The sequence below is a fragment of the Pseudopodoces humilis genome, chromosome 3 (genome assembly GCF_049639895.1).
Source record: "Pseudopodoces humilis isolate 2021_Gansu_Grassland_sample_001 chromosome 3, ASM4963989v1, whole genome shotgun sequence".
NCBI lineage: Eukaryota > Metazoa > Chordata > Aves > Passeriformes > Paridae > Pseudopodoces > Pseudopodoces humilis.
The window spans coordinates 43,552,588-43,840,945 of NC_142202.1; the positions used below are offsets into that span (position 1 = coordinate 43,552,588).

Consider the following 288,358-nt stretch of genomic DNA (forward strand, 5'->3'; position numbering starts at 1 on the left):
ATCATATCTCTCCGAGGTGCGACTTTTGTCTGCGTCATCTTTCATGAAGGCATCTTATTCTAATAGAAAAGAGCAAAAAAGCTGATCTGGCTGCTGCTGAAAGATGACAATTCAGAAACAATTATGTATCTATCCACCCTTCTTTGTAAAAATCATGAATAGCACACACGGGGAACATACCCACTCAGATGGCTGGAAAAACAAATTGTCTGATTTTGCAGATCTTTTATTTAAATCTTGCAAGTATTAAGAAAAGCAATTTTAATAAAAAATGCAATGCACAGAAGAATTGCTGCTTTTCATCTGAGAAGTGAAGAATTTTCTTTATTTTTACTAATTTTGAATTTGATGCAGATATGATTCCAATGCTAATTATGCCCCCCACTGTCTCTCTGCTCCAGTGAAATGTGACTCCCTGATGTTTCTCATTGTCTTTTGTTTACAATTATGAGAAGTTGATGGAAATCATCTGGTTTTTGCTTCTGTACTGCTGTGGGATTTGTACAGCAGCAACCTGTCAAATTAATGACCTCTAGCACGAGAAGCTGTGGCCAATTCAGGCTGCAGCCACAGCTGAAATCTTAGCATTGCACTGTTTCTCTCTCATCCCCCATGTATCTGTGAGGAAACAGCTCCTGCATCGTGGAAGCGTGATCTCAGAATCCAGGGTAAACTGTAGGATCCTCACAAGTAAATATCCATACCAAATTTTGCTAAATGCTGTCTTGCTCAACTCTTCTTTTTCTTGTGCCTGTTTTCTCCTGAAAAAAAAAAAAGAAGATAATAATGCAGATGTGTTCTGGGCATGATCTCATTAATGTTTCCAGTGCTTTGGGACAAACTGGAGACCAGTTTGGTGGCCTGCTCATGACAATTCCCAGTCTGGACTGCCTGTGAATGTGTTTGCATTTTCTGGAACTGTATGGCTCTATGAGACATCTGTGCATCAATCTTGTACCTTAGGGACATGCAAAGTTTATGTTTCAGGAAGATAAATAATTAAATTCACTGCTGATTATATATAATATATCTGAGCATCTTGTGCATAGAAATGCAATTACAATCTTTGTAGTGGCAATGAAAGCATTACCAGGAAAAGCATTCTGGATTTCAGAAACCATGAGACAAATGCAGCTCACAATCTAAAGGGCTGGTTCAATTAATTCTAGTACTTTGAAGTGAAATATCAGATTTCCTCCTGCAGAGAGGAACAAGAGAAGGCTCTTTTCCCTAGTTCCTTGGGATTTTTGTCCTATTTTTCCTTAAATCTCATCCTTCTTTCTTACAGTTCTCAGTTCTTCCACTGTTCCCAGTGTTGCCCCCTCCCAGCTCGTGCTCTTGGCTGGGTGACGGCCAGCACACGGTGGTGGCACTGGTGCTGCTGATGCCATCCACGGTTGCAGGGCCAGCAGGTGTTCACTGGGCCAGGTGATGGCTGCTCCTCTGGAGGGAATGGGAGCCCCAGTTACAGCTGCATGGTGCCAGTGGGCCTTTATTCACTTTGCTTTTGCATTCTCCCACTGATTTTCACAAAACAGTAGGGAATTTGTCCCATTTTAGTGTCTCAAAGCTACCTCTAAAGTTTCATCTAAGGTAGCTGAAAAAAAGGCTAACATATTGGAGAGTAAATAATATTTATATAGAGATGTGTATCCTGACATTCAGCCTGTTAGTTTTACATTTTGTAGTAAACACCAATTTATATGAAGTAAAGCAAGGGCAAAAATTGGAGGGCTGGACACCAGAATTGCTTAGTGGCAATTTGTCTCTGTTCAGCATCTTTGGCCACCCTGATGGGTCACGGTCACTTTACAGAAAACATGAATATTAATAAAATTTAATAATAGGAGTAATGATGTCACCATCTGCGTTTCATAGGTTCAGTTGGGAGCACAGATAGTCAGCTTGGGTAACAAAGTGAAAACTGGATAAAGCTTACAATTTACTGGAAAATCATGGCAGTCACCGTTCAAAAGGAGACAGATCTTCACATGACCCTCTGTTTTGGCATGTTCTTCCTTTAGAAGAAACCAGGGACTGAGCCAACATGATGAATGAATCACTTCAAAATGCCAGAGGGCAAATCTGAAAAGATTCCAATTTCATATTGCAACTTGCAATCATCCACACTTTTCCAGCGCTAACCCCCCTGAGACTGAAGGCACAGACCTTAAACTCACTGCAGTTTCAAACTGTGGTATGAATTTAACTTCAATGTTGAATTTAACTTCAATATTTGAGACTTAAGCTACTATAAATAAGAGAAAGTCAGACACACACCATCTTAAGCATACTAATGTTTAAACATTTATGTCATTTTTTTTCCAAGAACCAATTCACATGACAGGAATTTCTTCATAACCTGAAGTTTATGTCTGTGCATTTCTGACAAATCTACACTTCTGTGCTGTTCTACTGTCATTTCAAAAAGTTAATGGTAATGAATTACCAGTTTTCTGCAACCTCTATCCAGGTAGCATTTTCCTTCCAGGCACCAAGGATGCCAATATTCCTTATTCCCCGGCTGGTTCTTGTTCTCACTTTAAAGCTGCCAGAAATGGTTCTCTGTGTGTGTGTCTTTGCACATCATGCACCCTGGTCAGCAATTCGACCTTCAGAAGCCCTGTCCCACCTGTGTCTACAGCTGCTTCACCTGGAACCATGCTCAATGGAACTTACTGTTTTATATCCCACAAACATGGATTTGAAGCATCTTCTGTCTCAAAGAGAGCATAACAAAACTGCAGTACCCAAGCATCACAAGATATATTGTCTGCAGGGAGGGAGATGAAATAAAAAGGCAACTGGAAAAATCAGTTCTGTTGAACCAGGCTCCCTGCTGCTGGTAACAATACAAAATATATAATATTTGAGGGGAAAGTGAGTTCCAGTGCCTAAGTGTTATCAATCCCTGCTGTTGTATCCACCTGCTGCTGCCCTCCTTCAGGCCTTTTCACCTGCTGGTGCCTTGATGCTTCATCCTGCAGTCCCCAGCACCTGCTGGCAGCCTGATGTGAACCTCTCCTGCCCTGTTTGCCTTTCCTCCTAAAAAACATGACCTGTTTCTTTTGGGAAATCACCACCTAGGAGCTGCTCACATCAGGGAGGTGGCTCCAATTTCAGTTCTGAAATCCTAATGTCTTTAAGTCAAGCCTCTTCAGTTTTTGGGGGCTTTCATGTTGTCCAACACAAGCATCCAGGCACGCAGGCAAAGCTCCCCAGTGCAGTCTGGGCCACAAAGGGTCACAAAGTAAATTCAATTGCAAGGGGAGACAAATCTCAATCCAATCTCTTCTCAAATGTGTGAAGTGGTGAGGGGGCATATGAATCTGGGCCATGCTCCCAGGTGGGCACCCGAGCACCAAAAGTGCTCTGGGTGTCTGCACAGGGTGTGCAGCCTGCTCCAAACCAGCACAAAGTAAGAAAGACAGTGCAGAATGAATGTTCTTTTAATTCACTCAGAATTAATTTTTAAGTGAAATTACTGAGCATCCAGGGATCCCCATTCCAGGAAGTGACAATGTCTTATCTTGTGAATTTAGAGCAGGACTTCTCCGTGTCTCTGTTAGCAAACATACAGTGCTCAGGTGGGGTATTTGTAATCCATGTAAAGCAAAGTGTTTCACAAAGGACATGGAGCATGATCGCTCTCACTTGACATGGGGGTAAAAGAGGCCCAGAGATTTTAAACCAATCACCCAAGGTCAAACAGGAGCCCGGTGGCACATCTGGTACAGCAGATCTCCAGTCATTTAATAATCCTGTATTCACTGGATAGAATTGTCTCCCTAAAGCCAATATAATGATATTCACTAATGAGGTTGTTAGGTTTAATTAAAGCTGGTAGAGCACATTACGTAGAAGGAATGAAATTATTGTTTCATTATTGTATATTATAATAATTACAGAATAACTAGGCTTATACACTTACCACAGAAAAAGACTAACCTAATTCTGTATCGTATAAATTTTTTGACACATGACATAGGAATTGCAATGGACAAAAACCCTCATGTTCTCAGTTTCATCCTTAAGTACTTGCATTCTTCTGGCTTATTAATCACCCTATTTTTTAATAAATAAAAATGAATTTAAAATTTAAAAATAAATTTAAAATAAACTTAGTTCAAAATTAAATACTACTCACTTAAAAGGCTGATTCCCTGAATTTCCAGCTTGTTACTGAGGGTCTGTTATGCTCTATCTATTGCCACATGATAAAATATTTGGGGGTGGAAAGACTTCAAAATATGAGGTATAGGATTCTTTCATTTTTTAATAAGATATTCTGTTTTGTTTCCCATTAAAACTGAGGCCTAGCTGGAAAATGTAAACAAAATTTTAAGGAAAAGCTGAAGATAAAATGGCTAAAATTTAAATAGAAGTTTCCTAAATTACTCCATTTGGATCTGTTTAGACCTCCATTATAACTTCACAATTGCATTACCACAGAGTGATGTGTGTTCTTTAACCAGATGGATTTTCCCTAGGACCAGAGTTGGATACTCTGTGTGTACTTTCAAAGAAGATAAATATAATTTACAGAGGAGGATCTGCAGTCCTTGGCTCTCATAAGCACCATTTTCCACAGACATTCTCCCTGAGACTTTTTTGTGCTCCTTTATGTAACTTTGTCAGAAAGAAATCTGTAACTTACTGTCTTAACAATTTGCTTGCCTTTTATCCCTGAAACTCTATCCATCAGACAGCAACAGCAGTACTCTTGCTCACATATTTTCTCCCTCTCCAGGACAGTGTGATGGCCATGAGCTGGGAGATCAGAAACCATCACAATGGTCATGCTTAGGTGCGGTCACGGTGTCGAGACACAGGAATGCTGCTTGAACCATCTTCAAATCCAGCGAAAATGGCATGAAAGGGAACAGGCAAACTAGTTTAGAGCCTGCAGCCTGGGGATCATACAAATAGCACCTGTTTTTTCTTTTCCTATTGCTTCCATACGCAAGAAAACCAGGAGCAGGCACAACAGACACGGGAATCATGCAGAATAGTATTGCTCAAGTCTCGTTTTCCTTATGGCAACTGGCAGCACAGGCAGCCAGAAACTGCTGAGGTGACATTCCCCCTATGCAGCGTCAGTGCTCACATACTTCAACCCTCCGAAATAAGGCAATGTCCTTAAAACATAAACATATTTCCCATATTCACTACCCTTATTGTTCACCTCTCTTCCTCCCTTCTGTATCGACAAAACTTACCATTTCTGTACAACTGCTCAGACTCTTCTTGGTTCACAGCTGAGTCACAGATATTTGTGGTTTATCTCAGGACTTCTTTTTAGCAGATCCCTTAATTCTCCAAGCACATTTGACAGTTTCAGTCTGACGCTGACTATGGTCAAAAACGTGCAGACAGAAGCACTCACAGGCATGTGAATAAAGAAATCCATATTCCTGGGTTCACAGAGTAACTGCCTGCTCGTGATAGATAAGGAAGTGTGCATGTGTGTCTACTGCTAGATTTGCTAGTGCAGGCAGGAATTTGGGTGTGCAATTTCCCACCAGCTCTCTTGAAAGACCAGATCGGAACCCAAAGAACCACAGCAGAAAACTTCCAACTTTCCTGCTTAGGAATATGCTGTAGTCTCCAATTTCTTCAGAGAGGTTTGAGTTCAATGTAAATCAACACATGGAGCAGAAATGCCCCATAAATAACAAACATCTTAGAGCACTTCACAGAAACTGTGGAAAGTCTGAAAATGTCCCTGAAAGCCACCAGAAAGCAAATAAGGAACTCTGTGTCCAACAAAATGGTTATGTGAGGGTGTAACATTCAGGTGTGCTTCTGGAAGTTTTAGCCTAGGCTCCAAAGGACGATGATTCAGGTGTCACACTGATGTTTCCATCATCTGAGTCCCAAAGCTGGAGTCTCAAAGCCTGCCCAGTGTCTCAGTCCTGTTTTTTTTCCATGCTAATATCCCCTCCCAATTTTTTTGGCACAGAGAGAGCTGGTAAACACATGCTTGGGGGGGTCAAAGTTCTCCTGGAATGGTGAAAAATACCTTGTATATGGTTGGTTTCTTTGGGCACATGGGATCAGGGTTTTGGACAAATGCATCCTTCCTTCCTGAGCAATGCATGGCCACAGCCATAACTCCCTGAGTTATACAGTGCTGAAGATCCAGTGGTAGCGCTGCCACTTTCCCCCATGCACCTGATCAGGGAATCCACAGGGGCAGAGGAGAGTCAACACCTGGTCCCATGGGTGAATGAAACCCAGAGCAGACCAGTAAAACTTAAAGGAGAGAGAGATCCTGAAAAGATCAGTCCTTTGGGAGTGGTGAGGTCAGACAAGAATTACCTGGGGAAAGTGAGACACACGGTGCTGGGTGCTTTGGAAGCAGATATTTGTTGCAGGAAATAGTGCTTCACAGGGAGAAAAAAGCTACAGCTTTCTGCACAAAAGGACTGATCTAGCTCAAGGGCTGTGTTCACAAATAAGCTTCATGCCAGATCCACCCCCTTTCCTCAGTGTTTTTTTTCCTGCCATCTCTTTAAGGTAGGTCTGATCAGCGTGCTGGCATTCACAAATCCCATTCACAGCTCTTCCATGAGTTCAGCTCTTTCCCTGAATTCAGACCTCTCATGGAGCTTCTTTTCCAGGGCAAGAGGCCGTGCCTTGGGCACAGGGCAGGAGCCAGGCCCCAGCACTGTGCTACAGACAGGGTGAGAGGTAACCCCAGAGAGAGCTGCAGGAGTGGATGAAGCTCAGCGCCCGACTCTTGCCAGGTCTCTACATCCCAGCACTGAGTTCCAGAAGGGCACCTGAGGTTACAGCATGGAGCCCAACCACCTGCTCAAACCAAACCCTTCTTTCTGCAGAGATCAGTATCACACAGCCCATATGAGTGATCCTTGCATTTAATCCTATTACCTAAACACAGGGAATTGAGCAGTGTGTCACACTGAGCCAGGAAATGGAGGAGATTTAACAGTTTGTGTTTGTGCAGGAAATGTTTCTGTGCTGATGGCAAATCCACATCAACCCACAACCCAAGCCAAGCTTCCAAGAATGATGGAGATAACATCTTGTTAGCAGCAAACACAAAGACTTAATTAAATTATAATATAGCAGCTTTTCAAAATGTCTGGGAAACCTTACTGGAAATTAAATACAATACAAAAGATAGAAAAAGTAAATCTGTAGGTATAAATCAGGGGAAATTCTAGGTATCCACACCTTTTTTATTCTAACTCTGTTCATGCTTCCCCTTACTTGCTCTTCTCACCTTCATCTTTTCTTGAAACTGATTGCACCATTACAAAGATGAAAGGGAGAGAGAAGGGAAAATGGTGAGGAAGCGATAGATTCCTCATAACCCGGGTTTAGCTTCATAGTAAAGTTCATAATGAAAATGTTAATCTGGAGGAAAGCCTGGAAGGAAATGAGGTAAATCAGGAAAAGAACCAGTAAAGCAGTTTAATTAAAGGTGTAAGAAAAATATCTTGAGCATCATTACAGCTCTAAATAAACATCCATAGTGGTTCTTATTCTGTTTAAGGGGCTATTTCTGGTCCCATCCTAAGGCTGAGAAGAAAACTCCTCTGTCAGATTTATACCTTAAATATTCAGTATCTTGTTCTTCAGTGTTTCATATTTATAAAAGAAACAAAATATTTCAGTGGAGATACACTGTGTGGTAAGGATCCAAGAGGGAATTTAAATTCATGACAGCTGTGATACAAGAAAGATATTATGCTTTTATAGCTGGATTTATTTTTCTCTTGACAGAAAAAAAAAAAAAACAGAATAAATTGCAGACAAAAATGTTTTTCTAGAGTTGGCCCACCAGTAGTTATTTCTTCCAAGCTAACCCCTCACTTACAGACACTATTCAAAAGAGGCACAGAAAAAACCTTTTCTTACATTACACAATGTAATAATTTCTTGTAAATGGGTTACTTGCACAGAAGACAAAATTCTTATGTTCACAGCGTAAATTATGAATAGGATATTCTGCCCTTCTGTTCTGTACTGAGGAGCTCAGTGGTGGCAATAACGAAGCAGAACACAAAAATATTATGACTTTTGGCAGGAACTCGTTTTTGCAACATGAACCATGTGTGCTGTTTACAGACCCACCTTGGGTAGGCATTGGGCTTGTGCAATGTCAGCAGATTAATGGTATCAGTAGCAATTGGCAAAACAATGAAGGAGTCTGCTCTTCAGCATACCTGGAGGGCAACTTCTCCAAAGCAGAGTGAAGACACTTTACCAGGGTACCAGCTGCCCTGGAAAAGCCTGCTAGGCTGTGCAGACTCAGTATCTTAGAACTAGGGTCTTCAGACAAACAGGGAAATTCAGCACAGTCTCTTGCAGAACATCTACATTTATCTAAATAAATTTCTTAGAAGGGTCTCTCACAGAATTGCCACCTCTAGGTGTAATTCAGCAAGGTTTAGAATCAGATCCAAGTTTCTCTCCATCCTTATTATTTCACATTTTCACACAAGACTTCTTGATTATTGGTTTGGAACATTAAAATGCAAATGATAGAGGAAGCAATACATATTTAAATGTACAGTGTCAGCTTGGTATAAAAGCTCTTCTGGAACAGAATGAAACTGTTTTCTTCAGTTACTTCTAAAAGTGGCAAAATAAAAATGAAAGGAGGGAAAAAAAGAAACTTCAGGCCTATTTGCATTCATGCTTTATTGGTCATGCTGAAAGAAAAAGCTTAGTAAGCTTGGAGGGGGAGGCAGAGGGAGAAAAACAGTCATTAGTGTAAATGCAACCAGCAGCTCTCTGAGACCGGCAGCACAAGGAGGAGGAGGAGGAGAGCACGCCAGGAGCATTAGATTTGGAGCAAGTCTGGCCTCCCTACAGAAAAACAAAGAGGAGCTTTGACTCACCTTGCCTCTGTCACTTCTGGAATCAATATCCTCTTCATGTAAACACAAGGGAGAAAGAGTGAAGGAAGGGCAAAACCAGGGCAGAATACAGAAAGCCTCTCTGCCTCCTATCCCATCTTTGTGGGATGCCCTGTTATTTTCCGAATTTAACTTCTGGCTAAAGAGTGACAGGAGGTCACTGATTCTCATGGTGATTTTACAAAGCTTGTATGGTTACCAGGGCAATGAAGAATGTTTCTCATTTTACTTTTTTTAATAACACTTCCCCACTGCCATATTCAGTGTTTCCTGAGGAGGCAATCCAAGACTTAAAAAGTGTGGAAGATATTTTTCACAGTCAGCTCACAGCTGTGTGCCTTTTCATTCCCCATCTTCACTCCAGACTCAGCACTAGGACTTCAGTGTTAAATGCCGAATTTTTGGGGGTAAAGGACTCGGGTGGCTGAGCTACCACTACAAGCAATTTCTGCCCCTCTTTACTCCTGCTACCATAAGAAATCCATGCACTTACCATCAGGGATATAATCCTGCTTCCCATGGAGGGACCGCAGAATTGGGTTCTGCTTTAGCAAGAGCAGGTGTGAATACATGTTGCAGACAGTCCCAAAAGGTAGCTCTCTATTGAGTCTGTAAACTCTGTGAAGCTGAAGAGCATCTGGACACAGGCCTGGACTGGCTCACTGCTATGGAGCAGCATGTCTTGATGAACTGACAAACTCAGCAGAAAACCTAATTCAGGCCCCTCTCCTGCATGCACCCACACACTCAGGTACAAACAGTCCCTCTCAGGTAGAGCTTAAATCAATTCCCAGAATTTAGTCTTAACATGTCAAGTGTTTTTGCTGGAGGACTCGTGCCTGTATTAGCTTTTGGCAGCATAGTGAGGAGAGATGGGAGAGCAACACCCTTGGTTGAGGGAGCTAATGAGTTGGCAACACTCCTGCCATGTGTACCAGCCTCTAGTGAGAGCAGAATTAGGAGCTTTGAAGCTTGTAGCTTTTGCAAGTATTTACAATTCAATTATCACAGGATTGGAATCCAGAAGATTTCTGTAAAACAGAATTGAAAGATAAATAGGAAAACCTCCTCTCCGGGAACTTGCTCGTTCACAATTTCTTAGCTGCACTTGTTCCTAAGTTATGGATAATCAAGTTTCAGAGTGAATTAGCTTGTCAGAACCCACTGCCAGCATTTCCCTTTATTAGCACTTAGGCCACCTTGTGCTCACTCCAAGGATGTGGTCACTTCAGCTGGCCTGCGGCCAGCAGCTGCGGGTGAGTGCCTTGCTCTTTTCTCTGCTGTTCTTTCCCTTCAGTACACGGAAAGCTGAGACCCTTTATGTCTCTTACCCTTCAAAAAGTCATCTTCCATTCTGTGGATTTATTCTTTTAAATGGGAATACATTCCAAACCGTACCATCCACTCCTCTGCATCATCCCTGCTCTGGCATTATGCAAGTGAAAGGCCAGCTGTTCCCTGCTGTCTGAACTCCAGTCCTTTCTGCCCCCAGCTTGAGACAGGCAAAACTTGCTGCTCTGTGCCAGTACATGAATCACACTGGAAATTATGATGAGTGCCAATTAAAATAGCCCATGAAAATGCAATAAAAATCTCCTCTTCATCAGCTGAATGCCAGCAACAGGGTAACAGTCACCAAAGGGAATCCAATACTACATCCCAAAGGATCCAGCCAGTTACCTAATGTCTTTCTGGGGGGGACACTGTCCCAAAAGCAAGTCAGTCACTCATCTGCATTCCCCTCAGTGAGGGTCAAACTGGGTAATCAACATAACTGTTTCCTTTGAAACTAATAGCCCCCTTAGAAAATTTGCTTTGGTTTGGCCTGTTCTGGAGATCTTTAAAGTTAATTTCTGGTAATAAACTTCTTTCTGAGAGGTAATTACAAACAGTACTGCCTAAACTGAAGTTTATCACCACCAGAAGAGGTTTCTCCTGCTTTCTTCATCCTACATTCAACCAGGGTGCATGGTGGTGCTGCCCTTCATTTGTACTTACACCCCTTTTCTTTATAAGCTGAGCTTCTTTTATATATAAATATAAATATAAATATAAATATAAATATAAATATAAATATAAATATAAATATAAATATAAATACACATATATACATATATACATTCACATACACACACACACACACACACACACATATATATATACACACATATACATATATACATATATATATATGTCCATTATAATTTTGACACGTGTTCATTTTTTTCCTGGAAGTTCCATAGATTGCTGAGATGTAATGCATCTTCTCTATTGGGTGTTTCTGGAGCATTTTTCTTTTCCAGAACTCAAATCCTAGTCCTTGGATTCACAGCTTTTGACCTCTGCAACCATTTTATTTGACTTCTCCATTATATTCTCCACATCCTTTTGAAGATCTGCTTCACATTGTGTTTCCTACCTGCAGTTGTTCTTAACAGTAAATAACTACCTTCCAGTCTAAAGAGTGATGGAAATTGAAAAAAGCCTACCTTGTGTTTGGCTAAGAAGTCTCCAGATGTGCAGTTAGCAGCTGCATGAGTAAAATAGAGCAAACCACTGTTAACTTGAAACACCCTGAAATCCCAGGAAGGAAGAAGACAACAAGGTTTGTTGACAACTGAAATGTAAAATTGGGGTGTAGGTTCCTACACAGAGCAGCGAGAGAGTCAGTACCATTACTGTTACATGTCTTTGTTCCAGAAAAGTACCTGTTTTCACAGATATCTCACTGCAGTTACTCAAAGAGAAGTTCTGATAAATCTCATCATCAGGGTACAGATTTGGTAGGAATATTATTTAGCTAATAATTAAGGATAACCAGAATGCAAACAAGGTGTTTCTCTCTGGCTTTCCAGGATATGGGATGCATAGGATATCTGAAGCTGCTGAACAAAGCATTAATTATGCAATAAGCACAATAACCTGCTAGACATCTAGTCACATGATACCTTGATTTTTAAAGAAAAATATTCTAGATGTTTATATGGACAATAAAACCACTCAAAGTTACTAAAACTTGGATTTTCTTTTTTAAGCAGGGGTACACAGGTTTATGTTTCTGTGGGGAAGTTCTGTTACAAGGAGCTACAGTTCAAAGACAGAGCACAACACCTGCCCCCATTGTGCCTGAATCCCAGAGGATAAAGGTGATGGTATCCTTTGTGACTGGGAACCTCCAGGCTTGGATGGTGTGGGACTGCTTGCCTGTATTAATCATCAGTGCTGTACTTCTCTGTCTCCAGCCTCATGTGGATACTTTCAGGTGGCTTATGCTTCCCCTGGGAAATACACTCAAGCCTATTTTGCTTTTTCTTTCAGGATCCAGCTCTGTTTCCCAGACATGTAGGGAATTTGCCTGGTGTGTCACAGGGAGACACATCAGCCTACACATCAGGTGAACAAATGTATTGGCTCAGCTCCCTCTGTTTCTGCTTTAGTCAGAGGAGACACCCAGGCTCAAGGACCCCAGGAAGGTGTTCCCGTGAGCCAGGGGGAGTCTGGCCCCTCAGCCAGCACACAAAGGGCTTCACCTCACCCGAATTTACCTGGCCAGAAGTGAAGTCTCTCAGCTAAACTGGTGTCGGTACCGCCCCTGTAGCCAGAGGCAACGGAGGGAGGCAGCTCTTGTTGATTCATCCCTTTATATTCCAGGTACATGGGTAGGTGGGATGAATCATTGTCTGGCACCACCTCCATTGACTGCAGAAAGAATAAGGCAACCACCTTAGGTCAGATGCTTAATTTCTAAATGAGTAAAATGAGGTTAAAGTAATCCCTCCCTGAGTTGCACTGTAATGGCTGATGACTGCACATTATTTGAAGAGAGAAGCTGTTCCTCACCTTAGTAAAATAAAATCACTTTTTAACTTGTTTTCAAGCTGTGCTATTTGTTCTGATGAGTGGATCGCTGCTCTCTAATACAGCAGGTAAAATGAGCGGAGGCATCTAAATCATTGATACAATATTGCCAAGTGCTTGTATCTTATGCTGGTATCTCACAGTACGTTCTATTTCTTGAAGCCTTAGGCATTGAAAGCAAATGAGAATACCACCTTCTTCTTTTAAAATATAAACCAGAATTTTATGCTTCTAGTCATGCAGAAAACAAGAGTGAAAAAGCATGATCTGAGTATGCTATAGAAAGAAAAATGTTGAAAACAAATAAAAAGTACCCAGAATATACTCTCCCTCATTTTAACCTGTTTTTCAAGCCTGATCCAAGATTTTCTTCTTTTTGCTCTCAGTAGTTTTGCTCTACAAATAAAACAGAATGAACCTTAAACTTTCTTGGAAACTTGGAATAAAAAACCCGACAGTCTCCAGCTGGAGTACCCACTACAGCACAGTCAGTGAAAAACACCAGAGACATTAGCTTTGTCACCTGTTCCTTCACCAGCTGGACCCTCCAAGGGTTTCCTTCTATTTTCTTTCACACACAGGGACCACGTGCAAAGCTCAGGGACCATCTCTGGCTTTTGCTTGTTAATTGGGCTGTTGTGTGAAAGCAGAAGAGAGCTCAAAAAGGTTGGGCTGCAACAGATGCAACCAAGGTTTCGTGGGTCCCGTCGCACGGAAGACCCACACAGTAGAGGGCCAGACAAAATGTTTCTGCTTTGACTTGTTATCTCAGTATCTGCCCATTCCTTCAGACCACAGAGCTCCTATGGTCAGCTACAGGTCAAAGCCTTTGTCCCTCCCAGAAGAAGAAAATGTATTGTATTTCAGCATGTAACAGGGTTCTTTCCATATCTTGAGGAAGATAGTAGAAGCAAAGCTTTAATAATGAGAATTAATGAAAGAATATACCCTAAGATATTGAAGGGTGATTTGAGAAAGCACAACCAGCCCCACAAGGAGCAGCTTCTTCACTGGGGGATTTGGCAGAGTTAAAACACACAGAAGTACAGTTCTCGATTTGGAAGCAATGCTGCATAAGCATGGGGATGATGGAGTAGGAGTCAAAAAGGTTTCTGTTGCTATTTTTCTGACTTCTAAGTAGAGTTGCTGGTGCATGTATCTTAAAATGAAATTAAGAAAGGACTCAATGCAAAAAAAGGAGTGTTCATATCACCCAACAGTTGGAGATTCAGGACTCAAGCCTTGGCAGTCACCTTCTGTCTTATTTGGGCAAATCACTGCTCTCTCAACCTTCATTAAGTAGCTACATTTTAAGCGGACCTATTCCACTTCATCTTTCACTGATTGTGGAGATTTTAAATTTTCCTTGAAACACTCTTTGAAATTCTGCAAGGCAAAGAACTATAAGCAGCACAAAGAATGACTAATGTTTGTGTGAGTCATCGATCGTGTTACCAAAGATAGTTTTAGAGAAATGAATATGCACAAAATAAGGCTGATCCTGCAAATTTCAAAGCTCTCCTGCCATGTATAGGGTGGATGTGAGTACATCAAACAAAGTGTTGGGGTTTTCCCAAGTGCCCCATGATAACAGGCTCCAGCCTGCTGCCCCGAGAGGGAAAACACTGACTGCCAAGCCAAAGCTGAGTGCTTTGGATGTCCCACCATGACCTGTGGAAAAACAAGGAAGCCTGGAAGAGCAAAAGTGCATCTCCTCCATAAGCAGATGAAATTTTGGGAATACTGACCTAAAATGCCCTGCCTGGCCACCTTGCCCACAGAAGAACTGATGGAGAGCAGACCCTGACGAGCCAGCCATCTGGTACACACAGCGTGCTGCAGTGGGAAGAAAGGGGTGCTGTGTTCCAGCAGCACTGTGGCCAAACAACCAGCAGCAGTAGCAGTCAGGGAAATGGCCTTATTCTTTTGGCAAAAGCCTCTCCATGTACACATACGTCTGTTCTCTCACCCACCCCCTGTCTGAATGAGAAATCAGGGCCTTCTTGACATGAGGCAGCACATGCCAGATGCCGAGCAGTCAACAAGACAGATGCTGCCAGGGGGACAAAAGAGGTAATCATATAAATACTTAAAAGCTCCTTTTAATCAAAATGTTCATTGTCCTTTGTAAAAGGAATGTACTTTTTAATAGCTATTTGATTCCTTTCAAAGGCAAGGAAGGGGTGGAGGAAATATTTCTTTACAAGGATGAGGCATGTCCTTTTTCCCCATAAATGTAAGAACTTATTTGAAACTTTCTTCCTTTTCTTTTCACAGTGTTTTTTCCCCATGGGAAATTATAAGGGAACTTGGGACTACTGCTTTGCTCATACATATTTCAATTTTGTGTACAGTATGAACAGTGTGTATTCAGAGGAAGAGTGTTCTCTGAACAGGATGGGAGAGCCTTGGTAGGAACGGATTCCTCACAATGCCCCCAGCCTTCTGCAACACCCAGAAATCTGCCAGTTGCATTAGGCTTGAGGAAATCTGCCTAACAGGCTCCACTGTCTACTTCTGCTGTTTGTCTATTTATTTCTAATACATCTATTGACTCCCAGTCCTGCTTGTAAATAAAAGATAAACCTTTCCTCAATATTGCGTAAGCATTGAAAGGGAAATGCCTGCCTCACCCAGAAGTGCTCAGACCATCAGCTGGCAGCATGGCCACTGCTGTCCTAGATCTCACAGGTCAGTGTTCACTGGAGTGGAGTTCTTTGCTCTCCCATAGCCAGCTGCTATTGCAGTTGCTGCCTGAGTTGCCAGAGAGCAGTGTTCAAATTCAGCAGATGAGCAGTGGATACAACACCTAGGCTTGCTGCTCTCTCACCAGAGCACCTCCTTGCTCTGTGGAAGGTAGGCCAGCAGCTGTCTAAAAGTTCACTCCAATTTTAAAGCCCAGCTGCCCTCACAGTCTTTGGGAATGGCATCATTGCCTTTGCCTTTTTCATCTGTGTGGAGAAAAGGCAAAGAGGTATAGCAGCAGCAGGACATGGAGTCCCCAGTCGCTCAGAGGCTGCTTTCTCCCAGCCTCTCTGCTTCCCTCCCCTCTCCCTGTGAGGATGCTGGCATGGATCATGAGCCGGCTGAGGTCCCAGGGGATGGCACCATCTGCAGTGAGGCTGACGAATTAGATTCTGCTCACCGGTGGCAGGCAGCACAGACAACACCCTGCCTACTCAGCTGAGGCAGAGGTAATGATGGGGGAAGAAACCTTGTTTTGTCATTGTGTCTCTTCCTGAACACATTCCAGACAAATGTTTCCCTACCTTTTCTCATTTGTGAAGGCAGTCTCCGCAACAACTCCCACAGCAAATTCGCTGCTAGCTTCCATCTTTAGGATCCTGCAAGTCCTAACCATTCTCTGTCATACTTTGGGTACATAAATAGCATAAAACCAGAGCCATGTCTTTTTTTCTTGTAGTCTGTCCCACCTATGTGTTAAGTACCTCTTTCATGTGGCACCAAGAATTCAGAAGTAGTCTGGTTGATAATCACAGTCATGTCCAAGACAGGTGCTCTTACTCAGGTTTTACTTGGCTTTTCACTTACAAAGTGATGCCAGACTTTTATCTGATGATGGATATTGTCAAACCTGTGGAAAGCTCTGCAACGCGACCCCAGATGATTACTCAAGGGCGTGTTCCAGATGCGTCGCATCTCCATGACTGATGGCTGCCAGATGGCTGCTTGGGAGAGGGCAAAAACAGTGCCATTTTAGCAAGTTTTTGTCTAGCAGAACCCCTTGATCCTCAGGAGAAGGCAGACACATGGTATACAAGAGGTCAGATTAAACACAGAACCTCAGGAGCACCTCATTTTGACTCACACCATCGTCGCTTTCTATGCTCTGTCCCAGATCACAAGGGCTGGTTTCCTGCTTACCCAAAAGCAGAAAAGCAGGGAGAAGAGGGAAGTCAGGTTGTTCCCACCCTGACAGGAGCTGAGTCCTTGCAGCACACGAATCCCAACAAAACCCTTTACAGAAATCACAGTGAGAATCGTTGCCGGGGGAGATGCAGCCCTCAGGGGCTACATGACTCCTCACTGGTCAAGGGGTGTTCAGGTGATGGGACAAGGGTGCTGTCAGCTTGTCAGGGTCCTGCCATGCATGGCGGGCATGGCCCAGCTACAGGTTCAGGCTGCCCTGAAGGACCTCAGTCACTGCAGCCCAGGTTTTCTCACAGCATCCCTCTGTCTACAGGGAATGTCACCACTTTCACGGAGCAGGAAAGTATTAGGAAAATGCCAGCTGATATGAGTAATTTCAATGAAACAGCCTGGTTTGATAGGATAGCAAAGAGCTGAAAAGTGCTTGTAAATGGCAGAGAACCCTACTGTATGGAGGTAAGCACAGAGCTGTTTCCACCAAACCTTCCAGAAGGGTGGTCCTTCTACCCACCCTAACCTACCTCTTTGTGCCAGGGGAGGAGAGGGCTCTCACCTCCTTTTTGCCTGCAGACTAAGGCTGCTGGTTGAGATTCCAGCATTGTTTCCTGCAGGGTCAGAATTAATTCCCTCTAACATGAACTCTCGGGACTAGAGCACCTTGAATTATTTACTGTTACTAATTGATACAATGAATGCAACTTTTTGTTCCTATTCAAGACGTTTCCACAAAGAGGAAGTGACTTTTCAAGCATGTGCTTTCTTACAAGAGGCTGCATTAGTTCAGGGGTTTGTTTTAGAGTTAATGGCTCTGAACATTAATGAAGTCTTTTGCTGTCCAAGCTGTGACCAAAGCTGCCATCCAAATTCTTCTTTGGTTGGGACAAGGAATTGCAACTAGGACTTGCATTCTCTCCCACTTGAAATTGTTGAGTACATCTACCATGACTTTTAGAGGTTTTTTAAAAATAGACCAGAGAGCGTTACACGGGCACAGCTTTTTTTGACTGCTGGTATTTATGATGCTTGGTTTCTACAGTAATTCTGCAAGTCAGAACCCATTCATGCCTGTAAAAGGTAATAAAAGGGACTAGAGGCACCAGCCATGTGAGTCAGCAGCTTTTATTTTTACAGGCATTTTTGACTGCTCGTTGGTTGTATTAACCAAAGGGTCTCTCTTGCCAAACAAAATGTGGCGGGTTGTACGGTAGAGGAAATACTGCTAAAGAGTCTGTGTGCAAAACCAGTCCAAGCAGAGGGCCAAGTTAGGTGTGTACTCAAAATCTTTTGTGGTAGCTTGAGATAGCATTGCAAAATGAGTGTCCCCCCAGCTTTTTTGTCCACTACCTGAGGAATTAATGGGTCAGCAGAGGGGATCCAAAATTGCTGCTTTGCCTTGTAGAGCTCTTGATGGTTGGCCACACTCCCCCATAGCTGCACACAAATGTAGAGGAGGCAGCTGGATACTGCTTCAGCAGTTGTCCTGGTGGAACTGACTGGATTCAATGCAGACAATCCACACTTTTCACTTCTCCAAACAGCACAAGCATTCGGAGAAGTTACTATTCACTGACTCATGTCAGTGACTCTTGTAGTGTCCCAACCTGAAACTGCAAAATCTCCAGCGAAGTCTCATTGAGTTCTGTGGGAGCTGGATCAACTCAGACTTTTCCCTGCTATCAACAGCCTTTCACAGTTCTGAAATGTATCTCTGAAGGCTGGATTTCAGGTGCCAATGCTCAAGCCAGTGTAAAAACAAAGAGACTGCAGACTGAATGTGTCTGCAGTAGCACGTAAGATATTCAGCTCTTCCTTGCAGTAGGAGACAGCTGATTCATGCTTCATTAACCTGAACAAAATTTGTAATCTCCCCTCTATCCCAAAACAATAATTAACAGCTGAGTGCTGTAATGACTTCATGTTTTACTAAGACTTCATTTTTTACTAAATATAAACCAGCACATTTACTGGCACATTGAGGAGTATTACCATTAATAATTAAAAACTGAACTACAACTGTCCAAATAAATGAAAAGAGTATGTTTTATATTGCATGTTTTCCCCTCTTATACTGCATTTAGTCACTTCCTAATTTGCAGCATCTACTGGTTAACTGCAAATTAATGCTATTCTGATGCACATATGTTTCAGCAATGAATTTTTAATATCTGTAGCTATTCTCTCTCTATGAAAAGTACCTGTTAGTGCAACTGGGAGAGAAAGCAATTGGCCAGAAGAAAAGAATGAAAGGTAAAGAAAACAGAAGAACACACAAAACACCCCAGAAATATTCTACTTCACATTTTGTCTTTTAATCATCAGGACTCACCAGAAGACATTTTGCTTTGCAGGATTTCTGAGATCCTTCACCTTGTGAAGCTTCCTTAGGACAAGACCTGATTTTGTCCAATTATTTGGAGAGCAACACACAGATTAACATGTAGACTCGAGAGAAAAAAAATGAGATAGAAAAGAAGATTGATAATCATAATTAAAAGTGTATGAGACACTGATATTTGATGCCTTTTAACTGAGGTAGTTTGTATTGTTTCAGTGCCAGTGGAACTTAACAGCAAGTCATTAGCCATCAAATCACTAATACTGATTTTAAATCAAATAATGTCTCTGAGATTTATCTGTAAGAGCTTGGGGTGTCTGAAAAATAATGTGGCACTTAATCATTAGATCAATTGAAGGCTGCAGGTTAAATATGCTACGTAAAAGAGAGCCAGTGTTTTCTGCAAGACAGAAAACTCTGCTTCTGATTTCATTTAGCAAGAGAACACCTGCTAAGTCAAATATTTGGAGTCAGATCTATGAGATCAGTATTGGACCCAGCCTTTCAGTTTTTTATCCTTTTTTCACCAGGAGATTAAAGGCAAGACCTCATTACATGTGATCCAATACTGTGGCATATTATTTTAAATGTAAATATTACAAAGTGTGAGAAAGAGAGAAAAACAAGTGGATTAAATAAAGGCATGTGTCTTTCTTTTTTTACCTTCTAGTATAATTTACATACACTCACCTTCCTGTTGACATTGTAAAAATAGTCAAAACCAAAGAAAATAAAATCACTTCCTAGCTAGCACTTTAAAAGAAAGCTAGAGCCTGGAGGAAATTTCACAGATGAGCTGTAGGCTGTTGGGGAAAAGGAGGCTTTATAACACCAGTGCTGCTGACACAACCTTCAGTGCAGAGATGCTGGCAGTTCTTACCATGTGTGCAAGGTCTTTTGGTTTAAGAAGTGATAACAAAAATTGAAGGCAGTTTGCTTTCAAAGGCATCACTTCAGGTCTTACTATGGGTGGGCTGCAGTTAGGGGGAAATATAATTGCAATTCATGATCTCTCTCCAACCAAACCCTCTTTAGCACTTTTTTTCCAGACAGAATTTCTTTTGAAGTGAGTGAGAAGTTCTGAAGAGAGTATTATAATATATAGTTATACAGCAAAGCTCAAATTGCTCAATATAATGTGGAGGACCATAAAAGCTGCAGATACCTTCATTAAGGAGGAGAGAGAAGTCACAGATAAAACTGCTTCTCTGCTTCCAGCACAATACAGGTTCTCCTGTTTGCTACCTCTCTATGGAGGACTATGCAAGCACTATGGCAATGCAGCCTGCTGTGCTCCTGCTCACTTGGCCTATAACAGTCCCTCTGCATCCATATGCAATCCTGTTGTATGGCAGGTTTTTCTAGGAGACACTGGGGTTCTCTTTCTTTGGTCAGTGGGGTAAAAACCCCACTTAAGTATTTTATCCCAAAGGTCAAGCTCAGGGAGAAACAGAAGCGTCAATGAGGACATGGATTTTCACATTTTCCTACCATGGCTGCATGTGCTTTCCTACAGGGCAGTTCAGGTTAGCACAAATAAGGCACCTTTTGGTGCATAGAAATTGATATAGCAATGATTGGCACTTCTCATGCTCTTTTCTTGGGGGTAGCTCTAAGCTGTTTAATGTCACCTCACTCAAAATCCACAGCAGTTCTTTCACTAAGAAAGCATCTGGCTAACCTTTTACAGGCCTCCAGGCAGGGAGAGGAGCAGAAAATCAAGATGGGTGGCCGGGTCAAAGCAATCTTACATGATTTTACATTGAGATCTTTGGAGAATGCAATTGGGTCTCCGTGGCAAAGAGTTGCACTGCTATAACGTGTGCCAGTGCACCAGTAATGATGCTTCCCACACCACTGCCCTGCAGCTCCTCTGACAAACTGCAACACCAGCCACACAGGGATTCCTGTTGCCCCTGGGCTTATTGGTTTAGTACTTTGGCATGAATCATCATGATTATTTCCCACTGGCACCTGCTTGTTTGCGGCATGTCCTCATGGGAAGCATTATGAAGGAAATGCACCCAACCCACAGTAGTGTGCAGCACATGGTATTAAACACCTTCCCTTTAATGCCACCTGAGGGACTGTCATCAGAAAACCCTGCAATACATCAGCCAGGGACATTATTCCAGGCCTTATTCTTGATGGAAGTCTTTGAGTTTGAATAGAGAGCTGAGATTTCTGAAATTATAACTACCCACTGCCAAACACACACTACTTTTCATGATGTGAGCTGTGGGCCACATTTCTAGATTACATGTTTGTAATCTAGAAAGCAGAAAACAAACATCCTCCTTACCTGCCATTTAGCCTCCAGTTTCTAAAACACTAGCTTTTGCTCTCTACGCTGTTAGCTGTTTCCCCACTACTTATCTGTTGCAGGATTTTTGCTGTGGGGAAACATTCATCTTTTGCACCAGCATTTCACAGAAATGTGGAGCCCTGAGGGTATGTCTGGGACACGGGTGACGTCTGCCGTGTCACTTGGCTTCCTATCTCTGGGAAGTCACCAAGCAGTGAAAGCCTGAAATGGAAATGCCCTTTCCCATGCCTGGGGGTTATGACCCTGTCTGCTGCCCAGGCCACTGACCTTCCTCTCCACACCATGAATCCCCAGCTCTGCTGGGCTCCTGCCTCAAGGACTTGACTGCAGATGGTCCATAGGAGCCATCCTGATTCTTTCCCTTCTTGACTCCATCCCTTCAGGGAGGAAACGCAGACCTCGAGCTGCAAGAAGAGTCAAGGACATGGTTTATCCTTACCTTAATTGGAAAATGGCTGGAGTGACACAGCCAGCCATCTGGCTTCTCCATCAGGTTGTTAACACTGTTTCACAGAAGAGTCTTTAAAGTCAGGAAGCAACCTTGGATCACTGGCGAGGAAAGGAAGGGGCTACTGGCCAAGCATTTCTGATTTCAGTTTCTTGTGACCACAGGAATACCACATATCTTTGCTGAGGGTTATAAATCAGCCCAACAGAGAGAAAACTTTTACTCAGAGACCAAAGTTACTTTAAAGATCTGGATTTTGGAAAGAAATGAAGCAAAAGTGAAAGATTCATTCCTCTTCAGCATTTCTGTCCATCTACAAGAAGCCCAGGAGTTAGTAAATCTGTCAGAGTTGTTTTAATAACTCTCAGCTAAAGCCTAATTCATTAAATCTGTCAATACAGAAAAGCTTTATTGCTGTGGAAAAGTAGATCCACTCAGTGCAAGCATGTATTTTGCTAAATGTGGGAGAATTATGGACATGGATAATCTCCTACTTTTGCTGCTGGTTTATATTGTTTATTAACTCTCTTGTATTCCAGAAGTCTCTCTTCCCATTTGCCAGGATTTTGTAGTGTATATATAATTACAGGGAGACATCTATACACACAGAGTTGCACATAAATGTGTACATACACATACAGTTTTCTACATTGCTGAAAACGCTGCACAGGCATCTCTATGAAAAAAAAAAAATATTATTTGCTGAAATCTTTCTCAGTTGTTAAGCTTTCTGGCGGAATTGTGGCAGATCTGAGCAAGTTGTTATATCTCTCTTCTTAGTTCTGTGGCTGGAAAATGGGGAAAACAGACCTGCATATACAGCTCATTAAGGTACCTCAGGTGCTGGAAGGAGCACAGAAACTGCCAGGACAAAAACAGAGGACATGACCTGGGACATGTTCAAGGTTACACAGAAGTTCCTGGAGACTGATGCCAGCGTTTCATCAGGCTCTGCATGAGACACCAGACCATGCATTTTCTGGCAAGATTAGAAAGGGATCCAGAACAGGTAAAGTGTTCATTGCACAGTTGCACAGTGTGCATCCCTCCAAAGGAAGAGGCAAAGGTTCTGATAAAACAATTTTGTGAGGGTGTAGTGAAAATCAGTGTTTGCACTGGGTACGTGCACACGCACCCACGCACTCACAGGGTTACTGGTGGAAAAATTCCATGGGCAACTTTGTCACAGTTGTTTCCCTGCAGCTGGCTTTGCAGCCTTGAAAACCTAAACATTCCAATATTGGACTTTTGGTATGCTGTTTTATGACTTCATTTGTCATATAGTTTTTTCTTAAGTACCGCCTTTATTTTTGCTTTAAACTGAAGGATGTGTGGAGAAAGGGTGATAACTTGCCTATAATAGGGGGCAGAAAGAACAATTTCTCTGCCTATTTTTGCACAAAACAGAGGCAAAATATTCAGTGTAAGAGAGTTTTGATGATACCATATCTTTCAAGTCTTTCTCATATTTTCCAGTAATGGTGCTATTATGTATCTTTGATTCTTTTTATGATTACAGCCTGTGACATCCTAGTGCAGTGCATGAATTTATCCGTTTGCAATGATATGGAAGCTTTCATTTCCACTTCACTGCTTCCCTTATCTACCAGCTGCCCATCATTCTCTATCTCTTTGGCGCCTTCTCCTTTTCCTCACCCCTTACCCTCCTTCCCCCAAAAAGAAGAAATCAATTTTCAGCTGAAAAATAATCTTGGTGTGATAACTTTCTGACCCTGGGTGGAAATACTTGTTATAAATGAGACCTGCTTGCCCCACATCTGTGAAAGGGGAGATCAGCTAGACAGCACCTAAAATGGAGAGCACTTCTGTCCAACAGATGTGCAGCAGGACTGCTCCATGCGGGACTGGGAAGGCTGGAAAAAATCTGTCCCTTTGCTCACGTGGGTGCTTTAATCACAGTGGTTTTCTTTATAGCCTGGTAAGGGCGCAGGTGGCCTGGAAAAACTATTATTTTGGTGATAAACAGGAATAACAATGACTCATAGATCAGAGAGCTCTGATGTGTCCTACCTAAACCCAGACCCCTATACCCCCAAAGAGGGGAGGGGAGGGGAGGGGAGGGGAGGGGAGGGGAGGGGAGGGGAGGGGAGGGGAGGGGAAGGGAGGGGAGGGGGGGGGGAGGGAGGGGAGGGGAAGGGAGGGGAAGGGAAGGGAAGGGAAGGTGCGGGAAGGGAAGGGAAGGGAAGGGAAGGGAAGGGAAGGGAAGGGAAGGGAAGGGAAGGGAAGGGAAGGGAAGGGAAGGGAAGGGAAGGGAAGGGAAGGGAAGGGAAGGGAAGGGAAGGGAAGGGAAGGGAAGGGAAGGGAAGGGAAGGGAAGGGAAGGGAAGGGAAGGGAAGGGAAGGGAAGGGAAGGGAAGGGAAGGGAAGGGAAGGGAAGGGAAGGGAAGGGAAGGGAAGGGAAGGGAAGGGAAGGGAAGGGAAGGGAAGGGAAGGGAAGGGAAGGGAAGGGAAGGGAAGGGAAGGTGCCATCAATGTGGCCCATGGACATGGTAATGACCTGCTTCAGGATGATCACACATTCTAGCTGCAGGCAGCTAGTGGGAGGGATTTGGATCTCTTTTTTGAGGAAATCCTCTCACCTATTTGACCATAGGCAGAGTCTAGGAACAGGTCTTTCGCATTGGCAAATGAATTAAAGCACTGTGAGCGTTTACTCTTCCAAGCTCCATTCTTCTTTCCCACCTGCCTGAACTTCTTTTTAGAGAAATGTTTTATTTTCATTATGGGATTTTCTTGCTTGCTTGGGGGGGGGTTCGTTTGTTTGGTTTGGTTTTTGTTTGGCTTTTTTCATTTGTTTTTAAAATAACACACATAAAAAAGACTGAGGCAAGAGTTAGACACTTCTGATTTTATGCAATTAAAGCTACTGAGAAATTTAATTCCCTGTAGGGATGTCTGCAGGCCTGCACCTCAGTCCAACAATCTGCCTTCCCTGAGATGCAGAAAATTGCCAGTGGTGGCTGGGCTTGTGCCTCTGGGGCTGATGCCACTGCTCCCCATTATCACCTTGGCCAAGTCCCTGGAACACTGCCAGTGCCTCTCCTTACTGCTGTTTTACTGGACACCACCTGCTCCCAGGAAAGGGGAGGCTGGTACAAGCCACAGAGGACAGAGTGACCACCACATTTCTCACCCAGGGAGGTGTCAAAGTAAAAGCAACCATGATACCCTGCCAGTGGAGCTCTTCTGTTCCTCCTCTCTCAAATAGCTGTAAGATTCATTCAGCAGCCTCTCCTGCTGCAAAAGGCTGCTTCATTGATTCCAGTGAGCACTTCAATCCTCTCCACAGATAATTTAACCACAGGTGTGCTTTATCTCTGCATTCTTTCCTGGAGTTACACATGGCCTTCCCATAAGCAAATTTGGTTCATTGGGTTTTATCCCTTGATATATCCCCTTTATGCAAAATGTAGCTTAGAAAATATGTATTTATCATGTTTTCAGTAAAAGCAAAGAGAAAAAGCCACAATTTCTTCAGAGGAAAAAAAACCAAAAAACTGCTAAGTCTTCAAAATTTCCTGGATGAAAATTAAATAATCAGCTTAATTTCTATTTCCTATTCCCTTCCCCAGAATAATATTAGTTTCTGCTTTCACAAAGCACATAGATCATCCTCAGCAGGAAGCCAGGTAGAGTACATTAAAGAAGAAATGATATAGTGGAATGGGTTTATGAAGAGAAGAGCAGTGCCTGGTGGTCTAACCATGAAACATTGTCTGACTGAGGTAGGTTTAATCTTCTGCTACACAGACACCTTCTAAGCAACTTATCTTCTTATGGGATATTTTTAATAGCTTTTTGGAAGCAATGAATAAGGTCTTTCTCAGTGTCATGCAGTGATCCAGTATACTGCAAATCATTCTAGCTACTAAAGGTGCATAGACCTCAGGAAATTCACATTTAAAATAAATACTTGCTCACTGAATCTTGCTTAGAGCTAGCCATAAAGCAAGGCACTACCCCAAACCAGAACTTCATTACTGCAAGTCCAATTTATGTAGATACAAAAAAAGAAAAAAAAAAAAAAAGAGAGATAAGATTTGGATTCCTGTCCAGATCAAAAGCAGACTAAATTTAAGATCAAATAATTTGATTTGATTTTAAAAACATGCAGTAACCATATGTTATAGCTCAAATACAGTTTCAAATAGATGGTGATCAACAAGAGATGCTTATGTCTAATTCAGGCATAAATTGAGACTGGCCATGTTTTTGATGCAAGGTATATCCATGTTCTAGTAAGAACTGGGGGTGTTGGGGAAGAAGAAAACAACAACTCCTACAGCACAAGCAAACCAAAAAGGTTGTCAATTAGGAAATGTGACCTTGGGCTGTGTCTCTGCTTTTCCATCATTTACCTCCTCCAACACAGATCTGAGGACTTTACTCCAAGAAGAAACCCGGGATACCAGCCCCTTTCACGTCATGTCTCAGAAGATGATGGAGGCACTGGGTGGGTGCAAGCACTTCTACCTTCAGATTATTCGATTCACAGAGACCCTGTGCTGGTGCTGACGATACACGAGCCAGCCGTGCATCACACAGGTGGAGAGCTACAAGCACCAAGGTGGACCACAGACACACTTGGGCCCACAGCTCCCACCTGGCTGGTAAGTTGGTGTCCCCCAAGGAGCAGATCTATTTGATCACATGCACCGAGCACCCATGATCACTTCATGCATTGCTGTTATCACCCGGTCAGGCCTGGAAGTGCATTTCTCTAATAAGAATGGAAAGGGGCATTTAAAAAGCAGCCTTTTCTCATCTTGCTGCTGTTTTGGGCCATGGTACAAAATCAACTGAAAAATTGCTGCAGCTGGATACATCTGAGTCTGTTTCCCTTAACTTGCTTCATGGCCCAGGGAGAGAAGGATCCATGTTAGGTTAGCTAATTTTCCACTTCCTCTGCGTGTTGACACCTTTGAAACAAACCACAGGTGACAGGCTACAGCTTTTATCACCACCTTCAAAATGGGAAAATATTGTTGCCTGTCTCCATCTCCCAAAGGTGTTGCAAGATTTTATTCATCTGTTCCTCTGCTCGCTCCTCTTGTAAATGGCTTTGGGATTCCTGAAGAGTAGGAAATTAGCAGATATTTCAAAGGTCATTTTAACTCACCCACCCTTTGTTACAAAGTGACTCTGTGTGATCAAGTTTTAGAGGAAATATTGTGCTCAAACCAGTGCTAAACTCAGCAGGAGTGAAAATCTTGCATTGCTTAAAAAGTAATGTTTCTCTTTTGGCATACTCTAATATACTCATTCCTCATAAGTGTTCATGTTATCACTTCTGCTTGCTTTGAGATCTCAGCTGTAGGTGAAATCATTGCTAGAAAAAAACAAACCAAAAGAGCTTTCTGGACTGATCTATCATTTTCATTTTTAGTGCTGCAGTCTGTGTGTGTTGAGGTGTAGAGGTTTTCCCTGAAAGCTGATTTGGTCTGAGGAGTGTCCTTTTTCCTGCTCTGTCCTCTTCTTTACAACTTGTTGTGCTCTCCCACTGCCAGCCCAGGGGCTGCCCGAGTGCCACAACACCTCAGCAATGCCTTTGTTCTGACAGCCTCCGAGGGCCCGGTGCTGTCAGCAGGTTGGCAGTGGTAGGACACCTCCAGCAGCGCCCCAGAGAAAGTGTTACTGTCAGGGAGCATTTGCACATGTTTGTTTTTTGGCTGTGGTTGGTGGTAAGGGCACAGGCACATGGCAGCTGGTGAAGCTGGGCAGAGCACCTGCTCCACTCACTCCAGCTCACCTACCTTTCCCTACCTTCCAGTCCAGGTGTTTTCCAATATCGGAAATGGGGCTTGAGTGGGCAGAAGATGTGGGATGCCAGTGATTGCCTGCATTCCTAGAGACCCTGAAATGCCAGCTGTGATGATGCCAAATCCAAACCTGAACCTGAGTTCCCCAAGGGGGGCCGAGAATGAGAACATGTGCTTTATGCAAGCTGTCCAGGTCCCTTGCTCCCCAAGGGCAGGTGACTGATGCTTTACCCCAGCACAAACCCTCCACAGAGTTTCCTTGGGCCTTGGTGAATGGTGGAGGTCCTTCCTCCTTCCCAGCATTTAAAAAGAAGGAAAATAACATCATCATGTTTTTAACTGAGGCAATTCTTTGTTGGTATCAAGTTTTACTGCCATCCCTGTTGTTGGCTTCTTACGATAGAGGCACTGAGCTTGATCCCTCACTGCATGCACACGCTCAACACTGGCTTTGCTGGAGCTCTGGCTGGTGCCCTGGGCATGGGTGCTACCAGAAACACACCAAGGATGCAGTCACAAACCTTTACTTTTTTGTACTCCAAGATAAGAAAAGTTTATAAGAACTATTTGAAAATGAAATAGGAATGTTATTCTCCTTCAGAGGGCTTTGTTAGTCTTTTCTTCCAGAAGGTTCCAGATAATGTAGTTAAACAAACATCAGGGAAACAAGAAAGCACATATAGGGTCACAAAACTTGGCCATGATAGGGCTCATATAGATTATTTTTCTCTTGGCTTCCCCTGCATGGGTGTGACAGTGCTCATCTGAGAGCATTCACTTCTCTGTGAGACCAGATAAGTACTGCTTGGGCACAACTTGCCTTTTGTAGGAGTGGACTCTGGTTCTTGGCAAAGCTCCTGGAGTTTGGCTTGTTTTTGCACAGCAAGTTCAGGGAGTACTGCTAGTGCACTGAGTTCTTTCCAGGGAAAAAAGTCCTTTCAGCTGAAATTACCATTAGGAAACTCCTGCTGCCAGGCTATATAGGTTTATATGTACACGTATTTTAGGTACCACCGAAAACAAATATACTGCCACGAGGAAAATGTCCAAGGAAATTACAATGCTCACTAACAATGATGCAATTTATTAATGGGAAGTGACACGGGAAGGAAACGTTTGATGCGGGACCATCTGCTTGGAGCTGTGGCAGTTCTGCAGCGTGGGGCGAGCCGGAGCACGGGAGTCGTGAGTAAGCAAGGGCTCCCCGCTGCACTTTGACGCAGGTGGCTCTGTAGCTGTGAAAGGAGATTTTTGAAGGACATGGGAGTTTACTAATTAAAAAGATAAATCTCCTGAATTGCACTCCTATAATTACATTGTCATTACAGCAAACACAGCTAAATTAACTTACAGGAGCATGGCTTTTGCCTTGCCCCTTTATGTTTATGTGCAAATCCCTTCATGTAGCAGCCCCTTGACTGCTTCGCTGGCTTGTTTAGTACCATATGTTTCATCCTGTACACTCCAGTGGGCAAATACTGTCATCTTAATAATCCAAATAACTATATCACAAAATCCAGAACATTGATTTTGGTCATATGGTGCTGAGCCTCCACAATGACAGGAGATTCTGACTCACTGCCTGAGTTCAGATCACCTGTCAGAACTCATCTTTTCCCCTTAAATCATTGCATTTGGTATTCTTCTGCCACAGCGATACACTCGGACCTTTACATCCTGCAGAGATCAGCCGTGATTGCCCACTACTCACCACTGTGCCTTGGGATGGCAGTGCAAAGAGACTGTGATTTAAGTGAGGCTGATTTGCACCATGGGAGGCAGCACAAGTTGGTGTTGAAGCTGGGGAGGGAGGGAAACATTCATACCAGGAGTGGAGAAAAGGAACAGTAATACCAAAGTCTCAGGCTTTGAAATGGGAAACACAACCTTGGTTAACAGTCTGTTTTTCCCTCCTGTGCCATTTGGGTGATGTTTTTGGATGATGTTTTTGGGTGACTGCTGTCACACCATGAGCTGGCAGGAGAGCATAAGGGATGTGCTGCAAGGAGCACCACGTGGGACAGAGAATGGCAACACCTTGTAAATGTGTTTAATATCGAATGCTAGGAAATAAATGCATCTGACTTCCACCGAAAGATAACCATGAGACAAATAATAGTGCATTTCTAGTCCTCTTTCCTCTAAAGATAACCTTGAAAAGCTTGATAAACTTAAACAGTTGTTTAGCACCACAAAAAAGGTGCTAAACTAATGTTGGCCCAGGCTGGTCCTGTACAGCAAGGTTCCATTGGAGGATGCCAAACCCACGTATCCTCTGTGAGAGCTGGGTTAGCTGTGGGCTTCCAGCTCACTTAGCAGCTCACACATGCTGAGTGGGGCAGCACTGCCTGCCCCAGTTCTCCAGGGAGCCCACAGTAGATGGACTCAAACAATGAAGCCTCTACTGACGCTCAGCACGGTCCAGCTGCATCCCCCTGAGCCAAGAGCAGAGAGCTCCCAGCAGTTGTGGAGTGAGGGCAGGAACAAGCTTCCCAGAGGCTCCTCCGCTGTCCAAGGAGTTTCAATGGATGTGCTGGCCAGAGCTCAGCTGGGAGACAGGCGAGAGCCGAGCAGAGCTGAGCACTACATCCCTGGCAGCCCGAGGGCAGTGGCCACAGCTGCCTGCCACCGCTGCTGGCAGCAAATATGAGGCTTGGGACTGAATCCTGCCTCCCCATCTCCCTTGAGCAGCCTTCTGATGGAGTGGAGAGGGGAGCCACTATTTAAAAGCCTTATTAAACTGTCCAGGGTCACAGAATGTAAGAACATGAGGGGTTAGGAGTCACATAAATTTCTAATCCCAAGGTTTTTAAAAACCTGGCACTAGGGAGGAGTCCTTCATTTTATGTTGCTTCGTGGAACAAAATGTCAGTGCAACAACAGCTCCAAGTTCTTTGTATGTCTTTGCAAATCTTCCTTCTCTGAAATGAAGCAAAACGACAGGACAGTAACACTTATTTGGCTGGCTCAACATCCACCTACATGCAAATATCCAGATTTATTGGATATATCAGAAAGATCCATAGGTCAGCCAAGTCATGTTTATACAGGGGAGACACTCTCACTGTCGGCACTCTTTTATAGGCATAGGAGCTTGGTTCTAGAAGGCAGGATTTTATGCCTTGCGTAACATGCTCTTAATAATCAACAAGGTCAAATGTTCCACTAGGACAGGGCTATGGATTAATCATGGCCTTTGGTAGCCAGGTTTCAAGAGGAGTGACACTGCCCTCCGTCCCTTCTGCTGCCCTGCAGGAAGTGTGGGTAGATTGAGAGCAGGGAACAGCAGGAAGGAGGACAAGGAAGGCACCAAGGGGTCATAGCTCATAAAGGATCCGAACCTGCCACACCTTTTCCAGGCTTTTTTGGCCTGCTCTGAAATGGGCAATTTTGATAGTGTCATTCAATTGCTCAGACTTCAGAGGATCTGAAGCTGACAGCCAGCCTGGGAACTTCCTTCAGGTGATTTTATTCTTGACTTCAAGATGAGAAACAAAAGCTGAGTGTTCAGCTCTGTCACTGGTGGCTGCAATGGCATTTTGTCTTGGGTGACTTTTGTCTGGCCCACTGTCTTCGAGAGCTTCCCTTTGTGTTCAGTGTTGGCAGCTGCAAATAATTTCTTCTTCCATCCAGTTTCTTCCTGTGGGACTCAGAAAACAGGATCATCATAAAGAAGACCAGGGAGGTCACCACCTTTCCTTTTAACTTGTGGAAAAGTCTATACATTGCACACTTCATTGCCCTTCAGTGTCCATGATGAAAGCAAATATATAAAGCTTTATATAAAGGTGCACAAGTACCATAAACTGGATACTCAAAAGCACAAATTTCAGTTCCCCTGTTTCCAGGAACCACACACAGAAATCAGACAAACGATAGTTGTGTCAGCCTCTGGCTTCATATTTCTCCTCCATAAATGCATCCAAACAGGTTAATAACACAGCCCAGCACAAGCTTTTCAACACTACCTGTAAATAACCTGGAATTACCAAGTTGTCCTGCTGTACTCTTTCCTCACTTGGCAAAGCAGAGGCTTTTGCAGTTCCTCACGCTTCCACCAAGATGTATTTGTATGCAGTTATTCTATCTCTGTATTGCCCGTCAGCTCTCCCCATGAATCCCATGTTGTTAGCACCATATGGATATAAAATAAAAAATGATCTGGCATACAGATGGAAATAAAAGAGGCAATCACAGGTGAAAAGTCTGCTGCATGGATAAAATAAAAATAGGATGCTGGGCTGAAAGCAGTCACTGATGGCATTGCTCTTGTCCATCCTTTCTTCCTGCTGTAATGCACAGGCATCACTTCTCATTCCCCCTGGGCTGGTGGGGGAATAAGGTGCTATTGCAATGCTATTGCTATTGCTATGCAATGAAGAATTGCCTCAGGGCACAGTCTACTCCCTAGTTGTCTCTAATCCTCGGAGGACCCATTCTGCAGCTGTCCTTGGCCAGGTGGTGAGAGCTCTCTCTTGGGCTCAGCCCTGCTATTAAGATCAGCAAAGCTGCCTGCTGTAGGCAGTGTCAACACATTATTCAAGACTTCTCCACCCCTCCCCACTGCTCCCCTGGCCCACCTGTGCGGCAGGCTCGGGAGCCAGGGATCAGAAAGGCAGGCACGTTCAGCACAGCCACCTGTCAGGACCTTTTGGTACATGGCAGCATGGTAAAGGCTCATGCCCCATCCCATCATCATGTGATGGAGCTGCAGAAGTAATCCTGGTGCCTGGCAGTTCGTATGGTGGCTGAAACCAGACTCACCCCCGCTGCAGACTAAGGCAAGGGAACTATTTCCTAAGGGAGGTCTCCATGTACTGAGGTATGTGTATGCTTCTATAAATACTCAACAACTCAGACTACTGTCAGCCACAAAGACAGAAAGGAAAAAACAAAAGGAAACAAAAAAAAAGGGCATGGAGAAGAAAAGCCAAGCCTTTCCATGCCCATCACCATCCAGTGAAACAAGTCATGCAATCAAATATTCAGGCCTGGGTATTCTTAAAACAGTTTTTTACTTACAACACTGCTCCATTTTAATTCTGTATTTTCATACAGTAACCCTGGCAATGGAAGGAGGGACAAGTCCATGTTCCTGTCGTGCTACCTTTGTGCTGTTTCAGAGACCTCCTGGAGAAAACACTTTGCTGTCAACCTTTGCTTTTTAGCATATTTTACTTCTGGTTTCTCTTTTTTTTTTTTCCTGAAATGTATTTATGGGTTACTCCTGAAGAGTGCATGTGCATTGCTGTCATGCAACAGATGTCCTTGTGGTCTGATCTGACCAGCACCAAGCACTGTGCTGCTGTATCTACACAATTACCACTGCTATAAGCTGCTTAAACCAGTTCTGGCTCAGAAACTGCCCCCTAAACTGTGCTACCTGCCCCAGCCAGGTATTGCAGGAGTGCACTGGGAGTGTCCCCACACCGGACTCCTGATAGGAAAGGTGAGAGCAGGGTTCTCTCTAGCAGATGTGGCCATGGTGGCCGGGCGTGGTCAACTTTCCCCTCCCTGAGGGAAGGAAGAGCTCATGATACAATGGTCAGACAAGTGGAAGAGGCACACCATAACGCAGATTTCCATCCCTCAGTCCTCCAGCACATCCATGAGCTGCCCCTTGTGTGGAGACCAAACACCACTGCCAGAGCTCTTCAGCACATTGTGGGGGTCTTTGAAAAGCCCCAGGAAAGGGTTTCAAGTATGCACACAGTTCTGCCAGGAGTATTGTCTGTAGTTACTGTTTGCAAAAGCACACAGAGAGTTTGGCTTTCCTCAGACCTATTCAGCTCCAGTTTTCAGCCTGTATGGTCACAGCTCATGAGCATCTTGATAAGCTCTGGTGCTCCTCCTCATAAAGGTTTTTTTAAAGAGAAACTGCAAAAGTCTGGAATATGTTGGAGACCTGTACGCTTGGAAAGTAAAAGGCTAGTGACAGAATTGGTGAAGTTTCACTGTCTTGAGTTTTTAAAGGCAAAACCACAGTCATGCCTTCTTTTCACTCAGTGAGCAGCAGCAGGCTGGAAAACTTTTTTTTAATGTTTTTGCAGCCAATGTGCAGAGCTCAATAATTAAGAATAACACCATATTCAAGACACATCCAGCAAACCTTGATTACTATAGATGCTCCTCCTCAATTTAAATTCAGTTGAATCTATATTTAACGGGTTTTGTGCTATTGCTATTGTCATACAAAAGTTCAGCTGCAGGGACCATGGAGAGCTGGCTGACTGAAAAACAAGAAGGAGTTGAGCTTCTCTTTCATGTCCTCTCCTGCTAACTCTTGCTTCCTCTGCTGCCAGAAGCCCACACACTTCTCTGAGAGGTACATTAGTACCGTAGCAATTTAATCTTGCAGAGTATATGAGGCCTTAAATATATATATTTTAGATGTATTTTAAGCTGAGCTGGTAGAATTATTTACTGTTGAGACCACTTATGCTTCATGGTATAAGCCCTTTTTGTCTGCTGTTTAAAACTTTGATAAATGGTTTAGGTCATGATAATTTCCATGCTCCAGTGTCCTTGCCACAGTGAAGGAGAGATTCAGAAAAAAAGTCTCCTTGTTTTTTAATAAACCCTCCAAAACCAAAAAGAGCATAGATAAGCAAATACCTTCCTCTAAAAAATTACCTATTTGGGGTTTGGTTTAAAGAACCCACAGCATCTTAGTTCTAAGTCAAAGCCTGAAACCTGCAGCAGGAGTTGTCTTTTGCGAGGGACAATTTTCATTTCACCCCTCCCATCCAAAGCTGCCTCAATCTGACCATAATGTCAGTTTGATGAAGCTCATTAAAGACTGCTGGGTCTTGGTTAGCTGTGGGAGAGTCTGGCCCCAAGAGAGCCTGGTGTTCCCACAGTGGTTGTTCCGTGCTTGCAGCAGAGCCCTGCCCTCCCCCAGAACATCTGGCTGCCTTACGCCGGTGTCGTGCCCCATGCCGAGTCCCCTGTCCCCCTCCGTGTGGCCTCAGAGGGGCTGATGGGGCAGAGCTCCAGCACAGCAGCTTTTGGTGCAGAACATCTGCACCTCTGAGACTCTGGGAGAGCCTGCAACACCCTGGGGTGCCCCGCAGAGCTCAATACATCCTTGGTGCTGCGAGGGAAAGCAGATGGCTGGGCTGTGGCAGAAGACCCTTTCAAACCTTCCTGGTGGCAGTAGGAAAACCTGGGGTGGGCAATGAAAGCTGTGCTGTATCTCTCAGCCTCAGGCACAGGGGAATGGCCCCAGGCTGCACAGCTGAAGCTTCAGTGATGCCACTGCTGAAAGCAGGCAATGTGAGGGTGCTGCCCAGGCAAAATGGACAAGGAGAGTTACTTTGGAGAAGAAGGAAAGGCAGGAGAATGAAAAAGGTTGAACAATTCACCACACCTCTTCTCCACCATATACCTACATACATCCTTCAGTGCATAAAAGGGGATTCAGAGCACAAATTCCAGGTACTCAGAGACTAGAAGATGCCTGTATGAACCCAGTTTTTTGGTTTTGTGGGCTCGTTAATAGTCTTTAGATCCATTGATTCGTCCCCTGTAGCACACAGTATATGGACATCTTGTGGATGTCTCATGGCTGGATAGAGGGGGAGTCTCCTTTGGTGAGGAAGTTGTGCAGCGAATGAGTGAGGAAAGGCACTGCAAGAGGAGGAGGAGCAATTTCATGGTGGTTAACTGTGGCTCTATATTAGGAACAGTAAGGCAGTACAACACAGACCCTCTTGTGGGTTGTACAAGAGAACAAGTTTTATTATTCCCAATCTTCATTCATAGACAGGTCCGAGAAGGTCCAAGAAGTAAAACTCCCATTGGTCATTAAACCAACATATCACCATCGTTGGTGAAGTGGAACAACACCCCTTGACTGTTTCTTACAAGTAAACAACAAGGATCCCAACAACACCTGCAAAGGTTGTTGTCCTCCAAGGACTGTTTGGATTTCTCCTTTTGCTTTCTCAGGCCAGAGTGAGAACCTTGTGTGACTTAGTTTCACACAGGCTCTGTGCTCCCTGCCTGCTTTCAGCATCCATAGTTAACTGCTCTGAATGTTGCCTAGGAGCACAGGACATTAACACCACCTTTGCCACAAGGTTCCCACGCAAGCAAAGGTCATTGTATTTTCTTGTTTTCAATGTGCCTAACTTGAAACTTGGGCCGGGTTTGCAGCAGAGATGAGCCTTCAGAGCCACAAAGATTTCCTTTTGTTTCCTGTTCCTCAGTCTCACAGAGCTGTTCTGGAAAGAATTTAATTGATGTCTGAAGTCCTCCCATGTCATACTGATGAGTCCCATAGAAAAGCCTTGAGGAAGCAAATAGCTCCCATTTGACAACAGTGCTTACACAGCAAACTGCAAATAAGGCACTGGGCCATGTAGTGCACAAAATAGCAGTCTTCCTTCTGAGACCACTCCTGTCTTCTCTGTGCACTCAAGCAAGTAGGGGTGTGTAAAAGCAATTTAAAATTTCTCTTCCTCACAATGCCTGCAGGAAATTTGACAACGATAAGGAGACTGGTTCTCTAGGATCCTGGCTTACTTGCCAAGCTTTCCTCTTCTTCTCCCTCTCATATTCAGATCTATCATTTGCCTTGTCTACCATTTTGGGGCAGGGATGGGGCAGGGGATGGCTCTGAGCCCAGTGGGGGCCCCAGCTAAAAACAAGTTTCAAAGACTGCTTCTGGTCTGATGGTCTGTCCTGTGGCCAGAAATTAGAGTTTAGTGGTCCTTGTGGGTTCCTTCCAACTCAGAATAGTCCATGACTCTATGATTCTATGATTCTATGCATATCTCAAATGACCAGGATAATATAAGCGTGTACACAAAGCTCATGCCAGTCCTCTCCCTCACATGTAGTTTCCTCTTTGCCTCCTGTTTTCTCCCTTTGTTTCAGTGAACCTGTAGTCCTGCAATGTTATAACTTGGATCATCTTAGCACTCTGGCTTACAGCCAGAGAGGGAAAGAGTTGTGATGGGAGAGATGGCAGGGCACGAGGCTGCAGCAGGATGGGGTGGGCATGGGAGCAGGAGCAGCTCCCTGCGCTGTTTACAGGCAGCATGCAGGAAACCCCTGGAGTGAGATTTGAGTCTGATGTCTTGAGAAAGATTAAATCTGAGAGCCTCAGATTTTGGCCTAGTAAAACTTAACATCAACTTTTATCTTCAAAGCGCTTCATAAACATCAATCATTACACCATCATAGTACTACCCTGAGCAGGGTGAGGAAGTTAAAGGCTCAATAAGGACAAAGATGAAGGAGCTGGGTGCTTGTAATTGATTGCTAGAGTTTCTAAATAATTTAGTTCCCCTGAAGTGCTTCACCAAGAGTCAGATTTTGAGAAGGGCACTGAATGCAGCTGCAGACCTGCAGCAGAGCTTCAGCAGTGCCTCCTTCCTTCTGCTGGGAGATACTTCCGTGACTATTTGTCTCCAGATCAGATTTGCACAAGGATGCAGCACTGCCACCTCTCACAGAGATAGCTTGTCCCTTCTCAAGGGACAACTTCTAAGACTTTATTTTTTCCTACAGTCTTCCCTGGTTCTCAAACTGAGAGCCCTCCTGGTTCCCCCCACACTGAGAGGCACCGACCCCCCCTGCCAAGCATTGCCCTGTGCTGAGCTTTATTATGCGGGAGCAGTGCTGACACCAAAAAGGCCTGACAGCATGAAAAAAGTGCCCTCTGGCCTCTGGCTCACCCTCACCCTGTCATGGAGGCATTTCCTCTCCACCACTCTCAAGCTGTTGCACCAGCAAAGCAGAACCTCACTGTTCCCCCTGGTTTCCTGCAGCCTGTCTGTCTTCTTGCAGAACTCAGGCTGTGAAGGGCAGCTCCCTGCCTTTGTTCAGCCCACAGGACACCAAAAACAGGAGCATTCTCATGCCAAAAAGATCCAAGCCAGGGCAAAAAGTGCTTTGCAACCTGCAGGTGTGGAGAGGGTGAGTCCAGGATTTTGGCATTGGGAAGGATAAATAATATGTAAATAATTCTCCATTTTGTGGAGTACATCCTGAGTGTGCAGCGCAGCTCAGGGCTCCTCATGTAACACCTGAGGCCATTATTTCCTTCCATTCTCATCCCAAGAGCCTCTCCAAAGTCCCAGAGAAACAGCCAGGGGGGCTTTTCATGAGCCTGAGCATGCTTTAAAGTGGAAACTACATTCTGTCTGCACTTCCCAGCGGTTCAGTGTGTGGGAGCTACCACACTGAAGAGGAGAGTAAGTTGGGACACACAAAGAGCTGCTGGTCCTTCCCACAGAAAACAGAAAGGAAAGACACCACCAAGAGCTACACCTTAGCGGGACACAGCAGGTGGGATGGGAATATTCAGTATTTGGGAATACTGAAACACAAGCAAGGGCACTAAGCAGAAGGGGAGAGAGCCTGGCAAGTGTCACATCTTCGGTAGCGATGCATGGATCCAGCAATGAGAGAGGCTCCCGTATTTTTCAGGTTGCATACAGTGACCTGTTGCAAATTTGGAAGGAATGAAACTGTCAGGCAGAGAGATCTGCCTTCCCTCCATAGAGAGACCAGGAACACAGCAGTGGGAGGCAGGGTTATCCCTCCTCTTGCAGGGATCTCAATGCTCTCAAGCAACCACCTACAGACAGCTGTGCTTGCTCTGCTAAGGCACCAGCTTCATTGGTGGCATGGCTATTTATCTTTAAAAAATACACAGTTGCCCTCCCCACGCAGCCTGATGTCAAGGAACGCAACAGCTCTGACCTGACCCAGAGATTATCAACAAAAAGCCCTTCCCTTGCAGCTCCTCACTCTCTGCTTGCCTTGGTGTTTTGTCCTGGCAAGCCAAAGCACAGTCAGCTGTAGGACTCCACAGGGAAACAATTTTGCTGGCATTCATCCCAGTGCTGCACCCAGGCATCACCAAGAACTCTGACAATGCCTTACATAAATGGTGCTATTTTCACACAGCTCATGACTTGAGGATTTCCAGAAATAGTCAAATACTGCAATTTGCAGGTTATCTTGAAAATCCACCGGGCACCTACCTGCTCTAAACCTTTAGGTTTCTAAATGTTTTTGGAAATATTGGCCCAGAGATGGTTAAACAACATCCTCAACACCCCCCGCCCCTTTCCCCTGCTACCCTAACTAGCTTCCACACATTTCTCACACTGACCCCTGGCAGCTCCCAAATGGACTGAAATGCATTGCCCAGACTGAGATTTTTAAGGAAACAAAACAGCAGCTGAGAACATCAGTCACAACAAAGCCTGTTTTGGCAACATAGAGAAACTCTGGGTTAGGTCATGTGCAAATGCCACATGTGTGATTGCTCTTTTAGTCACAGACTGAAATGTATGTGTCTCGTACAAAAACAACATCACTTCCCCCCTTTGCCCAACTCAGTATTCTAGGAGTTTCTAAGTTAAAACAGCAGAAAGGAAGCTGATGTGAGGGGGTTTCTATCATGTAATTAAGTGGTGGTCCTCACACATCTCATGTGAGAGGGTGGTGAGAAGGATTACACGGCAAAAAAATGACTCAAGAGGAGACCACATCCCCAAACACAGCCAGGCAAATGTGTGTGTGCATATTTGCCTGTGCATGAAACACTGGCAGGATCCAGCTGTGCTTGCTGGTCCTCCAAGAGGTACTATCAGAGCAAGGTTTTAACCAGGAAAACTACATGCCTTTAAGCCAACAGAGAGGTAGGCAGACATGGAAGTTAGGCAGGGCAAGTGAGATCCTTTAGCACCAGAGTGAAGGGGGAAAAGGGTGTTTTGCTTTCCTCTTCGTCTTTGCAGGAAGATTGGCCTTGCACAGTGCAATGTAATGAGGTTCTGCACCTCTTCTCCTTTTCAGTTTTGCTAGGGAAATGGCAGGATCCAGACAGCACTATGCTTACAGCTACAGCCATTACAGAGACCCTCAAGGGGTCAAGTGATAGATATCAAGCGATATCTATTAAACCATTGTAGCAAATATGAACCAAATACACACAGAAAATCTGTGTCACAAGGCTATTGCTAGCAAGTGCTACTTCAGTCTCATTAAAGGTACACATCAGTGTTCCTGCATTGTCTTGCTACTACTCAGGAAGGGACCCTGTCTTTCATCCCAGATGCACAGCATGGTACAGGATCATGGGAAGTGTTGAAAGGCAGGGAGGGAGCAGAGAAACAAGGTATGTTTCCAATCCCCACGGGAGCCACTGCATGGAAAATGCATCTCTTCCAGTTCTGGCATGTAAAGGACAAAGGAATTGAACTATTACTTAGAAAAGTGTAAGAGAAAAAAATTGCAAGTAAAATCACTGCTGTCAGGACACCTCCTTATCCTCCAAAAATCCTGAGATTTTTGTTTCATTTTCCTTATTTATTTTTCACTATCTAGGTTTTGTTTTTATTTTACACCTGCTGTGTGGCTCCAACAGTGCCTTCCTGCTGCAGGGATCAGACTTCCAGCACCCACAACCACCCTCCATGGCCCCACACTTGCACAGGGCTCCTGGGACACACGGCTGGCCACTGAGCATCCCGTGGGACCACCAAATTTACTGCTGGGGGTGTGGGAACTGAGTCAAATTGTGGCCCAGGACAACCCCAAGTGTTTAATGAGCAAAATAGTGGCTCAGCAAGTATCTGATGTGCATAATTCAATAAACAGGCTGTAAACCCACTGTTTGGATAATGATGCTCTTCCTTGTGTCTCAGACAAAACACCACTGAAGTCTCAAAGAATCAAATTACTGTCTAGTTTTTCTAGTGCACAGCTAGAAAACGACCCAAGGTTGCTGGAGGGCTGGAAGGACACAGTACTGCAGCCTATAGCTCCTTTAATTAGGAGTTATTTAGGATTTCTGCCACGTGACTACTGACAGGAAAGCAGGCCCCTTGGGCTGAAAGGTTTCCATGCATCCAGCTTCTAAGCTACAGCTCCCCTGAGGTTACATATTCAGTAGTACAGCAAAGGAAGGAGTGGCAGGGTCACCAAAGGGGGACAAAAGGGTTAGAGCAGGGGAAAGCATCAGAGCCCCACCAGCTCTGCCTGGTTCCGTGTTTCCCCCAATGCCTTGGTGGTAGCACAGCCACTTCTCTTTGGGCCAGGAGTAACATTCAGGTTTCAGCACTTGAATTTGGAATTAACCTCTGTCCTTTTAGGGGTTTAAGGTTCAGCCTGCATGGGTGCCCTTAACAGCTGTGGAAGAACAATAGACAATGACTTGTCAAAGCAAATATATGTCACCTATTTTGACAACCTATTTTATGAAGAGGACTCTTGGGGGGACTGGTGAGAGAAGAAGATTCAGAAAATAGGTCCAAGAAGCTAAAGGACCTCTGTAGATAAAAGAAGATCAAACATGAGCTGTATCTTTCAGACCTTCAGCTTGTCACTGGCCACCAGCAATATCATGGGAATCTGAGTATACAGTAACAGCTCTATATTGGACTGTCTTCACCTCCTCTAAATTAGGGAAAAGCAATTCAATGACTGAACAACTCAAATAAATATCAAGGAAAAGAGAATATGTTTCCATTTGTTCTGCTTGCTAGAAACCTCAGGGATGCCTGTTGCATTAGTGACGGACCAAAATGTTCTCTATTTGCCTTGGGAAAATGGCATTGCACATCAGACAAACTTTTAAGACCAAGATGTGGGAGCTTAGCATTGCCACTGCAGTGATACTGGCATGCACAGGAGAAGAAAGTCATCAGTAATTCTGCTTAAGGGGAGAAAGGCAAAATCCAGGTCACTTAGCTTTTGAGGTAGCTCAGGAAACCTGGCAGCTGCATAAGGAAAGCAAAGAAATCAAGAGAAACACCAGACTGTGAGGGATCAGCCATGAGAAATACAAGCCAGGTTCTCAATATTTCTCTAAATAATAACTTTGGAACAGAGTTCATCTCTGTGGTACTGATCTAATGTAATACTCCTTCTGTTCCTGAGCCTAGAGCCAGAGATGGCTCTGCATGGGACTGGAAATGGCTGCTGTGAGCCCACAGCTGTGACAAGGCAGAGCGTAGAGCAGCTCCTGGTCTGCACACCACCAAGGTGCTCCTGAAGAGCTGGCTCCAGCATCAGAGATGAGAAAATCAAGGCTTTGAGCTCACAGATAATTCTTGTCACCTGTAACAAGAATTCTTGCCACCTTGTCACCTGGAAGGTGGCAAGACAGAAAAAGATTCTCCTTAACATTCCTCTCTGACTTTGAACTCCTAATATTCTTTTTATAGCACAGTTCAGTTATACCAAGTTTTTCTCTCACTGGACCATCACTGAGTGTAGACATCTACACACAAAAGGCTTTTCCTGGTGATGACATGGCCTTCCCTCCCCTTTGCTTTGTTCTCACTGGGAGTTTCCCTCTCCTGCACCCTCCTTAGGGTAAGTGGTGCAGGACACTTGGGCTTTTCCTCCATTGGGAGGAGTGAGTACTGTGTCCCGACATCCTTGGTGAAACCGCACAGTGGCACTTCCTCTGTCCTGGGCACTTCTGCTTGGAAGTGCAACACAGTTATAGGGTGATTTTGCAGAGAACAGCTTTTTGACTAAGACAGATAGGTTGAAACAAGGGAAAACAAGGAACAGCTGATGGTGGTGAAAAAACAGTGAAATGAGACAAGCAAGAAAAGTTTATGCCACAGACAGAAGCTGCCTGACTTGTGCACCCTTGATCCTGTGCTGTTGAGACAAAAGCAATACCCTGGCAGAAGTTACAGCTACCTGAAGGCTGCTATAACTTAATGTGGTCTGCCACCATTCCCATAAAGTAGCAACAGCAGATATTACTCCAAAAAAACCGAAGTGTGTGAATGATGTCCTGACTGTCAGGCAGAAAGAGCAGGGAGAGACCTGTCCTTGCTCTGTGGCATTACAGAAGCCACTGTGACATTTCTCCATCACTGCAATGCTAATCATAGAATAGTTTGGTTTGAAAGGGACATGCAGAGGTCATCTAGTCCAATCCCACTGCAATGACCACCTTCAACTAGATCAGAGCCTCATCCAGTCTCACCTTGAATGCTTCCAGGGATTCCAACTTCTCTGAGCAACCTGTTCCAGTGTTTTACCACCCTCATTGTAAAAACCTTCCATTTTAAATTGAATTTCAATCAATCTTCCTTCAGTTTAAAACCATTACTCCTTTCCTATCAAAGACCCTGCCAAAAAGTTTGTCTCCATCTTTCTTTGTGAAAGGCTGCAGTAAGTTCTCCCCAGAGCCTTCTCTAATGATGAGCTGTTGTCTGCATCTCAGACTTAAAAATACTGCATATCTTCTGCTCCTGTGCTATTATATCACTTTTATGGATCTCACACTTGTGGGATGCTGGGCTGCAGCATCCAGCCAGAGACAGGTACTGCACACCACTTACCTCTGCATGTCATAACAGGTGGTGCAAGGAGATACGACTCAGACCGAAATTGAGGTGTTTACCTTAGGGGAAAGAGCAAGGAAAAAAAACCCACCCAGATTTAGAAAGCTTTTAACACCATAAATGAAAGGTGAGCTCACCACAACAGAGCTTGGGGTAAGTGTTGGCAGTGGGAATGTCCCTGGAGGGGAGGACGGCAGGGCAGGGGCAGCATTCCAGAGGACAGGTGCAGTGTTTCCCCACTCGCCCCACGCAGGAAGGTGCAGGCAGGCTGCAGCTGTGAGCAGACAGCCTCTGACTCCCAGCAGCACTTCCTTGTCCCCAGGAGGAGTAGGAAAACTGAGTAAACAGCTCCTTGGGTGGAGCAGTCTGTTAAAGATTATTTCAAAGAAAGTAACTGGGGGAAGCTTCACCCTTTTTTTGCTGCTTCCAAGACATCCACAATCACAGAGCTGCAGCCTGACTTGCCATGGTGGTGTTAACTCTGCCTGTACTTCAGAGTTCACTGCCTGTACTACATCCTCCAGCTCTGGAGGATGATACTTCCCTCAAATGTTTCAAGGATCCCCTGGAGAGCTCCAGTCCTGCTCACCCACTCCTTGCCCTTGGTGCAGGGGTTAAAGCAGAGAGCCTGCCTTGTCCCCAGACTCTGCTGGATTAGCACTCTGTTTCATCCCTTTCCCGAGGACAGTCTTTGCTGCATTTAGAAGTGTTGTTTCCTTATGAGCACAAACAGCTGCTGTGCTTTCCAGGGGAGAGCAACAAGCTGTGCCTGAAAGCTCTCAGGGGACAAGAGTCTTGTTTCACAGAGAAGAGGCAGACAAGAAGGCAAAGCTGTGAGTGACAGCCCAGCCATCAGCCCTGAGGAGGGAGGTCCCTCTGGTCTCACTTCAAAGAAACAGCTGAGAAAAGACCAAGTGGAGAGCAGAAGCACTGACCCAGAAGGTGCCTGGCACCTCTGCAGGGGCTGAATTGGTGGGAAGGAAAGAAGAGAATAGTCTGAGAAGAGCTTGGGAAAAGCAGACATTTTCTCACACTGTGTTTAAATGGTGTTTACTACCTCTGCAGCACTGCATTTGAAATATTCAGGTCTCTACTAATATTAATCTTTTTCCTCTGTTAATGAGCTTCATGTTCTTGGCTATTGCAGCCTTCTCCTACAGCTGAACAAGCACCTTTACCAGTGGGCTGTGTGCACTCCTGAGGACAGTGGTGAGTGAAGCTCTGTTGGCTTCCTGGGGTGGGTTGGGCCAGAGGAAATGGCAACACCTGTGTGGTGTCACCACGACAGAGCACCGGGGCAAATTTCAGGTTTGCCATCCCTCACCCTCCAACACTGATACTTCTCCTTCTTTTCAGGAGAGGCTCAAAGCTTGTTCAGGGGAGGCCTGGGACACAATGCTACTGTAAGTGTCACTGCTTTCTTCTCCCAGAAGCCAGCAGTTTTGTGGCTTGAGGGTCAAGGCTTGCCAGCAGCTGGAGCAGACAGGGGATAATATTCCCCTCTTTGTGCATGCTCTTGTATGTATATTTATGTGTCTCTTCATCCCATAGTGGATATCACTGAGATGCATTTAGCAACCAAGAGAGGGTGAGGATTTATGCAGATGCTGAGAGAGAAGAAAGCACTGTTAGACTGAAGACGGAGAGGCAATAGCAATTTTGAAGAAAAACAATAACAATTTTAACAGTAGCTGACATTCTCTTTGGAAAGACAGCAGGAATATTTGTTATCTTTTCTGCCAGAGTGGCCCAGTTCTGATTTATTGATATTATCTTGAAGATGACAGAAAACTGTATTAATCTACTTGAAATGAAAACCTAGGCTTTGAGAACAGTTGTTGACACTTTCTGAGGGGCGAAGTGATTGAAATCAATCATATTTTATAACTCACAGCAGTTTCTGTAAGCAATTCGAAGATCCAGCTGCCCCACTAGTACCAGGTTTCCATTGATGGCTGCAATCCAGCTGTCAGAAACAGCTCCTCAGCCCAAGTTATCCTTGCAGTAATAGTGGCAAATGGATAGAACCATATGACCTCTCCACACAAATGCCTGCCCAGATGTGCAATATTGTGAAGATGCAGACCTAACTGAAGACTAAACAGAATTTTTCATCCCAAGGCCAAGGCATACAAGAAGGTACTCCTGGCACATGAAGGGTGAGCTAGAGGAAGGAGAAAAGACTGAATTATGCAGGCTGCAAATGGAATGGGAAGTGACAGTCCAAACAACATAGCCATGGGGTAATTTTTTTTGGGAGGAGCCTCTGGAGTTCAGCCACTTCTCAAAGAGGCCCAGCTTCAAAGAGCAGGTTGCTTAGAGCCTTGACAAGCTGACCTCTGAACATCTCAGTTCAACGTGGTAGCTGGCACAACAGAAGGAAGGAATGCCATCCAGAAGGACCTGGACAAGCTTGAGAAGTGGATCCACATGAACTCATGAGATTCCACCAGTCCAAGTGTAAGGTACTGTACTGTGGGAGACACAGCCCCAGATGCAAGTACAGAGAGGGAGAAGAACCCATTGAGATCCCTGTGGAGAAAGAATTAGGGTCTCTTGTGGATGAAAAGCTGGACATGAGCACTCACAGTCCATCCTGGACCGAAACAAAAGCAGCGTGGACAACAGGTTGAGGGAGGGAATTCTGATCCTCTTCTCTGCTCTAGTGAGACCCAACTTGGAGTGCTGCAGCCAGCTGTGGGGTCTGTGGCACAAGAACATGGACCTGTTGGAGGGGGTTCAGAGGGAGGCCATGAAGATGGTCACAAAGTTCTCTTCCAACCCAAACCGTTCTGTGAATTCCACCAGAGAAGGAGGTCCAGCCACCTCAAGGGGCAACATGTCGCAGTGACAAAATACTGTCCTGTAGGTTTTTATTCACAGAATTTACAGAATCACTAGGTTGGAAAAGATCCAAGATCATTGTGTCCAATCCAGCCCTAACACCTCAACCAAATCTTGTGATGGTTGCATCTTGTCCTTTCTGTACCTCATAGAAGAGTCTGGCTCTTCCTTCCATTAACCTCCCATTAGCTCGTGGGATCCTGTAGTTATTTCTCCATCTTAACTGCTCTTATCCAGGCTGCACAAGCCCATTGCCCATCTCTTTTAGCCTCTCCTCATTTGTTAGTTCTCCAGACCCTTAATTGTCTTCCTAGTCATCTTCTGGTCTTGTCCCACTCTGTCCAAAACTGGACACTGCTGTGGCCTTTAAAGTGCCAAACAAAGGAAAAATATTCTCCTGAGCTGCTGCAATGCTCTTGCCCAGAGTGTGGTTGCTTTCCATGTCCACTGGGAGGTTCTTCTGGCTGCTGCCTGTGCTCACAGGGTCCCCAGTCCTTTTCCACAGAGCAGCTCCTGAGCACCTGGGCCCAAGCCTGTTGTATGAGCTTGTTCTCACAGAGACAACATCTCTGTGTTGGTCTTCATAAGGTTTTTGTCAGCCCATTTTCTTTGATAGTTGAAGTCCCTCTGAATGACAATCCTAAAGTCCAAGCAGGTGATCTCTCCCTACCAGCATAATTTGCTGTCATTCACGTTTCTTCCAATTTCTATTTTCCTCCATGGGTAGTCTTTTACTTGGTTAGTATTGCTTGTGAAGCTGGACAAAATGACTGACAGAATGTTCAAATGTATCCAAGCATCACACATATTTCCTACAAAGTAGCATCTCCATTTGTATGTCTGGCAGCACTGCCTATGCAATTCCCTTCTGATTTATTAACACTATCAGCAGGAGACATCAAAAATTCCTAAGAAATACAAAACCCAAGACAGTTGTCTCAGCAGGTACAACCTCACATGCAATGCACATACTCTCCTCTAATGCTCAAGCCAAAAACTGTTCATTATTAGTTCTTATCAATTTATTTGCATAAAGATGCACAGATGTCCCACTCAAGAGACTCAAAGAGCAACTCTTTTTGTTTATCATGGGTCCAAAGGCAGCAGAAAACCACCTTCAGCATTGCCTCAGCTCCGAAACTCAGGGGCTCTCTAAAGCGTTCAGCTCCACATGCCATAGGGTCCCCACATTTCCACTGGGGTCATTAATCAGTGCTTCACTATCATGGTGATGTGGGGCAGAATGAGGAGAGACAGTGAAAGATAAAAAGTGCCAGTGCTAGATGGGATACAAGCTCCTGCTCACCACTGCAGGGACTAGGGCTCCTTTCCTGCTTGCCTGGTAAAAAATCTGACTAGTTTTACCCATTTGCACAATATGTGTCTTGCTGGGTGCACTGATGGGGCTGACGGAAACCTGAGCTGTCTGCTGTCAGATGTACAGCCACAGCCTGAGCTGATGGATCTGATACTATACCTCTGAATCCTTCTGTCAGCAAAAAGTGACAAGGACAGCATCATGGTAAATCCAGAAGGTTAACAGAGAGATAAAACCATTTGTGTATGGCAGCTCTTTACCATATACACTTTGTCATGTTTTTGCTTAAGAAGTGCAAAGCACACAAGTACTAAGCACAAACATTTTGTTATTTCCATAATCTTCCTCTTATAAAAAATGCACCTGATTTATATTGGGCTGAAATCAGAGACTTCAAGGAATTAATTTTAAGTCCACACAGTGCTCTGAATCAGTATTGATTGAGCAAAGGCTCTCAGGCCTTCACCCAGGGTATGCAAGGAGGCATGCAGGAGTATGGGAATGAAAGCCTCCCCATGCCTGGGGTGGTGCACATTCTGCAGCCAGTGGGGTCAAACACAACCATCTCAATGGTGTCCACTTGGTTGGCTTTGAGGCAGCACACCGCAATATCAAAGTACTTGAGTCAGGAGAAGGCACGTGCAGGGATGTGAGGAAAGTAACAAAAGTGTCAGCATGCTGCTGCAGCTGCCACAGTGCAAACCTCAGCCAGCTCAATTGCACATGCCAGCCTGCCCACATATTCTGCCTGAGATCCTCTGGGTGAGAGCCATGTAACAAAATAATTAGTCAATTAAAATATACACTTAGTTATTGTCTTTGGGTCACCAGTCATCACGTGGAGATATATTTACCCAATACCACTAGAAAGAGAGCACCAGAAAGCCTTGACCCCACCCTGTTGACTGCTGACCTCAGCAGAGATCAGGTTTAGGGACTGCTGCATGCCTGTGTGACCAGCTGTTCTGCCTTTTGGGAACGGTTGAACCAATCAAAACCTTTGCTTGAGAAGATATTTGGTTTAGACACAGGTCTGTTTTTCTTGTGCAAACTGGATACCATTTTCCTTCTGGAAAAGTTGGGTCCAGCCCTTTATTTCTCATTATGTCAGCTAACTGGATGCCAGAACTCCTTAGTTTTCCATTAGCAGGAGTCTGGCAAAGTGGAATCACCCACTTGTCAAGTGCTCCCTTTCCCACCTGCACAGCAGTGTCAGCTCCAGCTGATGACCCTAGGAACTTCCTAGAAGATAAAAAAACCTGGTTACTTTTGTCTCCTGGTGCCTCACAACTGAGGCTGCAGTAACTGAACATTTTAATACTTCCCATTATCTTTGCCTTGAAGAATGTTGTAATATTCCATAATCCGTTTTAATTTGGATAGGAACAACAAGCTCCTGGAATGCAATGCTTCTCATGCTCTAATGCGCTCACTCAGCTGCAATATCCAGAGAACTGAGTAATAGCAGCAAGGTACAACCCTAATACAAGCTATGTAGTGGAAGGGTGATCTAAACTGTGTTTCTGAACACGTTCTTCATTAAATTCAGGTAGGACCAAAAAGAAATTCTTGCAAAATACCCAACCCAGAACATGGCCTTATGAGTTTTGAGTTCCTTCTATCAATACCCTGAGTGAGCAGGAATTTCTTGGTCTATCCAGAGCAGTAATGGTTAAAATCTGAGCTCTGTGTTTTCTGATTAATTTATTACACACAAGGTATTATTATTTAATTTAAGCATTTTTAATATGTGACTCAATCTTTTTTCCATTACTTCATTTCTGTCTCATCAAATGGACTTGATCATGTTATTTATGGCTCAAATCCAGACAGTTTTCAGTGTGTTTTTCGCGGACTTGGTACACATGTACATAGTAATTAAGCAATTGCTATGGATGGAGCATGCCTTCAAGCATCATGTTTGGACATTTCTGTCCACTTTGAAAGCCTCATGATGCATCAACATGCTTTGTCATATCACAGTCAGAAATTGAAGATGCCTGTACAAATTTGGAAAAGACATGGCCATATCATCTCAGCCTGTAAGTACAGCAGAGGCTTAAACTGACCACAACTCACTGGACCCAAGGCAGGAGAAAATCTTTGGCCCTGTTTGGCACCAGAGGTCAAATTTGGCAGCTGCTGGGATCTATTTGAGTCTTGCTATTTATGAATCAGCTCTCTCTCCCTAAGGAGAGCCAGACCTGGTCAGCCTGCGAAGGAAGAGCAACACAAGTGACTCATAAGAGATGATTCACTCCTGCTGAGAATACAGATGTCCTGATGGAGATGCTGCAAGTGCTGTACTGTGGCAAGCCCTCAGCTCACCAGAGGTTGTTGTCTGGATGCTCCTAATGAGAAATGCCAGACCTTACAATGCATCCTATATCTACAGTGTTTTCTGCCTCTGTAAGCCAGGGTAGGATTGAAGCACAGCCGATCTTGTACCTGTTTATGTTGTGTTCACCACTTCCCTCCTGAAAATAAAGCAAGGATCCCTTAGCCCCGCACACTTTTTCTCACATGCCCGATTTTGTGTGTCCATCACACAAGGTGGCAAAGCAGCATGGCCACCAGTGCCTTGAAAACAGTCTCTTGCTTTTTGTTTTGGGGTGTTTCAGGTTCTAAGATGGTGTTTTTAAGTTAGTCTGAATCTTAATTCTTTATAACCCCTACCTGAACCCCTGTTTCAAACACCACCCCAAATCCTACACTCTGCCCTTCCCTTTTTTACAAAGGGACAATTGAGAAGTTCCTGTACAAGCTAAAACAAGCTCTTGGTTCCTGGTGAGGCATTCCTGGTACAGCAAAAGAACTAGTGCTTGGATCCTGCCCAATCTGAGAAGAAGCACAAGGTGAGAAGATGAATAACTCCCCATAAATAAAGAAAAGAATGTTCTGAATGAGTGAAAGAAAAAAAATAAGGCCTGTGAATTTATTAAGGTGGATGATAAATTGTACCTGTAAGGTACTCACATTGATTATTGCTCACTGGTATCCCTTCAGGTATTGAAAAGGAAGTTACTTGAGAGATGATTATTTCTGCAGTTATCCTGCTAGATTCATCCACTTTACCATACTGCATCCTGTCTAGTCATCTTGAAGACAATTGTTTGTGTTGTACCACAAAGTCATTAAAAAGGAAACAAAAAGAGCCTGTCCCTAGCTATGTTATTTCTGCACTTTTATCTGGCCAGCCTCTGTACTGCAGGAGGCGAAGGTCTTGGGACAAAACCATGTGTGACTAGACTGCAATGCACCCCCATCTTCAACAGGGCAGAACCAAGACTTTCAGGCAGAAGAGTGTTCAAACAGTTTTTTCCAATAGACAGCAGTGAGCCTTCTCTCCCTCATGTGCCTCTGTGGGGCTGGGCTCCTGTGACCAGAGGCAGAGTGGTGCTCTACAGACCAGCCCATGGACAGCAGTGCCCCTGTACAGCAAGGGCTGCTGCCTCTGGAAGTCAGCCCAGATGGCCAAACCACAGCCCAGCTGCCTGGAAGGTTGGAGAGGGTGGGGCAGGGTTTAGCTCTCTCTCCATCCTTCACCATCCCTAGCACCTGCAGGTGCTGAAACCTGCACCTAGCAATGGCAGTGTTCCCTTATTATTTTGGAATGCTGCCAACTTTGGAGAAGGTTAATGAAGGAAAATAATATCTGTAGCAGTTTATAAGTGAGCTAATTCTAGAACAGACTGTTGTGGGTGAAGACAAGGTATATCTGTAGATCATCATCTCTCCAGATGCCAAATTCTAACCATCTGCTACGGGCAATTACAAAAAAAATAAATCCTTGCATAATCTCTTGTATAGGAAAACTGCAGCAGCTCAACTATATAGCTAGGTATCAGCAATCCCCAAACTGTACTATTTATAGAAAACTTAGGAAAATGGAGAAGAAAGCACCTCACAGAACCCTTGCTTTATTCGAGTTCCTGTGTTTCCAATACCAGAAGAAGAATGATAGAAAAACCCGTCAGTAAAAAGTTACTTGGATGTTTCTTTTTAAAGAAATGCAAGTCAAGCTAGTAAAGGTCTTTGCTGGCATAAAGACATTATTCCAGGACATTGCCATGTAGATGTGAACCTTTCATACTACTGAAAACCCACTGGCTTTTCTCAATAGCCTGTTTTTGAGTTACCTGCATGCCTGTGCATTAACTGCTGGGCAGCCATCCACACAAACCCTATACAGGCTGCACTCCTATGTAGGTGCTGGCAGAAACCTCAAGTGTTCCACAGGGCTTTCACTGTTGCAGAGATGTCTGAGGCCAGAGACCACAGTGCTGAACTAGAAAACTGGAGAGGAGCTCTTAAGACTGGCAGTGAAGAAGGCCAAAAAAAGAAAAGAGAAGCAAAAGAAAGAAAACAAAAAGGAAAATATTGTTGTGAACTCTACATCACTGAGCACTTAACAGTATTTTTAGTTAAGGGCTCCTATGACATTTGGGACAGATATACCTTTTTTCATATGCCCCACAACACATACAAACACACACTTGAAGACACTGGGCAGTATTTTCCTGTTGTCAGATCGCACTGAAGATTACAACAAGCATCTTCACTAATATATTATTACTGCCATTATTCAAGCAATTCCCTCTTTAGAAGTTATGAAATATGGATAATAAATAGAATCTGAATAAGCACATAATTTCTTTGTTATGTTAATGGCCTGGCTGAAGTCCACCAGAACAGTCTTATGTGTGTGACTGATTGCTTTGTTTCAAACCTCTGGATACTTTGTACAAACAGGCTCAAAAAAGGGCACTTTGCACAGACCTGTTCATTTGGTGCTACCTCAGCCAGGAGAAGAGCCCAGTCTGAAAACTGTTTTTTAACCACGACATTCTTACATTAAAGAAATAATACACTAATGAAAAATAACTTCATAATTGGCACTTGGAAAAAAAAAATGGGAGAAGTGTCTTTGGGCTTCTCCTATAAAATAGTGTATTTCTTATGTTTATCAAAGCCCAATCCACACACAAGAGATGATTCATATGAGCCACTTGCTCTAATAAGTCCTAGTTTATGGGATATGAAAACTGGACCAGACAATGAAAACACAGTTAAAGCACAAGCTAAAGCAATGGCTGCAATTCCTAGCGGTGACTAGGAACTGGGCCACTAAATTCTTTCAAGATATGCCCACCACCTTGGTTTAGAAAATGTGCTGTAAATAATGTTTCCTCCAAGATTCACAGCAATTTTTTTTGCCTGATTTGAATAATACAATAGTAAGAATATTCTCAGTTTCTCTGCCTCCCATTTTGGTGTCTTTCCATTTTAGCCTCTCCCCTGATCAGCATCCAGGTCTACAACCATGTTTTCTCAGACCTCAAGTTTTTAAGAACCTGGCAAAAGGCCATCATGAAGATATTTTTTCCCCAAGAAGGAGCTGGACAGGCCATACAGCTGAGTCTTGTGTGATGTTCAAACACCTGGAATTAGAGATGTAAGTGGCCAAAAAAATATAGCTGCTCTTCAGTCTTTAAAAATTCCCAGGAGGAAGTGAGATCATTTCCTGAAGTGTGTAAATGGCAAGGTCTTTTAATCCACAAAGTAATCCTGTGAGCCCTGGCAATTTGCTTTGGAATTTGCTTTGCTTTCATGAGCTGATTGCATCCAGCAGGATTAGTAAGAGAAGCTACCCCAGATAATCTCTCCTGCCACATGTGATGTTCACCTCTCTACATGCACTTACAATGAAATACTATAAACACCTTATCAGAGCCTCCAGTTCCCACTGCTATGGGAATTCAGGCTGGTAAACTCACCAGCAATCTTCACTTTTGTTTTGTTTTACTGACATGGACCCAGAGCTTGTGGGAGCCTCCAAAGTGCCAGCCCTGACACAGCAGCACTGTGCAGTCATACAGGACATGTGGAGCTTGAGCAGACAGAGTAGGAATTCCCTCTCTCTGTGTAATGATCATATTTCATATCTGAACTGGACAAGAGCATCTGGGTTGTGTCCAAGCACATTTAGGTTGGGTCCTGTCTGTAAGTCAGCTTTTAGCCTCTCTTTCAAGACTGACAACAGAAGTGCCCACTAGCATGAGCTGTGGTACTGGTACCTGGTAGAGGCATTTCTAGTGCCTAGACAGAGCATGAAAACATATTGCCTCACCATACACAGGCTACCAAAACTCCTGCTGCTTTCTTTGCTCCCTCAGGGAGCTCAGGGAGGAGTGCAGGGAGTGGGGCAGGGAGCAGGAAGGCAGGACTGTAGCTCTAAGAATGTAAGGTACAACCAAACTCCTTGAAATCCTCCTCTTTCCCTGTCCTTTACTTTATTCTCAAGCCAGGAGTAGTAACTGTCTTTCTGAGCACAATATTAAGTCATCAAAGGTGTTGTGCCTGCCAAATTTTTCACTGAAGAGAGAGAGTTCCTTTGGGTGATGTTCCTCTGAAGCTATTGTCTCCTCAAAGCACAATGCTGACACCACACCAAGTAACCAAATAAGAGAACTAGTTCCCAAGGATTTGCAGGTTGTGAAACCTGACTCTGCTTTTGCATCCCTGTGCAAATCAACAATAATGCCTGTGTGACCTTAGATCCCAGCTCCCAAGTGGAGACACTCCACCTCAGCTCCTAAGAAGAATAGGCACAAACCCTTGAGCCACAGAAGTGCAACCTACTTGACAAATCTCCTCATACAAAAGTTTCAGAAGACATAAACACAGACCTGTAGTTTCCCTTTGGGGCTGGACAGATCCCATGTGTCCAAGGGACACACCTGGAAGTAACAAGAGAGAAGGGTGAGCTCATGTTAGACTTTTCACTCAAAGCAAATTCTGCCTGCTATGCCAAAATTTCTGTTTCACCTGCCACATCCTGCCTGCCCTTTTCTTCTTTCAAGATCCCAGGCTGGAGCTGGCAGAGACAAGTGAAACTCTGTCTGAGCCATCCTGTGGGTGAGAAGCTTTTTTCAAGGAAGTTATTCTACTCAGGCAATCTGGCAGTCCATAAATCACAAGGCTAATGTTCATTTTAAATTAATGCAGAATCAGCCAGGCAGAAAGCTCCAGTGGCTATAGCATTTCACGCAATATAAATAGCAGTAGTTGCTTTGAACAACATGAAATAACCAAGAAACAATAGAACATCTCTTATATTGTGGCTGCAAAGACTCCTTCCATGCACCTAAGAAAGTAGTGGTATCATTTATTTCATGATCAATGTTTAGGCTTCAAAGGCAAAAATCAGCTTCTTTTCCTTGGCTGATCTCAGGTGAAACTGAGTTTGTTGCTCATCTCCTGCACTACAGAGGGAACAAAGCTTTATGCATTGTTCATCTTTTATCATCATGGAAAAAAAATAAAGAGATTTCCAAATAACTTTTCCCAGGCTCCAATTCATATCAAAGTGCCATTGAACCCATTAACATTGAGGTTCTATGATGGACCAATGGAACCATCCAAATGTGACTCAGGGCTTCTCCAGGGTCAAGAGAGAGACTCAAGGATAAGGCTTGGAGCAGAATATTTGATGGGGAAGGCAATGGCTCTGGCCTGCAGGATTGTCTCCCCACCTCCTGCTTAGTTTAATCCAATTTCCCCTCCCAGGTCTGGCTGTCCAGGGCTCTGGCACAGGCAGAGAAAACACTGAGACAACATTCATTTAAAGTCCACCACTACCTCAGCTGTCTGCAGCTTCAAGCAGCAGAAAGCAGCTGTTGAGGAAAGACATATACCTCTGGGAACAAGCTGCTTGTCTGGTATTAATGAGTCATGTCACTGCTTTTTCATTCTTAAAACAAATTCGGTATGCCTTTATGCACAGTGATGGTGCTTGTGTCACATCTGGCTGAGGCAATCTGCATTTTGGGTGCTCCTGGGAGATGCCACAGCCTGCTCCACCTGGGATGGGAAGCCACATGGGACCCCAACAGGGAAGTTGCTGTGTAAAAACACAACAGGCCAGAGCTCCAGAAGGAAAAACTGAGCAGACTCTGTCACTCCCATGCTCTCCACTGCCTCCCAGCTGTGTAGCTGTACTTGCATTCCCCTAGCCTTTCCTTCTATTTAAAAAAGTTCTAAACATTCACAGTCAACTAACTGCCTTTGAAGCTCCCCTGACCTTCCCATGTGTGCACAACTGCTGCTGCTGCCTTAAACGATGAAGTCAACATCAGCTCAGAATAAACCAGATGAACACCCTACAAACAGGCAAAATGGAGGCAGACTGTTTGCACTGCAGAGCATCCAGAGAACAGGTAACCATGACTCTGTGCTGAGGAACCTGCTTTCATTGCCTGTCAGTGGCTCCATGGGTTTCTACATCAGCTGCCAGCTTGACCCCCTGTCTAAAGAACAGATTTATGTCTAAAGAACAGTTATTTATGAAGGACCTCAAATGCACAGCAAGCAGGGAGATACCCAACTCCACTACAGACAGAGGGGGTTAGATAAGGAGGAGCACAGAGTTCAAATGCTCTCGCTGTATCAGGTGCAACAAGGCTTCATGCAAGTCCTCAGGATCAGCAGGGGCTCCTTGGATCTGTTAGCTGACAAACGGGACAGAGTCACTTGTCTGGGGCCACTTGGACTGTGTGGCTGCAAGTGCAGTATGGGACCTTGCACCCTCCCACAAGATAGCAAGAGGGGTGGAGATGGCACCTCAGTAAATCTGATCCTTTACAGATTCACAGAAAAGAGTTGTTTTTTCCCTCCTTACTTGCACTCTCCTTTATCTTTGAGTGTCATATTTCCCTCAGCAGTGGTGCAGCTTACTCCAAGACCGTCAGTGAGCGCTCTTCTTAAGGCCTCAGGAGATGAAGTCACTCTCTGAAATCCTACACTCTCTAAATCTAAAAGGACATTTAATATATTGCCAGCGATTATTATAAAATACACATGACAGTTCCCAAATCTAGCTTTGGAAAACTCTTGTATTCCTTCCCTAAAAGATTGGAACCCGATACAGACTAGAAGTCAGGTACAGTGTGGCTCAGGGAGGTCTCAAACAGGTCTCCTCTACCATGAGACTTCCAGTGCATATTATTTAACAACAATTTTGTATTATTTAATAACAAAATGGGTGGGGGCAGGGGAGGATGATGCAGGTTTCTGCACTAGGAACCCAAAATATCTCATCCAGGCTTCAGCTGGCTTGGTTTACACCTGCAGCCGTGCCTGAAACAGCTTTCTGAAATGGGAAATGGATGTTTTCTCAGTCATAATCAAAGAAACTCATGATTTCACAGAGACAGTGTGACTGTGGCTGTCATCTGTGTGCAACGAGGCAAGCAAGAGAAACACCATGTCTTTTGCAACTTATGCTTTCAGTGTGTCAACACATTCACCCATCTGTACCTTACATCACCCTGTGTGTATTGGCTCAAATGCAATTATTTAGAAAATCTGTGGAAAAATTGTGTGACCAAAAAAGCTGAAATGTGGTATAATCCTAATAACTCCTCGGTAACAGCACAGAGCTCTTATCACAATCTCTTCATGCATTTGATTTTGCCACTAAGTCCCTCATGCTCTCTCAGGCTAGTTATACTTACAGATCGGAGGTCAGGCTGCATCCAGAATGGAAGATTCTTCTCTGATAGCGTGTCCAATATGAGGGAGAGTCCCTGCCTTCAGCAAGTCTTTAAATGAGATTATTGATTTCATTTTGCAAGCGAATCAAAGTAGATCACCTGAGCAAGAGTGCTGGGATTTGATTTGAGGGGTAAGGACAAAAGGTGAAAGTTTTAGCGTGAAGTGCTGAGCAGAATGCACTAAGAAAGACTCCTCCGGTTTTGAGACTCTCAGCTCTGCTCTGGACATTTTTGGAGAAACTCAAGAGCAACAGAAGCCCTAGTTCTTTCAGCAGCTCATTGAGTTGCAGTTGCTTAAAATGATGTAAGTTTTCCCTTAAGAAGTTCACCAAATAGTAGGTTACCTTCCCTACATTGGTTATCGGATCTAGGCACTGAGATGTGTAAGTTCAAAAGGGCCTTCATCTCTTAAGTGGTGGAGAACTTGAGAGGAGGGTGAAATGATATGAAATACAGGATGGTGCCAAAAGGAGATTCTCCTGTGAGAGTTGACATATGAATTAATGCATCCCCTCATAAACCCAGCTCTGCTACCGGAGAAACACACATAAAAGAAGAAATACTTCATAGGCTAAAAAGCATAGTCAATGAAGCAATACTTCATAGTCTTGCAAAAAGCAACTCATTTTGGAGAAATGAAAATGGTCTCTTCACAGGGGATTTCGTACACATTATTCCCATAATTGCTGTTAGACCATGAATCATTTGTGCCTGGTGTCAGTATATTCACCTGTGGGGTCATGGGTTCTATCAGCAAAAGCAAAGATGCTCTGCCCTCTGTTTTCTGGAGGGAGTGACACAACTCAGGCTCCACAGAGCTGGGCAAGATTTCCTGCCACAGCACCAGTTTACATCAAAGGCATGATGGTGTTTCCTGCCAGACTGAAGGCAGAGCTTTTTTGACGCCTGTTTCTATTTAGGGAAAGCATGTAGTTCTCTCCAGGCTCTGGTGGAAGGAGACTCAACTGCAGCAGCCTGGCCTGCCACAAGCACAGCCCCATTTCAGTAAGTTGAAGTAACTGCATTCCCAGCCAAAATCTTCCATAGGTATAAATGGGAAGGAAGGTGAGCTTTTACCTCTCAACGTGGTGGTGGGTGAGTCACTCCAGCCTGCTGGGATTCCAATCCATGGCACATATCCCAGGCTGAAGCAAGGAAGCCCAGGGCATGCAGAGGGGAAGGCAAGCAGACCTGTTGCTCTTTCAGCTACTCTGGCTCTTGTGATCCTGGCCCTGTTCCCCAACATAATTTCCATTACCTTGAAGAACCATCCAAACAACTTCAGTAACATGATCAACCGAGTATGGAAAAGATGCAATGATTCAGGTGATTCAGGATTTGTGCTATGGAGGCACAAATGTAATGGTGCTCCCCTCAACAATTCCCCTTCTCTCAAGTTCCTGCACAGCCAGAGGGACTCTGAGCACCAGCCTGCCTTGCAGTAGCAAAGACAGCACAAAGCCCCTTAACATATTTTCTACAAGTGCTTTATTTGGCTGCTGATGGCTCCCTATGCAGAGGGCAAGCCCAGAAATGCTCCATTGTTTCACATTGCTGTGCATTAGAAATAACCAGAGGATTTAATTTCAACTCAACACAGGGTTGTTGAGTTTTGTATATTTTTTGCTCTTTGGAAAGTTTTATCTGTGGAGTGTAAAACAAAGGCATAGGTTAAAAAAAAAAATCCCTGCTATTGCCTATTATTTTGTTTGGTGGTGCTTTCTGCTTTGCACTGTGCTTTTGCACTGTCATTTACAAACCGGTCGCAACAATGAATTAATTTACTGTTTACTTGAGTGATGTAGCATATTGAGTTTCATTACAAGTATCCAGAAAACATGTTTCCTCAGATAATCCTTTATGGCCTTAATGCTCGAGGATCAATTTGTCTCACAAGATGAAACAGAGGTCAGAAATTCAATGCAGTGTGACAACACTCCGTTATTCCACTTAATATTATGGCAACATCCTCTGGTACCACAAGTGTTAAGACCTGCATAAACATTTCAATTTGAAATCTTATTTTGAGAGACCTGCAGCTCAGTCATAAGAGATTTGCTGTAGGCAGAACTTGTCATACAAATATTCAGCCTAGAACTAATTTTCTTTAACATGTTCCAACATCTTCCAAAACAAACAAAGACTTCAGCACTTTTAAAAATACAGTTCTCTGTATCTTGATCAAAACACAGGACTTGATTCAACAATGAGTAGCTGTAGTTTGAAGCTAGTTTGAAGCTAATATGAAGTACAGTAAGGTTAAGTGAAGTGAGTTACTCTAGAGGAAAACTAGAATAACACACTAGTAAATCAGGCTCAAAGTCACTTTGTTTATTAGATACTCTCTGAGGGTCTCCACTTGATCTTACTTTAGTATCAGCTTGAACCCAGCCAAACTCTGCCTCTCAGAACAGCACAGCCAAAAAGGATAGAAAACCTGGTTTGTAAAAGTCTGTTTCCAGATGATCATATATCATTTACTGAGGCATCCAACAATGCTTCGAACCTGTTTCAGCTAAGATAAATTGGGTGAGTGCATCTCACATCTCCTGTTTTCATTTATTCAAAGTGAAAAATCACCTTCAAGGGATAATACCTTATGTCAAACACAAACCAGGGCTGACTTCAAATAATCCAAACACCGATCTAGCTTGTAGCTAAAGCAGGTCAGGGTGTTTTGCATTTTGTTCAAGATCTTCATAACATTCATTTTAACATCAAAGGCAACAAAAGAAATGAACGATGAAAAACTACAGAAAACATATTATAGTGCTGAATTCCACACCTGTGCTCCTTTTCTGGTGCTCCTCTTGCACTGAAGGGAGAGAGAAAGGAACTGTCAGTGGGTGACTCACTTCAGAGGGGCTCTGGGATATCACCCAGCTGAAGCCCCTTCTGCACACCCTTGTTTTCCTTCTCCAGCTATTAAGAAAATGTACACGGTGAGTTCAGACATAGGAGGCTTCACTCAAACAGATCTTTGAGAATCTCTAGCAGAAACACAAGTGAGAGGACTGCTACCAAGCACCCTTCTTGGATTTGCAACAAATAGCAACAGCATGTTTGGAAACAACCTTAAACTAAAGAAGTTTATTTTCCTTTCAGTAACCACACTCCTCTGGGGAGTTTCAACAAATGTGCATCTCACAGAAGGTGTACATATGTGGTTTTTACTTCAACTTCTGCCCAACACCAACATTCTTGACTGTGTCTGTCAGGAGTATGTGTGCCTCTGCAGAGGTGACCTTGTGGCCACCTCCATAGATGACATCAACAGCAAAGCATCATCTCCTTTCCCCAAACCACAGCCAGAGAAAATCTCAGATGTAACAAAAGGGAAGAAAAAAAAAAAAAAAGTTGCATGTCCAGGGAGCATTGGGGTTGGTAGGAAAGAGAAGGAACAGGGCAGAAACTACAGTTTTGCTGCATGTCCCTGGAAAATTGGAGTAAATAACTGGTAAAGCTTCAGCTGGAATATTGTGTTCAGTTTTGGACTCCCAGTATGAGATGGATAATAATAAACTGGAGAGAGAGCAGCAGAGAACTGCTAAAATGCTCAGGAGCCTTAAGGCAAAAAGTAGCAGTTGAGAGAACTGAATTGTTTAATCTAGTTAAATCTGATAAAGAAGAGATTAAGATTTAATAATGGTCTACAACTATTTTTGGGGTACTTACAGAAATTAAACAAGCCAGATTTTTGGTATTGCCAGCTGATAGCGAGGGGGAGCATCCATAGATTGTGGATGGGATTCATGCCAGAAAAAACTTCCAGCTTTAGTGGAGGATAATACAGGGTACTCAGGGAGGTTGTGGAACCTCTGTCCTTGGAGGTTTGTAAGACTTAGCTAGACATAGCCATAACTAACCTGGTAAAATGGCAGTGCTGCTTCAGGAGGTTGGACATGATGACCCCTAGACATTCCATCCAGCCAAAATATCTGTCACAAATTATAAATCCTGTTAACTGACAGTGCAACAGCTTCAAAAGGAAATGTGGTTCCTCACAGGGGAGGAAAAAATGTCTCTGCCTGTATGAAAAATGGACTCTCAGCCTTCTGAATCTACACAGGCCAAATGATGTAAATGCACTTAGAGATGAAAGAGAGCGTTTACTTTTCTGGAAATGTTGTCTTAGCATGTTTAAGGTCATCAGATTATTTTAAGAGAACAAAAAGCAGCCTCATTAAAAACCAGAATTCTCTGTACTTCCTGCTCAGATTTGGAAGATAAAGCTCCAGTCGTAAAAGGTTCATAGAGAAGGGCATTTTTTAGACAGCACAATACCTAATACATATTGGGAGTTAAATATACTTTCAAAGGGATAGCTATTCAGCTGTACAGGCTACTGTTTTGGACATTAGAAAAGATACTTCATGCACTTTAAATATAGATATAGCTCCTATGGTAACTTCCAAAATAACCTAGGAGCCCTGAATTTATTTGTCTGCCACTAGAAAAAGTTCTGCAATAAAGTTCGAATCATCTCGTGGCTTCTGCAAAAGCTTGTTTAAAACTACAACCGTGTATTAAAAAAGGAACAAAAAAAATCATATTTAGCCGGTGAAGATCATGTGACCAAGAAATAAACCTTTCCTCAAAGTATGTGAAGTTTCTTGTGCCACTTTTCCTTCTAGATGACTTTAATGAGACAAAGCTGTTGACATTTTTTCAAACCCACTTGATTTCCTGCATTTCCAGCTGTGACCCACAGTCTGTGCTCAGCACTGCTAACACCAGATTGTCCAGAGTTACCATTATATGAGCAGAAGCAAATGCTTCAAAACACTTAGGTAAGTGGGAAGGACATAATCACTTGTATTTCAGAATAGGATTTCAAGGATCATCTGGTTCAACCTTTCTTGGCAAAAGCATGGTCTGGATGTGGCAGCCAGTGTTTGACCACTGGATGTTTGCTGTGTGCTGTGGACAGTTTGAAAGCTATAGGATGCAAACAAGCAGCTGCAGCACGTGGGGCAGATGAAGCCAGTGCAGGAAGGGGAGCAAAAGAGAGCAGGGAGCCTGCAGGCCAGCTGGGCACTCATAACAGGTATGCGAGACTTGTCTAACAAAAGGCCTCACAAAATAATCTGCAAGATGCTAAGGAAAATGACACTTTCCCCCGGTGCCAGATGGGACCATGCAATTTAGGAAGCTGCTCAAAGCTGCACAACAGGAGCAAGACATAAAAAACAACCTCTCTCCATCAGAAGACCAGAGTATCTCTGTCAGCAATTACCTTGCTCTCATCTGTATTCTGATCAAATCAAGTATTAGACCCTAGACAGCCTTTTGATATTCCTGGCATATTCCCCTCAAGAAGAACGTGCAGGTGGATCTACAACTCTGATGCCTCTGAGCATCTGCATTTAGCATCAGCACAGCTTAGAATGCTCACTCGCATTCACAGCACCAACTAATGGATTCATGCCATCAACAGTAACTGAATATTTCCACATCACTCTAAGAAGTGCAGCTTGGGTATTTCTGAGAACTTTCCTAGAAATGAAAAATAGCGATTTTTATGGAGGGAATTTGTAGTGTTTCTAGTAAAAACATGGACAAATCATTATTACCATATTGTATCCATTCACTGCAATGGGGTTTGCCGTACACCTGGTGTGACAGAGAAATGGTGGTGCATTCAGGAATTACAGAGTGACCTGTTACATATGCAAACCTAGTCATTTTTCTCTTCTTCACTCTAAGAGGATTATGAAAGCATCTCTGTGACATTATAAAACATTTTGAAAGGATGCTCCTCTGTGTTAGTCTGCAGATTGATTTCACTCTCTCTCCTTAGGTTTCTTTCAGACTCTCTCCTAGTTCATGTTTGATTTATTAAAAAAAAGAACAAACTAAACCAACTAAAAATAACCAGCAGCTGAACAACGCATGTAGGATGTTCTGCAATAACAAACTAGGACAGACTGGAAAGGAAAGTACTGACACACAGTCATAGTCAAGAATTCACACTTTAAAAATCCAAGAGGATTTTATGCCTGAGCCTTAATAAGGCTATTTACAGATGATGAAACTCTCCTGTCAGCATCCCTTTAAAGTTTCTCTGTATAAACATCAACAATCCTGCTGGACAATTGGCGAGACATTAGGAGGCTTATGGCATGCTGTGCTGTAAAGCTATCTAGTTTTAAGCAGCAAATGACTCATTTAATAGATATGGTTCTGTTGAAAGAACATTCTTCAGAGCTTAGTAAGAAGTTTAAACCACATTAACATTAGAAATCAATAAGCCAAACCACTGCGGACTACCGAGGTCACGGTTAATAAAGAACGACTTCAATTTTATTTTCATATCCTGTTTTTGGTCTAATCACTTGACCTCATTTTAAAATATGGTCTGGACGTAATTTGCCATTCACACAAAGAGACTGATTCTTTTCCCGATTTTACTCTCTTCAGTAATTCCTATTATATTAAGTCTGATTTACACCAGAGGAGTTGAATAAATTTTCTGATAATTTTAAAGGAAATCAGCAACCCAGTTTACAGAGCACAGCTCGATTTAATGGTGCCATTTGGACTTTTTCTGGCTACATGATATACAGCTTCTGTTGGCTATGTGGCATAAAAATACACAGGAATGAGCCCATTGTTTGCTTTCTCCTTTGAGTGGCAGATCACTGTCCGAGCTGTGTAGACTGCAACTGATGGAATGGCATTTCCCCCTTTGGAAACAAGGTTGCCTCTGGTCTGCATACAGGCTGAAAGCACGCTGAACATATCTGCACATTAATTAGAGCTTATGCTGAACATCCCCTACTCATACAAAAGTATTTCAGCATTTCAAACAGGCTTTGAATTGCTCAAGTATTGAGCCACCCTGAAGTTCCTTGCTAAGCTGTCTCACAGGAAAAGACACAGAAAGGAACATCAAAGGATGTTTGTACCTTTACAGAACCCCACGTGTTTCCTAAAAAATGAAGACATTGCAAGTCTGAAGGAGCTTTTTGTTTTGTGCTGGTTTTTACTGAACCCCCTGCTGAGAAACTCAGTTCTTAGCAAACAAAAGGAACACCAAGAATCCAGAAGCTGTGGGCCAGAAGACAGGCAGTCAAAACAGCTTGAAGTTGCACTAGTGCTAGAATATACTTCCTGGAGCTCTGGTCTTACACACAGGAGAAACATTGCTCATTGGAAAGAAACACTGTGTCTTGGATTTGGGCAAGGAATATCCATCATCTTGAGTATAATGTCTATGCAGAGGCAGAAGCACAGTACTGACAAGAATGCAGAAACCTCAGGTTTCCATCCAAAAAAAGCCTTCAGAAAATATTATCTATCAAAGTTATGCCTGAGCTGAAAGCAAGTTACAATTTAGTGGTAACAAGAATCTCAGATGACCAGACTACTATTTGCTACTGGACAGCCCTGGGGTCGTTTATTTATTCTATTATTAACAGCTCTTGTCACTCAAATAATCATACATTTTCATACGTTTCAAAATAGGAACCTAAGACAAAAAGGAATGAGTTTCTAACACTTTAAAATTGTGTTCAGTATGACCAAGCCCCATAGCTTAAATTCAGTCATAACTATCTGAGTTTTGCAGACCTTCTCCAAGGTTTCTGGTCAGGGCTAACACATGGGTTTTCTCAATGTAAGCTCACAATTGTTTTCTGGGTTCCAAACAGTGGATTTACAAAGCATAAAACAGGTTGTGAAAACTCCCTATTATTTTAAAGCTCTAGTCTTTGGACATAGAGTCATCAGTCAATATATTACCCATGGTTACTACTGCTGCACTTCACATATCCCACTTTTTGACATGGCATGGTTTTGTCTCCTTACTTTCCCATAATCACTCCTCAGAACTATTTTAAACACCTCCAGCTGATGCCTAGACACATGGGCACCTGAACTGGTATCAACAGCATATTCAGTAAATTTAAATTTTTCAAGATTTCATAATGACTTTGGTCAGAAAATGCTCATCTGCTGGTTTTTGGCAGCAGCTCAAGCTGTGTCTGTTACTCCACTGTGAATAAATGGCTTCATGGAATGAGACATCTGAGACTGCCATGGGAAACCTGGTCTGACTCTGTGAGGGGGGATATGTGGGAGCCAAGCAGGGCACCTGTCAGCTTCCTGGAGCCACCCTTTTGAAGGGGCTTCAGTCCCAGCAGTGAAAGTTTCTGGCCCTGGGAGTGTGACTGCCAGGGAATCTCATGAATGGGCACACTGGGATGTTTCCTTAACCATGACCACTACTGGAGTAATTCTGTGATGTTGTATAACAAAGAAGCCTTTAAATAGCCATGGTTAGAGGAGGACAATAAAATATGAAACTAAGGACATAACACAATTTCCCTTGAGAAATCAATAAAATAAATGGGGTTGCAACATTAATAGATTTGAAGCCTTCCAGTGATTTCTAAACTAGCAGGCTATGAACAATTTGGTCTCTTCATTCCATTCCCTGGTCCTGCTATGACCTTTTAAGACAGTGCAACAGCCAGAGATTTCCCCCCCCCACCCCACCTTTTATTTTTAATTGTTTCCCTAATGAAGGTTTGGAAAATCTGCTAGATACAGTTATTATGGAAATATGTGGACTGGTTGTTTTACCCATCAGTCAAAAATTGCACCAGCCCTGCTTTCTGCTCTGTAGCCACTGTGGAGCTAACACAGCAAAAGGCTTCGGCCCTGCCACTCTATGGCTGGCCAGACCAGGCACCTATTTCAGAACTTCTCCTTCTGCCACTGGATTCTCCATGACAGAGTTAAAGGCAACATGCTGAAAGACAGAAATTAAGGAAATTCAAGGAATCAAAGGAAAATTAGCTGTGTTCACGGAGAGGAGAGCTGAGATCAAGATTTGTATTTGCTTTTGAGTTGAAAGACATCGTAGTCTTTGCTGTGGAAGAAATAAGAGGGGATGAAGAATAACTTGCTTTGACAATAGTTAATGGCTCTGATGGCTTCAAATTGTACAACACAAATTTCTGACTTTCTGACTTTCTATATTAGAACCAGTCAGCACTGAGCTCAAGAAGTGCTGCAATGACATAATGCACATAGCGAGTCTGCTTTTTTCCATACTGAAAATTGCTTTCCTGAACAACTGCTCTACAATTATCTAGTTTGCATTACAAATATTCTAAACATTTCCCCACATTACTGGATTCTAGACACAGAAAAAGATGAACTATTTTGAGAATTTGTATTGAATAACACACAGAGGACTTAAACAGCTTCTGTATAAAGCTATCACATGCCTAAACCAAATAGAATATCCTCTCAGGAACAAAAAAAACAAACCACAAACTTGAAATTATCCCTTGTGTTTATAACAGTGGCCTCAGAAAAAAACTGTACATAATAAAATACAGTCCACATTGTGATAAATGTATCAGTAAGGATCCCACCAATAAAGATATGTCACTTCTAGGGCAGAAGCAGAACATTCTGTAATTTTTCCAGGGTTGGTGTTTTTCCCTCTTGCAGAAGTAAACATCTGCACTGGCTCGTATTTGACTTCGGCACCTCAGAACTGCATAGCATGGCTTGCTGTGCTGGGAGGACTTTGTTGACATTTTAAACACTTCCATATTACTGTTTTAATTCAGATCACAAACACATCTTTGAAGTCAATTTCCCAATCACCTCTACTTACTCAGCTTCAGATCATATGGAATGGTCTTAAGAGCACAGAGCCTTCAGACAGAGCCAACTTAACATGATTTCAGCCACTAAAAGGCATCCAGTCATGGAACTGAACAAGGAAGAGCCTGAAAGATCTCCAAAAACCTGGGTTTGCAACACCCTGAATTTTCCAAGTACTCCACACTTGTTGCTCATGTACATGTAGTCTTTGCCTTCATGTGTCTAAACCAGGCATTTTTTGTGAGCACAACACTTCCAAGAGGATTATTCTTAAAATACTCAGTTGATTCAAATGCCCAATTAAACGTCCTTTACCTGTGCCAAAACAGGTCTCTGACAAATATTGTATTCCCATGTCATTAAAACACTAACAGCCAGACTAAAAACTTTTCCCTGTGGTGAAGGTTCATTAAGGAAGAACCACGTGCTCCCAACACGACTGCTTTTGTCAGCAAAAGAAACAGGAGATCTATAGACAAAGATTTCTGTTGGTTTTGGAAATCAAACATTTTCAGTTGGATGGGAAAAATGGAAAAAACTGCTGAAAGTCCTTTTTGTGCACACAGTTATAACTGCTGGTTTTCAATAACTGAGATAAAGAACTAAAATGAATATTGGACTATAAACTCCTATACAAACCTAACCGTGTCCCTTCAGAGCCAGCTTACCCTCAAGTTCATTTTGGTTAGCACAGCTTTCCAAAGGGAACAGACCAATCCTCACAGACATGTGTTCACAGACAAATTGCCCAAGTTGTTCAGCACTGTTATTTGGCAAGGTCTCCAGCCAGATGGGTTTGCTAATGACTTCTCTAAGGTGCTTAAATCAGAAGCTACTGTAACACATGACTGCCATGTTTAATTACCCTGTTAATACAGCTTAGTGGATATTGTTTGGTGTGTAAAAGTCAGAGTTTTTGATGAAAAATACAATACAAAATGGTCTTGTAAATTGCAATGTACGGATACTAAAGGCTTGATTATTTGCCCACATACAACCTTTCCTAAGAGGAGTCTCTCAGAACAATAGTGAAAGCAGTGACAGACATTTGTTCCGTTTATAAAACATTTCTCAGCCAAAGTGCACAAACAATGGACATGGAATTCTAGTTGCATGAGTTGAATATATTTTATTTTTTAATTATTCAACAATTTTCCATATGTTTGCCTTAATGCATTCAGCAGCCAATAGGAAGCTGAAGGAGATAAAACTATGATCTTGAACTTTTTTTTTTTACCCCCCTCAGGGTAACTCAAATGTGCTCATTAGCTTCATTTAATTTTGCAAAGGTGTCCATTTTAGGTGTAGACTTTAAGCTCTGTACTGTACACAAAGCATCTCACATATGCTGACACTGCAGTCAAATCCTCAATCGCTGGCACAAGAAGATGGCAAGTTATTTCCTGCTACAACTAATGCATAAGCTAGTATGAAGTAACTAAACCTCTTTTGAACATTTTCTCCAGGATCATAGGCCACTGATCAATGCCTACGACCAGCCCAAGCAGCTTTTGTTCAGACTGGGGAAAACACCTCCTGGGTTCCAGGACAGGACGTACCAAAGAAATTAATGTGATAATGGTGGCAAACCCTCCTCAGTAACAAGGGATCCTGACAGCTCTGAGGGGTTGAAATGTCTCTGGATGGATGGAGAGCCCAGGGACTGAGCTGAACAGAAACCTGAGTCATTACTGCGAACAATGATTACAGATAATACAAGATAAAATATTTCAGGTTTAGATTTTTAACATTTATTAAAAAAGCAGGATGTATGTTCATTTCAAATTAAACAGTTAAAAATGTTAAAGCATACAAACAAATCAATTGTGTACTAGCAGCATCCAATTGTTAGAATTTTCTAGAACTCCTCAGTACAGTCTTGGCAAGCTCAAAATATTACAACTTGCAACCAACTGACCTCACCATAGTGCAGATAAAACAAACTTTATAAAAACAACAATTTAAGGTTAAATAAGCTTAAATAAAGGTGTTAAATACAAGACACTTGATCAAAGCTTCTGTACAAAGATAGACAAATTTGGCATTGTACAACTGATTGGCTGGCTCACACCATACATGATTTTAATAGTTAAGCAGTGTAACTGTTTAGCTGAACATCAACTATACAAAAGTAACTGAAGTTGGGAGTGGGCTAACCCCAGTGAGCCATTTACAAGGCATGTGTATTTTTAGAAAATCAGAACACTGTTTATATTCAGGCACCATTTGTTCCTGCAAATAAATAATCTCTAATGTATCTGCATCCAAACTAGTGTTAAACACGTCAGTGCTAACATTTTATAAACACAGCTCTGTGACTATTCACTATACCTCCATTCTTATTGCTATGACAATGTGGACTGTGGAAATAAAACTACTGTACATACAAAAAAATAGAGCACCTTTTAAACATTAAAGTATATGTCTGGTTATTCTTTTTATCTTACAATACTGAAGCCCAAGCTAATTTAAATTGCTTTAACATCTTCACCAGCGCACCTGAAATGCAGGAACTAAAACCCCAAATATTCCTCTTCAGGCAAGCCCCAGCCAGAGCAAGTTCTAAAAATGTCTAAAATGACACTAAGGATTTTTTACATTCATCTGCACACAAACAATTATCTGCTATTCTCTGCTTTCTTCATATGAATTTAAAGACGGGTTGCCACAGTTCTCTCTCCTTTTCAGATGAATAAAGCTGGACAGAAAATGCAGCAGAAACACCTAAAATGGATTGTGAACACAGTGAAATTATTACCCTGCTAATTCAAAAGATACATCGTTCAAATCAGTACTTTGCAGGGCCCCAGCCATTAAGATTTTTTGTCTATCGTATTAAAAAACCATTCTGTGAATTTCCTCAGTTGAGCGGCTGCTGTTTGAGATTCTTCCTGAAGCCTCATGTTATCTTGTCTCAGGTGCTGTACCTCTGCTTGGAGAACTGCCTTGTCCTGTTTTTCCTGGTTAACAAAGATACAAGTTGAGCAAAGTGAGCAGTTGTGATGACAACATTTACTTTTGTTGTTAATATTTCTATGCATGTCATAACAGCTATATTTTGTTGAGCTCCCAAATTCATTCTGACAACTATTAACTGTAAGTTAATTCCCCAAATACGCTCCAACTACCTCATTCATTCCAAGAAAATACTGCAAGCTAAAAAAAGCCCTAGATGTTACTTTAATATAAAAATTAAAGTTTTACGCGATTTAACAAACCAAAAAACAAAGAAATATCAAGCATTGAAAGCATAAGAAGCTTTTAGCTATAATAAGTGATAAATATAATAAATTATGTGAGAGCCCAAGTTGTAAGTAATTGTTTTCAAGCATATATTTAAAGAATAAAAATATCTAATTTCAAAATTTCTCCTGACATGATTTTTTCTTTACCAAAAGCAGCCTCATTTCAATTCTCCTGGCATTATCTCCAGCTCAGAATTTTGACAGCAAATGAGGCACTAATCAAGTCCTTGCTACATGACCAAGGTAGCACAAGGAAACAGGGATGACAAAACCGGAGTGCCAACTACTTAGCAATGGTGCCCTGTCAAAATCCCTATCCTTTGTTAAATCCAAAGTCCCATAAATGAAGATTAAGTGTTTCCTTGATTCTGGGTGTGACTATTTTTATGACAGCTGTTCTGGAGTAAAGACCTGTAAAGTACTTAGCCTTGGGCCAATTTCCTCACAGACCCATTTCCACAGAACCCTCTGCACCTCAGTGCTCTGAGCAACCACTGAGCTCTGCTGTCTCGTTTAACTGATGTTCTTCTTTCAAGCCTTTGATGATTCTGTGTACAAATAAAACCACTAGAACTGGGCAGCAGATACGGGGCTAATGGTCTCTTACCTTTCTCAGGTCAGTTTGTAGTTGCCGCAGGATGACTTCCAGTTGGTTTACTTTTCCAGTCAGAGTACTCGGAGCATGTTCCCTGCAAAGTAAACCACTCCCTTCACTCTGAGTTAGTGAAAAATATTTTCTTCCCAGCTTTAGCAGAGTTACACTTTTAGTAATAGCAAAGGAAACCAATCAGTTTAGGCACAGTTAGGAAAACAGAGACAAAACCACCATCAGTAAAAGACTATCACTAGAACATAAATCTTGTCCTGCAATATCTGAAATATGACACTACTTGTCATGCAAATCAGGCAGGAGTAATAATGATTTTAAGAAGGAATGTTTTAGGAATGACTTGCACATACCCTCACAGAGCAAGTCACACTCACTGCTCCACGGTGTGCAGGCACATTGCTTAACAAGCTGCTTTCTGATAAGGACTGCACTAATCTCATGCAAGATGCAGCTGCAATTACTGCAAACCAAAAGAGCCGTAAAGACTTCTTTTGTCTGCTGTGCAGCAGTGTCATTTTCAGTAAAGGATAAACGTATGGCTTAATGGAGACAAATATTTTGTTTAAAGGTCAAAACACATAAAATATTGCCACAGGTTAATCAAATGCATGACTGAAGGAAAATACTGAGAATAGCTTCTGTTTTCTGAATGACAATGAGCACTGTGGGAGACGATTCCATGTACATTATAGATGCAATTAGCCATCATGTCAGTAATTGTGTCCAAAAGAGAGCAGGTGAAGAGAGGCTTTACATACAAAGCTGAATCAGCTGCTTCATGCAATTGCACAAATCTGGCATGGCTAAAAGGTTTGCCATGGCTAAAAGGGGAACATCTTTAACAGTCTTTTGCAATCCTTATTGATCATTAGCCTGGGGAAAGATATGAACTTAAAAGTCATTACAATAAATGCGCTTTACTATGTAAGCTAGCTAATTTGTGTAAAATTGGTTCAAATTAAAATGCAACAGTCTAACAAGCAAGAAGACTTTCCATTTCCCATTCTCCCATTCCTACAATTGAAGAGCAAAACTAATCAAAGATGTGTTTTTCTTCTAAAGTGTGGTGGTGGACAGATTATACTGCTAAAACTGTATAAGAATAATCTTTAAATTAACAATATTCCTTAGAGCAGGATAGGTGGAGGGGTGGGGGAGGAATCATTTCTCCGAGAGCACTGAGAAGAATTTGAAGAACTGGGTAGTTTGGCATAAATTCTGCAGTCCTCTGTTACAGGTTCTCTTAATTTACCTCTGTATAAAATAAAAAAAATTATGGGTTTGCAAATAGTTGCAAAGATAGGATAGACCCTATTCCAAGGTTTGAGACATTTGCTGCTGATCAGGTTATTGCATCCTACAGAGCTGAGCTCCCATTATTAGCTTTATTAAAATGAAAACAGAAACAAATGTAACAAAAATTATTATTGTAAAGGAGGAATACAGTGAGAAATTTGACTATCTGAAACTCTGCATCTAACCTTGATCTGTGTTACAGACCTATCGCAGTGAGAGAGAAGATGATATGAAGAAACAACATTTTTTCAAAACTAAAGGAATTATAAGTCAAGGGAACAAGTCTGCCACCATACAGCCATGAAACATGCATACAGGCAATTTGACATGCAACATTAAGAGAAATATTTTTAAATATTTTAATATTTAAATATAATATTAATATTTTAAATATTTTTGCAAGAAATATGCTTTAATTCTGACATACCCAGCATCCTCAAGAAAATCTTTTCCATCTGGGGGACTCTCATCCAAAGGTAACCCTTGTGGTCCTTCCAAACCCTGAGCTTGCTGCATATCATTCAAGGTGCAAAAAGACGCTACTCTCTGATCTGTAAAAAAGTAACATAAGGATACCTCTAAACCTGGACAAAATGAAAGGCTATATTACAGCCATTACCCTGGTTCAGTTAGTGAAATGGATGTAGGCTTCTACATCTCAGCGTTGAAGATAAACAGCAGATGTATGTACCAACTAGTTGGCTTCCCCACACCTGCATCCAAAGGCAACCCCAAAGCAATTTTTTATGTCTATCAGCAGTATGACATTTTGTCTGGACCACTTAATGCTGATACGAACAGTAAATTGGTCTTGATGAAATATGCAGAAAACCATTACAGAATTCAGGGCCACAACCAATGACAATAATCCAGGAAAAAGGTCTGCATTTTTTTCCATGGACTTAAAGCCCTCACATTCCTCAGAAATCTTCACTGTTCATTTTGCACTGCTTTACAGCCTCAAACATTTGCAGAAGCTGATGGTAATCTGCATACTTGAAAACCAATAAATTCACACTATTTTTATCAATTGAGTTTTTATTATAGGTATTACTAAGGCACTCTATTATCTGCATTCAATTTCACTAGAACATAATCTAACAAGCACAGATGCAATTACCTATGGATATACAGTGTGGTTGCCAAAATACATCAGTCACCACATAATAGAAGTATGCCATGCAGATCATCATTGCACAGAACAGGAGTAAATGATGCATTCATTAGGATTTAATTTGTCTTCTTTACAAAAAAAACAACAACAACAAAAAACCAACCAAAATCCATATTCTGTGGAGATTGATCTAGCTTATTTCTGCCAAACAAAATCCATGTCTGTAGGCTTGTATGAATTCTGGCGACAACATGCCTGCCTTGCCCTTTCTCCCCTTGCTCTACCACCCCGCCAGGCCCAAAGCTTGCATTATCATGCAAACGTGCAAACATAGGAAGTATGAAAAAAAGTTTACAGAAGGCAAAAGTCATCAATCCCAGACCATCACCTAGAAACGGCGTCTGATGACAGAACGGCCCAAATTCTTCATCTGAGTCAAAACCTGGAATAAGATTTAGAATGTTCCTATAAACAAGACAGTCCATCCCCACTGGGGCAGCTGTGGCCCTTGCGGCAGCGCACGCAGTGGGTGGGATGTTCCCCGTGCAATTCCTGCTGGCGCTCACTCCCAGCCTGGCCAGGCCATTTCTACACAACACCGACATCGCAGTGAGCGCGAGGCATCACGCCCTGGGTCTATAACAGCAACACCCAGCACAGTGACACAGCATGGCAACTTGGCAGCATACAGAAGAGGACAATCCTTCAAACCCTCAAGGACACAAACAGTGAATACAGGCCAGATCTCTTCAAACAGGAAGGACAAGTTCTACCAAACAAAAACAGGAAATCACTATAAAGCTCTTTGTTGGTTTAAAAAAATCCCTTCAGCATAGCACAGATCGCCAATTCATTCCATAATACAATGAACAAAAGTTGCATGTCTGATTTTGTCCAATTTCAAAGACTGCAGCACATTTCCTCTGCTTTCAGCCTTAATTTCTGACTACTGATGGATCTCAGCAATACGAACATGACTATTCCACATGTGCTGACAATAAGGTAAGATTAAAATTTTAAACACACAATCAATGACATCATTTGCAGATTTGAAACCCACTAAGATAATTAGATTTACTTTGTACAGATAAACTAAAATTAGTTTCCCAGATCAAACACAGTATTGTCCAGAAACAAGACAGTGTAAACAAGCAGTCTGAAGTACACAGATAATTATTGATTTCACCTTCATACTATTAACATTTTCATTATAACAACTAGTTTTTACAAAGAAAAATTAATTGTATTTCTGGGTACGATTCTGTAGAGCTAGATTCTGGTTTCTCCAAATTACAGGGACCCCTCCTATTCAATTGAAGCAAAATGTACATACTAAACAGAAAAAACTACATGTAAATCTCAGAGTTCTTGTTTTTAACTGAGATGTCCCTGCCAAACTCCAAAGAGAGTCCAACCACAGAAAACTATTTGCAAAAAATATATTGGTTTTTATATTGAAAGTTTAAACAACTGACTTGGCAAGACCAAAGACGAGACAAAAAATAATGTTTAAATTTACAGTACAAGAGTCACACAGCTGTAACCACTAAGAGTTTGAATGTGGATTTTCATTGTACCAGACCACTAACAGAGGCCAGAAAAAACTCCAGGCAATTTTGGTGTACTGGAAGCAGAAAAGGCTAAAATGAGTAAAGTGCATGAAGCCACTCTTTCATTGTTAAGGTAAAGTCTACCCACAAATATACACTGACATATGCATTGAAGCAAGAAGAGTTACAAATGCATGCCCTAGAAATCACCAAATGTTAACTAAATATTGTCATTTTTTTCTTTTTCTAGCAGTTTAGCACACTACTTTGGTTAAAATAATTATCTGTCATGCTAAATGATTCACTTCTTTCTCATTATATTATGTGTAGCTTTACATTTAGCTATGAAGATTTTAAATCAAAGTATTAAAATAACATTAATTATAGTAGCACAGATGTTTCTGCAAAGATAAATTTGCATTAAGAAACACTGCATTTTGATTGGCACCAGTAGACATTCATAAAAATCACCTGGAAAAAAATCAGGAGTTGCAACCACCAATTTTAATGAACAGGGACATCAGAAGGACTATCTTAGGCTTTTAATGCTCACAGCATGACTTATCAAACACTAAACAGCTTTTTTAAAGCATAACAAATCCATTTGAAATAGAACAAATAGTACGAAGTTCTATTAAAGACAATACTTGATATTTGTATTTGTGTCAGTTGTCTTTTATAATTACAGTGGTAGGTATGGACATTCAAAAATGCTTCTCTGTTTTGTCCCCAAAACATGGAAAATATCTAAAATGTTCTAAAAATATCATCAGCAACATAATACACACATTGAAGGCCAGTCCTTCTTTCCTAACTTGAAGATCTATTGGAAGGATAATACAAAAAGAGAACTAAAAATATTAGTTCTCTTCTTTTCCCTTAGTCTTTTCTGGGATTTCTCCTTTTTCAAACCTGGCTTTCCAATTTATTCTAGAAATCCCCATATCTTTGCCTTTACTTAGTTGAGCATGCTTGCTTTCTTTTTGGTTCTTTAACTTCTTTTTCACCCCAACTGCCCTCCCTCTTTTGCCGTACAGTCAAACACAATCCTATTTATTTTTTATTGTTTGCTTCAGGGATGGATCCAAAACATTACAACAGAGTATTTCCATCATGTGAACTGCTCCCTGGTTATGTCTCTCTGCATTTCCCAGTGAAATCAGAGAAGGAAACTGGGAGTAGCCTATCCATGTGTGGCAGAAATGGCAGGATTCCCCATGCTACTGACCGGACCGACGTTAGCATGCCTGCAAAACATCATCTCTGAAGAAATATCAGTGTCTAAACTATGTCTTGCAAAGGAAGGCAGTGCAGAGTGTTAAAATAATGCTCCACTGTGTTCCAGCTTAGGGGCACTGACCCTCCACAGAGGCAGCTCAAGCAAAAACCCTTCCCTGATGCAGCTTCAGGGGCTTGTGGAGTTAATGCATGCACAGCTCTCCATCACACTGCACAGACCTGTCTTAGGAATAACAGAAGATTTTCAGAAAAAGCTTCAAGTAAATATTCAGCTTCCCACAAAGGTTCTTGTCAAGCAAATGCAGTGAAAATGAAATCCTGACAAAGTGAAAAGCATTATATACTTTCAATTAAAAACAAAACAAAAGTAATAGCTTCTTCCACCCTCGTGGAGCACAGTTTAAAAGCTGCTGTTCCACACAGGACCAAGGCTTCAGTTGAATAAAAACTAATACGAATCAACAACCTTGTCCACTCTTCATCTGAGGAGAGGAAGAAAGTGAAAAATGAGACTACTGCTCTTGTTACACCCATAAGGAAACTCCAAGTACAGACGATGGCAGCAAAAATCTTGCCACTAAATTTAATTGTTAATCCAACTGATGGCAACAATATAAGCACCTAAAAAGTCTATATCTAACATGAATCAAGATACAATTGCTTCTTAAGACAGACATGAAAGATCATGAGGCCCACATTAGGGATGTTGAGCTGATCAAATTATATAAATTGTCAACACAATCTGGAGAGATCACAAGAGAAAAACTCTGACCTTGGAATCAGATTGGTAATCCTGATAAACTGATAGTCAGAAAAGACATAGTACAAAGAAAAAATTGAAATGAAGTCCAGTATCTAGGTTCTAGAAGAGAACACAACTTCAAAATCTCAGGCTGGCAAAGCCAAACTAGAGAAAACCTCTAATTTCACAGATTCAGTATTAAAAAATTCTTTTTAGTGATTCTTTCCATTGAAAGTGGGGAGGCAGCTGTTTGTTTACTTTTTTTTGTTTTTTAATATGGTCCAATATATGAAATGTGATCCCATTTTCACACAGTTAAAAAAAAAAAATCAAAGCAGTTTTATATTCAGAAGTGGACAAACTTTAGAATCATCCACTCTCTTTTTCACATTGATGGAATGCAGAACAGCAGTTCCAAGCTATTTTCAAATAGGAAGCTGAAGCAGCTTCTAAGTCAACAACATTAAATACACATGGAAAATGCACTGTTAATTCATATGCAACACATTCCAGTGATCTTTTAGGACATGCCTATCAGTTATTCTTTTTTAAATGACTTTCAAATTTCAAGACACAGGATGAAGTTGAATAAGGGTTTAAAAATTCCATTCCTTGCAAAAGTTTCTAGTTACAGCACTATGAATTTAGTTGAAGCATTGTATAAATCATCTAACATATACACAGATGTCTCTATTATAGAGTCCTAAACAGAAGAGAATTCTATTCCTGCATACAAAAATAGATTACTATTTACTGCTCAAATTCTTAAAATAATTAAAAAAAAAAATCTAATAAATAGCTTCTATCTTACAACTCAGACCAACTCTTCTATCTTACAACTCAGTTCTCCAGCATTATCTACAGATATATCTAAGTTATTTACAATTAAAACCCAACAAGTGAATACCCTCCCTCCCTAGGACAGAGCACTGTGGGTTAGCTGTATTGTTCTACTTCTCATTCTCAAATTCAAACGTAATTACACTTACATAACACTTACCAAAGTGAAATTATTTTAATCATGATACTAGGAAGTAAAAAGAATGAAAATCTATTAGTTTTCAAAGAAAGCTAAAAATACAGGAGCATAGCTGGTACAGAATGATCTTTCACTCAGCTGAACTCAGCATTTTTATTAGCATTTAAAAATATTCTTCAAGTACAAAGTTAGAGCTAGTCATTTACTGATGCAAACCTTTCTTCAGTAGTTTAAGATGTCAGTAACAAACAGCAGGGTGTTCCCTGAGCAATCCAACAGAGGAATGCATGGGAAGAGCAGTCAAGATTCTCAGTGTCACAGTATTTCCTGCCAGCTACCACAGCCATGTTTGAGTAGTATTGAATAGTAATGAATGCACATCAGGTCAAAAAATAATAGAGTTCTTCAAATTCCTCATCATTGCTGTTGGTTTGGGTTTTCACAGTGCCATCTGAATTGGTGCAACAAGCAGTTCTGAAGAGCTTTTGGTCAAAGTGAACTGTAATCATTGCACACTTTGGGAAGGAATCAGGAACCAGAAAACTGATTTCCATGGTTCAAAAAAGTTAAAAAAGACCCAAACCACTAACTTCACAGACAGTTTTCACAAAGTTAAGACCTTTGTCTTATACAACCATGACTGTGGTAACATCATACTTATTCATAGATTACATTACATTCAGTAATGCAAGCAATACCAGTTAATAAATGTCAGACATTTTAGGACAGCACTATAAAAACACCTCTCAAACAACAAAACACAAACACTCAACTTTGTATATCCATATAAACACTCAAACCAACATCTGTTTTCTCTATTTAGACATTAAGTGTAGGTTTAACTCCCAGAGGTGGATGAGATTTTTTCCTTGGTTAATGTGGTTACATAAATTAATAAAGCAAATCTAGTCTACATCCTGCACCCTAAATCCTGTTGCTGTTAAATATACTGTACATTTCTCCTGGTCTTAAGGGCTTATGAAAACTGAGAGGGACCACAACACTATTTGGACTACACATGCCAGTTTATAAACACAACACAACAAACTCAGGGAAATGTTACTCCCAGTTTCATTTTAAACATCTAACTTAAATGTTTTGAATCTCTCCTTTAAATATCTGATTTTTCAATTGATTACAGAAGAAACTTAGGCACTAAAGTGGAGGAATTGCATATAAAATGGAAACAGAGAGTATCATAAGGACCCCAAATTTTCAATGACAATCTTCCACACTGAGAATTGATACTGCTGAAAGAACTAAAGGGCTACAGAGGCAAACACTGGATTTTTGCAATTCAAAATGTGGCTATACCATATATATTAAAAATTTTTTATAAAGTTTGTGTAGTGAACATTGATCTTTATTCAAATTTTCCTGTTACCTTCAAACGCTCGTGCAGCATCTACCAGGTGAGACCAGTCTAGCCCTGTGGCAGTGTCTGGCAGGGGCATCAGGCCAGGATCATTGAATTTGGCTTTATCAGATAAGGACCCATCTGAGAACCAGAATTCATCTAAACAATAAACACAATAATTAGTCTTCCTGTAACAATTATGCACAATTAATTTTGAAGCTACTATAGTAATCTGTTAAAAAGGTATAAGCAAAAAGTGCTTATCTTCATTTCTCTTATGTCTGTCTTTTCCTGTAAAGTACTCAGTATGGGTGGAACAATTTCTAAATGTTGGCAAAGTAAGATGGGAAGGTTTTAAAGGGCACTTCTTTGGTGCCACTGCACATGATGTGTCCCTCACATTTTCATATGAACACTGTGTGAGCAGGCAACATCCATTTTAAAGCATAGCATATTAAACCTGAGCACTGAGCAGAAAAGTTGCCAGATATACGAAGTTGTATTTGTGAAGCAACATGAAAGATATTTACATGCAGAGTTTTACTCTGAAACTGAAAATATTCCTGTTGCAGAAGCAATTAAAAAAAAAAAACCCTGCTTTTCTTTTAATGCATTTGTAAATTCTAGCCTATATCCAAATCTCCCTTTCACACTGAAGCTATTACCCTATTAGTTTAACATTTGTAGCTGTGTCTCTGAGGATGTAAGACTTGGGTGAGATTTCAGAGTGAGCTGTACCACACTGTAAAAGGTACACAGATCATATATTAAATGAAATGTATACACTATAAGCTGTTCAACCTTTCAGTTGTGCAGATTTTAGAATGTACCACAAAGATACATTTTAGTAGAGGAGATGCTAATTTCCATAATTTTCTTAAATAGTTTTACATGTTCCTAATCTGTCCATAGCAATCTTCACTCTGATCAATGTAAACATGTTAAAAAGAATACTGAACAGACACACAGAGTTTCTTAAAACTAATCATAAATCAAAATTATCATTTGCTATCACATTTCATCTTAACCATAAAGCCATAATTTTATCACATAGTATAATCAGGCAAAGAGAATTTTTGCTTCAAACAGATCCACTCCAATTAAACAAAAGGTCAAAATAGTATTTTTTCCCCAAATATTTCAGGAGGAAATTTCCATCTAGTAATTCCAGTAATTTAAACTATAATATGTAAGATGAGTATTTTTTTCCAGGAAAAGACCAAACACAAAAAACAATGAAGGAAGAAATGCATTCATACAAGTGGAAGATACATTATGGTTTAAGGAAATGGCATGCTGTCATTGTCCTGATATTAATGTGTATTTGACTTAAAGATTCTGACCTAAAAATCCACAGAGAGTAGGCTGTTACAAAGCATTCTACTACACAGAGCAATGATTGAAGAATATGATATGCTCTATCCTTTGCAGAAACCTTGCTTAAAAGGAATACAAAATATGAAGAAAAATAAAGTGAAGAAGGTTTACAATCCTCTGTCAAAAATTAGGAGTCCCTGTAGAAGAGGTTCCCTTTACAGTGGAATTTATCTTGTTCCACGCTTTTCTGAAAGATGCAGTATTGTTACATTACACTTGGAAGCGGCTTGACAAAACTCTGTAGAAATGTCCTACTCTCAGTATGTAAAAGTGGATGTTATATGAAATGGAAAATATAATATAGACATATATTCTACTCATATGTCTGTATTAAGATTTTATTTTCAGCTCTGTATAAACATACATAAAGCCCTACCTAAGGCAGCCTTTGTGCAAATACACTGAAAGCTGAAAGTCAGAGCAGTCTCTGAACTTCAGTATATGACTTGTGCAAATACAAATGTTTCATACATCCCTGTTGTGGAAAATAGACAGAATACCTTATTTGAAAGACTGGCAAGCCAGCTTTTGGTTCTAGACCAGCAGGCAGGCCCTAAGGGACATCCCTTGCTTTTGTGTGATCAGCCTAGAGAGGCTGATTGCGAAACCTGTCAGGAAGAAGCCTGCTCCCAGCGCGTTCCTGCCAGCTCTCCAAATTAAAGTGTAGGAGTGATATATTCACCAATAGTCATCCTTCATTATGCATTGTCTCTGTGAGAACCTCAGTTCACCTTAGGGTGGATCCTATTCAGTCCTGCATAAGCTCTGACAGAGCCACTCAACTGCAGAAAGCCTGCCAGAGTAGAGATTTGAATATTGATAGCTCTGAAAATGTGCTCATGCTGATGGCTGAAATTCTAAGTGGAATAACTGAACAGGCATGAGTATGCCACCACAGGATAATTCATTTTCAAGACATAAATTGTGCTCTTCTGCAATGGGGGAGCGAAAACAGGGGGAAGAAGAAAAAGAATAAAAATACCAAACATGAGCTGTAATGACAATAGGCCTTGGTGCCTTTGAATTTCAGAGAATATTGCTTGTATTCCAGGAATGCTCTGGGTGAGATAAATTCTTTCTAGCCTCCTGTATTTGCATTTCTTCCCTGCTCCTCTTACCTTGCTGTTGCCTCACTCTGTGTAGGACTGCCACATCAGCAGCTGTTGCCTGTTTCCCTTTTTGATTTGTGCAAGGGTGGCAAGTGATGCTTAAGCATGCCCACCTCTGTGTCTCCAAGAGGATATGCCTAATCTAGCAGGACACTACTTTACTGTACACAAGATTGACTTTTGAAGCAACTCAATTTCCTTTGAGGAAACATTTTCAGTGTTATCTCCAGTTTTAAAGGCTATTTTGTTTGCTGAACTCCTATCAGCACACAATTACTGATCTTGTAGTTTCTGGTCTTTTCAGTTATGTCACTTCCTCCACTTAGGAATTTTATTTATTTTTATTATTTATGCATAAAAGGATAAAGCATTATCAAGAGTCCCTATTTCAACCAAAATTACATGGTCAGTTCAGTTTCTAACACAGCTCCTGAAACTGGTGGTTATTGGTCCCACATACATCCTTATTCAAAGAGTAACTAATTATGCAGAAAGAAGAAAGATTCACCTGACTTAACCTATTTTACTTCCAAGAGAATTATCCTGCTTCAGTTGGAATTGCTACTTTTATGCAGAGATTGTAGATCATGAAAAAACCCTATCTGCTAAGTACTCCTTGCTTCAAACTAGACATGTCATTTAACAATTCTCTTCAAAACAGCTGCAGGTGAAGAAATACATCAAATCTCATGCAAATGTAAATCCCACTCTCTGTGGGACGTCTGCTTTTCTTTCCTGCAATCAGTAATTATATCTCTATAGTCCTCTTAAGCAACAACTTCTGCCTGCTAAACCCTTCCCTTCTTTTGTATTGCCTAGAGTTGCCCAAAGTCAAAGCTTCAAAGATGCCAGCCTGCTCATAGGCTCTCATGCACAAGCGCTCCTGACAATCAATTTTCCCTTCCCTTCTCTTATTGAAGATAGTCTTATGTTCTAATAAGGTGAACCATTCACTGTGTGAGAACAGGTAACACCAAACATGTTCTGCTTTGCTTGTGTGAATTCATCAATGGCCTTTATCTGCTTGCTGACAAACTGATTTCCAAACTGCTACCACTGCACATCACCAATATACAGCGATGCTCTTTCATTTTAATATTGCCTCTCATCAACAAGCTTAGTTTTGGATTGAAGCTAACATGGGTAGTAAGGCAGTTGGAAAATAAGACTTTTATCTACAAACACAGTTGCAGAGACAGTTCCTACACTTCTGGCAGCCTTTTCCCTATGGCATGTATAACCTGAGAACTTTAAGAATTTGTCAGTAGCTCACTGTAAAATATTCCCTTTCTTATGACCCTCTTCACTACAACTATCCTGCACCTCACTCCTTTCCTCACAGCACAGGAACATCCTGCCAGTTTATCACTTAGGGCATTTTCTTTCCCCTCTCTTTTTGTGGTTCAGGGTGAGAGTGGACCATGGTGCCTGCGATGTAAATCAAGATTGTCTCCATGTGTCTCCGTGGGTTCCCAACTGATGTTACTAAAGCAGCTCAGTATCAGTGGTTCTCATTGTTTTAATTCTTTCCCTGCTCATTCACCTGCCACGAATTTGCAAAAAAGGCATTGACTTGTACCTGCAAGTGCTTTCTAGAATCACTCAGTATGAACAGCACTGTCTCAGTCAGGGAATCCTTAATGCCCCCAAGGTAAAATTACAGAGTTCTTACCTACACAAATTCTCCTTTCCGGTTTAAGTTGAGAATAAGGTAAAATTAAGTGAACATTTCTACATTTCTGTACTGTTCGCAATCAACATCACTGGCCTGTCAGACTTTGCAATTCAGGCTTTACTCAAAGCAACTCTTTTTTTCTTGTCTTCCCCAGTGATAACACAATAATTAAAAAGTCCTATAGCTTTATTTTTCCCATCATCTTCTTAAAGTCAACATTACACACAGATGAAGTTTCTGTTTCTTTATTTGTGTGGTCATTGTGTCTCATAATTCTGATTTCCCAGTAAACTGAATGCCTTCAGGGTCACCTATTACTCTTTGGTTTTGGTGCTGCCTTGCTTAGCTATTAATCACATTTTTCCTTGCTACAGGGGCCTCATGAGATTTGGTGCTGCCACAGTACTTCATGCTGGATAATAATGTGCAAGAATATACCTTTCTAAAACTGATTTCGGCCAAAACCATGCAATTTCCACTGATATATATATATATAAACATTAAATATCAGTAAAATTAAAATGTTTTGAGATCACATACAAAAGACATTACTATGACAATATATGAATCCTGATAACTGTAAACTATAACCTCATGTTAAAATTATAAATGAAAAAGAAACCTCTCACAACACTGCTGTAGAATGTAAATACATTCTAGGCACTGACTATGAAAAACCTTCCTAAAAAGAGCCAAAGTTAGTTTCTCATATGGAGATACTGACTAACCTTATTTTTGAAACATAGGTGGGCAAGCCACAATGTGGGGTTTTTTTTCAGAGTGTAATTACAGATAACCAATGAAATCTTCCTTGAAACAAACACCAAAGATTCTATATAGCTGGCATTGATAAGCACTTTTAAAACACAGAACCAGAAGCAGAAAATAGAGGTTGCGTATGAAAACAGCATGAATTGCCTTGGATCAGTTTTTGACTGACAGGATACTGATTTCCTGGGTTTTTTTCCCAGTTATATATATGTGTGTATATATAACTTTCTGTATCTAAGAAGCAGCTAGAATGAAATATTAGGTGTCTAAGACAGAGCTAATACAAAAGCCACTAAAATATACTGCTGGAGGAGCAGTATAAAGCTTGGATGTACAGTTAATTGCCTTGTGCCAATCTCCTGAAGAAAAGCAAGCTGAAGGTCTCATCCCATTGCATGTTTACATGCACAAGAAATGGCTCTAAAATACATGGCCTAGCATAGAGGAAAACAAAAAAAGAAAATACAATCAGGATGCCTAAGTGTATAAAGCTCCTTCATAGATGACAAAAATCTACTGAATTAATCTCCAGTGAAACTAAATGGATCTCCCTTTGCTATCTGTAAAACAATAAGATCCTCTTGGATTAAATTTATAGGAAAGAGTTTCACTCTGATAGAAGAATATTTTTAGAATGGCAGAAGGTACACCAAGCATGCATTCCCAGCTGAGGCAGGAATTTAGCACTCGTTTTGAGATACCAATTTAAAATTAACCAGTGCTTAGTGACCAAAACTCAGTCTCATGGCTGAGGCCACTCTAACTAGAAAAGTGTTTTGTACATTAAGCTTATTTCTCAAAATTAGGAGATGACTGCTAGCTCCTGAAGGACATGATGAATGACAGAGCCTTTTTTATTGCTGCTTCTTTAAATCATCTGGCTGCATTCTCCCTGGACATGGGCCTAAAATGTCCTTAATGTTTTCAAGAAATTCACCCAGAGCTTCTGAATTATGGACTTCAGAGTCCATTTTTTAAATTGCAGTTAGCTGTGATGCAATATTAGAGGAGCTAAAAAAAAGAGGCTTTTTTTTTTCCAGATTGCACGTCAACTCCAGGTGTCCACTATAGGTCAGCCTATACTAATTGAGAAGCATATATATTCAGCATTTCTAAAGAAAACAATTCACTCTAATTAAGTAAACAAATATAGATTTTTAATCTAAATATACATATCTATCTGTACAGATTTGGGGGTTTCATTAATTTATTTTTTTTTTTTTAATTACTACAAACTGCATAGCTCATCCTGGAATTACTGCAAGATAACCAGATAATAAAAGTCTCACTTATGAAAATTTCACAAGTAAAAAACCACATTCATAAAACAGCTTTAACTGAGAACCTCAGACTACTCTTCTGCTGCCATTAAAAATGAAAAGTTATTTGTAAAGGTTTTGCTAATTTTTTAAAAAAGTATCAGCAAAGTTAATTTGGAAATAGAAGTCAAGATTTATTGCACATTTCCTTTTAAGATGTTACTAAAAAGATCACCTAAACAAAAGCTGTTCCATTTAGCTATTATTTCAACTGTATTTGTGAATATTTCAATTATTCAAATGCACATAAAATAAAAATTAAAAAAAAAATCCAAAAAAAACCCAGGCCAGCTTGGCTTAATTAGGTCACCACTGGAAAATAAAATGATAACTAGAAATATCTTCAGACTAAGTTTTTTGCCTATCAGTGGTTTCATGAAAATTCTTTGGGAAGTAAAGTGGATATTGTCTCCAAACATGATAAATATGAATTGAACTAATGGCAAGCATGAGTATGTACAGCTGAGCAAGTATTATTTCACTAGGATAACTAGAGCAGTGATTTGACATGCCTTAATTTCACCTTAAAAGTAAAACCTCACTTAATTCTTGGTGATTCGTTTGAGCTTACTACAAATACTCCAAACTCAGCAATGAGAGAGACAATGACTTACTTCTCAGATTTCCCATTCCAGGAGTCAGGCTCATTCTGGGAGGCAGTGTGCTGTGATATGGTGGAGTAGTGCTGAACAAGATATCATTTGGCAAGGCCTGGTCTATCACTGAGCTTCGAGAGCTGGCGTAGGAAGATCCCCTTCGATTGCTACATATGCTTTCATCAGAGAGGGTGCGGTAAAGTGTCCTCCGTGGGGAAAGGTTTCCATAGAATGAAAACTAAAGATAAAAATGAGAACACATATTGCTGGTTGAAGTGATTCATACAACTGTATCCCATTATCAGTTCTTGGGAGTGTTTTTCTGGACAGGCACTCTGGAATACTTGAACTAATACAGAAGATCAGAGATTTCTTCCACCATATCAGATCTACTGGGGCCTCAAAAGAGTTACTGAATTGGATACTCAGACTTCCTCTCAATATTTTGGAACATATAACCATGAATTAATTAGATCATGTGTAGTTTTATTAATTGTGAAATGTTAAATGAAAACTTCACGGCCTTATGACAGCAACACTTTACAGAAATGTATAGAACTGTTTGATTTTAATTTGAAATGACCACTGTTTAATGTTAAACATTCTGAACTGATATATGCTGCCACATAATTTATTGGATGATAAAAGTGACTTGAGACACTGCATCTCTCTGGATATCACAAAACAGGCTTAGAAAAGAGGATAACAGGTTTCATTGAAAACTGCTTATGCATTTCAAAAGGTTACCCAGACCACAACCCAAATATCTACAGTACAACAAGATGCTACTGTATTGTAAAGCTGGACCATACCACTTTGTAAGTAATTTCTCAGTACTGCAAACACAGTTTTCTTTACATCTACAAGGCACAGTTAGTGCCTTAGTTATTTTACTGGTTTACTACATACAACAATTACATGTTTTCTTTGCAATTAATTGTGTGTTCCATTTTCCCTGTGCAGAACAAATGCTTAAGAGGAATGGCTTTTGCAAACAGTGAATATAGCGTAGAATCTCAGTTATTCAGGAAATTAATTTCTGACTTCACTGTCAAAGGTAACTGGCTCACCAATATCAAGATCACTACCCTCTGTGAAGGCACAGCCACAGACTGTACACTGCCAAATCCTTGGCTGGGGTTCCTTGTGAGTCAGGGCCCACTTGGTCTCACTTACTTAACTTTTGTTTAGGTGCCTAGGAGAGGAAGGGGATAGCAGTCATTTATCTCAGCCACACTCCCTCTCTCCTCATTGATTCTTATTTAGGCAGCCAGAAACACTGGCAGTTCTTGGAATCTTCAGAAACCCCTTCCAATTATTGTATCAATCATAAATCACAAAAACCTCTAGGACACGACCCACAAAAATTCAAGCACGTATAATGCACACTTAACATACCACATATTATAAAATATATATGATTTGAATTTTAAATTCAACTCTGCACTTACAAGATTCCCATGTGTTACTTTTGTTCAGACATGATGATTATGCTATTTAGCATATTGTATAAACACAGTGGGTTAAGAGAGCATTGAGTTAATATGGAAGTGTGACAATTATCTCAAGTAATTTAATTGCTTTGTTCTTTATTCCACATTAAGCACAGAATTCAGAACCATTTACTGTGGGGAGCAGCAAATTTTAAGATCACTATCCACTTATTGTGAACTATTAAGCATTACCAACTGTCTTCATACCATAAAGATTAGATCCAGGCTCTCCAGTAGCACTGAAAATTATGCTTTCTGAATAGCTGGCACTGATACCTACATGAAACTGATATGGATTTCTAGCAGAACTGTTGGTACAGACTATTACAGGGCAGAGGAAAGTGGGCTACTTTTATTCATGTGTTTTAATATCATACAAGATGTACAAATTTAGCCTCCGTCCTGGAAAATGTCACTTTTAACCTTTCAAATTGTAATCAAGTTGCTCAACCTGCACTGACCTCTTGTCAAGCTAAGCAAAGGCATACTTAAACAAATACTGGATTTTATCATCAAACAAACATTTCCCATCCTTGTGGGAAATGATATTTTGGGTCATCCCCATAGAATAAACTTAGCTTGTACAAAACAATACTGCATTCTGTATAGCAATTTTGGGCATACCAGAAACCCATTTCTAAGGTTACTGAAGGACTGAAACACACAGAGCCAAAGAAAGTAGCCAACCTTTCTTCTCCCTTCCTCCATGGAGAGGCTGTCTGGCAGCATCAACTTCAGGAAATCTTCTTTGGACAAGACTTGCTGGCTTTCAACAATAGCATTCCTGACAGAAGTTTGGAGCGGACTCGATGCAGACACAGCATCAATATCATCATACACTCTGTAGAGAAAATGGGTGGTTTTAGCAAGAAATTGGATTTGAAAGGCTGCAATCATCTTCTGTCAAAGTGAAAATTGTTAGAATTATCTCCTGACACAACACACTGTTTAGAAAAATTTTTTGATCACTTTACCTTTATGAAACTGTTTGTGGGTATAAAGTGAAATTCTGAAACCACTGAGAAATGAAGTTTAGGAATCCTAAAGAAAAATTTAAAAAAGCATTCTTCTAGCTTGCCTCTTTTTTACACACCACACTTCTTTACCAATACAAAAGTTATATTTATTTCAACATTTCCAAAGGTTCATCACAAAACACTTTAACTTTTACTTCCATAGCAAATAATAAAATCAATATTTTATAGTACAATATTGCATCCAGCTTCACAATCTGGCAAAATTACTATGGTCATCACAGCAATGTTTGAAGTGTATTGACAATCAATTGCCCAGTGTAAGTATATTTTATTATCAGCAATTTCATAAAGCTATTTAGATAAATTAAACAGGTAATTATTATTTAATTATCAGCACATAAAAATCTAGTTACAGTCAACAAAAGACTGTCAAACTGAATTATTAACCTTCAGCTCCTTCCAGTGAGAAAGGAGAGACAGGATTTTAACAGGTTTACTCTGAGAATGTAATCGAAGGAACTGGAGATTGTGACTCACAGAGATCACACACTGGAAGCCATTGTTCCTTGTCCTGCCAAGTGCAGCCTCATCAGTGACTGTCTTCAGCAGAGAGAAAAAAAGCTTTGCTATGGTAAAGTATCAGTGAATTTTAACCTACAGTGGCATAACATTCAGCAATTGACCTGATATTCATCATCACTGCTAATCAGAGATGCTATTTTATTTCAACATAATTATCCTCAGATATTTCCTCTCTGTGATATAGAGAGCTTTCCTAGAAAGAAAGAGGTGAGCCAATTCTGTATGCCATGGAAAAATCTGAAAGTATTTTTTGACATAGGAAATGTTGTCATTGTCATATTGAAGTAATGGTTCTTGAACAGAGCTATCTCTTGAAGATAATTTTCTAAATTGTCGTTGTTTCAGTCTAAATACCCTGATTCGTGATGCAGTTTTATTTTAAGGCTGCCATTCAAAATAAGGAGATACTGTTTCAGTAGTTCATTGATTTCAAAATCCAAAAATTTGTGAAAACCCTGAAGTTACCACACTATAATTCAAATACTACTATGACTGAAATATTTATGCAATTAAAATATTGGGGGTGAGAAATGGAATCACCTCTATTAACACAAAGGAACACAAATAACCAGGACAGGAGAGCTGTAACATCATCTGCTTTTACAAACTAGGAATTCAAGAGCTTAATGTCAGATTCTTATTTCATAGCATATATACTCTAGCATATATTTTTAAATATGACTCTTGCCATAAATACACACACATATGCAAAATTAGGTATTAGATAAAAATAACCCAATCCCATTAAACAAAGAATAATCCAAATTAAACGTTTGAAAATCCAGTACTGCATGTGATCAATTTTTTGAGATGGACAGTGGCTGACTATGGTTTATTGAGAAACAGCACCAAATAGCTTGTGCAAAAAAAGAGAGCAGGGACATTATCCACAAGGATGATTTTGAAGCCAGCAGGAATTTCAAGGCTAGTTTTAAATGCCAGATTCAAACATCACTTATCATGGATGCACCATTATGAAAGTATTATCTCTCTATATTTGAAGTACTGAATGTTTTCCTTTAAGTTCAAGCCTTTTCCTTCCACCTAAGCACAACACATTTCTCCTGGACTATTCCAGCACCAAGATTCATTAGATAAATAAAGATACGGAAAAATCTCCCAGAACATTTAAAGGCAAAACAGAATTTGTCATTTCTTTCTATCCTATTTTAAAATTTATTTTCACTACCCTACTTCTCCCAACAAAGTAAAACAGAGTGCTTACTCATGACATTCTGAAACCTCAGATTCTTCAGGCGTAGGACTTCCTTCTGATTTTTTCCATCCAATGACATATTTACTCACTGCTCCTTGTCTGTGGTATGGTTTTGAAATCGACCCAGACATCTGCTGACCACTATTCTGCGACACTATATAAACTTTGGAGGTATCTAGGGAGCCACTCTTCTTGGAGCAGTGTGTTGATGGGCTTCCTGAATGATGTGACCCGCTGGAAGAGTGAACGAAACACACAAAAGGAAAAATTAAATACGCTATGCAACAACAAATCAGAAACGCTTTGCCTGGTATGTGGCAATAATTCTCACTGTTAAGTTTCTCTCAAGGTTAAAATCAATGAAGCAAAATTGGCACAGTAATTTTCTACACACCAACTGTGTACACATTAAAGCTCTGAGAACAGAATTGTGATGTGTTTCTAGAACAAGCAATACATGGAATTCAGCTTGCTGAAATGCCAGTGCAAACTGATGTGAATCAAAAGAAAAAGCCTGAATTTTATATATATATATATAAATATATATATATATAAAAAAAAAAATATATATATATATATATATATATATATAATTTGTGTGTGAAATTTTGTGCACACACATTTACATAAAGAACTACATAGGGAATTACTCAAATATCTCCCTAATCATAAAACCTATGTGCTTTTCCATTTCACAATAATTTTGCCAGTTGATGCAAGATTAGGCTGTGCCTTTCAATCAGACACACTAATATTAAATTATCAGCATATTTTACAGAAGTAAATTTCAGTTCAACAAGACAGTCCTCTGGATAATTTTAACATTCCCTTTTATTACAAATAATAGCACTAGTAGGCACTAAGACATATTTTTATTGAAGACTCTGAAACCTATTTCAAATCAACTAAAGCAAACATTTACTAGAAGAATAAATTTCTTCAGAATAACCAAACAAGACAAATTCACTCATGTCAAGCTTAGAAGGAAATCAGTATACAAGGTATTATTTGGTTATTTTCCTGTACTGATTGACACTGAAAACAGGAAAATCAGAGGGAAAGAAGAACAAACAAATTCCTTCTATCCTTTAGAGTAAAAACCTTAACACACAGACCAAAGCTTCAACATCAAAGTCACCGGACAATGGAAACTGGAAGATAAAGGCAACCAGCTATAGAAGTGTACTTTCAACAAGCTTTACAACAGATATACCACACACATAGCTCATTAGTAACAAAAAGAAAAGCTGAAAGCAAATCATAAATGCAGTTCAACAAGCAAAACTGCAAAGCATACATCAGAACAATGCAAATTAGGGGGGATGGTATGAGATGCAGTTTCTATGGTATGTAAATACCGTCCATTGTCCAATTTTTCTGATTTCCCTCAGCACTAACTCCAAGGTAATTTGTTGCACTGTACTAAAAAACCCTAAAGTAATTGAAATAAGTTCTAGGTGCAAACTTATCTTTTACTCAGGGATGTTTCCCAATTTTAAAAACACTAAGCAGTTTTCAAGCATCACGTATAAAGCCTCCATTAGACCTGGGAGGAGGTCTGGCTGTGCTTTCCAGGCAGACTCATCAAAAATTGCTTGAAAACTGCTCACACAGGCATTCGAATACAACACAAAAACATAAAAATCTTTTCATTTCAGCTTCAAAGAAGGGTAAACAGAATAAAAACAACCCAAAAGGGTTATCTGCGTGCTAACCTACAATCCATGGCCCCGAATTTGTAAGAAGCGTGCCTACCTGGAATGAGAGGAGATTTCACTCAGGTCTCCCATGCTGCCCTCAGCCGTGTGACTGCCGGAGATCGCAGAGGCATAGCTGTGAACAGCATAGATTTTAGCTGGATCGTCGTCCGGCCCGGGAGCCTCCGAAGCCTCTGCCCACTGCTCCGTGTGGCAGTGCACCCCAGACCTGCTGCCAGCCAGGTGCAGGGGGGCCAGCAGAGGAGCTGGCATGCAGGGAGCCGTATCGATCCCGCTGTCTGTAGAAGCCCCCTTTATATAGGTTAAGCCGAGCAGCTCGGGATCCATCAGGTCTCCGGAACCAAAGTGCTTCTCATCGCTGTTGCTGGATGTATTGCTGGATAAGGTGTTGCTGCTGGAGTGGCTTGAACAGCTCTTGTCCCCAATCTTAACAACAAGAAAACAAACCAAAAAAAGACCCCCCTCAAATTAAATAGTAAGAGATCTATTTTCATATAAATTACTGCATTTGTGCCATTCAAAGACCATTTTATTCATTTTTTTCTTTACAGTATGCTATCATATAACTGCAAAGTATGAAAAGAGCCAATTATACCACCAGTTTCTGTGAAATGAATTGCACAGCTGGCTAGACACATTAAAGGTTGATGTCACTGCAAATAAAAAGGCTCTAGTTCCATCTTCTATCACAGATCTTAAAATCAGAATTGAATTTTCTGATTATAGGACCTGCTTAACATCCATAAAATTGCATTTCTGAACAGTTAAAATAAGCATTTGTTAAAGCTAGAAGCCTTGGTAATTATTTGTTTAAACAAGCTCTACTGCAAATCTGAAAAGCACCGAAGACTGAATTATTGTTGGCTTTTTTTCAGAGTGGCTGAAATATGCATTCTCATTGGATCAAATCCAATTGGATGTGTGGCTAGTTAAATTGAAGCCAATTGTGATGAATGTGTACCAGATGAAAGTAACTTAAGTCATAAGGCCCTAAACTAAGCATGGCTATTGAAGTGGAATAATTACATCAGACTTTTGTGCCAATAAAGTCCAGGGGTTTTGTTATTTACCTTTTAAAATAAATTTTATAGAGAGTTGGATTAACTAATGTCTGTGACAGTAGCCAGAATAAAAGCAGATGGACTTCTACAAGGGCAAATGGACTTCTATTAGGTAGGATATAAATGGGAAGGGTGACTAAGTTTTTCATGAGATCCCTCTCCCAGCAGATGCTAGGAGATGCTGTTGCTCACACATAAAAAGTAAGTTTACAAACAGTGTAGAGATTCCTACTACATATAGCAGGATTTTCCACGTAACAAACATTATCATTATGTAATTTCCATCACTAGGCTGCTGAGGATTTTGCCATTACTGAAGACAAGCTACTAAACAAGGTAGACTAGAAAGTCTGTTCAGCATTCCCAATGTACAAGCTACATTTTTATAGTGCTTATTGGTAATTACACTCCATGGGTATTTCATGTAAGATGAAAAGCGGTATGGTAAATATAATTTTATTTTCTTTTAAAGGGTAATTAAATACTCCACAGATTAAATAAGGCAGTATAAATGAAGCTGTAAATTCACAGCTGAGTGGAGACTATACTAGTTTTATCTCCTCAGTGCCCCAGACCCAAGCTCTCTTGGAATTCTGAGTTTGTAAACACAGATTAAGCATACTTGACTCAACCCATACCTGGGATAGCATAATCTTTGAGATAGCATAATCTCCCAAAACACACAGTGGTCTTCACAAATTACTAAAATGTATTTTAAAGATTTATTTTCGTAAGTCCAGAATAGTTTTTTGTTGTTGCTGTTTTGGGGTTTGTTTGTTTTTGGAGTTCCGAATGACATCCAAGGAAAAGACTTACATGCGAAAGCTTGTTTGGCGACTCCTTGCCACTGCCTTCTTTCTGTAGAGCTCGGTCTTTGTAGGAGCTCAGGACTTTGGTTGATGGTGCGTGCCACTTGGCTTCTGCCAAAAATAATGGAGAAAGGCACATGACTCAGCATCAGGTTTCAAACCTGCACACTCCTTGCAATCAGACACAGGTATCTTTGCAGAATGTCGCAACAGTCCCTGCTTTCAGTGGCACATCACGTGCTCCCTGCGAGTCAAACCTCCACACGGGGAGGTGGCTGCATTTCAACAGGCACTGCATTGCAAAGAACATGTACTTGAAAGATACAGTGGGTTTCATTACCAGAATGTCTAGTTCCTTCCAAAGTTTCCTCTCGTTCTCTGCCTCCTTCACACTCCAGTGAGCCTGAACCTTGGTGATGTTCATGGAGCAAAGGGGACTGGCATCTTTTAATGCAAGCAGAAAATTAAGCTGGTAAGATTAGTTATCCTGTAAGATTAGTTACATGATGAACTATACCACTTTTTACTCTTAAAAGCAAGTATCTTGTGACTTTTTAAAATAATCATCATTCCCAAACATTCCCAAACTCTGCATAGAAATATTTACATGCAATTTTTTCAACAGCATACTGTTATATCTCAAGTGTGAACATGCCAAGAAGACAGCAAACTTTAAGAAGAAATGTATTCTTGGGGCTATACACCCAAAGGCTTTTGCAGTGAAGAACCATGAAGAACCAGTGAAGAATATGCTTAACCTCTTTGTGATCTAAGCCCCACAGAAATCAATCATAGCTTTGCAGGGTTTCACACTGCAAATATGTAAGTTAGTACCAGATCCACTGTTTTGTATTATACTGCAAAAGTTTAAACATCTCACAAAGCAACAAACTAAGACCTAGATTGATGTTAGAACTAACTGTGCTGGAAAAAATGATACAAGATGCATTTTGATGAGTTGACTGCCAAAAAAAAAAAAAAAAAGTTACAGTTTTATTTGAATTATTAGCATCTATTTAGCTGCCAGAGATTTCACTGAGTTATGTGAAATTCCTTGAAGAGTCTACAAGATACTGCATATATATCTGCTACACAGAATATCTTATCCACAGTCAATCATGCCAAAGCATTAATAAGCTTCAAGGAGTCAAGCCGATGCTTTCAATATTCACTTTTTTTTTTCTGTAAAGTAGCTTCTGAAAACCACTTGGCAAGTCTGGAATGCTTTTATATTACTCCATTGTAGATACTGCCATAGCTCAACATTTTATAACAGGAGTGTTTTCGGCAGCTGTATATATACAACAAAGTCATAAATTTAAAGTAGTTTAGAACAGATGTCTCACATAATAATCTTATAACGTGAGTTATATTTGGGTCGTCTCTTATATACAGATAGCTAGCTTCTGAAATTTCAGTGCCAAGGGATTAACAGGCATGCAAAAGGACCATCTATGTACAGCCTTTTAGGGAGTAGGGACCTCTGAAATTCTTACTTTTTTGAGGATATATGCTAGGGAAGGGCTGTCATCAAAACATACACAGCAGGACATAAAACCTTCAAAGACCATAAAGATTTTTTTTTCTTTAATTAAACGCCTTCCTCCTGAAGCAGGAGGAGGAAGTATAATTATTTTATTTTAGTTCTGAATTACTAGCTGATTTCTGGCCCATTACTGGGAAAATAAAACAAAGAACCATTTTTCATTTACCTGGTTTTAAAAGTATGATCCTAAAGAGTTAAATTAGGATGACTTTAAAATTGCGGTTGCATGCATGTTGCATCAAATATCAGTAAACCTGTGGATCTTAGAAGATACTAACAGTGTTTGAAAATAAAATCTAGAACACACATACAAATTTTGCTTACGAAAGAAGATGCATGTGTCATGGGGTATTTAATTACTGGTTTAAAACCACAACAGCATGGGAGCTACTCCAAGGTTTAAATAAAAATTTTTAAAATCACTAATACCCGTCATATCCCACTTGCTGTCTCCAGTGGCTGCTCCCGCTGGGTCCTGGGTCACTGGATGAGGACTGGTTGCTCGGAGAACTTCTGTAATGTTGATTTTAGAGTCATTAACAGTGCACTGAGGTATTTGTAGGGTTTCAGATTTGAACTGGGCTGTGCTACTTTTATCAAATACATTCATTTTCACAAATAATACAGATGTAGTATGGACACTTAGTTACATTCATTTGGGGAACTTAAAAGGTTTATCTCAGTTTCATAAAACTTTAATGAGAATTTAAAAGTATAGCATTTATTCACAAATAAAATATTTCCAACTGAATATATAAAAAGGCACAAAAAGAGAAAGACTAAGTACCAAATCCTATTTTCCTTAGATCTGGCTTTAGTCCTGAATAAGTGGGATTACTCAGGAGCTGGATTAGGTCTCTGAATTCATGTGTGGGAAGTTCTCATACTGGATCAGACATTATTGTTATTTCCTTGGCACTTATTCCAATTTTAAAGATAGTAAAATTGGAAGAGGCAATTCTAATACTTTTTAAAATTTTATTTAATTAATCTTCTTTAACATAGAAAAGCAACAAAAAAAAAATTTTCATGAAGGATATTATTTTGTACTTATTATTTAAACTTTTAAGCTTCATGTCTTAACAATGTCTCTAACCGGTTTTGTTAGATTCCCAGAGAGTTGAAATTTAATGCATAAATTTGGGTTTCATCACATCCTTTCCTTCACTTCTGTGCATATCATTCCATAATTACAACAGAATTTCCTTCAGCTATCTTGACATTATCTTTAATTCCCCATGTTTATCTTTTTTTTTCTTTTTTCTCCCACCTTTTCTTTTTCATGTAGAAATGAATGTATGTACTCAGGAAAGAAATGAAGAGGTGTTTTTTTCTTTATGCAAACCACTTTCCCAAGAACATGAACTTTTAATAAGCAACTTTACCATTCAGCTTGAAAATTTTAAAGACAGCAGCTATTACATTTTGTTTTTTAAAGGCATTAGGTGTTATATTTTGTCTAATAGTCAATGTACAATAAATAGTGTAATACCTTATTTTTCAGCATGTCTTTCTCTGAGAAGTATTGACAGGACTGAACCTCTCTCAATTATGTGAAGTAGCCAATAGATTACAGCTAAATTCAGTTCCATGGAGTTATTACCACCAAGAATTATGCACTTCATGCACAGATTAAGTGATCCAGCACTAAGTAATGGATAAATTATGATCCCATGTGTTTCCACCCTCCAGGCTGATGTTTAGGACATTGTCCCCAAAGCCAGGATATTGCTTTATGCTGTTCCTAGGCTGAAATATGTCTACCTCCCATTTGCTGGACAAGTGTGAAGCCTTTAGCCTAGTAAACAATGAGTGGCTACAGAAGGAGAGCCACAGAAATCCCATCAATGACTGCCCCACACAGTTCCTTCACACAAGAATTCCAACCATCTGCTCTCAGGAATGGATTCCAGATTCCAGGTGATAGGATGTATTGCTCACTAGTGTCACACAGGGGCTAAAGTACACAGAGACTTCTTGGTGCAAAAATCAGAACAGAGAGTCCGCCTAAAGCTTCGCTTAGGCACATGCTATGACTAGCTGCCACAGAACCAGCCACTCTGTGAAAACAGGAGTAGAACTTAAGGATACCCTCCTATTTTTAAGTGACTAAGTAGAGGAATTTCCTTGAACAACTCCAGAATACTTGGATTGCCTTCTCAAAGCATTCAATTCTCAGGAATTGTATTAGGTGTCTAAGTGTTCAGCTCTCAGTTTATAATTTCACTCCAGGGACTGGGCACCTAAATATTGTATGTCACAGCAGTTGAATTTTTGCTGCTTAACTCTCTTACTATATACAGTACATATTTCTTCTACTTCTTCCTCTTTTTATTTCTTAACCAATCAATTTTATTGCTGACTTCACCCTTAGCTCATTTTCAGATCAACTATTTAATCTTCCCTGTTTCATCAACTTGCTTTTCCCTGCTTGCACTCTTAAACTGATATGGGGTCTCTGACCCTCTAAAAATCTCTCCATTGTTTACCTAGCCTGAGTATACACTTTCACCCTTGCAAGACTACTTCTAAGTACTAATCCACCTTACTTCAAACTCTCCTGTTTTAAGCTCATCTCTCTGCCAAATCATCAACTCTGCCTCTTCCCATGTAGAAAGACCTTGCCAATTAGGTATCTTTCTTTACATGTTTCAAGACCTACATGCCAGAATCCATAATTTTCTTCGCTTTCCATTATTTATACTCTGCATAGTGTCTTCCCCAGAATAGCACTTCTGCACTGCACATGTTTTGCTTAAGTGATGCAGGAATTTCTTCATGATAAGAGTAGACTCAGTCTGAGCATTTTTTTCACATGCTTTGCTGAGTGTTACGAGAAGTGCAGCTTATGCTTGTGAAGTCTTTTTGGAATTGAGTAGCATGTCAGAAAGCTTTCATTTCTTTTCTGTATCAGCATACAGTAAGCTTAATAAAGCTTCATAAATGATTAAGTATTTCTAGACATTTGATACATTGTTTCTTTACATTAGATGTTATCGAGAATTTCATTAACAAGACATTAGGAAAAGCTCAAGTTCTATAATAGTATTTAAATGCTTACAAAAAATGCACCCCCCAATTTTTCAGGGAGTGGAGAGGAGGGAAGGGTAGAAGAAAACAAATGACCAAATGGTCACAACTGGGAGTCCTCCTTCCCCAGACAATGAAAGAGACTTATTTTCAAATATGCAATACTATTACTTGTGTACATTTCAGTGTAAAAAGTCATTAATTCTTTTGTACTAAATAAAGTAGTCAGTGTGGCAATAGAGGCATTTAATGATTTAATCCAGAATTTAAGACTAGTATTTTAGATTTTTGAATCACTCAGATATTTTCAACATACAGTAATTATTTACTTGGAAGTTAGAACAACATCACCCCATAGATATGGGAATGACCTGAAATAATTATAAATAAAGGACAGAATTCTGCTCAAGACATATGGTTTTCCTAAATAATTCAAAGGCCAAGTGTATTTGCAAATTTTTATCTTTAAAAATGATGCTTCATCTTATGAAGAATTATGATTAAATTAGAACAGAGCTAACATTTAAGGATACCATCCCATCATCTAAGAGGTGTTACATATTCAAATCACAAGCTCTGCTTTGTTTAATTAAAAGCAAAACAAAACATAAGGGCTGGTAATGTGTTACAGAACCCTTTGAAACTATGCCAATACCTTGGCAGTGAGAGTAAAAAATTAATTTTTAAAGGAATGAGTTAATTTTATTTACATTCAGTATTTGTTTAAATAGTCTTCCAAAAGGTGGGGAACTACATTAGTAAGATCCCAAATTTATAACGCAGTTTTCCACTTCACTGACTGGGGACCATAGGGAAAGGTCAGCTGTCCTCAGCAGTAGGATCCTCAGTACAGACCATTTCCACCACAAACACCAAAAGTCACTTGTTTCAAGCAGACTGGTCCAGTGAATGCTATTTAATACAACCTCAGAATTAAAAGTACTGTCGAAACTCAACAAAAAGAAGACACCGAAGTTGTAGAAAGCAGAGATTTCAAAAGCAATACACATTAGGAAAATGACAGCCATTAACCAGAGAGCGTATTTATTACCTTGCACCATCGGGCAGCTTTCTATCAAAGGAAGTGCTACGAGGAATGGCTGTCTGAGCCTGCTGGAGAAGCTGCTGGCACTGCAGTCTGTCAGATGTTCCTAGGATTGGAGAGGCACGAGAGAGAGGCTGCCCAGCGGGAGTCGGCACCCGATGCCAAGTGGTATTCCTTCTGAAAGGGGTTTTATACTCACATGGGGTGCCTTCACTGTCAAGTTTGTATTCCACCATGGGTATACGACAAAGTTCTGAACAACCCCTGTGGGACAAATAAAAATTCAGTCTCACAGAAGAGAACAGAGAGAGGAATCTTGCATTTTCAGTCAAAAGTATATACATGTTTTTATTTCAGGTACCCAAAGGTTTTCATACAGCATTGTACTTTGAACACTTCAAAACTGTCATGCCAAGCAGGTAGAAAACACTTCAAAATAAAAGATTTGCTGTCATGTGCTCAAAGACCTTTGAACTGCCTCCTTGCCCTTCAAAAAAGAGGAACATATTAAACTTTTATAAATTAATCTTCAACTTGAATTTTACATAATAAAAACTTTTAGAGTCATGGCATTTAGAAGTCGTAAAGCACCAAGTTTTTCTAAAATGGCACTGATTTGTTTAAATTTCAGAAACAGGTTTGTCGCTTTGCAGCAAACTAAACGTTTCTAAGCAGGATTGAGAACTCTCCTTTAGAATCCAACCTTGTCCCCACCAAAGAACACATAGACTACAACACCAATGATTAATTGGCACCTAAATATTTTTCCCTGTGTTTTCCAAGTGTACTTTCTAATGTCTCTTTTCCCAGGGATTTGTAAACATGGAAGAGAATTGGGGAAGTGGAAGGAAGACACAAGAGTCTGGCTTACCACCTCTGCTTGAAGTGTGCTTTACAGTGTGGTTAAATACTAACAGTATTCACAGACCATGTAAACCCAGGTAAGAGTACTGGTAGCATTCCACAAATGATCCATGTGCCTGTGGGATATTTGCCGTAGACTCTGACTGCACTCAATAATCAAGTGTTACTGTTTCAGAAATTAGTTAATAGAAGCTTCACACACCCTTTAAGTCAACATTGATTACCACTGGATATTTTTTAGATTCTCAACATTCCATCTCCATTATTTTTCTGATAGGCAGTGTACTAAATCAGTATCTATGAAGAGAACACCCTAAATACTTCCAAAGCAATACATTAAGTTTAAGTAAGAAACCGAAAATTTGCTCCTCTGTCTCAACTACAATTCTGCATTATTCCTTAGCTGAGTTTTGATCAAGCTTTGCTTTTGCTGAAAAACCAGCATTTACCATTTGCAACTAAACTAAGAACACCTAGAGAAAGTGCAACAGAGTGTAAAGAGGTTACAGTCTTAATCCTGAAAATATCTTGGCATAAATGACTTAACACAACTTGCACTTGCAGTGCAAGTAAATTGCATAAATTCTCACACATTAAATCACTCTGCATTAAAACTTGTAAATCAACCTTCCCAAAGGATATTTTCATTATCTGTTTTCTTGTAAATAGATTAAAAGAAAAAATATTAGACAAAAAGCAAGCTGCCTTATTCAAGGTTGCTGAAGGGAAGACCCGACAGCAACTGTAGCAATTACATTCTATGCACAGTCTGATCCAGCCAAATGTTTCACTCTGCTGAGATTTTCAGTAGCAAATTGGCACGTTTATCCTGTAGCACTAAATCTCTATCCCTAGTGGCACTCAAACACATGAAAAAGAACTTAAAAATATAGATGATGAAAGCGTTGAGAATGGAGATCAATAGCCAATATAGGGTGGAAGACACCTGGATGACCATGAGCTGAAGAGCTAGCATGTTCCAAAGCAGAACTCAGAATTCCTGGTTTTTCAATGTTATTATTTTATCAGAAATATCATTGTGAGATGCACCAATAAAATATGACATGCCCAACCTCTGCTGACAAATCATAGTTGGATATGCTGGAGGCATCACAGAATTTTGCAATCATGATTTTCTGGTTTGAGCTTCCCTAAGGAGATAAAACCAGCCTAATAATCTCTTCTCACAGACATGGAATGGCGCTACAGAGAAATAACTGTTATAAAATTATTACATCATTTCAGAGGGTCAATTTGGTATATCTCTAGCTTTCTCCTCACCCTGAAATGCCACAGTTATTCAGAACACCACTTCAAACTGCCTCAGTCCACCTATCGATTTTTAAAACTTTTCTCACTCTTCAGAGAATCACATGTTGGGCTCTTAGAATGAGGAACACCATGAAAAAAGGTCAAGTTAAGAGAGCTGCACAGAACTGTGCGAACTTTTCTATTGTTGAAGCATGTATAGAATCTATTTTTCAGGTGTGATTTTCAACTGCTTATGTTCCAAGATCATTCTTCCATTTATGCAAGTTCCTGCCTCATTCACTGCCTGCAGTGAAGAAAGTGTAGGAGACAACAGCCTCCAGCAATGTAACCGTGATCCTTCTGTTTTTCTTTTTGTTTTTAAGTACGAAGTTTTACATATGAGACAAACAGATCAAAGAATGCAGAAATGTCATAGCAAGGTTAATAGTAGTTTGGTGCACTGCACAACTTTTCATGTGACCATATATATATACAGTTTTCCATTATTTGATGAAGAAGTTGAACAGTTACGTAGGCTAAAATTTCAATCTGCCTTCTGCTAATTTCTTAGTACTGTTTTACTCCCTTCTTCATTCCTATAGGCTTTAGGCATTAGAAACAAACCACCCCCTCCCCAACTTTTGTTTTAAGATATCAATTTTACTTGGTAAACCAATACCATCCATTCTCATCTTGGTAACTGAGAAAGTTTATAGCATGTAATTGTGATTGTAGCCCTCATTAGATACTCCCCATAAAGTACTCTAAATGCTGTAAAAATAACCACGGGTTTTAAAAGCAAAAGGGACTGTTGCTACTATTTAGTTTGACTTAGCTTGCTGACTAATTAACAAAAGCATGGTATAATGACAGTAAGCAATAAGCTTTCCCACAATGAATAAGAACTGAAAATTTTGTAAAATTTTGTGTTTGTTTGCATCAGGAAAATATATTCTTCCTACAAATGAAAAAAATAATATATTGAGGACATATATTCAGTTCCTGCAGAAAAAATGCTTACAAAACAACCTTGTTTCAAATCACTATAAAAATTCAACAGTGCTGCTTATGAACTCAATACAGAGCCCTAGAATGCTTGTTTCAACTGGCTCAAAAAAGAATTTCCATGGTTTCAGATAGCTTCTTTTCTCACATAAGGCTTTTAAATCTTAATTTAAAAGTATCAAACCAATCACTTCAACATTTATATGAAAAAATATGCCTCACTGCTTCACAAGCACTGCCTAAAGAACAGATACTGCAGTATATAGAAATAGGTAAAGTTGTAATTGAAGCTACCTCCTATATCAGGAAGACAGAGAAGGAATTACTTCATGCCTGCAATCCCCACCTCCACTCCCTGCCATGGACCAAACTGTGAGTTATCTTGCATGAAAAAAAAAACAACTCAAAAATAAATACAATTCCCTCTTAAATATGTAATTTGACCTTTATCTAACTTTTACTTACGATTTTACTTATTCCACCAGTGCAAGAATATACATTGGCACTGGTATTGAATGTTAGCTTTTAAATTTAATTTTTATATATTTCTTTTAAATTCACTTTGAAGGATACATAAAGATAAATGTCTATTTTATGGTTTTATAAAGATACTTAAATTTATGTTAAACAAGTATAGGATATCAAACGTCTTTTGCAATTATATCCAATATAACATTTGGAAAACAGGCTCACACTATTTAACAAGCAAATGAGACCATATCTTAACCACACATCAGAAATTACAGCACTTCCTGCCCTTCACCATAGCTTGGCATTAATTAAATCAATGCTTCAATATAAAGCACAGACTCCTACTAATACCTTTGGTTCAAGAGCCATATTATCCTATTAAAAATTTGGTTAATAAAACCTACTCTGTAATTAAAGAAAGCATGACTCTCCAGCTAGCAGGTCACGACGACATAATAAAATTTAAGAGTCCACTATAAAAATCTGCAATATTCAAATGTTCATGCAAGGAGCATTATGTTCTGAAAGAATTATCAAGCAGTCCATCAAATTTTTAAAACTACATTAACCAAACCAGTGTTAGTTTCAGAATTCATACAAAGGCTCTGTAATAGGCTCTCTGAAGGGCCTACATTAGGCAGGGAGTCTAGTTAAACTTGGTAAATATCCATCTCCACGGAAAAGACAAGCTTCCATGCACCATGATCAGCATCCTGTCACCTTGATAGCTATACAAAAGTCTTTTTTTCTGCTAAATCCTATGACTATCAGCTACTGGGTACAACTTCAGTACTTGGAGTCCAGCTAGTTACAGATTTCAAGCATGAACAATTTGTTAGGGTATCAACTTAACTAGAATTACAGTTTAACTCTGGTTCAATGTATTGCAAGGAGATGTAGGGACACAGAAGGAAGCATTGGCGTGCATCAGTTTATTACACTGATAAGTTGTCCCTTACTGTCACCATTTCAATACCAAACATCTAATCCTGCTCAAGAAAGAGTCTTTATCCAGCAGAACAATAACTGCATTCTGCTAACTCTAACTTTGTTTTTGAAAACAATCACTTCTATTAGAGTGCATGTTTGTTCTTACTCTACAGCAGCGCCCAAAGTGACACAACGAGCCTGAGGACTCATTGTGCAATCTATTAAATCCACATAATAAAACACAGATTCATTTCATGTAATTATAGGGATTTAACTGGAAAGTAGAATTTAGTAGCTTAGTTTTGCTGAGATTCAGTATGTAGTTAGTTAAGACATACATAGATTTTTCCCTTCCCTAACACTGCAAAGTACCTCCTGGAGGTAATATCTCAATTCCACTGACTCCCTGTATCAGTTACAGCACAAGTCCAAGAAACTGCATAATACTGAAATGGTCTAAGAGAAATTTAGTCAAAAAGTCAAGACAAAAATTCCAAGTTCTGACATCTCAGAAATCTATTAACAGTAGTCATACATAATTAAATTTTTTTAAAAAAAATTTTCAATTTTATATTTAAATAACTTTATACCACAATAGATGTATGAGATTGCTTACAGCAGCCTCAGAGAGGGCTGCTGCCCACCCTATCACTTTGGTTTAAGGGAAGTGATGACTCTCTTACAGTCCCTCCATGGAGCTAAAGAGCTGAAGCTGTCAATCCTTCCTTCTTCAGGATAAACTCATTGTCCCTCTGATCTTTATTACTATTCAGTTTTAAAAAGAACCTTTGTGTTGGTGAGCTGACAAGCAATTCAGAGTCCTCCTAAAGAGCCTCTACATCTGTACTGTTACATGAAAAAGAGAAATACACACAGGAATTAGATGACTGTTAAGGTCCTTTCCAACCCACAACATTCTAGGACTCTAGTATGATTCCATGAATAGAGAGAAGAACGAAGAAAAGAAAAAAAGGGGAAAAAAAGAGTTTGGAACTTTTTGCATCTCTCCATAGAGATAAACAGTACTTTGCCAAGCATTTAGGGTTTTTTTTTTTTTCTGCTCAACTGTAACAACTGTACACATAATTAACTTTAACAATTATAATTAACCCCTACTATAAGTTCATTCATAACTCAGGAAGAAGAGCATCAAAGACTTTATTTGTATGAGAAACACAGTTAAGCATTTTCTCCCATTTTATTTTTTGTTGGGTAGAGAGGATTGACTTTTGCAAGTAGTACAGTTTCCAATTAGTGTAATTGCATTTTCTTAGTGATAGTTCTTTCAGTCACTTCTATAAAACATCAAAATCTAGACATTTCAGGTATTTTCAGCCTTCTTAGATTAGTACCAGGGGTGGTAATTAAAAGGTGTGGTACATCCAAATTCTGCGTTTACAACCATTCAGTTTCAAGTTTTGCTGCTTCAGCCTGCCTCAGGTGATGTTAGACTTGGCTTCTTTGTAGATCAGGTGGCTTATAATAAATATTAGGAATCTGAAGGCCCTACGAAATTTCCCACCAGCTTATGGCAAACACCTCTGTGACAATAACTGAACTCCACCACACAGTAGCCTCTTCCCCTTCCTGAAAGCATTTTCCAAACATTCTATACTCTGCTGGTTATCTGTTACTTTTAAAGAGCCCCAGAAAGACAATTCTTTCAAAGAAAACATAGTCACTTAAGGGGAAGCATGAGGAGTGGAAAAGAAGTCATTACATCTATTTTATTTGTAAGGAGTTTGCAAGGTTCAAAAGAATAAAATAACCTCAGAAGAATTGCAGTAGTACTTAAAAATGGCCCACAGGCAGTTTCAGTCACTGTTACTAAAGTATTTCTATTTTCAAAACTACCTACAACAGCAGAAAAAGCGTCTCTTGCTTGTTCAGACCAACAGTGGAAACTACTGCTTCTACAGCTCTCCTGCTTCTGTTTACAGCCAGCTCTGGAAATTTTGCTTAAAATTTTGTTTACTTTCTAAATTTCCTAGAAATTGTTTCTTAGTTAATTTCTCAAGTGGTGTCTTTTTATATAAAATGGTAGTTGAACTAATAGGTAAAATATAGTAAAAAAAAAATCCAGCAAAATCTACAGTTTAAAATAGATTTAGAAGTGCTTGAATTCCTTGATTGGATTTGGCTGATTAAGGATATAGTGTCCTTGAACACTAGTATAACACCACCAGTAAAAGCAAATTAGAATGCACATCATTATTCCCCTGTTCAAATGGACACAATCCCAAATCAACAATTCTGAAGGGTCAGACCTAGCACAGAAACAAATATGACACAAGAATACTTATTCAGATCTAAAAGCAATGACCATCATATTTGTTCTAATACTGCTTTGTCTCTTAAAGAATTTATGTTTTAAATAGCAATTTCTTCTTCCTATCTAAATTTCAGCCCAATGCCACACAAATAATTTTGATTTCTGCACCAATTTGTGCATGATTATTTAATTGCTGAAGCAAACTGAAAACAGCAGGAGCTTTGTCTCAAGTTCATTAATTTTACAGGATAGTAAATGAAAGGCCTTATTCCATGATTGCTTTTGCATACACTACTGTCAAGACTTCAGTAGAAGAATTTACATTAAGTAATGGAAGACATTTATTGAGCAGAATTTTCCTCTGTAATTTCCTAATCACCTTGTAACAGTCCTTTATAAGCATCTTCAACATTCAAATAGTTTATTTTCATGCTGAAATAAATGAATACAAGACACTTTGCAGAAAAAAAAAAATCCTTGTTAATAGTTTACTGCTAATAGTTTATTCTCAGCTAGGTGTACACTTAGATTTTGCTGGTTTTCTTTTAAAATTGAAGATTATTTGTGGGCAAGCTAACAGACAAAAAAAATCAAGTCAAGAACTTCATTAAAGATCTCCACTTTGGCTGATGTTTTTTCAAGGGACTGCTTGAGAAACACCCGTGCACATTTGAAACTCATTTTCACATTAAGGATACAATTCCCAAGATACTCCATGGCAATCACATGTCCAATCTGTGTAAATTCACTTCGGAATTTGATCCCAGCAAGGCACCAGTGCTAGTAAGCAACCCAAAAAGAAATTCCTCATTGCTTTGTGTTCATAAAACCCAGCAGACAAAGCTTAGCAGAAACTAGTCTTTCAAGAACTGGAAACGAGCTGATTATCTCAGAAAATGAAAGGTAGGCATTAATAAAATTATACACGTTCAGATTTTTTTCATAAAACTCTGGATTTTTTGGTCTTTTGCTAAAATTATATTTACATTCTTGTAAATGTATGCAAATTTTTAATGCAACTGATCCTTTCAGAAACATAGATGAATGTATTTTTATATCTATGCACTGTGGGCAAAATCTTAGTGGCTAAACTTGAAACCCTAGATTATGGCATTTAAGTAAAAGAAAAAAACAAACAAAAAAATCAAAAGAACAAACTCTAATCTGAGAAACCAGGTTGAAATACAGAAAAGAAGAAAAGCCTACCCAACTGCCAGAAGATCATATACTCTGTAGGATGAGTCAAAATTTCAAGGGACATATTTCAGCCTCCAAATGTACTTTCCTACATATGTCAGACTGATGCATCATTTCCTAGCAGAAAACCTCTAAAACCAGGTGTGAATAAAAGCAGTAAGTACTGGATCACAGATGTAAAGCTTTCTCCTGCTTTTTAACCATCATTCTCCTAGACACTTGTAATGTGTAGGTCAAGCATGGATCGACCCCCAGATATGACAAAAAATACCTGTATGCCTGTTGAGTGTTATTTGATAATTATTAGAGCTACTTGATACAAAAAAGCTCCCTCCTGACAAGCTGTCACACCTGCCTTAAATGTTCACCACAGGTATGTGTCACTCACAGAGGATTGATTCTATCCTGTTATAGCCATGCATGGACTCTTCCAAGGACAGGGACATTTCTTGTCAAACGAAGGTGAAATGGATTTTAGTTCTCTGGATACTCCTGTTTTATGTCCAAAGCTACAACCTGTAAATTTCTGAGAAATCCTGATAGCAAAGTACAAGAGAGACATGAACATATGGAGCAAGTCCAGCAAAGGATCAAAGACGATTAAGGGATAAGAATATCTGAAACACAAGGAGAAACTGAAAGTGCTGGTATCATTCAGCCTGGGAAAGAGAAGGTTCAGGAGGGATTTTATCAATTTGAATAAAATATCTAGTGGGGGGATTAAGGAAAAGAGATGACAGACTAAGAATTGTATCTACTGAATACACAGGAGGCAACGTGCAAAACTGAAGTGCAGGAAATTCTATTTAAGTACACATAAAAACTTTTCTCTCTGAGAGGATGGTTGCATACCGAAACTGAAATATTGAATTTTTGAATCTCCATCCCTGGAGATATACAAAACCCAGTGAACATGTCCATGAGCAATCTGCTCTGGCTGACCTTGCTTTGAACAATAGGGTTGGACTCAACAACCTGCAGAGGTCCTTTCCAACCCCAGCTATTCTCTGTTTCTGTGACAAGAGCATGCAGAAGTCTAAGAGAACCAATTGAGCAGGAGACAGGGAGACAGATTTGCATAAGTTTTAACTGGTAAGTAGCAGTGATAGGCTATCTTTTCCCCTCAAATTCTGACAATTTATCCCTTTCTTCCCTCTCCTCTTTTCCCTCTTTCATTAATATATTTTACAAACAAAGATCATATTTGTCAAATGAAATTCTCAGACTTGTCATGCAATATTTATAACTGCTTCCTGTCTGCTCTGTTTAGAGTATAAACATTGAGAAAAGGCAAGCTCAAAACCCTACAGAGACTGGACAGTCGAAATCACTGATCATATTTTTGGGGATATACAAAGGAAAATGAGCAGTTTTCTCTGGGAAATTGATATTTGAAAGAGACATTTATTTTATATATACATACTAGAAAGGTGAAGCTAAAAAGAACTTACACATTCTTTAAAAAAAATTTTAGAACAGGCACATAGCTTTAAAAAAATAATTTTTCTTAGTAATTAGTCACAATTTAAAATTATAAAGAGAAGCAGCTTTGCAGATTTTTCTCAGTGTGGTAACACTCAGTTCAAACTCCTCCTACACATAGACTTGGGTGCTATGTATCACACTGATCTGGGATTTAAACATTTTATCTCTAGAAAAAGATTTATATCAAAGACAATATAAACAGCTCAAACAATATGTATTTTTCTATCAGGGCCTATAAAATACACATTTTTACTTTCAATATAATGGGATCATCTCATTAGGCTCATATTCTGTAAACAGCTTGGAAATGTATACCAAACAAGTCAGTGAAAATTCATACCCAGAAGCAGATGGTGAGAATAGCAAAGCTAAGCAAAGAGAGGCTTAATTGCAAATTTCTATCCAACTAAGCAAAACGGTGCTATTCTACATTCACAGGCATTTTGTTCAGAAAGGGAGGCATCACGATGCAGGTTGAGGCAGGGGACACCCTTGTGTGTCATACATCAGGCCAATGACTACTTGGAGAATTGCCACCAATTAAACAGCATTTGTATACAGTTGGCATCGACTTCACAGTGCTGCACGCTACGTAAAATTTTATTGCTTGTTGTCTTGCCAAAAGCAACACATCTAATGTTTTTTCTTTTGAATTAAAAATCAACAAGAGATTTAAAGTTGGCCTGGTACGAGAAGAGAAGTAATTAAATTTACTCTGGTACACTTCTCATTTAAAATGAGCCAAATTAACACTGACTAGACAAGGTGTGTGAGAAATAAAGTCACACTGTTACAAAGTTTCAATTTTTTCCTACTTCACTGCCTCGTGATATTAAAAAATGGAGAAAAATGTCTTTTGTCACCCAAAAAGGAACACTGATGAAAGAAAAATGCATTTCATCCCTGAAAACACTGGTACAGACACTGTAATGATTGTTATTAGTCTTTCCCTAAGCATAAGCATGTATTTCATGTTGCAATAAGATTTCTCTGCTTTAAATGATAAACTCACTGATGTAACTCACCATTTAATGTGAACAAATTAGATATTTGTAAAAAGTGAGTAGAACTCTAAGACTTGGCACCATTTATGTGCAGAATCCAGCAATTCACTATTTTCATTAAATTTCAACATAAAAAAACCCAAACAAACAAATCTCTTCCAGTAGTCAGGATTTGGAGAAATCTCAAAGATAAACAAGGTGCAATTTCATGGAAAAGTTTCTACATTTTTTAACTCAGCATTAAAACATAAAACTCTCCCGTGGACGAAAAGAAGTAACATCAGCTTTCATGACGGCTCAGTCAGAATACACTAAAGTTTACTTCCTACCCTTTTAAAGTCATATAAAAATAAATTTCCTATTAAATTTCTTGCAGGATCTCATTTTATCCTCTATAACAATTCAATATGGATGCTGGGGAAAAGATTGCTTTAACCGCCATCAACAATATTATCACCCATCATGGCAGACAACATCCATTTACTGAATAATAAAACAGTCATGGTTTAAGCAGCAGTAGAGGAAAAAAACCCCAACAGATACAAATGTTCCACTGAGAACTGCTGCTCCTTACCTTCTGGGCGCTCCATCCTCGTGTGGTTGAATAATCACCACTTTTACTGTCACTGATGTGCGCAAAAGGTCGATCATTTGCTCATGGGTCAGAGTTGCCACAGCCACCTTACAGATCTCTACCAGGCGGCTCCCTTGCCGGAGACCTGCTTTCCATGCAAATCCAAAGGGCTCCACGTCTGCCACTATCCCTTCAAAGTTCACGTGGAATCCAAGCTGGCCCAGCCCATTTCTCCGCAGGGTCATTTCCGTGGTTTCGCATCCTCTAGTCACTATCTGAGGAAGCACCAGATTGATACGCAATTGTCAGGGCACACAAACGTTATAAAGTCACGTATGGCTTAAGTATCTTCAATATACTAGCATGAAATTGTCTTAACATTTATCTCTGAATGAAGATTTCTGCATTAAACAAAATGAACAAAACATTTTGCGATGCTAAAAATCTTACATCTTCAGGGCAGGCAGCTGACACACGTCAAGCTCTTCCTCCCTTGCCCAACATTAACACAATGCCATTTATATCTTACTGAAAACTTTACAGCTGGTTTAGTTTCAAACCACAAAGCAAGAAAAATGCTGCCCTGTCAACTACTTCATTCTTTTTTGGCTGACTGCAGGTTTGCAGGCATATTTTATCAGCATTAAACAGTATTAAACCCAAGATACAACATGAGCCAAATTGAGTGAAGTGCCTCAGCTTGTTTTCTTCGAGAAAATAGCAATGAAGAAAATATTAGTTTTCTTTTGCTTCATGGACAGATTCCTAACTACCATCATCTCCAGATGAGGATATCACTAAAATGGGATGAGAGTTTCCATGTCACTGGGAAATTTAGAAACAAAAAGATTACTTCCTTCATATTCAATGAAAAGTAACCTTCATTATACAGAGCAGCCAAAATCCTTCAAATTCAGATTTTGCCAAGCAGGTTCATTTCTATATACTGTGAAACAAGTTCTCAACAGTTTTGCCATGTAAATCACAATCATACAACAGCCTGTAACTGGGATACTGCACCACACTCAGAACAAAATTCTAGCCCACATTACAAGGAAGTTTGAGAGTTACCCCAGCCTTCCCTTTTGCCTGCATCACAAAACCAGTATGCATTTAGCTTCATTAGTTCAATTAGAACGAAAACTTAACCACTGTGAAACATTATCAAAGACCTCTGTTTGTAGTGTGTATCAAAGATCTCCCATAAACGCTCCACCAAGGCAAACACCTGCCTTTTAGAGATGCTTATGTTACAATACAGATCCAGGGATCTTCCCTAGGTCATGGTACATTAAGAGCAGTTCCACAGCACACCTTACCTTGTTCCACAAAGGTGCTCATGCTGTTTATGGCTGGGTTTAGTGTGCATCACAAAAACAGATGGGAGGCTAGTGTTCTTTACTGTCAGCTGTGCGGGATAGATCTCTGCAAAGGTTGTTTTATGGCTTGAGTTTAATTCAGGAGGCTATTTTGGAAAAGTTACTCTTGCTCTCCCCACTGCCTGCATGAACCAGAATCCAGGCAGGCTACTTCACTAGTTCATATTGTGCTTTCCACAACAAAATATCCCAGCTTGATTCAGGGGTGCATGGGAGCTCATGAGATTTGGTACCTTAGTAAGTTTTAAAGCACTATTTTATTTATAGAATATTTTTATATGGGTATCTGTCATTCAGCAGAAAAAATTTGAACTTGTGCACATGGGAACAAAGTGCCACAAACCCATGGGTTATTTTAACTTAGCTGATCTGGTGTATGCTCATGTTTTTAACCTGTGAGGTAAAGAAATACAATTAGGCCTCATTTATTAAGGGATAATCTTCAGTGAACCATGAAATACTGAAGATATTGCAAGGATCAGATATTCTGAGAACTGTTGCCTGGAAATTTTGACTAATAATCTTTCCAGTTACTTCTGAAGATGTAGGTTTCAAAGTTAAAATATGAAAGTCATTACTGAGATGTCTAAAATGCACTCTGGAGGCTTTGTTTACAATGTCAGATTCTGAGTTTTCATAACAAAAACAAAGCAACTATTTCCTTTGTCATTTTTCAGCTCTGACGTTTTAGTGTAGTTTAGAAACTTTCCTTTTAAAATAGAACTTTCTATTGTGCTTACAACTCTGCATACAGAGTTGAACTATATAGTTAGAACTACATAGTATGTATATATAGCATACTGGAAACTTTAATATACTGTTAACCTAGCTCATTTATGACTAAATTTCAATAAGAAAAAAATAATCTTTCATAATTTGTGAATTAGGTAAATGAAAAGGAAATTTTCAGCTCTTTGTTAGCTACACTTCCTTCACAAGTTTCTAAAATATACATTTACTCACGCAGTGAAAAGAAAAACATGCTACTACAGTCAGGAGCCCAGCTGAGGGACAGAATTTTATCTTTATTAAGATACATAATATTCTTTTTGGGGGGCTGACAACTCTTTATCATTACATCACAATTACAGTCTACTGCAAAATTAATGCACCAGCCAAAGTATATGGATTTCCCCAACTCAGAGCACTCAAAATCTCTTCTTCAAGTAAGTTAAATATTCAAAAGTTAAAAGATAAGAAAGATAAAGGTTCCTGCCTAATACTCATCTATTCCCAATGGGAAACATTCCAGGAGATCTAGTCCTCCCCAAGTATATGTTCCCTAAAAGGTGACACTGCCTATTACATAGTAATGTCACATTAAACCTAGCACTGTTCCACTTCAAAACATGGCATTCTGCTGACTTGGCTGCAGCTTCACTGATCTGGTGGCCACAAATGAACTAAGAGCTGGCTTTTCTGAATACACTTAAAACAGATGAAGTTAAAAGAGAGAGATCCCCTAAGCTCCATGAAGAAGGTAAAGAGGGGTTTTTTAATATACAGGATACTAGGGAAATTTTGTCAACTCAGATTCTCATCTATAGATCCATTCAGTGTTTTCAATTAATCTTTTATCATCCTGCCATTCTCTGTTATCCAAAAGCTCAAAACCACTTCTTTTCCTGCCTTCCAACACAACCCTCCAAGGTAATTTATAGTTTGCTGTTCTTTCTACTTTCTTTAACTAGATACTCTCCCTCACAAATACAAATTCGTCTAGACTTACAACAAGTCACAGCTCTTTTTTCAGTCCCGGACTGATGGTCTCAGTTCAAACTAAAATCATGGTCTCAGCCAGCTTTTTTATACCTTTTCTTAATCTGGATATTCAGACAGGTGTCCTTTTTACCTGCATGATTTAAATCCAGCCAGTAAAGTCGAGTTATTCCTTTAACAAACTCATTTAGTAATTGCAATGTTCTACTCAGTGGTTTTACGAAATGCTTTAACTCATGACTGGAAAAGGGTTAATCATCTGGTCACTGATGATTGATATTACATCACAGTGTGAGCTTTCATGTTTAGCATCTGCTGGCACATATGGCTGTTAACCTTAGCTGTGTTCTGAGCCACTTGAAAGTTTTTTAAGGTATGCACATAAAGTGTGGCATCAGTTTTAAATATTTTTTAGTGGTTCTAATGGTTCTGTACCAAATGTATGCAAGGACTGTAGAAAGCATTCAGTGTTATAAAACAACCAGGAAATAACATCAATATGCAGCTTTCAAAAGAGAGGAAGAAGCAGGGGAAAATGAGAAAAAAGATGAGGCAAGAAACAGGGACAAAAAATGTTTTAAAACAAGTAATGACAGTCAACTCTTTTAATTAGCATGAAAGTTGGTTAGGTAGCAGGGAAAGAAAAGGCAGTCAGAGTTCACTGGAATAGATACTTTAAGTTAATATTCAGGTAACCTTAGTAATAACCGGTGCTAAATTTGAGGCTTAAAACCAATTTGTCATTATTTAACCCCAAATCTTGCCATAATAAAGAGGAAGTAGCAAAGTAAGTGTAGATAAACATTTCATTCTGTGGTTTTAATTACCAAATCTTAAAGATCTGTCTTCAGCAACATGGATTATTTCCAAGTTTTGGAAAACCAAATAAGCAAAAAATAGCAAAAAAAGTTGTCACTGATGACGGGAGAAGTTTTCACTAGAACTTTAAATCTTGTTTTTCATTTGTGTTAAAAAATTTATATGGATCAGTTAACAAGACCTAATGGGAGCACTATTTTCTAGAAGAGAAATATCTGTCTAAGAAAAGTGAAACTGAAGACCTCAATTGAAAAGGATAAAAGTGGGCAAAAAGAGTTTAAAGACATTCAACTCTTGAAATAGTAATTGTACTTTGCAAGACTGCTGTTATTTAGTGCATGATATTGAGCCATGCTAAATGAGACTACAGTACTAGAGAAGCCCTAAATCATCAGCTGCAATCCAGCTGTTCCAGTGTGAAAACTGTAAGCAAACTGATTTCTTTTCAGTGCCAAGCCTTTTAATAGAAGAAAGCCCTAAGACCATCTAAATCACTTGAATTAAGATCAAAGAGTGAAGTGCAACCATTAGATGCATCAGCATCTTTTACACCTTGGAGTTACTGTCATTTCATTTGGACTGATTGAAATAGTTACAGAACAGCAGTACTGACACAGTCAAGTGTCTGAAAAACTTGATATCCAGTCAACTGTTAAAACTGGCATTAGCTGGTGTACATTTCTTTACTTCCTGCACTTTCTCAGTACAGAGGAACAAATTAGCAGAACTACTTACATAAAATTTTCCTCTAATATTCTCAGGGATTATTAAAAAAGTCTTAAGTATATTTTACACATTAAGATTCCATATATTTTTAATTAATGATATTTCTACTACAAGGGTATGATTTGAGAAAAGGCTACAGCAAGAGGTGGCAAAAGCTTTTCAGTCCTGATTTCAACACTGGAACCATCCATGGCCTTGGGCAAGTAATCAGATTAATAGTATCTGAAACCTTACCCCTGAAAAACAGGTTGATAACATTTATCTCACATGCTGTTGTGGAGATTACTATTTGTAATGCTCTCTGAAGACCAAAAACACTCCTGAACTATAAATACAGACCATTTTTAATTATATCTCAAAGGAGTTGTAGACAAATAATTGTTCATAAAAAAACCTGGAACTCCAGTTAAGAAACTGTACTTACTTCAAGTCGCTGAACAATTTCTCTGATGTCTTCAGTACAATTATCTGCTGCAGACAGAAGAATACATTCTCCTCTTTCATAAAATATTTTGATGCTCATTAATCCAGATGTCCATCCAATAACATCTCTGCAGGAGCAGTTAAACACAACGTTTTTTGATTCCTTTTCAATCAACATGATAAACTCATTGGAGATTCCGAGGAGACATTCAATGTCAGCAGACTGGCCAAAATCTCGGGCAATCACATTCCACATAATTGCTCCAACGCTGAATAAATGTGCATCTTTCCTTGGCTTCACTTTTTCCTTCTTTTTTGCCCCCAAAGTAATAAAGCTGAACTTGGCTGAAGTATCCACTGTAGCTGTGGTAACAAAGTTTTCTGCCAGATCTTTCAAGTATTCTTGACGTGTCCTTGTGGCCATGGCTCGAAATTTTTCTGACTTATGTGCTGCATTTTCAGCGTTAATAACTTTGGCTAAAAGGAAGTCCCTAAAGACTGCAGACTTGGGGAAAGTCACTCCTTTGGGAATGGGTGGACCAAATGAAGGAACATCTTTTGATCGTGAAACACCAACACTGGAAATAGAAAAAAAAAACCCAACAAAAAATTATTAATTCTCAAAAAAAAAACCAAAATCAGATAATAAGCAGAACTGTAATCTCTGCAATCCATTTACACAATTAAGTACAGCTTTGACATGCCAATTTGCAGACATTTCAGACACATCAAAGAAAACTGATTGGGTTGTCTGTTTTAGAATGGCTTTCTTCTTTTAAATATATAAAGGACATTATGGAAGTAACTTACTAAAACATATTAAAATTAATGCAAGAAATGAGAGAAGTATTTTTTTTAATTATCTTTATGTAAATCTGTCATTTTCAGCTGTCACTCAGTTGCATCATCTTAAAACTATGAAATATAAAAATAGAGAGAATTCATTTTTATCCTCAAATCATTTTCTACAATGGAGCGTGAATTTGATGAAAAAATATTGGTGTCAAATGTGACTATAATGGTGCATTCTCCTGTTTAAGCTGCCTACTCTATGCTCATAAAATTGGAAAACACAATTCTTGTTCTAGACAGTTGGCAGCAAAATATAAAAAGAAAAACAGGAATATTTCCTAACAGATATAATTACACCTCTGATTGATACATACATAATATATTTCAACTGAAAAAAATTTAGAATACTGTACATAGTACATACAAGTACTATTTGTTTGACTGAAATACAGTAAAATTTGGAATGACAGAGTTTAATAGTAAGAAAAATATAACTTAGGAAATGTCATCTATTAATCAACACAAAACAGTTACTGAAAAAAAATCAAGTCCTAAAAGATACTTTAAGTTCTCATAGACAGCTAAAAGACAGTAATATGACCCACCCCCACGATGTATTTAATTTCATTCTAAACAATGAATAGATAACATTTATAAATAAACCTGTGTAATTATGCTCCATGTCTTTATCATTATTTGCATAATTACCAATCAATTCACAAATGTGTTTCCACCTTGGTTACCTTGCTATAATTCATGATGCAGTGACTTAAATGTGAGAGTTAAAATCATCTAAAATTTATGATTTTTTTCCATTCTCCAAAAATCCTTGTTCATGTGCTCAAAGGCTATGACTCACCCTGGTGTCATACTGTCATACTCGAGGATTCATACAGGTTAAAGGACCTTCTGAAATACTTTAAATCACTTTTGAAAAAAAACAAAACAAACAAAAAAACCCCAAAACTGAAACGTGCAATACACATTCTAAATTAATTTCTATAGGTGTGTCTACAGATTTTCACCAATTTGTTTTATCCCTGTTTTGTGGCCATAAGTCAGCAACACGGAGCTGTGCACACACCCCTTTGGGTCTACAAACTATGCTCCTTAACGCTACATGTGTTCAAGGGAGACACTGAGGATTCAAATTCACAGCAAGTGCAGAAGGAATTTTAAAATTGAGTACATAATATCTAAAAGAAATACAAAACATCTAGAAAACAGTGGCATTGCAGTCTTAGTAACAAACTTAAATAGTTTGTTAAACTTAAATAGGCTCTACTCACCTATAACACACATTTTCAGTGCAAGGATTATGCACTTTGACAATGACAAATACATGTTGAAAGTGGGAACGAATATTTTTTGGAGTAAAAGGAAGTGCTCCCGGCTCTTGGAAGACAATGGTAACTATGTCATTTCCTATATGCCTTTTCCTTAGCAGCTAGACAAGAAACATGCATCAAAAAATCAGTTATTAAAAAAAATAAATTAAAAAATCACAAATTCATCATCTTAGGGAAAAAGCAAACAAACAAGTCAAACCAATACAAGCACAGTATAATTTTTCAGAAATAACTTTTATTGCATCATGGATAACGACATGTAAAGGATATCAGAACTGCAAAAATACAGGGAAAGGCAATTGGACTAAGTTCACAAGAATACTAGTGAATTTTCCCACATCCCCACACTAGTTCTCCATAGTTTCTGCTCATTTATATTTTATTCAATGAGAAAAATGTATTTCTCTTATTCTTAATAATGCATCACTTCAGTAATAAAAAAGTGTTGCATCACTTGACATTTCTCAGTATCCAGAAAACTGTACATCTGCCCCCTCTTTACAGTGCAATAATTATAAAAATATTGATAATTTATTAATTTATTAATATTTATTAAGTTATTAATTATTTATTTTAATTATATTAAAATATAATATTGCTTCTATGTTTCAATAAAGCTTTCTTTTTCATGTCACAATACTATTAAATAGTGTCCTTAATATTATGATTTAATTTAATTTTAAAAATATATTATCATGAGCATCCATCAGAAATGCTAACAACTGTATATTTGAGGAACAGAACCAAGACTCACAGAGAAATAACAGCTATTAGGAACTATTTAATCAAAAATTTGTTCTTTTAATTGGTAGCTTTTATAATCAAAATATATTTAAGGACTATTTTAAAGTACCAAATCATTGTTCTAAGCAAAAATTAAAAATTACAACACATATCCACTAATAAGGGACTACTACTCTTTCTCCCCAAAAAACCCAACAAAATGACACAGTAAAATGATGCTCCCTTTCCTCATGAAAGAATACTGTAACTTTCAAATTCTGTATATTAACAAATTAAAAAAAAAAGTCTAGCAGGTGCAGGTACATTTAAAATATTCACCCAAAGTCTGCCAAATATCTTGCATTGCCAACTAATAGCATAAAGACACTTAAAGCTGTACCTTGGCTCATGTGTAACCAAAAAGTATTTAAGAATAAATTTACTTGAAAACGTTGGAGCAAGTAAAAATTTCTCTATCAAGGTGATTTCACAAAACAGAACCTTTCTAATCAGAGTATTTTATTGCATTTTTCCAGTTCCACTAAAAGTTAGTATTTCAGCTACCAGCAATAAAAAGCAAAGCTGCACATGCTAAAGCCTAGAACCCAAAAGTATGTTTCGTTACAGTCCTTAAAATAACATAAAGGATGATATTCTGAAGGTAGTCAGAAGGGCCAAAGCCACAATTTTTAACACTAAGTATACCTGTATTATTTTAAACATAATCAAAATCCCAAACACAGATAAAGAAATAAGACTTCTTATGAAACTTGAAAAAACACATAGGAACAGAAAACAGTATTTGGTTAAGTCATGTGGCTCAGTCAAGTTTTCAGGTTTTTAAGACTAAAATGAAAATAACTGGTTATTTGAGCCATTTAAGGTACGCAGACTGCTGCCTACAGAAGCACACTACAAGGAACCGATCACAGAACTAAGTCTGTAAGGTACACTTTAATTTGATCATCTAGTGAGCCATACAATTAGATCATAGTAGGGCAGCACAAGTTAATGTTTAGAAGTTATTACTATCTCACAGGTCGGAATTTACAACTCAGTTAAATTTGTAAGCAAACTTCCAATTACGAAGTACAAGGTGATTAATTTCTGCCCTTGTCATACCACTAAGTGCCCAATTACTTGTTCTTGCCACAGTGGTTCATGCCTATACATTTACATAGAGTAAATTACAAAAATGAGAATGCAATCTTCTTTAAAGGTGTATTTATTTTTCAAGACAATCATGGTTTTCAAGAAAACTTTCTGCTTTTGTAGACCCCTTTAGAAGGTTCTGCTTGCCACCATACGTAGCATAAGCAAGAACTGCATTCACTTAATTGGAGGCAAGTTTTAGAAATGTTTGAAATTTTACTAGCAAAGACTTTTTAAAAGTATGTCAGTTCCCATATCTTATCCCTATGATATTTTTCAAGAGTGGAAACCTCTACAAGGCATAAAAATACAAACAGGAACACAGGTTATTTTTAAGAACCTTACCAAGACTGTAGAGATCTTAGTGACTTCTTCAATTTAAAATAAAACCAGTGTAACACTTATAAATACTTGTCATGCATCAGTGGTCAGTCAACTTCAACACAATGCAAAAGGCAAAGCACAGTTGTGGCTGTGCACAGAGGATCATAATGCAAAGAATTTCTAAAGGGGGGAGAATTAAACTGGGGTGATCTGGAACATGGAAAGAAGTGCTCTGGATAGGATAAAGGAACAGGAAAAGAATAAGTACTGAATGGAAAAGAGGGAGGGAACACATACCTCTCTGGGAAATGTGAGATAAGGATAGCATACTGAAAATGAAAAAGGAATTGAAGGAAACCGGAACTCAGCAAAATGATCTAAAAGAAACCCTTTTCTAATTTCCATTCTATAACCTAGATTTTTCTCCCAACTTTTACCTCCTAGTATGTTTAGGTGTTCTTTTCAGGTTCTCAGTTTCCCCTTCCTCTCCCATTTTGAGGTCTGCTCAGGTTTGGGGTTTTTTGAATGTTGCAGTTATTTTTTTTAATCTGCCTTTCTAACATACTCTAAAGAATCTCATGCAAATGTTGAGCACAAAAGGAACTCTCAACTGGGTGCAGAGATTACAGAGAATTACTTGCACTAAGGAGGCATCATTGTCATGTTAGAACTTGAAAATAAACCTAATCAAGCATGATAGGTAGCCAAAAGGAAATCAGTGACGTGTTACATAAGAATACAAGACACACAAAGGTGAGTCCAGTCAGGAAAATATGTTAGAAAAGCAGAATCTATTAGATTAAAATTATTTGCACCAAATGATAGATACCATATTAATTCTCAGATTTCAGTGACTCGATTCTTAATTTTCAGATATGCATCTCTGAAGGAAAAAATCTGTCTTAAAACTTAGCATTTTAACAGCTTGTGCCCAGCCTTAAAAATCTACTCACTTCCGCTTTGTCAAACTGCAAAACAACAAGGAATGCTTGTTGAAATAGCAGTGAGATATACTCTTTATTCAATAAAATGATGAAGTGTTAAGAGTCAAATAAGAAAAACTCCAAACTTATTTTAGTGCATTTCTAAAATAAGTGGTTTCAAAAGTTTTATTTTCAATTTGTGTTCTTAGTCAGTACCAAAACTAGAAATGAGTGGCAAAAGCTCTTTCAACAGATCTGATCAACTGAGTTTGGTATAACCACAGGTGTGACCCAAATATTTTAACAGTAGTTAAATGCAACAAGCTTATTTCATTACTGCATATCTGTTTCATTTTTATGTTTTCATAAAAAACAGGTGAAAACTGATTATTTGAACAGATTTATATCAATCAGGTCTGACCACGTGTACACAAGCAGACTGCAAATGTGTGAATGGGAAACTTGCAAGGGAATGATTTGGAAAGGGACATTGCAAAGGTAAAGTTTAAAGGGGAAAGCCTTGAACTGCTTTGAAGAAAAGGCCAGTAAAGGAAAAGGAACTGGCCACACCAGGGCTGGTTGTCTTCTCCATCCTAGGGAAGGAGCAGCTGACTTGAAAGTTCCCAGCCTATGTTGCAGCCAAAATAAAAATTACCTTGCTCTTTGGATCTCCTGCTGGTTCTAAAACTAGAGGGATGTCCTGATCAGGGACCAAGCAGGGCGTAGTTATATCCTGGAAGAAGCAACAAACAGTTCTGGTGCGGCCTGTTTTTGGCTCACAGGTATTTGGAACACAAGCAATGCTCAGTGCTTGCTCACTGAAGGTCACCGTCGTAGACTGTGAGGAGTGACTGAATACCTTGCCCAGTCATTACCAAACAAGGGACATAGGGAAAGGATGCAACAACCTCAGCCAGTACATACATAATATGCTAGCAGAAAATCACTACTGAATGGGGGGCTTCATTCCTAACGTAACCTAACAGGAAATTTACCGTGGTCTCTAACTTCCCCTTACTTGGGTATGCAGTGAGCCAAACCCTGAAGAGACTTCATTATGTATTTTGGAACTAAACAGTAAGAGAGAAAAAAAATAAACAGTTATTATAGATCTGTTTTGCACATTAAGGCTGGCTAAATTCTAGTAATTTGGGTGCACTTGTCACATTTCGTTAAGACACTGTACATGCTGTGCAAACACTGACAGATCTCATCACCTGAAAAATAACGTGGCATACTGCTTGGACTTGGAAAACTGCCACATTATTTTGATCCCAGGAAAGCCATGAATAACAACATAGTGCTTCTGCTAAATATTGAACCTTTTAGAGGGACAATGATGAGAGCTTACTAAAACACTGTGGAAAGGAGTGCTTGTTGCTAGGGAAAACCATGGAGTTAAAATTGAAAGATTTTGCTGTACACAAGAATCAGCACCTGACTATAAAAGACACGTAAGGAAATTAAAAGAATGAAAAGAAGGCACAGGAAGAAGTGAAAGGACAGTAAAAGGGGGTGGCTGAGCAACACAGCAGTGAAGCTGACAGACAAACAGCAAAAAACTAATGAAAATAAGTGGATCATGGCGAGAGGATATCCTGTTCTCACGAACAAGGAAAATTCATGAGAGACAACAGAAGTAATAAACTCCAAGTAAGGCCATATTTACTGTCAGTGCCTGTGATTTGCTATGAAAATATTAATTTTATTCTTTTAAGGCAAGCTCATTCAGTGTACTATATCGTCTTAATAGGGTACAGTTTTCCCTATTTACATGTATTTCCAGTCAAAGACTGTTAGACTGACTGCAGACACAACAACTCCTAGTTACTAAATTAATCCTGTTTTGTAATAAGATGCAACTGAAAGTTTAGAGAAGCAGAACAATCTGAAATCAGTGATGAAGATCCAATCCCTTGATTACTAGCTATGTCACATTTGAGTGTCTGATGTAGGTGAACATTCTGTCTCCTGAAAGCCACACATTTTAGCAAGTGAGTCATCTAAACTTCATGTTATTCATATGGTGAAAAGTTTGTCTTTTGATTCCTAATTTTTAGTTTCTTTAAACCACATCTAAATACTAAGTGTAATGTCTTAACTGTTCACTTGAAACAGCTTTTCAAACTGTTCAGAGCTCTATGCACTGATCACTTAAACACATAACATGATATGCTTTCTTCCACTGCTATTTTTATTTATCCCTTCTGAAGAATTTCAGTACTTTTACTTTATCTTTCTCTTGCTGCCTTGACACATCTTTCTGCTCACACAAGATCTATTGATAGGACAGACATGAAAGATACAATTCCCATATGGTTCAACAATCAATCAGCAAGCATCTTTTGTGTGCTGTTGAAAACCAAAGCAAGATAGCATCCTTATTTCATGACAACCTTCCACAGTGGCTGACATGACTGCAACTTGCATGGCAAGGCAAGAATATCCCAAAACTAACTAAATGATTAAAGCAACACTTACTTCTGCATACCTGGAAGAACACAGAGTAGTAGCACAGAAAGTTACAAACTACCATCAGTCTGATCTATGAGCAATTCTAGTGCTTTTCTTTTAAGCATTAATACTGATATATTATACCAAATGTGCTTGTATGTTTTAATTACGTCACAAGGAATATCTTAGACAGGCAAGACAGAGTAACCTTACTGGTGCACTGCACACTTTGGATGCTGTGCTGGTTTTTAGCCATCCTTAATGTTTTGAAGACATTCTGAATTATTATATAAGCAAAGGGAATTCTCTAGAAATAAGAAAAATACACTGCGATTTTCTGCTTTCACAGTCACCTTGAAGGACAGAGTTTAAAATTCTTAATACGTCCACACATTAATAAACATTTCAAGATCTGTAATACAAGGATTAAGTGGAATAGTTTCAAAAATTTTACTACATGCATATTTTAATCGTAAGACTATTTTCAAGATTCATTCCATTCAATGTTTAAAACATACATAAGATGCGACTTCAGTCCAAACTGAAAATAACTCATTCACCAGAGGCAATATTGCCTTTTAATAATATAATGAAATAGAGTATATGGGATAAGTTCCTGAATTATATAGAAAAAAAATCCTACAAGATTTCTAATGTCTTACGATATTTCAAGAAAAATATAATAGAGTCATGCTCCTTTTAAAACAATTCAGTTTTCAACCAATACTATTACAAAATCCCAACACTCAATGTCAAACACAATGTAAAATTACGAGGAAAAGCTCAAAAAACATACCTGTTGCCTGTTACTGGGCATGTATGGAAGCATTGTTGATACATGAAACATTAATTCATAATCTTTATAGGTAGTATAGAGGGAATGAGTTCCTGTTGAATCAGCTGAAAATTAATTTAATCGCAAGATGGTCAGTAAATTAGAACATTTGTACTACTTTTTAGGATACCACTCTGCATGCTGTGATTTAAATCTATTTAAGCAACTTAGATATTTTTTACAGTTGAAGAAAACCAGTTTCCATCAGTTAAAAATCTAATCTTTATTTTTGTGTTATGACATAGAGGGGTCCTGCAGAAAAAAAAGCCAAAGAGTTTACTGTCTCTGAGACCTAAAAAGCCTAATTTTAAATATATTTGCATATCACAAAAAACACAAAAAACATAGCTACTTGAGTGTAGTTTTATATAACATGTATTTTTATTATTTAAACATTAATAAAGACAATTGACTAAACCTATACTTTACCAAAAGTGAACTTGCTATTTCATATCTAGCATTAAAACACATGTAGCAGATCAGACATTTAAAAAGAAATTATGCATGTGCATAATACATATATATATATTTGAAAATGATTAAAATAAATTTCATATATTATATGAATTAGCATTTTCTTTTATTTAGAGAGTTTTTTAATAGTTAGCATTTTGTGATGTTTACAGTAAATGCATTTTACACTGTAGTCGTAAATTAATCCTTTTTATTCTTTTTCTTCAATTTGTAGAGACTATTTAAGTAAGCGAAACTTTTTTTAAAAAGTTTAAGGTTTAACTCTATTGAACACTCTGTTGAGCCAAGATAATTACCAATTTTTATTCTCTTTTTCAATGTTCACTTATTTTTTAACTTATTTATCTTATTTTAAGATAATTTTATGTTATCTACAACAATAAATAGTCTCCAGCACACTCTTTAACACACTGTTTAAGGTTTTGGAGTTCTGATTTGTTTTGAATAGTAACTATATTCCAAAAAGAAATCAATTAGCCACGTTAGTTCTCCAATTAAAAGTATCTAAAAGTATATAAATATACTTCTTTGTCTAGCCCTAAATCTAAAAATTTAGCCCTAAATCTAAAAATATTTGTGAGTATACAATTAGAAGTACATTCATATAATAACTGGGTGCATCAGTTATGTCTGCAAGATAATTAAATTAACTTCATTTACTAAACACAGATTACAGTTGCATAAGAAATAAAAAGCATGATTTCAACTGAAGTTTGTTACTTAAATGTTGCTAAAAAAGGAAACCTCATTGCACTCTTCTATTTCAAAACCTTAGCTGAAAATTTAATTCCATTATAACCTTTCAATGGCATTTTAGAAAGGCAGTTCTGAAGAGATAGAAAGAGAAAATATGTTCCAATAGTAAAACTTTTTTTCTCATTTCTAGTAGATTGATACCTTTTAAAACACATACAAAGCAAATTATATAGTATTGATCTGGTAAAATTTCATTTAATTTTCTTACTTCTTTATCTTGGGGTTTGGAACTGGATGCCACTAAAACTGCCACTGAAGAAGGGCAGGAAAGAGTTCACAGTTAATATATTCCACATGTTCTAGACATTTGCACTGGGTCTGGCTTGGATGCAGCTAAAATTCCTCCTAGCAGCCCATATGGTGCTGTGTGTTCTCTGTGCGATCAAAGCAGTGCTGGTAACACCGCGGTGCTGTGGCTGTGACCACGCCGTGCCCACACGGCATCCTACCCCAGCAAGTGTGCTGGGGTGGCCGAGGCGCTGGGAGGGGACAGCCAGGACAGCCCATCCAACTGACCAGGAACACATCCCATCCCATCCCCTACAACTTGTTACAGAACAAGTTCTGCAGGAAAATGGGAGCCGGGAGAGATTTTTCATGGTAGCTGCTGCTCAGAGAATGGCTGGGCAGCAGTCAGCTAATGGCAGGTGGCGAGCGACTGCCTTTGCATCAGCTCTGTTGTTGCCTGGCTGATGTAGCGGTGGGCTGCAGTTTTTTTGTTGTTTAGGGTTTTTTTTGTTGTTTGTTTTGTAGTTTTTTGTTTGTTTTGGAAGGTTTGTTTGGGGGTGGTTTTTTTTTCCTTTCTTCACTCATTGAACTCTCTTAATCTCGACTTGTGAACTGGAGGGTGGGTGAGCACCCAGGAGGTGAGAGCTTATTTGCCAGACAGGGCAACCAACCCCTCACAACATTCTACTTTCTCTGTTACATAAGAAATGGACCAATTACTTATCCAAATATTAAATGAACAATTTTTAAAAATGAAAAAATTTTAAAAAGAGACTTTTTTAGAGAAAAAACTCACAGCTAGTCAAGCATTTGAGAATGTAAAAACTTAATAAATTTTACTCCTACAAGAACTAAGCAAGATTTATTACTGAAACATTGTGTCTACCAAAAACATAGCTCCCAGAGACTAAGTACACTTCTCTGAACCTGCAGGCAGTCAGAACAATGTATTATCTAAGTCTAAATATGACACACAGTATATTTATATATGTATTTAAAAGCAAGTATAACAAAAATGTGATACTTAAGCCAGTACTTTACATTTAATATAATACTAAAGACTGTATCTTTTTGAATTCTTAATTCAATTCTGCCTGTTGCAAACTATGAGAACACACTATGACAGGACAATATAGTTAATGGCACACAGACTTGTAAAACATTAAAATCATGTTACTGACTGATACATACACAATGCTGATCAGCAATGTGAGTTCATACTGAAGCACAGCAAATACAGAAACTGAATTTGCTGACAGACCATCACTTATTTTCATATGCACAACTTACTAGGTGACATCCAGACATGCTCTGATTGGGGAAAAAAAAAAAGGAAAACCCAAACACCCCTTATTCCTTTCAATTTTTCATCTCTATTTATCAATTAATTCCAGAAGTCTGACATCCACAGCATGTTAATTTGTATTTCTAAAAATTAATTTGCAAAATTATGTTTTTATTATTCTGTACTGAAATAGGATGCAATAGTCTCTAAAAAGCTTGAATTATTGAAGGAAAACACATTGATTTAAGGAAAAAGGCAGTAACATTATTGGAAATAAATGTGGTGCTTATTCTAGGTTGACACTATGTTAAAATGAAGTAGATGAATAAATAGATAGCCTTAGATCACAGCTCATATGATCAGCTGCCAAAATCCTGCTGAAACATCATAGAAATAAGAATGAATTTAAGTTAAATTTAAGAGCACTGAAAACAGTACTAATAAGGAAGTGTATTAATATATCATTGATTTTTTTATTATCAGCAATAGTTCAGTTCTTATTTTGCTACAAAATCCAACCCATTTGTACAATGTTTTATACTACTGCACTTAGGGAAACTGAAAGACCTGGGGAAATGGCAGTACCAACACAGAGCTGAGGTAGATTAATAATTATCAGCTGACAAATGATGACATGCTTACCATGCATGTGTGAGAAACCAGGAAACTTGACTGCTTGTGTGTGTTGGGTAAAAGTAAGCATGTGTGCTTAGCTGAAATAAGGGAAATTACTCCGTATTTTGAATTACATATATTTTTATTGCCTTTGAAAGAAGAAGACATTAAAGTGTAAGTGTACCTGGGGAAATATTACTCATGTGGTATGTAATATGGTTTTAACTAAATGAAAACTAATCAAATAAATTGTTTTGATTTCCAGTTCTACTAATGCCACAGAAAAAGTAAATGACCTTTCAGAAAAGGTTTGACACATGCTCTTGCCATATGCTTCATCTTCCTTATTCACCATATAATCTTACTATTCAAAACCCAAAGTCAAGAGCATGAAAAAACAACACAATTTACAGAAGATCATCTAGATAATTACCCTTCCTCCCATAGCTTGAAACATAACTTACTTTTATTATCTAGCTGAGCCCTGTATTTACTGAATCCTTTTAGCCGTACTCTCTGGCCCAGTAGATCAAGGAACTCCTCAAAAGCTGGTCCTGCCATCTCGTTGTTATACATTTCTTCTTCTGTGCTTTGGCCTGATTTGCAGTAAAGGATACCAATCTTATGTTGAAAACTCAGCTGAAATTAAAATTTAAAGAAAAAAAGAAAAGAAAAATTTACAGAAGCACAGGAAAGTCAATACTAGAATAATTATTAACAGTTAAAATATAACAGTGTTATAATCCCTGACAGAAGGCATCTGAAAGTGAAAAAATTAGTGTTCTGATTTGGGAAATTAAGTCACCACAGAGTGAAAAAAAAAAAAAAAAACCAAAAAAACCAACCCAAAACACAAGACACAAAAGACATCCTCCAACTCTTGAAAGAAAACTGGATTTGCACTACTCAAACACAGATAAAAGCAGTACAAAGACTTTTCACTTTCTTATTTATAAAAGCACACTCTACTTCATGGTACAGTATGAAAAATTTAATTGGCAATATTTGTATATTGGTCTTTTTTCTCAGATTTGAAAGAAGGTAAGTTTCTTGCCCCTCATTTTTACCCTTTAAAGTTCACTGTAGTTCAGTTAAAACAGGCTGTCAGAACAGTAATTTCTGTTATATGCCATCTTCTGCCTTCCTCATAAAAACATGTGCTGTTAAAAACTGTTTGCCATTTTTAAAAGTATACTTAAAACAAGAAATTAGATTGCAGCCAAATAGTTTTGTTAAACAGATTCTCAGTTACGGAACATTAAACAGAGAAATCACATAAAATGTCACTCAAAAATAAAGTACAAAAGCTATAAAACATTAGGTATAAAGAGAGATCATTACTTCTTGAGCAGACTGTTTTCTTCTTAGCTTTTATGCACACTTAAGCTGACAAAGAGGAAACCTCCATGTGGATGGAATAGTCCTATTATTAATTATGTAATTACTATTATTAATAGTCCTGTATTCTTATTATTCTTAACTGACACCTTCTAGAGCTTCACAAACTGACAGAAATCATCAGTCACACCCGATTCAGACATTTATCTGTACCCATGACTCAAATCAACTCTCCAGCTGTGGACCTCTCTTAATCCCACTTCAGGATTAGAGTCCAAAATGCGTGTTCTGCAAAGGCTGGATGTGTTTCTGTTAAAGCAAAGGTGACAACAACAGCCAGTCTCCCCTTAGTTGTAAGGAGATAAAGACTTTGTGTAGGGGTGAGCCCTTGTGGAACCTGCTTTGGCAGAACACCAGTGACCAGAGAGCAGCTAGGAGTGAAGGACAGGAATAGGGAATAAGGTTTCACCTGGTCAGCCTAGAACAGAGAAGAGCCAGAAGGTGTAAGTTTGACGTGGAATGGGATGGATGACCATCTGAGATAAAAGGGGATTCTAGGTTGTGGATACACTGTAGGAGCTGCCTGAGTCAGACCAATGAAATCTGGAGCAGGGCAGGGTGAAGATACTGGTTTGCACCTGTCATTTCCTTTTGGGTGGCATTAGGTGCTGTCCCCATCCAGAGTGCTTTCTTGATCCCCATTTTAAGGAGAGTTAGGTATTGAACAAAAGGGTCCAGATTGCACACTGGTGACTACTTTATTCAGCAGAAAGCTAGCATGGAGGAAACTCCACGGTAACTGGTCATATAAACATCAGATTACAGGAAACAGTGCTCTTACTTGACACAACCCAGCAGAGACCTCAAATGATGGTGACCACACTGTCACCTCTATACCAGCCCTGTGTCAGATAGTTTAACTTAAACCACAGGGGATTTACATTGATTTCCTTACTTCACACTAGAATCGACAGGTAGAGAAGCTAAATGCTAAACTGAGCCACCAAAAAATAGGGACAAGACCTGAGAGTAAACAGGCACATGGGCAAAATATTCGGTCTAGTCACACTTTTTCATTCTGTGGATGCCAGTCATTCCTACATTTGTTCATGAATATCAATAATATTCCAAACAGGAGTGAAGTATATACCTATCTTAAAGAACAATCTAATATCTCACAGTTTAAACACTGAGCTAAGAGACATTGAAAATGAGGATCTGAGACTCACCAGCCCCAAAACATGAACGAATCCTGGGATTTGACTTTGTGGACAGACAAGCACTGTGAATGCCACACAGTTCTGAACAAAGTCAATACTATAAAAAAACCACTTACTGCTAAACAAGCTGCAAGATCATTTGCAGTAATCTGAACCTCCTGCACCTGTGCTAGAACCCTTCACAACTACGAAATTAGAAGACCTGAGTAAAAGAACTCGCAGCCAAGATCATGGTGGCTGTGCAAAAACAGAGATCAAGGCACATTTAGAATGTCAGTGCCTAAAAGAGCTTTGGCAGGATCCTCTTATGTCATGCATTCAACTGGCATGAAGAACTATCAGAATATTTAAAAGTGATAAAGTTTGCCAGTTTTGAAATGGAACCACATGCTGATTCAAGTATTTTTAAGTAAGTAATTGCAGACATGGTTCCAATTTCATTATTTCCCAATTCAGAAATTTTACATTTAGCTATATTTTACACTGAGAACAATTTAATAACATGACAAAAAAGCTTCTAAACCTATTTAGCTACTTGGGTATGTATTGAAGGTGCATAGCAGTCCTTCCTGACTCAAAATGACGTGTTCTTGTCAGAATCACTCACTAATTCACCTTGGCATCTTGTCAAATTTTTGCACAGATTTTTTATCATGTAACAAAAACTTGTTGACTTTCATCATGTGAAGATTTTAGATTCTTTTCTGTCAAGGAACATCAAGAGGTTAGATTCACAGTAGCCACAAAATATCACTGCAACCAATCTTAATTTCTGTGGTCTTTTTAAAACTTCATCCTATAGCTTAGAAAGAAGTGAGCATCCCTAGAGTGATGTGAGGGTAACCAAAAAGCATATACAATAACCAACCATTAGCAGAAATTAGAAATGGAAACTAGGGGGAAGTTGGAGAAAGCTTAAAAAAACAACAGTAACAGATAAAATGTTGACTTGTCTAGTAAATTTACAGTTTAATTTAATGATGAGCATCATGTGGCTGAAAAAATTGGGAAAAGGCAGTATCTTTATGTATTCCAACTAGGTCAATCATCCCATTTATATCTAGTTTCTACCATCATTCTTAGAGACAAAATTTAGCCACGTTTCCTCCATAATCCATATTAGATTTCATAGAAAAGTTATCAAAAAGGTAGAGAATGAAATCAAAACATCAAAGTAGTCTTCAGTTGGCTACAGAACTATGCAAACATTTAATAGTCCATTAGACAAAATTCATATCACTCTGGTGACAGCACTAATCTTCTAGATCATAATTCTTATTTTTAAATGAATGATATTTCCACCAGTCATCAGCTTCAGTTGTCAAGCATTACTCTTTTTTGTATTTACTTGATTAATAAACTGAAAGCATTAAGTATCAAAGAGGATTAAAACCAAAAATGGATCTCATGCCAATTCTTTGCACAGCTTTCTGTCTGTGTTCAAGTAATTACCTTGTAATAAGCAGTACATAAGATATATTAATATTACATTTTGTCAGGTGACAGCCCATTTAATAATAGGACTGAATTTCAGAACTGACCACACAATAAAAGCAAGTGCTATATACTGCTGTTTCTCAAAATGAGGAGATGATGATTAAAGAATCACTTTGGTCAGTACAGTGGACAATCTCCATTTCCAATTTTTGGGAAATACTCTTAGTGAGTTTGGGAAATATTCAGATCAGATCAAACACAGTCATACTCAAGCACTGAGTACTCACTACTCAATGCCTTGAACATGCTGCCCCTCTAAGAGTGAATGTTATTTACTAGATTAACCCAAACTCACACTGAAGCTCAAACATCAGAGAGCAAGAGCACCACAGGAACTCAGATTCAGAATTCAGTGCCTCTGATTTCCCTGTATTGTTTTACCAGAAAAACTAACAAATGCAGAAGAAAACAACATTCAGCAAAATTAACACCATCCTCAAACACCAATGCAAACAAAAGTACTAAAATTAGCATATAAAAGATTGCTTAACAATCCATCCAAAATAAGTCAATCCTGTTCCTCTGACTACATGTGCTTTGTTTTGAGCAATTGATAAAGGCACAAGGAAAGACAGAGGAATTCTGGTAGACACCACCAACATTAGATGCAATCACTACATTTGAAACTGAGTTAGCAATAAAAAATTAACTACAGCACAATCATAATCAACTGATTCAATCATCAGACTGGACTTCAACAGATAGATACTGACTTTCACCTAGAAAGTAAAATCTTCAGTTTAAATGGACATTTTTTAAAAACCATGATTTAAAAGCCATCATAAGCATATCCTTCACAAAATATTCAGAAACCATAAATTTAAATAATAACTTTGAATGAAGCAGATTCACCTTTACCGAACCTAATAAACATCACCATTTTCTCAAAATTTAAGCCATTCAAATATTTTAATGCCATGCAGTTAATTCATTAGTCTCAATCACAATCTCAGTTCTATGACTACAGAAGTATTATATTCTAGTAAGAATATACTGCAAGCAGATCATAAAATGGTATTGTAAAAAATAACCATAAATTTTAGATGCAGAGGCTTCAGACACAACACGCTTTTGCCTCCTTACCCACACACAATACTAATAAAGTGTCAGATGTATTTTCATTTGCATTCAACATTTATAAACATTGAAGTGCAAATACAGATTGTGAAAATCCCTTCTTACTGATGTTAAAACTTAATAATCCTTCTCTCACTCAGCCGTCAAAAGACAATCTCCATAGACCAATATTTCCTTCAGCTGAAATGTACTTTAAGAAGAATTTGCTTAGAAAAGCAGACCTCACTTTTTCAGTGAAAATAGAGAAGTTTCTCTAAATCCAAGAAACTCAATGGTTTGCATTACAGAGCCATGTTAATTAGCACTGTCTGCAAAATATTTAGTAATTTTTTTCTTCTATTTATCTAAGGAATAGTCTTTAAAAAGAAGGCTATGTGCCACATACCCCTTGTTCATCCAGTTTAAGTAGCTGCTCGGGTACTTTGGGTGAGTTGGAAGCCTGTCTCAGGCACTGGATGCTCAGCTCTGGTATTACATACTCTAGCACCTCTTTGAGAGGCAGACCTCTTGCTGTGCCATGACGAGCAGTGGATGGTATAGCATCTTCTAAAATTGCTCCTCTAAGAGTAGTAAGCTGTAATAAAGGTAAAACACACAGAACATATTTAGTTCTAATACTCTAAACCCTAGAGATAAAAACTTCAGGTTTTAGCAAAAGCATGGAAAAAAGAAATGGTAAGAAAAACATCCTCAATTTATTTTTTTAACCAGTAAAAAAATTACTAAATGACTTTTAAAGCGTAGACAAGCTTTCACTAAGTGACAAATACATTTTTTTGCTTAAAGAAATTAATGAAATGTGTAACAATTCATTACAATTACTAAGAATATCCCTTTTCTGGGGAGGGGAAAATATTGAAGGCACCAGTAAAATAGAAATATTTAATTCTGCCATACTACCCTAGCAAACACAGTAGTCAAACATGAGGCTGGACACATGACATAAGCTATAGCCAATTGCAACTTTACTTAACCCATTCACCTACTATTTAATCCATGCTGCTCTATCTTCATTGGACTTGACAAAAAGAGAATAATTTATTAGAACTGAGTCACCTGGATTACCTCTCCACATATACATACATGGATACCCCTTTCTTGGCCATAAAAAAAAAAACTAGACTGAAAATAAAAATTATATCTATATCTGGTTTAAATCTGTTTGCAAAAGCACAAGAGCCCAGTGATATCAGGAAATCTAGCTAACACTCCTCTATATCCTAATCAAAATAAAAGTTAATAGTCCTAAGGATTCCGAAAATTTACACTTGTTTGCTCCAATAATAACATTGTGTGTTTTCATACAAATCTAAGGTAGTTGCTGTGATAAAGAAATTATTTAGCAAGAGATACTAAATTGCTTGAAATAGAAGTTATGAGACTTCACACACAACAACCACAAGGAAATTTTTTTTCAAATAAGACCATTATTTTATGAATATATAAATATTCCTGCAAATCATCTATTCAGAAGTACATAGAAACATGTCACAAAAACATTTCTAAGAAGTATTTTGAAACAAAAGGAAAAAACACAAATCATTATACTAGTTTTCATATTTTACAGCTCCCTTTATCCCTACATTTCTTAATTTTTCATTTATATCCTTAGAAACACAACATCAAGGAGGCTGATCCACACTTGCCTTTAATTGCGTTAACATCTGTTCCCTTTCTTCCTCCTTGCAGTTCTCTTCAACCAACTTACCTAATTCTGGGTGCTCACTCAAAAAACCAAAAATTTTATGCAGTAGAGAAAAGGAAAACTTTGTTCAGGAGCAACTCAATTTATCAACACTACAGGAAACATCCTTTCCCATTAAGAGATTTACTTTCAAAGCCAGAAATGTACCCCCAGACAAACAACTAGTATCCTAAGCTCTAAGTCAACTTCTCCATTGCTTTGTGGAATTATGGAATGAACATTACCTCACTTGTCCTGAAAACTATTCGATAGTTGAACTGAGATCCTTCTTTCTCCTTAGCATCCTCAACCTTTTCCCTCCGGATGCTGACTGCTACAGGTCCAAGATTTTCATCTATTCCAAAGTAGTTCTGATGCTCTTTTGCACAGGAATGAATGAAGAGATAAGAGTTAAGTATGAATCTCCTAGAAAATTTTCATCAAATCTCAAAAAAAAATTTCTGCAGCAAGAAAAACAGATTCTTTTTAATTGAACAATAAGGTCTGTGAATGCACCAGCTGGTGATCACATAAATCACAAATGCTAATTTTGATGAGCAAAATGGTCACTCATATCACACAAATTACAGCAATTGCTGCTACCATGCAACATTATTTTTCTAGTAGGAAACTAGTTTGGAGAAATTGTATCTACATATAATCTTGACTAAAAGCTAAGTCTTTCAAAAGATTTATTCTTATTCACAACTTTACACTGAAAGCAGCAACTTAGTCTCAACAAGGGAAAACTGAGTCTAGGTACTCCTCAGTGTCTGATGAATAGTTAAATTCATCCTTGAGGTAGCTGGTCCAGTCTGGGCCAGTACTATCAGCTGAAGAAAAGATCACATCAGAGACCATTTAAAGGATACCAGACACACTCAAATCCACATAAACAAACAGGCTCCTCCTTTCCACCTTTGAAAGGTCACAGTGAGTAGTTAAGAGTCACATTTAAAACAGGGAAAGAGGGTCTGAGAAGCCATAGAACAGGCACAATAAATCTTAGTTCCCAGGGAGATTAAGGAACAATTCTCATGGAAGCCATTTCCAGGCACATGAAGGAAAAAAAAGATACTTGGAAACAGCCTGCACAGATTTAAAAGATGCAAATCATGCATGACCAATCCAGTTCCTTTCTGCAGTGATGTGACTGTCTTTATGGATGAGGAAGGAGCAATGAATGTCACCCCCTCGTACTTTAGCAATGCTTTTCACACAGTCTCCATAGTACATCTGTGCAGCTAAACTGAAAAGACACGGTTTGGACACGCAAATTACAAGGTGGATGGAAACCAGCTGGACAGTTGACCTTAAAGGACTGTGATCAGTAATACAAATTACAATTAGTGGCCAGTTACTAAGATGTTTACCAGAATTTGATAGTGGAAGTGTTATTGTTTAATAGGCTTTTACATTATCTAAATGACAGGATGGAGTGTATCCTCAACAAGTTGTTGCCCATGACCAAGCTCTAAAAGAACAGCTCATGTACTGCAGGTTAGGACTGCAGATGGGTGCAACAGATGAAGGGGAATAACCAGCAGGCTTTTTACAAACCAGGAATATGTGCACAGGAGAGACATGGAAATGCAAAATCCCTGCAGTTTTAACAAAAGCAGGCAAGGGCAAAGTCACACAAGTAGAGCCCTACAGCTGTAGGGTATCTGTGCTTCACCCCCCACTCTCCCCTTCCCCTCAAGGCAGCTACTGCTGAGCTGTGACAGCTGAGCTGCATGTGAAGCAACTCCTAAACCACTTGAAGTTTTCAACCTGACACTTAAAAACAAACTCTCATTTTGACAATCCAAGAAAATTGACTGAAAAAGCCTTATGAAGACCAACACAGACATGCACATAGAACAGAATAAGCTCATACAGCAGGCTGGGAACCCACTGCCTCAGGAGCCTCTCTGTGGAACAGGGCTGGAGACCCTGTGAGCGCAGGCTGCCCAGCAGCCAGCAGAACTTCCCAGCAGAGAAAGTGGAAAGTAACCACACTCTGGGCAAGAGTATTGCAGCAGTTCAGGAGAACATTTTTCCTTTCTCTTTGGCTCTTTCGAGGCCACATAAGAAGGAGTGTCAGGTTTTGGACACAGTGAGACAAGGCCAGCAGACAACAATGAAGACAATTTTAGGGCTGGAAAATGTAACAGATGAGGAAAGGCTAAAAGAAATGGACTTGTGCTGCTGGAGAAGAGCAGATTAACTCTAGAAATAACTGCTAGATCCCATGAGCTGATGGGAGGTTGTAGAGAAAGGAGAAACAGACTCTTCTCGAAGATACAAAGTGAAAGAACAAGATGCAACACCACTCAATGCAGCCTCTGAGTGAAGGGAATCCAACAAAAACAGGTTTCCCAGAGAGATAGTGAAACCTACATCCTTAGATACTGTAACACAGCTAAATGGAAACAGGTTTTGAGCAACCTATTCAGAACATCTTAAAGGCACTTTAAAGAGAGAATTAGATGGGACGGCCTGCTGAAATGGCTTCCAATCCAATGTATGCTATAATCCCATCTTTTAAACAACAATTAATTGTCTAATTTCTCCTTAAAGATTGTCTGGATTAAAAAAAAACAAAACACATTTTGCTAGCACTTTTGAATTAGTCTGATAATTTTTTAAAGTAACGTATTTATAGAAATGTGTAAGGAAGTTTTTTGCTAAATGTCTTTCACTAAGAAGTTATCCGTACTCTCAGAATTAATACAAAAGAATGAAGTCATCTCTACATAAAAAACAGTCTTATTTCTCAAATCAAGTTTAAATTAGGTTTCCAGTAGTCTTTCAAAAATCTATCTATGAAGTATGTAGGTGGTTCCAATCCATCTCCCAGTGGAAGGAAAATGAGCATCAGCACATTACAACTTTTTTTGGAAGGAACACCTGGAATCAGAGGCACAGGCATTAAATTATCTGCTCATGCTCTCCAACTACATTCCTTTCCCAGCCTGAGAATTCTACCTGCATGGATAATAAGTATCTTATGGACTTCCCAGTGTTAAATTAAAACTTTAATGGGAAATTTTATCAAATGGAACAGGACTTCACAAAGAAGACAGAGAGAGGGGGAGAGAGAGAGAGAGAGAGAGAAGTTCAGAGGTCAAACACTTCCAGTAGCATATAAACTCCCCACAGCTGCATAGTTCAGGCGTTGAGGAAAGGTAAACCCCCTAGTTACAAGTCTAGAGCTTTTCATTTTTATGTAAATGTAGAAAAGGGTATTACACAGTTAGTAGATTTCCTGGCTTCAGTATCACTGAGCAGAAAAATGCAAGTGTGTGCAGATACCGACTGATTTCTTGTACAACATGAAAGACACAAACCCAAACACGCTATTTATATGCATTAAAAATAAAATAGATAAACCAGTTTCAGAAAAGAAAGGCAAGGAAGCTGAAGTAAATTGAATAGCACAGCTACTGATATTCTGGGATCTGGGGAAAACATTTTTAATTCAAACCATCTTTTTTTTTTAATTTCAGAAAGTACAAACTCATTAAGCTCATTTAAATGTGTTTATGTGTCTTGGTTTGCAACCTAAGACATTATGTTGGTTTAAAAGAACCAGCTTGGAAGAAAAGAAGAAAGTAAGTGCTATTTCCAGCTGAGATCTAGAGGGATGCTAAAATATTTGTCATTTTTTACTTTTACATTTTGAGGAATTGTTGTCAACTTTTCTTCTAACACAACAGTCTTAACTGTGTAAAACTGAGTTAATACAAATAGCTTGCTAAGCCTGTACATTTCTTTTAAGACATTTTTTCAATCCCACATCAGGTAGACACAGTAACATTAAATGGTTGCAAGCATCCCTCAAATAAAAAGCATGGTAATAATAAACAAGTCTCAAGGAACTATGAGGATAATGGTACAAAAGGAAATGGACAAATCAATGATAATCAAAACAATGAGATACAATAATATATAGTCTAGCTTTTACAATTCTCAACTGAAAACTGAGAAGATATATTCAATAAACTTAATGTATTTTATATCAGTGGCATTGGATTTGACCTTAACAATAGTTACAAAGCCTATAAATATGCAGTATAAAACTACAACTTATTTCAGAAAACACTGAATCCCAAATCTCATATTTCTTGAAAGGGAATGGAATAATTAGTGCTACACATGCCGGGGTGTTTCTTCCATGCATCTTAAAACAGAAATAAAACTGGTATGCTGATGCCAATTATAAAACTGTGAAAAAAATCAAATATTCAGAAAGATATTTCTTTTTTCATATATATTTTCTTAAAGGCAACAAAGCAGTGATAGTATGTATAAGTAACTACTGTTTGCTAAATTTTTATTTCATCCTTCCACAATGAATTTGGTAAAATTAACTTGCACAACTAAATCTAAAAATCAGCTAGGAGAGCTCACTGTCATGGAAGAGCATCACATAGACCCAGTACGAACATAAGTGTAAATTTTTCTTTTCAATATGGAAGTTCAGGCCAGCAGCAAGATGTCTTGGTGCCCTATGCAAAATGGCTGGATTATTTCTTCTATCCACAATAAGTTTTGCTTAGGTGAGCACTGCATTCCATTGGAATAATTAATGTGGTGATTTCTTACGTGCTGTATCCCTTAAGATAGTAGATATTAAAAATTAAGATTTTCGTTTCATCAGCTTGTTTGCCCTGATTTGCTGCATCACAAAACCCATTCAATACAGATTTCTCTCACGTAGCTTCTGTTACAGCTCCATAAAAAGATAATGCCAACAACAGGCCATGGCTTACATATCATTGTAAAGGTGAGAAGGTAAAAATTTATTACTGGATATTAAATTAATCACATCATATTTACTTTTTAAGAACTCTACCTAGAGAACAATCAGTAACACTTCAAGTTTCCTAGTGTTATACTATATGGAATAAAACTCCGAGAAACTCAGACACTATTTCAGAACAGGAGTTAATAAAAACTCATTACATTCCCATCAATTTTCCAGAAAGGTCATTAGGTTTGTTTATAATATAGTATTTAAAGTGGCTTTGAATATGCATGTGCATTTTCTTTTTATAATTTCTCTGACAAGATTTTTCTTCACAGAAATGTTCTGCACTTCAGCACTTGTAACTCATCCAAGATAAAAGCACTTCACAAACAAGTCCTCTTTCATCTGGCTTAATTCTTGTCTCCCCCTTCCCATCCTGCCACAACCTTGTCTACTGACAGTTTTCCTTTCATTTTTGTGAATGGCAATGTTTTCTTCTCTCCACCCCTCAAAAAATGTGCCATCCTTTTGTTAAAAGTTTCCCTTCATTTTCTTGCACTCTGACTCCGTCAACATTTTTTATATAATTTACAACCTGTCTACCTTGAAATCCATTTTGAACCTGTGAATTTACTGCCCATTCCTTGCTTAGCTGTGGGTCTTTTTCTTCCTCTTCCATCACAGATCCAGATTCTTCTCTTCCTTGCCTTTTAAATAGTTTTTTTACAGCTAATATGTTCTCAGTGTCTATTGTACTGTGACCAACACTGTACTGGATCCTCTTCTGAGTCCCTTTTAAAGGGTTACAGGAGGAAGGAGTAACAGTACTGTGCTTATTTCCTGATGTTCAAATATAGTTAGAAAGCAGAGAAAGTATGATTTCAAGAAGAACAAGAATAATCAGGCAGTAACAGTATTTTAAAAACAGAAGTAGGCTTTTTTTCTTTTAATAAAAGCAAGAAGATCTAGCTGTAATTCATAATACAGAAAGGACAGAGACAGGTATTTTGGGGTTCTCCCACAAAAGCAGGGATTTCATCCACATTGCAGAAGCCAGTACTGAATGCAGACTATCAGAGTTGATCACAAAGTAAAAACAGTTTATCTGAATAATGACTAAAGCCAAGATAATTACTCTGCTGACAAGAGTATCCTGGAACGTTTGCAGACTGAACACATCCTAAAAGAAAGGGGTATAAGGCTAGGAGAAAGGCATAACATCCTCCTTTAAGCTGAAAAACTGAATAACATCAGAAGCTCTCTACTTAAGCGTTATGTTCATGTGCATACAATATGACATAAGGCCTCAAAACACACTTCAAGACAGTTGAATCTAGGAGAGAGTCAGAAGCCTCAATAATAAAACTCTTTCTTTTGGAGTCACCTTTTAGGAAATAAATTATTTCCACTCTGAGTTATCAGTATTTCCAATGCATTTAGTGGATGTAAATGGCATTTTTATCTCCTGCTGATCAAGAAAGTTTGGGTTGCAGAAGTTAGCTTACATGTTATTCTATATGAGTTTTCATTAAATGACTTCATGAACTCACACAGGTATTGCATAACCATACATAACCCACTGCTTTGCCCAGAGAGAGCAAAAGTAACAGGCTTAATTTCAGTGAAGAGTTTCAGGATTCTCTGGAATACCTAGGTCTCTCTATGGAGAAGCAGGAAAACAAAAAAAACCCTTTGCTAAACAACTTAAATCTAATGCATGGATATGTGAGAACAGTTGCATTAGAAAAATTTACCTTTTCCATAGAAGAACTTGCGGTAATAATATGCTCCAAGATCGATGTGCTCTATGATGTAACGCTTCACTTTCTCTCTGTGAATGGACTGGTTTTCTCTTGGTACTTCCAGTACTGAAACACCAGCATTTGTGCAATGGGAACTCAGAGAGGACTCAAAAGAACAACTTTCACCTGAAGAAAAAGATGCTGAATTTGCCCTAGAAAGTGCAATCCGTCTATCTCCTTCCCCACCAGTTTCATTCCTGAAATAAGGGCAACTCAGTACTAAATCATTGCTTTTCCCATCGCCCTCATCAGCATCTAAATTCTCTTTTGAATTGAGGTCCTCTTTGCTTCCCAAGGGAGATTCACAGTTTCCAGTCTGGCCCGCTGGCATCTGAGTTTGTGACGCAGCTGAAGCCCCAGTGGTGATATTTTTTCTTTTTCCTACATTGACTCTGGTAGCCATTGCTTCATTTATGTTAAACAAAACGCTCTGGACATCATAATGTGCAAAACATTTCTGACAGTTCCAAGAACGAACATTTCTCTCAAGTCTATCATCCAGGTCTGATGAAAACTTAAAAGTCTCATGCTCACTTTTAACTGTTCGCAATTTTCTAAAGAGAGATGTTTCTACTGCTTCTGATTTCAGTCTCCTCTTGAAAGATTTCTCCCTGTCTCGACCAATAAGTAGGGCACTATCCATATAATCCAACCCAGAAATCCTGACAAACTCTCCCCTGGAAATCTGTGCAGCAGCATGTAGACTCGGAGAAACCGTAGGATCACAGTGGAAAAACTCAGAAAATCCAAAAGGAGCAAGGGTTTTATGTTCAAAATTTTCCACTCTGTATCCTCTCAGCATTGCAAAAAAATTTTCCCCTGACAAGCCTTGTCTATCAATTGAAGAAGTACTGCCATATTCTCTGTGAAGAGCTGCTCCAGTATTTGGGTTAACAGCATTTTGGTCTAACACATCTTCAGCATCAATATCACTTATTGTCACATCACTGTTGCTTCTCTGCCTTATGGGATGAAGTCCCCTTTGAGGTGAATGAACAAAAAGATCTCCAATTGAATACTTTCCCTCTGTAAATTCCAGTTCTAGCTCTTCTTGCTGTTCATCACTTTGGTCATTTTGTCCATTTGGAAGTACTGAGCCAACACCTTCGTAACTGGCTGGAGGTCTGTTTTCCCAAGCAGCTTTACTCAGCTCCTTAGAGCAATCCTTTTTAGGAGGCCATTCAGATACCCTTGCTCGAACACCCATTTTAGGCACGGCTGGTGTACCATTTGTTTGATTATTTTCAGCTTTGCTAGAGGCATTTGAAGAAACAGGAGGACCCATGCTACCGTTCAAGGCTTTAAGTTTTCTAGCGAAATAATCATCAGATTGCATGCTTCTTGAAGACTCCCTGAACTTGGAGGAAGTTCTGCTAACCTTGTGCTTATCTTCTTGCAAAGACCTTTGATCACTCATGTCCAGTCAGTGGGAGGGGAACCACTACTATTGCATAAATTTACTGTTACATTTGTTATTACATCGTCTTTTATGGGCCAATAAACTGCAATATAAAAATACTGTTACAGCCTTCCCACAGGTGCAGGCAGGGACCTCAGTGTACCATTTTCGCACAATTTCTGTCAGGAGAGCAATCTCAAAATGTTTCTTTCAGTTCAGATGCATTCAGTTCAGTATTAATCCAGACAAATTTCTTAAATCTGTTCATAAGGGGGAAAAAAAAAAGAAAAAAGAAGAGTGTTAAAATGTTTATAGCCAATAATAGTAAGTTTCCACTGTTGCTTGTATATAAATAATGCCCCATGAAACTGGATACATCTAAAGTGACTTGTTTTGCATAGTTTTCTATCCATGGACTCCTTAAAACCCAGCAAATGTAGTAATTCCAATTTTTCATGTGATTCCACAGGATGTGAGCAGCTCGAACCTGCATGTCTCCTGGGCTCCCCAGCATGTGCACAAGCAGAATAGCCACAGACAATGCTCTCTGCATTCCCTGCAATGCTGACAGCAACTTTGACATCTACTCCTTGTCTGATCACTGGGGTTTGTTTACATAACATCTAAGACACCTTTTTCCCAAGCTTTCCTGAAAATGGTTAATGCACACAGGAGTGTTGGGGCAAGATTGGTAGAAAATGTAAGTAAAATATGTGGAGCAGATAGGACCTTCTACAGAGAGATGTGTTTTGCCCCATTTAAAAGAACATTTTAACGATAAGTAATTGTGCCACTATGATTAATTCAGCAAATTAATGTATTTTGTTTCCTTCCCCTTCTCTCTTCCCAAAGGGAGGTTTACTTACATTCCTTTCTTTGGAGTGCAAACTGTGTAAAAACTGTGTATTTAGCTGTGTAAAACAGTTACAGTTGTTTCTGATATGTTTTATTCCTCTGGTTGGAAATCCAGACTGTTAAGCCAGTTATTTTGATAAAGAACATGCCCTTTTTCTTCCGTAAATAAGAGAAGATAGTAGCTCTATTGATAAACCTCAACTTGATTACAAAATTGGAACTGTTAGAATATAAAAATACTCTTCAATAGTCTTAAGAATGACCATGACTCATGCTGTGAAGATTCATTTGCAGGCAGAGTCCCCATCCATTAATCTATTGCATAAAAGCAGATTAAAACAAGAGACAAGATGGAATGCTGCGTACTTCTTCAGATTTTATTCCTTGAACAAAAAATTATCTTTTGGGATGCTGCAAATAAGGGCAATATGCATTTACCAGAGACTAAAAAGAAGTCAGGTTAAATTAGCTTGGAATATGAATTCTCCCTTGATTTCAATGAAGAGATGAGGTAGTAAGAGGAGTTCAGAAGATGAATGTATTTCTCCTACACTCAATGTATTAAAAATTCCTTGGAGGATGAGGAGGAAGGATGAGACAAGGGCCAAGGGAATAATATAAATTTAAATGTGATGCTTTATTTTTTTCTGCTTGTCAGAAATCAACAGAAATTGTGTTTGATATAGCAAATTTTAGAAGACTTCTGCAGTAATGAGGTAACAAACACAAGTTTTACTTCAGCACTCCCATAATGGCTATGGTTTGTCTGCGACCAGCAGTAGAAACTGCTGACAATTCCAATAACAATGTATCCCTGAAGCTTACTTGCACTCCATACAAATTCCTTAATGGCCAATGAAGACAATTAAATGGGTTCCTTACAGAAGTCCAAAAGATTATTTAAACAACTGACATATTCAGAGAAATAGCACTTGAAATGTGATAAGTAGGATTTTTAAACACTGACTTATGAAAACACTACACAAAAAGAAAAATATTGGTCAAAGAATCATAGAATGGTTTGGGTTGCAACGGAACTTAAAGATCATCAACTCCCCTGGCATGTACAGGGACACCTTCCACTAGACTAGGCTGCTCAGAGCCACATCCAACCTGGCCTTGAATGCTTCCAGGGATGGGGGATCCACAGCTTCCCTGGACAACCTGTTCCAGTGCCTCACCAACCTCATAATGAAGAATTTCTTCCTAATATCTAATCTCTTTCAATTTAAGACATTTAATCCTCATCCAGTCACTGTGTGACCTTCCCTTTCCAGCTCTCTTGTAGGTCCCTTTTAGGTACTGGGAGGCCAGAGTTAGGTTTCCTTGGAGCCATCTCTTTTCCAGGCTGAACAACCCCAACTCTCTCAGCCTTTCCTCACAGGAGATGATCCACTGCCCTGATCATCTTCATGGCCTCCTCTGGACCTACTCCAACAAGTCTATGTCCCTCTTGTGCTAGGACCCCAGAGCTGGATGCAGAGTTCCAGCTGGGGTCTCACCAGAGCAGAGCAGAGGGGCAGAATCCCCTCCTTCCCCTGCTGCCCACACTGCTTTGGATGCAGCCCAAGGATGTGTTTGGCTTCCTGAGCTGCAAGGACACATTGCTGGGTCATGTCCAGCTTTTCCTTCACCAATAACCCAAAGACTTCTTTGCAGGACTGCTCTCAGATATGTCAACATGCTCAACATTTTTGGAGTACAAGTAATACTGCAAAGATGAAAAAGAAGAAAATTCTTTGTGAATTAACATGAACAGCTGACAGCTTTTTAATCATCTCTTAGACTGTTCTTTATACAATCATAGAGATGGAAGAAGCCTTTGCTAAATAAAAACTCTGAAGGAAAACTAAACTATCCCAGAAACATCTTTTCTGTTTCTGCCATAATACAGAAGAGTGAGAGTAAGTTTAACTTCACATACTGGGAAAGGTATTTAACTTCGTATTAAAGGTTAATTCAATTTTCTTCGAAATTATGGTGAATTACATCTTCTAGCCTTCCTACTCTTTCCTACATAAAAGCCATTCATAGAAGTCATTAGTTTATGCATTTTTAAATAAAAAATAATCTCTTAAAAATAGGGAAAAAGTATCAGGTAAGAAAAGGCTATCTTGCAAAAATTCCATTCTTTTCTTCTCTTGTGTTAGCCCTTTTTCATCATATACATTTCTGCAAAAGTAGTGAATTGGACCAGAAGCATAATGAAGCTTGAAATGAAACTGGAGATGAGGTGGTGGGAAGCAGAAGGAAAGAGCAATAGATGGGCACTACCACCCCACTTACTTTCAATCCAAATCCACAACACAATAATTTACTGTTTGGCCTCACAAACATCTCTATTTGTGGAATGCAGCAGAAAGTCTGAAGACCACAGGAAAGCAAGACTTTTTTTTCTCTGATGGTGGTGGTAGTTTAAATACTTGATGAAGTATAGCCTGAGTATTTTAACAGAGGCGCAGGACTTTAACAAATAATTCATTTTCTTTACAGTGCAAAGCTGGCATGATGAGACTAAAGAAACACCTGTTTGGAAACACAGATTGATATTTTATTGGAAACAGTAATGTTTGAAGAAGTGATGCGATATATTGTTGTAAAATTAACATTGTTAAATTTTTTTCCTGATCTGAAATTGGCTGATTTGAAAAAAAATCTGCCTGTTTTTAACATGACTGACCCTTTCTGTAAATTCCTGTACAGCATGTTCTGGCTGACAGCTGACTTATGCTGATGCATAGCACTACAACCTCATGTTATCTGTTGTTAAAGATTTTCTCTCACCACAGTAAGAATTCACCAACTCACAAATATTGCACTGACGTTGATACTACTTATTGTAAACCAATTTTTTTTGTTGTTGTTGAATTTAATGAACTACTATTTCTACAAAGAACGATGTCAATATGATCATGAGTACCCTTCTCTTCAGACCTGTACAGCTCTTTTGGTCAAGTTCTTCACTTCCCTCTCTTTTCATCTCACCCTAGCATTGAAGAATGGAATCAGTGACAGATAAGGTCAAAAAAGAAAAGCTGGATGCCTCCCCTGCTGTTGTGCTCCTGCCAACCCTTCCCACTAAGACTGCTGGATGTTATGCAAATAACTTAAGTTCCTTCCACACAGCTACAAAGACTTCCTTCTGAGCTCAATACAGCAGCTGGTTTGTTAGCTACAGTTACAGTTCTTTAACATGGAACGATTCCAAGTTTCCTGGGGACCTGGATATGTGCCCACAAATGTTCCTGTGCCAGTAGCGGAGCAATGAATAAGAACTGTGCTATTGGACTATCCTGTCAAAAGGAGGTTGTTTGGTAACGCTGCCTCATGTCAGCCTTGATAGATGGAAATGAATTATTTAAGAAGTCTTTCTGTGATCATTTTGTTGATCAAGACTTTGGAAATCTGCCCCTATTATTATGTAATGCTATCATCCTAAAAAAGAATGCATAATTTGGATGAAAGCATTAATCTCTACTATTTATCAAGATGACAATTCTATACACCATGACTCTCAAGCTCTACTAATCTTAAAAAAATGGGAAGTGCAATTCGATAAAACAGGAGTATAGGCAGTAATAATATGCCAAAAGCTGAAGATCCAACATTTAATTTGCATTCAATTGGTTCTACAAAGCCTTTTCTGTGTATCCCTCCAGTTAGTTTCCAGTCTTCAAAGAAACACATAGTGGGGTTGTGGCTTTATGTATTTCACTGGGACAGCACAGCAGCAGCTAAACAATGGGGAATCCAAAGTTTGCAAGAAAATTCTGCACATGCCTTCAAGTGCAATGAAAAAGAAGAGTGCAAGGGACAAATGAACATGGTTTCTAAGGTGCTTGTATTTTCATAAGTTCTAGAAGAGATATCTCACTGAACAAATCTGTCACAAGGTCTGTCATAAAGATCCCTCACAAAACTAGGATGGCCACTAGAAAACAGTAAGTATTTTTTGAAAAAAATGACAAAAGAGTAGGAAAGAAGTTTTAATTCAAGTTCAGACTTTGTTTTTGTTTTTTTTTTTAAAAAAGACTACATTATCAAGTGTTCTTAGGTTTACATGTTTTAATGTATCTGTGTTAACAGCACCTATTTCTTAATGATTTCTTAATATTCTTGATAGTTCCTAAAAGAACCATCCAATTTTCAAAAGCAAAGCTACAGCTATATCTGGTTTTCAACCAATGCTTTTGTGTGTTCAAGTCAGAGAATTCTGATCACACTAAACAGTGATATCATATCACACGACAGCTGATTATGATGTCACACAGGAGAATTATTACTGCAGATAGTAGTATGAAAAAGAAAAATTAGTTCTTCATGATTTTGCCCTTTTTTTCATGCAAATGTCTTTAGAAAACGATGATATTTAAGTGTAATTGTCTTTAAATAGAATATTTCTTTCAAAGTTTTCCATAGGGCTCAGTGAATATTAAAGAATAACACTAAACTATAATTGAGCCACTTATTCAGATTGCAGCTGTGGAAAATGGATTGGAAATAATACAATGAACAAATTATGAGCAGAGCTCATGAAAAAAATAACGGTTTAAATTATGGTACATCAAATTTACAACTAAAGCTATAACTACTACAGTATAAATGGTTACTTCAGATATGCGTATTTCAGATACTTGATTAATATGCAGACATAGAAAAGAGACAGAAGAACATTGGGAAGACCCTCATTTGACAAATGGAAATACAGATGAGCTGCTCTGTTGTGAACATTTGTTGCAAACTTCCTTAGCTATGCTCTGTTTCTTTACATTTATAGTCTCTGTAAGTGAAATTTCAGAGGAGAAACTGAAAAAAACCTTTTGTTGAAATGACATATTTACAGAGATGTATCCACAAACAATCATGGGGAGTGGGAGGGAGGGAAGGAGCTTTAGCTAAGAGTGACAACAGCCTACATGATTCTCAGCGTTGGTGTAAGGCCATCAATTTTCTTCGCGAAACAGTGGAATTGCACTGGTTTTGGACTCTCACAAGACTTTGGGTAAAAAATAAAAATAAAAAACCCCATACTCTTGTTCTTCAAGCATAGTTCCCTTCTCCAGCAAAGAGAAGATGGAAGATGAACATAAATATTGAAAAAGAGATGCAGCAGAACTTTGAATTTCACATCTGTTCGGTGCTGTTCAATGAAAGGTGTTTTAAGGGAGAGACCTTTCCGATCATAACTGCTCTCCTTCAATAAGGGACTAAGAAAAATCTCATGACCATCTGCAGAAATAATTGTGTAAGATGGAAGAGCAAATAGACCCTTTAAAATGTTAGATTTTGTTTACCTCATGGTCAAGACCCCACACCTGCCGTCTTACCATGTCCAGAGAAAATATTTTCATAAACCCCATTTTCCAACTGCTAAATGCAAAACTCAATACTGTGCATCAGTTTGGTTGTTTTTAAACACACTGCAACCATTCAGTGAAAAAAACCAAACCAACAAACAAAAAAAGGCCATTACAAAAGATGCACTTTCTTTGGTGTAACTCAGTACACCAAAGAATATCTATCACAAAGTTCCAGCAGCTTCCCTTTAGCTTATCTTTTATTACTTTTCCTGAATATGTGATCCTACACTTTTTATCTCAATTCATGCTCTGTTCAGTTAAAAAAAACACTGCTTAAGTTTTTCATCAAGCAACCTAGGTTACCTCTCAGTGAACATCAGTGTTTTGTACAGAGCTATTACTGACCATAGCCTCACTGCCATTAATTTTAAACCTTCTGTTAGAAATCACCTTCTGTTACTGAAAAATATGTTTAGACAAATTTGTGACTTTCTGCACTGCATTTTCTTAGAATATTAACACCAATATTCTATTGTTCCATTAACACAAGATTTGACAGAGATGCATTAAGGCTAATTTGATCTCCAGAACCAACTGGATATCCTCCTATTCTCACAGCTCTTAAGCAGAGCTCAATTACAAAACTGGAACTGAAGCTGTATCTTATTCAGGTTTAACCACGTAAAGTAACAGAGTTTAAACAACAGCAAAACTACCACTGACAAACACACTGAGAATCTTTCATTTGAGTTCTTCTAGTTCAGTTCAGTTATTTTTAACTGAAATTATGAAACTTAAAGCACAGTAAAGCCTACAACATAAAATAATTTATGAATTAAAAAGGAAACATTTTAACAGAAAGTCTTAGACCAAAGAATTGTTCCAGGAAAGGGTTGAAAAGCTATACATACATACATATATATATTTTTCATATATATGTATATATATAAATATGTATATATAATTGACTGCTTATTATTCCAAGGGGAGGGGACATGTATCAAACTCCTCATAGATTATTAACTCATAACATTTTTTGACAGTCTTTAACAACTGCAATTAGAAGTTATTTGACCTGTCAGTCAAATTCTGGTATCAGTGAAAATCAGAAATAATCCCACATTTTCCAAACTCTCTTTGTTTCTTTTAATTCTTTTCATTCAAGAACCTAGATGTCAAAGGGCAGGAATAACAAAAAAGAACCCAAGTTATTGTGTATTAAATAATCTGGTTTCTACAGGGAGACTAAAAAGACATCCAGAACACATTTTACATACATTCATCCAGTCTGACATACTAAAACATTTCCCTGCTTTAAAGAATTTAGAGATACTTATGCCTGTTCCTCAAAAACATTTCACAGTAATTAAAATTTCCTCATAGATTTATCCTTAAAATACTAGTAAAGCAGAACTTTAATTCTAGTTTCATCTTTGAAAATGAAGAATCTTCAACACATAATGATACAAGTATGTCATAACAAGATTCATACAAAAAAATAGCAGTCAGCAGATAAATACAAATAAATTTTGCATAATACTTTATATATCCAGTGTAGTTTGAGATCTTATAAAGAAGGGAGCAAAAATCTCTTTGCATGATATGTACTTTTCCTCAGCCAGTAGAACCGATTCAGTAACAGAGTTCACATTAGACAAAGCATGAATTATTCTGAAAGGGTAAAGATGACTCATTTTCAGTTATAATACAGAAATACTGCACTGAAGCAAGTTCCACTCAAAAAGCAACAACAACAAAAAAAAAAGTGGTCTTCTCAAGCAAGCTGGGCAACATCTGAAACCTCAGTAGAAACAGCAGTGTCTACAGGCTCAGAAATGGTCAAAAGTCAAATTCTCAAAAGATTGTTGAGTTGTCTCTTCCTGCATGAATGTATGTATTCTCATTTAAATTGCATAATCCAAGGCAGGGACTGTTCCTTTGTCCACTGTATGGGATGCCAAACACTGTAATAACCCATTGGGTGAACAACAAGTGCACCAAGCCTCTGCTAGAGGCAAAGCTTACACAGATAAAGACAGCACTGGTGCAGCCTCTTCACATTATTCAGAGACAAAGAAAAGGACAACCAATTGTATGTGCACCTGCATAACAGCACCAAAAGAGAAATACAGCACCTGTAAACCGACTAGCTGCAGAGCATACAGAAAGGAGCGTATTCAGATTGTATGCTGAGAAAGGAACATACACATGTTCCATTTCAAAACAAACTTTTTATCAAGTTGTTAACAAACATTTACAAGTACTATAAATGCTGTCTTTTATGCAGTTCTTATAAAATACTGGCAGAAACAAAAAGGAACTCAGTGATTTAGAAGAGTACTGCAGTATTTTAAAACAAAGAAAAGAACATATTCTACCTTTTCCCATAATTAGTCACATGAGAAATTATTTCTTCTAGTTCTAGCTCAGCATACAGAACTGAAATTCCAATTGAAAAGTGCCCTGCCCAAGAGCAGGCATAGAGAAAACCAGAGGGAAAAACTGACAAGAAGCAACCCACTTAATATTAAGAAATATCCATTTAATTAAAAAAAAAGACACACTGTAAGATTTTTTGTCCTTACAAAATATAACTAATTGATACAGATGAAATGATGCGTTTGAAAAATTAGAAGTACTTGAATAACACCATAGTATCATAATTATCAATCTTCAAAATTTTAAAACTTCATGAGTGGAAACAGATTTCTAACAAAAATATGCTCAGATAGATTTCCGACAATGCACTACAGAAAACAGATGATTTTGGAATAGGTATGCAAGGCTGTTCCCACATAGTGCATACAATTGCTTTTGATTATTCTGAAAAAAAATAGGAATACTGAAGTTGGCACCTCTTTAGCTATCTGAATGAATGGGTTTTAATTAAAAGTTGATAGGAAAGTAGAGATGTGCTAACATTTTGACTGTTATTTCATATTCCGAGGTAGAAATTTGGAAGAAGGTTCGGAAGCTGCACCGAAGTTGAATAAGGACTCTAATACTGCAAAAGGAGATAGTGTTCAGAAAGAGATAAGATTGCAAGCTTTGGTGGTTTCTCAGAGACAGTATGTCATAAAAGCTCGTGAGGCAGTTTCACTTTTAGTAAGTCTAGTATAGTGAGGCACAAAATAAAGCTTTTTCATCCACTCAGTGAAAAGATGAAATAAAACATCTATTAAACAGCTGAGGCTGCCTATTCCACAAAGGAGGTTCCAGATGCTGACACTACCCAAGAAAGCTTTTGGAATGTACTAAGCCGTTTTTAGCTGGAACAAGAAAGTTCTTTTACATATTTCCATTATAACTGTGTCTCTCAGTAAAAAATGCTGTTCAGGATGGAGCACTGATTAAGCCTGCCACGCTCACATCAGCAATGTCAGACCTAAGCACTCACTCGGATTCCGTGGCATGACCTTACTAACCCAAACACTCTCACCTCCAGGGATCACCAAACTCCTCCAAACAGCAAACCACTTACAACATAGTGCAACTTCTACCAGAAATACTCATTCCAGTGCATACAGCTTTTAAAGGCATCTAAGTTTTTGAAGTAGAAAGGAAGAGACTCCCTAGAGCAGCGACACGCTCAGTACATCCGTCAATGAGTGAAACAGCCAAAGACGGCACATGGATTTTAGTCATGGGTACACAATGGCTTGAAAACTCACTACTTCATTCCAAAAACCTTCTGCTTTGACACATTACCATCAGTGACTTCTATTACCAAATGGGAACCAGCATTCCAAAGTGGTTTTAGTGGTATAAAACAAAAGGACTCTAAATGATAAATGATAAAAGATTAAACTGTCATTCTGCTCATGTTCATGAGAAATGTGTATGCCATCCAGCAGGTTTCCATATATACATATTTGCAGCAGACCTTGCTAGCTCAAAATAACCAGATTTTTGCATTTAAACTGTAAATATATATATATATATTACAGATAACTTTTCAAATGACAATTAGTTATATAAGACTTTTGGTACCAGGCAATATATGGATACGATACTAATACTCAGCGCCTACAAAATTACAATATTTTGTTACATATACTATTTTATCCAATTTCCTGTTGTACATAGAAATTTGAGTGAAAATTGCAGTGATTCAAACAAGATTCAAGAAACTTTGCTAAATGCACATTTTGGTTATATATTGTCTATTGACTATTAAAGATATGTCCATGTTCTTGAGTTTTTCTGTACTAACACTATGATGACACTTGAGTTTGTCTGCCAAAGCACCTCAATTTCTATAGGAGTCATTCTATTAGAAAGGGTCCAAAAAGCTAACACCATTTCTTCTAACAAGTTGCAACATTTGGGCCAAGAGGCAATCAGAAAGTGGATAAATGCTGTTTTAGAAGTTCAAGTTAATTCATTTCTAGAGGAAAAGAAGTGCTTGAGTCCACTTCACTACTAAAGCAAAGGAGAATTCTTATAACCTCTCCCACTGCAAAAGTTCACAGCAAGGAGAAACACTCAAAACCACTGTCTATGAGAACAGAGAAACACTGCCTGTGACAACTCAAAACATTCTGCTGCTCTAGTTAACATGTCTTAACTGTTCACTAAGAAGTACAGAATCATATTCTAAGGAAAAAAAGAGAAATAAAGCTATTATTTCTCTTTATGTTTTCAAGAAAGTAAAACAGGAAGTAGGTTTTCTGTCATGTCATTTGGCAGTAGAGTGGCTCTGATATCACAGCTCTGAATTATTTTGAGTATTAATGAAGGAAGTGGTTGATTAAAGAAAAATAAGTTTTAAAGAAAAAGGAAACGTGAGCATGAGTCATTAGTGTTTTTTTATGGAAACCGGTTTAGTCTGGCCTTGATTCTTTATCAGCTGGCAGGAATTGTGAGATAGTACAAACTGATAATAATACTGGCCAGTTTTAGGAGCCTTAGCTTCAAGCTGACTGAGGATCTGCAGTTTCAGATGTCAGCAAGTAATTTCTCGGGTACTTCTGCATCACCGTAGAGCTATAAAATGTCACTTCACATCACCATGCACCAAGATCTGTTTTTAAAACCTGTACTTTGAGAAAAGAAGTTTCACTTCTTTGTATTCTTCCTCCCTGAAACAAAAGAACAGGAGTTCCATATAGAAACCAAGTATGCTGAAATCTATGGTGGCCATAATGCACTTGATTCATACAGCCTTACTACGTAGAAACAATTTTGTTCTTAATTTTACACAGTAAATTTAGAAAACAGACTTAATATTAACAATATACATTAAATATTTTGGCAGTTACCAAGTAACTTGGTAACTTGTGTCCACATGACATTTCCAAGCATATGCAATTGGGCCTGGACCACCTGGCACTGAACAATTCAGCTTGGGCAAACAAGTGCCTCTCTGAGACAGCCACCCTCTAAGGCTGGTTGTTCCACAGCTTTGTGCAGTAACTCTTCTTTTTTCCAATGAATAGGATCTTTTTACATAATTCCAGATATAAACAGAAGAACAGTAGCTGGAGTGAAGGAATTGTTAGCAGAATATTGTTCTTCATTTTTCATCAGTCCACTCAAATTTGGCACAACTTGATAGCAATAAAATGTCACTGCCATCTGTTCAGTGATCATTTGATATCCATCTAGAAACAAATAGCTGCTAAGCTAAAAAATTTGTTCTCAATGAGGGCTATAATAGAAAATAATTTTGTTAAAGCTTTATGTCAACTTTATGGAACACCTCCTTCTGCTTCCCCCTTGAATTAAAAAAACAACAAAACACAAAAATAACCAAACCCACCCCAAACAGTAAGATTGTATTATCATTACTCTACAGTTTTGCTTTAGTTTACTAAGCTGAGATGCTTAGTAAATGCCTGAGAACTTTCTGGAGTTGTTCTGCTGAGAAAATATGCTATATATTTCATTTTAAACAGGAAAAAATGAAAAGCCTTCTTCAAAAATACAGCGTGGAAACACATCTTTCAAATATTCTGAGTCAGAGAGGCAAGATCTCATTTTTCTAGACTGGAAAGAAGACACCTTGTTGTGTAAATGTATTTCCCAGACAAAGTCATCATCATGACTAGGGTTAAGGAATGCAGATATTCAGAGCTGTATTCCTTTATGTGAGAGATACATTAGAGAAAATGTCTATAAGCTTTTCTTGATTCTTAGCTGAAAGCCATAACCATGCCAATATCTTCCCAATTTTACTGTTTTGTGATAAAGAGCTAAAAGGCAAACATTTTTGAAAATGAAGTCTTGCTTTAAGGTGACTTACTGAAATGTTCAAGAATCAGTAATTTACCTTTAAATAGACCTCTGAGCACACTAAGAAATAGCACTATCAGGAACCATGAAAAACATAACTCTGGTCCACTTTTGGGAAGCATGGGGAACGCTAATTTTAAATTCATATTCATCTGGAATGATTTGCTTTTATAGGGCCAATTTTGTTTTAACTTTTGCTTTAAAATTCTGATTACATAACACCCCATCCAATAAATCAGACACTGAATTTTATATTTGATTTATCAAGTTCTGTTCCTTATGTAAATGAAAACGTTCAAATAGGAGGGTATAATTAACTGATCCAAAGTGTTCACACACAGGCATAGTAATGCAGTGTAGGCATTGTAAAAACTCTGCCTCTGAATTCCATTATTGGCTTTGATTTAGCACAAAGTTTTGGGTCAGCCAACAAACTGTATATCATTTATACAGACCACACATTTTTGGAACTGCTTTAACTTTCTGTCAGTCCAGATCTCCCTCTTTTTGAAAGCATATTTGCATAATAGAAACTACAGATCTATTTCAAAATCCAAATTTAGAGAGGAACAATCACATTTGCTATGTTTCTGACTGTTAGAAAGCTCATATTGGATTACAAAAGAAACAACACATTTGACATAAACTACCTGAATGGCATTACCTCTCCTTCGCAATACACAGTCAACTACTTACCAGTAAAATCCATAGATTATTTTTCCCCAAAATACAGATCATTATTAAATAAATAATATTTTCTTTATAACCTAGATAACCTTTATAACTGACTGCATATTTGTCAACACATTATGAATTGCTTACAAAGGGTCTCAGCTATTCATGTCAACATTATGTATGATCCTTTAAGAAAAATATCCTTACCTAGGGCAATTTATAACATGACTGGTTTTAAATAATATTCTACAGGATCTGCCCAGCTAGCTTTTTTAAACTCAATAAATGTACATGAGGATAAAAAAAATGTCAATTCTTGAGCAAAAGAACCTAATGCCAAAGTCTCACGAATTGTATTTCAGCACATAGCACCATTAACCAGGCTGTCCTGTTTCAGTGGGAAGGGTTTTTTTAATGCATATTTATATCTCAAAAACAAATACTATGGGTATAGTTTTCTTTCCATTCAAAGATAGTGTACATCTGCATGCCATGTTTGGTGGATAACACCAGGAATTCCTTGCCTCTCATGATGTGGTTCCGTATTTAATCCAGTGTGCTTCTTCACTTCCTCTTTTCTCTATTTCCATACACTTGGCACCATGCATTCACCAAATCCTACCCAATTAATGCAGTATTTTCCATCTCAATCCATATGCATATCATCCTCCATTCAAGGAGTACAAACAAGACACGTGAACATGTGTTAGGCTCATGACACCCTTTGGACTGGAATGACGGTGCTCACAGATAACCCTTATTCAGGCATAGCTAGGCAGAATGAAAGCAGGCCAATAAAGTAAACTATGATGCTAGGCAAAGTTAAGATGGTTAGGGTAGTTATCAACCCTTAATTGAATTTGTAGGCACTTACAGAGATGGAAAAAGCCAGCAGCTTTGCCAACCGCCACTCAAAAACTCCCACTCCATCTTCTTTGTTTCCACCCCAAACAATTGGTTTCTTCTCACTGACTGCTAAAACCACCCGGAATCCAAACCCCTGTTCAAAATCGTCTGTTATCAAGGAGTGATCTGTTTGGTCCTGGCATGTTCAGACTCCTAAACTATCATAAAAAGGAAAATAAACATCCTGTATCATTGTCTTCATCGAAGCCCATTTCTTGCTCTTTCATAAATATCCTTTTCTTTGTCCTTTCCAAGGTCTACCAGTCTGACAAAAGTCCAGCTTTCCAACACAGCATTTAAGTTCATCTGACTTCAAAAGCATGTCTTGGCTGTAGCTTTATCTAGAAATACTCACTTTGGGTTCTATTTAATTCTGCCATTTTATTACTCATTCCCTCTCTGAATATTTCGTCATCTTTGATATCACTATTACTCCTCTACTGTCACTTCCTTTATCTCATTATTTTTCCTCCTCCTTAGTATCTTCCTAAAGTATCAACAATCCTTTTTCTCCCAGGACACATCTTTTTGGTATCCAAGTCAGTCAGTTGAGACACTGTACAACAGTACCCTTATCAGTTACCTCAGCCTCCTTTATCCTTCCCAGGAAAACTATGGGATTCCTTTTTACATGTTCACTATGCTGTATGACTCTTCAAATGCTTCTTTTCCTCTGAATAAGAAGGGTCTGTACCTACATTCAACAGTTAATACCATGTGTTACTCTAAGGTGATAATCCATTCCTCCACCTCCTGTCAAAACCAAGGCAAAACAAATATGTACTTCAATATGTTCTTAATGTCAGTAAATTATCTAGTTCAAACAATAGCCTGGAGAAGATTCCAATGAACAAAATCCTTCAGAAACTACTCTGTCATCAACCCTGTCAATTACAAAAATAAGAAAACAAATAAGATACTAAAGATCACAAATTATGTATTTTTAGTATAGATAAACTAAAACAAGGCCATACAAAGGAAAACAGAATATATAGTAGCCATTGTGGTCCTATATCATACTTTTAAAAACTAGAATTATTTTTAATGATATTTCTCATTTTTCAGCTATTTTTTTAGAGGAAATAGAACAGATTTATATGGCCTTTGCTTTAAAAAACCTAATTAATAAATACCCTCATAAACTCATTAAAGCTACTTGAAAGTGTTAAATGAATATTTGAGTTTAAATACAGGTTGCTACTTACAAACTTCAAAGATACATATCAAAGCCATGAAAAAACTCCAACAAAGGTAACATGTAAGAGGAAAAAAATTCAAAAACGCTTGTATCAGGGATACAAGAAATACCTGTTCTTGATCAAAGTATCTCATCAATGGCAGAACCCATCTTGAAGCTGAAATGAAAATGCCAGATTACTTTGCCACATCTTCCTGCAAAACTGTGTGACCATTTTCCCTTGGATTCCAGGGGTTTCATTCTGTTCCCCATCTATGTCTTCAAGATTCACCCTGCTCCTCAGGGTACCAAAGAACACCTGGTCTTGCTATTAAAGACTGAGGCAAAGAAGGCATTGAGTAACTCAGCTTTTTCCTCATCCTTTGTCACTACGCTTCCCCCTACTCCCAACAAAGGCTGGAAAAAGAATGTCAATGTAGGAGTTCTTTTTACACTTGGTTCTCAAACAAGTTACAAGTCTTAGGACTATTTGCTGAATCTCTTAATTTTAAATCAATTTTAATAAACCCAGTTTTTCAAGCAGATACCAGCAACATTTGTAACTAAGTTAGAAAAAAGCATGTTATAAAACAAACACACGAAAACGGAATTCAATTTGCTGATATTCAATTAATTGTTCCTACACACACAATGACTCTACTTTCAAATGAGATGGGATTCAATGCATGATGCAAACTGCTTTGCACATAAAAAAAAAGTTGGGTGAAACTGCTATAGTAGCATATTGTGCTTAAGCTAAACAAGACAGGCATTATTTCCACTGAACTCTCCAGAACCCCAGTGCCAGTGTGAAGTAACTGGGGAAAGAGCACACATTAACATAAAAATTCTGAGTCCACTGGAGAAAAGCAGCTTTGTGGAAACTGTAGAACCAAACTACAAATACAGAAAAAATTATCTAATATTGCTACACAGTATAACACAGCAAACATCTTCCTACCCTGAAATACTCGGAGAAGGATATAAATTTGAGTTTGATTTGTTTTGGTACTGTTAGGGTTTTGTGTTGGGTCTTTTTGTTTGTGGGTTGGTTGGTTTGCTTTTTTTGGGAAGAGGGCTGTTTGATTTTTGTTTTTAGAAAAAAGGTTATTTTATTAATTAAAAAATGAGTACAATCTGTTCAGTATACAGCTTGCCTTCTAAGTAACATTTTAAGCTATGCATTCCTGTTTTGTTGCAATATCATTTTGATTCTGGTAAGAAATAAGCTCTCACGTCTCTATTTAATACTGGAAAGTAAATTAAATCTTAGTAGATTTAATCTTAGTGGATTTACAAAATGGAACCTCAACAACCAATGTGCCAGTGAAATACTGAAACTACCAAGGAACAGGCTAGTATGAAATGGGAAGGCATCTAGAGGAAAGTTTGCATCCTCCACTCTTGCCAAATACAGAAATACTTAGAAACTAAATCATTCACGTAATAGGAAAACAAAAACTAAAAAACTTCCCAGCTCTAGCTATGATCAACATCTAATAATTATAGACAAGACAACAGCAGCAGATCCTGAGTCTGGGCAATGGACATGTAGGAGGCACTTCACTGGAAATGTTTGCTTCCAGAGAAGGAATGAATTCCACTTGACAGACCACATATGTGGTAAACTGAAATATTTTTTAAAACATGAATCAGTATCAAAACCAGACGTATTCTGATTCAATTAATAAGCATATTTTATAACAATTGCATAAAGAAGGTACCAAGCCACAGAATAAAGCAAGTATGAATGATATACTACAAAGATTCATCCACAGAACACATGCAGACTCTTCTATCCTGCTTTTGTAAAGACATTTTTTATAAGGTGGCACAAACTAAAAGTGCTTGAAAAAACCCCAACCACTCACCTCCAGCCATCATAGAGACAGCCTGCAGAGAGGGTATGGGATACCATTAAGGCCTTTTTCCAGAGCCTGTGTCTTTCCAGTGCTATGAAACAAGGTAATTTGACAACATTCTGTAATTTAAACATAAATAAACATCTTTCACAGTGTTTACACTCTGCTTAGCTCTACTTCTGCTACCTAGAGAAGACAAATGAAAAAGAGGTTTTAGTAAAATCTTCACTGACCAGTATGCCAAACATAGCTGGGCAGTTTCTGGGCTGAACACTTCAAGGAAATACACCATGTTAAAAGGACAGAGCATCAAGGTGGCAACAACTGAATCTAAAAAATGGGGGTTGCTGTCTGCATGCAAATAAGCATGGTTTTCAAGGGCTGAAAAGAGGAAGGAAGTATATTCTAGTCCTAGCTGACACTTAGAAGTCAACAAGAGGAATAAGAACAACTAAATCTGTCACACAGAAAACCTAAGATGTGTATTAACATTTGAGACACAGAGTTGGAAGAAAGTGGGGAAAATAATTCCTTCCACCTCATCACCCATCTATTGATCTTATGGCCAGCACCAAGGGGTTAGCATGAGAAACTGATTTTTCTCACAAAAGAAAGATAAACAAACAAACAAATAAATAAATAACCCAGTTTAGTTAAGATTTTTTTCACTCAGCACTACAGTAAAAGATGAAAGAACAAACCCCCAAATAATTTCAAATCAACCAGAGGAGTGAAGCATTAAAACTACATCATCCACTTCACTTTGATATTTGCACAGAAAATAGATGAGGGACCGGGAAACCCAAAGCTTCCAACAATGAAATAATTGCTTTAGTACACAGTTCTAGAAGCTATGCATACAAGCTCATAGTACACACACACCTAAAACAATGGAGAATTTTTGTTTCCTGTGTGAACTTCATAACAAAAAAATACAAGGACAACAGGAATACACACATGGAGGTTCAAGGCAAAAATCATCCTGATTAAACACACTTCCCAACTACAACATAATTTCAGTATGCAGTTTGTCAATTTCTATATTTTCACAATTACTTCTTTAAAGAGACACTCTGCTAGCACAAAAAAAAAAAAAAACAGAAAACAAAAAAAAAGAAAGAAAATAAATTAAAAAATAGCCTTCATTTTGACTTTTTATCAATGGAAAATGTCAATCCAAACAACTCCTTTTAGTGGTCATAATGCTGTGATAGAGCAAATTTCCTTCCTACTTCATCCAGTAATATCATACTACATTAACCTGAAATCTATCATGGTTGCAAACACTAACCCATTTGATAAAAACAAAGTATTTCAATCACTTATTTCTCATTTAGGAACGCTGTTTCTAAGTCAAAGTATATCGAAAGCAAAGTAGGAGAGAACCTAATTTTACCTTACTAAATCCAAAAGTACTGTAAATTCTGTCTGTCCTGGAGACAAAGTTAGTCGAAATGCGTTCAGCTGTTATATAATCCACACTCTTTCTCCTGCTCAGACAAAGCTACCAACTGCCAAATATTATCTAATAATTAGTATATATAAAGCAAAAGGGCTGGACTATGCCCTCAGTTTATCTGTCCTTAGAAAATAGTTTTGAATTAAACCTGCAGCCCACTCCAAACTTCAAAATTCTAAAAAGAAGGCTTCCCAAAGAGAACAAAACAGGCAAAAAGAAAGAAATCTAAGAAAGAAATCTATTTACAGGTGTATCCTAAATTTCAAAAACACACAGGAAGAAATTTTTAAACATTCTGTTCTTAAAAAAAAATAAATCCTACTTCAGGGAAAGATGAAAATAGAGCCAAAAATCAAAGTCACATTCTTTGTATCTGGTTTCTAGAAATGATACAGCAATAACATCAATTCCCAAGTAAGAGAAATTAAGTAAATATCTGTGAATGGTGATTTGGAGCCAACAGAAAAATGAAAAAAGGAAAAGTAGAAATAGTCTAATCTGTCAGTCACCCAAACATAATTAACTGTTACCATAATTTACAATAACAAAAATCACTTTTCTATAATCTCCAATAGACATATGAGAAAAGGAAGGATGTCACATACTTATGACATGTCTAGACTTCTCCTTTCTTCTGAGGAGTTAGCATATATGTTTAACAAACAGCACACAAAATGGAAATATGTGTTCCCATCTCCATTAGAATCAGCCACTTCAAAAAATGCTTACAAATTTAGTTTATGTTTTGCAGAAAATTTTGTTGCTGCAGTGGACTTTGATCTTCAGCATTTGACAGCATGTAGCCCTACCATTCCTGAACTGTCCAAAGCAGTTAATTTCACTGGTCTTAAATATGACCAAAAAGCCTAAAGAAATTTCAGGAATAATGTTTTTCTTTTTTATTTATTTTTAAAGCATGATTTCTTTCCATCCATTTCTCCACTTCGTATTTGCAGTAAGATAAACCAGAGGAACTGTACACAAGCAGACACTAGATGAAGTGGAGGATCTGGGAAAAGTTTGTATTCCTCCTTCTCTCTCTTCACAGGCTGCCATGCAAGACAAAGTACACACTCCATTCACATGGAAGAATTTGACAAGGCAGCAAATCAGGTTACTAGGTTAAATGACAGGAGTGAGATGACAAAACAAAAGGAAAAAAAAAAAGCCTAACAGCTAAGAACTATGAATTATTTGAATTATATTCACAGCAAATGAATAGCTTTTTAGAGAACCATAAAAGATAATTAGAGTACTTGTGGAGTTTCTATTTCTGAAACTAGATGCTTCCACGCCTCTTGCCCCCTCCTCCCCCCTCAACTTTGCAAACAGACAGGTCTCAGAGTGTGTTGGTTAATAACCAGACCAGGTCAGCCTGCAAGAGATTATTTTAAGCTGTCTGCATTTTTTTCAATAGGAATGGATGTGACAGGCTACCCAAGAGAAGATCAAATATAACAAGAGGTCATCTGTAACATATTATCGATATTTTAAGACTAAAATTTACTGAATACAAAAACTTAGACCTTGCACAGACAGGGTAAAAAATATTACAGCAGAGCTAGTTTCACAAAATTCAAAGCTCTCATAGACTTCTTAGACAATCAATTTTGACCCTGAAAAATGGTTCTAAAACCTCATTAAATCTTTTCCCCTCCTAATTAACTGAGCCTGAAAAATATTCTGATGTCTACTGTCCTGCTACCTAAGCTCACTAGCCAAGGAATCAATGACCTGAGCATTTTCCCTACAACTTGATTAAGAAAGAGCTGCAGGTGACCTTGACTTAATCTTTTAATTAATGGAATTTATCAATATGTTCTAGCTTTTTTTCTGCTCATAAAATACACACCAGTTTCTTCCCTTTCCCTTGTGTTCTCAGAATCACACAGAATCTTCAAGGTTGGAAGGGACCACTGGAGATTTTTCTAACCCAACCCCCCTGCTCAAACTGAGTCAGATAGATTAAATATGACCAAAAAAACTAAAGAAATTTCAGGAATAATGTTTTTCTTTTTTATTTATTTTTAAAGCATGATTTCTTTCCATCCATTTCACTACCTCGTATTTGCAGTAAGGTAAGATTAGCTGCTCATGGCCATGTCCAGTCAGGTTTTAAATATCTTCAAGGATGGAGAATTCATAACCTCTCCTGTAAAACAGTTCCAGAGTGCAAGCACCCTCATAGCAGAAGCCTTTTCTATTGTTCAGATGGAATTTAATGTACTTCAAATTACACTCATGGCCTCTTGTCCTGGGCACCACTGAAAAAGGCCTGGTTCAATCCTCTTTTCACCCTCCCTCCAAGAATTTACAGACTGATGAGATCCTCCTGAGCCTTCTCTAGGCCAAAGAGTTCCATCTCACTCAGCATCTGACTGCATGAAAAATGTTCCAGTCCCTTAACCTTCTTTGTGCCCTGCACTGGATGTTCTCCAATATGTCCTTATCTCTCTCATACTGGGAAACCCAGAACTGCACACAGTATTCCAGGTGTGGCCTCATCAGTGCTGCCACAAGGACACTTTGCTGGCTTGTGTTCTGCTTGCTGTCCTCCCAGATCTCCAAGTCCTTTTCTGCAGTGCTGTTTGCAGGTGGCTGACCTCCAGTACATGTCAGCTCTTGGGGTCATTTCTCCCCAGCTGCAGGAATTGGCATTGTTGTTTTACAAAGTAGGAATGTTCTCCTCTGCCCACTCTTCATTTCATCGAGGCCCCTCTGGATGGCAGCCCAACAACCTGGGATATCAAACATTCCTCTTGGTTTTGTATCCTCAGGAAACTTGCTGAAGGTGTGCCCAGTCCCAGCAACAGGGTCACTGAACAAAGACATTAAGCAGCGTTGAACGCAGTGTCAGTCCCTAGAGTGCACCACTGACCTCCCACTGGAGCTAGTGCTGCTGTGATCACAAACCCTCTAAACCTTTCAGTCTATCTCACTGTCCATCTATCAAGGCCATATCCCCTCATCCACCAAGCCAGCTATCTCATCATAAAAGGTGGGTTAAGTAGGATTTTCTATGCTTCGATTCATGCTTACTACTCCCAGTCATATTCTCATCCTTTATGTATCTGGAAATACCTTCCAGGACGACTTGCTCTACCACCTTCACAGGGACAAGCAAGGCTTATTCATCTGTACTTCCCCAGACTCTCCACAGGCATAGACTTTTCTCCCATTCTCAGGAGCCTCTCCAAATTGCATGACCTTTTGAAGAAAATCAGGAGTGCCCTCACCACGACATCAGTCAGCTCCATCAGTATTCATGGGTGCATTCTACCAAGTCCCATGGACTTCTTTATGCTCAGTTTGTTCAAATATCCCTTAATTTCATCACCCTCCACTAAGGGTAAGTCTTCCTTGCTCCACACTGTCTGGGATTCCAGTCTTACTAGCAAAGACTGAAGTGAAAACTGTAGTGAAAATTACACTTGAACACTTCAGCCTTTTCTGTATGTTGTCACCAGATCCCCTACCCCACCATCAGTGGGCCCATGTTTTCCCTAGCATCCTTCTACTCCTTACGTAGTTGCAACAGGTTTTTTGCTGCCCTTCACATCCTGCACCAGCTCTAATTCCAGAATGGTTCTGGCTCCCCCTGAACTGCTTTTTTTTTTTCATTTTTTCATTTACCATGTTGTTCCATGTCCTGTTTCTCCAATTTTCTCTGAGAAGTCTCTCCTTCACTTACGCATAACTCTTTTTTCCAACTTTCTCACTCATCCTGCACAGTTCTACTACTAACAAGAAACAAGCTCATAGGACATGTTTTTGACCCATTCTGCAGTTTATCTTCAAAAGCATTCATGTTAATTCTTAATTATTTCAAATATTTTATTAGAAATCTTTTTCTGCACAAGCCAGAAACAAAGGATTTCAATTAAGATAATTTACTGTAATCCTTCACTTTTTATAAGACAATAATACACACATCGTTTTACTAAAATAAATTAGATTACATTAATTAAGGAATCAGGCCGGTGTGCATCCTTTCTTCCCTCCCTCCCAACAACTTTTTTTTCAAAATAAAAATTCTTTTTATTTGTTTATTAATGCATTTGTTATTTTTTCTTACATCTGTTTAGTTAGCACCAGTGGCACATCAGCCTCTTCCTCAAAGAGAAAATAAATACTACTTTTGGTGAGGGCTAGGGAAAGAAAGTTTAACACTAGCTTCTCCCAATTTTTTTTTAATTAGCTGTTTCTTTTCCTTCTAAGACTCATCACTCTCCAGTTCTTGATCCTAACTATCTTACCCAACCTGCCAATATTCCCTTTTTACCCCCCTATTCCCTCTCCAAAACAGCTAACCCAAAATGCACGTTGGCAAGCTCTTCCCATTCTACTAACATGCCTGTTATTTTACCTTGACTTTTATTTTGGAGGACCTCACTAATGCTTTTACAAGGAGTCAACTTGTGCTTCTTACTGTTATCTCTTCATTATTTAGAGTGATACAGCATTTGAAGAGGTGAGAGAGTCTTACTTCTTTCCAAGCTCCAGTAAGCTAAATGGAAAGATCCAAACAAACTAATAAATCTTTCCAGAATCGCAGACTTTGTGTAGCACAGGGCAGAGAGACACAGCATAGCACAGATATTTTTTTGGCTCACTGCCTTTAGGAATCTAAACAGCCCTCTCCCTGAACTGATCAATCCTGCCAGATTTATGGCAGCCAGAAGGGAACCAGACTGGGAAGACCAACTCTGCAGATTGGTATGATTTTTTGAACACAAAACAAACAACCCCATAGCATTACTCGTATTTTGTAGGATGTGAGACCCAGTAACTTTTAAGGAAAACATTGGTTGACTTACCCTAAGACCTTTCCACTCAGGTGGCAGGTGACAGAACTATTAAGATTATGGGCCATTCCAAAACTGAGGCACGCGTGCCTTGAAATATAAAGCAGCTTGATATTTTATTTATACCTAAGTGTTGGGGGCTACGTGTCCTTATTTTAGTTCTGGCTCATCACACTAAGTATATCCTAATTCTTCTTGCAGAGGAAATAAAGGATAACAATTTGGAGATTGAAAAGGTGTATTTGAGACATGAAACACCATACAGAATTATTGAATATATTACACTGCTATCGACAAAAATGGCAAAGTAGTTATTGTTCATTTACTGGTTAGAGCTAAAATTCCATCATCAATCCCTCATCACATCTGGAGTATTCTGTTCTGTATTCCCCCAGTACAAGAATGACATGGAACTACAGGAGCAAATCCAGGGAAGCACCACTAAAATGTTTGAGGGATCAAAGCATCTTTCACATGAGGAACGGCTTAGGGGGCTGGGGCTGCTCATCCTGAAGAAGAGAAAGCTCAGAAGGGGTCTGTCTCACCCAATGCCTAACTGGGGGCATGAAAGGGAGCCAGACTCTCCTCATGAGTGTTCAGTGTAAGGAAAGAGGGAAATAAGACAGGAAATGCATGAAACATTTTCCTAAACATAGGAAAATACTCTTTGGCTGTGAGAGTCAGACAACAGAACAGGTTGCCCAGACAGGTTGTGGAGTTTCCACACTTGAAGATAGTTGAAATCCAACTGGCCTTGAACTTGGGCAGGGATGGTTGACTATGTGATCTCAAGAGGGACCTCTCCATTTCAGCAATTCTGCGATTTGTCTAATATAGTTCAGCTTCTGAAAAGAGTTTTCTTTGCACCAAATGCACACCACATTTTCTGTGAAAAAGTTGTATCATGTCACACATGTATTATCAGATCAAACCTACTGCTATACATTTTTTGTTTGCATTAGTTTCTGAATATATGATATGTTTATGCCCAAACTACATTCTTCTATCCATGCCCATATCACAACTCTCAACATACACAAACTGTCAATAGATGATGTTTTCATTAACTCACAAAAATACATAAAGCCTTTAGACACCAGGTTATTCCCAGAGCACAAAAATACTTCCAAAATACCAAACTATAGGATCACATTGGTTGTCCTAGATACACGTGTCCCTATGAAATATCTATCAAAATTATTAGATATTCTTAAATATATATTAAAATAATTATTAATTAATAAATTATAATGTTAAGTTATAAAATTATTAAACATCTATAAAATTATTAAAGTCTCAGTAGCTAGTAGTTCAGCCTATGAGTAACTGGAGGCAAAAAGGGACAGGTTTAGTTTTAAATTGATTTATTATTATGAAAAGGAAACATGCCTCTGGATGCAAAATGAAGACTAAATGCTGTATTTAGGTTTACTGATTCTGTATCTACATCATATATTTGGACACATCCTCCCAATGAAAACATCACCCACAAAGCTGATGATGACTTCAGCAAATGTGATAAGTTTATCACTTGAATCTGACATGCATATATTCTACTGGATGTACAGCCTCCAATTTCTTTATTTGTTCCTCTGCCTTAACAGTACGTCTGCAGTGTAATGTAGGCAGCCGTGCAGTTGCAACAGCTGAACAACCTCATGTAAGTAATTCAGATTCCTTTTAAAATAATTGAAATTGTAAACACTTTTCAAACATTTGGTTTTGTGTAACCAATTTTAGAATACATCTGAAAAAGAAATTTCAAACGTTTTACTTTTTAGTGTTACCATTCTTTAATAAATGATTCACTATTTAACTCTGGAGATAAAGCTGCTATCAGTTTTCTACCACTAAAATAATTTCCCTCCTATCTTCTTATGTCTGTACTTATGATAAGAAAGAGCAAATAAACTTTTATAGTCTACAAAATTACATGTTTCAAAGTCAGGATTATCAAACCTGCTAATCAGTACCATGGCTACCATAATCATAAACTACATCAAAAGAATTATTTTGACATAAACGTTTTTTCAGGATTATTAAAACCCAAAGAAAAAAAATTAATGTGTATTTAGTTCAGGGGTGAGCACACCATAAGTTTCTTCTCCCATCTTAAACAGCAATATTCCTTGTATTAAATACCTTTCAAATTATGAAAGAAAAGCAATGCAATTTATTAAAGATTAGACATATATAACCATCATTCTTTTTTGCAGCATTATTATATATAACACCTATTACTCTAAACCATAGAAAGAGGGCAAAATATACAATATATATCTTTCAGCTTCTTCCAGATTTCTTTAAACAGCTACTATGCATCGGTCAACTATACAGTCAAAAGATAAAGCAAGGGCAATACTAGAAGTGGTTAGCACACAATTTTAGACTAAAAATACTTGTGTTAAGTTCTCTTTTACTACATTAGCATTATTCAAATGAAGATATTATTGACAACACACAATGCAAAATACGCTACAGTATTGTCCTCTCAGTCTAGAGAGGCAAAAGCACATTGTTTATATGAAAAGTAGTAGATAAGATTTTCAGAGATATGTTCTACTCTGCCATTAATAAAGCAGAGCTTCATCAAGCTCAGTAACATGGGAGTCTTGTGATCTTATTCTGTATTACAGAACTGACCATTAATTGAAGAAATGGAGTCTCAGACGAGAAGGGGAAAAAACCTATTAACCTGATGTGAGCAAAGGGAGCCACTTAAAATCTGATAAACAACAACATCGCTATTGAGTATCCACCTAGTTTAACTGCTGTAGCACATGAAGGGCCCAGGGGCTCAGGTGGCTGGACACAAAGTTCAATCTCTCCTCCTGCATCAAAGCATATGGCAAGCATGGCAAGGAGGATCAATTATTCAGACTGTCCTAAATCTATGATGCTTTGAATACGTTGACAAAAAGCAGTTATCTTACTTCATACAAATCTCTGAGCACATAATAAATTTAAGATAATTTTTTTTTAAATTCTTGTTTCAGAATCTTTTTTGTCCTTGAAACAATATGTAGTTTGAAATGAAGTTAGAAGTTTTACTGGTTTCAGAAATATGATAGAAACAGATAACTACTATGCTGAATGTCTTCAGATTACAGATTGTGTTCAGCCAACATGAAGTATTTCTAAGCCTGAGCCATACCCCTACAATTAAAACCAATCCAGTTGAACTAGATCAAGGAGTTTGTAGAGATAGGAGGCATAGAATGGTAACTGCAGCTCCCAATTCCAGGTGCAGAAAATATCTATATGTCATGATTTTTGGCAATTGGAGGGATTGTCCACAAGTAGCTAAATTAGCACTTACAAAGTGTTTATTTCTGGTCATAGCAGCTCTTCTCCAGAAGACAACCAAGCTAAGAATTTCCAAATCACCAAAACACTGATTTTATATTTGACTTATCTAATGCATTACAGAACACAATAATCCTTCTGTACAATAACAGCTCTATAATATTGATTGTACCGTACAGTTCAACGTTAATGAGAGGCAATCTGCCAAGTTACAGATTTAAAAAAATAGGCTGAGCTTCCCCTGAAGACAGGTTTTGTTCAGCCTGAAGACAGGGGAGATCTTGTAGCAGCCTTTCAGTAGGCAAAGGGGGTTACAGGAGTGCCAGAGAGGGACTTTCTACAAGGACATGCAGTGATGGGACAAGGGGAGATGGCTCCAAACTGAAAGAGGGCAGGTCTAGACTGGATACTAAGAAGAAATTCCTTATTGTGAGGGTGGTGGAACACTGGAACAGGTCATCCTGAGAAGCTGTGAAAGACCAGGTTGAACGGAGCTACTGGAAAATGTCCTGCCTATGACAGGGAGGGTGGAATGCGATGATCTTAAAGGTCCCTTCCTACCCAAAGCATTCTTTATTCATTTGTACACCAAGCCATACAAGTTATGTTACGGTTTTTTAGGGTGCTTTAGGCATCCCAAGGAAATACAGTGTGTGAGATGTCAAACACCAAGAAAGACAGCAGCACTTTTTACTTAAAAGGCAGGGTAGTACTACAAACATAGCAAAACCATATTTGCCACCAGTTAGAAATTATGCTTACCTTTGACTAGAAGAGTTCACAAAGGATGCCAGCTTCAGTCACTTTTTTTCTGATATCAACAAAATGGAGATACCTGCAAGTCAAATGAGAAAGGTTTATTGTTTTTGGTTTTAGGTGAACATGTCCCCTTATGATATTAAGGGATAAGTAAAAAAACAAACCTGAAATAAACACTAGTGTAAAATGAAAATCTAGTCATTTCTACATGCAAATAAAATATCAAGAACAACTCCCTGGCTCTAAAAATCAGCACAGTTTCGTATGCATGTGTTGCAACAGAGAATTTAAAGGTGTCATCTTTGCAAGTTCCTGGCAGTAACTAGAAAAAAAGCGTTTCTAAGGCAAAAGGTCATGAGCCAGAAGGTGCTGAACCAACAGACTCTTTCATTATGGCTCTATTTCCAAGGTTATCATAAAGGGTCCACAGCTATCCCTAGGAGTGTACTGTAAAAACCAAGTAGCATAATGATTTTTTCAATTACAAGGATGAGAAAAAGTCATGAAGTTCCATAAAAAGTTTTGAGAGAAAAGAGTAGCGAGTAGATCCAAAAGGTTTAGAAATATGCTCTGGGATTCTGTGGGATGACTTACAGCCAAGAAAGCATCTAACACTGCAAAATTTACATTTGACAATTTGATATTTGCTTCTCAATGAAGGTAAATAAAAGCATATGTAAAATAAAAATACTTTAGCTAGGTCTGTCTGATCAATGTTAGAAAGAGATAAATATTAAAACTATCAAGTACCAGCAAGGCAATTTGGCTATTTTATATCTGAGCTAGCAAAGTTTCAAAAGGAATTTGTTTTACCATGATCTCAGATGGTAAAATCTGGCTTGAAAATACACAATGTTATATTCATACTGAAAGAAAGGAAAAAGAACACACACACAGCAGGAACAGATGTTATTTCCTGTACTAAATCACCACCATAAGGACAAAAATAATTCTAATAGGTATTTTACAGAATAGTGCACACAATGGAAAAGAACACAAAGCCTCAGAATCCTGCGTCAGTTGCATATCTAGGTATTATAGACATCAGTAACATAAACAAACAAAAAGCCTATGCAGATGGAATGCAGGACAGTTCCTCGTTCTAGGTCTAGACAAAATTAGGCAACCACTTAAGTCTACCTTCATCAATATGCTCTCACTAGCAAAAAAAAAAAAAATACAGAAACCCAACTCCTGGTGTAGGTACAATCCAAAATTTGAGCAAACACCTTGGCCAGTGCAGTTGTCATGGGAGAGCTAAAAAAAGCCCTAAACTCTATCAGTAGTGCTGACCAGTATGATGAGGTAACTAATCTGTTTGCCAACAGAAGACGCAATTAAAAACCCCCATGATATTAAACAGAAATTCTTCATTCCCAACCTAAAAATTACATCTGATGAAGATAAATTTCACACATAAAACTCACTCCAGTAAAATTTGAAACTAAAGCCATAGTAAATACTGAAAGGCAACAGTAAAACCATGAGAAGAAAGCAACTGCAAAAATGGAAAACAGTTTTTCTTAGAACGTCTACGGAATCTGGTCCATTTTCCAACAGAAACTGCTTCCAGTTTTCTATAAATAAGGTTATGAGAATATTATAATTATTAGCATTGTCGTTCTCACAAAAAAACCCAAACTAATCTTGTATTCAAATCACTGGAAAAGCAAGCTTCAAAATATCTGTCTCAAAGACAATTTTTAAATTGTCTGCTTATGGGAGCAGAAAGTGGAATCAATTGATCCTCAAAGTAGGATTTAGAGGATTATGTTGCTCTTTTGTGAGGCAGCCAAATGGGAAAACACTAGGCCTTGTCCACATACTAATTTTTCTCTTTAATCCAAAGTTCTTATACAGAACACTGAATCAGGAAAAGAATTTAAGAATTGAGAAGAAATAGAATGTTATATAGTCCAAAACTAATTTATTATCTCACAGTAGTCAAAAGTTTTCTTTATAACATCTTGCCCCTACATTCATAAAGCTCATAAAATTTTGAGTAATGTATGTTCCTTTAAACTCACATAAAGTAACAAATTACAAATCAGAGATAATGATGCCTATTTTCTTTCATGTACTTCAAAAGTTATTTGTAGTACTGGACATCCTAAAATTGCTGTGCATTAGGTGACTATCACAGATCTGGTTTTTTCTGGGCATCTCATGTTTTACTACTCATGGAGTCACATCTGGGTTGCTTTATTCTCCAGGATGGAATAAAAATGGATTTTATTTGTTGGTTCTTAACCTTTATGTGAATGTCCACTGCAATTCAAAACCAGTACCTTGTTTCTACAGGAGTTGTCACTAAGGAAGTCAAGTTGGCCAAAGACAAGGCAAAGAAGAGCTCACATCAAAAGATACCTGAAATGCAGGTAGAAATAATTCCTGCATGGGAAAGTCAATCCTTGTTAGTAGTCCTGTTTGGCAAAAAGTAAGACATTCATAACTGTGGCCTGCCATATACTGCACCTCATTTTCAACTACAAGGAAACTATTTTTCTGCATGATTATATGGTATTATTTATGTCCCAATCTTTTAATATTTTCTATTCCTATTTTGTTGTTGTAGGAAAAGCAGAAAGATAGAATAATATCAGTACAAGATCTCTCATTTTCACTGGACAAGTTTTCTTTCTATACCCAAAAAGTTTTGTCTATTTAGAAGAAATTGATTCCAGAAAAATGGGCAAAGAGGCAGCATCCTCATCAGGAAAGCCTAGTTCCAAGCAGCTTTTTAGTGCTCCAAAACACTGTACAGATGGTCACTGCCAAGGTTATCTCCACAGCAAGTTCAGTATGTCCAGAATATCAACCTGACACAGTCAATCTACCCAGTAAGTCTGATGTACCCTGGACACACTTGATTTACAATGTAGGAGCTGTATTTTTGATGGGATACGCAAGGAAAAAAATAAATCCCAAAAAGCTAGCTAACACCTTGTCAAGTCATTTGTTCTAGACTGTGGGAAGCTATTGACATTTTTGTCTTCAACACTCCAAACTTCCAAGGAGAAACTTTACACTCTCCTCTACACCTAGACCAAGTCTTGTTCATGACTACAGTAGCCCTTTTGGTAACGCCCTGCCTTGAACAAAGAATTAGAAAACTACAGAGAGAAAGCAAACCAGCAGACTGACAATTCTATCCTAGAAAAACACAACCCCAAATACAGGCAGCAAAGGAATCATTATTTTTCTTCTGCTGGGACAAAGACACTCTCTTTTCACCAAGACATGCCAAATGATACACCACTCTCAGCTGCCTTTTACAAACACAGATGCACATACCCAGGAACACCTAGACATTAGAATTTCTGTGTGAGGAACTGAATCCATCATGCAAGATAAACAACCCCATCATTTCTTTAACAGCTAATACTGCTATTAAAGCTTTTTTTATTTAAGTATCCTTTTTACAAAAAAGGATATCAGTATCTATTAAGCACACAAGATTCTTTACTTTCTTCTTTCCCATACTTAAAACTGCCTTTTCATGATATTCAAGTACTAGGAATCTTGAACTTAATATATGGAGCAAAAGAAATTACAAAAACTGCTACAATGAATTTCCATTTTCAAGTATGACTTAAGTACAAGAACTGCAGATAAAAGTGATACAACTAATGACAAGATTTTTCTCTGCTCAATTTTCCCTGCTCAATTTTATTGGCAAAGCTATCATCAGTCCTATCATCTTATACACCCAAGGTTTCAAGAAAGCTGTATTATTCCATAATGCTTAGGCAGAGTTTAGAGTTAAATAACTCATCCACAATTCTTACTGGTGATAAAGACTCTTGCTGGTGCTACAGAAGGTAAATGAAAATCTAATAGCTATTCACAGAAATTAATTTTATAACACAGGCAAGAATAAGACTGCCTTGTTCACACCAGAATTGTAGTTAATATATTTCATATGTGAAGCAGAACTTTGAAAATATATACACTCTACAAGTACACTGGAAACCATTACTTCCATGAACAATCCAATTATAACACTTGTCGAGCAGAGACAATCGTATTTCAAAGAGACAGATGAAAAACAGATGTGCAAAAGTAACTTGAACATCTATCTAGAAGTACAAGTATCAAAACCACTTGTTTATAAATAAAAGCCATACTGCATAAGCTCTTAGTGTAGTCGCTCTCTGATCTAGTTCTTACAATGACCACAGGTTACACAAAGGATTTGGGATCAAACCACAGCACTCCATGTCCTAGGTCCTGCTTTGATTTCAGCAACTAAATGGGGGCATCCAGCAATTTATAGGGTCAAGACTGAAGTGATTACATGTATTTTGCCATGCATTTCCTCTGCAAGCACTAAACTCAATTTAACTCCATATAACTTTCCATATTCCCAACACAATAGACTGATCCCTGTAAAGGCCTTTTCCTTCCTTTCATATAGAAAATATCCTGTAAATAGCTTATTTCCCACTCTCTAAGTGTCTCCTTTTGTTTACAGGAAGGAAAGGGAACAGAAATCTTGCCATAAAACAGTGAGAGCTAAAAAGTTCTGTTTCACTTCCTACTGTGCAGGTGTTTCATACAAGAAATCTATTTTAATTCTTCATTTCAGGGAGAAAACATGCTGCTTCTTTTTGAAATACAGACTGAGAAATAGAAAACAATAAGGTTAAGGAAGTAGAAGCATGCTTTACTGTGAAACAAAACAAAGATATACAATAACCATTGCTACAAAACTTGTGAAATCCCTGGCTTTGGACACCACAATTATTTTACACGTTGACTTGTAAATTGGGTTTTCCTTCTAAATCCTTAAGTTCTTTCTTAATTTTTTGCTGCCCAGATAAACGTGTAGAGATCAATGTTCCAGACTGACCAAGAAAAAACTAAAATCCAAACTCCAAAGAAACACAAACAACAATACCAAACTCCTCCCTTATTTGACAAAGTAATTGATTTTAATACCAATGGTGCCCACAATGTTACAACATCCATTTCAAACCCAAAATGGAATTCCCCAGCAACAGATTCTTCTTGAACTGCATATTCTAAACCAAAACGACAACGACAATGACAAATAACTTGTGTTGGTTCAAGATGCATGTCATCTCCGTTTTTACACTTGTTTTTCAGTTTCAGAAACACCAACATCCATCACAGTAAGAATTACATTCATCTCTCTAAGATCTGTAATTCTCTATTGCCCAGTGGTGTGTGGAAAATTCAAATTCTAAAAGAAGTCAAGCACATGAGGGCACTAATCATCTTGTAGGCCACACACATCACCCGGTTCAAAAGGAAATGAGGAGAACTTCATTACATAATATCACAGCACACCTGTCACAAATGCTGTCACAATATAAAACTATATGAAATATAAAACTATTAACACAAGGTTGTATTTGCCTGTCTGTGGAAGGGACATCTTATTTGATCCAGGCTGGCTGAACCTCACCAGCTACAGGTCAGATAAAAGACATTTCCCCATCACAGTGAACACTGTTCCTAATTCTACATACTAGTCCCTGTAGAGGCAGCAAAGGAGGGATGCCTTCCCAGTGGATGCACTTCCAAACTGTTCTAGCTGAGCAGCACAGGGAACAACATTAATTTATCAGGGAGCACGCTGCCCAAACACCCACTTCATATCTTAAAGCAACAGAAAGCCAGCTGGAAGGATTGGATGGGCCAAGACAGATTGATACTAATCACCACTGTTTCAATCAAAGCACTTCCAGTGAAACATGCAATTACTTGGAGTTTGTTAAAAGCAGCTTTCCATACTTTGTGATCAGCTACCTGGGATAACAAATTACATCACTGCACTGTGGATACTTAAAGAAAGACTTGCTAATTAAGTACAATTAATTACACAGCAGCGCTAATTTGAAAAGCAATATCCATTCATCTTTTGTCTGCTTAAGTCTCAGATTGACTGCTGAGAAGAATTGTTTATAGAACCTGCAATTTCAGATGATCCTTTCTCTGAGAAAGATAACAAAGAGCACTTGCTAAGATACACATAAGGTGAACAGTAAATGTACACTACTGACACACTCTCTAATATAAGTAACAGCATAAACAGGTCTGTCCTTAGGCCATCAGAATTTTCTTACATACACTCAAATGCAACTATAGCTTCATCCTGAATGTAACAAAAAAATCAACTAACCCTGCTCAGACCTGGAAGAGTTCTATCACATTCAGAATATAACCCCGAGTAAAGAACATTCTTTATTATCAAAACAGGAAAGGTAAGTTTGAGATAGCTTTATCTTTTGAACTGGCTTTTTAACTGGGAAAGGATCTGTGCTTTAAATCAAAATTGTTTTGTCAGAAATGAAGAGAACACCCTACAATGCCCATCATTTCCATGGATGTCTTTTTACTTGCAAAAAATCTGCAATTATTATGGAATGTAAGTATCTTTAATAAAAGGTAATAAACATAGAGCTTAATCTTTATCATTAATATTTTCAACATGACACTCCACACACTGCTATCCACATATATAATGTGAACACCATCTTCATTCCCACCTTTATTTTTCTCCTATGAAACCATGTTCAGCTCCAGGCATCGTTTTCTCTCTTTGCAATACCTCATTTTGACAGCACAGCAAAAGCATGTAATAACCAAGATCACAAAGAAAGCACGAAACAATATCCATCCTGGCACTACCAAATATCACGTTTGGACCACAAATTATGGAAAATACAAGAGATGAGAGAGATTAAATAGTATAGCTATTTTCAGGAATAGCTCAACATTTAGCCCTAATATTATTTTTTTTTTCTTTTTGTTTGTCTGGTGTTTGTTTGTTTGTTTTAATTTTAACTTTGTATTATGCCAGACTTCATCACGGAAGAGATAAAGGGCTTAAATGTGAGTAGTCTGGTATAACCACAGCAAAGTTGAGTACCATCCCTCACAATGAAAGACAGGGGCTCTTCCCTGCATTTTCAGAGTACAGCAGTAAGACATTTGCAGTACTTTTGATACCACCTGATCACAAAAAATTACAAACCTCATGAAAATAAGTATGCTGAAAATATTAACTATAAAGGACAATTATCAGCCTGGAACTGAAGTTACTAAACAAGGCAGAAGTTATTGACTATCCACAGAAAAGCGGATTTAAAAAAAATCAACTGGATGATGAGGTAGCACCTGACTATTTCAATTAAAGATAAGTGGAACATGGCAACTGACTTATGGCAGCAGCTCAAAAGCAGGAAAGATATACAAAAATTACAAGTAGTAAAATGGGTGTGAAAAAAACCTGTAACTAAATCAGTGTTGTAAATGCTATTCAAGGAAACAAGATGAATACTTATTTATATTGCTTCCATAGGTCTGCTTCATATTTTATTTATCACTGACATTTGTCTGGGGTAGAAAAAATACTTTTTGTCATTTTTGAGTAGAAAGCAAGATATTAAGTACTATGGAAAAAACCAAAGCATTTCTTTATCAGCTCTGTTTTCCTCAAGCATGAAAAGTAAGATGATTTTCAAATACAATCAGTGGAGAGGTATTTTTTTATTATTACTTTCTCTCAAAAATTAGAGTTTTGTGAATATAATTTGTAAATGCCTTAATGCTTGTAGAATATGCTTTTTGACAGTGTCGCTTGCTTTTTCAAACACACATGTGAACCACAGTCATTTTAGAATGAGGTAATAAAGGAAAAGGGCTGAAGGATGAACAAAAACCTAATTAGTTTAAGTTTTGGAGTGGCTGAGCAACACTTCTGGAAGTCATGCAGTCCAGTCTTCTGCTCAGAGGAGGACTCTCACCAACACTGGAGATGGTCAGGCATGGCTGGGTCTTGCTGAGCCTTCAAGACCTCCAGGGATGGAAAATTCAGCTGCATCACCAGTCAGTGTGTTCTGGGCCTGCACTGACTGACCCCCTGGCCATGAGCGTTCTTCCTCACGTCGGACCCAAACACCCCACATCAGAGCTGTGGCCAATCTGGTGACAGCAGAAAAAATTCACCTCCATCGTTTTTTGGAACTACCCTCAAGCACCTATGGGATACCCCTTAGGTCACTCAGTAGCTGCTGCTTTGTCAGAGTGGGAGAGCCTAGCTCTGCCAGCTTCTCCTGCCAGCTCGTTTGCTCCAAGCAAGGGCCTTCTATCCTTCTTGGTACTCTTCAGTTTCTCAACATCCCTCTTGAAATGCAGGGAGCAAAATTAGTTATTTAACATAAATCGAGATCTTTAACATTTCATCCAGCTCTCCTTCTGAAATATCCAGTAATGTAAACCAAGTAGTTTGCAGAATTTTGAAATTAATTTTTCATTCAATTATAGCCTCACAGTATTTTCCTTACACAGGGAATTTATGCATTTGAAAAATCATACTAAATATTCTGGAGTCCTCTTTCAACCTTAACTGAAACAACACTGAAAAGATTGGCAATGCCCAGAACTGCATTTGAATGTCTCTCATTTCCCTCAGATTGTCAGAGGCAAAAATATTATAACTGGTCATCAAATTCATTCCAAGAACATGAGTCTCATAGTTTACTACCATTGCTTTTTATAGTCAAAACTCTTTGCATGGTGTTTAAGGCCAGATTAAACACACACAACACAAAATTAAGAGGAATATACAAGGCAAATACACAACAGAAGAGAAAGAATTAACAGAGATTCTTTCAAGTTCTACCAAGACCTGAGCTTGTGTATGTACACTGTAACATACTGTAACAAGAACATTATCCCTCTTAGGCCAAGAGGGCCTAATTTGGAAGCAGCCCAAAACTTCCAGCATCCCAAACAACATTAATCTATATTCACAGATGAACAGGATCTGGTGACAGATTTTTGGGTACATGTTTATTCTAATGTCACGGAAGTCTTTAAAACACTTTGCCATAGACTAAAATCATTTAAGCCATTAAGTGAACTGGAAAAAACACCTTTTTTTGAAGGCTGTAACACCAGATGTTTCAGGATGTGGTAGCTGCCTCATATTAAAAAAAATGGAAGCCCATTACAGTGTAAATTTTATATAACAACTTTGATTTGAATAAACATTTTTGGGAAGTTGGAATAGGACCACAGATTTTTACATGTTGTAAAAAATTATAAATTAATTCTTCTTTGATTACTTTTGACTAAGGAAACATTTTCTCTAAATTTTAGATTCCCATTGCAACTAGAGTCCAATATACCTACAGTACAGACTAGGTAGGGTATACTCTGTTTGCCTTAACAAAAAAATAAAAAAAAATTTGTTCACCACCCTTTCACTCATCCAAAGCTCCTGAACTGTTACTAAATAAATAATTGATATAACCTGTAGCAGGGCAGGAGAGGTTGTTGGTTTTGGTTGGGGTTTTGTGTTTTGTTTTGTTCCTCTTCCTCCCCATCTCCCCATCTCCCTGATACTGGTGCAGAGAAGTCTCCTTCACAAAGCATTTCAAATGTGGGCAACTACAGTTACCAACTCTACTGCTGTTTCCCAAACCTTTGCTCTTTACTGAATGGCAAAACCAAAGCTAGCTTAAAACTAGAGCTTAGTCTCTGGTCAGGATTACCTTGTTTTGATTCCTTTTCCATTTATGTTTGGCATATACTTTTTCTCTTCTATTAGAAAAAAATAAAAAATCACCAGAGACTTTTGACTGCACAAATTTTCCAGCTTAAATTCTTAAGGTCATTGCTCTTGCAGATGAGACTTCAGTAACTAATTTCAAATATGGCACAGTTTGTATGGTTCTGAACAAAAAACACAGTTAGTATTTCAGACATGCCTAAATTTGCAAGCCTGCCAATCAAACTAGAAGCCTCCCAAAGGCACTACTGCACAGGAAGAGAGATGAGGAGAGGCACAGATAACAGCATGCCTCCTGTAAAACAAAAAATTGCTAAGAACTGGCTTTGTTTGCTGTACCAGAAATATGTAAAAGCAGTGTTTTTCAGGGATTTTTTTAGATTTTAGTGCCTGGAGAGAATAAAAAAATTACAACACATCTAAATTATTGAATAATTAGCAGGGATAGCATTTTCACTTCTCCATGTGACACACACAGTAGTTTTTTCTCCTTCAGTAGGACAGACCCTGGGTTTGTGCATTTAAAAAGGCCATCTGCTTCTGAACCTACATAGATGCCCTTAACTGTTGAGTAGTTACAGATATTCAGTATTTGAGCAACTAGAGTAATAGCCACCTATGACAGCAGTGAACAACAACAAAAAAAAGTTGGCCAGAAGACAAATCCCCATATTTCTACACACAATTACATGGTTTAGATGTAAGAACAAAGCAATACAATCAGTGTTAAAAAAAGGCATTTACACTCAACTTAAAATCCACCAGTTAAGATTTAATAGATTTCAACATGATTCAGAGATGAATATACATGAATATTATATGCCTAATCTACATCTAAGTAAACCAACAGTAAGCAGATTTTGGACATATTTATTTAAGAAAACCAAAATAAATGAAAATATAAAACTAGGAGCCTACATTCAAATAATAGCAATATATTCAAAATAAGTTTTCTGTAAAAGAAAATAAATTTATATGAGAAGAGCAACTTATTCTCTCAATGTGTTTTTTAAGACACGAATTTTAAATCTTTTTTCCCAAAACATTAATTATAGTAATTTGAGGTTCACACTCCTAGCCAATGCATAGGAGAGAATGCAAATTAAAATAACGAATGCTGTGTACCTTGACTGCGACCCAAAAACACACCAAGTTTCTTAGTATCTTTTATACCCAAATGTACAGATATCTAATTTGAGAAAGACCTTTGTGCATTCCGCTACCTAGCAAAAGTTGAGCACAGCTTTGGCACCAGTCCATGCTACATATTCTGCCTCAAAACCAAGTCTCCCTTATTCATCCAGCACATTGATCTGCCATGATGTGGGCACAGGCTTTTGATCTTGTTAAAAAAATCAGTAAATCAGAGGAATCTAACCTAACTTGAGACAAACTTTCAAGGCTGTTGAAGTTCTAGAAACATATCCTTTATCTCAGCCATTGAATCAAAACTAAACCAAGATAAAACCTTCTACACTAAGACCTTCTCCTAGGAAGAAGACTGGAGTAAAACAGTGATTTACAACATATTTCAAAACTGAGTTTGCCACCACACAATTTTATCTCAATAAAAATTATATATATATGTGTGTGTGTATGTGTGTATATATATATTATATAAATGGGTAAAAATTTTTATATACATAAAGGTTGTAAGATTTATTTCATGCTAAAAACTGCAATAAAATGAAAGAGCAATAAAAACCTACAGCCAAACAGTACATTTCCACCATTCTAGCAAAAAAAAAATAAAAATTCTAAATCATAAACAACACAGACCAATGATAAACTATCTCCTTCTGCTGACTTATAAATCCAAGATCAACAACAGAAGTCCTACCAGTGCTGTGTTTCAGACTTTTCAGACCTGAAAGTTTTGCTTCTTTTGCCCACTTGGAACAGACAATGAAAGAGCCACGCATAGTTATGTCTAATTTCTCTTTGTACATTTCAGATGTGTGCACAGGCACCCAAACATACATGCCCAAGCCATTCACTTTGTTTTGTTTTATTTCTTTTCATGCTCAAGACAACTGTTCAGTTGCAGTATACACACTTTGCCTCTATCACAAATATCTTGAATATCACCCAGCACGTCTTCCCCCTTCCACTAAGGGATAGTATTTCTTGTTTCAATTGTGATTACCATCTATAAGATCTTTAAGCAAGTCACACTTTTAAGAAAATTCAGGTAAACAACTGATTTTTGCAGAAAACCAAAGCATTTTCAAGTTAACCTACCATTAAGAAGTATAGACAAAAAGAAACAAACAAACAAAAAAGAACATAAAAGACCATCTAATATACTTTGGATATGAAGAGAGCAGAATATTTTCACCTGACAATTTTTTTATCCCCTGCCACAAGAGACAAATAGTATCTAGTATTAATTATTGAAACAAACATACTTTAGAGACTGACCATGAACTTAGAAAACACAGAAAGGTCAGGATTCTAGACCTTGGCACTCTGATGGGACAAATGGTCAATAATTTTGCAGGCATTAGACTCTGCTTTAGATAAAAATCAGACTAAGGCAGTGGGAGTAGGTCCAGGCACAGGCTTTGTCCCCTTTGCACTGAAAGTGACAGCTGAAAAGAATCTGTATCAGCCAAGCAGGGCAGTGACAGCTCTGTACAAAGAGAGACTCACTTTGCAAGTTTTTCATTTCTTCTCATAAATCCCTCTGTCACAAAAGACAGCATTAAGTTTCAGACACGTTTTTTTGTTCTGTGAAGGCCATAAGGTTAGAGGCATTCAGAGTAGTTACTCGCTCATGGACTACTACAGAAACAGGCCATCATTTTGTTATAAATCACAATATTATAATGGAAAATTAGTCTTGTGGAAAAAAATATAGGGAAAAGACATACAAAGCAATCTTGATGTTTGCTTAATTTAAATCCCAAATTCAAAAATATTCTATTGGAAATATCAATGATCATATAATACAGAGCTGCACTCCCATCTGTAATTATCAACGAACAGTCAGAAAAGAACTGAATGGGATTCTTTGGATACAAGGAAAACAAATTCAAAACCACCATCTAAATTAATCTAATCTAGTGCTTAACAGATAATGAAGAAACTTGGTTTATTTTCTTTCAGATGAACAATTCTTTTAATCCAGCAAAAACTGAGAGCATTTTGTATAAGTTAAGGTATTCATAATTAATATTTTCTTATTTCCCATCTGTTTTCGTTCAATTAGTCATCTCACTCCAAGAGCTCAGGAACTCAAGAGCACCTTGAAAGCAAAAATATCCACCTATTCTACAGTCTATCAGTTTATAGAGAGAAATGGTTGCTATTAGCTTCCCAGAAAACATTGCCTTACACCTTCAAGCCTCTTAAATGAGTGTTATCAACTCTTCTAATAAGATAAGGGCATTTTTATTAACTTAGTTCCTCCATGTACTCATAGTGTAGAAGTTATACAAATTGTTCATCTTTGATTACAAAGACATTAAAACATACCAGTGGCTACAGCAGTCACATAGAAGAGAAGTGAAGCTATTTCTGTCAAGGATAGCAGAATTATCATTAAATTTATGAACAACTTCCAGAGTATACATACTAACTGTATGTTTCAGGCAAGATGTTAAAATAAGAGAGAAACCCCTGATTCTACCTGAGACAAAACCTTTCTGTCAAAGTATTCAATATACTGATGGCATAGAAGCTCAAGAGGCTTTCATTGCCACCATACCAAAACATCATGTAATTGATTCATTTTATTATTTCATCCATATGATAAAAGGTGCTAGTCCTACAGGTATTAAATAGGGGGGAAAAAAGAAGAAGGACAAGGTTTGTATCCTGAAAACTATTTAGGCATTTGAAATCCATTAAACAAACAACCCCTCTCCAGCCCCCTCCTCCACCACCATCTTTGTGAACCATATACGGACTTTCTGGTCTTCAGAACATCCTGCAATGTTTTTATCTCTTCTAACTGCTGAGATAGAAAATCATTTAAGGTCCAAGTTGTTTGAAAGGACAGAACACTATGTCTAAAAAACATCCTCTACCCACTCCTCTACTCCATTCTTTTAAAATGCGCAGCTGGAAGAGAAATTTCGCCGATTTGCCATTGGTCAAGGACACCTGTGGTGTCAGACCACTCAGGGGCTGAGAGCACATCCTCTTGGCAGCAGTAAGTGTGAAACCTGATGGGTAGGATGCAAATCTGAGCACACACTTCCCAGCCAGAAGGTGCCCAGGAACTGTCAGCCGGCTGTCTTTCAGCAGGAGGTGTGCTCTGTCCCCAGCCTCCAAAGAGATAAACCACACACTGGGCCCCCTTTGGGCACAGTAAACCACCCAGAGTTTCAGTGGGTTATGCAGCTGTACCACAGGCCTATGCTTTTTAAACAAAGAAAAGTCAGTTTGTTGTTCCACATGTGGGTAATGGCAAGTCAGTAGAGGGGTGTTGGAGACGGAGCACAAGTGAAGGGCATGAAAACTTTTACTGCAGAATGAAAGACTCTACGTGGGAGGAGAAAAGTTTTAGAGTAGAAATTATGTCATTACAGTTTAAGGAAAAAATGCATTCTAAACAGATTTCTTTTTTTTTTGTTTTTATTTTGCCAAAAATGTTGAAGGCCATAAACATTTTATTAGAAGCTCAGATTTTAGGTTTCATAGTATCTCATAACTGCAAGGTTTTATTGTGGTCAGGTTGACTATGAGAATTTTTATATTGTTGCTATAAATCAGCTGGGCTACTGGCAATTAGTTGCAATTTTGTTGAAAGCTACTTTAAAGGATAAAAAAAAAAAGAAAAAGGAAATAAATAGAAAAATACAAAGCAAATATAGCAAGCTGTGTTTTTATTTTGGTGCAAATAACCAAAACACTGGCACGTGATCAAATCTGTGAGTCAAACTACTATAGAAAGCAAAAGCCATAAAAACTGAACACTGAAAAAGTCACCATTACAAGATTGTGACCTGTGATCTTTCCATTAAGGATTTAACAGTCATACTGCCTTCATGAGGAGAAAAGAGAAGACAGGTGAGGGGACAGCCCAAGGAATATGTATTTTTCCCACCTCAAGCTGAACATGAAAAAAACCTGAAAAAAACCTAAAAAGCAAAGTAGGTGCAGTTGATGTAATACTTTTAAATCTGAAGAACAACAGCTCTCAATCACTTTCCTTAATAGTGCATGGGGGGTTTGGGGGGTTTTTGTTTATTTTGTTTAAGTACCCTTCCCATTGAGTAACTATGTCTCAGATTACTTAACTCAAGTGAGCTTGACAAAATGAAGACACAATATTTTTATAATTCTGTCCAAGTCATAACAAGTTAGAGAAAATATTTACTTCCTGAATACTGAGAAATAAGTGTTTACTCCATAAACTTTGTTTCATCTTGCTATTTGCTTTCTTCTCAAATATTCACCTTAAATTTTTGTAAAGCACATCAGCTTCAGCAGTGTTCTTTCTAACTTCCATTTCTCAATCTGTCACACTGTGTGTGTAGCATTCAGAACTAGAAACACAGTTTATGTTAAGGTCAACATTTGATTTGAGTTAGTTTCACAAAGAAATATATTTTACATTTTCTAAAACTTCTCCATCATGCAAACAAAATATTGTTAAATTAAAAGATCAGGAGATTCATTTCAAAAGCTTAGTCCTGCTTTAAAAATAAAATGCCAATGAACAGACTTTTTAAACTCAATAATGAATTATTTAGTTCTGAAGGTTTTAGTTTCTGAAGACACTGATCTGCATCTACCATCAGTCTTAATGCAATAATTTTGAAGATTCATAAGTTTAATATAATTAATGTTTTAATTTTTTTTTTTTTTGCAGAAAGTATGGCTTAAAAAGAACATCTCACTGAGCTTTTCCATGTTCTTCCATTTTCAGTAAAATAAAATCTTGAGAAGGCAAGGCAAGTCCCAACTCTCCCTGCCAGTTGACAAGCACTACCTATCAGGGTTATTTCAACTTTAAGGAATTTTACCCTAGAGGAAATTCTTTCCATTCCCTTTCCTGTTTGTTTTGATTATCTCAGCACACATTTGCAACCTCTTTCATACTGAAGCTGAATGTTATACAAACGCCTGAAATTTTAAACACTTAAGAAAACGGATTCTAGAAACCAAAACAGGGATCTGAAGGTCTGGTTCATGCTTTGGTAAACTCAGAAATACTTAAAAGCGTAACCACTGTGAAGCTGGATGAGCAAGAGCAGGAATCATCTCAAGCTTCTGATGTTCTGCTGGCTCGTGTTTATAGCTAATGAAACCAAGAGGTTAAGGCTGAACATTTCAAAAGGGCAAAGAGAAGACATTTTCAGAACTGAACCATTTTAATTTGTATTTTTAAATACTCAGACATATCACAGATTTCTTTTTCCCAGCCACATGGATACCCCTCCAGCGTGGTTTATCACAAGTTTCACCATACTAAAATTAGTAGCCAAAGCAAAAGAAGCAAATACAAATCTAAATTTGACTTGCTGAGAGCCAATTTCGAATTCACATCCTGCTCTTTAACACTAAAACAATCTTTTGGAAGGGATCCAATGGAATTGCTCAATACAAATTGACGTGTTCAAATTCTAGTATTGCTAATCGTGTTTTAAAATTCAGTGACAAGGTTGGCAAAGTATATCTGACACCAAACCTGAGAGGACATGCTAGTGTCTTTAAGCATTTATTTTATTGTTAAGTTCTATAGTTATAAAATATTTAACTGCCAATAGTTTGGGAATTCTTGTCTATGGGTTTAAACAAAGAATATATAACATGAGCCTATAATACAAAACCATAACGAGTCCTGGAGAAAGATCTTCACAATATTGTAATAGAGAAATAGTTTGTACAAATTCTGTAATATGATCAAGTGGAATCACATTAAGCTGGAATATCAACCAAAATTCTCAATTATCAGAGCAACTTATACCACAAATAAAGTTGTGGTATTTAATAGACCAATTCACACTGGAAGCCACAACAGCACTGCATTCAGATGGACTTCCTTAGGGCTTTGCCCAGTCTAGTCTTAAAAAAAAATGGACAGGATGTAGATTTGACAACCAGTGCTACCTATTCAAGTTCCTCAGTGTCCTTAGGGTGAATTTTATTTGCAGAAATAAGAACCTCACCTGTTTTACACTCTGACCACTGCCTCTGCTCCCTCACTCACGTACCCCTGTAAAGGGCCCGGCTATGTGTTCTTGATAACCTCCTAGGTATCCCTTTGTGAGGCAGCAATTAAGCAATCCCCTGAGCTTTGTGATGCTCAGGCTGAACAAAGCCATTTCTCTCAACCTCTCCTTATGTGCTCCAAGCCCCTCATTCTCCTGGCTTTCCACTGAATTAGATTCAATTCACTCAATGTGTTTGGGGAACCAAAACTGGATGGGGCATATCCGAAGTGGTGGCCTAAAGAACTCTGAGTATTGGCAATTCACTGGCTCTGCTTCTGCTTATCCAGCCTAGTATGCTGCTGGCATTTGTCACTGTCAGTGAAGCCAGACATGCTGCCTCCTGTGTCAGAATGTGCGGGTCCTTTCCAGTGGAGCTGTCTCCCAGGAAGTCCATCCCCACCCTGTCCTGTGGCAGGGGGTGAGAAGATGCATTTATCCTTGTGGAATGTCACAGTGTTCATCATGGTTCATCATTCCACCAGTCTCTCTCAGCTGCAGAGCACTGTCCTCAGATGTGTCAACTACTCCCACAACATGATGTCACATGCAAGTTTGATAAGGATACACTCCACCTCCTCCTCCAAATCACTGATCAATGTGCTAAACAAAACAGGTCCCAGTACAGCACTCCACTTGTAACTTGTCTCTAGGTGGAATACAAACCATTAAGTGCTATGTTTTGAGCCTGACAATCATGCTAAAAGCCTGGAAAAACTGAAGATAAACCATGGTCCAACTGCCATAAGCAATATTAAATATAATCTGATGGCATTTACAGTTTTAGTAATACACAGAAAGGTCCCACGACTACAAATAAGTATATAAAAGATGGTCAGAAATTATTTTAATTACTGCTTAAGGGGAAAAAAGAAAACAAAACTGAACACAAAACAAAACCAACTCCAGAAGATTCCTTCCTAATAAGGAAGAAAACATAGGACTAAAGAAAAATATGTTTATGTATGAAACATACATAATGAATGGGTTTAAGTTTCAGAATCCGTAAGTATAATCCATGAAAATAAAAACTAATTTTGTCACCCAACCAAGGAAACCTAAAGTCATTATCCACCTTGTACATAAGTCATGAAATAGGAAAGACTACACACTGCAACAAACAAAGCAATACAAATACCTTCTTAAAAAAAGTTTAAACTTATTTATTCATTTAATTGATTAATATTATACCTACAACTGCCACACAAACATTGGTCCCTACTTAGGGGATTTCTAGTTGAGCAAATGTTCACACCCACAGAAGAAAGCACTTGCTGAGAATGGTTTATATTGTGGAGTTGTTTTTTTCATTCTTATAACCAGTTGTTAAATCACAGAGAGAAATATCGAACAGATTTTAGATATTTATTATTATTACTTTTCTCTGCAGTGATTACCATCGCTGCCATAAAGAATACGTACAACTGTACTGGGAGATGCAATTGAGACAGCTGACATAGAAAAAAAAAGAAAATCTCTGGCAATTTTAAACACCTCTGACCTACAGGCATACTGGACACTGGACAATGAGTGGATAGGAATATTGATACTGTTGAGTACAGCCTACATAAGAAAGAGAAAAAACATTATTAGTGAGCATCTATTTTATTATTATTATGTATGTATGTAAGTATTCTATTTTGACACTCAGCCACACAAAGCAAGGGTAGATACTCAATTAACAATTTGTACATACAAAGACACAGTTTGTACACCCACTGCCAGGCAGAAAGGTACACTCTGTGTACAATTTGTACATACAAAGACACAGTTTGTACACCCACTGCCAGGCAGAAAGGTACACTGATAGTTTTAATGTAATCTTATCTATGCAACAATACTTTAAAAAATACAGCAGTAAAATACAAAGTAAAAACAAAACACTTTTCAAATGTAGTACCTATTTGCTGTAGATCAGTACAACAGAAAGAATGGTCGCTAATTTTTATTTCCTACGGAAACAAGTCTTATGCAGTCATACAGTTCAACACCTCCCTCCATCTCAAGATTTTTGGAGCCTATTTGACGCAGCAGAATCTGACAGATAAAGTTTCAAGGGTAGTTATGCTCCTAGAAATTTAATTTCAAAGGTTAAACAACCACAGAGAAAAAGCATGAAGCATTCCAAGTGTGACAGAAGCAGACATTACCAAAATTAGCAAATCTGACAGTCTCACAGACTAATGAAGTAGTGCTTGCCCTTCACTCAGAAATCTCCACCAGACACAATGATTTGCAGGGATCCAGGTTAAGCAGCCTGGCTCAGAATGTCAGTAAAAGCCTCTATTCTATCAGTAGAAACTGCATCCTATACAGAAAATACTAGAGCTCAATTAACATTTGAGGTTTTTCAGTGTAGCACTCCGTACAACCACCTGTACAGCTCTTGACCAATTTAGGTAATCTCATCTATCCTGATTCCTTCTGGCAACAAACTGCCCACATTCTACATTTAAAGAGAAGTGGAAATGAGCAAACCTGTCCATACACTTTTACAGATTACACCAATCACTGTATTTACCCCACCTCATCTCACCAACCTCAAAAACAACCTTTTGAAATAGCTTCCTATGCAAACAAGATTGTGTGATTCAAAGACATGTACAAAGATACTAAGAAAATTTGGGGGGGAGGGGGTGGGGTGTGGAAACAGCAGGGGATCTGAGAGGGGGAAGACACCCACCTCTGGAGTACCTGCCTGTTCTCAAAAAATGGTAGCCAGACAAGGGAAAAAACATATTGAAGACTGACAGGTTTATCCCAATAGTTTCTAACTCTGCCAGGCAGCTTCCAGAACTGAATGCAGACACTTATGCGTCTCTGCCAAATTATTCTGTGAATGGCTGGTTGTTTCAGTCGTCTGAAAAGGGAATTTGAAATAGAAGGATATGGTTTTGATAAAAGGATTTTAAGTACCTGGACAACACTTAATTGACTACTACAGCTCAACCCAGATCAAAGAACTTGGATCAAACTAAGGAATCCCTCTACAACGATAATATAAAGGAGGCTATCTAAGTGCCAAAATAAGTATCATGTTTTGGCATATTTTATGGAATAATAATTTTAAAATCCTCAGCTATTTAAAAGCTTTCTTCATGTGATCTACCCTGCTGAGCATCCAAACAAGTTTCCCACCCCTGCACATTCCAACAATCTAAAAATTATTGCAATTTAAAATATTTGCACCTCTTGCATACAATGACCATACTCAGAGACTTTGTAGTCATTTAGTTTGCTGTATTTAACAGCATGCATTCTTTTTCTAATTTACCATGTAACAAGAACAGAACAGTAACTCTTCAAAATGCCAACACCTCCACAGTTACTGTGTGGCTTATCACTGAACACCAACCTCATCCAATGTTTTTGTCAAAGACATCACAAACTGAACCTAGCAGAAACCCCCAGTTGATTTCACTTGTTAGCTCCAGTGTCAGACTGTAGCATGCTGACATAACATAGCTTTAAACTAATTCCTACCTTGTCTCAACTCTCATCGCAAGTTCCATACTGTCAAATTTCAAACATGGAAGATAAAAGAAGATTAATGACAATACTGTGGAGAAAATAGGCCATGGGTTTGTAAATACAATGGGTTGTTTTACATTAGTCCAATGAAGAAAAATTATTCTCACACTGGGTTTGCATTCATCATCAATTAGAATTTTTACACAACAAACCCAGAGCATTCTGCTGAACCCAAATCACAGCTGGCAATCCTGCAGCCCAGTGAGGCAAGGCAGCCACTGCCTTTGTAAAAGCTCCCTCCATTGCTTTAGGGAAACACCAAGAGGAGCAAGAATAATAAGCTGTTGTCCTGACAACCTTACAAAGTAAAGCCAAGGCTTACTTTACTACAGCAGAACACTACAGACAACCTGATCACTGTAAACTCCTCCTAATTCTTCAAGAGCAGCTGGCACTGCTATAAGCAAGACCAGCACATCAAAACACATATGCTTGCTTACACACTGATGATATGCACATTAGGCATGAGAATGTATGAACAGACACAGCCACACTCTTCTGTTCTTTATTTCCCCTCCACACTTATTTTTCCACTTTGTGTCACACTAGTATTAGAATGAGATTTCATGCTAAAACATATCAAGTGTATCATTTTAAGTGTTGAGAAGCCAGAAAAACACTAGAAGCAGAGGAGTACTCTTTTCCTTGAATGCACTTTAGGTATCTAAAAAGTAGGAAACAATTAGTTTGGAACAGAAAGCCACAAATGAGAACAACCAGAGAAGAAGAATGGTTAAATAACTTGCAACTCTCAGGTGGGAAAAAACCCCAAACAAACAACAAAATAACAAACCTGGAAAAACCCTGACTGAAATAACCTCTCTTTCACAAATACCTTCTTCACAAAATATAGGAAATAGAGCTGCTTTTTTGCAATGACTATTTTGCTAACTATGCAATTTGCAAATAACTATGTAATATGTCAGTACCTCTTTTTACTACCCCACATTAAAGGGGAAAAAAAACTAGCAAAAATATTATAACGCTATGTGCACTTATAACACATACTTTAGAATGTTTCACTCTGCCCTTACTCACCTTAATTTCCATTTCATTGTCACATCCCTTCACAATTTATCAGGTTTGACTGAAGTGACTGTAAAAATCCCAAATGAAATATAAGGTGGCCCAGAATCTCCTTTCCATCTCATATATATGCAACAAACAAGTGTTAAAAAAAACAAAGGCAACTCAAAATAAAACACAAAAAAATGCCAAACCACTAGAAAAAAAATTATAAATGTATTAAAACACATTTTATTGCATTTAAATTAACCTGCCACAGAATGTCTGATGTTCTCAGGATATCTTTCCTAATAAAAAACATTTTAAGTACTGTAATTTGTTGTTCCTGTAATTTGTAAAACGGTTCTATCATTTCATCACAGTTTGTATCAAGTTTAAAAAAAAAGCTGGTGACCCTAAAGGGAAATGGAAGGGCAAATTGATGAGTTTTATGAGATGTTTGGATCTTTAATCTTTTGGTTAGTCTTTGGAGCATAGGTATTTCACAGCATGACTTTTCAGGTGTAAGTTATATGAAAATTACGTGATGGGATTTATGTTAGAGGACACATGACACACATAAATGCAGGCAGGCATTATCACAACCCACAGCCACTATGCCAGTGAGAATTCAGGCAGCCAAGGGAGAGTGGGAGGAAAGAAGAAACAGCAAACAACGCAGAAGCATTACACAAATATCTGCAGAGCTGGGTATGCAACTTTGCAGGATCCAGAACAAAAAATAAAGACATTATATAAGAAAAGATTCAAAGTCAATGGCAAAACTCCAAGTCCTGTGCTCAGAATTTTATTTAAGCTGCTGAGGGGGAGGGGCAGCCAGACAACTTCAGCTACTGCCACCTTCCAGCCTCACAGCTACTACAAGCCAATTTACTACTGCTCCTCTTGCCTCCTAGATTCCCTCACTTTCAAAAAATAGCTACGGTATCTTTCTGCATGACATATCACAGCTTTAAAAAAAAAATAAAAAATAGCTACAGGTCTTTTTCCATAAAAATTACAGAATCCCCAGTTAACAGCACTAAAATAAATGCCTATTTCATTTCAAACATCTACTATTCTTAAAAAGTCTTACAAGCATTGAATCCAATAAAGCTGTTTGCTTGCATGTCCAAAAAGACGGGACAGCAGCTGCTTACATTTACTGCACGTTCAGAACATTACCTCCATAAGGATTCTAGACTTTTTTTAAACAAAACCTTTAATTATGTATGCACTGCTCATTATTTAAGAAATTCCAGAAAACCAGAAGAATCCACTTAGAAATCTTGAGCAGCAAACTGCTGATGTAATTACAGTTTCGTGATCCAAACAAGAGCCTACATATCTCCTAGTAAGAACTATGGTGCAAAGTAATCACAATGACATTTCTGCCTACTGCTGTCCTGTCTAACTAAAAAACTAAAAGAGTATCACCAATTATAATAATCCTTTTCAATCTTCTGCTCATTCAATTATGCCTCAAAGTGGCTTTAAATCCAGGTTCAGTGCTTTACTACAAAGGAAGGCAGGTTCTCTCTCATTTACTTCTGTCAGGATAAATCAGATGTTTAATATTAAGTTTGCTCTTTCACAACAAACTAAAAAAAGAGACAGCTATTCATGTGAAATCCTGACAATTCTTAAGAATCTAACCAGCCATATGACATCAGCACTGAATGTCATCAGCAATTAATGTTATTCTTAATGCAATTTATGTAAACAACTAGTGTTTAACAAACAAGCAAACAAACAATTGTGAAACGTACTTTCCAATCTACCAAATAAAAATTCCCTCATAAATTCTTCTTATTAGATTATTTGATTTGGTAGACAGCCCTCACACTCTTCTCTCAAAATTCAGGTAGAAAAACCAGGGCTGAAAAAGGCTATCAGGGGCATCCCGACCCTTGATTTCATGACTTGTCCAGATTTATTAAAGGGTCAAAATTGTGCTGAAAATAAAGAGATAAACTGAAGTTGGTCTTGACTTTGCAAAAGGTAACATTTTGAAGACCCAGATACAAATTAGGTTACCTAATACAAAAAAAATGTTCTCTGAGGACAGAATTGCAACATATAGAAAATAAACAGCCACCTCCACTTCACTGATCCACAACCCAGCTTACCCAAACATTTTAAAATTGCAAAGCATTTTAAACTGCAAAGCAAAAATTGCATAGAAAGAGAAAAGAGCATTTGTCAAACCCTGATTTCATTTCAAGCTGTCAAAACAGCTACTGTTGGTAATCTTGGATGACTAACATGAGAAACTAGATAACCCAGTGCCCCACCCTCCTTCCACAATCTGTAACTCGTATTATCATAATAGCATAGCATTTCTCTTTCTGTGTTACCAAACTAGATCTCTGAGCAGTAAAAGGCAGGAATCTACTGAAAATATTTTAACATCCAACCATCTAAATATAATCCTAACTCCGGCCAAGGCAAGAAGAAAATACTTCCTCTCTCTTGCAGTTTGAACAGGTGATCCGCAGATAAAGACATTAAGTGCAATGCTGCCCATGTTCAGTATGAAGCTGGAAGTGGAAAAATGAACTGCCTCAGTTCAGTCATAAAAGTCAAAAGCAGAAAAAAAAAAAAAAAAGGTATGGTTTTGCCTGTTTGACCACTGCTTGGCTTAGTTACTCATTTGACTCTCTTCATTTGCAAGAGTATTTCACAATGCACTTGAGTAATGGCATGTCATACAAAAAGATGATACTATCTTTCTTTCAGGAAAATGAAATATAAACCTTTAAAAATACTCTGATATGCACAGTAAGCAAATACCAGCTACAAAGAATTGAGGTTTTGCTTAGTTCTAAGCTTCACATTATAGCCTTGGCAGATATGAATGAAATGATCTTTAATTGATCCAATAGGATTGGTGAAACAGTCTGGCATCCTTACAAGCATTCCTTCTTGTTTCATCTGAGTGCTGCATGACCTGCTAAGGTAACCCACTGGGCATGCAAAACCAAGACAATACATTCAGAGACCTCTCTAAATCTAGCTTTATATGAATGCTACATAAATTATAAATCAACTGTTGTGGACCCTAAGTGATGTTTAAATATCTATAATGCATTAGAGCTCTTGATGATTTAAACATGTTCCATTAATAATAAAAGATATTTCAAAGATCACATTTGAAAACTGAAGTATTTCAGAGCTACCACCAAAGAAGTGAATGGAGGGCAAATAACACATTCCCACTGACAAAAGGCACAGTTTTGTAAAAACACAAGAAATAGAGTAAAAAGGCTTCAAGCCTAGGCATTTCTATATCCAGCAGGCTGTGAAGCATTATGTTTCTGAATCCAGCTCCAAAACGTTTCAGTCTAAGGTAGCTAGGTACAGAATCTGGGGAAAAAATAGCTGAACAGACAATATTAATACACTGCGGTCCCTTTAAAGGTCCATCAAACTAAGTAACAACTGAGACTGAATTATTTGCTTTTCCCCATTTACAAACATCCTGCGTTTTCCAGCTGCCTTCCTGTATAGCAACATAAATATTATGCAGTGTTACCTTCCAACTAAAGAAACTTTCTTTAGGTATTAGTAACACACATGTAAAATAAAGTCTAAAGCAGCAACATGAGCTAATCAAAACAACGAATTATGTCAGCTAGTAAGCAAGCTTCAAATCTGCTCTTGTCTAATCGGTGCACAACTGACCAGAAGTTAGTTTACTATTCACGTGAAGGGAAAAAAAATAGACAAACACAGAAATAGCAGGCTGCAGAGACAGATTACATGCTTTCCTTCCCTGCAGGATAGCTGATATAAGAAAGCCATCTAGTGTTAACTTTCAGAAGTGAAAACTGCGCACAAAAGAGCTCGAGAAATTTTACATGTGCAATTCCCTTTAACTTAGCATTTCTTTTGCATCATTAAAAAAAAATAAAAATATAACTCCTTTAGAAAAGCCAGGCTGAAAGCAAGCATTCAAGCTACCGATGTATTAAAATAATGCAGCACCAAGTACGAAAGTAGTTTACTGACCTACTTCGTGAACCTTAACAGCCATATCTGAAATTTGCCAGCTCCGGAGTTGCCTTTGTCAAGGCTGCGGAACGCTACTTCCCCATTCGCAGGGGCTCTCACGGCGCAGCCGAGCGCTGCCGCCCAGCACAGAAGGGCTGCGAAGCCACCGGCATAAAATCTGAGGCAAACTTGAGCCGAGCTAGCTGCTATTTAACGAATCGAACGCCAGGTTTGGAGAACGGACCCCTGAACAGCTCTCCGGGTATAACAAGATAACAAAGAGTGCAAAAGGATGCAGCCCGCGCCTTGCATCCAGTAACCATAAAAAAAGGCGATTAAAATCATTACGGAAACTGCACGGGCTGAAGAGCTTTTCCCGCTGCCACCCCAAGCGCCTGGCGGCCCCCGCTGCACCGGCCCCGCTCTAAGCAGCGGCTCTCCCCAGAGATGTCCGATCCGGGCAAACTTACTCCGCAATTGCCATTATTGTTGGAGCGACACTCGGAGAGGGGAGCGGGGTGCTCGGGCTGCCCGCAGCCGGCGGCAGAACCGCCCCGCAGGTGACTGGCGACCCGGCCGACACCGCCGCCGCCCCCGCCGCCGTTCCCTACCGGCCGGATCGCATCGCTATTTATAAAGGCGACCTGCGGGAGCGAGTGGCCCCGGCCGCCACACGGTGCCCGCCGCACCGGGGCGGGGTGGCGGCGGCCGGGGCGGGGGCGGGGGGCCGCCGGGGGAGGGGGGCCCGGGGCCCCCCCCCGCCCCCCCTCCCCCCCCAGCCCTCCGTCCTCCCGCGGAGCCCGGAGAAGCCGAGCCTCCCTCCCAAAGGCACCTGAGGGAAGAAGAGACGGGTCTGCCCTCACAGCACCCCCTTCCCTGAAGTGTTCCCGAGCCCTTCCCGGGAGGGAAGGCACACGGACGCGGTGGCCGCTCCTTACCTGGTGCAGCCGCGGAACCCCCATGCCCCCCCGCGCACACGGGCTCCGCTCCGCTCCCCTCCCCCGGGGCACCGGGGCCCTGCACGGGACCGGGGCCGGCCGCTGGGGTGCTGCGGGGTCCTGGGGGCTGCCGTGACCGCCGCTCCTCCCCCTCTCGCTCCCCTGCGCCCCGCCCGGCGCTGGGGCTGGAGTGCGGCTCCGCCGCCGGACGGGAGGGCGGGGCGGCGGCGGGAGGGCGGGGGCAGCAGCCACATTCACAGCCGCGCTCGCCGGGCCCGCACGCCCGCCGTCCCGCCCCGCCCGCCGGCCCCGCCTCCAGCTGCTCCGCCGGCGCGGCCCCGGGGGACCGCCAGCCCCGCATTGGCCACTGGCGCTGTCGCGCATCCCGAACCCCGCGGCCTGACACCGCCTCCCCCGCCGCCTCTCGCCTCTCGCCCGCCGCGGCGGGGGCGCGGGGGGGGATCCCCGGGGCGCCCCGGGACAGGCGGCCAGCTCGGGATCGGAAGCGAGCAACAGGTGGGGTGAGGGACGCTGCGAGGCAGAGCATGGGGGGCACCGGGAAGGGCGGCGAGCCGGGGAGCGCCGATCCCTCAGCTGGCCCGGGACCCCCAGCTGCTGCCGTGCCCAGCCGAGCGCGGCAGAGCGGCCTGGCCCCTGCCCTTGCCCCGCACTCCGCTTTCAAGACCCTGGACAACGCCGCCCGGCCCGGCCGCTCTCAGCCCCCGCCCTTGCCCCTCTGCCGCCCTCGGGCTCCTGAGACCCCCGGCTCCTTCGGGCGGGAGCTCCCGGAGTGGCGAGCAGCGGGGTGACTGGGACTCTGTGTCATTCTGGAGGCTCTGCACTGCCTCAGCGAAAGTCCGTCTGAGAGCCTCTGGGCTTGCGGCAGGGATGCTGTGTGCGCACTCCTTCAGTGCGTGCTCTTACCCACATCTTGAAACCGGGGAGAATATACCTATAGAGAAGAAACACATGGCAGTGGAGTTCTCGGAATTGCCCTGTGTGCTCTGTCTCCTGTGCACCGCACTTAAGTTTCACATGGGTCAGGAGCATGGAGCTTTCCCTGTCTTCTGCAGCCCTGAACAGGTTCGTTTGCCTGCCAAATAAGCCATGGCTAGGTATCCACATTTCCTCCACCTCCCCCACACGTTCTGGTAAGCAAACCGAAAGCTGTTTTCAGAATTTGAATTTCCCTATTTCTACTCTGCAGGCTAGTTCTGCAAAGAACCGTATCTGTATTCACAGGACCCATTTCTACACAGAGGTTGCAAAATAGAAGATGTTATCAGGATTGATGTGGCTGCTCCCATCTGCTCCCCCAAATGATGAGGTCTGCAGTACGATTGGAATAAAGTCTACTCCTACAGAACCCTACAGAAACAATCCAGGATTCTTTTATGCTTTTCCAGTCCTCTCTTGTTTTCTTTCCCCTCCGCCCATACCCACCTCTCATGGGTAAGTAACTTTCTGGTTGTACCAGTTCACTCAGCTCTGGCAAGCAGGCTGAATGTTGACATTTACAAGTATTTCACTGCCTAGTAAACTTCTCATTGACTACCTTTTTCTGGAAACAGCAGAAGTGGAACGGAACTGCCACATGTATGCTGAAAATCCAAAGGCCAAATTTTGGGTAATTGCATTTAACTGTTCCTTTAACGCCCATTTTACAACACGAAATACGGTCTACAATCATAAATCCAAGCATAGGTTCATGCAGGCTTATTATAACAAACTTCAAGGTGTCAAGATTAAAAGCACTGGCAAGCATTTGGTTTGGATGTCTGCTTGAGTGTTATTGTTTTGGTTAAAAATGATATTTTAGAATGTTATCATTTCTACCCAAAATCACTAGTCCAGTTAAGCAGCAGACTGTCTCTGTACTGACATGACCACAGAAATGATATTATTATTGTCCTAACAAACAGCCTCAGAAAAATGCACCACGAGTGAAAGGAACGGTGTGTTTTTCACTTTGTCCTGTTACAGGCAGTGTCCTTCCTAGAAGGTTCATTCCTTTAAAACGGAATGAAATGACAAAACGACAGAAAATGTAAGTGGGAACAGAGGGAATCGGGAGAGGTGTGAGTGTGCAGAGTATGGCAGGCAGCGCTTGTCTCTGATTTCCATGCTGACCAAGTCCCCAGTGCTAGAGGGCTCTGTCTGCTTGTTCCGAGGAGTTCCTCTCCGAGGACAGACTCTGCAGCGACTGCTGAATTTTCTCTCCTTGCTGTCATTCCTCTCGCACGCCGCATCTCTTGCGCGGAGGGGAAGCTGGACGGGCAGAGCACGAAGGGAAGCTGGACGGGCAGAGCACGAAGGGAAGCTGGACGGGCAGAGCACGAAGGGAAGCTGGATGGGCAGCGGCTCGCTCCCCGTCCATCCCCCGTGAGCCGGTGCGAGGCTCCGGGAGCGCCGCCGCCGCCACCGCCAGGTGTCCTCTGGCAGCCGCCCCGGGGCCGCGCTCTCGCTCCGCCTTGCTGAACTCGCCCGTGTAGTGCCTGACCCACCTCGGCTTCGGCTGATTTTCCCCCGCCTGTACCCTCAGTGCAGCTAAATGGTTCTTTTATAAGCTTGGCTACATTTCATGTGCAAACTTAGGAAGGCGGTAGCGCACTGTACTAATAGCTGCAATATTTTGTATGCTAAGAACAATATTTGCATATACTTACTCGGCTTTCTTTTAAAGGCTCGTTTTATAAAACACTTTGGATGCAAATCAGCTTCCTCCAAGAATATTTCGGTGTTTCACCTACTATCCTAAAGAACACTGCTTAAAAAAAAAAAAACCTGACGTCTTATCTGTAAGTCATGGTATTTCCTTATCCTCTAAAAAAATGCTACTCAGTCCCTATGGACTGCAGGGGTGAGATTGACTCCTTCCTGTACATAGGGTGCATTCACCCCTCTGCATACTCTCCTGTCTAAAGGGGCTTAATCTGGATGTGAGAAATGCTTAGGTGTGTGCTGTGTGATGCCTCTGAGGCTGATGTCCACCATTAAAGAGCAAACTGTGGTAATGACTGTGAATTAAAAAAAAAAAAAAAGTATTTCTCAGCTGACAGGATGTACTTTGTGATGGAACTGTGATAACTGACTTACTTAACAGGTCTAAACATTTACAGCCAACACACTAAATGGTGTTTAGGTTGCATTCCCAAAAATAATCATTACCTGTATCTTGACAAGATCCAGCACACTGATACATATTAGGGTTTTGCTGTTAGGACAGTCTGGAATCTTGCTGTGATCACTGCTTTGCTTGCCTTTTTTTATTTTTTATTTTATAAAAACACCACCTTTTTTATTTCTCTTACTCCTTTTCCTTCTCACTCTCTCACTCCTCCAGTATCATTCCTTTTGCCTTCCAGGCTACCATCTGTGTACCCTCAGAGAGTCAAAAAGAGAAGAGCAAGGGCCAGAAACCAGAACACAGGTGAAAATAGGTAAACAGAAGCTTCTTGCAATAATAGAGGAATGTTCAAGCCCTCAAGAGCACAAGAACAAATGAGGCAAGAGGGATCTTGATAAACATACAATTGAAATGGGTGGGAAAAAAGAGGACACTGACTTTCCATTCAGGTTCTAATTCTTGCAGGATGCATGCATTTATTTGAATTGCCTAGTGAAGGACACTCACTTGCCACAAATTTGGGATAAATCACAGCAGGACAGTTCAGCCTTTGACAATATGGGCCCAGAAGGTATTACAACAACTCAGCTACACAAATAACATGCAAGCAGAAATCAGACAGGAGACATCCCACAGGCTACAGGTTGATGATGGTTAAGATGGGTGCCAACTATTTCCTGCAGTACCTTTTCTTCACTTCTTCTGTTCATATTTAACTTCAAAGTCCCCAGCTCAGCCACATGTGAAGCTTATCTTCACACACTGTTAACACACAAGGAATTGTTCCAACATCGCCTACTAACTGTTTGTTTCCAGATATAAGGACAACTCTAACAACAAAAGTGGATTTTTTGTTCATTCTTAGGGAAGTGGGTCCAGCTGGGATCCTTGGAAGTGGTGTGGGAGGTGGAAAAGACATCCGGTAGCCACATGACAAGGCTCATTTTGCTGACACAAGGCACTCAGGAATAGGCAAGCTGAAGAAAGTTTAGGTTTGTTTCCTCAGCCTTGGGCAAGAGCCTAGAATCCAGATGAAGTAAGCGCGTGCTGAGCACAAGATTTCACCGAGGCATAAAGATGTCATCTCACTCACAAATCTTTTTGCTGAGGTTGCTCAGTATTTCCTGATGCAGTTAACGAGGTGAGGTGCTTTATTTGGGAATTCTGGCTAAGTCTTTGGAGCAACTTCAACTCCCTCTGGTCAAGCAGAGGGAAGCTGTGAGAGGTAGCAGCAGGGCAGCCCCTGGTTTCACATGCTCCCAGTGAATCACCATGCCACCCGTGGGCTGGTCCGAAGGTCAGCACTGGAGGCAAATCCCCAGACTCCATGTTTCCATAGATCCAGCAGCCCTGGAGCCACACTTACATAGCCTGGTGAACACAAGAGCTCCTATTCCAGTAACCACTACAATTTGGCAGTTTCTTGTACCTCAGAGTAGACTGAGTGGATTTTGTTCCTCTAACCCCAAGCTGCCCTTTCATTTGGACATTATGTGCGTGAAACCATATACTCACGCTCTGTAAAGTGCTTATTTTATATGTTGCTGTTAAAGTGAAAGCAGAGTTTACCACAACACTAATATTTCATCCCAGTGGCTTCCCTAAGATACAAGTAATTCAGTGAAACAAAACATCCTCTGTGTCCTCCGAAACTCATTTTGAAAGCCCAGATGGCAGAAAATACCATTGGTTTTAATTAGCAATATCCTTCACATAAATCCCCTATTAACCAAAAGAGCATACTATATTTCATTTCACTTCCTCTAGTTTACTTACTACCGCCTCTCTTCTCTGTGGTTTACCAGCAGGAAACCACTGGAGGGGACATATCCAGATAAGATTAAACAACATAATATTATCATCTTTACTATAATCAGGCTGACAGCTTTTTTTTGCTAGATGCTGAAATGGGATTCACAGCCATTCTGGCTTCCATTCACTGTGGAAAGAAACCATTCTTTTAAGTCCACAATACTTCACTAATTCCTGAACTATTTCACTTGTGACAGGCCATTTTATTTATTTTTTTTTAACTGGAATGCACTTCACACAGTAATCCAGGTTCACACTAGTTGAATGCAATAGGAAGCGAAACAGGGTGTAGTGGATGTATCACCAAGGGTAAGACAGTTTTAGAACAAGGCAGGTGTGGGCAACTGCTCTGCTGAGGAGCTTTGGAAAGTCACCAAGTGGCTTCTTTCTAGTGGCAGTGGGACAGGAGTGTGCCTGTCTCCTTATATTGTTACCTCAGCTTTCCCCTCAGGATCTTTTAATGGACACACAAACTCAAGAGTACAGATGAGAAAAAAGAGGCAGACAGAAGCGGAAAAAAAGATTATTTTTTTTATTTCACCATGCTGATCTCACTGTACTTTGGATATTCCCAGTCCAAAGTCTTTATGCCCTGTCATGGTGGGTAATGTATAAACTCCCTGCAGTAGCATGAGTAGAGTTGCATAAAGCCTGTGGAATTTGCAGCCACTGTGTACATCACTTTCCACTGAGACTGAAGCAATATTAATATGATAACTAACTAATAATATAACTAATAATAGCTTATAATAACTAATACTAGCTAACATGGATGGTCAGATTCTACTTGCGAAATCTCCCACGGTTTTTTATGGGATCAGTACTGCTCTGCAGTTCTGGCAGAATGCTGCTGTGGTCTTTATCAGAAACCTTCAGTGTCTTGAAAAGACATCTCTAATCCCTTAGCTGTTTCACAGATACTGAGACTGCATTAATTCCCAAGGAATTTCTCCTGCCAGGTAACAGAAAGTTCACCCAGTAAGGGAATCTCTGCACTGTAAATAGGTTGCAACATCCAACTGCTGAGGAGGGAAGGGAGAGGACAAGTAAATTGGCATGACAAGGCATGTGAATGAAGTCAGCCAGGGAGAAAAGACAGTCTAGGCATCAAAAGACAGGCTGCTTCAGCACATCTCCAGGGCAACTTCTGCTGGCAGCTCTCTTAATGTCTCCATCTTAGGTCAGGCAAACTGATAATATGCACTGAAATTCCATTATAATTATCAGTGAGTTTAGTTCTTAACATGACCACTCCTCTTCTTTTTTTGTTTGGTTTTTTTTTTTTCTTTGCTATTAATTTGACAAGCGTGTCTTCTGGGACTGACATTTTCCAGACTTGGTATTAGCACATGACAAGTTTTGAAAGATGAAAGAAAATCAGCAGAGCAATTAAAGCATGTAAAGATTATTTTCCACATGGCCTGACGGAAACTTTTGTACTTGACGTAACTCAAAAAAATCTGAAATTAGAAACTAAACAAAATTATTTAAAAAAAAACACTTAGCTCTTAATAGAAAAATGTTCAGAGCTAATTTTTTAAGAAGTTTGAAGGTTTTGGTATTTCTTAGTTGGCAGTTTTACTGTGTTTCTTAAATTTTTATTTTATGATCCTATAATGAGATATAATTGGGTGGGTTGTTTCTCAAATGGAATAAAAGACTGTATATATTATACATAAAGATTGTATATATTGTATTTATTATAGACTAAATAATAACAGAGGTAGGGTGAAGAAGACAAGGCACTATGAAATCACTATTGATCTCACTACACCAAACTAATTTATTTGGGAAAGACTTAAGACAGTGCAGAGAAGTATGGAAAGTCCATTGATAGAGAAATTGATCTTTGTTAAGGACATTCTACTGGAAGAAAATTAGTTAATACTTTTTCCATGTTCCAAAAAGTCCTAGACTTTAAAGCTCCAAAGGCCCATTTTTGATAATCTACTCTGACCTCCTGTGTATGACATGTCATTGAACTTCTACGAATTAATTCTTGTTTCAGTTATGTGTCTTCTAGAAAAATTTCCAGTCGTTCTATACATATTCTCACTAAAGGAAAATTCACTGAAGACCTTGGTACATTGTTTCAATTACTTTCACTGTTAAAAATGTGTGCCTTATTCCTAGCTTGAACTGTCTACCTTTCAGTTAATGTATCTTGTTATACTTTTGTCCACTATACTGAAAAGTTCATTCACGCTGTGTGCTCAGTGCTGATACTTACTGACAGTAACTGTGTTACTCCTCAGTCCCTTCTTTTATAAAGAAAATTGATACAAAAATGAGAGTTTTCTGCTATGATCTGTTTTTCATTTCCTATAATAACTTTCGTGGTTTTTCTCTGAATTGTTTTCCCTCTGAGCTCGCTCTAAGTTCCTGAAATGTAGGAGAATGTAGATGCCGTACTGTCAAGAAACCCCAGGGAGATGCCTTCTGCAAGCAAGGATCTTTGTTAAGTTGCTATTGAACCATTTCTGTTACTTTCAAATTGTGCCATTAGAATCTAAGCTCCTATTCCATCTCACATCTCCCAGTTCTCATTTTAAAGTATTCCATTCAAAAGAGCAGAATGACAGGAAACAATCACGACTTATTTTGTGGGCCTATTATATAGCATTGTTCTGCTGACCACCATTTGGAGTGGAAATACAGAATACTTTAATTCACAGGAGGAATCACAAATCTCAGAGAAGTCATTTATTTTAGTTGACCAAACTATTTCTAGTGTAATCAAAATGCAGATTCACTTACTCTTGATGGTTCTCACGTGGCCCAAAGCTGTATTTAACTCTTTATCTTTGGTGTTATGTGGTAGGTGATGAAGCCTTTCTTGGACCACGTACACATGAAACACATGGTTAATCTGGCCCACATGAGAGAAGCAAAGGTGACTATTCTTGAACCTGGGCCTCCTAATAACCTCAGAACTTCTACTTTTTTTCAGTTCTATGACATCCACTGATAGCACTGTTTTCTACAGTTTTCTAGCAGAAAACAGTTTCTGCCTCTAAAATTCACAAAGGATGCAAACTAAGGATCACTAGAGAATCCATGTTTGCTTTTAATGTGGTGCCAGACACTGCTCGTGGTCTTTGGAGAAGGCACCTGCTTCTGCTCACTGAAAACAGCTGGAAAGAATAATAACTTGGGTTTACTTGCTCAAATGCTTGTAGAACCAGGACACACCCTGTACCCACATAGTGTGTCTCCTGGTATTTTTTTAATTGCTGTATCTTGTCTTTCATCTATCCCACAAGCTGTGGGCATTTTTCACAAATTATCTCTTCTTTGTCATCCACAGCTCCATTTTCTTGTTTTGCAGCCTGCTAAATTGGTAACAGTATAGCAGGAAAGAAAGAATTTCTGACTCATCTGTTGTGAGTCACCTAACAGTTTGGTGAGATTTGTTTTTGTGTTATGACTCTGCACCTGGTACTTGGAGTAGTATAACATTACCTTTATGTTTCTTCTGACACTGCATTAAAACTTGTGAATTCATTGAGCACTCTGCTCAGAAATGAACAGGCAACAGAAGAAACATTGCTAATACGCTCCGGCTTCTTTGTGTTTAAGTTGTAGGTGATTCAGACCTGATTTTCTTCTTCACCAATGAATTATTTCCATTACTCTGACAGCAAGGCTTGGCACACCAGGAGAGGCAGGGCAATGTCAGCTTTGCTCAGATGTGTGTCTGTTCTGGGCAGACTCTCTTTGCAGGGGCAACAACAAGCCTGAGCTTTAAATGTCTGGGGTAGTCAGCCCAAGAGGGAATATTAGAGCAGAGGCTTTGTTGCTCAGTCTGCTGTGTCAGTTTTGAGCTACTCACAGCTACACAGGTGGCCAGCACAGTGTGCAAAATGATCCAGCCACGAGGAGACACACACCCTCTTCCAGGCCTAGAAAAGAGGTTCACTGGGCTGGTTGATCCCACTAGTGGGGCACCATAGGGGAATTATGACAGACACACAAGGCCTTAACTGAGCTGTGCTATTGTCAGTTGTAGCTACTTGATCCTTAACTACTTGGTAATTGAGAAACTTGTCAACAAGTCAACTGGTTTGGGTTTGGTTTTTTCTTTTCCTCTTGGTTTTATCATTTGCTACTGTTGCTTTTTCCATTTTTTGCTAGAAGCTTATTTAATGTGAATTAAATGAATTAATGTGGATTTGACAACCTGCCACTGTGGACATTGGAGAACTGGAACAGACAGAAAATCACATGACCTTCCTCTTTTGGTGTGATTGAAAGCTCAGTGACGTTGTAGAATTCTTTTTGCTCTCCTCAGTGCATTTTCTATTGTAGTCTTACACCAAGTGTCTGATAGACAGAAAAGGAAAGAGAGGTAAGGTACACAGCTTTCAGACATCAGATATTTGTAGGTCTTTTTCCTCTCTTCTCCTCTTTGCATAAAAAAATGTCACAGTGGTTCAGAACTTGGGTACATCTACAAATCACTGTGGATTTGGTGTAAACCTGGGGAGGCTGCCTGAGTGCCCGTGCAGGAGCTGTACCAGACAGCTGTACCCAAAATGAACCCTGCTGAGAAGCTGGTCTGTGCAGTCTGGTAGAGTAACAATCACAGGGTTGGGATGTTTTTGGGGCACAGAGATCCATACAGGGCTGTATTTGGTCACATGCATTGCTCAGTGCAAACTTGGTCTAAAGTGTGTCTTTGCATGGCGTCTCAGAACAAAGTAAATATCTCCAACCCCCTTTTTTACGGTTTTTCTGCTTTTACTTCATTTTACAAGTCTGATGCCAATGAAATGAAAAGGTCATTCATCCATTAAATAGATCTGTAAAATGGTAGCATTCACCATGGGTTTTTGCCTGTCTGACTGGTTGGCTGACAATGTAATTACTTCCAGCATAATAGCCAAAAATGAGCAGGCATGTGGACTGAGTTTCTGCCTTTTCACAGATTTGGTAAATGAAGTAGTGATACTCAGGTAATCTCTTAATTATTGTTACTTTGAAAGGTTGGTATTTTTGTAGATACTATCTTCTAAATTTTGTTGAGCAAGAATGACTGTATTAGGAGACTTCCTCTGGCCTACTTTCCTTTTCACACACAATAAAAAGAGATATTCTGGCTACTCAGAATATCTCCCTCAGTACAGTGAGCTGTACTGCCTCTCACCTGTCAAAACAATGTCACTCCATGGTGATTTACAGAAAAGCTGTAAATTGGCTTTTGTTTTTGCACTGTGCTTTTCACTTTTCCCCAAACAGGAACTCACATCTCATTTTGCATCTGCTCTTACTGTGGATGGAACCAAGCCCAGATACTGCAGGTGATCACCCACTCTCTGCGTCAGATTACTCTAACTTGAGAAGGGTTGGGAAAACAGTTCTGAAGGATCACTGTACTACTCAGTAAAGGAACAAAGACAACTAAAAAAAAAAAAAAATGAAAAATGCATTTATTCTGGTTATTTATTTTGGCAGCCTAAAGCTAATTTTAATTACACCTAATGCTTCATGAAGTGCTGTCTTACAGCCAGTTGAAACAGGCCACTGTTGAAATAATGAAGACATAGTAACATGAGATAATGCTGCTGTGCATTCTCCTAAATCTGTCCTGAGCAGATCCATCTTTCCTCATGCAAACTGAGGCTCCCTCTGGTTAAGTGCTAAATATAGCAAACCAGGTTTAGCTCTCCCATCTCTGGCTACCTCCATGAGCACTGTTCCTTTCACTGGATGCAGGTGCCAACCTGCCTTGCGCTGGTGAAGGAAAGACAGGAGTGTACAGAAAGACAAAAGCACCTTTAGTGGAGTGAAGCCTTCTTGCAGAATGGCTTAGCAAACCCCAGCATAGGAGATGTTAATTCTGCAACCTGTCTCTGGCTGTGTGGACTAGTCAGAGTCTTCTGTTTTCAGACAGAAACATACAAAACATGCTCGCCTTCCCCTGTGCTCTGGAAGTTATAACTTAGCTGGCAATGTTTCTCTTTAAATATCACAGCTAGTCCACCCCAGACCCATTCCCTGTGAAACTAGCAGCAAAGATTCTCTTCCTGGTGGGAACGGGATCAAGCACAGGACAGAGGTAATGTTTTGACTCTTCAATGACCCCAAAGTGCAACTTTTTATTTATATATTGTGGTCTTCTCTTAAATGGCTACACACATATCTTGCCTGAAGTTGAAGCACAAGAGATCCATGACCAATAGATGATATCCAGGAGCCTCATACATGTTGAGAGTGCTCTACCATTGGGTTGCAATGCACTAGCAAAGGAGAAGAGCTGTTTTTATAAAACTATTTCATTAGGAAACCAGAAACATTTTTAGAAGAGTAAAGAGCACTATAAAAGGAAATAGGAATAAGCTTTGTCCTGTGTAAAAATAGGAACTTCAGTTCCACCCCATTCATAAATAGTATTACCAGCATTATTATTTATTATAATAGTATTTGAATGTTTTCTTGGGTTTACTTTCACAATTATTCTGTGATGAGTTGGAACATGTTTTCCCTATTTCACAGGTGGAAACAGCAACAGAAGATAAGGACATATTCAAGATGACAGTAAATTGCTGACACAGATGAGGACTGAACTCAGGTCTCCCATGCCTCACCCTGCTCCCTCCCTCTCTAAGGCTGCAGTGCTGGGATTCAGCAGGAGCTGTGCAGAGGGCAGGGCTGGGCCCAGAAAGCTGCAGGAAGCTCCAGAGCCATGATGTTCTACCCAGTGAAGTTTCCTATAGGTCTAGGCAGCAGGACCAGCCCTGTGCTGTTTTTTGGGGTTTTTTTGTTTGTTTTTTTAAGCTATGTTGTTTTCAGCACCTGCAATAGTTTCTTGGCAATTTCTATTTCTATCATAGTGCATCCGTACGAGCAACCTCCCACAGCTCTCTGCCAGTCTCTCATCTGTAGGTTCTGGACACTGGAACATCACCCAGCACTGAGGAACCTCCAGGTGAAGTAAAACCAACATGTGTTGCTTCTCTAACAGTACCTAAACTTTACGCCTGACTGACAACAGGTTTCACCATTATAAGATCCCATACAGAATTATTTGGAAAGGCAAGGAGCAGTGACAGAGTTGTTCTAGAGGACAGAATGTGCTGTTGAAACAACAGACAAGACTATCAGAAAATCAAAGGGGAATAGAGAAATGAGAATGGGGAGAGAACAGAATTAAGTGTACTGACTGAGCCTGAAACAAGTTTACATAAGGCTTGATGGTGACACACTTCTTCTTAAGTTAATGTTATGTTAGTATATGTAGGGTAAATTATTACTGACTTGAGGGCATCAAAATCACACTCATCAGGCTTTAAAAGTAAGAAAGCTACTGTCTGGAAACATCACCTGAAATTAACAGTCAGTTAAACTGTTTTAGCATAGGCAAACAGGTCAACCTGCTTTGAATTTGTTAAGCAGCAATGCTTTGAAATGGCTGTGGTTGATGCTTTTAAGAGTGATTCACAGATATGCTTTAGAAGCTATGCTTGAATTAAGAAAGAAAAGGGAACTGCATATTAAATGTATTCCAAAAGAGAGAGCACACCCAAATTTAGCTTCAACTTTTCTTTTTCAGTCATCTGGCAGCAACGGGAAGCCACGGTGGGTACAATCATCTCATGTAGCTTAAGCTGCCCAAAAAAGGAAAAGAAAAGTTAAGAAAAAGCTATGCACTGTATTTTGTCTCTAAAATACTTATAGGCAAAGCACTAATATCTAGCCATCTGCTATGTTGCATCTGATGGTTCCTCCAGGTAAATAAAATATTTGTTCAATGAACTCAAAAAAAGTTAACTCAAACCCTTTATCATCTCTGATTTGCCCCTCTGAATTTCTTGAGATGAACATTGTCTCTTTTGCCAGGAGGCTGAAAGGAGTGCAGAATACTGTGTACATGCTGCATTTTGTTAAATAAGCCTCACAACCAGCACTGTGGAAAGAGGAAGATGTACAAAAAAAACCTGTGGATGCAAGCTAATCAAAACTTGTTATTTCAGCAGCTCTCAGCATGAAGGAATGTACTGCGAAAGAGATTTACACTACGACTACTAATTTATCCTCTTTTTATGGTACTGTATGCAGGTTCATAAACTGCAGTTTACCCAGAATATTTATTTTTTAAAAATATTAATAGCAATGAATAAGCATAGATGTGTGTGTGTGTGACATGTGTGCTGTCAATTGTTTGAGGTGAAAATTTCAAGAGCAGAGACCTACTAATTAATGCAGAAACCACTTCCAAACTAGTGAAATTTGAGTTCAAAAGGACAACTCAGGTGAGAGAACATTAAAAGACTTTTGTTGGAGTGCCTGTCAGAGTAGGGGAGTGAGCACCAGGGTTCCTCGTCTGCATCGTGTTTAAGGCATCATCTATCCACTCCCTGAGACTGTACAAGGGGGAGGATGCCAACCCACCTCACAGCACTGGCAGCCCTCTGCTCCTCAGACAAAGCCACAAAAGCCATGTTGAAGCCAATGGTTGGCATCAGGGGAAAATCAAGCAACCCAAGTCTGCTATAAAAGATAACAACACAAGGGGAAGATGTGGAAAGCATTGCTAAAATGGTTGGGAATGCTCAAAGTGAAGAAACTGGGTAATAATTGACATAAGGCTTAATTGTCCTGCCATGCTGGTATTATGACAGCAAAACTCTGCTGACTATGAAAGGGTTGCTTCTGATTCAGACTAAGCTGAGTGGGAATCATGATGAGAACCATGAGAAAGTCTGAGCTTGATGCTGAGCTTGGTACATCTCTGTGTGTCTGAGTCATGAACTGGCATGAGAATCTGGAACTGGGGCTCCTTGACTCTTCCTCACCCACGCTTCTGACTAGACAAACCAAGCCTGTACTTAAACTGTTCTCTGCAGCAGGACCAGCTGAACCGTTTCTGAGAATATTTGTGATAGAAATACATTTCCATTATTTTCTGTAGTGCAGAACCAAGGTCAGGGACAATCAGTTTCTTCATCTGTCTCCTTGCTCTCGATGCCTCCCTTGTACCAACACCAGTGCTGGGCAAGCATGTGCAAGTGACCCAGCAGATCGTATTTTCAGGTGAGGCACTTTTCAGTTCCATCTGTTCTCCCATCTGACTCATCATAAATCATATCAATGTTCATTTCACCACAAAAGAGACAGCAGCAGGCACAGGTGGCTAGTGAGGGTTACGAGATGGAACATGACTCCATGGCAGCACAAATGGCAGCACAAATGGCAGCACAGTTTATTTCAGATTAAAGAACCATTTAAAGCAACATGCTTAGTAAAATGCAAACCTTTTATGGTGTTTTATTTTTGTTGTTTGTTTGTTTGTTTAAATTATTTTTTGAGAGAATGTTTGTGCCTATAGTTTTACTAGTGTCCTAGAGACACTGAGAAATTCTGGCCTTAGCAAGTTCCACAGCAAGGGCGTTTCTTTCTCTCCCCTCCAGGTCAGCTGCTTGTATTGAGCAGCAATAATACATACAAATTCATAGAGCTAGTCAGACAGAAAGTGCCAAATTATATACCTACTGCAAAAAACCTGAACTGATTCCTGTATTTTATAAAGGAGCTTCCTGCAGGAATTTAATATGAACTATTCTAGTCCTCCACATCTCTCAGTCAACACCACACATTAAATAACACCTATAACAAATGCTGTTTCAACTGAAAATTAGCGTGCACTGAACGTGTCACATATAAAGACAACTAAGATTTTAATTTTGGCTTTAAAAAGGCAGAAATCCTATGGTTTGTTTATCTTGGCATTGCAGGCACATCCTGAGGCAAATAACCGAAGGATTTCCAAGAGCCAGCTCTTATCTAGACAATATGAAATGGAAGTGTTAATAGCACCAATGTACAGGTGTCAGTGTCACCGCAATAATTGCACTACAAGTCAGAGACTGACACTTCCATAAAAGATAGTGTCAAAACAGTAGAAATCGGGGCTGTGAAATTTTCTTCACTCACAAGAAAGGTCTAAAACAGGTATTCAAATATTCAGCTGGAATTTGCAACTACATTTAAGATGACAATTAAAACTGACCTCTTTTCACTGAAAAAACAATGCATGGAATTGTCACATCATCATCAACAGGACAGAAATAAAGGGAGTAAGTGCAGTAGGCTTGTCTGTTCCAGGTGAGAGGTGCTCATGGGGTATGAGACACCAGTTCCAATGGAGGTTAGGCTCTTCCTCACTATGGAACAAAGATATCTCCAGTGTTTCAGCTGGAGTTAGTTGGAGAGGAATTTTTTTTTTTTTTTAATAAAAAAAATAAATAAATATATTGGTGGTTGCAAAAGAGAAACATTCACATACCTATGTAAAATGCAGTCTTATCAAAATGGTATCTTGTAACTCTAAAGAGAAGCTCTTTGATTGTTTCCCTTTTTGTTTGTTTTCCTTTTTTAACCTGTGTTGCTTTTATTTCCTCTGATCAGAATTAACCAGAAGGCTTAGGACTTATGTCTGTCTTTAGTACAACTTTCACAAAGGACTTAGAGTTTATTTTGTGTGACAGCAAAGAAATTAATTACTCTCTACTTAGAAAAAGCTGGTAGAAATTAGGATCTTAGCCCAACTTGAAGTCAAAAGTAAGTATGTGTGATCATTTGATCTTCTCAAGGCAAAACGGACATGATGGACTAAGATAGATGATCTGTCTGAGCATTTCCCTTGAGCTTTGATGCAAAACGTTGATTTCTTTAGGAAAGTCCTTTGGATTCAGTTCTTCAGCCTCTGCAAAAGGGAATTTATAAACAATGAATTTTCTTCAATATAGAGAAGTAAATAATGGGGCAGACAGGATTATCATACATGAGTAAGAGATAAAAAAGTAGACATGTTTTAACTCTCTGCAAATGCACCTGACGAGAGTAGAGGGATTATCTTTACATTCCCTGCTTAATTTTGCTCTCTGCAGTGGCAAACTGTGATGGCATTACAAGAGTTTGTGGGCATGGAGTACAAGCCCAGGGAGCACTTTGGAAGGCCAAATTTTGTGTCTGTACTCCAGTAACTGCACAGTTCACACAGACTTGCCAAAAGATGTCATGATGAGGCAAGCAGATTTTTAGCAGATGAAGAAGCACCTTGTGAGAATAAGGAAAAAGAGGGTGGGAAAAAGAGGGAAATAAAGGGGGAAGGTAGGGGAGAAAGGTTGAACAGGGGCCCATTTGCCTCTCAGCACAGTAGAGCATAATGAACTCAGGGAGCCCCTGGCACTGCTTCAACAACCACATGGTCATGGCCGCTGCCTGCCTTTGCTTCCCCCTGCAGCTGCCGGGTGACTAAGGGCCTCTTTCTTAATGGTCTTTATTCCACCCTTGGCTCCTTGCATTATGAAGGCTGAAGACATAGAACAGTTACAGATCCAAGTCCTTACTTAGTAAAAAAGCACTGACTTGTGGTATGCCTGCATGAAGGAATTCTTGCCTTCAGAGCACTTTTGAAAAGTTCTTTGCAGCCAGGCATCCACCTGCAAAGTCTGTTTATGCTACAAAAACTTCAGCACATTTGCAAAGCCCCTAAGTCACTGATGCAAGTCATTTGTGTGCCACTCTATGTACATCACCTCCCAGAAACACTACCAAAAGTATAAACTAAATATCTGAGGGGGGGGTTGCTTTCCTCTTTGGTCAGGCAGATGACTTTTTTTCATGTATGTCTCTGGCTGGATGTTCACAAAAAATGCAGACGACCCTTACCCCATCACTGTTCTTTCTAATTGAAGAGTGCCTGTGGAAAAACAGCTCTCTCATTTAAGACTCTGAAAGACTTTGAGCACTTTCAAGAATTGAGGGGATCCTGTTGTAGTCTAATTGAGTGGGATTTGAACTAATGATAGCTCCATTTTAACTCAGATTTCACCTGTGCAATTAAAGAAACCAGTGCACAGAACTTTGATTAGTGCAGAAATGGGGAATCAGCCACAGTGTGATGTGTTTTGCAGGTAGTAAAGGTCATTCTGGCCTCTGCAGTGGGGAGCAGATTGATGTTTTGCATGAAGGTGACACCTTCAAAAGCAGCAAATGGAGAACTGAGAGTGTAACTCTTCACTCCCCTGACCTGGCTCTGCACTAGTGAAATAGGATTTATTTCTGGATGTATTTCTAAAATAAGAATTCTTGCTCTTACATTTGAATATATATTAGAAAAGAAAGCTGTGAATGGAAAAAAAAACCTCCTTAATGTGCCCCCACACTGCAAATGGCCACTAGATTAGCTTCCAAGGATGCAATTAAATTTCAGCTCAATCTGTCTTATAGCCAAAACTTCAGTCCTGATTCCTAAATTTGAATTTAACATTTTTTCCCAGTTCTGAGTATTGCACTACAATTCTGCAGATTAAAAAAAAAAAAACTGCTGTAAACACTAGATTCAGTTTCAAAAAAATAAAGAAAAAAACACAACTGGCAGAGATTTTCATAGGAGTGCAAGCAGATATTCTGTTATTTAGTGTATTTCTATTTGGGATTGTCTATGGATTTTACATATCTCAGCACTTCATAAGGATTAATCAATTTTTCTTTACAAAATCAAGCAATGTAGCCTGGTTGCCTAGGGCCTGTGTGTTCAGATTATCCCTTACAGCAGTTTCTGCCTTCCTTCTCATTTGTTGTTTTCTGCACCTCAGCCAACTCACAATTTCAGCAGGTTCTAATTGCTACGAACAAATTAACCCTCTGTCAACACTCCAAGGGCAGAGTTCTTACAAGCAGTCACAGAGACACTGACAGCTTCAAGATCAGAGAGACCATCTGTGGCCAAAGCAAGAGTTACTTTGTCTCTCTTGGATCTTGGTCCAGTGCTTTATCCACAGAACTTTTCTACCCCAGTAAATAGTCAGCACAGCAGTGAAGTGTGGGGAGAGAACAGCATCAAGTCAGCCTCCCTGGTGCTGACTGTGCCAGCACCTCTCAGTCAAAGCAGAATGGTATGGATGACCATATGGACATACAGATTCTTTTATCCAGTGTCACAGACCCAAAGCAATAAAACTCGGTGTATTTTTACTGCTGCATGCCTATATGAAGCTCTGCCCTAAATAAACTGGTAGTGTCAATCCAATACAAAGTAGATAAGTGGTCAAGATGCAGAAACTGCTGTCACAACTGGTGCTCCCTGTTACTGTCAAATGATCACTTAAGAGGACAGGGGGGGTGCAGTTAATTGCAAAGTGGAGACCAAAACCAAAGTGCCAGGATGGAGCATAGAAGCCTGCACCTATGTGGCCAGTGTCACAGCTTTCTGTGCATAAATAAAAGATCACTATCCCAGACTAGGAAGCACAAGCATGAAGTTCACCCCAGCAGAAGGAAAATTGAAGAATTAAACCAAAGAAAGCAAGTCAAAGCTACTGAGTGACAAAACGGAGTGAGCTTCCCAAGAGAACTGCATGCAATGATAGTTGGGCACTAACAATGCAAAAAAACATTAATTTCTTAAAAATCATTAGTAAACAAATATTCTTTGATTCATGGGGTGCTGCTGTCAAGACCTATGTATAGAAAATATCCCCCTGATTTGCACACAGCTAAACAGTCACAATTTTGTCTTCCTCTAAGTAGACTATCCCAAACCTGAGCACAAATCTTGAGCCCTCCAGCTTCAGCATCTTTTCCTTCTGTGATGCATGCTTTGATTTCTCATGTCCATGCTATTTTATGGTCTCTGCCTTTCCTTCCTTCTAAGCTTTGGCTATTTTCGAACTGTGTAGAAGAGGCATCATCTATAGCAGAAAAATATTTAGCTGTCTCATTCATTCCAAACCATTCCAAATGGTTACTAGTAGTTAAATTAGGATGAGACTCATTGACCTCAAAAAAGTTATGACTTATACCAGTTAAAATGCAGTCCTGTTTCTAGACTATCAAATAGTTTCCAAATCAATGTGTCATTTAATATTTCTTACTTCAATTCAAATATTCTGTCATGGCCTGAAGGATTGCAGTGGTTGAATATTTATTGTGATTTTCATATAGCAATGCCCAAGGGCCTCTACCAGAATCAGAATCCTACTCTTTTTAGTGATTTTAAATGTGTGAGAAAAGGAAATGGGTTAGGAAAAGCTTACAATCAAATGAGTAGGCAACACCATTGGGCTTCTTCAAACGAGGGAACTGGGAAGCTTACCAACAGTTCATGCTAAGTTTGAAACATCATTCCAGTTGGTAAAATGGAGTGGAGTAGGAAAAGCTGCCAGATCTTTTAAGGAATCATATGAACTTACCCAAAAGGCATAACTTTACATTCCAACTCAACTTGAAAACTCATGTGTAAAAAAGATAAATTAAGATCTTCGTTCTCCCTAGAACTGTCCATTAAGTTTCTTTCGAAAAATTCTATAGCAAAATAGTTGTAGCTCCAGATAGGAAGTCTTATTGGTGTGAAACATGAGAAACTTTTAAAAGGCAAGTATTTGGATGAGAAAGCGACACAGAGGTTAAGGAATTTGACCTATTCTCTGTCAGTTTCCCCTGGCATGGTCAAAGTACCCACCAATATACGGGCCAGTACACATTGACCCTCTTTTTAAAGATGTAAGCTAGAAGGTGCAGACAGTTATCAAGAAAATCTTGCACAAAATGGTAATTCTTCTTCAGGTACTTTCCCCTGGATTCTAGGAGCATCCAATAGCTCTGTAGCATATCCTCATGACACAATAAAGAAAGTAGCTGATTTTCCTATACTTATTTTTTCATGTATATGTATCTTGATTTATATAAAGGGAAAACAAGGCCATTAAGAATAAAAGTAATTGAGCACAAGAGCAACAAGGAGGAATGATGTAAACTGACCTAATAGAGTGATTTTCCTCTCCTTACAATCCTTGCCACTTGCTTGAGATTTATGAACTTGAGGATAAAATAAAACTAAGGGTGCAAAGAGACGGGCTACTGAAAAGAAGAGGAAGAAGACTTAGATCTTTATCTTAGCCTTTGCATACAAAGGGCACAGAATCAATGATCTTATCTGTTATTTTTCATTTTCAAAGGGATCTGCATTTTTGCATCCTTATTATCACCTTCAGGGAAAACAATAGTGCAGTGTGGTTACAACAAAGGCTTTGCACAATTTGTTTCAACAGTTTCTTCATAACAGTAGATAAAACTACCTTCTACTTACTGCTTGCAACAATCTGAAATGACTCTACCTATGATGCAGAATTTTATACACGAGTGTTAAATAGATTTGGGATCTGTGTGCTTTGTTCCACAGTCTGCTTAAAGGTCGGTAAGTCATGTCTAAATCAATGAGACATAGGTTCATCAGGTAATTTCAATAAATGCCTAGCTTTAAGTCATGCACCTGATTTAAATTGGAGCCTCTTGAAAACATTTTTCCTGTCACCTGCTGGCTAGAGAAAATACAGCAGAAGGACTGGGAAAATTTTAGGGAAGTACTTCATAGCAGATGAACGCTGCTACCTTAGTCAGTTGCAGGCATAGAGAAGGGACAAGAGGTGCAGGGGTGACATTCACCTCCTTTAACTGTAGAGGACTGCAGTGTGGATGTGTACACCTCAACTATCCTCCAAGGTCTCTCTCAGTTAATGGACAAGCAGCCTTTTGTGACTGCACCTGTGATCAGTCTCATCCTAAGACAGATGGTAGGACAGCGAAAATCATTATGACCCTTAGCCCCTTCTTTCACTCCACTTATGAAGGAGCTTATCCCAAAGGCAACCACCTACACTGCAGCTGTCTAACATTAGGTGAGATTAGATCCTCTTTTTCTCGCAGGAGGAAACTCTTACACAAAGGCCTGGAATCACATTTGTATTTTCCATGAAGTAGTTTCAGATCCTACTTTTGCCTCTAGTCACTCATCCTACTTAGGATCCTGCTTCCTGATCCTATGTCATTAAAGATCCCAAAATGCGAGCATGACACTGGCAATGTGTGCTTGCCCATGCTTTCTTTTATTACAGTGACACTACAAACTGTGGCAGCTGAGACCAGATGCGTCCTCAAGGCTCAGTCAGAAATTCTGCAGCTACAAGAAAACTTGGTAAAACATTTAGAAATAAAATGTCTGTCAAATCCAATGAAGTGAAGCATCACTTGTCTGGACCTATACTCTTCAGTAGCAAAAATATAAATCTGTCAATAAGTAAATAAACAAATAAATGGGCAATTGATTCCTATGTGTGACTTATTCCTACTTAAAGCATTTATAGAAGTACCTATTGTATTTTGAGTACATTGTGTCCTGGGCATTCAATTTGCTCAGTTTGGTCAAAACAGCACACTTTCCTTCAGAAATACGAGTCACATCCCAGGTGAAGTAACAAGTAATCCAGAGCTGAAAGGAAACTAAATCCCAGCCTTTTTGGGGTTAAGTGCTGCTTTTAAAATACACAATTATCAACCTGGAAGCTAAAACTCTGGCTGGCCAAAGACTTCTTAACTGTAAGCTGGGCATCTGTGTCCAGAGATGTCAATAGGATTGTGCACGGTGCCTGATGCTAACTGGGGGAATGAATCTTGTCAGATTGGTTCTTAGATACTCAACCCCACAAGGTTCTGGGCATTCTGGCCCTAGTCTAAAATCAATAGAACTATTCGTGTCATCTATTATTTTCACTGAAGTATAAAGAACCAACAAGTAGGAAAAAAAATCTGTTATTCAAGGCATAGTGTGATGTGCTGTGTAATCAAACAGTAGCTTAGAGCCCATCCTTCATATGGTAAACTTTCCTCCTGCAAAATTAAAACTGAACTGTATGAAACTCAGGTGAATAAATGAGTTGCTAGCAAAATGAACCATGCACAACACTGTGGTTTTTTTTTTTTCCCAGAAGAAACTATTAAGCAAGGGTATTGCATCAAAAGTGTGCATTTCAAAAAACACATCCTGGTACTCTTTCTGTATTGACTGAAATTACCATTTTATTCAGTACTCTGGTGAGTGTTTTATGCCATAGCTGAACCAACTTTGTTAAAGTGAAGGCTTTTTTACAGACAACCTAGTTTTCTCCTGCCTTGGTGGGAATATTAACTTGCCTTCTGCCAATTTTAACATAACTCAGAAGCTTCATCATGTGCAAAACACACGATAATACACAGGTGCACAACTTTATGGATGGAAACTGTGTTTTAAAAAAAAAAAGAGGTCAAATGCGGTCATGGGAATTTCCTTTAAAACTATATGACGCATCAGCCATATGCAGTCTTCTGTGACAATTTTATGCTATATCAGAATTTTTCCCATGTCTAAAAAAGTCTGCAGAGAGCAGGAAACATCATGTTCTTTTAGTGCTGAGTGTGATGTTACTCGCAATTTGGTGAATTAAGGCTGATTTGTCAGTTGTATCTAATTTCAACAGCTATTCCCTCGTTCTAAATCTTGAGCTGGCACTTCCTACAAACTGCAAGTGTCCTCAGCTCCCCTTTGCATTCTTAGAGCTATCAAGAGTGGGATTCACCAGACCTTAAGGCATCTGTCAACATACATTTACAACTGAGCTAAGCTAACCTAGGATCTCTTCATAAGCTTTGGAGAGAAATCAATAGTTTTAGGGAATGAGTCATCCAAGTAGTTTTGGATACAAGAAAGGAAAACACTTCTTTGACCTTAAAGATGAGTTAAGGTTACTAACTCAGAGATGCCTACTCAGAGTAGCTCTTTCCTAGCATAATTCATGAACTACATCTATTGATTTCTCATAGCCCTGCACAAGTTGAGATTGATTCCCTAGAAGACAGAATTTACTTTCCTACACACACATGTAAAGTGACGCAGATTTAAAGATGACGAGCATCCAATCTATATGACCAATGTCAAACAAGACTATACCTAGTCAAAGTAACAAAAAAAGGAGGGTCAGGAAAGGCTTTAATTTTACTGCCTACTATTTCTCCCTCTACTACTTTGAAGATCCTTCAATATAACTTTCAGGCCCTGCTTCTTTACCTTCTGAAAAAGCTGACATTTCCATAATGTTCAAATGTGCTTTTGCCAAATAACCCTCAGCAAGAAATGTCAGCAGAAAAATGGCAGCACTTGCGGAAATTAGAAATATTTGGGTGACACCAGAAATCAAAATGAGCACAGGAGTTTCTGCTTCCACTCCTAAAGAACAAGGCAGAACTGTCTCCCTGTGTGCATAGCTAACCTTCACTGAACAACTATGCTCCTGAAGAAAAGTGAGATTTCAAACAGAATGTTCTTCTGGGCTTTTGTCACTATTCACTTTTGTCAGCTATTTCACTTTTTCATTTCTCCTTTTTGACAAGCAAAATGTCATAAATTGTATGCATAAAAACATTCTGGAAGAAACACCCAAAGGCAACAACAGGTTTACTCCAGGATCCCACCATCAGTTGTGGAACTAATGAAACAAACATCAATTCTTTATATAAATGTCCAATGATGCATCCTGCTGGGTCATGTACCATTCAGAATCACTGCCAAAGGCAATCAATACTGTAAATGTATTTCACAGGAAGAAAAAGAAGCAATGAAAATAGTTAATAAAACAAACAATCTAACTGCTATGTGATGGAGACTGACCTCAGAAGACACTTGCTTCTGAAGCCACAGGGAGGCCTGCCAGGTAATAAGAAATAATCAATAACTAGGCAATAAAGCAGTTTCTGCACATTTCAGTGGAGAAACCCAGAAGACTAGCCCAAACAAACCAGTTGCTGTGCAAAAACTACTCAATTTCTTCTACCAAAAGGTATGGATGTAATTCCCATTTGCATTTCAATTATTTTCCCTGGATATTCACATATGAAACATGATGCACAGCAACTATTTTTGCAGATTTTGTTTCCTAAGGTCATTCTCTAAAAGCCATTTTTCTTTTCCCCCTCATTTATCTGCATTTCTTCCTGCAGGGAATCCGAGACCAAGGCATGTACATCTCTATATACTCTAAGTGTGGCTGGCCCTTTTGCTCTAGCGAGTGAGCAATAAGAAAAAGAAAAGAAAGAAATAAAAATAACCTGAAAAACATCCAACTTACTAAACCAGCAAGGACTTTCTGACTGGGACAAACATACTTCTTGTTTGCACAAATGCATACACGAAGAAGTGCTGCCAGTGCTTTGTGGCTTCATTCCAAACTTACATCACCATAAAATGAGAGAGAATTCTGGTGCCCAAAAAAGAGTTGAACAAAAGTGTAGCAAGCCTGAGGCTCATGTAATGTGCTGGATTGATAGAGTACTGCACTTCAGAGGCAATGTACCAAAGTGTACCAATAATAATCAGCCATCAGCAGGGAATATCCATCAACTTCAAGCTTTTAGGGCCTTGAACTGTATGACTCAGTGATGCACTACAGCTCCATTTAGTTCAGGGAAATTGCTCTGACTTGCGCCATCTTGCAGGTCTGGCCTTTTCTCTTTTATTGCTGATTCCTAAATCAAGATAGTGAAATCAGCCAAATTCCTAAGGGCAAGCAGGTTTCACGTTTATCACTGGTTTCTGAATATGGTTTTAACTGTTTTTGTAAACCTTCTTGCAGTTTGGTCAGCAAGAATCAGTGTGCCTTACTCCTCAAAACAGGCTTGTTCTATACATTGTGGTAATTTTCATTACACATTTGTACAAGGCTCTGGATGTAGGGATATGGTCCTTTACCACACCCCAGAGGAGGAAAACATGCAGGTACCAGCACCCAGTCTCCAAACCACTGTCTGCCAAGGCCTTTGGGCACAGATCAGTGACTGCCACCCACAGCTTAGTCACCAGAGCACATTGAATTGCACTGACTCCTGCCACTACAGGACAAAGTGCACTGTCCCAAACACCACAGTGACTACAGACAGTACAATTGAAAAAGGAAGGCATCCTTCAGACAAGCATCTTTGCTCTCTCAGTTTAGCTCAATCCACAGTCTCCCCAAGTACGAAAAGCACCTGAAAATGACCAACAGCCAAAGCTCTGGTCACTGAAAGTCAGAAGGAAGTGAAGATCTAAAGATATTCCTCACTATACATTAAAGCACACATTACTGCTACAGAATTGCTTAAGGGGAAAAAACCCAAACCATCCTGAATTCTTTGTCAGTGAAGCTTTTGAATGAGGCACAGAAACACTTTTGAGTTGTGCCTATCCTTGAGAGTATGGGATAACAGATGATGAATCTGCAGGTAACTTCTTAGGGGGATTTCTCAGGGGGAAAACATCAAGCTACTGCCAGGGTATCCCATTACCAGGACTGGCAGCATCAGGGCAAACACTTGTTTATATAACCAGATGTAAAAGTATGACTTGCAAGATTAATTTTCTTAGCATGACCCTCAGCTTGCCATTTTACCCATGGGGTGGCTCTGTATGAACCCAGCTTTGGAAGCACCTACCCTGGAATTATTTTCACTAGGATAATGAGTTAGAATCGTCATTCAGAGTCCACTGGAGACACACAGGTACTGCTTTGACATCATGATAAGTGAAAATCCCAGGCATGCTAAGGCAGAGTAGTGACAACGTGGATTCATAAGCAGCCTTGGGATTCCAGTTCCTGAGTCAGGTGTGACTGGAGGCATTGCACTGGTAATGTGTTTCTTAACTGAGGATGAGCTGCAGTCCAGTGACTCACACTGAGAGTATCTGCACTACTATTTGTCTAGCAGGGAATGTTGATAGTTTGTGGGGGGAAAATGGCCTTATTGTGAAGGAGTAAACTAATGGTACAATAGTAATAATAATTTACTTCTGCAAAGTGCCTCTTATTGTGAAGAATCACTTAACAGATTATATACGTGTATATGTGGGGATCAATCAGTCCCCTCTGCAGGGGACATGGCAACCATTCTGCATCAGCAATGCTGCACAGAAGCATTTTAGAGGAGAAGTGAAGAACAGCTTCTCCGGATACGCACATAGAAAGAGGATGTTGTGCAGAAAAAGCCACCAGGACACATTTATCAATATCTGTATCTTTGAACAGGAAGCTCTCTTATCTCTTTCCTAATCTTTTCATTTCCAGGGCAATGCCAGAACAAGGCTTTCTATGAGCTTTAAAAAACACACAGGACGTGAGAAAAACCTGAGGCACAAAGGAAAACAATAACTACATGCCTGTTAGAGAGATGAGAATGCAGCAGCCTACCCACACTGTTACATTCAGTCTCATCCCCATGGAACTGCACTCACAGAGCCAACCAAAAGGCCTTGCCCTGACAAAATGTGGAGGCATTGCAGTTTACCCCCTGATCTTACTCCATTACATCAGACCACTAAACAAAGGGGGAACCCTATGTATGAAAATGTGCCTTCCACCTATGCAAGAGCAGATATCACCCCTCCCTCTCACACTTCCCCCTGGTGCTCAGCAGTGCTGGGTCTCACATAGCCATAAAGGGGTACATCTTCAGCTCACTGACATAGGACAGCTCCTCTGGACTTAGTGATTTTGTCCCAAGTTAGGCCAGTTGAGGATATGATGTCTCAGCTGTCCCAAGGAGGCAAGGGTCTCCTCACCCCAAGCAGCCATGGTGCAGCCTCTGCCCTGCCCAGCCGTGCTCTGTCTTCAGCTGGAGCCACTCCACTGGGGATCAGGGTCCTCCTGCACCCTCTCATGAGGTGCCCAGGCTCCTACATACCTGAAAACCCTTACTTGAGCTTTAGGACTGCTGTAAAAGGGGGTGAGCCCATCTTCCTTCCCACCTCGACACACACCCCACTCCCTCCTCCTCTCTGCCATTTGTAATCATCTGGCTGCAGGGCAATCAAGGGAACAGACAGAAATAAAATAAAATAAAATAAAATAAAATAAAATAAAATAAAATAAAATAAAATAAAATAAAATAAAATAAAATAAAATAAAATAAAATAAAATAAAATAAAATAAAATAAAATAAAATAAAATAATGTTGTCAACTCCTTTGTTTCCCCAACCCAATGCACAGTGCAGGGGAATTTACGCTGACGCAGCAAAGCCTTGGTCACCACACCCTCTGCTTTGCAGCAGATGAGCAAATCCAGCAACTCTTGGTTCAATTCTTAGTCATACCTGAGGAACCTGTGAGGATACAATAAGTGGGTGCAAATCACCACCAGATAGTGGTAAGAGTGCCTCAAGGGAGGGTCATATTTTCATGGCAAACTGCTATTATCTTTCTTCTTTTCACAATAATCATACAGAAATACAAAGCAAGGTTCAAATAACTGCGCTTATTTACTCTGTGTAAGGTGTTAGATGAAAACCTTGCTGTTCTGGATCCTTTCAAATCACAAAAGGGCCAGGACACATGTCCCCATACAATTTAAAAGTTGGTCTATTCCTGACCATTATAAGTAGGCTTTAACGTAAGAATTTCTGCAGTTAATGTATATAAGAAACCTAAAACAAAGGAAAAAAAGCCAGTTGGTCTCTCAAGACAAGGCCAGCCAAGCAAACAGTAGATATCCAGTATAGGAATTCAAAGACAACCAACAGTGACATAATTGTTCTCCTATCAAAGTCTATGGGGGTTTTGCTATTGATCTCCAATACAGCTACCATTTGCATAGGCTGGAATTTAACAGTGGGGAAAAGACCTTTCCTTCACCTTCAGTTTTACAGATTGCCTCTTCCTGTTCATAACTGTGGAGTGCTTTTTTCATGTCGGGTCAAGAACTTTTAATATAGGAAAGTCATAAATATTCAACCATATCAAATTTTCTCTTGGTTCAGTTTGGAAGCTGGAAGCAAGGCAGGAAAACCATAGACTCAGAAAAAAAATCAGCAAACATTGCAAAGACCCTCTGCAGAAAACCATATGTACTGTCTGATATATATTCTTTACAAAGTGCTGCAAGAAATTTTAATCTGGGAAGATATGACATGGATTCATGAAATGTCTGACTTTTGGGGCAGAAAAAATAGGTAGGAGTCTAGACTGTGATATTATAGCAGTCCAGGAAATCCACTGAGACCAAAATCCCTACAGATTACCAGCACAGTTTTATGTCCACAACACTCACACATGTATATGAGGCATCACACCCCCAAACCTCCCAGGAAAGTACATTAGATATTCATATAATAGTAATGGCTAAAAACTGTCAGCCAGGGTGGGATTTTTAATTTGTTCCCTGTTGATAGGAATGCCATGCCAGATGGTATATGAAAGAATTCCCCCACAACAAGCAAGGGCAAAGCCTACACACCTCAGAAGGACAAGGTGAACAAATGAATGACATGTGTGTATCGTATCTTGCCACCCCTCTGTTCGCACAGTACAGCCACCCACCTACCCAGGAGATATTTTTCAGATGCTATTTAGAATGTCAACAAATGCATGTTTTTGTAAAAATGTTAATAGTGCCCATGTAAAGGAAACCAAGATGATATTAATGATCCTCTCTGCTCTTGCTTTGACTTTGTTTTCATTTGTTTCATTGAGTTGCCTCACTGTGAGTTGCAGGGTGGCTGAGGCTTAAAAGCACACATGATGGATGTCTCAGACTGACCTACCCAGCAGCCTTTGTAGTGAAGGTCACATCTTAAACCATTCCCTTGCTTGTAGTCATGTCAGAGTCAATAAACCTTCATATCTGAATACCAAATGTAGCAGTGCTGGTGGTTTAGATTAAGGAGGGGGGAACACAGGTCAGGCAAAGAGAGCGCTCTATTGGTTTTCCCTGTCACAGTATCTTTGATCAATACAACTAGCATCCCTCATCACCTGTCCCACCACATGAGAATATCCTACCTATCTCAGCAGAATAGCTTGCCTAAAGTCTCTTATAAAAAAAAATTAAATATGATTACTCTCTTGGTATTTTTACAGAACCTTGAAATGGGATATGTTCAGGTCTTTCATCAAGGTGAGACCTGATCTTTTCGGCCATGAATTTGCAAAGCTAACAAAACAACTCAGACATGTTCATGAGGCCGTTTCCAATGTCACCAGGACAGATCATAAATTTCATCGCTTCTGCCAAAACCAGGAGATAAGCTCTAGGCTAAATTGCAAAGTCAGCGTAGTCAGCTCAAGGCCGAGCCCGAATGCTTCTGACACTCCCGCACATATGCTGAAGTACACATAGTTAGCCTCTGGCTTTCAAAATTGGCATTTAAGTAGCTAAAATCTGTGTTCCTCTGGGTCTCAAATAAATTTTACTGTGTGGAAAATAGTGTGTGTAAATTATTAGTCCCCAGATTTGGGTAATTACAGGTTTAGCCAATTTATATCAGCAATTGCAACAACAAACAGAATGCTTCAGCATGCCTTCTGCATCTTTCTGGACCAATTGGTACTTAACAACAGTAAAATTCAAGGTTCACCGCTGACAAGCCAGTTCTCCTGACTGACAGCCAGAACTTGTGAACTGCCTTCTGTGATTTTTCTGGCAATCCTGTGCACAGGTTGCTTGAAATCTCACCTTTGTGGGAAATTAGGGAAAATTAGGAACTCATAACTTACTAAGTAGTCTCAGACTAAATTTTTTCTGAAGCAACAATCTCTTTTTTTTTGTAGTTCCCATCACCCATTCAGAGCAGCTGCCATAGGGATGGGTTCACTGTGGCAAAACAATAACAATTTTGGAAACATTTTCAGTACATTTCAGTGAATTTGGAGTACCCTTCTGTGAATTTTTCCTTAGCTCAGTTGTTAAAGCTTGGTCATAAAAACACCAAGGTTGTGAATTCAGCCATATACTTAAGTGTTGGACTCAATGATCCTTGTGGGTCCCTTGCAGCTCAGAATATTCTGTGATTTTGATTCTCTGAATAAAATAATAAGCTGAGTCTAAAATTCCAGCACAGTGCAGTGACTGTGTACAAGCTGGGTCCACCAGACCTAAAGCAAATGTTGTTGTGGCAAAGCTGAACTCTTCAGTGTCATGGACCTTACAGAGATATTCATGCCAGGGAAAAACTTGTAAAAATTATTCTTTTATTTTGTAACATCATACAGGATCCCTTCTGTGCTGGTAGAAATACCAACATAAAATACAGAGCAGTAGCAATCCAGACCAGTGGCCATGATGGCCATTCACCTTAACTCCAAACATAGCTCACCTTGACCACACACATCCGCTTTTAATTGCTATTTACTCACAAGAGAGTCCATTCACCTCAAAGCTTGGGAAGCCCTGGGAACATGGACCAGTGCTCACTCCTCCATGCGGGCAAAGACACCAATGACATTTGAAGCTACGCCTTCAGCTACCTTCAAAAATTACACCTCGTCACGATTTGAATCCGTCCCCTCCCATTTACTGGTGTTTTTTGATTTGTTGTGCTCTTCTGAAAGTTTTACCCACCAGCACCAAGAAGTTTGGTTAAACAATTCTACCCCATGAAATAGACAACTTGAACACCATAGAAGTTTGATGTTTTCTGTCATGTTTGCAAGAGCTGCATTTAGGGGGAAAAATAAAGGGAAAGAGTAGAAAAAAGAGAAATTAGAACTCCCTAATTGATTCACAAACCAAAAGGATCAAGAATGGTTTGGATTATTTATTCACAGTTAACGATTTATCCAGCCTTAATTACAGCCGCTAGAACATTTTCCTTGCTGCAATATTAATTATATTTCTTTCATGGCTGCTATTTATATAAGCAGAAGATGAAATATGCAATTAGGTGATCAGATGCTGCAGTGGTGTCACTGATAATTTTTTTTCACAATAGTTATTATCCTCTTAAAACGATGGTAAGGGTTGGGTGTAATTGCTGCCCATCATTTACCACAGAGTTCAGAGAGTTCCAGGGCAGCCCTAATGGAGCCAGTGAGCAGGTCCAAGGCATCCCCTGTCCCATGAGCAAGCCCAGGTCTCCCAAAACAAAGACACGTGCAGAACACTTTGTTTACTTGCAAAGGCTTCAGTATCAGTTACAAACGTGAAAAGAAATAGAGAAGCTGAGGGAAAAGGCTGCCGAAAAACACCAGATCAGAGCCAGGACAACGCAAGGTGCACAGTCCTAAAGAAAACTAAAACAAAGAAACTTCTGCACCTATGTGCTGAGCAGAAAGGGTCTCAACACAACAGGCTAGGGTGCCAACCAGCTGGAATCCCTCTGCCATCAGAAAACCAAGACTTTGTCTTGACAGAGAAAAAGAGACCCTTGATTCCATCACCATTTTCTCTGGCTATGGGAACACTTTATCATGACACTTTATATTTAGCTGAAGGCTTGCGTCAGAAAGGATAAAAACAGGAAGAGCACTAATATCTTGATCTTTTATACTGCTCTGTGTATACTGCCTTTTATAGGAGGTAACTTGCTATTTTAATTTTGTAGACAGTAAAGCTGAAGTGCAAAAGAAAATAAAAATATGCTAAAGCATTACTGCATGATGCAACAGAAGAAATAATATTTCTATTATAGAAGCTACTATAAAATCTATTAAAACAGTAAGTTCTTAAAATTACTTTTTATGGCATGCTAAAAAAAGAAAAAAAAAAGGAAAAAGAGCCAGCATATTCCATAAAATCTTGGAGTAAATTACCTATGTGAAAAGATATATATTAATATTCAACAGAACATATAATGGCATTATATCTGCTTATTTTACATCATATATGATTTGTTCCCATAAAGAAAAGAACAGGGAAGTATTCCCAGGGCTTCAGTTTTCTTTCTTGTAAGTGTGAAAAGGAGGGGCTTGCAAACTGTTTTTTATCCCATTCTTTCACCAAAAGTCTATTTTGGTAATTTCTGAGAACCCGGCTCCTAAGGTTAGTTGACTGTTTCCACTTTCTGTGTGGAAAATGAGAATAGTACCACAGGTTCAAGGATTTCCTTTTAGAAAAAGAAGTATAAATATAAGAGGATTATCACATTTACTATTTAAAGCCCCAGTGACCTACAGGATTTCTTTCTATAAGTGCTGTTAATTGTCACACTTCTAGGAAACAGTAAAATTTAACTAACAGAAAGGAAGCTAGTTTGCTTGTGTTTTGCTCTAACACATAGAATCAAGCCAAGCTAGAAATCTAGTTGTTGCAAGCATGCACATTTCTGAAGGCCTGTAAAGACTGCAGAAAGTAGAATTATTTTGGTCAGAGATTTATTGCTCTGGAGGGGCAGCTGTGAGGCTGAATCTGAGACTGGTGAGAGGGTGCCTTATCACTTGTCCTTTTGTAAGAAACACCATTTCACAGAGTAATCGTGAGCAGCCAGGTATGAACACCCCACTGGTGGGACATGCTTATTACCATAATGTCGGTCAAAAAATACCTTTAAAGCTTCTCCAAAAGCGAAACTCTGAAAGGGAATCCAGTAATTTGGGACAAGTTTAATATAAGTGAAAGCTTAAGTAAATTTTCACAGCATTTATATTGGCTATTCCATCCCGTTAAGGTGAAACTGTTCTTGAGATGCTGAAGTGTTTATATTTACCTGATTATGTTGGCTTTCTATTTAAGATACTAAAGCATTAAATCTAATAAGCGATATTAAATTATTTCAATATAACCAGTATGAGATTATTAAATATTCTCAAATTATTTTTAAAACAGGGATTTCCTATTAAATACTTTTAAAACTTTGCTTCCTATTTAGAGCGTAAGTTTTCAAATACTTGAATTTCTACTTTCTAACCAATTTTTGCCAAAGTGCCCTATGGTGCTACCTAATTTTCATTGTTTTTTTGTCCATTTAGTAAATAATTCCAACTGCTCACTCAGAGTTTATTGCTGGAAGTATATTTCTGTAGGGAGTTCTTTTTTATGGCCATGACACTCTTCCTTCCAAAATTTCACTTATTGAATTCCTTTTGTTTTCTTAGCTGACATGGGAGAAATATATAGCTTAATATATTTGAGGTAATAAGAGCCCTCACACAGCTGATGAAGCAGGAGCAGTGGCTGAGGGTGATGGGGAGCAACAATCCCTTAGAACATGCACGATGTGGTACCATGGAAATGAGAATGATTTCACTGGACAAAGAAGACATTTTTCTTTGACCATTGCTTCCTTCAAAGCAAACTAAACTCCAGACCCTCTCCTCAGAACCATATGCTACTTTCTAAGGCTGAAACACATGATGGATGGCCCACATTGTTTGAAGACAAAGCTGTTTATAAATATCTCAGCTTCTGAAAAAGGGCCTGATCTCACTTATTACAATTTTAGCCTGGCTTTACATTAACTTATGTGAAAGAAGATCTGTAACATATAAACTCTGGAGGGTAAAGCTTCTTCCAGAAACATGATCTGCTTCCTGTGTTTAAAAGATATTTATGGTCCCTCTGTAGCAGGCTGGAGTCTACAGGGATTTTTTTTGCTGGGGAAAGATTGATTTATGAAGCTCTGTTCATGCTGCTATACAGTCAGTCCCCTCTGCATTTAGGTCCTTACATTTTTACCTTCACCAGCAGGACTTATCAGCAGATGCATGCAGCAAAAGCAGACCACCAGGATGTAGCTGTCACCTGATGACCTCAGGGCACACATTTGTCATGCAAATTTCTGTATCTCATAGCACAGACTGTGAACAATACCAGGTATATTGATACAGTACAACCTGCCCTCATTTTAATCAACAAAAGTAATTAATCTGTCTTCCCAATTCCTGCTTCTGTACCCTAACAGCTCATTGCCTCCTTGCCCTCCTTTTCAGGCATGACGAGAAATATCCAGTTTCTCAAACATGTACCAGTCAAACCAGACTCATATGTCTGAAAACCAGTGATGAAGGCGAGCTGGAAGATTAGAGAAATGCTGCAGTAGGTCATCCAGAAGAATTGGCTCTGGAGGGGAAAGCAGAGTCCATTAATAACAGACTTGTTTCTTTCCACTTCAAAGCTCTCAAGGTGCAAAGCTTCAGATGTGCAAGACTTGACAGGCCTGCAGCACTTACAATTAGGGTGTGCAGAGAGGGGCACTTGGCATCAATGAGATGGTTTGTGGAGAAAATGTGCCATTTCAGCCATCTGAAAAAGGGAGCTTAGACAGTTGTCACAGGCTGAAATTGGAGCAAGATGACAGCAGAACGAGGGCCAGGACACTTGTAGCCAGGTCACCGAGAAGGCTAAATTTTAGGCATTGGGAGAGGAGTGTCATGCTGATCAGATACCCTGAGAAACAGTGCATCTGTAAGGAATGTCCCAAGGGAGCAGCAGTGCAGTTGGAAGAGGGGTCAGTATTGCTAAGCCAAAACACAAGACTCCTGAGGAGCCAGAAAAAAAAGACAGTGAAGCCAAAGCTGAAAAGCAGCAAGATCCACCATGGCCACATTTACAGAAGTAGGGCAGTCTGGTGAATTTCAAGCCAAAGTCAGGGCTCAGCTCTTCCATGAGTGAGCCTCTGAGCAGCTGCCTACAGAATGTGAAGAGCCCACACAAATCTTGGCTTCCCCACCCACTCCCAGGGAAGCAGAGCTGGGGTTCTGTGAGAGCCAAGGGCACAGGGACAATGCCTGATTAGTATAGGACTGATGGATCTGGTTTTTCCAGTCTGAAACTCATTTATGTTAAGCTAGTTCTTAGCATTTGCCAATTAAAAAAAAAAAAAAAATTTGAACAGGCAGAAAATTCACACCTCAGACACAAGCAATATAATATTACTCAGCTTCCCATCCGAAATCCAAAATTGTAGGATTGTAGGACTCAAAATACTTAGGTAAAACTCGCCAATTAACCAGAAATGAGAACACTCATTCAAAACAAACAAACTCTTTGAAAGTGAAATTGCTTTGTTATTGCAAATTATTTTTCTTTTCAGCTCATGGAGAGTTTTTATTCCTTATTTCAGTGTAATAAGAACTTGAATTTTCATTGTGTTATTTTGTTGTTTGTTTCAGGTTGTTTTATCTTTACAATCTCTGCAGGGCCAGTTTATTATATCACCATCCACACTGCGGTTCTTTTGGCTTTGTTGCTCTACAAGTAGTAAAGTTTACTTTAGAAGGGAAATCTAGCTTCATAGTGTTGTTTCAGAAATATTAACAAAAGATGGCTTTATTTAAGTCAGCTGTCTAGTGAGAGAGCAAAGGAAAATAAAATATCTGTATTTCTACCATTGTTTCATCTACAAACCTGGAGAGACTGAATAGTTATTTTCCCCATTATTTCTTACTTTAGCAAAAGCTATCCTCATAAAACCCACCTCTATGTCTGCTTTTAAATAAACTACACCATATCAAGGATTAAAAACCCATCTCTTGAATTGGTTTGGAGCACAGACCTGACTTACATCTACTCAACAATGCTTACTTCATGCTTACTTACTCATACTTCAATGCTTACACATCTTGAAAGTATACATCCTGTCTCAGGGAAAACAAACTGCAAAAGACTAGATGTTTGATTTTATCCATGCTAAAAGTTAACATAATATGCATGGTAACTGTATATACAAAAGGATTTCCTACAGAAATGTGGACTTTTTTTACTACAGGAGGAAGATAAGTGAGCATTGTTAGAGCAGTCAATGTGAGAAACATAGACTAAAAATGTGCTTGGCACTGAAATCTCACTGGTGTAGAGCTGATTCACTTCTGATTTACATTAGTGGAAATTCAAACTGGTTGTGACTTTCTGGTTAATGTGATGGTAAAACTCCCTCTCTAGTCACTGATTCAAAGTGTTTCCCTCAAGGCAACTGTGACAGAGTGATGATTTCAAGAAGGCTGTTATCATTACGGCTCTGTCACTGTCCATAGAACAAAATGAGCCTCAGAAACCTGAACTATTCTTTAAACTAGTGCTATGTACAATGGGAGAAAAACACGGAAAAAAAGAAAGTAGAATAGAAGGCCTTGCATCTTGACACAACTGTTTTCTGAAAATAATAGAGAATAAAAATAGGACCGTATAAAATCCAGCCTCTCCACTGGTCTATGTAATTCAGACAGTTTTCTTAACTGTCTTTCTACCTCTTGTATTGCACACTGGTGAATCACTTCCTGTACTCTTGCTACACACTCTTTAGTAATGATGACGTAAACTACTCCTGTAAATGACAGGAAAAAAAAATCTTTCTTTTGACAAAGAAGTTGAAGTCTTCATGGAAAAAGAAAAACTCTGATTATGTGGCACCTGCAGCTATGGCAACCTTCCTGAATGATTATTTAATAAAGTACAGAACAGTGGTAAACCTCTATAGCAGCCTGCCCAAATCAAATAGATTTTCAGCAGAGAACAACACGTACCTAAAACTCTGCAAACTGATGTGAAATTGCAGCAGTGAGCAAAATCAGAGCAATGTGTCACAAGCAATCACACATTCTGGCCAGTCTTCCAGAAGACAAGCAGACATTTTATCTCTCAAGCAGGCAAAAGTAATGAAAGGGCTTAATCCATTCATTCTGTTCTCAACAGCAGGGCCCAATTCTAGCATAATATCACAAATAGCATCTGTTTCATGTTGGCAATCAGTCATTCATCAGCATTTAAGCCACCATAAATTCATCAACCTGCAACACACCTGAGGGAAAACCCAAGACTGGAAAAGCAGGAATATTGGTGAACCAGATAAAGATGCAGTGACAGCTCAGGTTAGAAAAAGTCCTGGGCCCCAGTATCAGGACCCCTCCTTTTAAATGTGTGCTACCAGAACTCATCCAAATCACACAGGCGCACGTATGTAAACCATGTAAAAATCTTAGACCCTTTCCAAGACCCCTTTCCTCTGTTTCAAAGGAAAACATGACCTCCTCAGATTTGTTCAGCCTTAATGACTCTATGACTGCATGGTGTCAGTTTTTGCCACTTCCTTCGCTATCTATTGCACTGGGATAAGCAAAGCTGGGCACAAGCTATAGTCCACTGCCTGTAGGCAGCACACGGCACCTCTGGCAGGGCAAGCATCCACTGCTGCCTGCCAGATTCCCTGTAGATCTTCAACCAGAGCAGCAGGCACTGCTCTTGGTGCCAGGGTGCCAGAGCTTGACATAACTTTAGCCTTTACTGCTGCTGATACAAGGAAGCTGTCCAGATGCTGCAGATGAAAGGCAACAAACACACGGGCATTACAGCACTTTCTGTCCTTAACAAGCACTAATGAAGGCAGGGTGCCTGCACCATGGCTGTCTTTGGAGACAACTAGGTTTAGTGCCAGATGTATAAAGCAGCCTAAATATTACTTTACTGGGGATAATATCAGGTACTTCTATACGAGACTGCTGGTCTTAACTCACAGCAGTCAGATTGATCATTCCAGGAATGTACCACAACCCCTGCTCCAATACATGTCCTACAATTCCTCCTTTTACAGTGACAGTTCACAGGACTGTCACTATAAATTTAATTTACACATTAAATTTTCATTTTATTAAATTTCATTAAATTTTACATATTAAATCACTGTAAATTTTAATTTAGCACAGGAATGCTGTGCTAAAATTAAACTATATGTTCTGAAGGAAGCAATGGTTTAAATTCATTAAAAACATTTCAATTACCTAAATTTCTGATTTCTTTCAAGTGTTTCCCATGTAGCTGACACAAAGTGCACTGTGGCTGACTCCAATCACAAACCCAGCTGTGAGGCAGTTAGGACTCACCTCCAACTTCCTCTGCTTCACCCTCCCCATCCAGAAAGCAGCAGGCAGCCTGGCCTGCAAACACCACCCAAGTGCACGGCAGGGTACAGCACAGTGCTGAATTGCAACTCTATCCCAGAAAATTAGGCCTCAATACATCAGCAAATGCTTTTAGAAACGTCGTATCTATCATCTGCACTACTCACAGTTAATTTTTATAGGAAGCCAAACATGGTGCTACTGAATAAAAGTCTTCAAAGGTTTGTTTTACTTCAGAGCTTTGTCTGCCCTCTTCCTCTGCCACAGAAAACCTAACATTTCCCCAATACATTTGTCATTCTCGAGCAAAAATGCACATTCGGTGCACTCAGAATATTTGATTTAGAATTCATATGTATAAAAATTAACTGAAACAACATTTGCTTTTATTGCTTTTTTTAGTATAAGAAAAAAATACTGCTATTAGGCAGAATAGCAAAGGGTTAAAAAGAGCATTCCACAGGTGCTACAATGCCATTTCTTCAGCTCAAACAATGATCTTTGGGCTTTTTTTGTTGGGGTGAGATATAAATTTCAGACTTCCTAGGACATCTAAGCCACACCTGATGCAGGGTTTCTAGGACACCAGTAGGATACTGTTAGAACATCTCAAAGATTGCAAATAGCTGAATTGTTTCACAAATCTTGTTTCTTCCAGTGAAGAAAACTAGGCAATCTCCTAGCTGTAAAAGTCTCTGCTAACTATCCCAGCAGACTCCATATCCAACAGCTCTCTCCCTCTGCTTCAATTTAAAGACAATTTTACACTAGGGACAGAAGAATATTTCCTTCACTGCCAAGTTCGTTTGTGTGTTCAAAAACCTTGAAACCCCTCAGGTCATATGATTTAGTTCTGAGTGGCCACTGAGGTCTTCACCTTCAGAAGAAAATTAAAAACCTTAGCAACCTCAAATAGATAGATAATCAGTTATAAATGTACTTTCCCAGATTTATGGATGCATGTGAAAGAGCTCTGATGAGTTTTGGATGCCTCAATGTAAAACAGGCCAGGCCACTTAGAAATTAGACATTTGCCAAAACTAAAGTATAATGTTTTGAGTATAATGTATAATGAGTATAATGTATAATGTATAATGAGCAGTAGCCTCATATATCCAGCTATTTTTACTATTAAAAAAGCTCTGTTGAAGTTGAGGGCAAATGTTTAATTTTCATAAGCTGATGGCTCCTGGATCTAAAACTCACTTATTCACAGTAATTAATATTTCTCAGGCTAAGAGTATATTACTAACAACAACAATGTCAATGTAACATTGTTACATTGTTACAAATGTCGTATAACAACTAACAAACCAATTTCAGTGAAGCGTTTATAATGATGGATGGTTACCAGTTTTAAAATAGTTGTCATACTTCCTTATGTCTGTAGTTAGGAGGTATCTTCTCAGGCTCCTTGACTAATTTAACTAAACACAGACCTTACTAGAGCTGCCCAGTGTCTCTGCACAGACAGTAGAGCAAAGGAGCACTTGCAGGGCACGATGTTCCTGTCCTAATATGAATGCCAGGACAGGGCAAAAAATCTGGCAAAGAGCCATAAAAGAGACTATTTCTTCCCTCAACAATAAGAGCTGTGCAGGGTGATCGGCCTAGCCCACAGGGACTGGAAACTTTCACATGCAGCAAGGAGACTCCCGCTGGGAGTGCCTGCTGCCTTTGTTTTCGTAATGGTCCCAGGTGCTACAACAGGGAAGATACACAAGCAGAAGGCCAAGGGCTTGGCCTAGATTATCTGAGACATGTTAAAGAAGCACCACTCTTCACATACATTTTCTTCTTTTTGAAAAGGAGAAAGTGTGTATCATTACTTTTTAAATGTAGGTTCTTTCTCATTACACTCAACCACACTGACGAGGACAGCCAAGGGTGAGCAATTACCTTGAAATACAGGCGGACATCCCGTAGGCAAGGCCAGGATGTTTGTAAACAGGAAAACAACTTTGATTTATGCTGTTCAGGAGAAATGCCGTAGTCTTTATTACTGGAAATACAGCTCTTCGTAAAGTCAAAATTTCTGTGGGTAAAAGTAATTTTTCACTTTTTCATTAGACACAGAAATGAAATGCCTTTGAATCATGTCAGCCTTGATAGAAATGTCTCAGATGAATTTGTGGAGTGTCAGCTCAACACCAAGCTGTGTCCACTCGAATTGCTGCAGTGCTGCACACAAGACTGCAGAACAACATAAGCATTCTCTGGGGGGGAACTTTCTCCTGCTGCCCCTTTGGCCAAAACATTACACACAGATTGGCAGTGCATGGCTGTGGTGTGGTCAAGTAGGTGCAATTCAATCAAAACACTCAGACTGGGGAGAAACATGGAAAGCAGAGAAGCTCAAAGAAGAGTCCCACAGGACTCATATTCTCAGCTTCCTGGACACATTGAAGCTAAAAAAACCAACCAAACAAAAGGCATAAAAAAAGCATTTTATTTCAGTTAAACAAGTGGTACAACTAAATGTGAGACTGGAGAGTCTGGGACTTCCCTGAACTGTCTCAACTTTTCAAGTCATGGAGAAGAAAAATTAGAAGTATCAGAGTTATTCACAGGATGAGAGAACCCTGGTCTTATGCCCACCCACAAGAATGACCTCAGGTTTTCTGCATTTAAGATGACGTGGATAGGATGTGAAAAAAGGAGATTTTTCTTTCTCAGTATTAGTATTTCAACCTTTCAATGGTTCAGGAAGAATGGTCAATTGATAGACATTCAGATGCAGCTTTTTCAAAATAAAAATAACTGACTTTTTTTTTAGATTAAAAATTATATTTAGCAGAATATAAAGGAGAATGTCCTGCAGTATGTATTTCTGGGAGCTATAATTATAGTTCATCTCTCTTCAAAATAAATTAAATCCATGATTAACAATGCTTTTGCTAAGAACCAAAATGGTATTTAGACCATCCTATGCCGCAAACCCCTTTCTCATCTTGTGTACATTTCTAAAGATGAGACTCTTTCACATGTGAAAGATTCCTTGGAGGACACGTGTTTATAATTGAAGTGACAATGAGAAGTTGATGATATTCATGTTAATTTAACAAATAATGTAAAATCCTTTAACAGCAATTCTCTTTAATTATAAAATAAGAACATATTTTTCCTTTGATTTTGAAACAGCACAAATAGAGCTGTTTAAAATTGATGCTTCAGGCAGTCTCACACATTCCCTGACCACCTTAACATTTTATGTACGGGTGCCATGCACATTTATTTGCACTACATGCCCAAGGGTGAAAGTATGGTGCAGGCTGCCCAATTAGAGTTATCAAATATTTATGCAGATTTATAACTGTGCTGGATACCCTTTAAGTGCTCCAATGCAAGAAACAAAACGAGTGTGGAGAAAACAATATGCACAGTACAAAGATGATCCATATGCAACAGTTGCTGGGATCTTTATTCAAATAATACTACCCACCTTCTGCTTTTTTAAGCCCAGGCTGTCAAAGAAATGGTGTTGCTGAAAAATAATGCAAGTAGCAGATCCTGGATTTCTGCCTCAATTCATTCCTTTCTGAACATCTATATTCTTAAGTGACAATATTCTCCTTCTAATTCCTGCTGTTGCAACTTAATAAAGTGATTGCACATACAGAGACAAGGTATTTTAGGATGTACTGCCTTGATCACAGGTAACTTCATATGTCTTTCCAAAGGGCAATAGGTTTCCCCCTCTGGGATCCAAAGTCAGACATAGCTATTTCCAGATAATTTACGAAACTATTTTATAGTCGCAGGTTCCCAAATTAAGGTGTAATGAGGTGGAGGAGATCTATGTGCTATCACAGCTTTTCATGATAACTAACCTTCAAAGAAGTGTTAGATAAAATGGTCAGATGTGTACTTTACCTGCATTGTTTCTGGGATCTATCCCCAACTCCCCATGTCTGGAAGAAAGCAATGGGCAAATTACTTGTAAAACTTATTCAATGGCAGAAATTAATGTCTGGCTAAGGGGCTTTCAAGGGATGCCTCATCACGTAGTGACTTGCAGCTTGGGATCTGCAGACATGGGGCATGCAAAGTATCTTCCAAAGGTGATCACAGGAAAAGGTTAAGGAAAACAAGGCTATTTATTATTATTATTATTATTATTATTATTATTATTATTATTATTATTATTATTATTATTATTATTATTATTATTATTATTATTATTATTATTATTATTACGTACCCCAATATATCTACTGGAGGATGTGTCTGGGCCATTAAATCAGATTTAAGACCCCTCAGCCTACTCTAAGTCAGTGTGTAGAACAGCTCCATCTTATACAGTAAAGCAGAAGGATTGCCTCCAAAAGAATCAGAAAAAACTGACATTTAATTACGGTTGTTTCTAACACAGTGAAATAACATTGATCTCATCTTTCAGATTGCATACCATTCATTGCACTGTCATCTTGCTGCTGTTTTCATTTCAGAATTAACTGTGCAAATTTACTCTTTGTCATGAGAAGCAATGGATGTTTAATTTTGGTGTATGGCTGTGAAGGTCAAGATTTTCACATAAGTGATAGCCACACATCCTTTTGGCCTTGCACAGCTAAGTCTGTAATCAGTAGCCAGACTTCTCTGTAACTACTATGTCTGCCATAATCTTCTGTATTACAACACCCACTTTATTTTGTAAAAGGCACAGTGACTGATCACTGGCTATATTTTAAAACCTTCCAGACCCCCATCAACTGAAAACATTTTCTGGGCTCTCTGCATACATGATTGAATTCTGCATCCCACCCATACATCCCTTTAATTTTTACTTACTCATTTTCAAGGTCATTGCCCACCTGGTTGTCTGTAAGCAAATACAAAAGCCTAAGGACACAGTGGCTCTGGGAGTTACCACCCCTGAGGAGCTGTGTTTGAGTGGGCTCTTTGCACCTCTCAGAGCAGACTAGTTGGTGTGATCAGGTCAGATGGGCAAAGCTCTGCTTGGGACCATCTCAGACGCGGCTGGATGGAGCAAGGGACTGGTAAGGGATAGAAACCTTCTTCCACATCACCTCTATTTCCTTTCTCTCTCATGGGGAGCAGAGTGGGAATCGTTCTCTCTACTGATAACTAACAAGCCCAAGGTATCACTGAACAAGTATCATACCCAGCTCTGGTGTAACCCACTTGTAATTGCTTCAGCTCGGGTTGCACCAAAACTGGCTCTCATGTATGTCCATAGGACCTGTGCCTGAGAGTCAGAACTGAAGTGCCACACACATCTTTTGGAAGAATCAACACTTGCCAGAGTATCCAGAAATGTGTTTCTCTGCCAGAAGTTATACAGCACCACATTGAACCAAAAATTCCTTGTTGCTATGGTTGCCACTTGCTCTAAATCTTTTTACTCCTCCTTGTTGAAAAGCAGCAAAGGAGAATAAAAACATACACAACAATTGTAATTGCCTGGTGCATATTTTAACATTCCTCCTTGGTGGCTGCTTTAAATTATGCAGTAATATTGCTGGCATGTTTCTTCACTCCCTCTTCCCTACGAGGATACATTTTACAGTGGTGAAATTGGACACTGGGTGTAAGAATCACACATTTGAATAATTTTTTCAGGAGTAGATGTGTCACACACAATGTATTACAACTCAGGCTGTAAAAATTAAGTGGCATTTGCATTCATTAAGCATACATGAAATTTAATTCCATTAGGTCCAGCAGCATTAAGGTCTGTCTGTTGCTGCTGATGTTACAGCTTAAGGACATTATACCTTCTGGCTAGATTCTATTTCATAACCTAATAAAGCCAGGATTTACATCCTGGCTTGATGCCTTTGTAAATCCAGCTCAGTGAACATACAACATTTCATGTTGTCAATGTAAATTATTTATATTCATCATTGTCCAAAATATTAATTTATAAAAAAGGTTTAACAGATTAAGAAAACTACAGGCACCATGCCCACTGCAGAACTAATTTAAAAGACAACAATATGATTTTTTCAAGACAAACTTCACATCTAATCTTCCCACTTTTTTTACAGATACAGTTCAGAAGAACTGTGAACATTTCAAAGAGGCCATTTAAAGAATCAAAAGCTTACATTATATTTCAGTCAACTTCCAAGAAATTTTGGAAATCCCAGGAAAATCAGGGATACTTTACCTTTTAGATTTTTGACATTCTTAGCTGACATAAAAATTAGGTAAAGGAAGGCAAAATATGAAAATATTTGAATTGCAGCTCTTATAATTTGCTCTGATGAAATAATATTTTGGATTCAGTACAAACCCAAACACAGAAAATAAACTTATGAGGACAAATCATTTTGGTCTACATGAAGTTTCATAGAAGACATCATGACTGGGAACACAAGACTGCCCTCCTTACTACTCCCAAATAAAATCTATCATTAAAAAGCATGAATGGAAATTTTATTGGTAATTTATGTGAGATGAATATAGGTGCCGGTGTAAGTTTTCATTAACAGTCCTTACCTCCCAACTATCAAATTAACTAGGGTTCATGAAGTAAAAGCTCTTACCTTCCAGTCTTTGATTTCTTCTCTGATTGTTAATAGCACCTTCAGGCTAGTCCTCATGGTCGAATTACCAGCAAAATGTTTACTTCTAATGACCTGAACAACAAGCCTATTTCCATGGAGATGTGAGAAACAGGAATTGTTTACTTAATTATGCCTTATTTTCCTGTAAGTAACTTTCCAGTGGTCCGAGACGTTAATTTTTTCAGAAATCAAAGTTTTTGACTGTATCTACAACCTCATTTCAATGGCAAAAATGTTTACTACAGGCAAGAGATGATAATATTTTTCCTTTTCAAGGACATTTTGCAGGAAAAAAAATTGAAAGCATGCTAAGTGTATAAACTGTATTTGCATATAGTTTATTAATATATATATATATATATAAAAATTAAATATAAATTTAAATTAGACCTATGGCAGCTATACTTCCATTTCAAAACTATTCTGTCATCTCCTAAAGAAAACATGTCTCAAGCTACCGAAATAGTCTTTGAAATTCTTCAGATCTAAGTCACTAAGCTTTCTCCATAGCTAATGGAGAGAAAGAAGAACCCTCAGAAAACAAATTTTATCTTAAAATAGGTGTCTTAGATAAAGGACCTAAGCCATTTTTGAGTTTTCCCTCTAGGCAAGTATGCACTGGACAGCTTAGATGAGTAACTCTTAGAAAGCTCAACTTAACTGAGACGTCACTTGTTATCTGCTTTAACTGGAATCCACTTTGAGAGCACAGTCTCAGCAATATGTTTTCTATTATTTTACTGCAATTTTAGGGGAAGAAGCTAAGAAGCTATATATCTCTACTTATGAGCAGACATAAACTATTTCATCCACAAGAAAAAAACACACAGGGGATGACTTAGCAACAATTGGTCCAGACTGCATTATATTCAACTCCAGGAAAAGGCTGTAATGTAAAGTTTCAGGCCTACTAAGGAAGAAACTAAATAAATTTTTATGAAGTCAAAAAAAAATTGGTATTTCATTTTCTCTTTTCTATTTGTCATGTTTTCACATTGGTGTCTGTCTGGAACTTGACAGACCACAAAATATGGATCTATTTTTCTGATACTTAAATCTGGAGAAATGCTGTGATCAGATGCTTTGCACAGAAGTGATACAAAATGTGCAGAAAAAGCCCTTCAGGGAGAGCTGATTTTGCTCCTGTCTACAGCTCCTCTGCACACTTTATCTGCATCAGCTCATCCTGACCTTTTCTCCACAGTAGTCTGTGTCACACCTGCGTAAAAACATTCACCTCGGTGCAGTGACTCAGCTGAGAGACATTTTGGGCCAAGGTGGTAGTGGAGAGGAAGGTGATTTTTCACGGGTGCTCACTGCTCAACTTACTTACGAAGCTGCCCCTCATTTACAGAGTGCACTTACTTTTCTCCTCCCCTCGCTAGCCCAGCACAGAGCTCCTGTCTGCAGCAAGTGAAGCATGTCTTATGTAAATCACTTCCCACTCATTATTATTGTAGACAGCCTTAAAGAGAGAAACCCATGGCATTTACCAGCAAAAACTGTTAATGAAAATGTCATTAAGTAAGTTAATTTGCAAGTCAAAAAATGGCCTATTTATCTTTTCTCTTTTCCTGTCTTCCACACTTCTGCATCTCTGGGTACATTTCACTCTGGTCCATCTTTTTTCGCACTAAGTTACAGCTTTCTCTGGAGAGAGGCACCCCTTTCTGGCAAACGGGTCATATTTGAGAGGAAATGCCACTTAAACATTGTGGAAATGTGTCAGAAGCACACCAGGTAGGTATGGGACTAAACAGCAAGGCCACAGAAGAGGAGACTACAATCACTGGCTGGCTGTAGTGAGGCAATTTCCAGCAGCACTGACCTGGAAAGTACAGTGTAGCCCCTGCTTTGCTATGCATTTTGTAGAGCTCATGGCTGAGTCTCTCACTTACAACTTGCATGTTTGTAATTCATGTTGTTCACTGGACTATCCTGGTCACGTGTACATCCTTAGGATCTACTCTGATGATTCAAAAAGCCTAATCCAACAATTCTGTTAAAAATTTCCCTACTTCTTCAGACCATTTATATCTCATCATAATGGACTGTATTAACCCAAAGCAACTGTCTGATAAACCAGCTCAGACTGGGAATAGTGTCCCTTTTTAATTTATTTCCTAGGGCTTTCCATTTCCACATCTGAATGCTGAGGGTTTTCCTTTGGAAAAATGAGGTATTGGTATCAGGGAGAGGTCACTCTTGACTGGGTGCACATGGCTCACATTCCTAAGTTATAAAGGAATTCACCTTTCTCCATAATTCTGAGGGCTATCAGGATCTGCATTGTATAAATGTGTTTGTATTAAGCCCAAAAATTGTGTGGATAAAGTCAGTATTTTTTATTAAAACATCTACCAAAATGATAAAAATATCTAAGAGTTTAGGTGAACAGAATGTGATGGAGGCTTTTGTGCTTTCCCTTCTGATCTGAAAGAGTTATGGGCCTGAACATAAACCATAAACACAGGATCATAGAAGGGTTGAGGTTGGAAGGGACCTCTGGAGGTCACCTAGTTCAAAGCCCCTGCTCAGGAAGGGCCATCTAGAACTGATTGCCAAGGATCATGTCCAGATGGCTTTTGAATATCTCCAAGCATGGAGACTACACTACCTCCCTGGGTAATCAGTGCCAGTACTCAGTCATTCCCACATTAAAAAGTGTTTCCTGATGTTCAGACAGAAACTCTTGTTTAAATATACTGTTTAAAGTGTTCATTGACCCTTATTTGTGGTCAGTACACACCATCCTGGTTGGACAGTGCATTCCTTTTCACATCAACTTGGAAACAGATTCAGACTTTTATACATTTGTATTACAGCCCAGCTGTAGCCAAAGGGAAAATTACGAATCTGTTTTTTCTCAGCATAGAGCAGCAATTCAACATGATGGCAAAAGAAAGAAATATCATTTCCCCATTTTGCGAAGAAGCGGAGGCACAGAGAGACTGCTACCAGCCTAAGCTAGTTCCTCCTTCCCTGTTACTGTATTTGGCAAGAAGAAGGAAAGAGTACTGAAAATACTCACACCAGGCAATAATAGACAGCCAGCAATGGGCAGGGAAGAGCAAAGCAAAGCTGCTTCTTGCTGAAGTGTTGAGAAATAAATGAAAGTCAGACAGACAGACAAAATGTAACCAGCATTTCAGGACACTGCTCCTTTTGCTTTTGAAACTTGCACCCAGTTTGGCAACTGGCCCAGGGGAAGGCCACTGGCACATCCTGACTGCTGTGGGATGCCCGTGGGACAGAGAGCTGTGTGACAGCCATAGTGATTTGCCATGGAATGTCCCTGTATCCAGCTGCTATTTATTGTGCGGGACACATATAACATTTTCTCTTGGTGGATGTACTTCACTGTTATGCCTGATCAAAAGTGTTGCCTTGGAGCAATCTTAGCTTGAGAGAACCCCAAGCTGTTTTATAAGCAAGAAGTGACCCCAAGGTGACACTTGAGAGGAATACTTGTAAGGGTACTCATCTCTCTTGTGTCCCTGGCTACTTCAGAAGCTCACAAACAAAGCTCAGCTCTGCTAGCTAGTACTCAGAAGGGGAAAGGACCCTTATACCCTTGTTCATGTTGTATCAGCACTTCCTAAGTAGAAAACTAACTAAAAATGCTGACTCTAGTCATGACCACTAGAGTTTTGAGTAAAGATAGCTAAGGAAAAGATTTATTTTAAGGACATTTAAGTAAAGAGAAAAACATGTAAGTTAGTGAGCTCACTCTTTCTCAAACCCAAGAAGAAACCAACAGCACAGAAATGACACTTCAGATGTGACCTCAAGGCACAAAATAGTTTAGTTACATACAGAACAGTCATATATCCATGATCACATGCAGACAATTCCCCTAAGCAATGCAAGCTGCAGTCCCCCAAGGATTTTCCTTCAGCCCCAAGGAAATGCCAAGGTATGGAGCAGAGATGCCTGAGCTAGCTTCAGAGCCAGCAAAAGCACAGGGAGCACAGCATCTGCCAAAACACCTGGCTGACACAATCCAAGCACAGTTGGATTGGTCTCCCAGTTGCAGGATTGAGGCACCATGCCATCTCTGCACTACCTTGCTGCTGTTCAGCCCAGAGACAACCTCAGTGTGGGGAGAAGGAAATACTCTCCCCTTGAATCCTCTGCTTGAAGGCAGTCCTTCTGAAATATTCTTCTGGTCAGCACTGTTGAGACCACGCTTTCTTGCTCCTTGATTCAATCTGCCTACATCCTCACTGTTCCACTTAAACTGATTTTCTCCCCATTGGTACAGTATCCACAAGCAGACAGATTAAATTCTCTTCATGCTTTCTCTTGCTAGGCTTATTCATAAAAGTAAGACTCAAGCAGCATCTTACAGCCCTCAGTCAGCTCTGCATCAAAATCAGGAACACAAATCCTGATAATGGGCTGCAGTCAGCAGCCAAGAATGGGTTAAATGAGTCTTTCAGGCAAAATGAAAAATACCACATCTCAGTAACTGAGATAGGATTTGTCTTGGGCAGAAAAACTTGGGATGGGGCTGCCAGTGTAATTTATGTCCTCAGTCTGACAAAGAGTTGAAGGGAAGGATTTTTTAAAGATTCATCAACCTTTCTCATTTGTTTAAGAGCTGGGAAATCCCGGAAAGGGGTCCTCTGAGCAGACCTCTGCTGAGGGCAGAGGAAAGCTCTTGGGGGAGAAAACAAGTGGGGTAGTTTGCTTAGGAGCAAAAAGAGCTACACTTTTGCAGATGGCATGCATTTGCTCCTTTCCCAACCAGCTCAGCTGAAGAATTCCTGGTCTGTGTTGTGCCAGAGGTCATCACAGACACTAGAACAGCCTCTCTGCTTTTACAGTTGATGCAATTTTTCATCTACCCACATGAATCCCAGTAAAGACAACAAAATTACCCTTTGTAATCAGCCAGCCCAAATGCTTCTACAGCATCAAATACTCTATTAGATTTCTCTTAATTCTCTCTACTAGAAAGGGGAGAAAATAGTTATTTCTCCTCATTTTTCATCTACACAGAAGTGTACATTTCTCATGCTTTAGAAATTTTATTTCTTCTTACAGAAGAAAATTTATTTCTTCTTACAGTGCACAAGGGTCTTGTGTCCAAAGTCCTCTGAAAAGCTAATATATCAAAAATGTATATCAAATACTAGCAAGCCATATAAAATGGACCACCCTGAAAAAAAAGGGTATTTAGAAATCTACCAAAGTACTTTTCAGTCTAAAATACAGTAAAATTAATTTAATTTTTCTGAAAACTTTGAAAGCCCAATGTTTTTAAAGAAATAATTTGTAAAGTTTTTCAATTAAATGTGTTTTTCATCAGAAAAAGTGGCAAGTGACTGAAACAAGTATGCATTCTGCAGGCAAACATAACAGCATTGCCAAAACTTTTGTCAGAAAAGATTTTTCATCTCTAGGATGTGATTTATGATCAAAACCCAAGAGCAGCTTAGAAGCAACAATAGCCTAAAGTCCTGGGCTCTCACAGGCCTGAACTTAGGACCTCTGTGTACTAGGCAGGTACTGTAAATCACCAAGCTATCAACTTGCTACCAAAACTTACTCTTACTTTCACAGGTTGGCACCATTCCATTTAGCATTAAAAAAAAAATCAGAAAACAAAAACAAAACAAAAAAAACCCAACAAAACACAAACTATTTTGAAGGATATCCTTAATATTTCTGTGGTCAGAGAATGTTTCTGGAATGTGGGAAGCTGGCAGTGTTGAATCTTTTTTGCCTGATGTGAGCTGAATAATGAACTGTTGGCCGTGCTAAGTGAGGATATTTCTTCTTTTTTTTTTCCATATAGAAGGAACTTGGTTTCAGCCTTGTGTGGAACAAAAACAGGCTTGGGGATTTTTTAAACCTCAAAGTTGTGTACAACTAGAAAATCCTCTCTCACCCAGTTATCAGAGATGACTCACCCCTGTGAGATGGCCATAATTTTTCTTTTGGAACACTCAATAGCTTCCAGGTGAGCAGCAGTGCAGCACATAATGGACATGTCCTGAACAGGAGGGACTTCTAAATCAAGCCCAGACTAAATGAAGCTTCTTGTAGATTGGGCAGAGAGATACATTTTTAACATGGACATAGAGGGAGAGCTGTATGAGCTGAGAAGTTACAGGGTTTGTACTCAAGTCTTTTTACCAGGGCTTTTCTGCTTCATGCGCAAGCAGGATCCAGATTCAGGAACAAGGTGAGTTGTTTTTTTTTTTCAAAACAGCCTGCTGTGGATATGGGCAATGAAATGAACATTTGCTGCAGAGCAAACACACAGTTTTGCAACTGGAGTCAATCTAGGTCTCATTTTAGCTTTAAATCAATGTTGGGATACAACAGTTCATTCTAGTCCAGTGCCCATGGTTTCACCTTACCACAGGTTAACCGGGGGCCATCACACAACCAGCTATTGTTTCATGTAACCCGCAGTAAAACTACCTGTCTGGATCACTGCACACTTATATATCAATAATAGGACATGATTTAGGAGTCCTTGGTCCTGCTGTTTCAGATATGAAACTGCAATGAAGCATATCCAGCATGACAAAAGCTGCTCTTAGGGCCGGGATTTGGGAAAAGTGGCATTTACCCAGAAGATCTGAGCTTCACATATCCAAACCAGCTGTTTCTGAGTTGTGCCATTGCAAATACAGTCTGCATACATACATATGTGTACATCCAGCTAAGTGAATTGGGAACAACTGCCTGCAGCCTGGAATTTTTACCTGTGAGCATCCCAAGATGGCTCAAGAGATGAGCAAAAGAAGCAGGTTCCCTTCCACACCTCATGGGCACCAAGTCCAGTTTGTTGTGGTTTCCCTCTAGGGCAGAGCTGAAGGACTGTGCAGCATTAAACTTCTCATAACTCTTCGCAGATGATCTGAAATCTCTTCCTTCTCCTTAAGCCCAGGTGAAACTCTCCCCACCTTCCCCTGCCCAGGCCCTGAGCAAGATGCCTATGGTCAAGTCTCAGGTCCCATCATCTCCATGAGGGAAATATCGCTTCACTTGCAACCATTCAGCAGGTGTAAGGGCATTTCATGACTGGATGTATATTGCCACTCCTCTCCCTCCACTCTTTTATACCTTTTACATCTTTTCTGAAGCAGTTGAAGAATGAAAAAAAAAAAAAAAACAGAAACCAGTAACTTTATTAAAACTATATTAAAACTATCTGCTTCACCTGTAGCAGGAGTATATTCTACTGAGGATGTATTCCCTTTGCAGATTAAAAGTCAGCTGCACGATTCTGTAGGACAGAATAAAACCAAGTCCCCTTCAAGCAAAAATGTACCTGGCTGTCTAGGGATCTCCTGAAAATCTCCAGCTTATCACAGCACTGAAATAGGCAGACAGCTGAGAGAAAACACAATGAACGTAGATGCTAACCTTCCTTTCCCATTCAGTGCCCACCTACATCAGTCCCACAGAAGAGCATGTAGCTTGTCCTAGCCTTTCTCCAGCAATTACTTACCCTTTTCTTGAAGACTTCAAATGGCTGAAGGCACATACCATCCCTTTGAAAAGCTAGTGAAAGTTGTCCTTCCCCTTTCATTCATCCAAAATAATAGTTAGATTGGCTCCCAAAAACACAAACTACGATTTTTCTTCTGAAAACTTCTAAATAACTCTTAAGACCTAGGAGTTGACCAGAAATCCTCTGGGATATGAATGGTGCCACCTTTATTTCAGGTGTGCTGGCTGACAGCTGACACATACAGACAGCAAAAGTGAAATAATACAACTATGATAATCTGCACATACTGTTTAGCTTGTGGCCATTGTCAGAGTAGATAAAGTTCTCATGTCCCATTTGGAGAGACAGGTAAATAGATTAAACTTAAAATATGAATATCAAGCACCTGTAACATTTCCTGTGTGACAGATTGTATGTGGTTGCACATATGTGTATGACAGACAGTGTTAGAATATTTTAAACAGTAAACTGCCGCATCCAGTGATTGGTAAATTAAATAGTCATTCATCAGTTACCATAGTGATGCAGATGAAATCACAGCGAACAAAGAAGGAATGGGGTGGGACAGACACACAGACACACACAGAACAAATGCTGACAGAGACACAGCCCTGCATTGATTTTTGTTAATATACTTCTATTTATTAAATTTCCCTAGCTGCAGGATCTTTTTCTATATTCACTTGCCTGCAAAGGAAAGTGACACATGCTCTGACACAGCCTCATAGAGTCAAATCCTGAGCTGGAGCAAATTGGTGTAGTTCTACTGATGCTGGCAGAGAGCATCCAGTATACAACAGCTGGTGAATCTGGCAAAAAAAGAGCACCTAATTCTGTTTATCTTCTGCAGCCACTAAATACTATGACATCCTCTGCTACTTTATAACTTCTTACAGCAGGGCTCTCCGGTAAACAGAGGGAAGCTGGCATTCCCAAAGCCAGCTGGCAGGTTTAGGCGTGCAACTGTCACTGATTTCATCTCTACAGCTCAGCCCTGAGAAGCTCATCAATAATCCCTCTGCTGCTGGTAAGAGACACAGCATGGGGTTAAGAATATCATAGAACCATAGAATGGTTTGACTTGAATATGACCCTAAACATTGTCTAGTTCCAACACTCCTGCTGTGGGCAGAGACACCTTTCCACTAGACCAAGTTGCTCAGAACTCCATCCATCCTGTCCTTAAACTCTTCCCAGGAGAGGGTATCCACAGCTTCTCTGTTCCAGGTTGGGTTTAAGATGTGCCACTTTTCCCAGGCCCTGAGTCATCCTGCTCACAGGTAGCACTGCACTCAGGTGCCTTTCCTGCAGCAGCCATGGAGGAAAGCTAAAGCATCTATATCTGTAGGAGGCTAAATGAGAGAGAGTGAGAAAAATGACTGTTCCCTCCTTTGGGTCGCAAACATGTCCACGGCCAACTGCCTGACAACACTGCTGTGTGAGCAGCCTTCTGAAAGGCCCATTAAAACTTCTCAATTTACTTTTGCACATGTGTTTGGGTAGAAAAAGTGAGCCAATCGATTTAAACTGTGCTGAGGCTAATGTCAACATCTGGGCTAGAGGACAGGGTCTTCCCCAAATCAGGACAAACTGCTCCAGCCCTGCTCTTTGACATAAATCCCCTCACCCCAGCCAGTGACAATAGGCACAGAGCACCTGAGTAGATGAGCACCTGGCCTGCTACCCTGCACAGGAGTAGTGCAGGCAGTAGAACATGGCAGTTCACACTGAAACACCAACACCAGCACCTGATGTGGCTACAGATCTCTTGGGTTACTCCACCATCACTTATTTGTTGGTGATGTCCTATGACAGAGGAATGGGGCTGATGACTGGGACAGTAACAGCTCATATGAAGTAAACACAAGGACACATATCAGAAATAGAGTGGCCTTAAAACAAATCTCCACCACATCCTGAGTTTGCTGCTCAAAGTTTGTTGGTATCTTGTCCAAAGCCAGTGTAAATCTCCCTAAAACTGTAACTAGAGTCAGCTTCTGGCTAGCGATTCTCAACTAAGTCCATGTAGAATGGGTGACCTACTGCAACCCTTCTTAAGAAGTCAAATATATCTCCCACAAACAGAAATATTATGTAGATGGTCTAAGGAAAATCATTAATATCTTTAGGCAGAGATGAAAGTAGGAAGCTGGGCAGTATTGTGCCCAGGAGTCTGCCTGCACTCCATGCTCACAACAGCTCAGTACTTCTATCCTAAATGACCTTCAGTGACTACTACATCAGCTATTACTAACCATTAGGGCCTAATAAGCACATTGTGAGAATGAAGCTGGGCATCTTCCTCTGAGCTCCATTGTCTAGATCCCCACAGTGAGATCAGGCATTCTCCAAAACGTAGAAAGGAAGGAAGGAAGACAGGTTGAGATCCGTTCTCTCAGGTCTTATTCAGTGCTGTAAGGAAGAAAAGCCACAGAAGCATAAAGGAAGCCCCAAAATAACCAGTGGCTATCCCTACTACCAGTGGTGTAAGAAGCAGCCACAAGTACCCTCATCAGCCCCCAGCAGGCACTTGCAGACAAGCCCCAAGCCAGAGGTGTGAGATTCTGCACAGTTCAGCAAAGGCTGCTGGAGTACAGCTGAGGAAAGGACACTATTTTCTACCAGCATGAGCTAGACGTTGGGAGCAAAGCAGTCTTGTTGCACTTTGGATTCAACCCCTGTTCTTACTCTATTAGCCGAAGACATTTGCTCAGCAATATCTTAAATCCCTCAGCACCACATAGATTTCATTTAAAGACCCAGTGTTCTCTAGCCCCTTAGGTAAGATATTAAATCTGCTTAGACATCTTGAATACAGTAAATAGTCACCATCTTTACACAGAAACTGTTTTGATGGGGTCTTATCTGGAGGTAAAAGAATCAGTATTAAGCTTTTTCCTGCTCCAGTGAAAAAAATAACCATTGCAACATCATGAGCTGCTAGAAGATAAAAGATTATGTTTACAAATCCTATTTTTTGTTACATTTTAAATTATTGTAAAGACTTTATATACAGTCACAGTCCTGTGGCAGGCCCTTTGCAGCCCAGTCTAAAGTCTGCATTTTTTTAATTTCTGCTATATGTGTAAGTGGCTAACAGCCTCAAAACTACCTCTTTGCATTCACAACACTCTGAAAAGCACAAAACCCTGAAAACATGGTTTGTCTCCTCTCTCACTTCCACAAGTACTTACTGGCAGTAGCACTGCTAAATACAAGAGGAAAGAATCTCTTCTTCAGCCGCTCTGGCCATGCTGCCCCTCAAACACCATTTCTCCCTGGGGATACGGCCTTTTTCTAGGACTCCCACCTCTGGCAAAAAATCCTCCTTCCCCCACAGCAATTGAGCAGCGGCAGATCAAGTGGCTCCCCATTTCCCTTCGCAGTAAAGCAAGTGCCTCTCCACAGCCAGACTCCATCCATAGGACTTGCTGTTCTCCTCAGGCACTAGCAAAGCTGAGAGAACAACACAAGCAACACATTACAAATTGGTCTTCTGTGTGCTTCAGCAAGGCTGTTGATCTCTGATCCTGAGGGATGCAATGCTTTCCACAGAGACTCTGTACATAGCTGTTGAACACACGTAAGACCAACACAGCCTCTACAGCTGACCACAAACCCTAAGGCACTGCTGGGTGCCTCCCTGCAGCTTTGCAGCATTCAGGGAAGGGAGTGATGTGGTTTCAGCACCACTTATGTCTTGCCTTTGACTTCCCAGCCAAATGGTGAGCTACTGATTGCAGGTGTTTGGTAGCAAGAGACCTTCACGTGAACCAAGTGAGGCATTAACTGCTGTAGCACCGTGTGCTGAGGAAGCACAGAAAATAAAAAGTGACTAAAACAAGATATTTCTCTTGTTCCCATTCAAAACCCAAGGAAGGAGAGGGTAGGGCACTTCTTGATATCTTTACTTGTTAGTCCTGTTTCTGGATCTTTTTAGTAGCGGTCATGACTTTTTAATGGTTTTTTGTGATGAAAGCCTTTGACAAGAGCATGTGTCACAGAAAGTGCAGTGGTGAACCATGGCTTTCATATATATGTTAACCAGCCTTTATAGCATTACAGAGCCTGGGTGACAGAAAAGCAATTCACTTAAGCTGCAGCAAAATACACAAATTCTGTACAATACATCAGAAGGCAGAGGAGCATGGATCCAAAAGGTGAACAGCCATGGAACAGCCAGCTCCGTCGTCCCACCGCACCTGGTTAAGATGGAAATGCCCCTGTTGGAAACACATGGGACACATGCTCCTGGAGACACTGCTGCTGGGACAGCTGTGTTGGGAAAGCATGCTGTGAAGAAAAGCCTTTCCAGCCAGACAAGTGTTTATGCACAACTTAATGGTGAAGTGAGAATTTGGGACAGCTTGGGGCACTGAAAAATATCAAGTTTCTGCAGCAGATAGCCAGATCTGCCCACACGCAAAATTCACTCAGAGACATATACAAAGTGTACTTTCCTATCCTCCTGATAACATCCTTCCCCCTGCCCCCTCCCCCTCCATGTAAGAGGAATCTCTGACTAGTGTAAATCTGCCTTTGAATGAAACTCATGCCTCTAAACTCCACAGGAGCTGTTTTGAAAATCTTTCTTAAAAAGTCCTGGTTTTCACCAAGATAAGAGTTGTCTTATTTGAAAATGATGATAGACTTGGTATCTGTCCACATTTGCAGTCTCTAAAAAGAGCTACTGAACAAATGAAAGTATTCTGCCTTAGTTTTTTTAGTTCTATAGTGTTTAGTTTAATTTCTACAGTGGCTTAAAAAGAATCATCTACTCCAACATGGAATTTTGAGATCAACAGAATAGAATAATATAAAATCAAACATATCTGAATAAAGCCATTTATTTGACTTCTATTTCTAGGACTCAATTAGGGTAACATAATTTGTAAAATGATGAACAGGTAATCAAATTGCAATCAGCAAATCTTCTTAAGAAAAAATAAAAGAAGACTGAGAGAAAAGATTTAAACAACAAGCGTTACAGATAGGAGAAGACAAGCAAATTCACATCTACAGCCCCATGGGAAAATGTAGATGTAATCAATTCAGGGTAAAATTTAATTAAAACACTGAGCAACAGAATGGGGGACAAAGCACAGGTATATAGGAAATCTTTGAGAACAGGAAATCTTCTGTGAGAACACAATAAAGTCATTATTATTATTCTACTCATACAGCTGTAACTAATCTGTACACATGCATCATACCACTAATGGGGAGAAAAATAATTTTGTCCCACTACCCAAGCAACTCCCAGCTTAGAGGTGTTAAAAGAGCATAACAACTTCTTGATAACATTCCAAGTATTTCTGTGCCTCTCTCCAAAATTGTAGCTGGTTTATCAGTTCCGCTTTATTTAAATCTTAACACTTCAGTGTTCTGGCTGCCACATAATTTTGCTAGAAAATAACTTAGAAATTATAATAATAGTTAAAAAAGAGGGAGAAAGACAATGGACACTCAAGGTTTTCTTTAACTAAACCTGTTATTGAGCTCCATGGAAAGAAAAGCGATTCAGTAAAGCACATAATTCATTATTAAAGACAACCATGTAACTCAAAAGGAACATTAAGTTAATGTACAGTACAAATAGCAAGCTATGTAAAACTACATCAACTCTTATATACCAATTACAATCCTAAGATTTTACAGCTCTCATAGAAAACACTTGGGAAATACCAGCCATTGAAAGATAGTATGAGGAAAAGACATGAACCATAACAAAAATGGAAAATAGTTTGATGTAATCCAGAAACTGTTATATTTGATTTGAAAAGCATGCAAAAATCAAGCATAAAATGCCAAGAAATAAATTACTTAAACCCTTCATTACAATCACAGATTATATACTGCAATTCATTCATTGGACTCTTTTTGCCAGGACACTGCAGCACATGATGGTCCAGATCCTCAGCCAGTGAGAGCTGTTACAAACCTGTGACTCAGCTCAAATGCTGGCACTGCACACAGGAATGCTGAGAGTGGACCAAACAGCACATAAACAGCCCTACACCAAAACTGTGTGGAGCAGGTACAAAAGGAACCTGGCAGGTGGGACAGACACTTCCGACCATCTGAAAAGAGCACATGGCACTTTTGAGGCCATGCTCCAAGTTCAGAGGACAGCCAAACAAAAAAATATAGTGTCTCAAATTTTCACCTGAGCAGAGAACATCTTGTCAGGAGAGTAAATGTACATTTTGTCACTTGTAGTAGGGAGAGTGAAAATATGCAGGAAGATTTTCACAAGGCTGGTTGGTTCTGCCAACTGTGTGAGGTCACTCACAGCATGCCATTCCCCGGGGACTCTTCCAGTGTAGAAACAAATACAGCCAGTGGTCTCAGGCCTCTACACAGTGTACTTCTGTGGTCACTGCCCAAAATATAAATAGCTCAAATCCATCACTACCACTCCTGCAGTGGTACGACTTCCCTATTCTTGCCTGGTATGTCTGTGCCTTTACAGAGGCCTCCAAATCACATTGTAGCATACAGATGCAGGAGGAGGGAATTTGTGGATGAAAACTATCCCTGCCAGCACCAAATCCATTTTCCAGATAAATAAAGAGCTGCCTCAAGAGTAGTCACCAATATTTTCAGATAAACTAGAAAAAAAATAAATCCTAACCCTAATTTCAAAACAGCTTTGGTGCTGTACACCTTTAATTCCTGCATATGTACCAGAGTTCTGCACTTCTATGATTAAAACAGGACTGAGCCCTTGTTGTACAAGGACAGGGAGCTTGGTGATGGGCTGGGGGCAAACCTTTTTGCTGGGTAGTGAGAAAACTGTCAGAAGGAGGAAGTAAAAGTGGAAAACAAAGAGACATCTATTTCCCTAAACTCTCAGAGAGTTCCATGCTGTCCTTGAAACACTAGGAGATAAAACATTTCGGGCAGAGAGTTAGATTTTTAAGTTGGGAGTGTTCCTTCAAAACTCTGTGTTACAATGATAATGAAGTGTCTCCTGTTTGTGTTTTCTTGATAAAGGCTTCCAACATTCAGAAGGGAAATGAGAGAATTTGTAGAAGACAGATGAAAATGTCTCTCACTGATAGATGCAAGGAAGGCATTATTCTATCTTGTTAAAATGGCCTCTATAAAATGTTCATTGCCCATCAACTGATGTATTAATTATTGATGGGGAAAACCAGCAGTCAGCACTGCACTCAGCTTGACTGAGGGTGGGCAAACATCCTGGCTTGTAACACCAAATGCAGAAGGTGCCTGATTCACAGGAAGCTGTCCCAAATGCAAAATCATTTTTAAAGGGAAATTTCTACATGAAAGGATTACACTTGTAAGAATAAATCCCGCTGCTCTCTCACTCCCACTTTCTCTGAGTAAATGTGTATACTAAAGGGATTTTACTTCAGCTGAAATGGTGTATCACATTAGCATGCTTTTTAACTGCTAGGAAAACACAAGTAAAAAGTTAAAAACAATTAAAAAAAAACCAGCAAAAACTCTAACAGTTAACAAGAATTCTCTTATAAAGCAGAGGAAATACATATACAATGTAAATACATAAAATATTTGCTGGAAGCTAGCGGGAATTATGGATGTGGTGGAAAACGCACCATCAGATTTTGCTTAAAATCAGATTACAGTTCAGTGTGTTATGGGTTGTGTGTTACAGAAACCTCTTGGGAATTCAAGCCTGTATGTAAAAAACTCGTGACACCAGCTAAGTGTTAGAAATCTCACCAGTGTGGCAAGAAATTCAGCTGAATAAAGAGTTGAGGTGGATAAGTTGAGGTGGGTAAGTTGAGGTGTGTGTGCTGGATAACCAGTGCACACTGCCCAAACTGAGATGTGTTCTGAAGTTCACTCCCAAAGATGACACTGGGCATGGTTTTTTTTCCAACCTTGAATCTCCTTCTACCGATTTTCTTCTTCCATTTAAAGAAATCACTAACCTACCACATTTCAAAGGAAAGGGTCCATCCTGCAAAAACTCCCATTTTTCTGCTGCTGCTTTTTCCTGGGTTTCAGTAGGAGTGCAGCCACACACTTGAATGTGTATACAGCAGGCCAGCACATTGCACACCCACTGTAGAGACAAAATCCCGGCAGGCAGGCAGGCAGGCAGGCTGGTCTTACTGCTAACAGCCATTGCAGAATAAAAGACTCTAAAGTTCTAATGAAAGCCCTGCTGAAGAAGCCAAAGAACTTTTCAGACCCTATTAGAAAGTAATCTGGAATCAGATGTATAATTACACATCAGGGTTCCCTTAAGAAGTCCTACCAACCTCTGGCCTTCCTGTCCTTCTCTTCACCCTAAAATCTTTCTTTTTTTTTTCCTTTCTCTTTTCTTCTTTTCCTACACAAACTGTGCTCTTGGCCCTTTGAGTAGATTTACAAGATCTACTCCTGACCTACTTTTCCATTGTTAGTCCAGCAGCTCTTGTCAAGAAACTTGGCAGAACCAAAAGGTTTAGTAGCAAAGCAGCGAAGTCCCCTAATGAGCTACAACAGTGAGCAAACCTTCCCTAGCCTCATCCTGCCCTTGTTTCAGTTCCTTTGTTATTCAGGTCAGGAGCAAACTCTCAAAGGAAGAAGCCTGATCTCCTTCATGGAGTAAAGACTCCGGAACTAAGCTCTTGAATTTAACCAGAATGGCGGTCCAAAGAGGACCCTAGGAGCACGCAAGGACATTTTTAACTTTTAGGGAAGAAACCAAACTCATTTTTCTCATTTGAAGACTTACTGCTTTGAGCAGAAATGTCTGATTTGGAGTAGCTGTCTTAGAAGCTGATGACATGACAAAACATAACAATAAATGCAAAGATACAAATACAGTCAAGGACAAGGGAAAAAAAAAGACCAAAATGCGGCTATTTTGGAAAGAGGTAACAAAGAAAGTGACAAGGAAAATGTGTAGTTTTGGATTTTCTTCTACTTGTTTACTCTTTGAATCTGGTAGAATTTTGTTGCTTTTCACTCTTTCAGCTCTCAGCTGTTCTCCATTCCTGCAAGATAACACATACATCAGGTGCACACATGTGCATATATAGCTTTCCTGGGGTTCTGATAGGCCTGTACACAAGCACAAAGAAGCAGCCCATCAGCCAGCAGGCAGAATTTGCAGCTTGATTAATATGTTTCACCCTTGATGAAAAGGTCCTTTACAAAGCTCCACTGACCTCTACCATTCCTAACTAATAGAGGGAGGAAAAGGAACTTAGAAAGGAATTTTAACAAGAGAAGTCAGCGCATGCTCTTGTTTTACAGGGTATTATACTAGACATGGAAATCTTTTGCAACTTAAAAAGCAGTTAAATAGGAAGCATAACCAACACCAACACTTCTCACACTGGGGAAGCTTCAGCTCCAGATCTGGAGCTCTCTAGCCTTCACACATCCCTTTACAGCATCAAGGCTCTAGAAGGTGCAACCACTGGCACAATAAAAATAAAGGTTTTGGTTGTCTGAATGTTTCCAGGATCCCTAGTATTCTTGCTAGGTTACTAGGTTAATTTTAGGTACTGTTCTGGAAAGAGAAGCCCTTTATTGTGAACTGTACAGCACAGTTTATTTTCTTCATGCAAACACAGAGTACGTGCAAGTGGCTAAAATTATTGCTGTAGAAGCTAAAGTATATTTTCAGCCACGGTATGAATAGAGTCACTGAAACCATAACCATCTCTTGGTACCTAAATTATACTATCAGGTATTTTGACCCTTGACACAAAAGGGGCACCTGTCAGTGACGCACAGAATTTTTGGCCAGAAGGGTATTTTATGATAATTTAGCTTGCTCTCCTGAACAGTGCTGGCAATGTCCATTCATTCTTTCAAAAATACCAGCAGAGGAACCAATTAATTTTGTTTGTGATAGAAGTGATTGTTTGCAGAACGGCACCTCTCAACTACTACGGACTTCAGCAGCTCGCCTTCTCTGGGGCCAAGCCCTTCAAGCCCTTCTTTCCCTGGTGCCAAAAAAAGTTTTTGGATACAAGTGATGGAACTACAGAGATAGACAAAAACCTGGGAACAATAGCTGAAAATGTCTGTAGGTAATTACTGGCTCCCTGTGTGATCCAACATGTTAGTGACTAAAAATCATAGCCAACATCTTTTCTCTTAGCTGGCTCTAAGTACCTGCAAACTGTGATTTCCTATTCTAGTAATAACACATATTCATGGAGCTGTTAAGCTGATAGCATCTTTTATTTAAGCTAATATTGTCTCCTTTTTGTGACTTCAGAGGAGTTTCCAACACACCTCACCACATCTATACAAATATCCTGCCACAAATTATATTGATGAAATATTATCCATCTTGCAGATCAGATAAGATCACGGCACGTTGTTTAAAGATCTGCCTTTGTACAGTGACTGTGCCAATCTGCAGTACATTGCAAAGCAAAGCCTTTGTTTATTAAAGGAAAAATAACCTCCTACTGAAGATCTTTTGTACACACAAAATCATAGGAGTAAAATTAGAGCAGGACAGTTTGATAATTAAGGCTGTCATTTTTCTTAAACAGTATACTTTTGCCTGATCCCCTTTATCTTTTTTTCACAGAAATTTAAGACAGAGGATTTTACTTCACGTTGGGTCAGTTAAGGGCATAAATACGGTCACTGAGAGATGCAAGGTTCATCAGTGTTCCTTGAGGTATCAGCATCCATCAGCTGTCTGTGCTTGTTTGCATGCACAGGGCTGAGCTAATCACCAGATTTGGAACTGGGAAGCAACCCCCTTTCAGATTAGCTCTACAGGGACTGCTGGGCTTTGTTTATCTTTCTCTGCAGCATAGTGCGGGGTCCAGAAGCATCTGCAAATGTCACCCAGCAAATCTCCTGCTAGTCGGGAGGACTTACAAGTGCCCTTGATCTCTCCTGTTCTCCTCCTGTGACACAATTATTGTGGCATTTTGTCTTCCAGCACAGACTTGGAGTCTTTTGTGAGAAGCCTGGAAATGTACAGCATCCTGGGGTGATATGAGCTACAGAGCACATGACTGCGCATCTGCAGCTTGCCTTTCTGCATTTGGAAAGGCACTGACTGGACAACTTGGGTGGTGCCATCTAGTACTATGTCTTCAGTTTATCTCTGTGGCTGATCCCTTGCTCTGGAAAGACTGCCATGGAGAGACCTCTGCAGAGAATTGTGGATGCAGTCCTAAATTCACATAACTATCCCTGAGCTATTGGCTATGGGTTCATTTATAGCATAACACGTGAAAACAGAATATTTTGGGGTTCATCTCTATTCATCTCTATGTTCATCCTGCATTTGGTCAAGCAAGCTCCATTGAAATAGCAGTAACATTTCAGGATCCATCTCTCAGCATCAATGTACTTGGTTTTGCTTTGCACTCTGGTTGTGAAAAATACTCTTAAAATCTCATGCAAAAAAAATAAAGAAATAAAGAAAAATCTCATAAAGAAAAATAAAGACCATTCTGTTTGTCTGCCAGCCTCACCAAAGATCAAAGTGTGGAGCTCAAAATCACCCCACTCTACTGCAGGTATTTAACCAAGGGAGCTGAACATGCCTTGGCACCTGTACAGCCAACACACAGCAGGAGGCTACTCAGAGAGGCAGTCTACTAATCTGAAGACCTGGCACTTCTGGAAGAGCCTCTCATCCCTTTCAGCAGCGGGCCAATGTGGCCAGGTTGCCTCCACTAAGCAGGATGAATGCAGGCGTCAGGGCAGAGATGAGCAAATGGGACAGATGTGCAAATGAGAGGAGCAGAGAGGGAAATGAAAGCTACTGCAAAGTTGAAATCTGTTTTGTGCAGTGTTTTCCACATACAGATTAGAGGTGAAGGGGTTTCAGTCTGTTCACCTATTGCTAAGAATTACACACAGCCATCTCCTCTCTTCTTGTCCCACCTCAGCCAATGGCACTCCCATGCCATTACAGGTCACAGCACCATCTGCCCGATGCATTCAGTAGGTGGCTTTTTCCTGTTCAAGATCAGCCTACAGAAGCAGAGCTGAGTTTTCAGAAAGTGTCTTACCTGCTGCCTGCTTGCAGTGATACAGACAGCTTTCAACAGAAGTGAGAAGGTATTGGGGGAAGGAATCTTCCTCTGAGAATTTCCAGTGTTAAGGCCTTCATGAAAGATGTCATTATAAGAAAATGAATGAATGCATTTGTCAGCCTCTGGGAGGTCTCAGAGTGGCTTCTATTTTTATCTCTTCTTACCCCTTGAAGGAACTGAGAACTAATATTTGTGATGCCTCACTGAGGATATTAATGTTTTTAAAAGCTGATATTCCTTCCATGGCAGGAAAGAGAGCAACCTCTTTGGGTTTTTCACCGGTCTGCCTCTTGAAATGAAATTTTGGTGACTGCATTTCTAGTAAGATGCATCTGCACAACCATCCAAAACTATTCTCATCTATTTATCTGGTATTGAATCTTAACAAATCTGAATGATGTATTATCAGCTAGTACATGTGCAAAATACACTTGTTTTTCCTTTCTGGAAGTATTTTTGCTATGCTATGCACTCCTGTTTAGTCTGAACTTACAGAGCCCAGAGAACAGAGGTTCAAGTAAAGTCATGATATGTGTTTACTGAAGCTAAAAGGCTGAGTGGAAAAAAAATAAATTAATTAAAAGGATGCTTTCAGAACAGAAAAATCTCACAGGTAACTGTTATATTGATACTAAACCCCCTGACTGTAACGATCTGCCTGCCTGGAGCAGAAATATTTTTATTTATAGTCAGTACAGTGAAAAATCATTAGTCCAGTTATCAATATATTCATGCCTTGAACAAGTGTCTGCAAATATGAGAAGGCTTTTTGAAAAACCTTCACCCACTACTGCAAGACTGGATGAGACTTATCTAAAAGACTGTTGATGTTGCATTTGATGAAGCAGACGGGTCACTGCTGAGCACACACTATTACCTTGCCACAGGCTGGGTCTATTGTCAGAGCAACTTTTGGCCTCCATTGGCCCAAACAGCAAACGATGTTTGTCCAAACAGTGTGGAAATCAGGACTGGAGATCCCATCAAAAGGGGATGGCAAAAGAGCACGTTTCATAAGGTTATATTCTATGGAGCAAAGATTTCATATATATCTTCATTCATTGCATTTCGAATTTCACTCTTCACATTAAACCATTACCAGCCTAGTCCCATGTTCACTGTCTCAGGACTTAGCATGGAGAAGAGGAAAAGTTACTGCATCCCTCAGTGACCTAGCACAGAATGAGAGCAGGCCTGTATTTTTCAGAACTTTTTCTTCTTGATTATTTCCCCTGCAAAATTAAAATAAGCAATTTAAAGGCAAATTTAAATTAGCATACTGAGGACAGTTTATTATTTATGAGATGGAAATCAGGATCTTGGATGACTGAACTCATTAAAGACTCTTTGGAACAGTTCCCATGTATTTCTTCCATGGCACCCACATAACAAATAATTCACACAGTAATTAATGCCACGTCTTCCCAAACAATACATGCTTCCGACAGGAACTGTTCAAATAGGAAATGCAAGAAACTGCACTAAAATAGCAATAAGCTTAAAATACCTACCAGCAAAATCAGGAAGTTTTGAGTTAGGGCAATACAGATGCTTTAGCTGAACTTGCCGCGCCAAAGACATCCCTGAATTAGCTCACAAAAGGTCAGTGGAGCTAACAAGGAGGGAGTTTGGCCAGCCAGGCCTCTGCACTGGCACAGCTTTTGTCTGACCTTGTGTCAGGGGCTTACAACAAACAGCACTCTGCCATCCTGCCACACAGGCAGTGCAGCACGAGAGAAACAAGTCTGTTTTCCTCCCCAGCTGTAGCCCACAGGGCTATTTGCATTGCAGTGAATTAAATACTTCTCCAGCATTGTGACTACCTGTAAAAAGCCCCTACGGGCACAGCTACACCCTGCAACGGAGCGCAGCACTGGGATCCCCAGCGGGGGCCAGCTGAGGAAGCGGCAGCACTGCAGCTGTGTCAGCACAGCGCCGTGCCTGGACCAGCCCTTTCAGGAGCTGAGGAAATAATTAACTCGGGCAAGCTGCCACATTTTCAGTGCCTAAGAGCCCTGCATGGCAACAGGGGGAACCTCGCCGATGCACCGGCCTCTCAGTGGCTCCCCTTATGTTGCAGTGCCGCTTCTGAAACGCGGGGCAGAGCTGGGCGGGACCTGCAATAAGGAATTGCTCGCTTCCAGCTGCTCCTCGCTGCTGGTGAAGGGCTGGTGGCCTCACCACTGTGCTGTGGTACTGAATTTTTAGGGGCAAGCGAAACAACAGATGACAGCCACTTGCCATCACTCCCCAGGGAAAGGGGCCTGGGGGGTGGGCAGGGATGCTGTGTTCTAAGCAAATCAGATATTTGTTCTCTCACGGGGGGTACTAATTCACTCAGCCCCTCTGTGAAACACTGGTCATGTCTTCTAAGAGGAATTCAAGCACAGAGGAACTAAATCTTTCCAAGGAGATCTATTGTCAAAAGAGAAAATTGAAGCTAGAGCTACAGATTCCCACATTTATCATCCTAAAATACAGTTTATTCTTGCTTTCTTATCAATAAAGCTATGTAATGGGCCATGATTTTTCCCTGTCCACACATTGAAGTTTCACATCACAGCCACTACCATGATAAGAAAGAGTCAGCAAGTTACAGACATTAGCAGGACACCAGTGGGAAGTACTCCACACTTGCTGCCTTGCAGAATAAGAGTAAGGACAGAAGCTAGAAGGGATGAAGCATGAGGGAGGGACACCACTGTTGAGATCCCTGGAACATGTTAGCCATGAAAAGGACATCACTTTTTGACTGGAAATCCCACTGTCAGGCAAGCCAGGGACAAACATTCACGACAGAGCCATCTCTCTCACAATCCACCTTACTGGAACCATGGGATTTCCATCATGTCTTCTTGAAAAACAAGAAGGGAGATGAAAAATACAAGGCTTATTGGTCCTTCTTTCTGCAACCTCAACAAGCAGCTTCATAAGTCCAGTTCACTAAGGGGAATTGAATTTTTCTGCCCCCTTCCTACCAGCCACAGGCACCTGAGTATAACTCAGCCTCATGCACATTCAGTGAGGAGGATCTGGTCCAGCTCTGCACAGCAACATCCCTGTCCCTTTTGATTTTGCCCTCTCTAAAGGAGAGCTCTCAAAACAGTCAAATTTGTTTTAAGTTGTTTTCAGAGGGGAAAAAGGGAAACATCAGAGGTCGAAAATGCACAGCGAATTAAACAGCTGTACTGCAAAAAAAGGAACCTCTTTAAAAAACATGCTTTACAATGGTAATTATGACAGATTAAACAATGAGTGTCATCAGTGTGATGGTACAAAGCACACAGTACTGTTTCCTACTCAAATATTTGCCGACATCTCTGATTTTTTATTTTAATGAAATCTCATCTAACTATTGAATTGACTTTAAGAACCATCCTGAAGCTCACAAGAGCTTTCCCTGTCAGAAGCGCTGTCAGATATTTGAACTGCAATTTGCCCCCAATGGTTCCCAGCTTGAGCTAGAGAAATGCTGTAAACATATCCTTTAAGGAGGTGACGAGTCTGAAAAGTCACTGCCTGCAAAGACAATGTCTCTGAGAGGAGCTGAGGAGCTCTCTGGCTGTACAGTTACAACAGGGATTTTAAGGATCCCCACACCTTGACAAAAAATTTGCTGCAGGTTTGCTGTGCTTCTCAAACAGTGCTGTGCTCTGTTATGTGATTAAGCTGTCCTCTTTGGATGGCTAAGCACCTGGAATCCTCTCCTCATTCCCTACATATGTGCATGACAAGCATGGGCTACAATAATGAAGCCAAGGGAAATAAATCAAATCCTTCTGAGGACTTTTGAGAGTTTCACAGCTATTGGATGGGAAGTAACACAGTTTAAACAATGATACATTAATTAGTTACAAATGACAGCATGTAAACCCATGGAATTTTTCTTAATAACAAGTGAGTTTGTGATGGTTTATATAAAATAAGAAATGGATAGAAAAGCCTTCATGTACTAATAACACCCAGATATTTAAGGAAATTGGCTTTGAATGTTGCTGGGCATTATACAAAGAATATTCAATGAGTTGAATCCTGAGGTTGACCCTTCACTATTGTTTTGTTTTAAGCAAAATGTCTATTTGCTTTAATAAGAACTCTTTTCAAATAAAGGAAATCACCTCAGATGTGACCCTTATAGATGTCTCACTGTCTTGTTCAATATAGTTGTCTGAACTCCTGCATTTGAGACAACCTGCTTCCTGTAGGTTCTGACAGTATTTGGCAGATTTTTCCTTGTTTCCTTTAGGTGTCTACTTGGACTGAGTTTTGCTGCATCTAAGAAAGATGATGATGACTGTTCAGTACAGAAGGAGAAGCTGTGCTTTGCCGCATTCCCATTAAACCCTGAAGAAACTTGGAATCAGAAGAAAACCTGGCATAGGTTGTACTTCTAACCTGGCTGTGAAAACCACATGCATCTCAAAGGCCAACCATTTCCCCCACCAATCCTGTGTGCCACCCCTGCTGACTTGGAAGAAGTGGCTCTGCCATAAGCCCCAACTCCCACCACTCTGAAAAAGTAAAATACTAAGGAAAGCAATGAAATCATTAAAAAGACAAGAAACAGACGGGTGTTTGCCAAATGGAGAAGGGCCACATGACTAGGCAAAGAATGTTTATTTTAGCACTCCCAAAGTCTGCTAAAGATAGTAGAGAGTGAAAATAAACGTGAGAGCTATCACACTGAAGTAAGAGGAGTTCACAAGCATCTTTAGGGTAGCAAGACAAGGGAGGAATTTTGGAGCTGTATGTCTGAGTAGGTTCTGTACCAGCTGCTCTGACCACCCAGTGGGGCACTTTGTGGACAGGAGGGTACACACTCAGAAGCGGGGCAAAGCCACAGTATTCTTCATTTTTAATGGATAACAAAATGCCTGTGCCAATAATTGTACGTTGTAACCGTTCCTAGACTGCTCCATACATCACTAGATCTGAGTCAGCACAAAATTAAGGATCATGAAGTAGAATCTGGACACAGAAAACATCAAAGTTCCCAGCAAGACACAATATACCAAAACATGTGCAAACAGCAATTTCTAAACAGCTTTCTTATTTGACCTTACTCCTCAAAACTTCTTCTAGATTCTTCAAGAGAGAAACCTAAGTAAATTGCAAAATCCTCAAATGCTTTGCTCATGTATTTTATAAATTTCCGTATTTTTTTCTGAACCGATGAAGAGAGTTATCGAAGACTGCCATGCTAATTCCTGAATTTCTTTCTGTTTGTTGCCCTTTCACAAGTGGCTGACTCAACAGATAACTGAGAAAAGACTAAATAAGTTTTCTCTGGGTGGCATTTTAAGCTGGAGTATTTTAAGACTGCTATTATGTTGCAGCTGAATATTCCAGCAGACTGTCTGACTCCTTTCTGAATCAGAGTGCCACCAGGCTAAATATTTGCACAAATTCCATGCATTGCCCTGTACATTCTGCACAGAGAAAAGCAATTTCATATGCAGGTAAAGAGTGGCTCTTCATGCCAGCATTTGATCTCTAAAAAATGCAGTCTTTACAACAACACCAGAATAGGCAGATTCAATTGTGAATCTAGCAAAATCCATGCTTTCTCCAGATCTTTTAAGTGTCGTATGTCTCAATCCGTAAACAGATGTACAGTTGTATAGATAGATCTCTTTGTGAACAGAGATAGATAAATGAGAAATTGTACAGGAATTAAGGGCAAAAAAAAGACATTTCAAAGCCTTCCAAAGATAGATTTGAACCAAAGTTGCTGAGTTGCTGCTAATGATACCAGTTGTCTGGGTTGGAATTTTTTGAGACAGAAAGTTGGTACTTCAAACATACAAACAAGGTCAGTGAAAGATTTTCACTGAATCAGCAAAATTCCTCAGTCTTCCAGTCTTGAAGAAAAAAGCCAGAAAAATTGTCTATTTATACGAAAGGAGGTCTGAGAAGAAGCAGAGCTATTTTAAAAAGATTACTAAATATAACTAATGTAGATCCAAATATGTACCTGTGGCATTTGGAGTGGCAGAGGCAATGAAACTTGGCTCCATAACCCTACTTCAGCAGCATGACTGTTTTCTAAACCATTCTTCAGTGATACGCAATCTAAAGAGGTCTTATCACAAGTCTCCTTTAAATGGTGGTCAGTAGAAACTAAGACTATTGGGAAGAAAACCACCTTTTTTTTCTCTTAACTTGCAACTCAAAACCAAAATGTTGTTTTCTGTATATTTTTAAGAGAAATATGCCCTCATGACCAGATGATTGACTTAATAAAACACACCAACTGGAACAAACTTAAAATTCCTTACTCCTTTCTATTTAAATAAATTTTTTCACTAACTTGCTGACTGATCTTACACAGCTTATTAATACCTATGGTTTTCACAAGTATTCAGTACTTTTTATTTATATTGTCTGTGCAGAACAAAATACAGTAATTGTCTGATTTTCACTCTGAAAACTTCAGAGTACAGAGGCTCAGCATCTTAAAACAAGAATATCCTCCATAATTCACTCCCTACCTCCAGTTGCAGTTACCACACAGAAAGATGCATCTTCCTCTACAAAGATTGGAAGTTTCAAATATAAGAGAATAGAAATCATGGATTAAACCTCACAGTCACAATAATGTCTATCTACAAAATGGGAAAAATTCTGATCCATTGTCCCTCTGGGCAACCTCAAGAGTGACTATTTAACCACTGTGAAATCTCTGTCAACAGAGATTTCTGTAACAGGAAGCCTTTCTTCTGCCATTTTTCCTTTTTGGAGAATGTCTCCTACACTGTCAGGCCCTCCTGATGTGGGAACTGGTTGGAGGAAAAGGAAACACAAGGAAAGAAGATGACAGATGGCAGGACATGGAGGCAATAGTGAAACAGACTGTCCATTTGTCTTGTCTGCCACAATGCCAGTACAATGCCACATGTGAACACTGGCAGAGGACATGTAGCTCTTAGACTCACATGCTTAGAAGAGTGGCAGTGGAGTAACTTAGAACTCAACTACATAATTCTTAAGTCCTGATCACAACATAGAAGTCAAACTCCTTAACTCTGTTCTCAGATATAACAGGTAATGAAAGGTGCCATTCAAATAATAGAGACCTGACCAACAGTGAAGAGTTGGATTCTTTGACCACCTCCTGTTTGTTGGCCTCTACTTTTCTAAAAAATTGTGAATTGACAGTTGAAGGAAAGTGGAAAAAAATAAGGAAATAACCAGAAAGAGAGAGGGGATTGATCTTCCTTTTAGTTACTTTCCTGCTGGTAGAAGGTGAGGGTGCACTGTAATTTTAACCCAACACTCTCAGTTTAGGAGACATTGTTTTAGTCAACTTACTAATTAAAGAAAACAACACAATTTTCTTCCTATCTCAGCAAATATTTGTTGTGCCTGTGGCAAGGAGACTGTGGTATAAGGGAAAGAGAGCCAGAGAGGGAAGGGCACTCTCTTTGCCAGGCAGGAGGCTGAGGAGTGAAATTCTTCACAAGTGTGCTCACTTCAGCTCCCACTTTACATGCAGACAGGAGAGAAAATATGAGTTTATCAATGTACATCCAAGATACTGTGGAGAGACTCTTCAGTATACAGCCCTTGACACAGACACCCATGCTTCTCTTGGAGCAGGAACAGGCTGCAACTATCGACAGGACAAAAGGACACAGTCCTGATCTGTGCCAAGAGAGGCTTAGATGGACATTAGGAAGAATTCCTTCACAGAAGGGGCGATTAGATATTAGGATGGGCTGGCCAGGGGGGTGATGGAGTCACTGTCCCTGGAGGTGTTTAAGGCATGACGGGACACGGCACTGAGTGCCACAATCTGGTGGATAATGGTGCTTTGGTCAAAGATTGGACTTAATGATCTCAGAACTCTTTTCCAACCCAACTGATTCGGTGATTCTGTGAAGGTGTAAACAGTTCAAGGTCCCTCAATGCCTCCACCAACACCTCTCCTGCCGGCTGATGGAGCACAGGCCCCATCCCGCGCCTGCTCCTGTCCCTGGAGAACTACAGTGGGCAACACACGACCAAGGTGTTCAGAGCCGAGGGCAGGGACACGACAGCTGCTGCCACAACACACCGGGCGCTTGTGAGCAAATACCAGGGAGCACCTGGTTTCCGGGGGCTGCGACCGCTGCCCCCCACCCAGCCACCAGGGCAGGCGGCCAACCCGGTTCCAGGAGGCACTCATGGACCGCGCCAGGCAGCGGCTCCCGGGACGCGCCGCACGGGCAGCGGTGCTGCCGCGCGACTCTCGCGAGAGAGCGGCCCGCCTCGCCTGCACCCCCGCACATCCTGGGGCCTCTCGCGAGAGCGGGCCCCGCGGGCCGGCATGGAGGGGCTGTTCGCGCTGGAGCTGCTGGTGGAGGCGCTGCGGATGGCGGAGTCGGGGCCCGCGGAGCTCCCAGAGCCCGCGGAACACCCGGCCGTGGCGCTGCGCCTCTTGGACTTTCCCACCCTCGTTCTGCGCCCCGCCGCTGCCGCGCCGCCTCTGCGGCCGGGGCAGCTCTTCCCCTTCGGGCGCGGCAAGCGCTGCTTGTTCCGCTGGCGCCCGGACACGCTTTTCGCCGCGCTCCGCCGCCGCCCGCTCCGCGCCCTGCTCCTGGCGCTGCCCGCCGGGCTCGCCTCGGGACCCCCCCGCCTCCTCGGCAGCGTCCCCGTGTCCCTGGCCCCCGCCCCCGAGCTGGTCCGGCGGCCCGGGGCGCCCTCCTCCTGCGGTCGCCGCGGCCGCTTCGCTCTGCGGGACACCGCGGGCCGCCCCGTCGGGGAGCTGGTCCTGAGCTACCGCCTCAGCAGCCTGCGGGCCGGTGAGGCGAGTCCCCCCAGCCCCCGCGCTGCCACACCGCCTGCCAGCACCCCTGAACCGCGAGACGACGAGGAGGAGGAGAAGGAAGAGGAGGAGGAGGAAGAGGAGGACAGCGAGCAGCTGGAAGGCAATGTGTTTTGCCCTCCGCTGCTCTACTACAGCCGTGAGCCGGCTGAGCCTCAGCGGAAGCCAGCAACAGTGGGGCAGTGGGAGCATGTCGAGCCCCAGAGACCGCAGCAGAAGGACAAGGGCCACAGCCCACCACGTCCCAGTGCTGGGCCCTCGCTGCTGCACCCCGCCAGCCAGGGACAGCTCCACAACACCCTGGTGCAGCTGCCGCTACTCAGTGCCTTGCTGGCGGAGCTGTCGGTGCTCACACGCAGCGCTGTTCCTGCTGCTGTCCACCCCCATCTTGCCTGGCCCTACCAAGCCCCGGAGAGTGGGGATGCGGCCTCACGGTCCCCCAGTCGTTCCACTGCCGTCAAGCCTGCAGAGACACCTGTGGAGCCTGGCAGGAGCAGTGAAGTCACGAGCCCTCAGTTTAAACAGGGCTGTCATAAGGCCATCTCCCCAGGGTGTTCGGGGGTTGGGGGCAGACCCAAGAAAGCTGTGCCCCAGGGACAGCCAGCCTGTGAAAAGAACTGCAAAGTTAAGGAGAATAGACCTCCCAGAAAGAAATTGTTGTATGGGCTGACAAATACACTGAGGCTACGACTGCAGCAGACCAACCCGGATAAGCTGATAATTCATGAAAGGAGGGAGCAGTACAGAAAAAAGCAAATTGAGATGCTGAGAGAGAGAAGCCCCTTATCCAAGAGAAAGCTGGTCAGAAATACTGAAGAACAGCATGTGGTGTCTTGCAGACATTGTAGCACGGGAGGCAGATCAAAGCGGAATAATCAGTTGGATAAAACTGTTCAGACTTCATTAGAAAACAGTGCTCTCTCTGAGCCAATTTCTGTTGCAGGAGATGTGTCCCCTGGCCTGCAGAAACAATCTATTGCAAGTCTATCCGGGAACAATTCGACTGCAAGCGAGGAACATCCTTACAAAATAACTACAGCCCCCTTACCAGAGGAAATTGTGTTAAAATCTGCTCATCAGGAAAAGTTTGCAAAAGCTCAAGTCCCAGCAGCATTCCCATCAGATGCTAATGCAAAAGGAAGTTACAATGATGCAATACAGTTAATCCATCGTAAAACCATGGAGCCTGATGATGTGTCTGTTGTAAGTGGTCATAAACTAAGCCCCAGCAGGAGTGTTGAAAACAACTCTGAATTCATATACTCTGATGACTTCATTGCTAGTCCGGAGAACACAGTTTATTCAGAAGATTTCACCAGTGCTGAGTGTACAGGCAGAGACTCAAAACTTCATGACAGCAGTCCTGAACCTCTGTGGCTTGAAAGACCAAAGCAAGATAGGTCAGATACAGAGCCAGAATCCAGCAGGTCCAGAATTTCAAAGACAAGTCAAAGAGCTCAAAGTACTTCAGATCTTGTGCCAGTTCCTTCAGCTTCATCTCCAGTCCAGTCTTTGAGGAGAAACGGTGACTTTAAAACCAGCACAGGAACTAGTGCTGAATCTGCTGATTCACTTAACCTTGCTGAGATGGAGGCATCATTATTAGATGAAGAGCAGAAAGCCCGAGAGATGAGTAAGGAAGAGAACAGGGGTGATCAACATATTAAAGAAATTTCTACACTGAGAAGCAAACAAGTTAAATCTGATACTGATCTGAATATAGGAAAGGGGCAGACCTCTACAGGACAAAAACAGTCAGTAACTCAAGTTAGCTCTTTCTTGCCATCTAACATGTCTGATCTTGAACTTAGTGTCCTGGAAAACAGCATGTCAGACAAAGAAGATGATTTTCTGGAAAAACTACATGGTCCTAATGAGTACAAAGACATCAGTGAACTTGTAATAAAAAAGCTCCCAGGATATACAATGTAATTATAAGTTTTAACTGTCAGGATTAAGATACAATATTTAAACTTTGAAAATCCCGTTACATTTAGTTGCACTATGTGCAAGCTAATTTAAGATTTTATCATGCACATTTATTATATCAGTGAATTTAGTTATGAGATTTTAAAAATAAACTACTATTTGAATCTCTAACAAATGGTGTCTACAGCCTGACTTCAGCATCATTATCTTAACACAAAAGTAATCCAAACAGCATATGAAACATAATTTACTGTCAAAGGAGAAATTAAGACAGAAGCAGCAAAAGCAGTCATTACCCACAAAAGTAGTCCCGGGTAGAAGTAATAACATGCTACCAGAACAGCCAAGTACAAAATTAATTCCTGACCAAACAGAAGGTTTAATTCCTCCTGAAAAGTTCCAAGCTTTCCTTTCATTAGAAATAGTTACTTAAAACATACAGTCACAGCCAGTAGCAACACAGAATTTCATCAGCTAGTTGGTACAATATGTTTGTTTCCCTTTTCCATCACTAAATACAGTGACTTGAACTGGATGAGCCCTTCTACAGTTTCTTAGGTTTCATTTAAGTCAGATTTTCAAACTTTATTATAGAATAGTGTAAGAATTATTGGTGATAGTAAATCTATGTAATTTGGGAAAGCTTTAAGAGGTGGATGGAAGTTACTTGACCTTGAAGACTAAGGGTGTAGAAGGAGTAGGGAAGAGCACAGTAAGTCTTCAATGCTTCACAACTCCCTGATTGCATTCTCTGAATCTGGGGAAAAAGGTGGGCACCCACAGTCCAGAAACTTGGAACAAGCAAGCTTATTATGTCATGATATAAAGATGCAAGGTAATGAGAAACTTTCCATGTCTCCTTTGCCATTAAGACAGCTGAACTGAAGTTTGCTTTTGATTTCAGGTTTGCTTTTAATGGCTTCCAGTTTGATCATTGAACTTAATGTCTTCTGTTTAACTGCAGAGGTTTTTCTAGAGTCCATATGCCAATCACAAAATTTAGAGATGTTTTTTGACTTGAATTCTTGCTTTGGTTTTTCATCTCATGTATCCCCCTTTCCCTTCTCTTTGAGTAGTTCATCTCCTCTGTCAGCTTTACATTCCTAACTATTTCATCAATTAAGACGTTATCCTCAGGGTTAAATAACAGATTTATCCACTCCTCTTTCTTTATAACATACAATCTGACTTTGTCATTTCTCACTGTAATTTTCCATATACTTTACTGCAAGAGCCTGTGTTTACATTTTAACATCTTGGAGGAGATTTTTTTTCCTTTCCCTCCTATTATGTGTTCGTTTTGTAGAAAGGACATTACTTCTCCTATTTAAAGCATGAACATCTGTGAGGATTGCTGGAGTATCTAGTGTTGACTTCTTAAAACACCACTATTAACATTTTTAATCTAAAGGTAAACAGCTGAAATTACCTATATACCAAAGGAATCTCTGGCCAGAACAATTCCTAAATCTTGTTTAGGGTGTCTTTCATTTGCTACAGTATTTTTTTCCTTTTTCTTCCAATACCATTGACTTCTTTGATACACATGGACTCAGATTGTCATTTACACATGGCAATTATTCTGATTTTATTGATGGAGTAATCTCTTGCACTTCTCATGAGCAGAACTGTCATTAAAATACATTGCTGACCAACTATTTTTACAATGTGGCTATTTAAATGAGTTGCTAATGCTACAAATGAACAATTTGAAGGACATTACTTAAGAAAATTTTATTTTAAAAAATGAAAGTTTATTTTCAACTCCAAGTGGGTTGAAACTCGAGGGAAAATTTCCAGCATTTTTCTATCCCCTATTCCATCTTCACTTTTCAATTTCCAGAAGCAACTATGGCAGGAGCAATATTTCTTTTGTTTAAACAATGAAACTAATCTCTTTTCAGCTAATTTTATTTGGGATAAAATTTCTAATGTTTACTGTGTAATAGCATTTATAATTTTATCAGGAGAACAATGAAAATGACAAATAAAACATACTAGGAAGACAATAGGAGACATTGCACTAGAACAAAACTGCAACATCATGTTTGCATGGCTTAGCTTGTGTTTGTCTTTTCAAATATATACTCCAGGTAGTGATTATTGCATGGAGAGATTAGCAGATAGTTTCTACCCCCAGGGGTAATAGTCTTTAAAGATATTCCTATCTTGTTGTAAGAGTAAAGGAATTTTTACTTAACATTCAAACATCAACTCTCAGTCAACAAAAATGGGAAAGAACTTTATTATTGAAAACTCATAAACCAATATATTGGCAAGAAATAGCTGCTAATGACAAGAGGATTCTATGCCAACACAACAGAACAAAAGAGAGATATTTACTACCAATATAAAATATTTTTAAATGGCCACAGTGAACCCTGCTTTGTACAATTTCTGTAATAATCTACATCTTCATTATACTAGCTAGACAGTTTTGTCATTATAACTTACATCCTCTACCCCTGTTCCCAAGTAGTTAAGATCAGAGGTTTAATAAGAGATTTCTCTAATGGAGGTATTACACCATTCTTTCAAAAAGATGTAATTTCTAAACTGCAAGGGCTGAATTGCATGGATGATGTTTATTCAGGGGGTATGACAATATGCTGGGAGAAGCAAATAATAGTAGCATCTACACTGCAATTCTTGCATGCTGTCCCAGAAGTAACAAATGCTTAAGAATACATGGTCTCATCGACTCATTACATCTAAAAATTTCCTTGCTGTACAATATTTAACAGGAAACTATAGGTACTTCAAGTTTTATATTGTTGTAAACTTTAAACTTTACTACAGTGAAATTAAAAGGTGAGAATTACTTAAACTTACAGATCCTCACTAAAAAAAGCCACCTAACTTGTTACTTTAGACTTGTAACTTTAGCAAGATTGCTTTAAATCTGTATGATGTTTTAGAAATAAGTTAGATGGGTGTTCAAAAACACAATTTCATTGCTTAAGGGTGGTTAAGTCTGCCCAAATAAAATTGAACTTCATGTTTTACAACAAGACCCAAAACAAGAAATAAACTCTTATATCTACACATTAATTCAGATTTTATGACTGTTGCTATAACTGCTTTTTTAAAGTTATTTCAGCATTCTATTTATTAAAGTAAATTTAGATAGCCACTATGTAACTGATGATGCGATGGGAAGAGCAGGATACCAAATACTAATAGTTTCTGGCACTCTTCCCCTTCTATTGTAATATTTTCCTGTTGCTAAATACTTGCAAGTCTTTTTACTTGATGCAAAAATAGTTTACAAAAACAGTGCTAAGAAGTCCCAGCCAGGTAGGTTTCCTCCACTTCATTTTTTTATTCCTCAGCACTTTGATTAGATGACACAGTTTTTTCTCCGTGATTTCTCTGATGGCAGTTCCTACAATCTATTTTAGTACTTGTAATCCCTTCATCAGTTTGGAAATCCTTTTGCTCAGTTTTCTGAAATTCCATTCAGCCTTTGTAACTGTGTGATTGAACTTTTGACTCGTTCTTAGTACTTTGCTTTTTCTAGGTTCCAGTATTTGCCTAGTATCATAATAATTTCGTTTCTTCTTGTAAGTGCTGCTCAGTTAAATGCTAGTTATTATTTAGAAATCTCTGTGACTTTGCTTTCCTTCTCTCAGCATTTGTCACCAGCATCTACTTTGTTCATCTTTGATTGTCTTAAAAGAAGTCAAATCATTGACTCCTGTATTTACATCCTTAAAAGTTTTTGTTGACCTTCACCAGCTGCTCTAACACAACTCACTCAGAGCTGTAGAATGACTATTCAGGACCGTGAACATTTGCTCATAGTTATCATTTGTTGTGGCAGACATCAGGCTCCTCTACCTCTACCAAACTCTGCCTTTAATCCTTTTCTAAAGTTTTGATTTCCAAATTAACTTTTCTTTTCAGATGACTGAGGCCATATCTGTGACAACAGATGTTGCCTTTAATTTAACATGCATTTAGAGCTAATGGCAATCACATCTGCTATAGCTAATGTTTGCTACCAGATATGCTTGCATTTTCCATCCTCTCTTTTAGTCAGTATACTGCTCTATTTTAATTTCAGTTTTGTTCACATGGAGGTTCTTCCCTCATGTTTAATCCCTTGTATGCACACAGTTCTGTTATGCTGAACTCACTCAGACAAGCTGCAATTTCACTTTTTCTTGTTTGGCATTGACTTTCACCTGCATTAAACTATTTTTGCTTTGGTTTGGCTTTCATGATTTAACTTGCCTGAATTTTATATGGCAATTGTAATGTAAACCTCCCCTTACTTTACAGAATTGCTTGCATATTCCCAGAAGTGTATTCAGTGTTCTCTATTGTTTTCTAGAGGATAAATTTGAGTGTCTCATACTGGAGAAAACAGTATTAATCTTCAATTCTGCAGAGACCTCTGCAAGTGATTCATTTACCAATTGTTTAAAATAACATGGCTTGGTAGAGGAAGTGATTAAATAACATCTAAGATACATATCACTCCTAACTAAATGAACATTTAAAGATTGATTCAGGTACAGAGAATAAAAAACCCCAAAGCAAAACAAACACACCTTCCCTCCTGAAACAACAAAAAAACACCCATAAAACTAAAATGTTAAAACACTTGCAGATGTCTATTATATATTTTTATTCTAATCATAGACATTTTACAAACATTGTGGGTATTAGCCTAAAAATTTCTTTCATGCCTTAATGTTCTCTATGTATTTATTAACAGAAGGTAGCAGGTTTTTAAAATGAAATAAAGGTATTTATATTGTCAAATCCCCTGAAATTCCATGAGAATTAGTCACCTCAAAAATGGTTGCAGGATGGAAACCTATGCAGAGGACTCTAACTGTATTATCACTTGGAATGCAAAAGTGTTTTTGAAAGAAGATAAGTCATGCTTCAACAAATATTTTCAGAGGCATTTGGAAAGTTTAGTGGTATCATGATTGAAAGAAACTCCCTTGGTGTCAAGGATATCCCAGCCCTTTTTCTCTTGTCTTTAACTGTTGGCAGATTCAGTATTTTTCCTGTCCCTTATACTTATGTAGAGAGTACTTAACCTTTGACTCTTCCCTAAATTTCCATGTCAACATGATGGAAATACCCATCCTGGATATCCAGAACCTTATTTCAGAGACATCTCCCCCTGCCTGCCCTGTTATGCCTTTCATCTTGATGCCTCGCCTGTACTGGTTTCTCATCACGTATTTCATGCCATCTTTGGAATTCATCTTGCCCTGCTTATCATTCAGAAAAACTCCTAACACTTCTCAGACACTTTCACTGTTTTGTTCTCATCTTTGATATCAAACCAAAGTTCTTACCATTGTCTGCTGGGCTCTGCATGGTTTATGTCCTTCCTCCCTCTATGAACCTTTTTCCTTCTCTTCACTCATTTCTGTGTAACTATTTTCATCCATTAAAAAAAAAAAAAGAAATTGCTGTATATCTGTGTTTCCTTCCTTCACATCACCCCTGATTATCGTCTCTGGGTACCTGTATTGCCTAGAGTTCTTGTCCACAGGAACAAGCCAGACATAAAAGTTTGGAAAGAAACCATTGGATCATGTCTGATCTTCTCTACATTGCAGTCCTTAACATTTCATATGCTTACTCCTGACAGCTGGTGTCAACACTAGGATAAGACTAAGGTAATGATCAAAATTTAATGGGATATGTAGTGAAGGAAACTCCTTGTCAAACCTTGCTAACATCAAACACAGTATGAGAGAAGCTCTGATGTACCATGGGATGTGGTTTTAATTTTCTTATGGATAACTCTAAGAAGACTCAGCAATAGAATTACTGTGTGTATGAAAATCTGTTAACAGCCTTTTGATGGTTGCAGGTCTCTCATCTCCTGCTCCTTCTGCAGTGTTACTCTACAGTCCTCCAAACATTGTGTGGCTTTATTTGTAAAGTGGAATACATGTATTTGGTTCTTCAAAACAACCTTCAACAGGGTTCAGGAGCCTTCAACAAAAAGGCAAGGACCCAAATTCAGGGTACTTTAGTACATTTCCTACATACCCATTTTTAATAACAAAATATTGGCGCATATTCAAAATTATCAAAATATTTTATCAACATGAGATCTCGTTCATTTTCAATGAGAGCAGCAGATTTGCTAACCTGATGCTTCCCTGGTATTCATCACTGCTACAACACAAATTTTTAATTGTATTCTTTTTTCAAATTTTTAGCTGTTGATTAAATTCTGTTAGATTAAACACACGCCATGTGCATTTAGTTTGGCTTGATACAGTCAAGGTCTGCATCAAGGAAAGTACTAATTGCAACAGAGTCTTAACTGAAATCTCCTTTTTGTTTTTCTGAAATCTTACAGTAGTCAGCATCCCTTGTCAGCTACTGATCACATTTATATGTCCAGAATATATGTCCAGAACAGTGAGTCATGGCCAAACTTAGAGAAGTATGTCAAGATGAGGGCTAAGTTCCAGATGTTCCTCTGAAATTTTCATTGCTTCTTTTTAAAATGGAACTGAAATATTTTTTCCCCAGCCTCTATGAGATTTCTAACAAACAAAAGGGAAGACAAAACTAATTTTCTAGGAAGTGTCCCTATCTTCTTAAATACACATCAAACCTAGACACAGGAAAGTTATTCAAGGAATGTTTACAGAAACCATTTGAGAAATATTTCCAAGCACTTTCCCATTCCACTTAACATCCTAAATAATATGAGAACAGTGTCCTTCACTGTACTTATTACTTCTACTTCTGATCTCAATGGGAAGAACTGTGAAGATACACATTTTGTTTTGGTTTGAGTTTAGCAATAGTATAGATCCCAGCAGTCCTGCTTTTACTGGAGCCATTTCACACAGGCCTGCCAACAGTTCTGCAACTGGAGTAAATACCAAAGTTGTGGATCAGATGTACAGCAGAAAGCAGACTAAAGCTGTACTGATGCAAGAGTAACAAAAGTTTGATCCCTGCACTCCAGGTCAAAGAAAGTACGTGTTTCTGGAACAGCTCCACAGGCCTTACATTTTGACCCGTGGGACATTAAAATGAAGACAGACAATAAAAGGAAGGATGAAGTAAGTTTTATAGGGATGAGTCCCTCTTGGATGGAAACATTTGCTTCTCTCTTGGCTAACTTAAGCATCTCAACTGGTGTCTCAGCGTCCTGATTGTACAAAGAAGGTGTCTCTTAAGAAAATCTGAATAAAAATTGCTAATATATCAGAAATGACATTTTGATTATTCCTGCACAACACACCACAACTTGCTGATCATTTCTTTCTTTTCAGTCTGGGAGTTGTTCTGGATAAAAACAACCAGTACACACAGAAACACACATATCACCACATACCCTTTGATAGCTCAACTTAAGACAACAGAGTAAGCAAAAACAAACAAAGAAGCAAAAAGGAAAGCCCTGCCACTCAGAGTTCAAAAATTGCTATAAAGTCACCAGTGGTGACAGGAATTCCTTGCTCTTTCTTTTTCTTCATTTTCCTGATAGCATTGGGGAATATCAGCAAGAGTTTCAGGCACATATAGAGGTTAAGTGCAAAAAATATCTCTTGAAGCAAACGTATCAGCTCGGAAACCTCCTGTCCCCACTCAAGGAAGTGGCCAGGAAATCCATCAATCACCACATCATCTATTATTACACTCTATTTTCCAAAAGCTGTCTTTGTGATTGTCTTCACTTCCTATGTCTGAGAGGGCAGCTGGTTCTGTCTTTCAGTATCATGCTTGTTACTCCTGAAGAGACCAAAATAATTTTGTCCATTTCTGCATGATAGCTCCTTCTTGCCATTTACTCAGAGCAGCCCAGATGTCTGCCCTTACAGGAATCTTCTGCAACCACTTTATCTTCTCCTCCTTCATTGTCCCACATACAGTCACAGAACCAGCTACAAGAAAAAAGGCTAACCTACCACTTCTTCAAGTGCATGACCAAAAGGGAAAAGAGCTCCAAGGACACAAGGAGGGAAGCAGGGTGCAATCCATGCCTGCAAATTTATGAGGCTTTAGTGATCATCAGCCCTTTCTGCCAAGGATAGGCCTGGAGCTCATGACACACACTTCTAAGCCCAGCACAGTGAGTGTATTTCCAGGCCCAAAAGGTCCTAAGCAAGAGTTCCAGAAGTATGGAGTGTATTGATGCACATCCTCTCAGTGTGTATCCTTTCTTACCTTTCATAAACCTGCTATACCCAGCAGATTTCCTTCATTTGTTTGTCCTGCTAATATCTACTCTAACTTCCCAGTTTGGGTATCCTATCCCATATTGTGGAAAGCATTTGCCTCAGGACAATTGTTACTTGTATTACACATACTGATATGATGAGACAGTGTGACTTGAATTACCACCCTGACTGGATTATGGTTTTTACAGTCTCTGAAATTCTGATTTTTTAATAAGGACCCACTAGTTTATTGCAGTTAAAAAGTTGTTTGGGTCTCATGGAAATTTATTACTTTACATGGGTTCATACTGAAGTGATTCTTTTTACATTATTTAAACACAAAGATATGCGTATTAAACATTTGCAAAGTACACACAGCAATTGTCCCAGTAACATTAGCACAAACATCGTCTGCTGCAATCCAGCACAAAATATGTGGACATAACTATTAGGAACCATCTGGTGACCTGGCACTTGCTGGTACAGGCATGAAATTTTAATTAAGTTTTATTATCAGGAAGTGTAAGTGACAGCTCCCACTTGAAACCTTAGAGCCAGTAAACTGTCCACATAAAGAGAAGCATGTCACCCAGTTAATGGGTTGGATCACACTGCTTGATTGCATACTTTGTAAGTAATGTGTTCCTTCCCCATGTTCTTCAGCATAAATTGCTTGTGCAGTTGGAATTTTAAGAAGAGCTGACCATATGGCAGGTAAATTAGGAATCACACTGCAATTTACTGAGAACAGGGCAATACAATAGATGAGTCACTCATTCCCCAGGTTTGGCGTGCCAGGATTGCATCTTGTGGAAGATAAAAGCTCAAAGGAAAGAACGTATTGTAACAATAAGACTATTCCAGCTACCACTGCAGCCTGCATTTGGGTTTTCCTGGAGCTGTGAAACAAAGCTCAGAAGTGTAAAAAAACTTCTCTCCTGCCCCAGCACTTACCTTACTATCAGACAGTGATTCATTCAGCTGTTGGTCTTCAGGGTCTCAAAATAGCAGCCCATGAGCACCAGATGAACAAGCCCTACATTTCCTGTCTTCTCCCAGACACTGGTAACTATTACTGCTATCTTTAACATTTAGTATATAACACTAAGAGTCTATCAAAAAAAGTCACCTCATCAAAAAATGTTTCATCTTTTGTACATTACAGTTGAGTTATAATTCTACTTCCACTAAAGGCATTGGCTCTGCAGGTACTGACCCATGAAAGTTATTAAAGATCTCAGTTTTGCAGTCAATAAACCAGTTTGCGATTCAATCATGAGCACCCGGAGAAGGTCTGTTCTGATTCCATCTCCAGTTGTCTAAACCAGAATCAGAATTTGCAGATAGGAAAATTAAATCCAGATTTTGACCCTTTGCACTTTGGGTTAATCCAAGAAAATTCCAGAGATCCACACTGCTGAAGAGAGTTACAGTTTCAATCTTTGGAGAATTTCTCCAGTGCACTTTTCACAAATATGCAGATACACTTGACTTGGCAACATTAACCTTGAAGTGTCCATCAGTTTAAAAAGTAGAGGATTTCTCTGCATTCATTTTTAAAGCTTCAGCAATTCTCTTTCAGCAAAAGTGACTGCATAGACAGAAATCACTGCCATCCTCTGCACAACCAAACAATCACAGCCTTTAGATTAAGCTTCATTGCACAAATATAATGCTGGTTAGTGTTTATATTTATGCTTTTGGGACATTTTATGTTAAATAATGTATTTTTCACTCAAAATTATTTCTTTTAGGCCCTATGTTTAGTAAGGCAGCAAGCTTTGTACAAACAGAAACTACTGTCAATGTTGAAAAACCCTAACATAAATTGACTCTACTCCTAAATTCAAGCAAACATCAGGAGCATAATCCTTTTCTCAGAGTAAGCTCTGCTTGGAAACTAAATGGCCAAAGTGCTCCCAAGGGCAGCAATTAGTATTTTAGCCAGTGGATTCATTTGAAGAGACTTGTAAATTTAATGAATTCCCCAGTAGTCAATCCATCATAGTCACTAATATGCTGGCAATCTTGCTACTGATAATGTTGCCAATACATTATAAGCCCTCATTTATTGCCTTAAATTTTAATTCAACAAATTCTGCATATGAACTCTTCTCAGACAGTGATACTTTGTGCTAATGCAATCATAGATGGGCCCTTTGGGAGCATAACAGCACTGAACTCGGTACACTTGGCAGGACATCACTGGGAAGGCAGAATATTTCTCACCCGAGATTTTTTATCTCTTACCTCCCTAATATTTGTGCCTCTAAACTAAAACATAATTAGATCCACCCTTTATGGGCTTCATTTTATGGATTAGAGGAAAGCACAGGGGAGAGGTCTGAGTGAAAACTAAGGCTCCTATAAATTCAGCCAGCTTTTAGACATGAATATGGAAGTGCTGAATTCAGCAGTGACTGAACTATAGAACTACAGGCAATAGTGCTTGAAGAAATTCAAAATTCATCTAACCCACCCCCTTGCCCTAAGGCAAAAATCACCTTGTAACTATATCAGTCCAGACACATTTTTGTCTAGCTCTTTTTTAGAAAAAAAGAAAAACTCTGTCCATCTCTTGGGTGCCAAATTGGTAAGAGAGATTATGCATCATCCCCAGGCAGCATGTTCTTGTGCTTAATTATCCTGGATGTTAAAAGGTTTTTCCAGGGTCAAACCTCAGTACCCTTTGATACAATTTAAGTCAAATATTTTCCTTCTTATATGCCATAGACAAAGAGACCAGTGTTTCCCCTTCTTCTTTAAGAGAGCTTTCTGCATATTTAGGACTTGTCTTTCTTCTTGTTTTTTCTCTGCACCAAACAACCACATCTCTTTCAGCCTTCTTTCACAGGACACTGGTTTCTCATGTTGCTTTCCAGTAAGTGCCTTACACATCTTCCTTGGGATACACTATCTTAAGCTACACACTGACACTCCAGCGAAAGTTTCTCTAGGACCTCGCAGACCTTTCAGTCTCTCCCTGTTTACTATTATCTGCAAGTATAATACCCATGCTCCCTCTTCTACCAATTAATTTCTGATGAAAAGATTGAGTATGCCCAGAGTCATGTCAGACCCTTACAATGCCTTGCTACTGCTTACCACCATTTGATCAGTGACTCATGGAGAACTATGCACTAAGAGCACAAAACCAGCCACATGAAAAATTTCACATCCAGAGTGTGTTTCCCCAGCTTATCTGCAGGAATGTGACAGTATTCTAATGTCAGGGCTTCTGACATGTATTGATTCTCCCCATCAAAACAGCCTGTCCATATGGTCAGAGAAAAAAAATTATTTCTTCTTGACAAATCCATGCTATTATTCCTTTCCTTGTCAATTTTCAAGCACTAATAGAATGTTTATGTGATTATCTGTTACAGAATTTTCCCTTGCCGATTTCCAAAGGGAAATAGGCTACATGCAGGTAATTGGTAGTAAGGACATAATGTCCAGAAAAACAAATGGTGAGTAAGGGAACAAAACATACCTCAGTGGCTTATGTCTATAAGCAACCAAAGCTTTAATAGAACAAAGTGCAGCTGAATGGAAAAAAAACACCAAACCTTTAAGTGAGACTAAAATCCCTTATGTTTCTTACTCATCTTTAGTCATTGTTAAAGGTAGACTTACCAGAACACACAAACACTTAATATTGATAACATTAAACCACAGCAGTATCATCAGACCCTTTCAAATCCCTGAACAACTTTGCCTTAACAGGATAACTTAACTGCTATCAAACTACACTAACAAGACATGCAATTCAAGAGGCTCTAAAAAGAAGTAAATAAAGTTGCATTTCCACTAAATAGAAAATGAATTTCTATGTAGGCTGCAAATGACTTACGGTATTTCTTATCATCAATGTTCAGAAAGAAATTTCCTTGCAGATGTAATCAGGAAGAGCATCAAGCACCAGCTCTTGCTGGCAACAGAAGAGCTAAAATCAGAAAGGAATTTGAACGCTTATGGGGACATAGTACTTGGGCTGCATCAAAAATAAGAAACTAAGCAGGCCCAGAGCACAGACCTGTACCCTGGTACATGTACAGCCATGCTGTTTAACAGCCTGCAGCTCACCAGCTGCGCTTTAGTTGCACCCAGCAGCTCTATCTCACTTGAGCATGCTTGGGCTGGGGGAGAGCATGGGCTGGGGCCAGCTCCCAGGAAACAGACCACATAAGACTGTCCATGTCTGGAAGAAAAAGAACGTAAAGATGTTGACATGATCGTGACTCTTCCACTTGATGAGGGGCTGGAAGGCAAACACAGCCTGCTGTATTTACTATTAGATATGTAGCCTTGGAGACCAGACCAGAAAGAGAAAAGGTTTCCCAAAGCGGTGTAAAGCACCCTACTGAGAGTCTGGGACAAGCTCAGAGCATGTACCTACCCAGTCCCTCAGTGTCATCTCAATGCTTCCAGGTTTAGCCTGGAAGTGGCTTGCTCTCTGCTCACCACATCAAAAGGTTGGGCTAGGCATCCAATGGTTCATCTAGAAAGGGAAAAGGACTGGAATCCCTACAGGCCTTGCCCACGGATCCTAGTGCATGCCTGTGTAGAGCAGCACACCTCCCTTTTTTTTCCCATTCAAGAACTGCATTTTCCTCTTCACATTATGGCAAGTTCCAGTCCACAATCTAGAAGAGATTGGTATAAACCTGTTTTCCCTATAGAAGGGCATAATCTCAAAGTTAACTTTTCTCCCCAAAGGACAGGGCCCCTCCAAATCCTGGCTTTTGTGGTAGACTCTTGAATGTAGCTGGAAGGGCAGCTCTTCACATGAACTTAAAAAATAAAGCAGAAATGTTTATGCTTACAAATCCCACTGTCTCCACCCTTTACCTTTTTTCGGATCTGAGACCTCCAGAATTCCTCTTCATTCCATCTAGTAGAACCAATTCACTTAATCATTGAATTGAACCTCCCTCTGCTATTTATTTTCATTTGTGTATCCCTTGATTACTTTTTACCTTCTAACCAACATTTAAGCATTCGCTTTTCAAGATGGTACAAACTCTTTCACAGCTGGACTCAGGTTATATTTTCCCCACAAAAAAAGCTCCAATATCCTTTCCTACTTTAATTTTTAAAACTGATTCAAGACACCGTGTCACACACTTCATGCAAAAGACAGCTTTGCAAAACCTTTGAGTTTTCCATTCATTCATTTAACCATTCAGTTGGCATTTTCATGCCTAGAAAAAATTTTTAAGGAGAACATTTTCAATATATTGTTACCTGAAAAACTACTGTGTATTGAGCACTAGTGTGAATAAAGCTGAACAACAGCTTGATCAAAGTCAAAAGTTAGATTTTATGTCTCAGCAAACGCTGGTGGAATCTATAAAAACTAAAACAAGAGAGCAAGAAGAGAGTACTTCAAGATTTTTTTTTTAAATAAATGAACGTTTAAGCAATAATATTGTTAAGAAAAGCATATGGCATACAACAGATGGACTGACATTTGCATTTCAGTAAAGAAAGAGAGCTTTAAAAGTTCAGAACGTTAAAACCAGTGGCAGAATTTGCAAAGCTAGAAAAGAGCTACAGCATGCCTTCCTTCATTGCTTATGCATCACTCCATCTTTAGTGGGCTTAATAAATCATTTTGAGCCTTGTATTCATAGTGAATTTTTGAAAAATCTGTCAAATAGATACTTAGCTTCTGTATTTAGAATTAATTTTGCTTTGACCATCCAAAACATATCCTTTAAATACACACTTAAACATGAAATGATTCGAGTAAGAACTGCAATTTTTCACTTTAATTTTGCCACACAACAATTTCAGTCCATTCCTACTTCACAAGGGAAAAAGACAGCAGCACCTATAAATGTATTTTGTGATTCAGTTTAATTTCACTGTTCATGAATAATCCTTAGATGTGATACAAGAGCTTTTTATGCTTTTTCTTAATACTTCCCTTATAGAAGGCTATTCCATAGTGACTGGGTTAGCAGAGAATATATTTGTGTAATATGCTCTTTTTTCTATGGCACATCATAAGAAATTAACTTTTGACTCTAAACTTGGTTTCTCTTCTCAAAAGAATGAAGTACAATGAGCCAAACCTAAAGCAGATTCGCTCAGATGGTTTGGGATTTCAGTAACTATTGCTTTAAGCATGGATATAGACTTTATAATTCAGTTCCTATTACACTGTTCAGGCTTGAATCTACTATAGAAAAAGTGAATTTTTAACCTGTAAACAAAAAATAAAAAAATTCTTTACTAAGTCAGATTTCTCAAACTGTTGGACTGGAGGCTTCTTGGCAACAACAAGAGCTTTGCCTTCTGTGTTAGTCTCCCTTAGGCAAAAAGAGACAGGTTGCCTGCTTTTACAGAGTGGAGATCCATTCATTTGATGTTGACTCTTAGCTGGAACCTATCTGATTTAACAACTGAAGCAACTTTGAATTCCAGGAGCAAGTCCTTACTTAGGGCAAGCAAGAAGGTGGGGAGATGCAGATTGGCAACAATATGGAGAATCTCACTAATGCAGTTAAATAAGCATATTTCTCAAGTCAGCTATTGTTAGATTAATTTCTTTTGGATGCACCACATTTAAAGGTGTTAGGCCTCAGAGCATACAAATTCAAGAGTAAGAAGCTGTAAAATATAAAACAGATTTCCCTTCAATAGAGGACAAACTGGAGAAGTTATTACAGAGCCAGAGCACAATAAAGCCTGTCTTTCAAAGACAGGCTGAAAAGACCTTTCCACTGGGAACTAACCACTTAGTTAAATAATGATAAACCAAGTTTTAAAAGCTGTTTTATCTAGGGCTTTATAAAAGTAGACTGCACTGGGTGTAACTAAAGGTCCAGTAAAAACCCTTAAGAAAAGGTCACATGTACATTAGCCCTTCCTTAGTGTACTTGCACCCTTTGCTGGATGCATTGGCCCAGTGACAATCTTGACAACATGCTGATGATCCCTGCAGTGCTAAAGTAATCATTTCAGCCAGCTGCACCCCAGACACCCTTGTTCCATCCTTTTATCCTGTGGGAAAGCACTAATGGGATTCTCTCAGATCCTTCTGACTTTATTTTCAAAGGGCCTGTGGTGGAAATACAGCCCTTCATGCAAAAGGGAGATGGCAAAAGCAAAGGATAATTAACAACACACACTTTAGTTTTACTTTTGGAAGAGAAATCAGACCAGGCTAACTACATTTGAAGCACTGGAGATATTTTCAGGCTGACATGATGGTTGAGATATCCTAGATCAACTAAGAAGGCTTGTAAGTTTAAATCAGGTTCCTTTAAATTATAGTCATTGTTCCCAGCAATTGACACAAACCATTAGTCAGTCTTTATTTCCAGCACTACTGTGGTGAACTCTGGGTCTTGAGATGAATGCTAGATTAACACAAAGATAGGTTGGGAAGCGGTGAGTAGCATCCTTTTCTGTTTTCTGGGCTGATCAAGAAAGGCACTCTACCCATCTCTTGGGTGCCAAAAGCCTTGGGCGCTCAGTTAATGTTATTCTTCTGAATGACTGATTCTTTTCCTAAGTTTCTGCAATGGCAATGATGTACAAGCCAAAGGGAAAGTTGTTTCTCCACAAGCTCAGTTGAACATGCTCTCTTTAAAGCAAGAGGAGCTCATTTATATGGATGAGCTGAGCAAATGAAAAGATGGAGTTACTGACAGAGTGCTAGAAGAGCTCTGGTTTTGGAATAGCTGGGGCAACATGAAGGCTCAGTGATCAGGCACCTCCATCCCTATCTTCCCATAATGCCCTCACCTAATATTAAGTTGTGAAAGACTGTGAAACACTGCAAAACTACCTGAAGGGAAAAAGAGATCACTAATTCTTTAAAATCTTCGGTAGTTTAGCACTGGTTCTACAAATAGGCAGAATATACAGTTTCTGCCATTCTCTTTTAGTCCCCTGAGAGTCCCTTTCCATAAAAAGACATTTATTTTTCCCTTAGATATCTCTGAGTTCTGAAACAATACAATTTATTCATCACTGTCAATTTTTAGACTTCTTCCTCTTCATAACAGATACTTAATAATAAATATTCATTTATTGACCTAGAAAATATTACTTTTTTCAGGTTTTTTTACTCATGGCAACACAATCAAATACTGCATTTTCATCTGCATATTCTCCACTTCAAATTCCCATCCTCCTCTAAAAATACTACAGGAGACAATAGTAATAATCCAAAAGTAGTCTCAAAAATAATCCAAACCCTTGAGTAACTGCAACAAATCAAGGCAGAAGGGCTATTGTGGGAAAGGCATTAGACCATGAGGAACCAAAACCAGATGATGAGATAAAGCTCTGGGTCAAATGTCCCACATGGTTACTGTGTCATAAGGGTTTGATTCTTAAATCTGGGAAAAAAACTGTCATAGAGAATTTAGTCTTCAGGTAAGCAGAGCAGCAGAAACCAGACAGTAATAATTTTTTCAAACCAAACCAAGTAGCTGTGAGAGATCAGCTCCAGTCTAATTCCCTTAATTCTCCTCTAGTTCTCTTGGTACACAGGAATAAATAGCCTAAGACCTACAGAAATGTCCACTGAATCTCCACTCCAGTGGCCCATCATTCTCCATTCAATCATAGCAGTGACTTCTTCCCTGGACACCACAGGGACAAACTAGGACATGGGCTTACCTCAACAGGGTCATGGAGACCAGCACTGATGCAACATGACTACAGCAGGGACTGACAACCCCAAGGATTTAAAAGGGACTCTGGATCATGAGCAGGGTGGTCTCAGGTAAGACTTATCAGGGCCACCAAGACCTGCAGATGCTTCCAGGGCTACACCAATCTTCTTCCACATACTGTTATCCAGTACAACATAGATCTTCCTACTGAAGAAATAGCTGGTGTAAAATTCAGAGACACACTTTGGTGTAGTTTTCCTATGCCTTTCAAAATGAGCTTAAGAGTCTCAGGTGTTTAGCCCAATCCACACAGCCCTTGCCAGTGCAAGATGCCCTCAGTCATGTGATGGTGAGCAGATGTAGATACTTCTTCCTCATCCAAATCTACCTGTGGCTGCATTGACTCCTGGTCTTCCTTTGCCAGGACACAAATCCCCCTTAATTCCTCCCTTGCTGCCCAGGATAGAATATGATGTGGCACATCAGCTACAGGCACTTGTAAATATACAACAGTGCTGACCCTTGTAATAGCCTGTCTGCAGATTAACACTCTGCTTCATCCCCACAGCATTTGGCATACTTTATCAAGTTCTTCTTTTTTTCCATAGCTTCCCACAAACCCAAGCAAGGGAACAGTAGTGACAGTAGCCATTTGCCTTCTCATGGCACAGGGGGGTTTCCTGCAAATACAGTTTACCTAAATGCCATCTGCTCTCCCACACAGTTCAGGAATGTTTTTCTTGGGTAAGGAGTTATCCTCGATCTAGTTTATGTAGCCCTCTGAGGCATGTTAAGCCCAATGACTAATTGTTTTCAGGATGAAGAAATATTGTTTAGACAATCAGGGTCTAAAATGATGCGTCCTAAAGTCTAGTTGTGGTTAATTATAAAAAGGAATAAAAAAACCCAAAAATCTCTTGTTTTCTTCTTTGCCTCTGACTGAACTCCCCCAGTTTATTTGTGCTAGCTCTCTTGTTTATAGACAGCGTGGATCTCACACTGGGCTGTGCCGAGATGCATTAATGGTTTCAAAGCACTCTGTTCCTCTGTGCACTCCTCACCCTTGCTACAAGAGTATTATTAATCACCTACAAGTCTCCAAGCTGAAAAGCCCATCAGTCCCTCCAGAAGCATCTTCCTAAAGCCTCATGAGTGAGCCTGCCTGCGCCTTCCCCTGCTGACCCCAGAGCATGTACAAATTGTGCTGACTTTCCAAAAGAAATGACTGCAGGTGCCTCATTCTTTGTTTTTTCTGGCAAGGCTGAAAATAGCAACTGCTAACAAATATTTTGCCCTTCACAAGGCTTCTCACAGAGATGCAGCTGTTATCCCATCTACTAAAAGTGCCAAACCTAAGGGTAAAACAGACACTTAATTTGGTTAGGATAAGTGTCAAAAAGGTGACTATCTAAAATTAGTACCCATAATGCTGTGTGGGCTCAGACCCTTACACCAAATTCTCACTTGTGTGGTAGGGAAAAATTATTTCCCGCATTTTGTTTCCTATACTTGTGTCTTATGGATTGATGGCTCTATTTAATCACCAAAAGCAGCAAGTGAGAGGAATAAGCATGACTTTGTTGAGGTGGACAGACACCTGGGACATGACATTAAGCTTTCAGAGAATATATCACCAAATATTTCTGTATTTAAAAACCTCCCAGGGCAAGGTGCATCCATGAGGAGACCACTGCAGATTTTACAGTGAGATCATTATGTTAATCAGAGTTCTGGGATTTTTGTCTGCATCCTGTGAAAATCTACACAATAAATGGTGAAACCTGAGACACCTGTTCCCCAGTAAGCTTTAGCACCCCAACACAAGGAATTTCCTGTAATTAGGGACACAGTAGTTAGTGCCAAATTTGCAAGGAACAAATTCAGGTCTGATTCAGTTATTAATATACATTTCAAAATATATTGGGCTTTGGACAAATAGCCCCCAAAGTGAGATAAGCAATTTTATTTTCTGAGCCTCTACCAACCATACTAAAAGGAAAAGCTGTTCAAGCATATTGCTGTTTTTATGAAATAACCACTAAAATAATTGAACACAATTTGTTTTGGAAATTGAGCCCCATATGAGAGCTTCACCAAGGAACTTCTGTCTTGCAGCTCTTCTGCAGCAGTCTACAGGAAAAGTTCCAAAAGAGACTAAGGAAAAGGTCAAATCAGAACGCTTATAATGGCTTAGTTTGAAGTATCACAAAGCTTCAGGTACAATCCTTAAATCCATTTTTACAACATCCCATCGTCCTTTTTTATATATATTCAAGAAGAGAGCCACAGGCCTTATGACTTCTTTTTTCCATTATGCCAGCTCTGAAGGCTTGAAAGCTTGCCTCAAAAGTTTAGGAGGACAACCAGGGCAGCATGTCAAGATTATGTTTTTCTGCTCAGGCATATGAAAGTATTTTTAAAATGATGGGGTACTATAGCCTAGTTAAGAGGCAAAAGGGGTTAAGCCTGATTTAAAACACTTGAGGCTAACTATGTTTAATATTTTAACAGAAATTGCCTTCCTGGGATTTCATACA

The 288,358-nt window shown here is 39.4% G+C and overlaps 2 protein-coding genes across 4 annotated transcripts; one reads left to right on the plus strand and one right to left on the minus strand.

Moving 5' to 3' along the window:
• Positions 1-67,941: 67,941 nt before the first annotated feature.
• SIPA1L2 (signal induced proliferation associated 1 like 2) lies at positions 67,942-194,961 on the minus strand. Of its 3 annotated transcripts, XM_088052883.1 has the most exons (23): positions 194,947-194,961; positions 168,776-168,848; positions 139,988-141,694; positions 133,744-133,877; positions 132,200-132,388; positions 127,147-127,321; positions 123,286-123,389; positions 116,854-117,011; positions 114,774-115,350; positions 109,707-109,981; positions 98,660-98,917; positions 95,008-95,091; positions 93,373-93,476; positions 93,040-93,143; positions 91,200-91,588; positions 89,454-89,678; positions 87,357-87,510; positions 85,195-85,414; positions 78,357-78,488; positions 72,851-72,904; positions 71,776-71,899; positions 70,050-70,131; positions 67,942-69,157 (listed from the first exon to the last, which is right to left on the minus strand). In XM_088052883.1, exons 3-23 carry the CDS (start codon positions 141,450-141,452, stop codon positions 69,011-69,013), a joined length of 5,154 nt encoding a protein of 1,717 aa, XP_087909009.1. In that variant the 5' UTR covers positions 141,453-141,694; positions 168,776-168,848; positions 194,947-194,961; the 3' UTR covers positions 67,942-69,010. The 3 variants fall into 3 exon arrangements, with proteins under 3 accessions (XP_087909009.1, XP_014119116.2, XP_014119117.2); XM_014263641.2 differs by lacking the exon at positions 72,851-72,904; XM_014263642.2 differs by lacking the exons at positions 72,851-72,904; positions 78,357-78,488.
• Positions 194,962-266,596: 71,635 nt separating this feature from the next.
• MAP10 (microtubule associated protein 10) lies at positions 266,597-269,077 on the plus strand. Its single transcript, XM_005518661.3, has one exon. The coding sequence runs from the start codon at positions 266,597-266,599 to the stop codon at positions 269,024-269,026; it is 2,430 nt and encodes an 809-aa protein (XP_005518718.2). The 3' UTR covers positions 269,027-269,077.
• The last annotated feature ends 19,281 nt before the right edge of the window (positions 269,078-288,358 follow it).

Excerpts from the sequence above, each read along its gene's own strand:
- MAP10 (XM_005518661.3), top strand. The coding sequence starts at position 266,597 with ATGGAGGGGCTGTTCGCGCTGGAGCTGCTGGTGGAGGCGCTGCGGATG.
- SIPA1L2 (XM_088052883.1), bottom strand. The coding sequence starts at position 141,452 with ATGAGTGATCAAAGGTCTTTGCAAGAAGATAAGCACAAGGTTAGCAGA. Across the intron at positions 115,351-116,853 it reads ACTGAAAATGTGTGTTATAG|TGTTGGTGTTTCACGATCAA; the intron begins GTGAGTAGAGCC and ends TTCTATTTCCAG. Across the intron at positions 85,415-87,356 it reads TGGAGGAAGGGAGAAGAAAG|TTTTCATTCTATGGAAACCT; the intron begins GTTGGCTACTTT and ends TTTTATCTTTAG.